Source organism: Adiantum capillus-veneris, chromosome 4, assembly GCF_014529385.1.
Source record: "Adiantum capillus-veneris isolate H3 chromosome 4, ASM1452938v2, whole genome shotgun sequence".
Taxonomy (NCBI): Eukaryota; Viridiplantae; Streptophyta; class Polypodiopsida; order Polypodiales; family Pteridaceae; genus Adiantum; species Adiantum capillus-veneris.
In genome coordinates, this window is record NC_140934.1 from 155,437,246 (window position 1) to 155,725,603 (window position 288,358).

At 43.3% G+C, this 288,358-nt stretch overlaps 1 protein-coding gene across 1 annotated transcript; it reads right to left on the bottom strand.

Annotated features, from left to right (window-relative positions):
- Positions 1-25,540: 25,540 nt before the first annotated feature.
- On the bottom strand, positions 25,541-155,843 carry LOC147460194 (Thioesterase/thiol ester dehydrase-isomerase superfamily protein). Its single transcript, XM_086511286.1, has 6 exons — positions 155,654-155,843; positions 155,165-155,571; positions 102,890-103,067; positions 26,793-27,268; positions 26,558-26,686; positions 25,541-26,482 (listed from the first exon to the last, which is right to left on the bottom strand). The coding sequence occupies exons 1-6, from the start codon at positions 155,796-155,798 to the stop codon at positions 26,324-26,326; spliced, it is 1,494 nt and encodes a 497-aa protein (XP_086367412.1). The 5' UTR covers positions 155,799-155,843; the 3' UTR covers positions 25,541-26,323.
- Between the last annotated feature and the right edge of the window lie 132,515 nt (positions 155,844-288,358).

The following is a 288,358-nucleotide window of genomic DNA, read 5'->3' on the forward strand; positions in this document are numbered from 1 at the left end:
CAATGACTCATAAGCATGGTCACACTCTGCGGTCCAGTGGAACTCAATAAGAAGCTTGTACAAAGGATGAGCTATCTCGGAAAAGTTTAAAATAAACGGTAATAACCAACATGGCCCATGAACCTTTGAACTCCTTTATAGTTCGTAGGCGGTGGCAATTCAACAATGGCTTAAATTTTGCTCTCATTTGTGAAAATCCCATTTTTGGACAATATATGCCCTAAAATGACTCCATGTTTAACCCAAAATTGGCATTTGAAAGGGTTTAAGGAGATGCGATACAATCTGCACTTCTCAAACACTTTTTGTAACATGATAGATGTTCTTTCCAAGAGGCATAAACACAAAATTCATCTAAGAAAGCTTCGGAAAACACCCTCAAATATTCTAAAAGCAGTGTTTATTAATCTTTGGAAGGTAGCAAGAGCATTGGTTAACCCAAAATCCATAACACAAAATGCGAACACTCCAAATTTGGTTATAAACGCCGATTTAGCTTGGTCCTCTAGTGCACTTGTGATTTGATTGTATCCAGAGTACCCATCTAAAAAGCTATAAGCTTCCTTTCCTGCAACTCTTTCAAGCACATGTTCTAAATATGGCAAGGGGTAATGATCCCTCCTAGTGGCAACATTGACCTTCTTGAGATCCACACACAGTGAGTTTCCCATTCTTTTTCGGCACAATCACTTTTGGGGACACCCATTCTCAGTGCTCAATAGGGTATATGAATCCGCATTTCACAAGCTTTTCAATCTCTTCTTGAATGATCTTTGCATACTTAGGATTCATTGGGTAGCGTCGTTGCTGAACTAGTTTAGCCATGCTATTCATGGGGATTGTGTGTTGCACCACGAAAGGTGGAACACCTTTCATATCATGATATGTCCAAGCAAATATATTCCTGAATTCCTTGAGAAGTTCTTTGAGTACATACTCCTCAGTCTCTGTCAGATCTTGGGCAATGAAGACAGGTTTAGACTCCTTACCTGGGTCTGCTAACTCTATTTCCTTAACTATTGTTGGACCTTCATAGACTCCATTTCTTCCGTCAATAGGTTTTCTTTGAGCCTTTGTATACACAACCTTACGCTCCTCCGTGGTGTAGGATTTGAAATGATCGGGTGCAGGGTGTAAGTCTGTGGGGTCTTGTTGTTCTGTGGAATGTGATTTCACTTCCTCTTCCTTTTGTCGTTGAGCTAACTCTTGATTTTTTCGTCTCCTTACGGTACGGCTCAACTTTGGCTTCTCTGTAGTCTCTAGTTGTGCGATGTCAATGGGTTGTGGACTACACCACATAACGCTTTGAAGGTATTCACCCTAGTTATCTACCAACTTCCGATGAGCATCACATGCCCCTCTATAATTAAGCCATTCTGTGGTAGATTTCTTTTCATTTATTATAGAACGTACATTTTCTCGATATCGTCGCCTCTTATATCTCTTACTCTTCTTGTCTAATTTTTTATTACAGCCGATCTCTAGTGAAGAGTCACTAGATGAATCCCTACTTGTGCCTTTGCTCCCTTGGATAGATTGTCATCTAGGGTATCACTGGGCCCTGAATGGTTTGTCCCCACATTTGCACTAAGATTTAACTCAGATTCTTCGTCCTCAGAGTCAATTTCAATTGATGATTTTGACCCCGAATCGTAAGGGCTATAGTCTTGTGAGATGCTACTAGTTCCAATGCCAATCAAACCTTCATCTTGTAGGTCATCAGAAGCTATATGCATTGCTTCTAGCATATTTAAGGATACAAGTGGTGGCATTTCATCCCCCTTAGGTGTTACCCAGGTCGTCCCTCTATTTTTCCAAGTGTCTATGGTTGCTGCTAAGTGGACCCAATCCACATTGTCCGACTCCGTCATACCAGGTAGTACATCCATATAAGGAGAATCTTCCCCAACATCAGTGTCCACTTTACATGTGTAACAATATTGCAATGGGGCCGAGTGAACTGTGGTGTCAGATCTATAATCAATTATAAACTTGTTTACTAAAAGATTTGCTCGACTAGTTACAAGATCCACTCGAACGACCAAATCTTGGAACTGCAAGTAGACATGGTTTTTAGACCAGTCATGCACCATTTTTTCTTTCCTTATGAAAGGACGTCCTAAGATCATCTCAGATGTCATAGTGTGCTTAGAGAAATCCATAACAATGAAGGTATTTCTTATTTTGTGTCCTAAGACCTTGATCTTGAGATCTTCTAGCATCCCAATAGGTTTAACAATAGACCCATTGGCCATCTTCACTATTATGTTTGTGGTCCCAAGGTGAGGTCTTCCCATAGTTTCTCAGCAATTTTTAGTCACGATGCTAACCCCAGTGCCACCATCAAGGATTCCCTTCACAGTTAAGTGTTCCTCCTTTATTGGCATCTCCCTAGCTCCATCCGTCTATGAAACTTGTGGTAGCTGACTTTTAGTTCTCCATTGAGGAAAGCTCGAAGAGCTAAGAATAGCTCGGGTTCTCCATATACTTTGGACATGATGGTGGTTCTAACTTTTGAAGCCATGAATTCCATCAATTTGGCAATATTTAACGGCCCCTTTTGGGCTTCAGTCCCTTGATGTGGGGAAGATGGGATCTCCATTTCTTCGATAGGGCCAGGTAGTCCCTCTGTAAACATTATTTCCAACAAGAAGCGAGTACACCCACTTTCCCATGACTTCAAGTCACTTTATTCTTGGATGACACTAGGTATGGCTAGGGTTCTATGGAATTTGTGAGGTTGTTGTTGCGTAGGGATGTGTCTGTAATCTGGATCTGCCTAAGTGCTGGCTCTAGATCCCTTTGGGTCTCTTCTACCAAACTCCTTAATTTCTTAACTCGCTCGGTCTCCTTTGTTGGGTTTGGGTAAGTTCCTCTCTTCTTCTTGGGTCCTAGTCATTGTGCTCATGAAGATCTTCCTTGTTGGTTTCTTTCCTAGTGGTCGTTTTGGTCTCCATGGTTTCACCCGAATCAGAATCCTCTTCAGCGTCGTTCATATATACGGGGTTGTCACCAGTCTCTATGTTGGTCTTTGAACTGGGGTCTGACTTCGCTGCTTTTTGCAATCTCTTCCTTCATGTTTTCTTCTTCTTCTGAGATTGGGCAATTGATGCCGTGTCTCTTTCTTCAAGAATGTAATTGTGTTTTTGGAGCATCGATCGTGTGAGTACATTCATTGGTACCACAGGTGTACTTTGTGATCGCTCCTCCATAACCTCAATCAAGTTTAATGGCGTGATCTTCGGTGCATTTGGATTATTTGGCCATTGGGCAATCAAATGATCTATGCCACATCGGTTACACATGAGTATCGGCATTGTAGACGTGCTCGCTTGATTGGTTTGCATTAGTGTAGCATTCTTTTGTAGCCTAATAGGACACTCGGATACACGATGTGGACCTCCACACTCAGAGCATTGAAGAGGTGGTCTCTTGGAAGTGTAATAATATTTTTGCCTCTTGCCGCAAGAGCGGCTACTTGATAGACAGGTTTGACTTGTCCCCAATAGACCTCCATGTAATATTGTGGACTTTCTTCAAGTACATCAATTCCATAGGCAATATTAGGGTCTATATCTTCCTCACAGCCTTCCAAACAAACAATAGATGACTCACAACCCACTTGATTCATAGAAGTGATTCTCGGATGTGGTGGTTGTGGTCCTAGCATTGGAGGTGGTAAGGGTGTTGTTTGAACAACATTTTGGGCCCTAGGGACCATGTGTTGTGACATTAGTTCAAGAGGTGGGGTTGGCATCAATGCAGGTACTCGAGGTGTGTCTGTCCATACTAAGGTTGGTCTATTGGCCATTGCGTGCTTAGATACTATGCAATCCTTAGCTTGATGACCATACCTCCCACAGGCATTGCAATTCCCATTGAATTTTACTGTAAAAGTAGGGCATTCACTGGTACTATGCGGACCATAGCATATTGAGCACCATTGTTTCTCCCTGCTTGGATACATATGATTGTTTTGCGGAGCATGATTGTCTCTAAGACTCTCTTGAATGGCCTTGGTGAGATCTGCTAAAGTCATGTCAGATAACGTTGGCTCCTTAGCAATAAGCTTTAGGGTCGTTGGCTGACGCCCCGATGCTTGCGAGCTAGGCTCAATAGACACTCTTTCTCCTTGAATCATTAAATTATCCTCCAATTGGATCGCATTGGTGGTGACTGCTTTCCAAGTGGTGATACCTCTAATGACTAGGCCATTGTAGATATCCTCATGTCGTAATCCCCTAATGAATCTATCAAGAAATTGGTTACTATTGAAGCGCTCATTTGAATTACAACGAGAATTTAAATGCTTCAAGTGACTAATAAAGTCTCTCACGGATTCTCCTTCCTCTCGTTGGGATTTCTGGAGCTGAGATGCTACACCCCAAAACACTCCCTCTCGTATGTATTCTTTCAAGAACAATCTCCTAAGAGTAGGGTAAATCGTTTTTTCTTCCACCCTTAGGGTTCTCTACCAATCCCCAGCCTTCTCACTTAAGGTTAGGCTTAAAGCGTTACTCTTATGCAGGTCATTGTCTTCTCCTAGAGAATCGCATATTTGTTCAAACACTTGATATGATTTCTCACATCCTCGTCTCCACTAAATTTTTGTGTGAGCTTGGCTATTTGTACTACCTTACTTTTAGGCTCTCTATCGGGCGTCTTACACATATTCTTAGCAATAGATCGACCGATAGCTTGAACAAATGTTGCCAAGTCACCTAAGTGAGTAGGCACCGTGGGTGAAGACGCTCCAGAGACTAAATATGGAGTAGGTATTGGCATTGGGCTTGGCGCATAGGAAGCCCTTGGGTTCCAAGTTTGGTACGGTGTTGTGCCATGTGGTGGTCCAAAGTTCATATGTGTGGCCATTGGCATAGCAGACGTAGGATGTGACATGCTAATGCTAGCCAGTATGGTCCCATTGAAATAAGAGCTTGGGTGTTGTGGTTGTGGAGCATAGGTTGTTGAAACAATGGGAGGGGTAGGAACTACATGAGTAGGAGGACCCATAGCTGTATACAATTGGTACACACTTGTAGGTACTATTGCAGGCATTGAGCTACCATGTAGAGGTGCTTTACTAACAAATGAGGTCCATGGCCTGTTTCTTGGCATGCCCATCATTGGGGTAGGCATGGTAGCTGTGGTGTCATCAAGGGAAAGATGAGATAGACTTGGAAAGGTAAAGCTATCACTTGTGGGCTCAGAACGGACTGAGACCCCTAGCAAAACAACATATGGAGGATCCATCGGACATACCGAGGGAGTCTCCATTTGCGATAAGGTTGGTTGTTTAGCCTTCCCTGTATCCAAGAATCTCATGAGACTCGTTGAAGGCATATGGATCCCCTTGTTCTGCCTCTCTAGCTCAATAATCCTATGGATGAACTCACAAACTCTTTGTTGTTGATCCTCTACACTAGTAGCACCCGTTGTGGATTGTAGGATATCTAACCAACCCACGTGATAGGTGTGACTTGTGTATAGGTCGGTTAGAGTTTCTGTTTGTAGTTCATACTCCCAGTTTTTGTTTAGGAACGCTCCATTTAGGACTGAGGTGCTATGGGTGTCCTTTGAACTAGATACAACGTGGCTCTCTATGGGTTGACCCTTAGTGATCGCTAATTCAATGGCACTTGATTGCTCTCCTAGCAAGGATATTGACATAGGGGCTTTCGCTTTTAACTCTCTTCGTTGCTCCGCCTTGCGTAAGCTCTCAATTTCCTTTTTCCTAGCCGCAATGATATACCGCTCAACCTCTTGCACTTCGACAAGGCTTCTACCATCAAGTAATATAACCTCGGAGGGGAATAGCTATGAAGAGTCAGGGGGTGCAGTGAATGGAGTATTCACGTGCACACTCTCAAGGAGCATGGGGTCTACGGTGGTCATGAATGGAAAATTTACTTCCCCACCTCCCTCATTTACATCGTTAGCTCCATGTTCAGAGCGAGTGGCTCTACTAAAGGTTTCCTTCAAGCGGCTAAGCACGTTCAGAGTAGACCTTGGGCCCATGGCATGCATGTCTTGGCTTGAGCTATCCAGATTAGACATCGGGTAACCCTCCATGATGTCGTAGTCAGAGTAAGAGTCACTAATCGCAATATGTGGGTCCTGAGTGGTACTACCTTGGGTTCTCGCTGAGGGCCTAGAGCCTAAGGTAGAGGAATAATGAGTGCCTGCGTAAACGGAGACACTGTCGATGTGCTCGTCCTCTAGCATACGACCAAAGCGTAGGTTGTGACCTCAACATTCTAGAGGTGTTGGTGAGTGCCCATGAAGGCCGCTCACTTAGTTTTTTAAGTGTTTACAATCCAAATTTTGTAATATTTTTGGTCCCTTTTTTAAACCGAGCCACGGAATATGGCGTATCATAGCTCAAAACGAGTGTCCTGGCTAGGGGGACATGTCATGCTTTACAACCCCCGATTCGGTTACGTACTGTCCTTGGAATCCTAAAACTAGTCTTTTCCTAAGTGGGGAGAGGGCTAGAATTAGTAGTCCAAAGGGTGAGTGTGAAGGGGATGGTGGAGGACTTGAGGAACTTGTGTCACATGCCCTCCCTTCACTTGAGATCCTAGTCTTTATATATAAGGTAGTGCAAGTCGTATATCATAAGACTGAGGACTGAGGCTTAAGCTTGGGCTTGGGCTTGGGCTTGGGTAAGATCCCGATCCCGATCCCTTCCTTTTAGAATAATATTTTTTTAAATTTAATTTATGAATTTCTTTTTAGTCCCAAATATCCCGAGCGTTTAAAAAAAAAACTTTTTCTAAGGATAATGTGGCCGCGTGGACGCCGAGCTCCCACGTGCAACAACACCTCCTAAGTGCTCTATCTGACCTCCTTGCAGCTAATTATCAACTAATTAACTGTCTAACACAGTAAAAAATTAATTAACATCTAATTAACTGTCTAACACAAAATTGCACACTCACACACAATCAACTCTCCTGCTCACTGTCTACTCTACTCCTCACTGTCTACACTCACTAACAACTATACTAACACCTGCACAATACAAATCTTGCAAAAAAAACAAAAACCAGTACAATGCAGCACTAACAGAGCTTACAGCTACTAGCAAAATCTTCCAAAAACCTGCTAATCTATCCTTTATAGTCACTAAATAGTTCTCACAAAACTCGGCAAAAAAAATTTTAAAAAAAGAAAGAAAAGCTGCCAGAGGTAGCACTGAGTGCTCCTCAAGCTTAATGCAAGGATGTTCCCGGCAGCGGAGCAAAAAATGTACGCTTTGCCGTATGTGTCGAAGGCTGGGAACTTGCTTGTGCACTGTGTGCAAGCCTCAAAAGGCTGCAAACACACAACTAGAAGATCGTAGCAGGCTCAAAGGGGCAAGGGTGTGTCACTCACCACTCAATGCTTCCGTCGTGAAGGATCTTGTGCTGCAAAGAAGAAGGAGTCACCACCGATGCCGCGCTCAACCACCTCGCCGCCACAATGCTCAATCACACACTCTCTCTCTCACTCTCTCTCAAGCATACACACACACACACACACACACACACCTGTGAGCACACGAAGGAGAAGGAGACAGAGATGGAGCAAGAGCACTTCTTAGCTTACACCTCCCAGAATAAGGATTTTTACGTCAAATGGACCTTTCATAGAGTTTAACCCATTCACACATGGGCGCCCACTGTGGCTGGTCAAAGTAAGAATAGTATCAATGAGATATGTGGTGCGCTGTCATGCAACTCCACTGCCATGAAGAGAAAAAGAGAAGAGGAATGCAAGCTGAGCTTCTTTGAAGCCTACACATTAAGTGAGCAATGATCAGGGCTTGATAACAGGCCAAGCTTAATGATTAAGGTATGCCAGATGCGGGTTAAAAGGGCCAACAGATGCCTCAATGATGCCAAAAATAGTCTTGAAGTGGGCACAAATGGGAGATTATGATCTAAAACTATAGTGCTTGAAGTGCTCTACCGGCCTGTCTTTACGGCTCGTCGATTGGAGCTACGGTGAAGAAGTTATGGCAGTTTAAAGTTCAAGCCGATTGCAGATCCGTACTGGATTGGGCAACTACAGCTGAGGTCATAGAATTGAACTGATTGCATGGGCATGAAGTGCTCACATCGTGGAGCGCGCCAATCTTTTCAGATCAGTGCTCGGAGTCCCGATCGCCAAGATATTGGCCGTTAAAGATTCATTGGGGGCCGGTTCCGTACTAGTCCGGTCCACTCGGACGGTGTGCCATCTGGGATTTTGAGCAGCACCAAGGGTTTTGAATACAACAAAATAAGTGCTTGAGATAGCAGTGCTTTAATTGATATGTACACCAAATTTGATGCCTGCTACATTGCCTGGCCGGTATGTATGCCAATGACTGCCCAATGTTGGCCGGCGGTAGTCGTAATTGGCAATGCCTGGCTAGTATGACACTCTTTGACTGAATGTGATGGAAAGACCTTACGTCAAATGCAATCACTTATACTTGCATCTTAATGGCCAATCGCAAAGTCCGCAACACTGAAATGGGCAACAAAAACCCACGATGATAATGTTAGTCGGTAGCTACTGTGGGGAAAGTTTTTGAGTTTGGTGATGCTTTGCCCAACATGTGCGACTGTGGTGCCTTTACAAAAGCATGATATGCATATCAAATGTGGTGTCCTCCACTATGTACCTATGGCCGCCCAAAAGGGCCAAAATAAATGAGCTAATGGGGGGGGGGGGTTTATTGAGTGTGAAAAGGAAAAAAAAAAGGGGAAAAAGAAAGAGAAAGCAGGCGGGCAGAGGGCGCATGAAAGAAAGAGGGCTTGCGCTGGGCTTGACAAAGCTCAGACGCCCATGTGCATGAAGCGGGAACCCACCGGCAAGCCAGGGCGCACAATTCGGTGCCGCTCCTGCACAGTTTGGTGGCGATGGAAAAACTGGGCTGCCACGTCATAGCATCTGATTCTGCGCCACGTCACCGACGGCGCCGTCAGTGCAAGTTTTTTTAAGGAAACGAGTTGCTTAGGGAGAGGAATATAGGGTAACAAGCAAAGCAAGGAAAAATAACAAAGAAGGAAGAACCATCGAGAGGGGAAGAGGAAGCTCGATCTCTCTCACTCTCGTCCTCGGCAAGCGAAGCTCGAAGAAAGCAAGGAGGAGAAGGAAGAGAGAACTCCGGCATAGCAAGGAGAAGGGCATGAAGAAGGGGAGTTGAGGGCTCTCTCCCACGCTCTTTCTCGTCCTCGGACACAAGGTTAAAGCCACTCTCTCTATCGGGCTTGCACAAAAAGCCTACCTCTCTCCGAGCTAGAGAAGGGGCAAGAAGAAGGAGTCGAAGCCGAGCTAGATAAAGAGGCCGGGAAGCAAGGGTAATCTCTCTCTCGGCCCTTGAGAAGAAAAGGGAGATGGAGAAGGGCATCGAGCAAGGAGGATAGCAAGGAGAAGGGCAAGCAAAATAGGGAAGGAGATTGAAGCTTTTCCGAAGCAACTAAGGCGGGAAATTTAAGGTAAGCAAAAGTAAGCTTGAGAAGGAGAACTCGGCCAGAGTAGAAGAAGCATAGAACGAGCCTAGTCAAGGCAACCAGGCAAGGGATAAAGTTTCGGCTAGCAATTGAAGAGCAGGAAGAAGTTAAAAGCTGTGAGTGGCGATTAAGCCAGTGCAAAACATAAGGAGCAGGAAGTTGCGAAATAATTGACAAAATTGAAGCTTGCGAAATCTAAGGGAACTCGAAGCAGATGAAGCGACAAGAGATAATTACCATCACCGTCATCGACTAGAGATTGATTAAATAATTGTTAAGCCCTGGTGTCGTTAACGGCCCGGTTAATTCTATAAAGCGGGAGCTTAAACTCCTAGCTAGCAGATGATCCAAGTGACGGCGCTGTTAACAGCCTGCCTTGGCTAAAGATTAAGTTATACTCAAACATATTAATCGATTAATTGATGATTGCCGTGATTGCCAGAGTCAGTTGCATCAATGTCTCTTATTCTCTCTCTTTCACACCTCCCACAGCCAAAGGCCTGGCGCCTGCCCGGCTCACGTAGCGAACACTTATCCCCCGACATCTTTGGTGAACCCGACGCGAAACGAGCCGGTGTGGGAGGTAAAGATGGAGAATTTAAAGCAGATGATGACGATGATTGCAGAACTAAGTGCGAACGGTTTTGATGATAAGTCAATAGTTCCCGATTTTTTGAAGATGCTTCAATTGGTTCAAGGATCTCTGCTTGAAATAGAGACCGTAAAGAAGAAAAATCGAATCAATGAAGCTTTGGATGCAGCTTTAGATGCAGTATACAACGAGAGACCACTCTTTGATGGATACGATCCAGAGGGCTACCTAGAGTGCTATGAGCTGGAGACCAAGGTAAGAGGGATACCAGAAGAGTTGATGATCAAAAATTTTGAGCAGTTAGTGAGTTCAGATGTGAAGGAGCAGATTCAAGAAGTTACCAAAGCTTGCAACGATGACTGGGAGTATTTCAAAGAAGCTATTGTGCAAGTACGTTATAAGCAGAATGAAGGCTATCAAGATGAGAGTGCAAGTCTATCGGACTACGCAGATATCCGAGGGCAAGTACGATCAAAGTTAGAAGCTGTGATTGATGAGTTTATTGTACGGGATGCTACCTTCTTAGGCTAATGATCAAGACATAGTCAAAGCTGTGTATGCAAAGTTGGGATTTTCATATGCCTTGCATGAAGTAGAAGTCCTTGAGGGTGAGTCTCTACAGCCTCAAACTACACAGGGTAAATTTTTCAAAGAACATATACCTGTAGTACAGGAAGAAAAGAAATCATGGGATCAAGACAATGAATTGGCTAAAGCTCATGAAGATGTGCAGGTGAATGAGTGCAGTCGTATTCAGGTAGACATGAGGAAAGATTCAGTTACAACTGATACTTTTTCTACTGAACCAGAATTAGAGCAAAACTTTTCTGGTACAGATTCTACCGTAGAGGTGATTGAAGATATTGGTACAGGTTTTGCCAAAGAGTTGATTAATGATAGAGATGTTATGGGTCAAAGCAGTACTGCTATTGAGAGCAGCAAGACCATGGATTTTGGTATACCAGATTTACCTAATTTGGATGTACCAGATTTTGAGGACTTGGCTAAGCAAGAGTATGTGCTTGAAGATCTGCAAAATGTTGATTCAGAGGGGGTGCACACTCCTTCATTGACAAGTTTTTGTGAAGCACATCTACAAAAGTGGAAAATTGGTCTTGAATGTGATGATAATGAATCAGAGGGGGTGCAGACTCCTTCTTTGAAAAGCTTCTGTGGCCTAGAGCTACCGATATTGCAGATTGATCCTGGATTTTCTGATGGTGATTTAGAGAGGGAGCAAACTTCTTCTCTATCGAGAACTTGTGATGCAGGGCTCACACTATGGCAGAAAGATTATAAAATTGATGATGCTGATTCAGAGGGGGTGCATAGTGAAGTGCAATCTCTTGTTGATGAATATGATTGGTTTCATTGTGCCGATGATACAGACAGGGCAATAGATGAAATTTTCAATGTGCATGCTGAACTTTGTGCTACAGAAGTGCAAAGATATCTAGATGAGGATGCAAGACTTGAAGAGCAGTTTACTGCAGATATGGTTAGTATGCATGTCATATGTGGAAATCTTGGTTTACTACAGCAACTTGAGATGTGCAAGATGGAGGAACCTTCTGAAGCAGTGGACCTAGACCTTATGTGCTTACTGGACGAAGATTTCGAAGGGTTCTCAAACACAGATATTAAGGATATCAATCAATCCAGATTTATGCATGAGCCAGTTTGTTCAGATTCAGCAGATGATTAACTTATGCAGTTGTTAGATGATGCACTACTTGATTTTGAGCCTCTACGAGATAGAGAATTGTTTTCAGATGCATCTTTTGAGACTAATGAAGAGGATATTATCATAGACTTGATGTATTCAGATATGCATGATCATAATTTGAATACTAATGAGAGTGAAGCTGCACTGCCAATGATTTTACCAGTGATTGATGATCGACAATTGGATGAGCCAATTGCACAAGGGATATGGCAGTATCTCGTGCTACCTGATGCTATATGGAATCTAATGTTACCCTATGATGTAGGGGATTTTGAGCTAGCTTTTGACCCAGGAGGTGACAGATATATGCATGGTCCTGGGTAGTTGACTTATATTCCATATGATCTAGGCAGTTTGCATGAAGGTTTGCGGGCTAATTTATGTTTATGCTGTAATGATTGGAAATTCTTGTATTTTCCCTATGATCCTGGAAGATGGTGCAAAATTTTCAAAGGAATGCTCAAAATGGGACAAATGATTAGTTTCCCGTTTGATCCCGGGGGCTACTAAAGTGCAAAGTTCCAGATTTGAAGAGTACCAGTTATCTATTGCAGCAGGTTGCATGGTACAAGGTTTTGCTTCTTAGATTACGTTAAGTCAGAAGAGTTTTTGGTTATACAGTCAATAAGATTACATGGCTGGCTTCCAGTTGACTTCTTTGGATAATTGATGAAGTATCTTCACATCTATTGAGTTGGTTCTGCTAATAGAACTTGAAGTAAAGGACTTCACAGCTAAAACTGATTGTACCTGAGTGTTCAAAAGGGTCATTATACCCTAGTAACACCTTGAAACTTGAATTTTGGTCATCCTAAAACACACAAAAACGCAAGAGCCGAGAAGTCAAAAGCAACAAAAACTGTAAACAGCCTTGATTGAGCTTTGAAAAAAGACAAAAACATTGCACAAGCCATCACAACAACTGTGGAGAAATAACAATAGTTTGGGAAAGCAAAAAGGTGAAAATTGTGCAAAAGACAGCATACACGTATGATGTCTCTAGGGGTAGCAGCAAGGTTATTTTGCAAAAATTGAGGTTACCAGTGTGTTCAAAAGGTATCATTTACCCTAGAATCACCTTGAGTGGGGAGTTTTGGCAGAGGTTTGGGGACAAAAAGCCAAAAGATGGAGTGGTTGTGACTTAAAAAGAAAAAACTTGTGTTTGTGAGCACTTTTGAGCTTTAAATTTTTTTGTAAACACATGTACATGTTGTTGATGGTAAGGGGAACTTAGAATAGAAACAAATCAGAAATCTGAGATGATAGACATCATACGCGTATGATGTATCTAGCACCATCGTGAGACAAATTTTTGAAAATCTGACTGCACCAGAGTGTTCAGAAGGGGGTTTTTATCCTAAGTATGCAATAAGACTAGAGTTTTGACCAACTCTAGACACCCAAAAGACAAAAGACGGAGTGTTAGAAATGGAAAATAGAAAAATTTGTGATTTTGAGCACATTTTTGCATGAAAATTGGTAGAAGTGCTTGAAAACCAGTGCTAGATACTTGGAGATGCTTGTGAATAAATTCTGTCCAAAAATTCATCAGCAGACATCATACACGTATGTTGTTTGATAGGTGATTCTGGCATCAATTTTAAACTTTTGACATTATACCCATCTTCTGCATGTTGTGTTGAGCACACCCACCAAATTTCATGTCATTTGGGCTTATAGATTGAAAACTGGGGGGATTTTACTCTTTCAGGGGATTTCCTTATGAAAACTGATGATTTTGTGCATTTTTGACATCCAGAAATTGCTCTGAGTACATATTCTTGTTGTACACATTAAGGGGCACCTTGGGTAGAAACAGAAGTCCATTCTGACCACATGGACATCATACGTGTATGATGTCTTAGAGGCCAGATCTGAGGTCAAAAGTTACAACTAAGTGCACCCTTGTGATCTACAACATTTAAGAAGCATATAGGCCAAATTTCATCAAGTTTTGAAGCATTTTTGAGCTTGCAAAGACCATAAGACGCATCTAGGCAAGTGAATGTTTGTAATGGCCATAACTTGCTCAAAAAGTGTCAAAATTCAATTTTAAGACTTGATGTGTGTTGCTAGTGTAATAAGGAACCTCTGGAGTGAATTTCACTTCATTTTGACCAGTTAGACTTTATACACGTATAATGTATAAAGGACACTTTTAGAGACCAAAATTGAAATCTGAGCTTACGAGGGTGTTAAGCACAACAAGACCAAGCTCATAGACCAAATATTGTCAAAATCTGAGCACATAGACATTATACGTGTATGATCTCTCAAGGCTAGATTTGAAAGCCAAAGTTCACTTTTGGGACAACCTTGGCAAAAAGCTTATGACACCCAAATTGGATCAACTGCTATTGGGACAACCTTGGCAAAAAGCTTCTGACGCCCAAATTGCCTACTCACAAAGTGCTCTGCAGATTCAAACATTCAAAGGAAAGAACACAATTGCATTAGTTAATAAACACAAGACTCATGAAATTTCAAAACCTACAGAAGAGTCAGCTTCACAATTGCCCAAACAAGGAACACCTCTAGATTCAAAAATGGCAACCAATATTGCAAAGACAGTCCCTACAAAATCCCAACCGACTTATCCCCAAAATCAACCAACCTGGTACACACCATCAAATTTGGATACCTAAAGAACAGCTTGGCCAACTGCAAATGTGGATCAAGAAAGAAAAACTCTTACAAGAGACATCTTCAACTTTAACATCCAGGTATCAACAACAAAGATCACAGAAGAGACAACCAAAGCAAAAATCTAAGTCTCCAAAGCATACACATACATATTCACATCCGCAGGGTTGTTACAAACAAGTATGGGTTCCAAAGAAATTACTTCATGCACAAAAGAATCAAGAATATATATGGATACCCAAACAAGCCCCTAACCAACCAAAGGAAGAAGTTTCCATCAAGGGCACCAACAAGAACTCCAACAGTTACGACAAAGCAAATTTGGGTACCCAAGAAGCTATATCAAGCCCGGAAGAACTACTATTAGATTTGGGTCCCATTGATAAAATCTAAGGAGATATCAGCAAAGGAATTACCCATCAAACAAGAATGGAGACCAAAGGTCCAAACCAAGAAAAACATCAAGGTGAAATGGGTTCAAAAGCCCATCACGAATCAAATTGATATATGACATCACCTAGATACAATGATCAACCCCATCAAGCCGTAATTTCAAATTGCTCAAGAGGACTCAGCCAACGGGAGGGGGGAGCAAATGTTACATAAAAAGACATACGGAATAATGCCACCAAAAGAAAAAAACTAACAAATAGTAACCCACAATCAAGCATGAAACGAAGGAGTTCATCAGCTCATATCAACACAACAAAAGGTGGACAAAGGTAAAGCGACCTCAATGCTTACCAACTCAAGAGCGACAGAGATTTTGACGATCCAAATAGCAACTACAACAATCGAAATCACCAAACTTGAGAGAAAATTGAGCTTCAAGTAAATATCAACACTGATTCAAAATACAACAATCTAGAGTATGCCCAATTATGAACAAAATGATGGCATCCAAAGACCAGTACAATGATGAAGTCCACAAACTCAAGAACCTTCTTACAACATGGAACGGATTCAAAAAAAAAAAGGTAAGTCCAAGTCGCCATTAAAAATGGCATTAAAAGTCATAGTCGGGTAGCTAAGCCAATAGATGAGCAAGGCATTAGTCTCAAAACTTCATGTAATATTTTTGTGGTCTAAGAGTCTTAGCTACCATAGGTACTAGTCGCGCTGGAAGAGTTGAGCATATCTAAGCTAGGTCGCTCAAGCTGGAATAGGTGAGCATAAGAGTCAAAATCTATATAATCTAAGTTTGGAGAAGAAGAAGGAGAATGTCTACAAGACACTCACGCACTGAGCACAATGAGGAATGAGTGGAGAAGCTTCTACATCAAAAACCCTTCTAGGAAAAGTGGAAGCTATTGAGATGTCTTTGGTTATCACAAGTTCTACATTCTTCCCTTGAAGTACTCATCAACTCCACTTCTCACATAGCATGGTTTTATTGAAAAAAATTCTCAATTCTCATATGCGTTTAGTGTCCCATAATTGGCACTTGCAATAGGCACTCTTTTCTTGATTCTCCCAAGCACTCACCTTGCATGAACAGGTACTCAAATCCCAACAAGCTCAACTCAAATAAGAACGTATACCAAAGGTTTTTTTTCCCACTGGGCTTTTCCCTTTGGTCATCCAGGTTTCAGACCTTAATGTAGGAAAACACTTCGATAATATATGTACATACATCAAAGACAATAAGAAAAGACTACAAAAGGTAACATGGATCTTACTAAGGAGGTACAAAGAATGGTTGTCTCACAAGACAAAGTGGCAAAGCTGTGCAAACTTCTCCACACAAATCATGGTCACAAAAACTAAAGTACAAGCTTCAACAAAAGTCTCACAAGAAGTAAAGTACTCAAAGACAAAGACGCAAGGAACAATCATTAGAAAAGCGACATTCATAACAAGTTGTAGAAAAGCCTGGTCAACAAAATCCATTACCCTTTGTACACAAGAGAATCCTTTAAAGAGAGTGACAAGGCTCATCTCCAACAATTCACAGTGACCTTCAAAACAAAGCAAAGGACGTCCCAGTAAAAGACAACATGTCTTGTTGGGGACGACAAGAATTCAGGAGGGGGGAATGTTGAAGCGGTTGACCAACACACTCCAAATCCAAGTGGTCAACAGAGGCGCATTAATTAATTATATCATTTTTGCCTAAAGTCGACTATTTTAGCTCACTGATTACCAGAAGTCCTTTCAATGTTGTAAATCTCAAGAAAACCCCTGTAATAATAACGAAAGTGGATGGAGAGTCAGATTCACTCAATAATTGTAATTAGTACCTCTCTTAGCTAAAATACCCAACTTAGGGTTGAGGTATATTAGCCAAACTCTTGTAACCTTGAGATAAACTTTTTAAATAAAAATAAATCAGTCTTGGACTCAACTGTGTTACGTACGGTGTTCCGTGTGTGAGTGGGTCTTCCTTCTCTCTATGCATGCTACAGGAGCGACATTGCTGAGGCGACTCCATCAACGTGTTAACAGCGAGAGCTACGCATCGATGCCAAGCACGCACAGTTCTCGATTCCTCGCAAAGAGCTCTTTCTTGATCTTCAAGGTGACTTTTATCCCTATCCATGTGTCTGTTTCATTATTGTTATATATCAACGTGTTCATGACGAGACAAGCTACACCTTAGGCCTAATCATGTTCGAAATCGGTGATGTGAATTTTATTGTCAAACATCTGCGTGATTGTGATTATGTGTGCGTGTAGATAGTATATTGGGGGAGAGACTTTAGGGTAGTGTCCTCTAGGTGTATAGAGACTAGCCCTTAAGTTTTGTGACGATTGGACGTCGTTAGGTTATGTTTCAAGAGGTAGATATGTCGTAGATATTGTAGTCATCATGTACATAGTGGGTCAGGATAGATTTCTTTGTAGTAGTGATTGTCTTAGAAGGTTGAGTGGGTGATTGAAAACCACTTCTTCTTTCCATGTGTTTGCGGGTCATTGCTCCATCCTTGGCTAACATTATGTTGGTCGAGTTCTTGATGTGCTAGCATCTGAGACGACGGATTCCGTCGCAACATGTGTGTACCTCAATTTTGGTGTGATTTGGTGATGTTTATGCAAGTAATTGAAGCTAATTTTTGAGTTATGAATACCCCAAATCCCCAATTTCACTAACTTCTCACTAACCATTACTAATTTCACTTCATTTCCATGCTAATTGTACTAATTCTATGCTAACTTTCACCAATTTTTGACTAACTTTGCTAACCTAGCCGCTAACATTTGATGTATAATGTATGTTCAATCCCCTTATAAGAGGTGGAATCAACAGTTTTATCAAGTTTCTTTGTGCTAATCCATGCGTAATTTGTTGACTTAAGTGGTTGATTTTTAGCCTACAATGGTCAATTTTTGGGCCAAAAGAGGAGAGCCACACATGTGTGTGCATGGTGGAATCATCGCGTGGAGCAAGGATTAGCTTGGATGCAATCGATTGTAAGTGCATTGGTCAACTCCATTCAATTTTTGGGTTATTAATTTGATCCCAATGTGTTGCTAGTTTATTGCTAAAATTAGGTGTGTAAATCAATTGACATATATTGAGAGCCTAATTTGATTGTTTTGGAATGAAATTGATGGTCAATTTTGACTAATGACTGGTGAGTGTGTCAAGATTAATCTTGATTTGCAACAAGATTTCATGTGTGTGCATAAAAATCATTGTGTGTGTAATGCACCAAACCCGGGGGATTCACTCTATATACAAAACGAGATGTCACTTGGGAGAGCAGACAACTTTGATAAAACCTCTATATACGACTCATATTAGGGAATATGACCCCCCTTTCTACACTTATACGAAAATCAATGAAGAAAACTATCATACCCCTATCTTACATATATAATTTAGGTCTCACATTATCTAACTAAGTAAAACTAGTCAAAGAGTGTGTAGCGTACTGGCCGGCAACATACTAAGGAACCACTTTTGTTGATAACTAGATATACCTTCAATGTATCTTAGTTTGACTTTTAAACTATGTGCCCGATCAGCCTACACTCTTGCTACTCGTCCAATTTTGACCCATCTAAATTACTCAAAAAGCATGGCTATAAAGTTGTGTTAGGTTCTCCATGTAAATTTTCATCTAGACAAACTCTTTATAGCTTTCATTCCTCATCAAATGAACTATAATCACAAAACAAGCAATTGATACAAAGCAATGTTAGTTCTTGCATGTATCTTTGTAGCTATTGACTCACAAGGTCAAGGGAAGACTCTTTGGGAAGCCATGATTTTGAAACACAAAAAACTTCCTCTCATTTTCCCCTTCCCCCCCCCACATATGATACCCCCCTCCCTTATTTTTAAGCTTGGGAGATAAATTATTGGGGGCCTGCCTCAAACTTATACGCTTAGCGGTAAGTTTTCCATGGTGAATCCCCTGGGACACCAAAGAGGAAAAAATCTACCATAAAATTCAAGTGTATGTGCACCTAATCTTGAGTGTGTGCTGCATTGAATTGATGAAATTGATGATATATGAGTGTGCAATCATGTAATTGATGTGAATGTTAGGCAATTCCAATCATTGGTTATGCCTTTTTGCCAAGAATTTGGGCAAAATTTGAGTGTGTGTGCTCAATTGAAGACCACTTGATTTAATGATTGATGGTCAATTGGGGCACCCAAATTCTTTTTTTATTGTAAAATGTTCATGAAAAGTGTGTGCAATCATTAGATATAAGCCTAAATGCATTTCCAATTGAGCCAAATTTGAACTTTTGTGCTTAATTTTTGTGTGTGTGTGCATTGCTCGATTGGGTCAAAATAGTGTTAATTTTTTAGAAATTGAGCATGCATACATTCATTTATGCTTGATCAAGTGTGCAATTTTAGCATTGCAATGAGAGATTGATGGATTTTTTGCATATAATTTTGGCCTAAATTTAGGTGTGTATGCCAATCAATGGCATGTGCAATCCGGTGTTTGAATGAATAATTGGTATTTTTTATCAATTATGATGATGAATTGGCCAAATAATTGATATGTGTATTACAAGATTGTTGCAAAGTTTGATATAGATTTCTCAATTGATGCTAAATTGTAGTGTATTGCCATGCTAATGATTGATCAACGTGATAAACATTGCAATGTCGCATTCATTTTTTTGTGTAATTGTGACTAAAATTCACTCATGTCGAGCCATGCAAATCCCAAATGACAACCCTAATTGGGTTTGAGTGATTGTGGACATTGGATATGAGCAACTCACAAGTTGCAATGATTACAAATTGGGTTTGGAATTGCCAAGGACAATTAGGTCACTCCTCTTGTGAGCTTGCAATATTCAATTGATGAATTGGAAACAAATTTTGTGCGCAAACTCTTTCAACTCTAAGTGTTGTGTCAGTGATCTTTTGGAGTAGTATTGTGAACAAATTGATGAGAATTTTCAATATTTTGATGAAAATTTGACTTGAATTTTCATTAGGTTGTTCATTGTGTGATGTGTGCATATGAAATTTGTGCTTCCAAATGTGCAAAGAAAATTGAAATTGAATCAAGAGGAATGGGAGACTAAAACGGATTTGGACTATTTTTTCTATATAGTGTTTTTGCACTATCAAAATTCATTTCAATCACTCACTTAACGTCGAAAAAGGGTCAATTGCATGTTTCTAAGGAAAATTTGTCAAATGGAGAGATAATGACATGGTGTATGCATTAATCAGGCAAGTACCGCCAATTGATTGTGAATTTATTTGAATAATGAAGGTGAAATAATTATCCCTTTCTTGCTCATGTGATCGTGGGAATCACCCCTTAGTATAATTTAAAAAAGACATATTTTTCTTATAAAAAAAATTCCCATGATGTTCTTCGCATGCGACCTACAGGCGCCCAAGCTCCAAGCTAGCCGCTTTGAATACTCCCTAGCTATGTTGGATGCTTACCTTTTTTGTCGCCTACCCCGTCCACTTGCCCTGCGAGCTTGGATTGGCGCTCACCACACACACACACACGCACAAATTGGCATGTTTTCTCTCATAGACCCTAGTCCAGCCTTGGTCTTTGGACCCCACACACACTCACTCAGTTCGCAACTGCCCCACCCCATTTTGGGCTGCAGATCCATGCCCGTGTTTGCCAACCCCTTAGTTGCCCCGCAATCCCTATCGATTTGGGAGCCTGCCATAGTGCATCCTTGCCCACACCTACACTTTATAACCCATTGAACCTCAGCTACCAACACCCCTCGGGACCCACTATCCCGCTTGGGCTTGCCGACATAAACACACATACACACACACACACACACACACACACACACACACACACACACACACACACACCGCTTACCTGTATCAGTTGCTCCAAAGAGTAGCATAGTGTTTCCCTCTCATCCGCTCATCACACCACCTTCAAACTTCTCTATCCCTCTCTTGTACAGACTTAGCCAGCCATACACGTTCGGCTGCATCTCGACACACAGGCACGCACACGATACTTTTCTCTCCTAGCTCGGGCCTGCTCTAAGCACACGCACACACACCTGCAAGTTCTTGAGCACACAGCTCTTGCCTAGTCGCCACTTGCGAAGAAACTCTCTCTCTCTCTCTCTCTCTCTCTCTCTCTCTCTCTCTCTCTCCCATGCTCACTGGTTGGCTGATGGCTTAGTCTCTCTCTCGCTCTCCCTTCCATAGCTCAATGCAAAAAATCACCCAAACAAAAAAGAGGAAAACTAATTTTTTTAAAAACTCCATTTTGACTTTATTAAGAGGGAGTTTTCACCCAATGTGACCCAAAAGTCCTCAAAATAAAAAAATAAAAAAAATTCAGGCAGAAATCAAAATACAAGTGAGGGTTATCTTCTAAAATTGATCAACTACCACCATTGTAAAGTGCATTGCATATGGGCTCTTAAATTCTTGTTACATACGTGAAATGAGCAACAAGAGCATCGATATTTTTGAGCATATATTGCATTGAGATTTGCATGGAATGCAATTCGAAATGTGGTGTTAGGATTAAGCATTCTATTTTAAGTGCTTGCTTTAAATATGGATTTTTTATAGCACTTAAACTTGAGTATTGATGGAAAATCAAACAAATTTGAACTGTTGTGCACAGGTTATCGCCAAAAACACAAGATTGGGTTTTGATTACCACAAGAGAGCTAAAAAATCATTTCAAATATATGCTCTCTCTTTCTTTTTGCTATGAATGCCATATATGCTATGAAAGAGCACGGTGTGGACATCGGTTGTGTGCTTTGATTGTGTGATAATTTCTATGCACAAATGATCGTATTTTACACTAATGGTTGGCTTGTGTAGAACATGGTTTAGTGCTTGGCTTGATTGACATTATCATTGCACTAAATGAAAAAATTCCTTGTGACATCCATGGGGTTTGAGAGCTACATTGGATGATAAAGTTGATGCTTGGTCAGGACTTTGTGCTTGGACTTGAATTTGTTTGTTGCATGTTAGTGCTTGATTTAAATGAAATATCATTGCATAGCACTGAAACCAAGCTTGTTTGATGGCCAAGAGAAAGCATTAAAGTTTTGGGTTTATGGTTGATCATTCTCGCTTGTGTTGATTGAAATAATGCTTAAGAGCATTAATGATTGAGTCTATTTTTGAAGGGTTGTGGGTAACAGGAGATTTCATTGATCCAAATGCGAGAGTTGACATTGCTTTAAATTGCAAAAATTGGCTATTAAGAGCCATTCATCTTCATTGTATCAAAAGTGGCAATTTCACATGAGCTAGTTGTTAGCCAACCTTTTGAGAGCTTTAAATTGCATTATTTGTCTTTCAAGAGCCACTTACTTTCATAAAGAGTTGTATTGTTTCTAGCTCATAGCTTAATCTAAATTGCACATTTCATTTGAGATAGAAACTAATCAACTTTGAATCATGCATGAGAGACTTGCAAATTGCAAAATTTGCTTATGTAGAAGCTCATTCTCTCTCATTTTTTATGTGTATGCATAAATTTTCTACTAAACAGCACCATGTGCATAACCAAATGCATTTTTTTCCCTCGGGTTTTTTCCTTTGGTATATTTGGATATTTGAGACCCTAGCTTTAGGTTTTCATTAATGTTTTTTGTGTGTTTTTTGGTTTCAATAATTGGCTTTTGGAGCTTGCATTTGTTAACACTTAGCTTCTTGAAGATGTAAATAAAAGGAATCAAGAGACTTCTCTACAAAAGAGTGGATGATTTTCTCAAGGATGCCCAAAGAGCCTGAATATGTGAAATCCTTCCATAATATTGATCTTTTGTTTATCTCTCCATTCTCTATGCTTGGATTAAGTGAATCTTCCTTATAGCTATGGTTCTTTCATTTTCAAAAACTAGGCATACTAAAGTTTCAACACTTTGCTTTGTGAATATAAACTCATTAGAAATTTGTTTTTATGTGTGCTAATCATAGGTAATTGGCTTTGATCTTAGGTTAATGTAGGATCATTGTTTGTTAGTCCTACACTCTTAGTGATAGTCTTAATATTCCATTCATTTTTAACACGACCTAGGGCTATGAACAAGCTTTAGTCCCTTAGTCCATTTGCCATAAACATCTCATGTTGGAAGCAGTAAAAAAGTGCTAAAAAATGAAACAATGAAGCAAAAAAGTGTCAAGAAAAAGTATCAAAAATGCTACTAGACACATGAAGAGCAAAATTTCTATGTTATTTACATTGTATAAGGTCTTGGGCTCATTGGGAATTCCAAATTGTATATGCTAGCTAGAGGGCTCAACTTAATCCCATAGTAAAAAGTCTTGTGGTGCATGTCTTTATAAGAAATCTTTTTATGCAAACAGGCTTCATTCTTGAGGATTCATTCTTGAGTATCCACATTTGAGAGCACTCTTTTGAGTGTTCACTTTATGGATGACCTAGGCCAAAGCTTAATGCCCATGCTTAGAAGGCTAGTGCTAATCCTTTGTAATAAGAAAAATATTTTTTAATATAATCTCTACTTTTTTCATTAGTTTTAATTCTTCTAGATTCCATTATGTCATGAAGTAGTTTCACCTTCTCATTATTCTAGATTTAAGTGTGTGGGATGACCAGCTTTTGATTTAAGTACCTTGATTGACATGTGGTGATTGGAAAGGCCAATACCAATGCAATTAGTATGTGCTTATCGAGAGTGTGCTTTGAGATTCTAGTCTATGGCAAGTCGAACTTTGGAGGGCTTAATGTGTGTAGGTGATGCTTGATTGATGATTATGGTGTGATTAAAGTTAGTGATTCATGGCTAATCTCTATTTGCATTGGAAGAGCATTCTATTAAATCCTCTCATTTGATACATCTCATTTGATACATCCAATGATGCTCATGCATCCATACCCTAGCCGGATTTTCGACCCTAGGATTGATAATTTTGTTGGTCTTGGGTGATGCTACGATTGCTCCCATTAGAGTTGTTAATGAAAAGGTTTCATTGTTTGTACCTAGAATTGATTAATGTTTCACCTTTTATTATGGTTCAAACGTTTTAGCAAGGTTTGTAAATGATTGCAGTATGGAGTCTACACACTGTTGGATAGGAGTCGGTAACACATGACGGTTGCAAATGGACAATAATGTGGAAAATCAAGATATTACTCTTGGTTTCATTGAACCTGGTCAAGCGAAAAGCTAGATCCATGAAGGATGCCACAGTGGAAAACATTAGTGTATCACCACTCTTGTTTTCGAGGACGAAAACGTTTCTCCAAGGGGAGAGTAATATCAGGACAAGGATCCTAAGGAGCAAAGCTCTACTTATGGGGTCAGATACCTGAGCCAAGGGCTCGGACTAGACCAATGTGGATTGGAGATCTGTATTATGGCTAGGGCTAGGAGCCGGCCTATATATAGGGTGGTAGGACGGTGGATCTGGCATCTCAGTCACCTAGGTCTTATAGATTTGGGATTTTGGCTTGGCCCAATAGTGAAGGCAGTGTACCTTCAAAGGCTTGTTTTGTAAATGTCTACCAACAATATCCATTTTCACTCTAGATGGCTTCAAGCTCTCTTAAGAGCACATCATTTCTTGATGCTATACATCCTAACTCGTTGCAATCAAAAACATAACCCCTTGTTGCAACAATTTTATCTTCTAACTATGAGAGACAAGTTGGGCTTTTAGAGTGAAAAAGAAAGTCACCCCTTCAAGCGTAGGTGGGACATATGTACACTTTTACCAGCATAGATTTTGGTAACAAGGCAATTCTTGGAAGACCTTTCATGAGACGACTTTGGTTATCCAAAAGTGGAGGTACAACTATTGGTATCTTCGGCATGATGGAGCGACCACGAGGGTGAACTTTACCACGCACGATCATACAGTTTGTAAGACACTCATCTACAAGAAAGCTCACCCTTGAACAACAAGGTGTACGCATCATTCGAATCTACTCTCGCTTCTCATATACATGTCCTTGTGAAGTATCCATCATACATGCTAGGTTGGGTTCATTTTTGGAATGTTAGCAACAGTGTAAGTCCCACCCTTGGAATGCAGAAAGTTGATGCAATGTAGATAATGGACCAAACAAATTTCCAAACTCTTAGTTCAAATTCAAGAATGCAAATCTCACTTCAAAGTACCCAATGTCAAAAGAAAAAAAGGCTTGAATGTAGAGATTTTTGCATCATGTTGATTATGTTTCATGGAAGGAACTTTCGACTTTGTATATCTAAATACATGAATGGAATTCCCTTGTCCTTCGTTACGGTTGATCAAATTGTCTTGGAATAACCGGTTGTTGCAAATCAATTATCCCAATTCCCTTTGGTGTATAGGTCCAATTCAAGACTCATTGGATAGATCTTTGGGGTCTCTTGCAATTGTTCCTATAATGTCAAAAACTTTGTTTCTACTTACTCACTTTTCCATATATAAGACGAAGAACTATTATGCTAGATGATATTGGGATTGAAGGGGTTTGCACCACATCATCAAAGCTGCGGGTATCAATTTCCCCTGGTCATGATTAGGAAACTCTATGGCACTCAATATCAAGATTATATATTTGTGGCATCCAATGATCCAAAAAAAATGCTTACTGTAATCCCACTTATAGATTTCGAAATGTACCTCTGAATTGTAATTTTGAAGGTGAAAACAAACAAAATTCAGAGATGTTTGATGCAAAAATCTTCAAATAGTCATTAAACCTCCTCAAAAAAATTTATTTCGAACGTAGGTGTCATCCTAGGGGTGTTGTAAACAAGTACTTTTCATGTTGATGGTGCCATTCTTCATCATCTAGTACTAGCTGTACCATGAGTGCACCTATCCTGGAGCAAGCTTGTCCTCACTTGCACAGGTCACTTGGTTTTTTACAGCTTTTGGCACTTGAGAGAGAGATTGCAAACGCAACATGTTTACATATAATCTCTTGAATTATCCCAAGAGTGGGAAGAAAAGTTGGATCAAGAAAAGATCGGTTGGGATAGAGCATGAGATGAACAAGTATTGGATTGGCTTCAAACTTTATGTTAGACAGTTTGGTTACCTTGTAAGTTCAATCTTTGTTTTCTCGGGGAAAAGATCATGCAGACTATTGCATTGAAGTTCCTAAAGTAAATCTTACTGTCACAGTATGTTACATTCAACTTACGTCAGGAAACTCAATTAGTTGCGCTTGCATTGGTTGTTCATCCGTCAGCCACATCACTTTCCCTCTAGACCCCTAACATCTTAGACTGGTACAATGCATGCAATTACCACCTATGATCAATCATTACACCTCAACTACAGCATTTCCATGACAGTTAACCACTTGGAAATATTTTCCTCAACTCACTGTATATAATTTTCTCCATCACCATTATTCCTACTAAATTCAGGGAGCCGCATAAAATTGCCTTTTGATTAGTATCTCTTGTAAGAACTTTTCGATAGAGGGCAGCAAGATATTTTACAGGTCCTTTTTCTGGTGAATATCATCCCAAATTTTCTTGCTCTTCCCGATCTGCATCATACCTCTCAAGCAGCCGCCGAGCCTCTTCTTCAGTGGCAGGTAATACTTTGCAAACCATGAATCCCTGCTCCATTGTAGCTTCCGAATCAATTGTAAAAGTAAAATAAAATGTATTTGATACCTGCACAACTTTTTGCCTGCCTTGTGAGCACATTATAAGAACACTTGAATCACAGAAGATGAAAGACTGACTCACCTCACTAGTACGCAACTCAGGCCGTGTTACATGAGCCACAACCTCAATGCTGATAAGTGGCCGCCTTGGATCATCCTCCTCGGTATATAAGACACGAGACTTGAATCGCAAAAAATCTCCAACATCCACCTTGTGTGAGCAAGAAGCAGAAAAATCAAAGAAATGAACTTACATTCTTGTGAAATGGCAGAAACTCTTAATGAAAAGAACAAATCGATGAATATCCAAGACTCACAGGCTTAAGGAAGTCTATACGATCCACCTCCACAAACAGTGGCCGGCGACCAACAAACAAGTAGCACGTGGAAAAGGCCAATTCAAATGCCATGCGCATCAGAAATCCCCCAAATATTCTGCCATGCATATTTCGTTGCTGAGGCTGGCAAATGTGAACATTCTCTAGACTGGTCTCCCGAATCAACAAACTGTTTCTATCGGCCAAAGCAGGCATGTCCTGCAGCACACGCCCTTCGGTTAATAAGGCCTGCAATCTTTCACCATCACAAGGAGATTTCATGCCATTATCAACATGCTGCATTCGCCTCTTCTTCTGGCGCTCGTCATAAGCCTTCCCTTGTTCGAAAAGGCGTTTTTCTTCTTCTGTCTGAGGATCCAGATGATTCACAGGAGCTGCTCTTCCCGTCATTGAATCACGTGCTACAAATCTGAAAATTGCAATAAGTGCGACCTGATCTTGTTCCTCAGACGTTCCTAATAGGTGCCCACTGAAGCCTCAGTCACAGAATGCATATAGCAACGGTCAAAAGCTAAACAAACAATGCAACATAGATGACAAACTTCACGTTTCTCATGCTGAAATAGAACCACGTAGATTGTGTTAAAACCCAGAAAAATAATTCAGAAGTAAGATAATGAACAGCTCAAGTAATGGGCACAAAAATGACACTGTACACCAGCTCTCTGCTATTGGACAGTTTTTGCACCTCTTTGTACCAGGCAGATTGACGGGGCTATAATATGCAGACTCTCATTTACTTTGAGATTGGAAGGAGAAATCATGGCCTCTTTTACTTGGATCATGAGCCTTCAGCTACGATTTAAGGACATGAGAGTAAGAGGCACACAACCAACAAGACAGAGAGCCCTTACAGATTTCTTTCCTACTAGTACTTTCAATCCCACCAGCCTATGCCTCATCGACCACATGCCTGATCTGTGGAGGCAGTCCACTATCTACACTCGAAAGAGCCATCACTATCTGTGAAGCAATATTTATGCAACCACAAGGAGCATGGCAGCGACCCATGGAGTCATCAGCCACCACAAAGAGCATACCACAGCATCCTTACGTCTTTGCGATGTTAGCAACAAGGGGGCCATATACTGCTCAATTGTAGATGCACCAATTACTCTGAAATAACTTGCAAAGGACGAGACCAATCCACAATCCCAATCTTCTTCTGGATCACATTGGGTTCAATATAGTAGCTCTTTGTTCACATTGCAAAACCATATTAAACCTTCATATAAAGTGTGTTCAATCTTACACCCAAATTTTGCACAAAAAAAGGTTTAACTAAGGAAGTCGTTGCCAAAATTGAAAATATGTGGTTTCAGGTGTTTCGACAAGTTTCACATTTTGAATGTTTCAGCAAAACGTTTTGGGGTTTCAGAGCGGTGAAACGCGTTTTCACGTCACATTAGCCATGCAGACATCCTCCGACTACTTGAGAGCCAAGGTAAGTCTAGCAAAGCATCTTTGGCTCACTAGTCCTCTGACCTAGCTTTCTCTTGATGATCTCTTCTTCTTGTCTTTCTTCTGCCCTTTGTGCTGCAACTTCTCGTTGATTCTTCATTCTCCAACATCGACTCCCTTGTGAGCAAGGCATTGCTGTCCTGTGCATGGGCCATAATCCCCTGTATGTTGAAAACTTTTTGCTTTATGCAATACCTCTTCAACTCAAGAGGCTACCTACAACAGTACCTCTACATCGGCTCATCTAGGTTGACAATCCAGAACAAATCCACTGAAAGAAAAGTGTCCCAGAATTTTTTCTTGTAAGACTAGTGAATCTAATACAAAGTCTATGTGCTAAAAGAAAGACTAATATCCTAAACAAAATGTTGTAGTGAAAGTGAAAGTGGGGGAAAGACTAGAGACTCCCTAGTCAATACAAAGGTACAAAATAATGAGGGGTGCAATAAGCTTAAGCTACTAAGAAGGGGATAATCCTCCAGCTCAGAGTAAATCAAGCATCGGTCGGTGTCGGATCTCCTCGACGTCCTCTGTGGTCAAAACCTGACTGGGCATCGTGTGTGGCACGCCAAAATAATCCAAATCCTCTGTAATCTCTGGCTATGCCCTCCTCTGTAATCGTGGACGCCTGGATCTCCCTAGGTCCATCGCACAGTCAATCAGTGTGCCTCTATTGGAGGTGGGATCTGAAATCTGCTGCAGAAATTGTCTAACTGTCTAGTGGCAATGGCTCGCCTGAAATAGTCTGTAACCTGCGGCTGAGTCTGTCTCTTTGGTCGCCTCAACAAGCACTCTTATGTCTCCTCAGCTCAAGCAAGAACAGACCCAAGCATCTCTGATCCTGTTATCCCATAACTCTGGAAAGAGAGAGAGAGAGAGAGAGAGAGAGAGAGAGAGAGAATGAAATGAAATATATATACCTAGATGAATCCAGGATGAAATGTTATATTAACGTCTTCAAAAGGCCAAAATGACCTATGAGACCAGAAAGTTACAATGCGGTGTATCTGATACAAGGTCAGATTAACAAAATAAATTAAACTAGGATAACAAAATATAAATATAAATACTGCGGGATCCTAAACTAAGCAGTACAATGTGAAGACAATATGGGAGGGGAGTAGAGAGAGAGAGAGAGAGAGAGAGAGAGAGAGAGAGAGATGAAATGAAATGATATACTAACGTCTTCAAAAGGCCAAAATGACCTATGAGATCAATCCATTACAAACTGGTGAATCTGATACCATGTCTGGGTACAAACAAAGACATGGAAATGAATCTAGAAGTGCTACTAGCTGGAACGGTGTGGGGTATGTGTGACCACTGACACAATGCTTGAATACTCTGTTGTAGTCTCCATCGAGATAGTATGGCTCGAATCCTCTGTTGTAGTCTCCATCGATGCTATGAAGCTCTTCTCCTCAATCGTGGGCGTCTCAATTTCCCTAGCTTCAATGCTCGGTCAATGAGAGTACTGTGGGTGTGAGTATGTATGAGCTGAGCTTTGCAATGTTGGATGCTCCTCTATCTGCCCAATGTCTAGTGTGGAGAAATCCGTTATCTGTTTTTGGGTTGTCTCTCTCCAAATCTCCTCGGTAAACTATCTTTGTGTCTATGTAACTCAAGTAGAATCTAGATACACTGATACAATGGGTGCCCAATACAAGAGGGTGACATAATGGTTGATGAATCCATCCTCATCTCTGCTCTGGATGTCGAGATAGTATGGCTCGAATTCTCTATTGTAGTCTCCATCCATGCTGTGAAGCTCCTCTCGTCAATCATGGGCATCTCGATCTCCCTAGCTCCAATGCTCGGTCAGGGAGAGAACCACGGGTGTGAGTATCAGTTGAGCTTTGCAGTGGTGGTTGCTCCTCTATCTGTCCAATGTTTGGTGTGAAGAAACCCTCATCTGTCTCTGGGATTGTCTCTCCCCATATCTTCTTTGTAAACTATCTTTGTGTATGTGTAACTCAAGTAGATACAATCCAAGACATCTCTGGTCCTGACAGCTCGTGACTCTGGAGAAGGGTCTGAAACCCTCTCTGATTAGATAGTGGAAGTGACCTCATAATACATTGTGCACTGACATATATAATGCATCTCTGTCTCTCGATGTGTATGGCAGCATATACTGCTAACTGTTGGTATCCCTCTGAATCTACCAGTCTCAATCTCAAGCCGGTGTGAAGATGTTCCTATCTGACCAATGGCACACCATAACCCATGAGATAGATGTGTATCCGCATAGCTAGGTCGAATCACAAACCCATCCCTTGTGAGTTGGAGAAGATAATCCATCTTCGTGCCCAACTCCTGTGTCGAATCACAAACCCATCCCCTGTGAGTTGGAGAAGATAATCCATCTCTGTGCCCAACTCCTGTGTCGACTCTATCCATGTCCTCCTGGTGTCAAACTGGGTCAGGTCCTAGCGAATGAGTCTAGTAATCTCCACCCGTGTGAGAGACAACGATGGTGCATCAAGGGAGTTAGGCAAGTTGTCCATGCTGAAGCCATGTATCTCGAACCATGATGACATCTGCATACCAGCATGATATGTCCCTCTGTAAAGCTAATTGTCTGGAGGACTCGAGGGCCAATCTGGCATATCTATCTATGATAGTATCCCATAAGCTGTGCATATAGGAGGTTGATCTAGTAAGCGCCTCTATCGCCATAGGGGGAGGCTGCTAACTTCGCTCTAATTATCTCATGTAGCACGGAGGCCTTTGCTCTAATCAGCCGAGAGGCCACAGACACCAAGACCCTCTCCATACCTCTCCACCCATCTTGACCCACAAAGGGTCCACAAACATAAACCCCATAGAGCATAGCTGAAGCTACCAAGGTATCAAAGAGCCTTAGTTTTGCTCGAGGTTCTCGAAACTGAACCTGATAACACATCCTCTCCAATCCTCCCAAGGCCGCATACACTCTGGTCAGTCTAGTCTCTAGAAAACCTTGGCCCACTGAAGACTACTCCAAGATAAAGCGTACGCATCTGTGTACTCCAGTCTCCTGAACATAAGTGAATACAGGTGTTGATCTCCTCACAGAGGTGTGGTGTTAAACACCTTAACCTTGGTTTTACCAAGGTTTACAGACAATCTACTATCCTCCGCGCTCATATTGCTAGAGACGTATTTGCTTTAGATTGCACAAAAACTGGTACAATGGTACTTAATGTTGTGATGTTGAGGATGCTTGCGGGAAATGCGGGTACTGCGAGGCTAAAGGCTGGAATCTGGAAACACTAAGGATGCTGAGGGCTGAAAATTGAAAACGCAGATGAGGCTGATCTCTGAAATCTGAAAGCGCTGGTTCTGCTGGCTGATTGCTGAAATCTGAAAACGCTGCTGAGGCTGTTGCTGAAATCTGAAAACGCTGATTCTGCTGATCTGCAAGGGCTGAATGTCGATCGCGATTCTAGGGTTGGAAAATGCTGGTGTTGTGGCTGAGGTGCTGGGCGATGAGGATGAAACGCTGATTCTGCTGCGGGTACTGGTTCGGGTACTGCAGGTATTGCGGATACTGAGGGTGCCTTGCCCTTCTGCTTCTTCTTGCCTTCTCTAGCGCCCATTGGGCTCACTTATGTACTGCCAATGACAGAGGTCGAGCAGCCTCATTTCAGCCCCGAAAACCCAAATTTTAACCGCATGCACATAGGATTAGATGTCCACGTGACAGTATAGTAGGTATGTGTCCTCCCTCCTAACACCTAGACTCTATTGTACTGAAAGGAGACGAAAAGTGTCAAGAGAGCATGATCCACTGCTACACCCATTGGTTTGGGTCCTACTGTAAAATCTTGAATGCAAGGGATGAAGCTCAGTTGCCGCAGTGAATGTCTTTTCACAACTGGTGCAAAATCCAAGGTTTATGGAGTTCTTGCAAGCGCCACCAGTCCAACAGTAAAATAGGCAACCTACACCGCGTGCAAAGCTTGTTGAGGCTCAAGCCCAAGTACTTCATGCGACTCAGCAGGATAGGGAACACTCGCATGTTGCGGAGTCGGAGGCTCCAAAACACGTTCGTCCCGTCCTTGAACAGGTGGTTAGGACGCCTATTCCACACGCTATGCCAATTAAGCCCGCCACCTTTCAGAGCCCGCATACTGTCTTGAATGGACAGGGAACTGGTTACTAGGCAATGCACCCAGTTTTCCCACCACCCACAATACATCCTCGGTATTTCGGGGGTGGATCTCTGTTCCAGAGTATGGCTGGTTTGTGTTCCAGAGTATGGTTGGTTATGCGCCTGGAAGTCAGCCGTACATGCCAAGAATAGTGTTTGGGGGTATGCAAGGCATGATGCCAAACCCCATGTATGGTAGCATCGGCATGCAACAAGGTTTTCACAGCAACCAGGGCCAGTTTGGGGTGCCACAGGCTCATATTGGCATGGCTGGTTTTTTCAGACAGCAGCCAGATATGGCACCTCTGACACAAAATGTTAATGGCCAAGATGTGCCGATGATGCCTACTACAGTGCCCATGTTGCAGACTATTCCTTATGACAATTTGGGGGCACTGGAAAAGCCGAAAGCTTATAAAGAAGGTGGTGCACCTATAAAGTTCAGCACTTTCAACGGCTTCGAGGATAAGGCAAAGGATCTCACTTTCCTCCAACAGTTTGATACATCTTATGCAAGAGGGAATTTTACAACGGCCTCTAAAGTCACGAAAGCTGCCACTTTCTTGGAGGACAATGGGCTTACATGGTGGACGACATTGTTAATTCAAGGACAGGCACCGGTCACTTGGGTTTACTTCAAGCAAATGTTTGCATCTGCTTGGCTCTCAAATGAATTTGAAGCCAATATCATGACAGATTGGCACCAGCTTACTTTGGCTACATGCAAGAGCTTGCCGGAGTACAATCGGAGGTTTTGTAAAGCGTTACTCTCAGTGACCTCCTACAAATTTGTGCCATTGACAGAGCAGATAGAGAAGTATTATTGTGGGTTGCCTAAAGGGCTTCGCGATTACAGTACCAAGATCAGAGTGGCTACCCTCACCCAGCTCATGGAAATTGCTAACACTAGTCTTGCCTTCTTGAAAGGAGAGGACAGTGGGTCTCCGAGCAATGAGAAAGGAGGACAGCAAAAGAAAAATTCAGCGAAGAAGCCCTTTGTGAAAACAGCTCCTGAAACGTCACAGGGGTCAGAAAAGGCTACCAAAAGGCCGGGACTTCTCGAGCGCACGCAAAGAAACAAAAAAGGAAGCCTTTTGTGAGTAAGTCGCTCGAGGAAAAGAAGGTCCTAATGGCTGAAAACAAATGCTTTATATGCGAGCAGCCTGGTCACTTTGCTAACAACTGTCCACAAAGGAAAAGACCAGCTGACTCAGATGATAAAGAGGACCAGAAAGGCAAGAAGCCTAAACCCACGACAGGTTTGGTGCCAGATATGGTGGGTGACAAGCCCATTACAGATGCTAGTGTGTTATGCAGGGCATGGGGTAAAGGTAGGGATCAGACGGCACTCATCTTCTTTGATCCAAGTGCCAAAGCATACTTTATCTCACCAAAGCTAGCTATGAAGCTGGGCATCAGAGCTGAAGAAATGGGATACACAGCACACGCAGGGTTGGCATGTCCTGGCCACTCAAAGTGTGTTACTCCCATTATTGGAAAGCTACGTCTGCATATTCAGTAATATGTAGACACAGAAGAATTTTATATCATGCCATTAGAAGGGTGAGATGCGCTACTTGGAATTCCGTGGATGTTCAGAGTGCATGGCGTACAAGATGCCTTCGGCAAGACGATCACCCTCCAACTAGGGGGAAAACTCATGTTTTGGATGTAAAGCTCAAACGGGAGTCTATCCCTGTTGTATCGACTTCTGCTACCACTTCTGTAGTAAAGAATCATCTATCTGTGTACTTGATTTTTGCATGTGATGTCTCAAATATTTGTCAGTCAAATTTATCTGTGTTAGATAAAGAAAGGTCAACATTTTTGCAAAAGTTTAGTGACTGCTTTTTTGATTCATTACTGTCGCAATTGCCGCTAGAGAGACATGAGGACCATCGGATAGATTTGGTGCCAGGGTGTAGCCCACCAAATAGACCTCCCTACAGGGTTAGTGTGGCGCAGCAGAAAGAGATTATGGGCCAGGTTGAGGAGTTATTAGAGAAGGGGATGATTCAGCCTAGTTCTTCACCCTTTTGCTCCCCAATGCTCCTAGTACAGAAAAAGGATGGCTCATGGCGCATGTGTATTGATTACCGTGCGTTGAATAAGAATACCATCAAGAATAGGTTTCCTATTCCTAGAATTGATGATATTCTCGATCGTTTAGAGGGTGGTGCTGCAATTTTCAGCAAGATAGACCTTAAGAGTGGGTACCATCAGATTTGTATAAGGCCAGAGGATGTGCACAAGGCTGCGTTCAGAACGACATTTGGTCTATATGAGTTTCTAGTGATGCCGTTTGGGCTAACAAATGCTCCTGCCACGTTCAACAGAATGATGGACCGGATTTTCCGCTCACATCAACAGTTTCTTGGGACGTTCTTCGATGACATGATAGTCTATTCGAAGAATGAAGAGGAGGATAGGCGTCACTTGACCATTGTGTTCGAAGAGCTGCGCAGTCACAGGCTACTTGTCAATCCTAAGAAAAGTGAATTCTTCCTGGAAGAGATCCACTTTCTTGGCCACATAGTCTCAAAGGATGGTGTCAGAATGGATCCCGCAAAGGTTGAAGCTATCAAGACATGGCCAGACTTGAAGACTGTGCACGATGTCAGAAACTTCTTGGGATTACGTTCATACTATAGAAGGTTTATCAGGAATTTTGCAGAGAAAGCATCACCTCTTCACGCATTGCAAAAGAAAGAGGTCACTTTCAGATGGACCCAAAAAGAGATTTCAACTTTTAGTCTCTTAAAGGAAAAGTTGACTTCAGATCCAGTAATTGTTTGGCCAGATCTTAGGAAGTCATTTGTGGTCCAGTGTGACGCGTGTGGCAGTAGCATCGGAGCAGTGCTAATGCAAGATGGACGCGTAGTAGCTTTTGAAAGCCGAATTTTGCAAGGGCTAGAGAGGACTATGCAAGTCTATGAGAAAGATCTCTTGGCCGTGATTCATGCGCTTTTAGTTGGAAGCACTACCTCTTAGGTGCTGATTTTGTTGTCCAAACGGGACCATCAGACCTTGCGATACTTCTTGACACTATCAAAGTTATCCGAAAAGCATATGCGTTGGGCAAACATTCTTTCTATGTTCCATTTCCACATTATGCATGTGGAAGGCAAGAAGAATGTTGTGGCTGATGCGATATCAAGGAAGCCACAAATTTCAACTGTGTCAATTCCTTATCATCATGCGCTAGATGACATGAAGGAACAGTATGCTCTTGGTGAAGATTTTGCAAGGATCTTTGAACAATTGCAAGAGGGGCAACATCATGACCACTACCTCCTCAGAAATGGTTTTATGATGATGCATGGCAGACTTTGTGTCACTAGGCCATTGCGGCGTAAGGTCATGGAAGAGATTCATGTCCCACCGTACGCAAGGCATTGTGGTATAGATGTGACACTTTAAGCGGTAGAGACATTCTTCTATTGGCCTACCTTGAGGAGAGATGTGGATGCCTTTGTGCGAGCATGGGTGATTTGCCAAAAGGTCAAGTTTGACAGGCAAAAGGCACCAGGGCTGTTACAACTACTACCGATTCCGTATAAGCCATGGGAAAGCATTGCTATGGACTTTATCTTTGATCTTCCAAGAACGCCAACAGGGAATGATGGTATATGGACCATTATCTGCAGGTTCAACAAGCAAGCCCATTTTATCCTTGTCAGGAAGAAGATAAAATCTGATCAGATGGCACGCTTGTTCATGTACAATGTGTTTTAAGTACCATGTTACGCCACAACCGATTATCAGTCATCGTGATCCTCACATGACCAGTTTGTTTTGGAGAGAATTATTTGAGAACATGGGCACTACGCTCAAGTTCTCGTCTTCGTTTCATCCACAAACTGATGGACTTAGATTTGTTGAAATGCAATGTGTCAGATAATAAGGGCAGTGGGAACAATATTTTCCTATGCTTGTATGCGTACAACAATACGGTGCATTCGTCCACAGGCAAGGCACCTTTTGAGATTGTTGAAGGCGGCAAAAAGGTTCCTCCCATTTTGCATACAAAGGACGAGATCTTTGAGGCAGATCGATATGTTGAAAACATGGATGAAATGTATAAGAAAATTAAAGTTGCCTTGGAGAAGACTCAGGCAAGACAGAAAAAGGTTGCTGATCGTCACCGTCGTGAATTGTTGTTATTACCTGGTGATTGGGTTCTGTTAAGGTTCGAAAAGACAAGGTTAAAGAAGATGAAGGGCAAGGAATGACTGTTTCCTAAGCTCAGCATACGTTACTATGGGCCTTTTCAAGTGCTTGACAAGATCAGCGATGTGGCTTACAGGCTGAAATTGCCTGATGCGTGAAAGATTCATAATGCGTTTCATGTGAGATTTCTAAGACCCTTCGTGGGTGATGTGCCTAAAGATATGCCAGATGAGGATCAGCCAGAAGTGAGGAACTTGATGAGATCCTAGTACCTGAGAAAGTTTTGGCACATAAGGACAAAAAAGTTAAAGGACAGGTTGCAAGACGCTACTTGGTGAAGTTCAAGAACTATCCGCCTATGGATGCGAAGTGGAAGGAAGGGCATGAACTGTTAGAGTCACCAAATGTATTGCAGCTTTACCTTGAAGCCTGTGGGTTACAAACTACTTATGCCCCAACTCAACCTCTGCAAAGCAGGGTAATGATAGGGCTAGCACATCAAATGTACATATGAATCAGTGTAATAGATAGAAATGACAAAAGTATGAAGGTCTCATTAAGTCATTTGTGTCTATGTGTTACGACCTTTCTTGCGGATACATGCGATGATAAAAAAGTGTTAACAACACAAGATCAACAGTGGCGTGTATTTATGGTATGCAATCGAGGACGTTTGCGATTTCAAGAGGGGGTATGTCACGAGGACGTGGCAATTCCTAACCTTAGTTGTTGGTTTCTTTCTAATGATTTTTGTTTTATTTTTGAGACCCTCTTTTTGCAATTGCAAATGGTCGGACATTGTATGGCCAATGTGAACGGTAGTTTCACCCGCAGAACAGGAAGTTGGTCGGCACTAGAATTCGTATAGTAAGAGGATGTCTAGGCTGAGTGCAAGATCATGTAGGTCCCCCCGTCGCACTTAGCAAGTTGGTGGATACTAGGAAGTGAACTCAATAAAAGGCATAAAGTCAAGGGGGGGTCACCAATAGAAAATACCCGACAATTGGGCCACATTGCATTTTTGGATGCGATCCCAATGGGTATAGATGGTCAGAAGACCGGTGGGAGCCCAACGGAAGCATCTCCTAAAAATTAGGAAACTGCTATTTTGGGCCGTGAAATGTGTTCGAGTCATTACTTCCGGAATGACAAGGGGAACATTTTACAACTCTGCCGCGAAGTCAACTGGGCAACCAGCCCGAAATGGAAAAATGCTTGTAATCATACCAAGTGGCGCATTTTAATGCACTTTCCTCATGCATGAAGAGGTAGCGCTGAATTTATAGCTGGGAGGCTCATTTTGTAGTTTCCTATCACAGGTTAAGAGCTATGGACTGCTTGTTGTCCCCTCTATGTATAGTGTGGTGCTAGGAGTGATGACCTGCACACTACACACTACTCTCTCTCCCCCCTACGTGCAGTTATGTGATGCCCCACAAGAGGGCTCTTCATTTGACTAATGTACAGTTGTGTGGGTTCATGCGCGATTGCCGAAGCAAGAGCCTCTTGCATAGGTACTGGATTAGCTAGTTGCTAATCCCCCACAGGTACAGGTGAATTCGGAGAGGTTTCACATGAATCTTGTCTCATTCAACAGGCAAGTAGCCCTACAGGTGCGGAAGCTGGAGGACTTGCTACGGATGCGACGGCTCGCGAAATGGAGCCCAAAACAGGGAATGACAGCCTGCTGTGTATTTTTGCAAGTTTAGGGTTTCGGCCCTAAACGGTCCCTGATACCCCCAGGAGGTCCGAGGATGCGAGGGGACCGTTGTAGAGGTGATCTTACACATTTTCACCGCAGAAAACAGAGAATTCAACGTGCTGCAGATTCCTGCCAGGTTTTGCAAAGTGTCCATATGCATCGAGAAAGTCATCTATTGCGTGGGGATACTGTCTGTGAAGCGTCCTAGTACAATTATGCTGCCAAAATCGCGCCAGAACAAGTGGTATTCAGGCTGGATTATGCATCACAGCTCGTAGGAAAGCACAGGTTTTATTCCCTCTGTTAATTTATAAAGAAATACCAAAAGGGGCGCCAATTTTGGGGCCTGCAGGTTGTCAGCGTATGCTCGGGCCATTGTAGCTTCCGAGCCGTGTGTACTTAAGTGTTAATTCCCGTCGCAGGTTCCTTCTGCAAAGTACTCTCTCTCTCTCTCTCTCTCTCTCTCTCTCTCTCTCTCTCTCTCACGAGGACGTGGCAGTTATTAACCATGTCACAGAGATGTGGCAACTGCTAACCTTGGTTGTTGGTTTCTTTCCAATGGGGTTTACTTTTTTTGTGTTGAGACCCTCTTTTTGAAGTAGCAAACGGTCGGACATTGTATGGCCAATGTGAACGGTAGATTCACCCGCAGACGGGAAGTGGTCGGCACTGGAATTCGTATGGTAAGAGGATGTCTAGGCTCAGAGCAAGATCATATAGATCCCCCCGTCGCACTTAGCAAGTTAGTGGATACTAGGAGGTGAACTCAATTAAGGCGTAAAGTCAAGGTGGGACTACCAACAAAAAGTATCACACAGTTGGGCCACATTACACTTTTGGATACGGTCCCAATGAGAATAGATGGTCAGAAGACCAGTGGGAGCCCAACGGAAGCATCTCCTAAAATTTAGGGAACTGCTATTTTGGGCCGTGAAATGTGTTCGCGTCATTACCTCCGGTATGACTAGGGGAACACTTTATAACTCTGCCGCGAAGTCAACTGACGCGTCGGTTGGGATATTTTTAAGCGGCGAACCCGAAACGGGAAAATGCTTGAAAATGCGCCAAGTGTCACATTTTCGTGAACTTTCCTCTTGCAAAAAAATGGGCGCTGATTTTTATGCTGGGAGAGGCCTCATTTCAGCTTTTGTCACAGGTTAAGAGCTATGGAGTGCTTCCTTTCCCTCTCACGTACAATGTGGTGCTAGGAGTGATGTCCTGCACACTACACACTGCTCTCTCTCTCCCCTACGTGCAGTTATGTGATGCCCCACAAGAGGGCTCCTCATTTGACTGATGTACAGTTGTGTGGGTTCATGCTTTTGTGCTGAGGCAAGAGCCTCCTTGAGCAGGAACAGGGGTAGCTAGCTGCTGCTCCAAAGCAGGCACTGGTGAGGGTCATAACCTCATCGTACAGGTGCAAAATCAGCGCTGTGTATGCGCTGTAAATTCACTGTTTTTCAGCCATACGGACGCCAGGACCATTGGGAATCGTGCCCCACTGGCAGAGGACAGTTAGGGGACTGTTTGGGGCTGAAAACAGGGCAAAAACCAGTAAATACAGCGTGCTGAATTTACTATTTTTGGACAGGAATCGGAGGGTATACGCCAGTGCAAGCGAGTTCCAGCAGGGGAATTGGTTTCGCGCAAGTTTTGGAGCTGTTATGCTGCCGAAATTTGGCCAAATCAAATGGTATCTAGGTGGATACACGTGAAGGATTCCCAGGACCTTACCTTGTAATTTACCCTCATAAAGAATAAAGAAATACCGAAAGGGGCGCCAATTTTGGGGCCTACAGGTTGTCGGCGTCTGCTCGGAGCATTCTAGCTTCCGAGCCGTGTGTGTATTCAAGTGTTAACTCCCGTCGCAGGTTCTCTTTGCTAAGTGCTATATGTGTGTGTATAAAGTAAAGAATTTCGGGTGAAAGCCAACGCCTACCGCCCCACGGGCCGGTTTCACTCTCTCTCTCTCTCTCTCTCTCTCTCTCTCTCTCTCTCTCTCTCTCTCTCTCTCTCTCTCTGTGTGTGTGTGTGTGTGTGTGTGTGTCTAAAGTAAATAAAGCATTTCGGGTGAAAGCGAAAGCCTACCGCCATACGGGCCGGTTTCAATCTCTAAGACCAGTGTAATGTGCAGCGGACGTGAATGACGGTGTAAGCTCAGGATGAGTGATCAGTGAGTGCTCAAGGTTCCTTTTACTTAGAGGAAAGGAGAGCCTTCCTTAGAGAGAGAATGTGCAGTGACCAAAACAAGAGTGGAAAATTGTGAGTGAATAGTGCGTGAGAGAGAGAGAGAGAGAGAGAGAGAGAGAGAGAGAGAGAGAGAGAGAGAGAGAGAAATGTTATATTCACGTCTTCAAAAGGCCAAAATGACCTATGAGACCAAACTACTACAAAATTGTGAATATGATACGATGTCTGGGTACAAAAAGACTACACCAAAAATACTACTACTACTAGAATCCATCCTCATCTGCACTCTGGATGTCAAGAGTATGGCTCGAATCCTCTGTTGTAGTCCACGTCGATGCAGTGTAGCCCCTCTTCTCAATCGTGGTCGTCTGGATCTCTGTAGCTCTAGTGCTCGATCGATGAGAGTCTCTGTAGTGGTCAAATGAGTGTGGGCCAAGCTCTACATTGATGGCTGCTCCTCTGGCTGTCTCATATCTAGTGAAAAGAAATCTGTAATCTATATGTGGGACAGTCTCTCTGTAGCTCTCCCTAGTAAAGTATCTCTATATCTATCTCACTCAAGTAGATAAGCCCAAGACATCTCTGATCCTCATAACTAATGACACTAGAGAAAGGACCGAAACCCTCTCTCAATAAGTAGGGGAAACGGCCCCGAATCTCATAGTACACTGTGCAATGCCATATGTAATGTGCGAGAGAGAGAGAGAGAGAGAGAGAGAGAGAGAGAGGACACCAGATGGGTCCCAGGACCCAAACCCCCCTCCAAGGGCCCCCCTCTCCATTGCTAGAGAGGTATTTGCTTTAGATTGCACAAAGTCTGGTACAATGTTTCTAGATGTTGTGGCACTTGACGACGACGATGACGACGTCGATGTCGGCGATGAGGTCGAGGCTAAGGGCTGACTTCTGAAAATGGAAAACGCTAGGGATGCTGATGAGGTCGGAGTCGAGCGGCAAAGCGAATGGGCTGATCTGTTCCTGATGACACAAATGATGATTGAAAACTGGAAAACGTTGATGGATCTGTGGGCTAAAATATGTTTCCATCGTCTTGGCCGTGATGGAACGACCGATTGTGACGAGGGAAAATTGGATCGGATGGGGTTCTGCGGCGGTACGCCGATGGAGAGCAAAAGCGCTGCTGGCTGAAAGCGCTGCTGTCCAAAACACTGATGGTGGGCTGAGAAAACGCCAAGGAGACTGGAGGACCGTTTTGCTGTGAGTTTGCTTCGCTCTTGGGAGCAGCTGCGGAGAGGCCTGGAGTAGCAGAACGCCTGAGGCAGCCCCTTGATTGGAACCCCATGGTTAGCACTCAATGAGGCCACTTGGTTGGTAGTAGCTGGATACCAGGCTATGCACTCAGTTTTTCCACCACCCACGGTACATGCTGGGTATTTCGGGGGTGGATCAGTGTTCCAAAGTATGGCTGGTTATGCGTCTGGAAGTCAGCCGTACATGCCAGGAACAGTGTTCGGGGGTATGCAAGGCATCATGCCAAACCCCATGTATGGTACTATCGGCATGCAGCAAGGTTTCCACGGCAACCAGGGCCAGTTTGGGGTGCCACAGGGTCATTTTGGCATGGCTGGTTTTTCTGGACAGCAGCCAGATATCGCACCTCTGACGCAAAATGTGAATGGCCAAGGCGTGCCGATCATGCCTAGTACAGTGCCCATGTTGCAGACCATCCTGTATGACAACTTGGGGGCACTAGAGAAGCCGAAGGCTTACAAAGAAGGTGGTGCAACGGTAAAGTTCAGTACCTTCAGTGGTTTCGAGGACAAGACAAAGGCACTCACTTTCCTCCAGCAGTTTGATACAGCTTATGCGGGAGGGAATTTTACAGAGGCCTCGAAGGTCAGGAAAGCTGCCACTTTCTTAAAGGACAATGCGCTTACATGGTGGACGACATTGTTAATGCAAGGACAGGCACCCGCCACTTGGGTTTACTTCAAGCAAATGTTTGCATCTGCTTGGCTGTCAAATGAATTTGAAGCCGATGTCCTGACAGATTGGCACCAGCTTACGGCAGCTTCGTGCAAGAGCTTGCTGGAGTACAATAGGAGGTTTTGTAAAGCATTACTTTCAGTGACCTCCTACAGATTTGTGCCGTTGACAGAGCAGATAGAGAAGTATTGTTGTGGGCTGCCTAAAGGGCTTCGCGATTACTGTACAAAGAACAGAGTGGCTACCCTTACTCAGCTTATGGAAGTTCCGAACACTGGTCTTGCCTTGTTGAAAGGAAAGGACAGTGGATTTCCGAGCAGTGACAAAGGAGGGCAGCAAAAGAAAAATTCAGCGAAGAAGCCCTTTGTGAAAACAACTCCTGATGCGTCACAGGGGTCAGAACAGGCCACCAAGGACAAGGATTCAGCTGGGACTTCTGGAGCGCAGGCAAAGAAACAGAAAAGGAAGCCTTTTGTGCGCAAGTCGCTCGAGGAAAAGAAGGTCCTAATGGCTGAGAACAAATGCTTTATATGCGAGCAGCCTGGTCATATTTCTATCAATTGTCCATAAAGGAAAAGGCCAGCTGACTCAGAGGATAAAGAAGACCAGAAAGGCAAGAAGCCAAAACCCACGGCAGGTTTAGTGCCAGACATGGTGGGTGACAGGCCCAGCACAGATCCCAGTGAGTTATGCAGGGCATGGGGTAAAGTTAGGGATCAGACGGCACTCATCTTCTTTGATCCAGGTGCCAAAGCCAACTTTATCTCACCAGAGTTAGCTATGAAGCTAGGCATCAGAGCTGAAGAGATGGGGTACACCGCAGAGGCAGGGTTGGCATGTCCTGGCCACTAAGAGTGTGTTACTCCCATCATTGGAAAACTGCGTCTGCATATTCAGTCGTATGTGGACATTGAAGAGTTTTACATCATGCCACTGGAAGGTTGTGACGCCTTGTTGGGGATCCCGTGGATGTTCCGAGTGCATGGAGTCTTGGATGCCTACAACAAAAAGATCACTGTACAGCATAGGGGCAAAACTCACATCTTGGATGTAAAGCTTAAAGGAGAGTCAGTCCCTATTGTATCTGCTTCTGCTACCACTTCTGTAATAAAGAATCATCTTTCTGTGTACTTGATTTTTGCACGTGATGTCTCAGATAGTGATCAGTCAAATTTATCTGTGCTAGACAAAGAAAGGTCAGCATTTTTTCAAAAGTTTAGTGACTGTTTTTCTGATTCATTACCGTCGCAATTGCCGCCAGACAGACCTGAGGACCATCGGATAGATTTGGTGCCAGGGTGTAGCCCACCAAATAGACCTCCCTACAGGGTTAGTGCGGCGCAACAGAAAGAGATTATGGGCCAGGTTGAGGAGTTATTAGAGAAGGGGCTGATTCAGCCTAGTTCTTCACCCTTTTGCTCCCCAGTGCTCCTAGTGCAGAAGAAGGATGGCTCATGGCGCATGTGTATTGATTACCGTGCGTTGAATAAGAATACCATCAAGAATAGGTTCCCTATTCCTCGCATTGATGATATTCTCGATCGTTTAGAGGGTGCTGCAATTTTCAGCAGGATAGACCTTAAGAGTGGGTACCATCAGATTCGTATAAGGCCAGAGGATGTGTACAAGACTGCGTTTAGAACGACATTTGGTCTTTATGAGTTTCTAGTGATGCCGTTTGGGCTAACAAATGCTCCTGCCACGTTCAACAGAATGATGAACCGGATTTTCCGCTCGCAGCAACAGTTTGTTGGAACATTCTTCGATGACATGATTGTGTATTCGAAGAATGAAGAGGAGCATAGGCGTCACTTGACCATTGTGTTCGAAGAGCTGCGCAGTCACAGGTTACTTGTCAATCCTAAGAAAAGTGAATTCTTCCTCGAAGAGATCCACTTTCTGGGCCACATAGTCTCAAAGGATGGTGTTAGAATGGATCCCCCAAAGGTCGAAGCTATCAAGACATGGCCAGACTTGAAGACTGTGCACGATGTCAGAAGCTTCTTGGGATTGTGTTCCTACTATAGAAGGTTTATCAGAAATTTTGCAGAGATGGCATCGCCTCTTCACGGATTGCAAAAGAAAGAGGTCACTTTCAGATGGACCCAAAAAGAGATTTCAGCTTTTAGTCTCTTAAAGGAAAAGTTGACTTCAGATCCAGTTATTGTTTTGCCAGATCTTAGGAAGTCATTTGTGGTCCAGTGTGACGCGTGTGGCAGTAGCATCGGAGCAATGCTAGTGCAAGATGGACGGGTAGTAGCCTATGAAAGCCGAATTTTGCAAGGGCCAGAGAGGACTATGCAAGTCTATGAGAAAGAGCTCTTGGCCGTGATTCATGCGCTTTCTAGCTGGAAGCACTACCTCTTAGGTGCTGATTTTGTTGTCCAAACAGATCATCAGACCTTGCGATACTTCTTGACACTGTCAAAGTTATCCGAAAAGCATATGCGATGGGCAAACATTCTTTCCATGTTCCACTTCCAGATTATGCATGTGGAAGGTAAGAAGAATGTTGTGGCTGATGCGTTATCAAGAAAGCCACAAATTTCAGCTGTGTCAATTCCTTATCATCATGAGTTAGATGACATGAAGGAACACTATCCTGCTGATGAAGATTTTGCAAGGATTTTTGAACAGTTACAAGAGGGGCAACATCACGAGCACTACCTCCTTAGAGATGGTTTTATGATGATGCATGGCAGACTTTGTGTCATTAGGCCACTGCGACATAAGGTCATGGAAGAGTCATGTCCCACCGTATGCAGGGCATCGTGGCATTGATGCAACAGTTAAAGCGGTAGAGACGTTCTTCTATTGGCCTACCTTGAGGAGAGATGTGGATGCCTTTGTGCGAGCATGCATAGTTTGCCAAAAGGTCAAGTTTGACAGGCAAAAGGCACCAGGGTTGTTACAACCACTGCCGATTCCGGATAAGCCATGGGAAAGCATTGCTATGGACTTTATCTTTGATCTTCCAAGGACACCAACAGGGAATGATGGTATATGGACCATTATCTGCAGGTTCAGCAAGCAGGCCCATTTTATCCCTGTCAGGAAGAAGATAAAATCTGATCAGATGGCACGCTTGTTCATGTACAATGTGTTTAAGTACCATGGTATGCCAAAATCGATTATCAGTGATCGTGATCCTCGCATGACCAGTTTGTTCTGGAGAGGATTGTTTGAGAACATGGGTGCTACGCTCAAGTTCTCGTCTTCGTTTCATCCACAAACTGATGGACAGTCAGAAGAGGCCAATTCTACTGTCTTAGATCTGCTGAAATGCTATGTGTCAGATAATAAGGGCAAGTGGGAACACTATTTGCCTATGCTTGAATATGCGTACAATAATACGGTGCATTCGTCTACTGGCAAAGCACCTTTTGAAATTGTTGAAGGCGGCAAAAAGGTTCCTCCCATTTTGCATACAAAGGACAAGATCTTTGAGGCAGATCGATATGTTGAGAACATGGATGAGATGTATAAGAAGATTAAAGTTGCCTTGGAGAAGACTCTGGCAAAACAAAAAAAGGCTGCTGATCGTCACCGTCGTGAATTGTTACTATCACCTGGTGATTGGGTTCTCTTACGGTTCGAAAAGGCAAGGTTAAAGAAGATGAAGGGCAAGGAACGGCTGTTTCTTAAGCTCAGCATGCGTTGCTATGGGCCTTTTCAAGTGCTTGACAAGATCAGCGATGTGGCTTACAGGCTGAAATTGCCTGATGCATGGAAGATTCATAATGCGTTTCACGTGAGTCTTCTAAGACCGTGGGTGATGTGCCAGAAGATATGCCAGTTGAGGATCAGCCAGAAGTTGAGGAACTTGATGAGATCCAGGTACCTGAGCAAGTTTTGGCACATAAGGACAGAAAAGTTAAAGGACAAGTTGCAAGACGTTATTTGGTGAAGTTCAAGAACTATCCACCTATGGATGCAAAGTGGATGGAAGAGCATGAACTGTCAGAGTCACCAAATGTATTGCAGCTTTACCTTGAAGCCTTTGGGTTACAGCCTACTTATGCCCCAACCCAACGTGTGCAAAGGAGGGGTAATGATAGAGCTAGTATATCAAATGTACATATGAATTCAGTGCCATAGATGGAAATGGCAAAAGTATGAAGGCCTCATTAAGTCATTTGTATCTATGTATGATACGACCTTTCTTGCGGATACATGCGATGATAAAAGAGTGTTAATACCACAAGATCATCAGTGGCGTGTATTTATGGTATGCAATCGAGGACGTTTGCGATTTCAAGAGGGGGGTATGTCACGAGGACGTGGCAGTTATTAACCATGTCACAGAGATGTGGCAACTGCTAACCTTGGTTGTTGGTTTCTTTCCAATGGGGTTTATTTTATTTGTGTTGAGACCCTCTTTTTGAAGTAGCAAACGGTCGGACATTGTATGGCCAATGTGAATGGTAGATTCACCCGCAGACGGGAAGTGGTCGGCACTGGAATTCGTATGGTAAGAGGATGTCTAGGCTCAGAGCAAGATCATATAGATCCCCCCGTCGCACTTAGCAAGTTGGTGGATACTAGGAAGTGAACTCAATTAAGGCGTAAAGTCAAGGTGGGACTACCAACAAAAAGTATCAGACAGTTGGGCCACATTGCACTTTTGGATGCGGTCCCAATGAGAATAGATGGTCAGAAGACCAGTGGGAGCCCAACGGAAGCATCTCCTAAAATTTAGGGAACTGCTATTTTGGGCCGTGAAATGTGTTCGCGTCATTACCTCCGGTATGACTAGGGGAACACTTTATAACTCTGCCGCGAAGTCAACTGACGCGTCGGTTGGGATATTTTTAAGCGGCGAACCCGAAACGGGAAAATGCTTGAAAATGCGCCAAGTGTCACATTTTCGTGAACTTTCCTCTTGCAAAAAAATGGGCGCTGATTTTTATGCTGGGAGAGGCCTCATTTCAGCTTTTGTCACAGGTTAAGAGCTATGGAGTGCTTCCTTTCACTCTCACGTACAATGTGGTGCTAGGAGTGATGTCCTGCACACTACACACTGCTCTCTCTCTCCCCTACGTGCAGTTATGTGATGCCCCACAAGAGGGCTCCTCATTTGACTGATGTACAGTTGTGTGGGTTCATGCTTTTGTGCTGAGGCAAGAGCCTCCTTGAGCAGGAACAGGGGTAGCTAGCTGCTGCTCCAAAGCAAGCACTGGTGAGGGTCATAACCTCACCGTACAGGTGCAAAATCAGCGCTGTGTATGCGCTGTAAATTCACTGTTTTTCAGCCATACGGACGCCAGGACCATTGGGAATCGTGCCCCACTGGCAGAGGACAGTTAGGGGACTGTTTGGGGCTGAAAACAGGGCAAAAACCAGTAAATACAGCGTGCTGAATTTACTATTTTTGGACAGGAATCAGAGGGTATACGCCAGTGCAAGCGAGTTCCAGCAGGGGAATTGGTTTCGCGCAAGTTTTGGAGCTATTATGCTGCCGAAATTTGGCCAAATCAAATGGTATCTAGGTGGATACACGTGAAGGATTCCCATGACCTTACCTTGTAATTTACCCTCATAAAGAATAAAGAAATACCAAAAGGGGCGCCAATTTTGGGGCCTACAGGTTGTCGGCGTCTGCTCGGAGCATTCTAGCTTCCGAGCCGTGTGTGTATTCAAGTGTTAACTCCCGTCGCAGGTTCTCTTTGCTAAGTGCTATATGTGTGTGTATAAAGTAAAGAATTTCGGGTGAAAGCCAACGCCTACCGCCCCACGGGCCGGTTTCACTCTCTCTCTCTCTCTCTCTCTCTCTCTCTCTCTCTCTCTCTCTCTCTCTCTCTCTCTCTCTCTCTGTGTGTGTGTCTAAAGTAAATAAAGAATTTCGGGTGAAAGCCAAAGCCTACCGCCATACGGGCCGGTTTCAATCTCTAAGACCAGTGTAATGTGCAGCGGACGTGAATGACGGTGTAAGCTCAGGATGAGTGATCAGTGAGTGCTCAAGGTTCCTTTTACTTAGAGGAAAGGAGAGCCTTCCTTAGAGAGAGAATGTGCAGTGACCAAAACAAGAGTGGACAATTGTGAGTGAATAGTGCGTGAGAGAGAGAGAGAGAGAGAGAGTGAGAAATGTTATATTCACGTCTTCAAAAGGCCAAAATGACCTATGAGACCAAACTATTACAAAATTGTGAATATGATATGTTGTCTGGGTACAAAAAGACTACACCAAAAATACTACTACTACTAGAATCCATCCTCATCTGCACTCTGGATGTCAAGAGTATGGCTCGAATCCACTGTTGTAGTCCACGTCGATGCAGTGTAGCCCCTCTTCTCAATCGTGGTCGTCTGGATCTCTGTAGCTCTAGTGCTCGATCGATGAGAGTCTCTGTAGTGGTCGAATGAGTGTGGGCCAAGCTCTACATTGATGGCTGCTCCTCTGGCTGTCTCATATCTAGTGAAAAGAAATCTATAATCTATATGTGGGACTGTCTCTCTGTAGCTCTCCCTAGTAAAGTGTCTCTATATCTATGTCACTCAAGTAGATAAGCCCAAGACATCTCTGATCCTCATAACTAATGACACTAGAGAAAGGACCGAAACCCTCTCTCAATAAGCAGGGGAAACGGCCCCGAATCTCATAGTACACTGTGCAATGCCATATGTAATGTGCGAGAGAGAGAGAGAGAGAGAGAGAGAGAGGACACCAGATGGGTCCCAGGACCCAAACCCCCCTCCAAGGGCCCCCCTCTCCATTGCTAGAGAGGTATTTGCTTTAGATTGCACAAAGTCTGGTACAATGTTTCTAGATGTTGTGGCACTTGACGACGACGATGACGACGTCGATGTCGGCGACGAGGTCGAGGCTAAGGGCTGACTTCTGAAAATGGAAAACGCTAGGGATGCTGATGAGGTCGGAGTCGTGCGACAAAGCGATTGGGCTGATCTGTTCCTGATGACACAAATGATGATTGAAAACTGGAAAACGTTGATGGATCTGTGGGCTAAAATATGTTTCCATCGTCTTGGCCGTGATGGAACGACTGATTGTGACGAGGGAAAATTGGATCGGATGGGGTTCTGCAGCGGTACGCCGATGGAGAGCAAAAGCGCTGCTGGCTGAAAGCGCTGCTGTCCAAAACGCTGATGGTGGGCTGAGAAAACGCCAAGGAGACTGGAGGACCGTTTTGCTGTGAGTTTGCTTCGCTCTTGGGAGCAGCTGCGGAGAGGTCTGGAGTAGCAGAACGCCTGAGGCAGCCCCTTGTTTGGAACCCCATGGTTAGCACTCAATGAGGCCACTTGGTTGGTAGTAGGCCTCATGTTTCTTGGGGTCCCATGGCAGAGGGTCCAACACGTACTTTAGGTGACTGGTTACAGTTTTCAGGCTTGTCAAAGGAGCTTTAGAGCATCCAGCTACAGGGCATGTCGGGGGTGCAAGCATGTGTCATGATATCACAGAGGCAGTACCAGCTGAGTGGCTCACACCTCTTGAGTCAGCAACGCCCAAATGGATGGGGGCCTTCACGCGAGTGGAGGTTCTCATCACAGTTCGGGCTTGCTCAGAGACTGTACCCTCCCTGTTTTTCGAGTTACAGGGTGAGAGTCGTTTACACCGAGTTTCAATAGAGGTATAGATCCTGACCCTGCAGCTCTTGAGACTAGCCACTGGAGGCTGTGGGCTTGAGAGTGTTGTCTACTAGCACGAGTGCAGTGGGATCCTGGAGAGTGGTTTTGGAGGGACCCTTTCTCCTCGGTCGACCATCCAGGTGTCCCTTTCTTTCAGTACATTGTTCGACTGGGACGTCACATACTGGCAGCATGGAGAGAGGCTCGTCTTGCTGCATCACCTCATTGGCAAGAGGAGGGTCTCACAGCTGAGTTCTTGTCAGCTTTTTGGGAGAGTCTTTGGGACAAGAACAGTCGCGGCGAGTCACTTTCTTCCAGTGGCTGGTTGCACATCGAGCTACAGCAGTTGGGAGCTAGCTTGTACATAGTGGTCTCTCGGCAGCATGCGTAGCTTGTGACCATCTTGTGGAGAGTCAACGCCATTGTCTTTGGGATTGTCCTTTGGCACAACAGGTTTGGCTTCGCGTCCTTCGGCTGATGCCAGCTCTTTCCACGTCACGGTTGTACACTTGGGGGGCAACTGTTTGGTCCACTCTCACGGGCCTGGCACTTCAGTTTGAGCTATCCTACACCAACAGGATGATAGTGATGAAGAGGGGTCGCCAGCCTACTAGAGAGCTTACTCCACAGGAGTGGTGCAGTGAGAGAGACGAGTGTTGGGAGCTCATCTGCGGCCTGACACTCTGGTTCATTTGGCGGGCCCGGTGCTTCCGCATATTTGAGGCTCGCCTTGTACCACCAGCAGAGACTGTTCGAGATCTGTGGCTAGAGCTGATCCATACTCTCAGAGGACAGTTGGAGAGACTCCAAGGTAGCTCCAACCACATGCGGGAGCATAGAGAGGCTTTCCTTCGACTCTTGCGCCCTGGGCCTTTCTTCACCATGATCCAGGGTGTGCTGAGATGGCACTACCATCCACCTGTGTAGCTTTTCCCTCCTCCCATCTGCTGATTTAACCTCATTGTATATATGTTGTCTTTCATTGGGAGAGTCTCCCCCTTATGATTTTTGTAGCCCCCTCTAGTAGAGGTGTGGTTGTAGCCCTATGGGTAGTTTCATTAACTAATAGAAGGATCTTTTTCTCGGAAAAAAAAAACATACAAAACCAACGGACGTGACCTAAAATGGGGAAACATCGTGAAGTCCTTGAATGCAAATTTTCATTCTTTACTTGGTGAGCCAAAGGCTCTTTCACCATTATCTGAACACAGAACCAACCACGTGGCATTAAATGTAAGTCAAAAAAAAACATCGCTGCAAGAAAAAACTCTAATACTGCACGTAAAAAGCTTCCAAGTGAATAAAATAAAAAAAGCAGTTTGCGTTGCTCAATTGCTCTCAGAAGAAATTCCATCTTCTCCACAAGCAATTCACAAGTTCCCCTAGGCAGCTCGGAGCTTTGTTTGCACGTTTGTCTCTGGCCACTCTTTGCGAGAGAGAGAGAGAGAGAGAGAGAGAGAGAGAGAGAGAGAGAGAGAGTAGGCTATGATGTTAGTAGGCGATGATGACTTTGCTCGCGTATTTAATGGAACCATCAAACGCGGACCCTACTGCCTTCTCATCCTTGATCTATGGTGTTGGAGGTGGCAACACCATCTATGGTGTTGGAAGTAGCATCTATGGTACTGGCACCTTATACATGTCACAAAATGGTGACGTGGCCGGACAAGCGCACTGCTAACGTGGCAGCAGTACCCGTAAAACGCGCCGACAGGCTGACGTGGCAGGCTATACGGACTACCGTATGGAATTTCCGTAAATCACGGCGCAAAAAGCGGGCAGCGTACGGAATTCTTGATTTTACGCTAGCTGAATTTTTTGGACAGCTTTTGGGCTTGTGCTTTCTTTTAAGAAGCTTTTAGATTACTCCTTTTGGGGCTCTGCTTTGGGCATCCCATGTACCAATAAATAAGTGGGCAGGGCCTTACTTCTCAGAGCATCTGGACGCAGAGTTTGAGAGTGAGCACCTACCCACTCTGTTGTACTTTGAACACAGATTAATACAAAAAGAAATACCGAAAGGGGCGCCAGTCTCTAGGGCCAATATCTCTAGGCACGGAACTATGCCGAGCCATGTCGACTCAAGTGTCAATTGTAAACTGTTTTGACATGAATCTCTGCTGTGTCGCGGTAGAATCTTGACTTGGGGTGTCCAAGTTTGTTACAGTGGTATCAGAGCGCGGTCCATTTCTCTTCTACCAAGAAATCCGATCCTTTTCTCGCGACACTTATGGATTCCAACAGACCACATTCGTCTTCTTCTGCATCTGGGAATGCGGGAGGAGATCACGAAGAAGATTCTCATGAAGAGTACGGCCCACCTCGGCCTACTCAGGCTAAGATTGAAGAGATGGAACGTCGACAAGCGGTTGATGACGCAACAAAGATGATGATTAACATTGCGAAGGATTTAAAATTTGCAAAATTTTTGACTCAGCAATCCTTTGAAGAAGTGCACACCCAGTGGCAGAAGGCCACAGAGTCACCCATCAAACCAGCACTCAAGAAACCTCCTGCTCCAAGGATTTTTAGAGCACAAGAATTAGAAAAGGTGGTTGACACACGGATCAGTCGGCTTTTGGACGCGAACAATAAAGCCAAAAAGCATGACAAAAAGCAGAAGAAAGGAACTGACTTCCCGGGTTATTTGGGCCGTCAATCTACTTTTGCCTCGGCAAGAAAGCAGAAGAAGCATGTACGATTTGAAGGTCTACCCAGTTCTTCTTCTCGTTGTTCTTCTGACAATTCTTCTAGCTCTTCTGACTCGAGCGAAGAAGACAGAAAAGGGAAAAAGCGAAGCAAAAAGAAAAGCTTCGGAAAGGGCAAGAAAAAGGCAAAGAAGCCTAAGTCTCGCCAAGTGACAGAGGACTCATCCTGAGATAGTTCGGACTCCGATGATCACTTATTTTACGCAAAGAAGAAGCATTTCTATAAAGCCAACCAGTACGACTTCCTCGAAGATAAAAGCAAGAAAGTTAGAGAATTTAAAGAAGGTGGACAGCCAATAAAGTTTGACACTTTTTCTGGATTTCAAGATGCTTCGAGGGCTTTGGCCTTCATACAGCAAATTGACATAGCTTTCTCTAGAGGGCATTACTCAGAGCACTCCAAGATTCGGAGGGCTACCTCTTTCTTCAAGGGAAATGCTCGAACATGGTGGTCCACCCTTCTACTGAACAAGGAAGCTGCAGCTTATTATTTCTTCTTGGCTGACTCGGGAGTACAAACGAGAAATACGAACTGCTTGGAATCATCTTCGGATGACCAAGGGAGATTCTCTGGACACGTATTGCGAGAGATTTTGGAGCTCTTTTCTACCAGCTTCTTCATTTAAGAAGATCTTGTTCAAAGAACCAATTGAGCGATTTTGCTACGGACTTCCTACAGAGATCCGAGATCACTGCTTAGAACAAAAGTCAAATTCTATTCAAGAATTGATGGGTCATGCGAAACGGAGTTTTGCCATACATTCGAGCAATCTGACTTACCCACTGATGAGATTTTGACTCAAAGAACCCAACAGACTTCTAATAATGAAAGTAGAAAGAAAAAGAGCCCCCAAGAAAAGAAAGACAACGTTCACGACCCCGGCTCACTCTTCGAAAGAGGACTAACTACATCAAAGAGGGGAAGTGTTTCCGGATGCGCGGAACATGGGCACGTCTCCGCGAAGTGCCCTAAAAAGGTACAGCAAGAACAGAATGAAGACAAGCCAGAGAGTTTGAGAGCAGCTGAGGAACGTGGACGAAAAGGCAAGATGAAAACAGGACTGGTTCCAGATTGCATGCGTACTGACCAAGCACAATTGATGAAAGTACAGAACTTTGCCGAGCTTGGGGCAAAGTGAAAGATCAAGAAGCCCTGATTTTCTTTGACGGAGGAGCCAAGGCCAGTTTCATTTCACCTGAATTGGTGGCGCGGCTCGAGATTACACCCGATCGGATGGGACCACAAGCAGAGGCAGTTCTAGCGGCACTCAGGGATGTGGCCATTACAAACATCATTGGCAAACTTAGGTTGCGGGTATTTGGGGCACAAGGACTTCTACATAATGCCCTTGGAAGGTTGTGATGTCCTCCTGGGAGTCCCTTGGTACCATAAGAACAACGCCGTGGTCGATTATCGGGCGAAGAAAGCGACCTTGACTATTGAGAAGGGCCGAAACATTGTACTTGATGTGAAACTAAAGGGCGAGTCTGTCCGTATTGTATCGGCTTCGGTCGTTTTGAAATTAATATGTTTGTTTACTCGATCTTTTTGAAAGATTTGAATGATGAATAGAGGACAAATATGTATGAACTTGATACGCCAAGATTTTCTCCACACTCATGCCGATTGCTTTTCAAAGGGCCTGCCAGGCGAGTTACCACCAGCTCGTCCTAAGGATCATACCATTGATCTCATACCTGGAAGCACACCACCGAACCGGCCACCTTACCGTGTGAGCCGAGCCCAAAATGAAGAAATTATGAACCAAGTGAAAGACCTCTTGGAAAAGGATCTTATCCAGCCAAGCACTTCACCTTACTGCTCTCCGGTGTTGTTAGTTTTGAAGAAAGACGGATCTTGGAGAATGTGCATTGATTATAGAGCTCTCAATAAAATCACCATCAAGAACAGATTCTCGATTCCAAGGATCGATGATATTCTTGACCGACTACAAGAATCCTCTTGTTTCAACAGGATCGATTTGAAGAGCGGATATCATCAGATCCGAATCGCGCCCAGAGATGTCTACAAGACAGTTTTTCGGACGAGCTTCGGTTTATATGAATTTTTGGTGATGTCTTTTGGCCTTACCAATGCTCCAGCGACCTTTAACCGAATGATGGACATGTTTTTTAGAGAGTACAGATCCTTTGTTGGCATTTTCTTTGATTACATTATAGTCTTCTCCAACGATGATGCAAAACATAGAGAACATCTGATACAGGTCTTTCAGGCATTGCAAGATCACAAGTTGATGATTAATGCAAAGAAGAGTGAATTTTACTTATCACAGATACACACTTTTTGGGACACATCTTCTCAGCAGCAGAAGTGCAGGTGGACCCGGCCAAGATTGAGACTATACGTGATTGGCCCCGATTTGAAGAATGTTTATGAAGTTAGAAGCTTCTTGGGCTTATGTTCTTACTACTGGCGTTAGAAAGTTTGCAGAGGTTGCTTCCCCTTTGCATATCTTGACACAGAAAGGAGTCCCTTTCTCATGGGGACCCACAGAGGTGACTGCCTTTCAGACTTTGAAAGAGAAATTGACTACAGGACCAGTCTTGACTTTGCCAGATTTGCAAAAGTCATTCGAAGTATATTCTAATGCTTGTGGTTGTAGTCTGGGTGCGGTCTTAATGCAAGAAGGCCATGTCATTGCCTATGAGACCCGATTGTTTTCAAGGCTGGAATTGACAGCACAGATATATGAGAAAGTGCTTTTGGCGGTTATCCATGCTCTTACTCGGTGGCGACATTACCTACTCGGAGCCGATTTTATGGTCTTCACTGATCATCAGAGTTTACGCTACTTCTTGTCACAGAAGCAACTATCGGAAAAGCAAATGCGGTGGGCTAACATCTTGTCACACTTTCACTTCCAGATTGTCTGTGCAGGGACAGAAGATGTATTCCACCGAATACAGAATGGGGAGGTAGTAGCGGGATATTCCATTCAGGATGGCTACTTGATGAAGAAAACGATGTTGTGCATTACACAGCCGTTGAGGGAAAAGGTTCTAACCGAATGCCATTGTCCACAATTTACGGGTCACCGCGGCATTGATACCACCTTGAAAGGTGTGGAGCGATACTTCTTTTGGCCAAGACTCAAGAAGGACATGGAGGATTTTGTACACAGTTGCTTGGTATGCCGAAAGGTCAAGTTTGACAGGCATAAAGCTCAGTGATTGTTACAGCCTTTACCCATTCCCATCCGGCCCTGGGAAAGCATTGCTATGGATTTCATTTTCGATCTCCCGAAGACAGAGTGGGCATGATGATATCTGGACTGTTATTGACAGATTTAGCAAGCAAGCTCATTTCATTCCAGTGAAGAAAACAGTCAAGCCGGATCATTTAGCGAGACTGTTCATTGCCCAGATATTCAGATTACATGGCATGCCTGAGACAATTATCTCTAACAGAGATCCCCGATTCACAAGATTGTTTTGGAAGGCTATTTGGGAGAACATTGGCCCACGATTGCAATTCTCGTCATCTTTCCACCTGCAAACAGATGGGCAATCTGAGATTGCAAATTCAGTCATACTGGATTTATTGAAGTCTTACATTTCGGATCAAAAGACTCAATGGGAAAAGTTTTTGCCTTTGGTGGAATTTGCCTACAATAACACGATCCACTCTTCGACGGGAAAGGCGCCATTTGAGATTATTGAAGGTGCTCCGAAGGTTCCACCCTTCCTAAGCACGAAAGATAAGATTTTTGAAGCAAACCAGTACACGAGGAACTTGGACACTGCTTTTGCCAAGGTCCGGGAGGTTTTAGAGAAATCTCAGGAAAGACACAAAAAGGCAGCAGATCAACACCGTTGCGATTTGAAATTAAAGGAAGACGATTGGGTGCTCTTACATTTTGAGAAGGCATGCCTGAGAAAGAAAAAGGGAAAGGAGCGGCTTTTTCCAAAGCTTAGCATGAGATACTATGGACCTTTCCACATAAAAGAAAAGATAAATGATGTCTCCTTTAGACTGAAGCCGCCCGATACTTGGAGAATTCACAATGCTTTTCATGTGAGTCTCTTGAAGCCTTTTAAAGGCGATGTGCCCGATGATGGGGAGCCATATGAGCAACCCGAAGTGGAGGAAAGCGAGGAGATACTCGTTCCAGAACAGATACTGGCATATAAAGATAGAAAGATTAAAGGTAAACTGATGAGGCAGTTCTTGGTTAAATTCAAGAACTATCCCACATTGGATGCGAAGAGGATGGAGGAGGAGGACCTAGCAAATACTTGTACTTTGAACATAGATTAATACAAAAAGAAATACCGAAAGGGGCGTGAGTCTTTGGGGCCAATATCTCTACGCACGGAACTATGTCGGGCCGTGTCAACTCAAGTGTGAATTGTGAACTGTTTTGAAGTGAATCTCTGCTGTGTCGCGGTAGAATCTTGACTTGGGGTGTCCAAGTTTGTTACAATGCATGTTCACATGAAACCAAAGAGCCATGAAGAAAAGCCTACCTTGTCGACATGACGAGAGCATTCTTCAGTAGCATAAGAGTCTGTAGGCCAAGCTCCTCCCTATTGATTCCAGCAGTACAAGGTCGACAATGTCATTGTTTGCCCCATCGGCATATTGGAATCAGCCTTCTTTTGCACTAAAGTGTCAATACCTAATTATAAGCCTACCTGCGCGTTCCCCGCGTAGCGATCGTAGCAGCGTTGTGTGCAACAAGACCCAGTGGCCAGTTGAACAGTATGTCCAGCTTCAACTACCTTACTCAGCTCGTTTTTGCAGGCGCAACTAGTTATTGCCAGCATTATGCCGCTCGTGCAGATTCAACAACCCTCTGCCCTCGGCCATCCTTCAATGATCATGGAAATGATATGCAGCAGCTCCCCATGCGTAATTCTCAAGATTCACACCAATTCTTTTCCACGCAGTCTGCCCGTGCCGGGAGTAACAGGAAAGGAGTACCGGAGACCTTTCAAACCCTGGTTATATTTCGCAAATATCAAGCTGGAGGGTACTTCTGATGCTTGCTGACATGATGAGCACTCTCAAAGATCAGATATTTCGTGCGATCAACCTTTGGCCTAATCTAGAGTCGAATCACCAAAACTCATTGCCTTCGCAGGCCCGTTCATCACATTTTTCTGTTGATGCTATGAGGCTATTGGCGATGCAGACGGCAGAGGCCGAAGAAATGGAAAGCGTAAACGTCGAAGTGGACATGAGGGCAGAAAAGCTTAGCAGGATCGATCACATTGAAGCTTATGATGGTTATCCTCAAGTAATTAAGCCAACGGCTTCAGTGCTAGCTTCTTGCGCTTTTAGCAGAGAGTATGAGGGGATTAGTGACAAACAGCTCAATGTTGAGGGAAAGGCTTTGGGGAATATTGCCACTAGTGCAAGTCATGGTCCGATGAGCCGTTGGCTTCAGTCGCACTCCTCGTCCAGCTCTGTTGATAGCCTATCTGAAAATTTGATGAGGCAAGCATTTTGGAACAATCTGCAGACAAACAGAAACATCTCTCATGAACAATTCATATAGTGTCTGCGGGAGTTGGTTTATGTGTATCTCCAAGGAGGTGCAGCAACATTGCAGCAGAAGTCAAGTAGTCAATCATGCATGTGCCTACGCTGCCGGAAAAGAAAAGTCAAAGAGCAGAAGTGGAAGCTAATTCTTTTTTCCACACGAAGAGATTTGATGCTGGAGAAGCCAAAGAACACGCACTACGGAGTAATGGCATTTCTGGAGACAGGCATACCAATATGTCAGCACCTATTAGCCTCCAGCACCATTACAACTGGGTCGGAGAAGTAGGCACAGGGGCTGATGGGGCTGATGGTGAAGGGGGGTGAACTCCTGTAGAGGGGATTTCTTTCCGCTTCTATGATTCTTCATAGGCTCACCAAATTCAAAGGCCTCCACCAAGGGCGCATCAGGAATATTCTCTGTGACCTGCAACCTTTGAGCTGCCTCAAGTGGCTCATTAGGTTTAGTTACTATGGAAACATTGGAAGAGGGTGTAACTTTAGGCAAAGAGTGAATAGAGACTCGATAACAAGGCATAGATTTGGTAGCATTCAACCACTCCAACAGATCCTCATCTGATCCGTCAGGTGGAGTATGCTGTTCCAATTCGAGGCTGGTTGCTAGGGATAAAGAACTATGTTGCACGACGGGATCCATGCCTCCTTCTAGGCGAATTGGTTGCATCAGGGAGCCAGGAGTATGTATCCACATTACATCGTTTCCCCAATTATGAAGTGCTTTAGTGTGTCGCACCCATGGTCTTCCAACGAGCAAGGGAAATCCGTCCTCAACCTGGGGAAGACGAACCACAACAAAATCCAAGTTAAAAGTAAAGTCTTGTACCTACAGAGGCACATTGTCCACTATGCCCACTGGGTAGACTGTCCGTTGGTCGGCCAACGTAACTGTGAAGGGAGTAGGGCGAGTAGGCTGTAGACCTAGAGCTAACATAGTGAGCTCGGGCATCAGGTTGATGCCAGATCCACCATCCGCTATCACTCCCGAGAATTGCCGACCCAAAACGGACACTGTCAGGCGAGGGCTTCTATAATCAGTGAGTGGAGCAGCGGGATTGGATATCATATAGGACTCTGACGGTCGCACTGGGAGGTGCCCGCCCCTAGGACCTGCTCCAGGGTAAAGTGACTGAATAACTACAAGGGTGTCACTTCTAAAACTTGGATCTAGCCGCAACATGTCATAGAGGGACACTTGTTGGAAAGTGTTCTTCAAGACTGTCTCTACTGTAAGCTTTTCTTGTTCTACCAGTGGTTTCTCTGGTACCTTGATCTTCTGTAGATCTGAAACTGCTTCCAAGAAAGCTTCATCAATATCGGAGAGCAAAGATTTGGATTCCTTCATGGCACTGGGGGATGGCTTGTTAACAGCTGAAGGCAGGGTATCCACTCGTGTGAGAATGTGTGGGGAGTTGACCTTGCTGGAATGCTAAGACCAAGAGCGGCTCTCTGGGCCTGGGTGAGGACGCCAAATGGCTCCTCTACCAACTGCGGCGGCTTACTTTGAGCGGTAACCACGTGGGTAGAAGGGGGCGGCTAAGAAACGGTGCTAACTGCTATCAAATTGAGCTTGGGAAAGGCAAACTCATTCTGGCTTTGACTTGGGTTCGAAGCCGTGGATGCACCAATTTTAGGGCAATCCTTACTATAGTGATCCTTCGTTTCCGGGCAATGACAGTAGGGAGGGGACCCGTCTGGCAGGGGGCATTTGCTTTGGTAATGCCCATATTCTCCGCATTTGTAGCACAAAATGGGCCGATTCAACGGGTGAGGTGGTCCTTGCTCCTGGTGCATGGAGTTGGAGGTGGATGCATAGAAGTTTTGAGGGGATGAGGGAGCATGGTTATGATAAAAGCTCTGAGACGGAAAAGTACTTTGCAAACCTTGCATAGGAGGGGCTGCCAGAAAAGGTGGCATATGGTGTGGATAGCCACAGGGAGAAACCATGTTGGATGCAGGTGTTGGCCCTTGTTGAAGAGTAGGACCAAGACTTTGCTGTATTTGTCGCAATCCCTTGAGGTAGTAGCAGTCCTTGTCCTCATGTCCAGACTTCTCACAAAAGTGGTAGTAAACCGGAAGGGGCATTCCTCTGGAGGGTGCCCTGGAGAGTAGCATGAGCTACACCAAACCATAGCCTTAGTCTCCTGCTAAGACTTGAGCTAAGACTTGAGCTCTTCTAGCTCGGGCTTGATCTGTTCCAATGCCTCGTGATGTGGAGGCTTCTCTTGTCTCTGAGGAAAGGACCTCTCCTCTTGAAGAGCTCGCTGTAACTTTAGGGCTTCCAGTTCCCTAAGTAAAGAAGTTAAAGGATAAAGGATCAGAAGGACTTTCCAAAAACACTGAGGGGTCTCTACCTGAGGAGAGTTGGTGAACAGCTTCCTAGCTCCCTCTATCCTAGTAGCAGCCGCGACAAACTCCTCCAGAGTGGCGTCAGGTTGGAGACTCTCTCGGAGTTTTTGCTGAGAAGTTTTGGGAAGAGCCATCTCCACCCACTTCTTGACCATAAATTCCCCTGGCTGCTGAGGAAGCTTGGCAACCAGAGACTTGGTTTTAGTCATTAGTTTTGCAAAATTCTCCTCTGGCTGGAGCACCACATTGGCCAACTCATCTAAAACCTTTACCTAGTAGTCACCTGGCTTGAATGCCGCACAGAACTATTGTCGTAAAGCTGCCCAAGTTGCAAAATGGTCCTCTGCAAACTGACTATACCATTTATCTGCTAAGCCATCTAAGGTAGATGGAAAAAGTACCAAATAAGCATCTTCCCTGTTAAGACCACGACCTCTACAGAGAGATACAAACCTCCTTGCATGGTCGTCTACATCTTCTAAGGAGAGTCCCTTGAAGGTAGGAAACTTGATGTTTACCTTGGCCAACACACTGGTCATCGCCTCCATGGCCTCTTGCTCAGGAGCATGTTGCTCAATAGCTTGCTGTAACAAAATGGGGGAGAGCTTCACTGGGGAAGGAGATGAACCTGATGGAGGAATGGTAAGGCTGTATGTGGAGGTATGGGTGATGAGGTTGGTGGACTTCTACCAGGTACCAAGGGTTGACGCCTTCTGTTGCACTACTTCAGAGGACTTAGGAGTGCGCTTTGACGCTCAAATGACCGCCTTGTATGTGTCATGCAGTGTCTTCTTGCCCAACCAAACTTTGGGCAAGAAGACCCTTAACCGGCTGAACACAAGTCTACACTCTACTAGACCAGGTCGAGTGACTAGACCACCTCGCTGGATCAAGGACGAGGATGGACTAGACCAGGAAGGAGGAAGGACTAGACCAAGGACGAGGGCCTAGACCAGGACGAGAGCTGGTTGGACCAGTTGGACCAAGGGCGAGAGAGGACTAGACCAGTAGGCTCAACAGAGAGTGAGACTTCAGTTGAGATCCCATCGTGGTCGCCAAAATGAGAGCACATGTAGCGCGGATAGTGTGTTGTGCTCTCTACAGTGGGTGCTCCTCAGTGCAATGTGCGTGACAATCTCACTCAAAACAGACTGGAACAAAGGAACAATAGACAACAACTTAGCTCATAGAGACACAACAGCAGCAGACCACAACATATGACTCGACTATCTCAAAGAACTGATACAGACTCTGGCGTGGAAACACACTCAGCTCCAGCCCAGGACTCACAGGTACAATGGGGTGTTGAGGCTCAAATGTGCACGGATGGTGAAGACGTGCTGTGTGTACAGACTCTATGCTCTAGACGACGACGCTGGACCAGATATGAAGAAGATGATGATCCTAACCCAACAGCTACTACTCACATGTACCACCATAGAGAGCCACCAACGGCTCATAAATATCAGCCATGTGGTGACCGGGCCACGATGTCCACTAGACCAGTCCGTATCTCTGCTGCCACGTGTCACTGCCCAGCCTAGAGAGTCCGTCAAATGTGAACCAGCCTAGACCAACTGTACTAACTGTGTGTCCTCTGAAAGTGACACTGTAGCGTGCTACAGTTGCTCTTCAGCAGCTGCCTACGAAGCAGGCAATGCTGGTGGTGTGGATTTGAACAGACACCAGTTACTACTTCGGAGTTCCCTTCTTGCCAATGACCACGATTTGGTGGCGGATCCTATGAGCAAAGGTCCATGTACCGCAGCAGCTATCGGATCAAGTTCAGATGGATGAAAATGGCAGACATCAATTGGTATTGTAGCCAACACAAACCCTCATTTTCCCTTGGAGGAAAGCTACTCCAGGGCGGGCAGTGAAAGTCTATTCACATCTTCTCAAAGGTCTTTTGTGCAGCACGCGATCGAGGTAAAAACTCCATATAGCAGCTATAGTATGCCGAACAGGCCGAGTGCAATTATCGCCAGCAGCAACTTAACATTACATAGCGCAGGGCATGCCGTTGTTAATATATTGTCTGAGTGCGGAACCAATTTCAACGTCAAGAGGACATAATTTGTCTACTGTTGAATGCATTTTGCAACCTCAAGATTCAACGCCCTCTTGTGCAATACAATCCCCATGATGCTACATCTTATCTCCGTTTTCTTGTAGAGATGAGTCTGCTTTCTTTGCGTCTCTTACTGGCTTAGCATATAAGATCCATTACATTGACAAAAATTCAAGGAGGGTTGTCTGGACAGAGGGGTTGGCTGGGGTGCTGCGGATTGGAGGGCCGCTAGGGCTTGAGAAGGAGAGTTGGCCGCATGGGGTGGTGGCAGCGACATCGATTGGACTGAACATATGGAATCTGGTTGTATGCAAAAAAGGGCTAGATTTCTCACAAGCTTCATGCCGCCACCTCAATTGCATCATTAACAGAACTACGAGTACCTCTCTTGTAAGCATTGAATTCTGCATCTTTTGGAGGGAGCGCACCTTGATAGCCTTCAAGTTGCATCTTTTGACTAGAGATATTAGTTTCTAATGGATGACTATTGTGCCCCCTGCACGCGGAAAGTGGTTATTGGAGGCCCAAAATCGATGGATCTAACATTGTTTTTTGCTCATTACTGCTCAAAGCACAACAGTCACGGACGTTCAGAAGCGGACACTCAATGCAAAAAACAAATCTATTGCTCTTGAAATTGAGATCGTTGTCAAAGGCATCAATAGATATTTTACAGTTGTTGATGACGAGCTTGAGTATACCGTCTCTATGGCCACAGAAACACACTCATTACACCCTCACTTTCAGGCGGTGCTGAAAAGAATTGCTACTTGATTGAGACCCTGATTAAAACCCCTTGGAATAACATACGTCAAACGGATTGACAAATTCGGCATCGTGTTGCCTTGAACTGCAGGTTGATGTGTTGAGAAGTATAACATGGGGCATTTACAAGTTCTAGTTGGTCATAGCTTGCCACAATGCCTAGTAGGCAGCCGAATGCAAGGTAGTACGGGATTCATAATTGCTAAATATGACGTCCTCGCCACCTTTTGGCTCTGTTTTGAAGGTGAATGGTATCAAGCGGAACGCCACCCGTACTAATGCCCATGAGCATCACGTAATAGTAGCTCGTCAGATGTGCGTTTGGATGATTGATGAGCGGACTGAATATAGTGCCTTCTGCAATGGGGATGCCGACCTCAAAATGCACATTATCATGTGCAATTAGGAAGCACCATACATAACACAGGTTAGTCACCAAGGAGGCAAGAAAATATAATTGTTGACCAAAATAGCTTGAGAGAAAGAGAGAGAGAAAGTAATATTGATTTGAGGACATATAACATAAAGTTACATCTGCGTGTTTTCTGTAGGGCAAGGAGGACATATATTCACAACACTCCACATTCCAATTGCACAAGCGCGACTCCATATCGACAACACTGCAAGGTCCGTTATCTGCATCCAATTTTCCATGCGCATGCGTTTGCTTGATGCAACACATAAACGCTACGGGGCAAGGCACCGCTTCCATTTCTTATAATTTTTTGGAGAGACCACAGTGCCAGCTCTCCACCATACTTTTGTACGGCACCTCTGTATGACGTGCATTGTATACTTTGCACTTCTAATCTGTGACGTTTCATTGCAAGACGATATGTTTAACTATTCACATTGCTTTTTTGTAGCTCGACTCAAATATCGGCCTGTAGATTGGACAATCGAAAAGTAACAGTGCAACATTGCAGGTCGGTAGAGTACCTCATTTATTGTTGCAATTCATTCATGCTTTATCTATTTGCTTGTTTTAGAATGTTCTGCATTACTTCCTTTGCTTTGCGGTTTATTTGGATCTCGTTTTCAGAACTATACAGTCGATGTCGATCAACATCTGCACGTGTTAGTTACACACGCAACTCTTTGCATAAGGTTGCTAGCCAATGCATATGATGTATTACAATACTGAATACATAAGTAGTGAATGCATGTGGTGTATCGCAGTAGTGAATTCACCTTGTGCATCTTTACTATAGCTCTAAATAATTGATACCATACTAGGTGCCTAAATAATTGATACCATATTGTATATGTCCTCGTTTCTCTCGTACTAGGTGTCAGTATGAAGTTCTCAAGACCTAGAAGATTACAGTACAAGCATCGATAAGCTAGGAAACGAACTGTAGCCAACTTGAAACCAACTTATTATCCATATGTTAGGTCATGGTTTGAAATTATTGCACCGTATAAAGATTGGAGCATGCAATGTGACATCTTTGCTCACAATCTAGAATATGTCCCTCCTGCACGGCAGCATATCTCACATATATAGCGATAAACGAGGTCGACAGACAACTGAAATAGATACTCCTATTGCCCTCACTTTTGTATTATTGTTGGATGCTTTGGCATCGCAAAAGCAACAAGAAGACTTAGCAGCATTGCATCTACAGTCCAGTACCAGTTTAAGATACCAACCACGAATCAACAGTATCCCCTCTCTATTCATGAGACCAATGAGCAATATTTATCGTAAGACAACATGTCAACGTAATAAGCAATAAATCCCTTCAACATTAAATGTTTCTCTTACTCGGTGATCTTGCCCAACTACCCCCAGTTTGTAATCACGCACACGAGCTTTGTAACACAAGCTCGGTCCACTGGCTACATGCAAATTTGTACAAGATGTCATGCTCTGTAAGACATGCAACGAACCTTGAATCGCTTCAGTTCTTGACCATTATTCGTGAAAGAAAACTAGTCGTAGATGAGATCAATTCTACCTTGGGTGCATGTATTATAGATGAAGCGCATGTGCATGATTACATCAACAACTCTACTACGATAATTTGTACTCACAAATCAGACGTCCAACACCATAACAACCTTGCCTTGGATAAACTGTACAATCAAACTGACATTACAAAAGTTAAAATGAAGACGAACGCGGGTAACATAAATGTCCTTCAGCAGTGGATCCTAGACTCTAAGTTCAATGAGCTAGATTCGATCGCAATTGGCATGCGCTGCATGATCATTGAAAACATCGACATGACAATCGATGTGGCAAACGGTGCAACATGCATTGTCGATACCATAACATAGAACACAGAAGGTGAAGTTACATGTATCAATGTTCTCATTCATTGTACCGTGAATAATTACAAAAGAAGAAATGTAAAACACAAATAACTACAAAAGAAGAAAGACAAAACACACTCGACATCCACCTACAAAAATGCGAACCGCCGTTTTGCGCTACCAACCATTCGATGAAAATTTTCTTTTTGAAATACTTTTTGTTTGCAAGAATTTACATGTAGCACGTATACTAGAAAAAACGTTCATCCGTAGACATAGAGTGCACTTCGCTTGGATATAATCTCAATTGTAACCATCCCTATAATCTCTAATAATTGATGCACTTAACTTTGTCTCCTCCCATAAACATTATAGCATTTTTCAAATGTATATCCCTTTCACGCAGCGCCGCCCTTGTCAAATTAGTCATGCTCTTGTTCCCTTCAGTGCTAGATGCTAAATGTCAATTTGCATGTCTTGTTATATTCTATAGATGTTATATAGAAAGGCCCACCAAGCAAGACTAGTTTCTAGAGTGATCTGCATACATCCATGCTCATCCATGAGTGAATCATGTGTATCATGCAATACGGCATGCCTATGAGAAGGTAACGCATAAAGACAGTGATGAAAATACAAGAGACCGTCACGAATAAGAGACTTGGACAATGTGTACTGACCAATCATGCAAACCAAAAATACTTCCAAAATGGGTTCTTTGGACCTCGATTTGAGAGCCAAGATCGAACCTACGTGATTGACCGTATCTACAATGAGGTTAGCTTTACTAGAAACATAATCATCCAAACCACCAAATTGCTCACAAGACTGGAACAATCTAGCTTGACGGTCACCCCAAGTGTACTCGGTACAAACCGGAGCAACTTGAAGACTTGATGATCCTTACGAACAATCAAAGCGTAAGGAGAAGGAATGACAGAAAGAGATTCCTTTTCATGCAATGACTCATTCTTTTTTGGATTGTGAGACTATGTACTGAGAAAGACAATGAGACTTATGTGTTTTATCCTCTTTCGAAACATGAGAGTGAGAGACTAATGGCAAAGATGGAATGTTCTTGTCACAACGAGGAACCAAAGGAGGTGCTCCTTCAACTCAGAGAGAGAGAGAGAGAGAGAGAGAGAGAGAGAGAGAGAGAGTATTTTCTTTCCAATCAAAATGTGAATTATAACCTTCAAACCACTTCATACCATAGATCAAATCACAACCTTTGAGAGGAGAAACCACAAACTTACGACGAAAACCAACATTTTGAACTAACACTGTCACATCAAGACATTCATGTATGAAAGAAGAGTGCATGCCCGGAGCAAATCCAAAGATCACGATGGGATCTATTGGAAGAGCTTCTAAATGTGCCCTCTTCACGAGAAAATCACTAATCACATCATACATACTACCCGAATCAAACAAGATCACAATGTGTTGACTATTCACATGATCATAACACTACATGAGAGACTCATCTATATGATCACTAGCAACCTGGTGTTCTCACTCATTGCATTAACAGATGATGTGGGTTGTTACAAAGTGATGACGTGGCGGACAGCAGAAACCCTAATTTCTGCCAGAAACCCTAAAATCCGGAAATCACAGAGGCTGTTTTAAAATAAATAAATAAATAAATTGAAAATGATGAGCGACGCAAATTTTGCTTTTTCTCTACAATATAAGAAAGAGAGAGAGAATGCTTTTGCTTTCAAGTTTTGACTCTCTGTGAGAGAGAGAGCAATTGCTTTTGATTTGAAGCTTTTGGGGCTCTGCTTTTGGGCATCCCTTGTAACCTTTAAATTAGTGGTGAGGGCCTCACTTCTCAGAGCATCTGCACGCAGAGTCTGAGAGTGAAACCCTAGCCACTCTCTTGTACTTTGAACTGATTAATATAAAAAGAAATACCGAAAGGGGCGCCAGTTTTTGGGGCCAATATCTCTAGGCACGAAACTCCGTCGGACCAGTGCAAATCTATTGTGATCTATGAATTGTTTTGAAGTGGTTATTTGGTGCTGTCGCGGTTGATTCTTGACTGGGAGTGTCCAAGTTTGTTACAGTGGTATCAGAGCACGGCCGATTTCTCTTCTACGGGAAATCCGATCCCCGAAATTTTTTTTTCCGTGGCACCTATGGCTTCAAGCAATGATCAGTCGACTCCCTCTACATCTGGAGATGCGGGCAGGGATCACAACGAAGATTCCGGCAGAGAGTATGGCCCGCCTTGGCCTACTTAGGCGGAGCGGCGAGAGATGGAGCGTCACCAGTTGATCGGCGATGCAACAAAGATGATGCTCAATTTTGCCAAGGACCCGAAGATGGCAAAATATATGAACCAGACCTCTTTGGAAGAGGTACAGATGGAGTGGCAAAGAACCACAACACCACTCCCGAAACACGCTCTCAAGAAACCTTCTGCCTCCAAGAAATATACGGAGAAGGAACTGGAGAACGTGGTTGATGCACGGATTGCTCAGCTTTTCGACATGCAAAAGAAGGACAAAAAGCACCGCAAAAAGCAGAAGAAAGGCACTCACTTCCCGGGATATTTGGGTCGTCGGTCGACATTCGACAAGGCAAAGAAACAGAAGAAGCGTGTCAAGTTTGAAGGCTTACCCAGTTCGTTTTCTTCTTCTGACAGTTCTTCTAGCTCTTCAGACTCGAGCGAAGAAGACAGAAAAAGCAAAAAGCGAAGCAAGAAACAAAGCTTCGGAAAGGGCAAGAAAAGGCAAAGAAGGCTACATCTCGCCCAGAGACTGACAGTTCTACTGAGGACTCGTCTACAGACAGCTCAGATTCCGATGACGGAAACTTTTATGCGAACAAGAAGAATTTTTTTACAAAGCTAACCAGTATGACTTTCTTGAAGATAAAAGCAAGAAAGTCCGAGAGTTTAAGGAAGGTAGCCACTCGATCAAGTTTGATACTTTTTCGGGATACTTAGATGCTTCGAAGGCTTTGTCTTTTATACAGCAGTTTGACATCGCTTTCGTGGGAGGACGCTATTCAGAGTACTCCAAGATTCGGAGAGCTACCTCTTACCTTAAGGGGAATGCTCGTACTTGGTGGTCCACGCTTCTTTTAACAAGAGTGCGCCAATTAAATGGCTGAAATTTAAGAAGCTTTTATTTCTTTTTGGTTGACGCAAGAATATGAACGAGATGTACGAGCTGCTTGGAACCATCTTCGGATGACCAAGAAAGATACAATCAATGCTTATTGTGAAAGATTCTGGAGCTCTTTTCTACCCGCCTCTTCATTCAAGAAGATCTCGTTCAGAGAACAGATTGAGCGGTTTACCTTGGGTCTACCTACAGAGATCCGTGATCACTGCTTGGAACAGAAGTCAGCTTCTATTCAGGAGTTGATGAGTCATGCGAAGCGGGGCTTTGCCATTCACTCTGGTAGTCTGACCTACCCCACAGATGAGGCCATGACACAACGAGCCGAACAGACTTTTGGGAATGAAAGTAGAAAGAAAAAAAGAGCAACCCAGAGAAAAAGGATGCACGACCCAAGCTTACTCCTGAGGAGAGAGCTCGCTTCATCAGAGAGGGGAAGTGCTTTGGATGCGGGAAACATGGACATATCTTCGCGAAGTGCCCTAAAAAGGCACAGAAAGAACAGAATGATAAAGACGACAACAGGCCTGAGAGTTCGAGAGCAGTTGAGGAACGTGGCAGAAAAGGCAGATAGAAAAGCAGAACTGGTACCACATGGCGTGGGACCTGCACCGAATCTAATGAATGAAAGTACAAACTTTGCCGCTTTCGGGGCAAAGTGAAGGGTCAGAAAGCTCTTTTGAAGGAGCCAAGGCCAACTTCTTTTCACTTGGAATTGACGACTCGATTTGGAATTACGCCCGACAGACTGACGCCACAGGCGGAGGTAGTTCGACTGGCACCCGGATGGGATGTTGCCATTACACCGAGCATTGGCAAACTTCGTTTGCAATGACAGGGGTATTCAGGGCACGCGAGTGACGTTCTACTCAGGATCCCTTGGTACCACAAGAACTACGCCATGGTTAACTACCGGGCCGAGAAAGCGACTTTGATAAATGAAGGGCTTAGAGATTGTACTTGATGAACTTCAGTTTCTTACTCATTCTTTTGGGAGAGAACTGAACGATGGATAAAGGTTGAATATGTTTTGACCTGATCAAAAGAACGCTAAGATTTTTCTCCACACTCATGCCGATTGCTTTTCAGAGGGCCTGAAGATCAAACCATTGATCTGATACCTGGAAGCACGCCACCGAATCGGCCACCTTACCGTGTGAGCCGAGTACAGAATGAAATGATTATGAACCCAGTGAAAGACCTCTTGGAAAAGGGTCTTGTCCAGCCTAGTACTTCACCGTATTGCTCTCCAGTGTTGTTGGTTTTGAAGAAAGACGGATCTTGGAGAATGTGCATCGATTATAGAGCTCTCAACAAAATCACCATCAAGAACAGATTTCCGATCCCTAGGATCGATGATATACTCGACAGGTTACAGGGATCCTCGTGCTTTAGCAGGATTGACTTGAAGAGTGGATATCATCAGATCAGGATAGCGCCAGGAGACGTCTACAAGACAGCTTTTCGGACAACTTTTGGGTTATTTGAGTTTTTGGTGATGCCTTTTGGCTTAACCAATGCTCCTGGGACATTTAACCGGATGATGGACAGGATTTTTCAAGAGTACAGGCTATTTGTTGGCACTTTCTTTTACAACATCATTGTTTTCTCCAAGAATGAGGCAGAACACAGAGATCATCTGCTTCAAGTCTTTCAGGCATTACGAGATCACACGTTAGTGATTAATGCAAAGAAAAGTGAATTTTTCCTACCAAAGATACACTTTTTGGGACACATTGTGTCAGCAACAGGAGTGCAAATGGACCCGGCCAAGATAGAGACTATCCGTGATTGGCCCGATTTGAGGAAATTCCATGAAGTTAAAAGCTTCTTGGGATTGTGTTCGTACTACAGGCGGTTCATACGAAAGTTTGCAGAGGTTGCTTCCCCTTTGCATACCTTGACACAAAAAGGAGTACCTTTTTCGTGGGGACCCACAGCGATGACTGCCTTTCGGACATTGAAAGAGAAATCGACTACAGGACCAGATTTGACTTTGACGGACTTGCAGAAGTCATTTGAAGTATATTGTGATGCTTGTGGTCGTAGTCTGGGTGCGGTCTTGATGCAAGAAGGCTATGTCATAGCTTACGAGAGCCGTTTGTTCTCTAGGCCGGAGATGACAGCACAGATCTATGAGAAAGAGCTTTTGGCGGTTATCCATGCTCTTACTCAGTGGCGGCATTACCTACTCGGAGCGGATTTTACTGTCTTTACAGACCATCTGAGTTTGCGCTACTTCTTGTCACAGAAGCAGCTTTCGGAAAAGCAGATGCGGTGGGCGAACATCTTGTCACAGTTCCACTTCCAGCTTGTCCATGTGCATGGACAGAAGAATGTCGTGGCAGATGCTTTGTCTCGAAAACCGTTGGTTCTCGCTGTTTCCGCGATACATCATAGGAGCTTCGAGGATATGATCAGTATGCCACAGATACAGATTTTGCAGGTATTTTCACACAGATACGAGATGGGGAGACAGTAGCTGGATACTCCCTTCGGGAAGGCTACTTGATGAAAAAGACTATGTTGTGCGTTACACAGCCGTTGAGGGATAAGGTTATGATTGAATGCCACTGTCCACCTTTTACGGGTCACCACGGCATTGCTACCACCATGAAGGGGGTAGAGAGATACTTCTTTGGGCCGAGACTCAAAAAGGATGTGGAAGAGTTTGAGCGCAGTTGCTTGGTATGCGAGAAGGTCAAGTTTGACAGGCATAAGGCACAGGGATTGTTACAGCCTTTACCCATACCCACCCATCCCTGGGAAAGTATTGCAATGGATTTCATTCTTGATCTCCCAAGAACATAGAATGATCACGATGATTTTCCGATTACATGGCACGTCTGAGACGATTGTCTCCGACAGAGACCCCAGATTTATGAGTTTGTTTTGGAAGGCAATTTGGGAGAACATTGACACGCAGTTGCAGTTCTCGTCATCGTTCCACTTGCAGACTGACGGGCAATTTGAGATTGCCAATTCAGTGATTTTAGATTTATTGAAGTCTTGTATCTCGGATCAGAAGACTCAATGGGAAAAGAACTTACCTTTGGTGGAATTTTCCTACAATAACACGATACACTCTTCGACGGGGAAGACGCCATGTGAGATTGTTGAAAGTGCTACGAAGGTTCCATCCTTTCTGAGCACGAAAGATTAGATATTTGAAGCGGATGAATATTCGCGAGATTTGGAGACGGCTATTGCCAAGGTTCGCGCGACTTTGTAGGAGTCTCAAGAACGACAGAAAAAGGCAGCGGATCGCCATCTTCGCGACTTGAAATTGAAGGAGGATGATTGGGTGCTCTTACGTTCTGAGAAGGCACGCCTACGGAAAAAAAAGGGAAAGGAGAGGCTTTTTCCAAAGCTTAGTATGCGATACTACGGACCTTTCCAGATCACTGACAAGATAAATGATGTCTCCTTCCGATTGAAACTGCCAGATACTTGGAGGATTCACAATGCATTGCATGTGAGTCTCTTGAAACCTGTTAAGGGTGATGTGCCTGATGATGGGGAGCCTGATGAGCAACCCGAAGTGGAAGAAAAGAAGGAGATCCTTGTTCCTGAACAGATTTTGGCACATAACGATACGAAGAAAGGTAAAGTCCGAAGGCGGTTCTTGGTTAAGTTCAAGAACTTTCCTGCATTTGATGCGAAGTGGATGGAGGAGGAGGACCTAGCAGATACTCCTCGGATTGTGAAACTTTACCTCGATGTTTTGGTTTAGCATAGTCTACTCCAAACGGAACCCAGAATTCAGCTTGGCCGGAGATCTGGTGCAGTGGGATGCACAAGAGGGGAGTCACTCCGCTCCTTTGTCAACAGATGCCTTGATTTTGATACTAAAGTCACTGATGTCTCTTTGAGCTTCAAGGATACTGAGAGCTGACAGTATTCTGCTGGATGACTTTATGAAATGGAATTCCTGATAATGATACTGATTTGTTGTTGACTTCTTTTGAGTGCAGGAACTGATAGCCGAAATGACTGCAGCATTTTGGTCTGATTGATCTCGAATAGACATGGTTGCAATAGGGGTTAGTCAATCAGACATCGATGAGGTCCCGATTGGACCTAGATGTGATTGCTAGCTACATTGCCGATAAATCACGGTCTAAGATCCAAATGAATGTTGAATGTCATGTGATGTCCTTGATGTGTGGTGATGTCGTGTGATGTGATTGTCGATTTTGTACATGTGCTAGATGTGTGTTCCTAGTACGTAGGTACTAACAGTCAGTGTCTGCTAAGACGGTTTATGGCTTTTGTCGGTTTTTCAGGCATTACGTGATCACACGTTAGTGATTAATGCAAAGAAAAGTGATCACACGTTAGTGATTAATGCAAAGAAAAGTGAATTTATTTTTTTATTTTTTATTTTTTAAAACAGTCTCCGTGATTTCCGAAAATTAGGTTTTTTGGCAAAAATTAGGGTTTGCAAGAATTTTAGGGTTTCTGGCAGAAATTAGGGTTTCTATTGTCCGCCACGTCATCACTTTGTGACATACCCCCCTCTTGAAAGCATTGTAAAACCACCATTACAATGCTTTCAAGAGGGGGGTATGTCACAAAGTGATGACGTGGCGGACAATAGAAACCCTAATTTCTGCCAAAAACCCTAAAATTCTTGCAAACCCTAATTTTTGCCAAAAACCCTAATTTTCGGAAATCGCGGAGACTGTTTTAAAAAATAAAAAATAAAAAAATAAATTGAAAATGATGAGCGACACAAATTTTGCTTTTTCTCTACAATATGAGAAAGAGAGAGAATGCTTTTGCTTTCAAGTTTTGACTCTCTGTGAGAGAAAGAGAGCAATTGCTTTTGATTTGAAGCTTTTGGGGCTCTACTTTTGGGCATTCCTTGTAACCTTTAAATTAGTGGTGAGGGCCTCACTTCTCAGAGCATCTGGACGCAGAGTCTGAGAATGAAACCCTAGCCACTCTCTTGTACTTTGAATTGATTAATATAAAAAGAAATACCGAAAGGGGCACCAGTCTTTGGGGCCAATATCTCTAAGCACGGAACTCCGTTGGGCCAGTGCAAATCTATTGTGATCTCTGAATTGTTTTGAAGTGGTTATTTGGTGCTGTCGCGGTTGATTCTTGACTTGGAGTGTCCACGTTTGTTACATGGGTTCTCTTGTGGGTTCTTTAGGTGCTTTCTTAGGACAAACTCATTTTATGGGACCTTTCGTGTGACATTCAAAACATCTTCTGTCTCTTGCATATTCAGCTCGGTCTTGAAGAGTTAACCTACCTCCTAAGATTTCCTGAGCAAATTTTTCATCAAGCGTCAACTTTGGGATGTCCTGAGTTTTAGCATTTTCTTTATTATCATTGTGAGAGTTTTGTGCTCGAGGTGTAGGAGAAGAAGAATTACCATTATGCTTACCATTGGTCTTACTGTTCTTACGATTCGGTTGGTCTTATGGGGTACTATTGCTATTGCTTGTCTTCTTAGTTGTCGCAAAATAAGCATTAAATTGATGCAACCAAGAATGAATAACTGTAGCATCCATCTTACCGTCATACTTACTGAAAGTCACTTTTTCGGTGACTGGGTTGTTGAAATCCGCATCGTGGCTTGCACCACGAGAGGAAGTCCCATAATCTTTGGGTGGTTCGGTCTTCGAGGCGAGAACTTGGGCAAGCAATTCTTGAGTGCGTAGCTCTCGTCGAGCTTCACGCTCGGCCTCCAATGCTGCGTTTCTTGTTGCCGCTTCTTCCTTCCTTAGTTCTTTTCTTTCTTTTCTTGCATCGCGCTCGCGTTCTAAAGAAGGGCGCTTGTCTTCCTGTCTATCCATCATGGCCATCATTTGCTTCATCATTGCCTCCATAGGGTCTGGCGTAGATGGCGAAGGGGGAGGGTTGGAAAAATCTCCTAGTGGGGAAAATCCTTCGTCGCCTCTCTCATGCTCATCACCTGAATGCAAAGTATCCATGCCGCTTCGGGTGACGACCATGCACTATGATCTTGGGGTCTTAAGCTCGCGAGGAACTTGGGTTCTTGAGGGTCTTGAGGTTCTTGAGGTCCTTGATTCGTGAGAATCTTGGGTTCTTGAGGTTCTTGAGGAGTTCTTTCACTTGCAAATCGCGTTGGAAAAGGATCTTCTCTTCACCCAAGTTCTACTCCTTTTTGCCGACGCACCCCTTGGCAGCCTTGCGCTCACACCAAGGTTGCTTTTTCCCACCTCACGTCGATTGGCCGGCCGCTAAGTGCACGGTCCGCTCTTAATGAGTGAAAAGAGACACAAGGGGAGGCTGGACAAGCCCTTCTTTCTTGGGATTCCTGTCACTCTTCAACAAAACACGATTAAGAATCGCCACGCCCAAGCGAACTTGGGTTCGTGCGACCTCAACAAGCAAAAAAAATTCTTGTGGTTCTTTCCTTGTGTAATGCAGAACACTTCCAAAGCTCTGATACCAATGTAAGGTGCAGCGGAATGAATGTTGTATTTTCTCAAGATTAGTGATCTTTACTACACAAGGTTCCTTTTAGTTCTTAGGGAAAGAGAGAGCTTTCCGTCTTATAAAGAGTACTCTGATCACGAACAAAGTGAGTGGATCTTGTGCGTGCAAGTGAATGAGACTGAAAGAAGGAGAGAGAAGAGATACGACACCGAGAGGTTGTAAAACCCTCCTCCGAAGGCCCCATCTCGTCGGCGAGAGTGGTCTACTTGATTTCACAAAGGTGTACAATGCGTATGCAATGGACTGATGCAATGGGACTATGCCGGTGACGACGACGACTTGGGCTGAAATCTGTAGGCTTCTAATCGCTGAATTCAAGGACTGTTCGGTGGCTGAAAATGACTGTTTTTGGCTGCGTTTTTCGGGCTAAACTTGGGGATCTTCTGCAAGCAAGAGGGACTGAATCTGATACCTTCCTACATGCTGAATTCTGAGTTTTTCTCGCTGCTGAAACTGCAATAGGCTAGCGTTAGTGATTGGAGCTGAAACGCTGGACAATTGCTGAGGTCTTGCTCGTGTTCTTCGCATGAAAAACGCTGATGAAGGTCTTGCGTTTTTTCAATAAAAAACGCTGGGCTGAGGGTGCTGTGGGCGATCATGCAAGGGGGAACAAGCGGGGGATCTGATGTGATAGGAATCGCCAAGGATCTGCTAGATTGGCTGGCGTTTTTGACTGAAAACGCTGAGGTATGCTGAAGATGCTAGCGTTAGTAAAAGCTTGAAAACGCTGAGGTAGTCAAGAGGGAAACGCTATGCTTGATGCCTTCTGACGATGCTACATGCTGGGGGGAAACCGCCAAGAAAGGGGAACTTCTATGGCGATGGTTGATGCTGAGGATGGAGGCTGCCCGGCGAGGATGGAGACCATAAACGCTGGGGGTGCTCGGGGGTACTGCTGAGAAGTTGCCTGTTGAGCATGTACTCCTGCTGCCTCTTCTGCCAGAAAGTGCTAACTTGGGTTTGCTTATATATTAACTTAGCAAAATTGCCCTACCTACTTTTGTTGGAAAGTCACTTAAAAATAATAAGTGAAAATAACCAATAAATAGGAAAATAGGCTAAATGCACTGGAAAATTCCCCTAACTGATGCTAATGGATTCTGATGGGAATTCCAATGATCATGTTGTGTGCAACCGGAGGATATGCATCTATGCTAAGTGATTGGGCATGCACGGTCTACGAATAGACATACAAAAGTGCCAGAACACTGCTAATCTAAACTGACTTGACTGACGAAACCTTGCTATGGTGTAGCTTGTCCACGGACACATAGGGTTGGGATGTGTCACGTGACAGAGACAACAGTGAATACTAAGAGCACAAGATCGCAAAGAAAAAGTGTGTTTTGCACTCATATTACATAATACCAAAATATAAAAAAGGGCGTGCGGCCTGCGCGACAGGGTACACCATTGGTGTGGTGATCAAGCATCAATCATCCTGGCAAAAGGGCAAAACATAATGATGTACATAGATATTAGAGAAATCTTGAAGAGAAGGAAAGAGGGGTAGGCTTCAAGGCTCAAGCCTTCGACTTGGAGAGGAGTGGAGATGGGAGAGGGAGAGAGAGAGAGAGAGGAGAAAGAGACTCGAGAGTCAAGAGACTCGTCATTCAAGGGTGGAGCCTCGGAGAGTCGGAGGGCAACTTCAAACTTGGCTCTTGGCACTCGAGTCTTGCAAGGCTTGGGCAATGGGAACTTCAAGGAAGTGGCCTTGAGGCTTGGGTGCTCTTAAGTACAAAGCAACCCGCCCCCTGCCCACGTCCTATCCGGCGGTGTCACCGGGGACCCGCGTCCCGGGACCTGTCCCTTGTGAGGGACGTCCCCACGTCCCAAAAAGGCGTCCCCGTCTCCATCCCCGCGTAAATGGACCGCATCCCCCCGTCCCTTGTTTCTATGGTCTAGAATAGGAAGTGATCTGGCACTTTTGTGACTCTGTTCGCAGACCGTGCATGTCCAGACACTTAGAGTAGATGCATATCCTTTGGTTGCACACAACATGATCATCAGATTACAGTCAGAATCCATCAGGAGCATTTTCCAATGCACAGAACCTATTTTTCCTATTTTTGACATTTTTCACTTATTAATTTAAGTGAATTTTGTTGGGAACTAGGTAGGGAAAATTTCATAAGTTTGTATATATAGAAACCTAACGCTAGCACTTTCTGGCAGAAGAGGTAACAGAAACCAAGGGTTCATCACGCACCTTCTCAACAAGACTCCCCACAGGCAGGAAGACTCAGCGTTTGTCAGCCATCAACAAGATCAGCTAGTGTTTTTAAAGTTGCAGATTCCCGACGATAGCAAAACGGAAGGCTCTCCCTTCCGTAAGCAAAAGGAACCTTGAGCATAGTTCGGAGCACTCATCTTGAGCAAAGTTCAACATTCACTTCCGCTTCACCTAACATTGGTATCGGAGCTTTGGCAGTGTTTTGTACCACTCAAGGAAAGAACCACAAGATTTTATTTTTTTTGCTTGTTGCGGTCGCACGTAACCCAAGTCCTCTTAGGCGTGTCGATTCCTAATCGTGTTTATGAAGAGTGACAGGAAACCCAAGAAAGAAGGGCTTGACCAGCCTCCCCTTCTGCCTCTTTTCACTCATTGAGAGCGGATAGTGCACTTAGCGGCCGGCCAATCGACGTGAGCTACGAAAAAGCAACCTTGGTGTGAGAGCAAGGCCGCTAACGGGTGCGCCCGAGGAAAAGAGCAGAACTCGGGTGAAGAGAAGATCCTTCTCTAACACAGATCACAAGCTAAAGAAGAACCTCAAAAAGCGCAAGCACCTCCCGAACTCAAAAACCTCAAGAACCCCAAGACCCTCAAGAACCTCAAGAACTCAAGCACCTCAAGACACCCAAGAACCCAAGACTCTCAAGAACCCAAGTTCCTAGTGAACTAAAGAACCCAAGACTTCAGTGCATCGTCATCACCCCAGGCGGAATGGATACTTCGCATGGAGGTGGTGAGAATGGGAGTGGCGAAGAAGAGTCTTCCTCACCAGGAGGTTTTTCCGACCCTTCCCATCTGCGCCAACGATTGCACCAGATCCTATGGCAGTTGTCGACAAGATGATGATGGACAGGGAATTAGAACGCAAAGCACGAAAAGTAGAAATTGATCGTAAGTATGAAGAAAGAATGGCAACCATAGCGCGTGAGCGCGATGAAAGAGAAGTGAAATTTGATCGCTAGAACAAAGAAAGACCAGCAGAATTTGATCGCGTGAAGAAAGCAAGACAAGCAATGAACGACCGACACATGAGAGAGAGGTCACGACTCTTTTCTCAAGTGCAGGCACAGATGCAAGAGATTTGGGAAAAGGAAACTCTATCAATCTCTTCTTCTCCAAAGCAAGACACACAAGATTTGCATGATAAGGTTAAGCATGATGATTTGTGTGATCAAGATGTGATTTCTCACGAGCATGATGGTTTGCATGAAGATGATGTGATTGTTCACAAGGATGATGTGTTAGTTGATACTTTTTCTAGTGAAGCTAACCTCATTGCAGAGACGATCAATCACGAAGAACCGATCTTGGCTCTCGAGCCTAGGTCCAAGGAACCCCCTCAAGAAGAACCCCCTCAGAAAGAACCCCCTCAGGAAGAACCGATCTTGGCTCTTGAGCCTAGGTCCAAAGAACCCCCACAGGAAGTACTATGCGTTCGAATGATTGGTCAGCACGCATTGTTCGAGTGTTGCATTCGTGATGCTTTCCTGTATTTTAGTCACCGTCCTTATGTGATTCCTTTTCATAGGCATGCCATATTGTACAATGAGCATGATTCACTCATGAATAAGCATGGATGTATGCAGATTACTCATGAAAAAATGAAATGTTTGCATCAAGGAAGTTACATTCCATGTCTCTTCCTTGGCATGACACAGTCGTAGAAAGAGCACAAGAAGCATTGAGCATCAAGCATGGGCACTTCCACTGTGATTTCCCACAGTTGATTTATTTAGATCAGAAAGACAAGTTCGACCCCATTGTTTGCGTGTGTTTGATGAACGGTTTGGCACTCCCTCTCTATGTTCATCTAAATTGCATGCACAGTCTTTCGAGAAGAGGAGATTTTTTCCAGTCACTTTACATGGAATGGGTATGTTCATGTTTTTGTGTTGGAAGTCGCTTCAGGAATTTTCAGCCTCGGAGATTCTTGAAGAAGGTAGACGCATGATTATCGACGAAGTTAAAGCATGGAAGGAGCCACAGATGACTTTGTGTCGCTTTCGACGCGGCCCAAAGAAGAAGGCATTGCAGACCTTTATGAAATTTGACCCACGTATCAGAGTGGGCCGGCAAAGAGTTCTTCATAGGATTCCGGATGCTATTGGCGATCTCCCTCGACGCCATACAATTCGGTACCAGCACCTCACCTTGAAAAGGAGGGGATGTCACGTGACACATCCAACCCTATGTGTCTGGGGACAAGCTACAGCATGACCATGGGTTCAATTCAGTCAAGTCAGTCTAGAATAGGAAGTGATCTGGCACTTTTGTGAGTCTATTCGCAGACCGTGCATCTCCAGACACTTAGGGTAGATGCATATCCTCTGGTTGCACACAGCATGATCATCAGATTATAGTCAACATCCAGCACGAGCATTTTTCCTATTTTTGACATTTTTCACTTATTATTTTAAGTGACTTTTGTTGCGACGTAGGGCAAATTTCATAAGTTTGTATATATAGAAACCTAGCACTAGCACTTTCTGGCAGAAGAGGCAACAGGAACCAAGGGTTCAGCAGGCACCTTCTCAGCAAGACTCCCCACAGGTAGGAAGACTCAGCATTTTTCAGCCATCAACAAGATGAGCCAGCGTTTTTGCATTAGCAGATTCCCGGCGATAGCAGAACAACAGATCAGCCTAGCGTTTTGCATTTGCAGGACAACCGGCGACAGCAGGACCACAGAACCACTAGCGTTTTTGCATCAACATGACATCTCAGTGTTTTCGGAGATCTTCGCGACGGAATCAGCCCTAGACTCAGCGTTTTCAATTTTCAGCAGTCAGTTTCCGCAATCGAACCCCCCCAAAACTCGCAGATCTCACCCTCCCGCAGTAGATCCTCGCTGCACAGTCAGATCCAGCATCGTTTGCAGTTTCAGCCCGGAAAACGCAGATTTCAGCATCTGCTATTTCGGGGCGTCGTCCTTGCATCATCGCCATCGACATCGTCACTGACATAGAGTCAGAATTCAGCAGATAAAGATTTATAGATTTCAGCCATTAGGGTTTTCAGATTTCAGCCCGTCTCGTCGTCGTTGACATCGTCGGTAAGTTCAAGCATTGTAGAGATTTGTGCAATCAATAGTAGACCGCTCTCGCCATAGAGAGTGGGGCCTTCGGAGGAGGGTCTCAACAACATTCTGGTGTCGTATTCTTCTCTCTCACTCACTCTCAGCACCTTCATTCACAATGTTCATTCACTTTGTTTGTGATCACTTGCACTCTCTTATTAAAGAACGGAAGGCGCTCCCTTCCGTAAGCAAAAGGAACCTTGAGCACAGTTCGAAGCACTCATCTTGAGCAACGTTCAACATTCACTTCCGCTCACCTAACATTGGTATCAGAGCTTTGGCAGTGTTCTGTATCACTCAAGGAAAGAACCACAAGATTTTTATTTTTTGCTTGGTTGCACGTAACCCAAGTCCTCTTGGGCGTGTCAATTCCTAATCGTGTTTATGAAGAGTGACAGGAAACCCAAGAAAGAAGGGCTTGTCCAGCCTCCCCTTGTGCCTCTTTTCACTCATTGAGAGCGGATTGTGCACTTAGGGGCCGGCCAATCGACGTAAGGTGGGAATAAGCAACCTTGGTGTGAGCGCAAGGCTGCCAAGGGGTGCGTCCGCGGAAAGAGCAGAACTCGGGTGAAGAGAAGATCCTTCTCTAACACAGATTGCAAGCTAAAGAATAACCTCAAGAACCGCAACCACCTCCCGAACTCAAGAACCTCAAGAACCCCAAGACCCTCAAGAACCTCAACAACTCAAAAACCTCAAGACACCCAAGAACCCAAGTTCGTAGTGAACTTAAGAACCCGAGACTTCAATGGATGGTCATCACCCCAGGCCGAATGGATACTTCGCATCGAGGTGGTGAGCATGGGAGTGGCGAAGAAGAGTCTTCCTCACCAAGAGGCTTTTCCGACCCGTCCCCATCTACGCCAAAGATTGCACCAGATCCTATGGCAGCTTTCGACAAGATGATGATGGACAGGGAATTAGAACGCAAAGCACGAAAAGTAGAAATTGATCGTAAGTATGAAGAAACAATGGCAAGCATAGCGCGTGAGCGCGACGAAAGAGAAGCAAAACTTGATCGCGAGAACAAAGAAAGACAAGTAGAATTTGATCGCACGAACAAAGCAAGACAAGCAATGAACAACCGACACATGAGAGGGATGTCGCGACTCTTTTCTCAAGTGCAGGCACAGATGCAAGAGATTCGGGAAAAGGAGACTCTCTCAATCCCTTCTTCTCCACAGCAAGACACACAGGATTTGCATGATAAGGTTAAGCATGATGATTTGCGTGATCAAGATGTGATTTCTCACGAGCATGATGGTATGCATGAAGATGATGTGATTGTTCACAAGGATGATGTGTTAGTTGATACTTTCTCTAGTGAAGCTAACCTCATTGCAGAGACCATCAATCACGAAGAACCGATCTTGGCTCTCGAGCCTAGGTCCAAGGAACCCCCTCAAGAAGAACCCCCTCAGAAAGAACCCCCTCAGGAAGAACCGATCTTGGCTCTTGAGCCTAGGTCCAAAGAACCCCCACAGGAAGTACTATGCGCTCGAATGATTGGTCAGCACGCATTGTTCGAGTGTTGCATTCGTGATGCTTTCCTGTATTTTAGTCACCGTCCTTATGTGATTCCTTTTCATAGGCATGCCATATTGTACAATGAGCATGATTCACTCATGAATGAGCATGGATGTATGCAGATTACTCATGCAAAAATGAAATGTTTGCATCAAGGAAGTTACATTCCATGTCTCTTCCTTGGCATGACACAGTCGTAGAAAGAGCACAAGAAGCATTGAGCATCAAGCATGGGTATTTCCACTATGATTTCCAACAGTTGATTTATTTAGATCAGAAAGACAAGTTTCGACCCCATTGTTTGCGTGTGTTTGATGAACGGTTTGGCACTCCGTCTCTATGTTTATCTAAATTGCATGCACAGTATTTCGAGAAGACGAGATTTTTTCCAGTCACTTTACATGGAATGGGTATATTCATGTTTTTGTGTTGGAAGTGGTTTCAGGAATCGACATCGTCACCGACATAGAGTCAGAATTCACCATATAAAGATTTGCAGATTTCAGCCATTAGCGTTTTCAGATTTCAGCAAGTCTCGTCGTCGACATCATCGGCAAGTCCAAGCATTGTAGAGATTTGTGCAATCAATAGTAGACCACTCTCGCCATAGAGAGTGGGGCCTTCGGAGGAGGGTTTTGACAACATTGTGGTGTCGTATTCTTCTCTCTCTATCTCTCAGTCTCAACACCTTCATTCACAGTGTCAGATAGTTGGATGTTTCGTATTAACTTTTGTAGCACATCTATCGCCAAAATTTTGAAGTTAATCATCATGTGCTATATTATCCACCGCATAGTGATTGACGAGTATACTTGTACACCGCACCAATATTTGGTCTTTAACATATGTTCTTGTCAGTCCCATATACAAGTTTTGGGAGTGTGCAAGATTAACTTCTTTGATGGAAAGTGAAATGCCACTGGTATGCTGAAGGCTGCATACTTCCTTCGGTTCTCACAGAAGGCTTCATTCACTCTTAACTAACAAATTGTCTACGAACTTAAGATCTGAAATAGCTTTGCTATCAGCAAGGAATCTTTGCACCAAGTCATCGCTGCTCTCTATTGCCGCCGCACCGCGCCCACCCTCTCGCCATCGTTGCCCCCCCCCCCCCCCCCCCCCCCCCCCCCCCCCCAATGCCCTCGCGCACCTTGCCACCCGCCCTTCGCCGCTGCCCTACCCGCCATTTGCCTCAGCCTGCCAGCCTCGCATCCCAATCCCTCCAATCCCACCAGCCACGCCTCACCTCCCTGGCCTCCTCTCGTCAACATCTCTTCGCTTTTCCTTCACAGCAGGAGACACGGATGGAGGCTCAAGCTCCGCACCGGGGTACTTCTCCGAAGTCCCCTCGCCCGACCCCGCTGAGCCCACCATTCGACTTGCTCTTTCACCAACAGAGCAAGTGAGCCTAGCCGCAGAGGTAGAGCGAGTAGAGGCTCTCTGGACAGAGAGCTTGGACATGCAGGATTATCCTGCTGACAAAGTGGCCTCAGGACTAGGTCAGCTTAGTCGTTTCTTTCTCCAGGAGTCGTTGGCTCGCCTAGCTGCAGCGAGAGAGGAGCAGCAGCGTCTCAGATGCGGCGTTGCTTCCTTGCACAGGATGCAAGAGCAACATCCGGACAGTCCTTGGTTGGAGGAGCAGTTACAGCAGGCTGGCCAGAAGCTTGTTAGCACAGAGGAGCGGCGCCATGAGTTTGCTTTCCATCGCGGCATCTCAATGGACACAGGTGGGTGACAGAGTGACTGGTGCTTTCTTCGAGGCAGTGGGACCTCGGCATACGCATGCCAAGGTCAGTCAGTTGAGGAGGCCCGACAGGTCAGTTGCTTCTGAGCCAGAGGACATGCGTGCAGTTGCTACTGACTTTTACCGTGAGTTACTGTCTGCAGAGCCTCAGTCAGAGCGTCACGATGCATGCAGGGAGCAGGTGTGGGCACAAATGCCTTGCCTTGTGACTGCGGAGATGCGTCAGAGGCTTGAGCTGCCACTTCAGCTTCAGGAATTGCACACGGTTCTTAGTGCACTCCCCCATGGTAGTTGTCCAGGTGAGGATGGCTTGTCTCCCAGTTTTTTCTTGGAATACTGGGACTTGCTTCGCCCAAATATCTCCAGTGCTTTTCAGTACATCTTGCACACAGGAGAGATGCTTGACAATATGAGTGAGGGTCTCATCTATCTCATTCCCAAGGAGGGTGGCTGCTTGGATGAGATTCGACAGTGGCGCCCCATCACCATCCGCAACTCAACCTACAACATTCTTGCCAAGGCTATGAGTTTGAGGATCCAGCCACTTCTAGAGAGCCTTATACATGGGACTCAGACAGGTTTTGTCAAGGAGCGCAATATCCTTGACAACATCTTTACTTTTTGGGAGGCTTCTGCCCTAGCGCGGCTCAGTGGTGAGGATCTGGTGATTCTTCTTCTCGATTTTGAGAAGGCCTACGACAGAGTTGATTAGGACTTTCTGGAGGGCACTCTACGCAGGATGGGCTTCTCAAATGCTTGGATCAAAGGGGTGTCAGCTTTGTACAGACGGGCGCACAATCAGGTACTTTTGTCAGGAGGTAGAGGAGATCGTTTCATGCTCACACGTTCGGTCAGACAGGGCTGCCCTCTTGCCCAATTCCTCTTTCTATTCTATGCTGAGGCGATAAGCAGGTTTTTGGTAACGCAGCAGGTTCGTCTATGGGGCTTAGCACTCCCTATTCGGGGAGATGAGCTACTGGACACTAAGTTTGCTGACGACTCAGCCTTGTACTTGGATGACCAGGAGGCTAACCTTCACAGGTGTGAGCAGGCTCTAGAGACCTTCTGTTGTGCATCTGGCGCACTGATCAACTAGAGAAAGACGGTGGCTTTCTCGGCTGGTAGTGCTCCTATGCCCGATTGGATGCCAAGTGAGGGTTTCAGGTGGATTCCCCCAGGGACTGCGGTTCGATACTTGGGCTGTCACGTTGTCTTGGACTTGTCTCCCAAGCAGCAGATTGCTCCCCTCCTCCTGTCTACCAGGAGGAACTTGTTACATTGGAGCTCCGCACGACTTTCTTTGGCTGGCAGAGTTGTAGTGGGCAACCAGGTGTTGTTGGCTACTATGTGGTACATCACTTCTTGCTGGATCTTCTCGAGTTCTTGTATCATCCAAGTAGAGAGGCTGACAAGGAACTTCCTTTGGTCACGGCGTGCACTCAGACAGCCCGGGCCAAAGTGGCTTGGCAGGTCATCACTCTCCCTTGTTCACAGGGAGGGCTTGGGATCATCGACCCAGCACAGCAGAGCAGAGCCCTTCTTGGGAAGTTCATCGTCCGAGGACTTCTTCTAGGTGAGGAGCCCTGGAAGGAGTTCTTGCTACAGCGGCTTCGTGCTAGGGTGCCTCAGGAAGGAGGCCCCTGGCAACCTTCGACCAGATGGATCTTCACAGAGATGCGCAGAGTTGGTTTGAGCAGGAGACTAGAGAACTGCTTCGCTGTGGCTTTGCTTCGATCTTGGAAGCACCTGCGGCGAGGCCAGGAACAACAGCAACCTACTTGCACAAAGGAGCTTCTGCGACATCCCCTTGTTTGGAACCCCATGGTTAGCACTCATAGAGGCCACTTGGTTGGTAGTCGGCCTCATGTTTCCTGGGGTCCCATGGCAGCGGGTCCAGCACGCTCTTTAGGTGACTGGTTATAATTTTCAGGCTTGTCAGAGGAGCTGCAGGGCTTTCAGTTTCAGGGCATGAGAGGGGTATAGAGCATGTGCCAAGTGGCAGGACATCTCATAGGCAATTCCAACTGAGTGGCTCACACCTTCTGAGTCAACAACGCCCAGATGGATGGAAGCCTTCACGCGACTAGAGGTTCTCATTTCAGTTCGCGCTTGCTTAGAGATTGTTCCCTCTCTGTTTTTCGAGTTACAGGGTGAGCGACGCTTACAGCGAGTTGCAGTAGAGGCCCCGCAAGTGGCAGAGTGCTGTTTTCAGAGGATCCCAGTGGTGGGCATCTGTGGGAGGACTTGTGTCATCGATCCTGACCCAGCTGCTCTTGAGACTGGACATTGGAGACTGTGGGCTTGGGAGTGCTGTCCACTGGCACGAGTACATTGGGATCCTGGAGATTGGCTTTGAGGGGATCCTTTCTCTTCTACAGACCACCCAGGTGTCCCTTTCTTTCAGTACATTGTTCGATTGGGACGTCACATACTGGCAACAAAGAGAGAGGCTCGACCTGCTGAGCACCTCATTGGCAGGAGGAGGGTCTCACAGCTGAGTTCTTGGCAGCTTTTTGAGACTCCAGACAGCCGAGGCGAGTCACTTTGTTCCAGAGGCTGGTCGCACACAGAGCTACAGCAGTTGGGAGCTGGCTGGTGCATAGTGGTCTCTCGGCCGCATGCGCAGCTTGTGACCATCTTGTGGAGAGTGAGCGTCACTGTCTTTGGGACTGTCCCTTGGCACAGCAGGTGTGGCTTCGTGTTCTTCGGCTGATGCCTGCTCTTTCCACGGCTCGGCAGTACACTTGGGGGGAAGCTACTTGGTCCACTCTCACTGGCCCGGCACTTCAGTTTGAGCTATCTTCCACCAACAGGATGATAGTGATGCAAGGGGGACGACCTACACTCCAACCTGCCACAGAGCTTACTCCACATGAGTGGTGCAGTGAGAGAGAGGAGTGTTGGGAGCTCATCAGTGGCCTGACACTCTGGTTCATCTGGCGGGCCCGTTGCTTCCGCATCTTTGAGGCCCTATGGGCAGTTTCATTGACTAATAGAATCATCTTTTTCTCAGAAAAAAAAAAAGGAATCTTTGCACCAAACAACTAGGCAAGAGACCTCAATGACTACGCAAAAAAGGGATTTTAAGAATCCTTGGCAACAGTGGCAATTGCAAAGTATTGGCATGCCTTTCACCGCTTCCAAGTTCTTGCTAATCACTTGGAAGAGTAAACACACTTGCTTTGAGATTCTTAAGGGATCCTTGAAACTCTTAAAGAAGAAGCACAGGCTCTAAAAGAGTCTTATGCAGTGGTCAGCAAGACTTTGGCACAGCTTTTAGCCTTGCAAGAGACGCCAAATTCTACAAGCACATCAGCTAAACAGACCTCGCTGACGAAAGAGGTCTAGGATCTAAAGGATGCCCTTGCTCAAGAGCGATAAGACAAGCAAATCATGACAGCCGGGCACAGAGCTTTGCAAAAAGCTAGAGATGCAGAGATTGAAAATCTAAGGAAGCAACTGGAAGAGGCAAAGGAAGAATTGATTGCTCAGAGGGCAACACAAATGAAACCAGTACAAACAGTCCCTATAGAAGTCACACAAACAAAAGGACCGGGACAGTTCACTTTTGAAGCTCACCGTGTAGATATGTCAGGTACAAGCACAAAAACGGCAATGCACAACTTTGAAGATCCAGCACACCTTTTATTATGGTTGTAGTGTGCACAGTTGAAACTTTTATCCCACAACTTGTCACCTTGCTCTGGCATATAGTTGAACGTTTCGTACTAACGTTTGCAGCACTCTCCTAGGTGTTGTTTCTTACACTCAAAAACAAAAAAAGTCAGTACCATTTAGGCCCCGTGCAGGTGAATACTTTGAAAAACAAAAACAAGCCATCAGAGAGCAAAACATGCACCCTAATATACTAAGAAATGGACGCCCAACGCGCGCTCGCTGCTGCTGCCCACACCCCCCTTTCGCCATCGCTGACTGCCTCCCTGCCCCTGCGCAACACCCTCGCCCTCACCTCCCCTGCGCAGCCCACCCTGCCCGCCCCCCTGCGCAGCCAGCCCCCTGCCCGCCCCTTGCGCAGTCCTCCCTACCCACCCGCTGCCTCTCCCGCTTCCCTACCCGCAGCTTCTCCTTCCGCTGCCTCTCACACTGCCCAGCCCCACCCCATCCATAACCCTCCCCGCTGTCCGCCCGTCCCGTAATTTTTCCCAGCCCGCCTGCCTTCCCATTCACTCGCCCGCGCCTGCATTTTTCCTTTAGCCCTCTCCCTCTCCCCTCCTGCTTGTTGGGCTTCGCCAATACCATCGACGTGTTCCGTCCCACAGGATCCCTTCCATTCTTCGACGCAGCAGACACAGATGGAGGCTCAAGCTCCACCACAGAGGGACTCCAATGAAGCCCCCTCGCCCGACCCCGCTGAGCCCACCATTAGACTTGCTCTCTCACCGACAGAGCAAGCGAGCCTAGCCGCAGAGGTGGAACGCCCTGCAGGCGACTTCCGTCATCTGCAAGATTCTCGGCACCATACCTAGCAGAGGAGAGCTGCATGATCTTCTCCAGGCCTGCCTTCTCGCAGAGGTGGGCAAGATCTTGGACGTTCAGTTCCTCGAACGAGGATACTATCAGATCAAGTTTGAGACCTCCGAGATGGCGTCCAAGGTCATTGCCATGAGCCCCCTGATAATCCGAGCAATTCGAGCCCACTTTCGACAGAGGAGACATGGTTTTGACCTGCTTCAGATGTTCTCGTAGAGGAGGCAGACCTTCCATTTCCGTTTGCTTTCATGGTTTGAGGAGGGAGTACCTACCACTTTTGTCCAGGATAGGCTCAACAACTAGGACCGTCCTAGAGACACCTCGCAGGGCAGCCTCAGTAGTTGCCAAGGCAGCCGGCATTTCCTCAATTCGCGTTTTGGTTAGGGACGCCCACACTCTCCTGAAGGTCATCCTACTTCCTCGGGTGAGTGGGGGTTGGTTTAGACAGAGCGTGGAGTATTCGGGCCTCCCGAATCAGTGCTTTATTTGTCGACAGATGGGCCATCTTGCGAAGGCCTGTCCACGGAGGAGGCCTAGACCTACACCACACGCCCAGCCCCAGCCTGCAAGGGCTGGCCAGCGCAGCAAGCAGAGACACAGAGCACATAGGCAGAGCCACCCTCCGAGACTGGGGCTCCAGCGGAGGAGGAATGGCAGCAGGTTCGTGGTCGACGACGACAGGGGCCATAGCGACAGCCTGGCACTCAGAGTGGTCCTCAAGCGCCTGCCCAACAGCAGTGGGTTCCCACGGGGAACCCACCTCTTCAGCAGGATGAGGTCCCTGCCCCAGCCGCCACCTCAGCTTCAACCTCGACAACCCCCCCTCCCCCCGAGTTCCCCCCTTCCTCTTCAGAGCCCCCCCCCCCCCCCCCCCCCTCCCCGCCTCTCCTCCTCGCCCCCCTACCCTTGCCGATCCCAGTCGCCCCTCTTCTCTCCCCCCTCCCACTCCAGTCCCACAGTCGACCCAGGGGGCAGGGCCATCCTCGGCTGCTAGGAGATCTCTTGGCAAGAGAGGGACAGCCTTTCTTGCGACCCCCTCTTCTGGTACAGACGTCTCCCTTTGCAGCAGTTCCTCGTGGTCTGACGAGCTTCGACATTCGGCGCCGATGGCACTTCTTTGCCTACGCCTTTACACGCTTTCTCGGCGACTCCTCACCAGACCTCCAGGCAGCCTGCTTCAGGGTTCATGTTCTGTTCCTTGCAGCTAGGGGGATAGAGACCTTGGACTCAGCGGTTGGCTTCTCTTTTCCCCTTTGCGGCAAGGACCAGACTGAGTGGACTCTCGACTCAGTGTTGGAGTGGCTACAGACACACGCCCTAGAGTTCTCTCATCACATGGGAGACCTAGGAGTTACAAACATGCTTCAGACTCTTTGGCCATTGGCCAAGTTTGCTGTGAGACCCCCAGATGCAGCTGGATGTAGACACATTGTGGTTCACTTCTTTGCTGATACGCAGTGCCCGCCATGCTATGTACACATTCATGAGGACTCCTAGACAGAGGAGGTTGCTTTACGCACGGCTTGGTCTACTTGGGCTTGGGCTTGGCAATCTTTGCAGTCACGCCTATCTAGGACGCTCGGATGCGGACTACTCCCCATCCAAACCAGCCTCGAAGATAGCACGTTTAGCTGTTGCAACAGCATCTGTTCTCTCTCACTCCCCATGAGGATCCTCTCATGGAATGTACAAGGATTAGGTGAGCCCCAGTTTCAGCGTCAGAGGGGCCTTGTGGGAGGAGAGATTGACCTTCTAATGCTACAGGAGCATCAACTGTGTGAGAGCCGCATTAGACGTTGTGGTCAACTTTTGCGTGGACGATATGATACTTTTTGGTAAGTTGCTTTTGGACCTGGAGGCATCCAGGGTGGGGTATGTAGACTATTGCGGATTCTTTGCAGCAGGCCATTGTGGGCAGAGGGATTATTGTGCCAGGCAAGGCTCAGTGGATCACTATGCAGGTTCAGGGTTGTCTTGTGGGCTTCCTGAACATCTATGCGCCCAATGTGGCGAGTGCCTGAGCAGAGTTTTGGTCACAGATTGTTGAGTCTCTGCCACAGGCAGAGCAGTGGTGCATAGGGGGGTGACTTCAACATGCTGGAAGACCCCTCTGACAGGATTGGTGGTAGCCACGCTACTGTGCATGGAGTTGAGCTAGCAGCTTGGGAGAGGTTTTGTATAACTTTGAGGGTTTCGGATGTGTGGCAGCATTCTAGCTTTGTGAGGCCCCCAGACAGCCTGGCCTTCTCTCGTTCGGCGGACCGCAGAGTGGGACGAGTGAATCTATCGCAGATAGATCACTTCTACACTACTGACCACTTCTATGACTTGGGTGGGACAGTTGGCATTATGGCAGAAACCTCCTTCTCGGACCGTGCACCAATGATCCTCACAGTGGCAGATAGACAGAGGAGGGGAGCATGATGCTTCGCATCCCTCAGAGGGCCTTGATGGACTCTACACTCAAGAGAACGAGTGGAGGCTCTTTGGACAGAGAGCTTAGACATGCAAGATTCTCCTGCTGACAGAGTGGCCTCACGACTAGCTCAGCTTAGTCGTTTCTTTCTTCAGGAGTCTTTGGCTCGTCTGGTTGCAGCGAGAGAGGAGGAGCAACGTCTCCGACGGTGCGTTGCTTCCTTGCCGAGGATGCAGGAGCAGCATCCAGACAGTCCTTGGTTGGAGGAGCAGTTACAGCAGGCTCCCCAAGAGCTTGTTAGCACAGAGGAGCAGCGTCATGAGTTTGCTTTCCATCGATAGGCATCTCAGTGGACACAGGTGGGTGACAGAGTGACTAGTGCTTCCTTTGAGGCAGTGGGACCTCGGCATATGCATGGCAAGGTCAGTCAGTTGAGGAGGCCCGACGGGTCAATTGCTTCTAACCCAGAGGACATGCGTGCAGTCACTACTGATTTTTACCGTGAGTTACTATCGGCAGAGCCTCAGTCAGAGCGTCAGGATGTTGTTACCATATACATGTGGTAGTGATGTGTGTGAACACACTAGGACCACCGGGGCATTTTTTCCCTCTTTAGGAGGTTTTTTCCCCCGAGCATTGTAAATACGCCCATCACTGTAGGGCTATCTATCTTTCCATTGCATACTAAGTAACACACTCTCTATTGTGTGCCTTGAGCTTCGTCTTCTCCAAGCTGTGTGCGTTTCTCTGCAACCCTAATTCCAACAATTGATATCAGAGCAGGTTGCGTCCTCCCGGGCTTAGTCGCCAGCTGCTCCAGCACACGCCTGCTCACTTTCTCTGATTTCAGTGAGCTTTGGCAAGCGTTCGCAGGTCGACAAATATTTCGAGACTGCTCGTAGAGCTTAGTCTACTCAAATTTTCGATTCGGGCTCATTTCAGCCTCCGTTTCCACTACAAGCAGTACTGCACAGGCTATTTCGTCATTTTGTGCAGAATTTCTGTCAGTGCCGTTTTCTGCATAACAGGTGCCTCATAGTCTTCTACGGTTTGTGCTATATAGCACGTGTTGTTCCCGCTCCGTCTCTCCTATTTTCGGGCAGTTTTCACATCAGGCGCAACATTTACCATGGCTGACAACAACAACACAGATGTGTTTAAGATGTTTGCTCCTAAGGACAGGTTGGATGGGAACAATTACCCTATGTGGGCTTATATGATGCAACACGTTCTTGTGTCAAAGGGCATCTGGAATATTGTGCAGGGCATTGATGTACGTCCTGGTTCTGAGGATGTAGGCAATGTTGAGGATGTTGCAGGTCTTGCTGCAAGGACTACTGCTATTAGAGTTGTTTTGCCTACGGCAGAACAAGCTCGTTGGGATGTAAAGGATGCGCAGGCTCATGCATTGATTGCGTTGTCTATGAAGCACACCGTTGTTCCTCACATCCGTTCAGCAAAATCTACAAAACAGGCTTGGGATATTTTGGCTGGTCTTTATGCAAGCCGCAATGAGGCTAAAGTTGCTTTGCTGCGTAAAGAGCTGGAGTCGAAGATTATGCATGAGGAAGATGATATGGACACTTTTCTTGCTGGTGTCAAGGATATCAATGAGCAACTTATTTTTGCAGGTGAAGTCATTTCAGAGAGTTTCCCTTGTGCAAACTGTTCTTGATGCCTTACCAGATTCTTACCAGACTTTTGCTAGTACTTGGAGACTTATGACCCAAGGAAATCCTGAAGTTGTCAAGTTTGATGCATTATGCACATTGCTGTTACAAGAGTCACTTTCCAGAAAAAACGGGACTAGGCAGCGTGCAGTTGAACAGGCTTTTATTGCTTCTCAAAGAAAGGGTGGTAACAACAATGCAGCCACTTCTTATGGTTCTTATGCGAGTGGCAAAAATTATATTCCTAATGCTTCTGCTTGTAGCACTTCATCTGGCAATTCTAGTCATAAGGGCAAAAAGAAAATGCGTTGCCATTATTGTAAAGCTAATGATCACTTGATCAAGTCGTGTCCTAAGTTGAAGGCCAAAGAGGCTAAGAAGAAAGAGAGTGGTTCCTCTGCAAATGCTGGTACCACTACAAATGCAGCCATTGTTGAGTCTCCTGTGAAAGGAGATTGTGATGCTGATGTCGATGCAGAATGGGCTTTTAGCGCAGAGTGCACTTACAATCCTGCTGTCCATGATGCATGCTTGTCAGTTGCTGCAGATTCACATGTGGTATTTTGACAGTGGTGCTACAAAGCACATTACCTCACATCGTGAATTGTTCACCTCTCTCGAGTCTGTCCCTCATGGGAATTCTGTTACTTGTGCCAACAATGCCTCTTATCCGGTTCAGGGAGTTGGAAAGATTGTGCTTACTGCTGCAAATGGCAGTTCCTTCACACTTGTTGATGCACTTTATGTACCTGGGATCAAGAAGAATCTCTTGTCTGTATCCGCACTTGCTAGACTTGGACTTGTAGTCAAATTTGTGGATGACAGATGTACAATTCATGATCTCAGTTTTGGTGATGAAATTGTTGCATCTGGCCTTTTGTGCCGTGGGCTGTATAAGCTCACTTTGAATGACAAGTGTGGACAAAATCTTGCAAATGCTGTTGCAGATTCAAGGGCTATTTCAAAAGCAAAACTTTGGCATCCACGTTTTGGTCATCTGAAGTTTGCCAGTTGACACAAAACGGGAGCGTACACGAGCACTTAGAAATCTGAAAATTAAAATACTTTGCAAAGGTGAGAGAAGGGAGAAGATCGACACAATATTGGGGACTAGAAGATGGGTTGGTCCCCCCCCCCCCCCGTCAAGAGTATTCTTTATTCAGGGAGAATTCTTATACAAGCACGAGAACTGTTGCTAATTGGACTATTCTTTTTCTTTTAATGATTAATTTCTTTTTAGGATATTTTATTGTGTACACTAAGAACTGTTAAAAGATTGTAGCTATAAGAAGTGCCATCAAGAACGGACAACTCTGATGTGTCACTCGATGGGTGACGGTAAACATCGCGAAGGAGTTTCCGTAAGTTCGGTGGAAAGGGCCGGGTTACGAGTGCCCCTGATGCGTCACATGATGGGTGACGGGTGCATCAGTAAGGGGGCATTCCGTAGGCTAAGGAGGAAATCCGAACTGAGTAAGAAAATACGCGTAAGAACGCAAGCACAAGAATAAAGATGGGTTCAATGAAGCTTTTTACGAAAAGCAGGAACATTCGCGGGAGGGCAGATGCTTTCCCGCGAGGAGTCTGTGTCTGCATTGCATCTGTGCCGTGTTCTGCACCCGGGGACGCCTGGAATGTGTTCGTGTAGCATTGTTTTAACTAACTGAGTGAGTTTTTAAAGTTTAAACAAGTTCACACTTTATTTTATAAAGTGGCCGGCCACTTTTAAGTGACCGGTCCCTTTTATTAATAAAATAAAGCATCCCCAAAAGCTTACGTAAAAAACCCACGCAAGCTGTACGAATGTGCTGAAAACAACAAGCTCTCTCTCTCCTCTCTCTAGAAGCGCCAAAAACAGCGAGCTCTCTCTCTCCTCTCTCTATAAGCGCCAGAGCTTCTGCTTTTGGGCCCTATTTCCACCGGGTGCACGGGCCTATAAAAAGGCAGCCAGCGTTCAGTTTTTGGAGGAAGGCAAGGAGCAACAGAAGTCTGAAGCGTTGGGGATTCTGGAGCAAGTGTTGGCGACGGGAATCTGCAAGTGTTCGTGTGACGACCGAGTACGGAGGTCGCTTTTTCGAGCAAGGAGCGACAGGTATAAGGTGTTGATACGCTTTGAGAATTATTGCTTTGTGTGGTTTGTTTTGCAGGAATCTCCCGTCTTACGGGAAGGCCCCTCGCGGGAAGTACGGCTTCACGCCTAAGTCCCTTACGGGAAAGTACGGCTTCGTGCCTAAGTCTCTTACGGGAAGGAACGGCCTTGTGCCCAAGCCCTTTACGGGAAAACACGACCTTCGGGTCTAAGATTACATAACGGAGGGGTTTCCTCGGGTTCTTGTCACAAAACGGGAGCGTACACGAGCACTTAGAAATCTGAGAATTAAAATACTTTGCAAAGGTGAGAGAAGGGAGAAGATCGACACAGTATTGGGGACCAAAAGATGGGCCGGTCCCCCCCCCCCCCGTCAAGAGTATTCTTTATTCAAGGAGAATTCTTATACAAGCACGAGAACCCGAGGAAACCCCTCCGTTCTGTAATCTTAGACCCGAAGGTCGTGTTTTCCCGTAAAGGGCTTGGGCACAAGGCCGTTCCTTCCCGTAAGGGACTTAGGCACGAAGCCGTACTTTCCCGTAAGGGACTTAGGCGTGAAGCCGTACTTCCCGCGAGGGGCCTTCCCGTAAGACGGCCGTAAGACGGGAGATTCCTGCAAAACAAACCACACAAAGCAATAATTCTCAAAGCGTATCAACACCTTATACCTGTCGCTCCTTGCTCGGAAAAGCGACCTCCGTACTCAGTCGTCACACGAACACTTGCAGATTCCCGTCGCCAGCACTTGCTCCAAAATCCCCAGCGCTTCAGACTTCTGCTGCTCCTTGCCTTCCTCCAAAAACTGAACGCTGGCTGCCTTTTTATAGGCCCGTGCACCCGGCGGAAATAGGGCCCAAGAGCAGAAGCTCTGGCGCTTCTAGAGAGAGGAGAGAGAGAGCTCGTTGTTTCTGGCGCTTCTAGAGAGAGGAGAGAGAGAGCTCGCTGTTTTCAGCCCATCCGTACAGCTTGCGTGGGTTTTTTACGTAAGCTTTTGGGGATGCTTTATTTTATTAATAAAAGGGACCGGTCACTTAAAAGTGGCCGTCCACTTTATAAAATAAAGTGTGAACTTGTTTAAACTTTAAAAACTCACTCAGTTAGTTAAAACAATGCTACACGAACACATTCCTGGCGTCCCCGAGTGCAGAACACGGCACAGATGCAATGCAGACACAGACTCCTCGCGGGAAAGCATCTGTCCTCCCGCGAATGTTCCTGCTTTTCGTAAAAAGCTTCATTGAACCCATCTTTATTCTTGTGCTTGCGTTCTTACGCGTATTTTCTTACTCAGTTCGGATTTCCTCCTTAGCCTACGGAATGCCCCCTTACTGATGCACCCGTCACCCATCATGTGACGCATCAGGGGCACTCGTAACCCAGCCCTTTCCACCGAACTTACGGAAACTCCTTCGCGATGTTTACCGTCACCCATCGAGTGACACATTAGAGTTGTCCGTTCTTGATGGCACTTCTTATAGCTACAATCTTTTAACAGTTCTTAGTGTACACAATAAAATATCCTAAAAAGAAATTAATCATTAAAAGAAAAAGAATAGTCCAATTAGCAACACCAGTTTGCTGCGTTTGCAGAAATCTGATATGGTTGCTTATGTGCCACCTCTTGAAGCACCTGTCAAACATGTTTGTGAAGGCTGTATTTTGGGTAAGATGCAGCGTTCTAAGTTTCCAAAGGATGGTTCAGTTCGAGCCACATGCAGGTTGCAGTTTGTGCATAGTGATGTTTGTGGGCCCATGCAAACTCCGTCCTTGGGCAATTACCTTTACTTCGTGACTTCCTTTGATGATTACTCCAGGCATGCATGGATATTTCCGCTTAAAGCGAAGTCCGAAGTTTTTATATGCTTCAAACAATTTCTGGCTATGGCTGAAAATGTCTCGAAATGTACTATAGACACCCTCCGTTCCGATCGAGGGGGAGAGTATATGTCTCATGAATTTAATGCATTTCTGGCTAGTCGTGGGATAAAACACCAACGTACAGTGCCTTATACAGCTCAGCAAAATGGTGTTGCTGAGAGGAAAAACAGGTCACTTACGGAAATGGCACGATGTATGGTCAAAAGTCAAGCTTTGCCGCATTCTTTTTGGCTTGAGGCCATCATGTGTGCCACTTATGTACTAAACAGGTGTCCTACGAAAGCTTTGCAGTCTATTACTCCATATGAAGCATGGCATGATAGAAAGCCTTCTATTGAGCACGTGCGTGTTTTTGGTTGTTTGGCATATCCTTTAGTGCCACAAACACAGCACAGAAAATTCGATGATAAGGCTATCAAATGTATTTTTGTTGGTTATAGTGCTGAAAGCAAAGGTTACAGGCTGTAACATCCGCAAACAAAGCGTATCTTGGTTTCACGGGATGTAGTGTTTGTGGAAGATTCTGTTCAGCCCTTGCTGTCATGTCCTAGAGACAGTAATGTAAGCTCACAGGACATTTATGACACTTTGTTGCCTCTTTTCAATGGTGGAAATACGAATGTGATTTCCAATGAGGCAAATGTACAGCCTATGGGGGTTTCTGAAAATGTTACAGATCAGCCTATTACTGATGCAGATGTACATGATGTACTTGATGAGGAAAGGGCTGAAAATGAGCAGGCTAGAGGTATGCCAAAATGGCTAGTGCACACTTTGCGTGACAGTAAATTGGATGCACCTTTGTCTAGTCGTACTCGTTCAGGCTCTCGCCATGCATCTTATGCATCAGATTGTTATGCTTTGGCTGTGTCTAGCTTACATGATGTTGAGGAGCCTCTGTCTTTTGATGAAGCACAGAATTCAGAAAATTGGATGGCTACCATGCAATCAGAATATGATGCACTTATAGAAAATGACACATGGACTTTATGTGATTTGCCTCCTGGCAAAAAGGCCATTGGTACGAAGTGGGTTTACAAGTTGAAACGCAAGCCGGATGGTGAGATCGATCGCCATAAGGCTCGACTTGTTGCAAAGGATTATGCACAACAAAAGGCATAGATTATAAAGAGACTTTTGCTTGTCGTATGACTACTGTGCGTTTTCTATGTGCATTGGCAGCTCATTTTGGTTGGGATGTACATCAATCAGACATTGCTACTGCTTTCTTGAATGGTGACATATTTGAGGAAGTTTATGTAACGTAGCCTCGCGGTTTTGTCATAAAAGGACAAGAGGACAAAGTGTGCAGGTGTAAGAAGGCTTTGTATGGGCTGAAGCAATCTCCTCGTGCTTGGTATGAGAAAGCTGACACTCGTTTGGTTAAACGAGGCTTTCGTAACAGTCTAACAGAAAGCACATTGTATGTAAAGCGTGAGGGTGATGTACTTCTCATTGTGGTTCTTTACGTCGATGATTTGCTGATCACTGGACCAAATGAGAGACATATTGCTGAATTTAAGGCTGATTTGAATGCTATTTTCAAGATGAAAGATTTGGGCCTATTGCATCATTACTTGGGTATACAGTTTAAGCAGTGTGATGGTGGTATTGCCTTGTTCAGAAAAGCTACATAGAGACATTGCTATGTAAGTTTGGACGTGAGGATTGCAAACCTATTGCCACTCCCATGGAAACAGGTTTGAAGTTGAATCTACATGATGTTGGCGATCCTGCTGATGTCACTCTTTACCAAACTGTTGTTGGCTGCCTCATTGATGTATGCAACACGAGGCCAGATATTCAGTTTGTAGTCTCACAGGTCAGCAGATTTATGCATAGCCCAGGGTCTAAGCATTGGTAGGCTGTCAAGAGGATTTTCCGCTACCTTGGTGGCACTTTACATCTTGGCTTGTTTTATCCCAACGGGGGATCATTGCCGCCAGACTTACATGCTTTTTCGGACTCGGATTGGGCTGGTTGTTTTGACGCGCGAGTGTCCAAGTGGTTTTTGTTTCATGCTTGGCAATTCATGTATATCATGGTTGAGCAAGAAGCAACCTACTATGGCCACTTCGAGTTGTGAGGCTGAGTATAGGGCAGTCTCCACAGCTACGGTTGAGTGTGTATGGCTCAGACGCCTTATGGTTGATTTGGGTGTTGGACAGGACATTGCCAACACTATCTACACTGACAGTCAGAGCGCATTGGGAGTTGCGAGGAACCGAGTTTTTCATGCTCGCACAAAGCACATTGAGGTGCATTACCACTATGTCAGGGAGAGGCTCTCAGCAGGAGAGATCATCTTGGCTTATGTGCCAACACAGGACAACCTTGCAGATCTTTTCACAAAGGCATTGTCTCGTGAGAAGCTTGAAGCTTCCCGCAAAGCTTTGGGCTTACTCCCCTTTGTGGATTGATCATGTCCTTAGGGCATGGCACTTCCCTTTACTCATGTGCCAGCTCTTGTTCACCGCATCACTCGAGGGGGGATTTGTTACCATATACATGTGGTAGTGATGTGTGTGAACACACTAGGACCGTCGGGGCATTTTTTCCCTCTTTAGGAGGTTTTTTCCCCCGAGCATTATATATACGCCCATCACTCTAGGGCTATCTATCTTTCCATTGCATACTAAGTAACACACTCTCTATTGTGTGCCTTGAGCTTCCTTCGTCTTCTCCAAGCTGTGTGCATTTCTCTGCAACCCTAATTCCAACAGATGCATGCAGAGAGCAGGTGTGGGCACAGATGCCTTGACTTGTGGCTGAGGAGATGCGTCAGAGGCTTGAGCTGCCACTTCAACTTGAGGAGTTGCACACGGCTTTTTAATGCACTCCCCCGAGGTAGCTGTCCAGGTAAGGATGGCTTGCCTCCCAGTTTTCTCTTGGAGTACTGGGACTTGCTTGGCCCAGAATACTGTAGTGCTTTTCAGTACATCTTGCACAAGGAGAGATGCCTGACGGCATGAGTGAGGGCTTGATCTACCTCATCCCCAAGGAGGGTGGCTCCTTGGATGAGATTCGACAGTGACGCCCCATCACCATCCTCAACTCAGCCTACAAAATTCTTGCCAAGGCTCTGAGTTTCAGAATTCAGCCACTTCTAGAGAGACTTATACATGGGACTCAGATAGGTTTTGTCAAGGAGCGTAGTATCCTTGACAACATCTTTACTTTTTGGGAGGCTTCTGTCCTAGCATGGCTCCGTTGGTAAGGAGCTGGTGATTCTTCTTCTCGATTTTGAGAACGCCTACGACAGAGTTGACTAGGACTTTCTGGAGGGCACTCTACCCAGGATGGGCTTCTCAGATGCTTGGATCAGAGGGGAGTCAGCTTTGTACAGACGGGCACACAATCAGGTACTTTTGTCAGGAGGTAGAGGTGATCGTTTCATGCCCACACGTTCGGTCAGACAGGGCTGCCTTCTTGGCCCCTTCCCCTTCATGTTCTATGTTGAGGCAATAAGTAGGTTTTTGGTGTCGCAACAGGTTGGTTTACGGGGCTTAGCACTTCCTATTCGGGGAGATGAGCTACTGGACGCTGAGTTTGCAGACGACTCAGCCTTGTACTTGGATGGCCAGGAGGCCAACCTTTACAGGTGTGAGCAGGCTCTAGAGACCTTCTGTTGTGCATCTGGCGTACTGATCAACTGGAGAAAGACAGTGGCTTTCTCGGCTAGTAGTGCTCCTATGCCCGATTGGATGCCAAGTGCGGGTTTCAGGTGAATTCTCCCAGGGACTGCAACTCCCCTCCTCCTGTCTATCAGAAGCAAGTTGTTACATTGGAGCTCCGCACGACTTTCTTTGGTAGGCAGACTTGTAGTGGCCAACCAGGTGTTGTTGGCTACTATGTGGTACATCACTTCTTGCTAGATCTTCTCGAGTTCTTGTATCAGCCAGATAGAGAGGCTGATCAGGAACTTCCTTTGATCAGGGCGTGACGCTCAGATAGCCCGGGCCAAAGTGGCTTGGCAGGTCATCACTCTTCCTTGTTCTCAGGGAGGGCTTGGGATCATAGACCCAGCACAGCAGAGCAGAGCCCTTCTTGGGAAGTTTATCGTCAGAGGACTTCTTCCAAGTGAGGAGCCCTGGAAGGAGTTCTTGCTTCAGCGGCTTCGTGCTAGGGTGCCTCAGGCTGGAGGCCCCTGGCGACCTTCGACCAGATGGATTTTCACAAAGATGCGCAGAGTTGGCTTGAGGAGGAGACTGGAGGACCGCTTCGCTGTGAGTTTTCTCCGACCTTGGGAGCATCTATGACGAGGCCTAGAGCAACGTCAGCCTACTTGCACGGAGGAGCGCCTGAGACAGCCCCTTGTTTGGAACCCCATGGTTAGCACTCGGAGAGGCTACTTGGTTGGTAGTCGGCCTCATGTTTCCTGGGGACCCATGGCAGCTGGTCCAGCACGCTCTTTGGGTGACTGGTTACAGTTTTCAGGCTTGTCAGAGGAGCTACAGGGCATGAAGGGGGTGCAGAGCATGTGCCAGGACATCTCAGTCTCGACTCTCAAAGACAGTACCAGCTGAGTGGCTCACACCTCTCGAGCCAGTAGCCATAGTTACCAGGAACGGGAAAACGAAACGGGAACGCGGAACAAAATGCCATTCCCTGTTACGAGTACTCACGTTTGAAACACGGAACGGGGATTCGGAATGGGAACGGGGAATGAAGACCTGAAAACGGCCATTCCCTGTTACTATGCCAGTAGCACCCAGATGGATGGGAGCCTTCACGCGACTCGAGGTCCTCGTCTCAGTTCGGGCTTGCTCAAAGACTGTACCCTCCTTGTTCTTCGACATACAGGGTGAGGGACGCTTACACCGAGTTGCAATAGAGGCCCCGCAGGTGGCAGAGTGCTGTTTTCAGAGGATTCGAGTGGTGGGCAGCTGTGAGAGGACTTGTGTCATCGATCCTGACCCAGCAGCTCTTGAGAGTGGACACTAGAGACCATGGGCTTGGGAGAGCTTTCCACTGGCACGAGTACAGTGGGACCCTCGAGAGTGGCTTTGGAGGGACCCTTTCTCCTCTGCAGACCACCCAGGTGTCCCTTTCTTTCAATACACTATTCGACTGGGACGTCACATACTGGCAGCACAGAGAGGCCCGACCTGCTGCTGCAGCACCTCATTGGCAGGAGGAGGGTCTCACAGCTGAGTTCTTGGCATCTTTTTGGGAGAGGTTGTGGGACTCCAGACAGACGAGGCGAGTCACTTTGTTCCCGTGACTGGTTGCACACAGAGCTACAGCAGTTGGGAGCTAGCTTGTACATAGTGGTCTCTCGGCCGCATGTGCAGCTTCTGACCATCTTGTGCAGAGTCAGTGTCACTGTCTTTGGGACTGTCCTTTGTGGCACAGCAGGTGTGGCTTCGCGCTCTTCGGCTGATGCCTGCTCTTTCCACGGTTCGGCACTACACTTGGGGGGCAGCTGCTTGGTCCACTCTCACGGGCCCGGCACTTCATTTTGAGCTATCTTCCACCAGCAGGATGATAGTGATGCAGGGGGGGCGACCTACAGTCCAGCCTACCATAGAGCTTACTCCACAAGAGTGGTGCAGTGAGAGAGAGGAGTGCTGGGAGCTCATCAGTGGCCTGACACTCTGGTTCATCTGGCGGGCCCGCTACTTCCGCATCTTTAAGCCTCGCCCTGTACCACCAGCAAAGACTATTCACGATCTTTGGCTAGAGCTGATCCATACTCTTAGAGGAGAGCTCGAGAGACTCTAGGGCAGCTCCGACCGCATGCGGGAGAGCAAAGAGGCTTTCCTGCCACTCTGGCGTCCTGGGCCTTTTTTCACCATGGTCCAGGGTGTACTTAGATGGCACTACCGTCCACCTGTGTGGCTTTTCCCTCCTCCCATTCTTGATCTAGCCTCATTGTACATATGTTGTTTTTTAATTGGGAGAGTCTCCACATCATGTTTGTTGTAGCCCTCTCTTGAAGAGGTGGTTGTAGTCCTATGGGCAGTTTCATTAACTAATAGAAGGATCTTTTTCTCGGAAAAAAATATACTAAGAAATGGTTTATGGCTTAGGTGACTTGGTGATACCTCCTTCCACATGTGAAATGCATGTTTTAAAATCTAATCTAGTGGGAATTCATCTCCATATCTGTTAAACCTTTTTGCACTTGAGGTGCATATATCTTTCATTATTAGCACTCTGTGTCTAGACATCCATGCCTCTTTTGATTAAAAACCTGGATATGTTGATTGGTTAAACTTGATTTGACAAGAAAAAACAAGCTCAATCGCCTACTTAAATTAGGTCAAGAAAGCCTGAGCATACAAATCACAATAGCAAAAGCCAGACTGTAGGATACAGCACAAATCATAGATGCTAACAGCTAGTAAATATTGAAGAGACTGAGTTTATCACAAAAGAACATTAAGCATACAAACCCAAAGTGAGTGATGTACAGCACGCCAGGTTAGACAACTGTTCCTTTGTTACAGAAAATTAATTTTCACATCTCTTACCTCCTGGAGGTTGCCGTATTTCCATCCTTATTGCCATAGAAGACCGCCCTACCCATACAACAGCACCCGACATCCTTAAGTCCTGATTCAATGTTATACTCTTCCTTAAATGAATCTTGTCAACGGATGCAGTAACCAACATCAAAGGCCTTGTTATAGAGTCATTGTCTGAACAGTGCTGCCATTGAAAAAAGGCAGTATGTCATTGACTACACAGCAAACTTCCCAGTATTTGACCAATTTAACGACCAAAAAAATATTGTTTTTAGCCCTATGTTCAATAAAAAATTAGACAACCATGAGCCTAAAAAGTGTAAAATTCATTGATTCCCTGGATCAATATATTACTCAGCAGACCGATATTGCATTTCCACTTGTTACGTGCCATTTATATGCATTAAGTGTGAACATTTTAAAAATCTAGGACACCCAAACAATCGCTAGTGTTTGCCTTCAAGGGATCGGGAAAGCTAATTGTTCCTCATCACAGTAACCATGAAGTTTCAAAACAATTCATATGACACGAGTTTCAAAAGTTTCAAACGGTTTCACTATTTTATGAAATGCCACACAGGGTTGTCATTGTACTGTCATACAGTAAAGTACGGTACGGTTTCATATGGGAAAATACGGTGTATTTCAGATAATTTGGATAAATACGGTGTGTTTTTTTATTAAAAACTCAGCAAATTACCTCATGACTTAGGACTATACCTAGGTCTAGGGTTAAAGGGTCTAACAAACTTATGAAAAATGACCTACGGAGTGGGCCCAAAGACCAAAGACTCAAGGTACAAGGTACAAATGTAAAGGACCATAATTGTATAAGTACGGCCGTACGAATGTATACGATACAAATGTACGACATGGGCATTCGTACAGAGTACACTTCCATGACGCCACAATAGAGGTTACGTCAAATTCTTTGAGTATCAATCCATAAATATGCATGCTTGGAGCTTACACTCATATTACATGTATGTCAAAACAAGGGAGCACAAGGAAGGGGGGGGGGGGGAGGGGGGAGAAAGACACACACACACACACACACAGATTTTACTATCATCCTCGGAGGTCAAATATGACCTATGGGACCAAAGATACATGTGATGTACTATGTATGGGGCTGATTAATGATTCTCGATGCTCCAGAATTGTGGTGATGAGAGTTGCAATAGAGAACCCACACTATGGTTAGGAGAGAAAAGTGGGGAGTTCGTTTTTGCCCTAAAAAGCACTAAAAACATGTTTTTTGATATTTTTCGGTGTTGCAGAGGCCTCTAAAAATCTCTTTGACGGTTGAGAATTTGGATATGCAACATAAGTCAAAGTTGATCCTCTCAATAAGCCCTACCCATTGACGCGAACGGATTTTAATTCCGACAACGTTGGAAAAATAGGGCTTTCAGCAACAAATTAGGGTTTTTGCAAAAAAAAAAATCAGGATGTGTAAAATTAATGCTTTTGAAAGCTCTTGTTATTTGTGTATAGACAATAAGTAATAGGAGCAAGGAACATACATTTGAAAGCCATAGAGAGCGAGAACGGCTCAAGAATGAATCCGATAAGAATCATGAATTTTGTTTTGAAATTTGAATGAATGTATGATGATGAGGAATGATGAATGATGAAATGAGATTACTATCTGACTGAGATGACTAGGTATTGTTGTGAGCACATCAAAAGTTCCAAAAGGGTAAGATGGTTGCAAAGTAATCTAGGTGCATCAAGAGTTTTGGATTGGATGAGATGACTAGATTGAATGATTGAAACACAGTGTACAGTGTGAAATAAGTGTGCAATTTGTGAACTACATGTTCAGTGAATGTACTATCTTGTGGAGTTAGAGATTGTACTCACTTCTAGCAACAAATCCAGATGGAAGTGATTACAATGGTATCAGAGCTCGGCTTGCTTCCTTGCCCTTTGCAAATCGAAGCACAATCCTAACAATATGGACAGAGAACATGAAGATTCTACAAATTTACCTTGCGAGATTACTGTATAGGGAAAGTGGTCTTAACTTATGTCACATGGAAGAGTAGAATATCACTTTATGAAGAAAGAACATTAGGGAAAATTTGGACTCTCAAAGGGACCCTATAAGGAGGTTTGACCTTGCCTCTATTGTCCAAAGTGGGCAACCCGGTGAAGTACATAAACGCTTTGTCAAAACCCTATCAACCAACATTTCATTTGAAAGATCTTAGAAAGTAGGTTCTAAATCCCCAAACTCCGACAAATTTGGAGTTGATTTGTAAACGTTATGGCCTCCCCATTGAAGTTGAAACGTGGAGAGAGATTCCATTTATAAGCGGAGTTGTCAAATCAAAAAATGGAATCTTCTAGAATATAAGGAATCTGATGGCATGCTATATATCAATGGATAGATCTTGATGAGTATATTCTAAATCTAAAATGTCCGACAAGTTTTGATTTCATTTAAAAATTTTACCGTGCGCCTGTCTTGGACAAGAGAGAGAAAGTCAAAGTCCTTATAGGACCCCTTTGAGAGTCCAAATTTTCCCTAATGCTAGTATTTACCAATATTACCAGTCCTTTCGAGATAAGAAACCAAAGTTCACGACCCTCGGTCCAAGATACTAATTACCTTTATCGTCGATGACTGACTCCCGAAGAGATGGCACAATACCGATCAAAAGAAAAGTATAACAAGTGTGGCCTTCATGGACATATTTCCTGCAACTATCCGACAAATTCGAATAACAAAAGATCACTCCCATGTGAAAATTTTGAAAACAAGAAAGCCCAACCCTCAGTTAGATTAATTTTTGACTTGATAGGTGTTCCTACGATTGACACATCCAATGAACCATGCACAGCTATGAGAAAAGTTAAAATTCAAAATGCTCTTATCCTCTCAATTCAGAGTCCATGCAAAATTTTATCTCCCCACAGTTAGCTGCAAGGTTAGGCATTGAAAAATAAGCCAAGGGGACGTAAACTGAAGCACAAATGGCTAGTGAGACTTACATATGATCGACACCATTGATTGGATCACTTCAACTTCAAGTTCAGACATTTGCAGATCCAATCAGGAGAGGGGATCTAGCCTAAACGCCGTTGGGATGGGCATCCGGTGTCCGAGCGGACGTAGTGTGAACCCGGCCAGTGTGGCCGGCCATTATTATTAAAGAGAGGCCAAGGCCTCATTTGTAGTTATTGACCCCACTGGTAGAGTGCCAATGGTTAGCCCGTGAGGCTAGGAGTGCGGAGGTAACCTCGAGGAGGTGAGGCCGGGTGGTATGGGACGCTCGGTCTTACAGGTGCACACCTACGTCCTCTGACGTTGGCCCCAACACGGAGGAGTTGTCGGATGGTGGCTATGGTCGCGTGGTTCGTCCGAAGCGTGTCTGTAGGTGGTCCGTGTAATCGGGAGATCCACTTCGCGTGTTCGTTTTTTGGTATCAGAGCCGGCTTGGCTACAGGAAGGACCACATGCACACCTATGGATCGGTTTGAGTCGGATAACCTTGATTTAGTCTAATTTTTAATGACTAATTGCTTATTTTTCTTCTCGAAAGCAAGTTTGCAGATGAAAATTAATCCTTGGCTGCTTTTTTTTTGTTAAAATCAGCAAATTAACGGGGAAAATGCTGAAAATCACAATTTTTATTATTAGTTTTGTTGGTTTTCGATGAATGAATTTCTCATTGATTTGCTGATTTATGATTAATTTCAGCATACAGTACTTCTAAAATCTCCCTCTGTATTTTCTCCGTGAGAGAGAGAGAGAGAGAGAGAGAGAGAGAGAGAGAGAGAGAGAGAGACGAGGCAACCTTAGTTGTTGGTTTCTTTCCCTTGATTTTTATTAAATTTTTTGGACCCTCTTTTCACAAATGGCCGGACATTGTGTAGCCAATGTGAAACGACCGATGGCCGAGAGTTTCACCCGCAGTCGGGAAGGGCAGGTTGCCACGAGATGGTCGGGCCAGTTGGCACTTGTATCCGAGCAGTAAAAGGGTGTCCGAGCTCAGTTCAAAGTCATTTAGGCCCCTCGCTAGCCTTATAAGTTGGTGGGTACTAGGAAATTAACTCAAAAGAGGCAAACTGGACACATGGCGGCTCCAGATGCACTTTCCCAGTCTGCATGAAGAGGGGGCGCCCATTTCAAGAGAGGGGGCTGATGTTTTCTCTTCAAGTGACTACAGTGTGTGTGTGAGTAGTGGGTGCACGTGATCACGGCTTTAATGGAAAGCTTGCCTTCTCCCTTGCTCTGTAGCACGACGATTTGCTCTCGCGCATCTCTCCCCACCCTTGGCACATATGGTAATGCCCCACTAGTTGGGCTTCTCAGATGACCATGTACAGTTCTGAGGATTTTATGCACGTTTTGCCAAGGCGAGAGCCTCCTGAACAGGAACTGGATTAGCTAATTGCTAATCCCCCACAGGTACGCATTATTGCCATCGCGAAAATTTTTGGGCTACATGTTACCCCCTCTGATGCCCCAGGTGGTACCTCCTCCTCCGGCATCAAAAAGTACGAGAGCTTCCAACTGGCAACCTTCTCAGCCGTCTTTTCAGATCGGGGGACTTTTCAGAAATATGGTGCAGCCATCTGACCCAGATCCAGTGCAACCGCCTTTGCCACCGCCATTGCCTCCACCTCCACCACCACCATGCTACAATGGTTGGAGCCCATATGGATACCCTTATTATCCATACCCGGGATATGCGCCTAACCAACCCAAAGATTTCAAAGATGACGGCACGACAATCAAAGTTTTCACTTTTTCCGGGATGAAAGATCGCAAGAAAGCATTGCAGTTTCCACGACAACATCTATGCTTTGGGGAACTTATTTTCTTTGACCCCGGAGCTACAGAGAACTTCATTCATCCAAAATTCTTAAAGCAGCTACACTTTGATTATGATGCAGAGGGTGGAGAAATTGAAGCTGAGCTAGCCACGGGGCAAACTCAGAAAGTGGTACATCACCATACCACTCATTGGTGCTCTTCCAATGACTATTCAATATTATCATGGAAAAGTTGATTTCCACATTATGGAGTTTGGCCATTGCAACGTTCTCTTGGGCATGCCTTGGCACGACAAGAATGATGCGACTCTCCAGGTTCGGAACTGAACCATCACCGTGATGCAGAAGGACAACCCAGTCGTCCTCAAAGTTCGCTTGTCCGAACAAAACCTTGAATGAACTCTCTACTTGTTTTTCTTTATAGCTAGAAAGTATAGTTTGAAAATTTGTTTGAAATGGATGGTATCTGTTTTGAACTTCTCTTGGTGCCGATTTGAGTTGTTTGACTCTGGTTTTAATACTGGTTTCAATGATTGGTGATTTTACTTCCGGGTGGAGTAGTGAGTAATGATGTTTGAGAATGCTTGTTCATAGTCATGGCCCGGACCCCTGTGGTTATTTGTGGGGAGAGTATTGAATGATCATAAAGTGTTGTTGTGACTCCCGGCCCGGACCTGGATGGTTATGCGGAAGGAGTATTAAGAATTCTGAGCAATTGTTATTCTCAGCACCTCCAAACGACGCAAGCTACAGTCTGGGGGGCGTTTGGTTGTAAAAGGCCTTTATATCTCCCGGCCCGGACCTTTTTAGGTTATGCGGGAGGAGTGATGAGGGAGTCGTTGAATATCTCCCGGCCCAGACCTTGTTAGGTTATGCAGGAGGAGTGTTCATCGGCAACTTTATGTGTCTATGTCTTGTAACATGCATATGTGAGCATTTGTGTTGCATTGTGATGTGCCAACCACTGAATATTTCCTAATTGGATGGGATTGCCTGGGTATGTAACTTTAGTGCATCAAGACACCCGTGGAAGATCAGTGCGGTCTGGGTGTGATGACTAATTTTACTATGCCGGAATATCAGGAGTTCCAATCTGGACGAAAGGAGAAGCCAACTCCTTGATCAAAAGAGCCGAAAGGAGAAGCTAACTCCTTAACAAAAAGAGCAAACTGATTGTCCCTGGGAATGTCCCTCGGAATGACCCTCAGAAATTTTTTAGCTAACTTGAGTTGTTTTGCAGATATGCTGTAATCGCGGACGACTACTCTCTTTCAAGAAGGGCACGTTGTCACAAACTGCTGACGTGTCAAAGCCCTGAAGAATGGATCCAACTTACAGATGTCGATCGAGGGGCCTGAATCCTAAGAAGGACAAGTAACAGAAGAAGAAGACCTACCAACTTATGGGGACCCCGTCCGATGGGGCCCCAAGTGACATAAAGGATTAAAATAAAGCAAGACCCACCGTCCGATGGGGCCCCAAGTGACATAAAGGATTAAAATAAAGCAAGACCCCCACACACACACAAATCCGGAAATTCTGCGGACATGATGACATGGCAGAACTGTTTCACGCTAACAGTGCTTACGTGGCAGATTTCCGCAAAACGCATTGACAGTGCTTACGTGGCAGTTGTACGGAATTCTGTGATTTACGCTGACAGCTTTTTGGCATTGCTTTTGGACCAGAAGCTTTTGAGTTTGAAGGCTTTTCATGTAAACTGCTTTTCATAGGCCAAGGGCCTATAAATGTGTTTCGGGCTCATTCTCTGGCATGCTTCCTGGAGAAGGTGCAATGTCTGGAGTACCGGCTTGTACTGTGTTCATGCAATATAAAGAAATACCGAAAGGGGCGCCAAGGTTTGGGGCCAATACTCTCTGGGGTGGAATTCCGCCACTCCGTGTCGTGTGCTCTCTGTCTCTTTCAATTCGGTTGTTATTGAAGTGCTAAAGTCTGTTCAGTCTGTTCTTTTCTATTGGCACGTGGTGTCCGTCTTGTGACACACATCGACTATAAAAGGCCTTCAATAGACTCACATGAAAAGCATTGTGAATCTTCCAAGTATCGGGCAGCTTGAGTCTAAATGAGACATCATTTATCTTTTCTCTTATTTGGAAAGGCCCATAATATCTCATGCTAAGCTTGGGAAAAAAAAAGCCGCTCCTTTCCTTCTCGTTTTCTTAGGCGTGCCTTCTCAAAACATAAGAGCACCCAATCGTCCTCCTTTAATTTCAAATCGCAACGATGTCGATCTACTGCCTTCTTATGTCATTCTTGAGATTTCTCTAAAGCCTCCCAAACCTTGGCAACTGCAATGCCCAAGTCCCTCGTGTACTGGTCGGCTTTAAAAATCTTATCATGGTCTGGGGAATGTTTTGATCTACCAGCTGATTCCCTTTATCTTTTCTTTCCTTGTGCCCTGGGACTGGCGGGTAGCGTCTTTCGCTTCCCCTGTCCATTGGCACATCAGAGTCAATCATCAGAACCCTAAGACGCACTATCATCTGATTCCTCTTTCTCTGGAAGCCTTTGATGAACTTGCATCTGGTTCCCTTAGTTCGTCGGAACCCTCTGATTCTCCAGAATCCTGTGATGAGCTATGATCTGGTTCCCTTGATTCATTCTCTTCACTCGCAGACTCTCAAGTGGATACTATCCTGCCGGTTGTATAAGTCAATGAGCCGGCATGCATTCCAAATCGTTGCTTAGTCATGTCCCATAAGTCTCTGAATGGAGTCAAATTTCTGGTTTAAATTATAGTCTTGAATTCTCTTTCGCAAACCACAGCAAAACCGCTCAATCTGGTCTTTCAAAGTAATCTTCCAAAACGAAGACACTGGCAAACAAGTATCCCAAAATCTATGGCAATAGTCATCCGATGTATCTTTCTCAGTCATTTTTAAGTAATGCCAAGGCGTAATGACATCTCTTGCATATTCATCATGCTTGGACCGTTCTTTTCAAGTAAGATGCCGCTTGTCACTGCCTGGAATGTTTTGAGAACTGCTCTCCAGAGAAGGCGACATCAAACTGTTGTACAAATTGCTTCACACAAACTTTGTCTTAGGTGCTTAGAAATATAAGAAGCTTCTTAGCACCCTCGAACACTTGAAATGGCATCTTCCCCGTGTGTCGTTGTAGGCAAACTCCACCAAGGGCAAATACTTTTCCCATTTAGTCTTTTGATCTGAAGAAGAAGACTTCAACAAATTCAAAAACATTTGAGTTGTCTATTTTCAATTGCCCATCTGTCTGCTAGTGGAACGAGGACGAGAACTACAACCATGTGCCAATGTTCTCCCAGATTGTCGTCCAAACGACTAGTAGACCTGGGATCTTTGTCCGAAACAATGGACTCAGACATGCCATATAATCAAACAGTTTCGCCAAAGGATCGGGCTTAATTGTCTTCTTTATTGTAGAGCAGTGTGCCTGCTTACTGAATCTCTCGATGACCGTCCAAAGGCCATCATGCTCACTCTGTGCCTTCGGGAGATCAAAGATGAAATCCATTGCAATACTTTCCCAGGGGCGGGTGGGAATGTGTAACAAACTGCTGACGTGGCAAAACCCTAATTTCTGCCTGAAACCCTAATTCTGAAAACCCTAACCCTAAAACCTGCAAACCCTACTTCTGGAAACCCTAACCCTAAAATTGCAAAAACCCTAACCCTAACCCTAAGGGCAGCAGGGAGATTCCCGCGTTTTGCATTGGCTGATGACGTGGCAGGCTGTACGGATTTCCATGAATTACGCTAGCAGCTTTTGGCATTGCTTTTTGGACCAGAAGCTTTTGAGTTTTAAAGGCTTTTTACTGTAACTGCTTTTCAAGCCAAGGGCCTTTAAATATGAGGCTAGGGTTAGCAGCTTTTGGCATTGCTTTTTGGACCAGAAGCTTTTGAGTTTTAAATGCTTTTTACTGTAATTGCTTTTCACGCCAAGGGCCTTTAAATATGAGGCTAGGGCTCATTGCTTCTTGGCGAAGGTGAAGAGTCTGGAGTTCCGGCTTGTACCGTGTTGATGCAATATAAATAAATACCGAAAGGGGCGCCAAGGTTTGGGGCCAATACTCTCTAGGTTGGAATTCCGCCACTCCGTGTCGGTGTTCTCTCTCTCCCTCTCAGTTCAATTGTTAATGAAGTGCTAAAAGTCTATTCAGTCTGTTCTTTTCTATTGGCACATGGTGCCCGCCTTGTGACAGAATGGGTAAAAGGCTGTAGTAATCCTTGTGTGTTATGCCTGTCAAACTTGACCTCCTGGCATACTAAACAACTGCGAACAAAGTCGTCCACATCCTTCTTGAGTTTCAGCCAAAAGAAGCAACGTTCCACACCTTTCAAGGTGGTGTCGATGCCGCGGTGACTCGTAAAAGGTGGACAATGGCACTCAAGCAAAACCGTTTCCCTCAACGGCTTGTGTGACGCAAAATATCGTTTTCTTTATCAAGTAGCCATCCCGTATGGAATATCCCGCTACTACCTCCCCATTCTGTATTCTCGTGAATACCTGGAAAAATCTGGATCGGTGGCGTACTAATCAACCATATCCTCGAAGCTTCTATGATGAATCGCGGAAATAGCCAAGACTAGGGGCTTCCAAGACAAAGCATCTGCCACCAAGTTTTTATATCCCTGAACATGGACAAGCATCTGCCACCAAGTTTTTATATCCCTGAACATGGACAATCTAAAAGTGAAACTGTGGCAAGATGTTAGCCCATCGCATCTTCTTTTCTGAAAGCTGCTTCTGTGACAAGAGGTAGTGTAAACTCTGATGATCAATGAAGACCATAAAATCGGCTCCGAGAAGATAATGTCGCCACTGAGTAAGAGCATGGATCACTGCCAAAAGCTCTTTCGCATAAATCTGTGCTATCAATTCTGGCCTCGAAAACAATCGGCTTTCATAGGCAATGACATGGCCTTCTTGCATTAAGACCGCTTCCAGACTACGACCACAAGCATCACAATAAACTTTAAATGGCTTTTGCAAGCCCGGCAAAGCCAAAACTGGTCCAGTAGTCAGTTTTGTTCTTTAAGTGTCCGAAAGGCAGTCACCTCTGGGGATTTCCACGACAAAGGTACTCCTTTCCGAGTCAATACCTGCAAAGGAGAAGCTACCTCTGCAAACTTCCAAATGAACCTCAGGTAGTAAGAACACAAGCCCAAAAAGCTTCTAGCTTCATGAGCATTCTTCAAGTCACACCAATCGTGGATAGTGTCACTTTTGGCCGGATCCATCTATACCCTTTCTGCTGAGACGATGTGTCCCAAGAAATGTATCTCAGGCAAGAAGAACTCGCTCTTTTTCACATTATAAGCAATTTATGCTTCCTCAGTGTCTGGAAAACCCACAAATGATTGGTATTCTCTCAAAATCCAAAAAGTCGTCTTGAAAGCTATCTTGTAGACATCTCCAAGAGCAATACAGATCTGATGATAATCACTCTTCATATCAATTCGGCAAGTAGAATTTTGAAGTCTGTCAAGTATATCATCGATCCTCATAATGTGGAAATCTGTTCTGGTTCATTGCTTCTTTATTTTGACCTCGGCTAACTCTGTAAGGTGGCCGGTTCGGTGGTGTACTACCAGGAATCAATCATGTGATCTTCACGACGTAAAGGAGACGACTCGCTTTGTACGCCTTCAGAGAAACAGTTAGCCCCTATTGCAGAAAATCTTGTTGTTCTTTTTCGAGGTCAAACATATTCGACCTTCAATCATCATTCAGTTCTCTGAAGAAAATCAAGTAAAGAAACTGAATTTCATCAAGTACAATCTCTTTGCCCTTCTTTTGTCAAAGTCGCTTTCTCAACCCAATAGTCAACCACGGCGTTGTTCTTGTGGTACCAAGGGATTTCTAGGAGGACGTCACAACCTTCCAAGGGCATTACGTAGAAGTCCTCGTGCCCTAAATACCCCTGACATTGCAAACAAAGTTTGCCAATGATCGGTGTAATAGCAACATCCCGTCCAGGTGCCGCTAGAACTGCCTCCGCCTGTGGCCTCAGCCTGTCGACGTAATTCTAAGTCGAGCCGCCAATTCAAGAAGTTGGCCTTGGCTCCGCCATCAAAGAAAAATGAGGGCTTCCTGGTCTTTCACTTTGCCCCAAGGGCGGAAAAGTTTTGTACTTTCGTGCATCTGATTCAGTTCGGGCCCCACGTAATGTGGTAAAAGTTCTGCTTTCATCTTTTCTTTTCTTCCGCACTCGGCTGCTGCTTTGTGACGCTCAAGTTTACCTTCAGGTGGTCCTTTGGTTCAGCTTCTTTTCAAGAATTCTTGTCCATCTCTTTCTACGAGTACAGGTTCTTCTGTCTTGCACTCCTCTCCTTTCGGCTTTCCTCCCTAGCTGAGAGGAGAAGCAATGGCTACATGCCATCTTGAGTAAATCTTATCAATCGGGTAATTCTTCAGGTGTCGCCAATCTCGGGTCCCTCGAGTACTTAATCAATCTGTTCACACATATGCCAATCTGCAGTTGACGTTTGTGGGAAACTTGTCGGAAAAAAAATTTGCCCAAATCTTCATTCTTTTCTTCAGTTCCCGTGCCGGATTTTCAACTTTTCTTTGCCTTCCCACTAAGAGGTGTCATCTCTGTCAGATTCTTCACGAGAACCCATGTGTATGCCCTGTAAGATAGAGCGATGAAGACGAGAGCTTTGCGCCCAAGCGATGTATGAAGGCTGGGAGTGGCTAATAAGTCCGGGGTCAGGGCATGAAGATTCTTTCACAAAAGTCTGTGTGTGCTGATACCACTGAAACAAACTTACACACCCCAAGTCAAGATTCTACCACGACACAGCAGAGATTTACTTCAAACCATTCACAAGAGACGACATGGCCCGGCGTAGTTCCGTGCAAAGAGGTATTGGCCCCAAAGACCGGTGCCCCTTTCGACATTTTTACATTAATCTTTGATCAAAGTACAATGAGCCCGCGGGTGCTCACTCTCAGACTCTACGTCCAGATGCTCTGCAAAGTGAGCCCCTAAGGCCACTTATGAAGGTTACAAGGGATGCCAAAAGCAGAGCCCCAAAAGCTTGAAAAACAAAAGCAATGGCTCCTAAAAGCTTCTTAAAATTAAAAGCAAACTGTCCCAAAACCTTTTACTCAAAATCTACCAACCAAAAGCAGTCTGCACAAATTACGAAATCCCGTACAGCTGCCACGTCAGCATGTCAGCGCAAATTGCGAGCGTCCGTACAGCTGCCACGTCATCAGTTGGCCTATCAGTGCCTTTCTCAGGCATCTGCCGTGTCAATGGATGTGTGTATTTATGTCCTGGAGGTCTGCCACGTCACCAGTTTGTGACAGGATCTGTGTTCCAAAGTATGGCTGGTTATGCACCTAGAAACCAGCAATATATGCCAGGAACAGTATTTGGGGGTATGCAAGGCATGATGCCGAACCCCATGTATGGTAATATCGGCATGCAACAAGGCTTTCAGTGCAACTAGGGCTAGATGAGGTACCACAGGGCAATTTTGGCATGGCTGGATTTTCGAACCAGCAGCCACATATGGCACCAATGATGCAAAATGTCAATGGCCAAGGAACGTCGATGATCCCTATTACAGTGCCCATGTTGCACACAATCCCCTATGACAATTTGGGGGCATTGGAAAAGCCAAAAGCCTACAAAGAAGGTGGTGCAACTATAAAGTTTGACACTTTCAGTGGCTTTGAGGATAAGGCAAAGGCTCTTACTTTCCTGTAGCAGTTTGATACAGCTTATGTAGGGGGGGGATTTTACAAAGGCCTCTAAGGTCAGGAAAGCTGCCACTTTCTTAAAAGGCAATGCGCTTAATGGTGGACGACACTATTGATGCAAGGACAGGCACCCGCCACATGGGTATACTTCAAGCAAATGTTTGCATCTACATGGCTATCAAATGAATTTGAAGCCGATGTCATGACGGATTGGCACCAACTCACTGCAGCTACTTGCAAGAGCCTACAGGAGTACAATCGAAGGTTTTCTAAAGCGTTGATCTCAGTAACCTCCTACAGGTCTGTGCCACTGACAGAGCAGATTGAGAAGTATTGTTGTGGGTTGCCTAAAGGCCTTCGAGAGAGTGGCTACCCTCACTCACCTTATGGAAGTTGCCAACACTGGTCTTGCCTTGTTGAAGGGATAGGACAGTGGGTTTCCGGGCAACGTGAAAGGGGGCCAACAAAAGAAAAATTCAGCAAAGAAGCCCGTCGTGAAAGTGAATCCTGAAGCGTCCTAGGGGTCAAAAAAGGCAAACAAAGGCAAGGATTCAGCCGAGACTTCTGGAGTGCAAGCAAAGAAACAGAAAAGGAAGCCTTTTGTACGTAAGTCGCTCGAGGAAAAGAAGGTCTTGATGGCTGAGAATAAATGCTTTATATGTGAGCGGCCTGGTCACTATGCTACAGATTGTCCACAAAGGAAAAGACCAACTGACTCAGATGATAAAGAGGACAAGAAAGGGAAGAAGCCCAAGCCCACGGCAGGTCTAGTACCAGACATGGTGGATGACAAGCCAAGCATGAATGCCAGTGAGTTATGTAAAGCATGGGGTAAAGTCAGAGACCAGACGGCACTTATCTTTTTTGATCCAGGTGCCAAAGTGAACTTTATCTCACCAGAGTTAGCTATGAAGTTGGACATCATAGCTGAAGAGATGGGTACACGGCAGAGGCACCGTTGGCATGTCTTGGCCACTCAGAGTGGGTTACTCCCATCATTGGAAAGCTGCATCTACATATTCAATCATATGTGGACACATAAGAGTTTTATATCATGCCATTGAAAGGGTGCGATGCATTGTTGGGAATTCCGTAGATGTTCCAAACACATGGCGTATTGGATATCTTCAACAAAAAGATCGTCCTTCAGCATAGGGGAAAACTCATGTTGTGGATGTAAAGCTCGAAGGGGAGTCTCTCCCTATTGTATCGGCTTCGACTATCACTTCTATAATTAAGAATCATCTTTCTGTGTCCTTGATTTTTGCAGGTGATGTTTCAGATAAATGTCAATCAAATTTATGTGTTAGATAGAGAAAGGTCAGCATTTCTACGAGAGTTTAATGATTGTTTTCTAATTCACTACCGTCACAATTGTTGCCGGAGAGGCCCGAGGACCATACGATAGATTTGGTGCCATGGTGTAGCCCACCAAACAAACCTCCCTACACGGTTAGTGCGGCTCTGCAAAAAGAGATTATGGGCCAGGTTGAGAAACTTTTAGAGAAGGGGCTGATTCAGCCTAGTTCTTCGCCTTTTTGCTCCCCAGTGCTCCTAGTGCAGAAGATGGATGGCTCTTGGCGCATGTGTATTGACTACCGTGTGTTGAATAAGAACATCATCAAGAACACGTTTCCTATTCCAAGGATTGATGATATTCTTCACCGTTTAGAGGGTGCTGCAATTTTTCGCAGGATAGACCTTAAGAGCGGATACCAACAGATTTGTATAAGGCCAAAGGATGTGTACAAGACTCCGTTTAGGACGACATTTGGTCTCTATGGGTTTTTAGTGATTCTATTTGGTCTTACAAATGCTCCTGCTACATTCAATAGAACGATGGACCGGATTATCCGCTCGCATCTAAAGTTTGTTGGTACGTTATTTGGTAGAGTGTGTATGTGCTCACGCGCAGGCCGCGGCGACCTTATCCCAAAAAAAAAAAAAAAAAATTTCATGTGCTCTTTCTACAATTGTGTCGTGCCAAGGCAGAGACATGAAATGTGACTTCCTTGAATGCATACTTTTCAGCTTTTCATGAACAATCCCCATACATCCGCGCTCATTCATAAGTGAAACATGCTCAACATACAATATCTCATGCCTAGGAAAAGGGATCACATAAAGACGCTGACTAAAATACAGGAAACGATCACGAATGAAACACTCATACAATGCGTGCTGACGAATCATTCGAACACATAGTGCTTCCTGTGAGGATTCTTTGGACCTAGGCTCGAGAGCCAAGATCAGTTCTTCGTGTTTGATCGAATCTTCCTGTGGGGGTTCTGTAGACCTCGACTCGAAAGCCAAGATCGATTCTTCGTGATTGATCAAATCTGCAACGAGGTTAGATTCGCTAGAAAAACCATCAACTAAACCATCATCCTTGTGAACAATCACATCATCTTCCTGCAAATCATCATGCTCGTGAGAAATCACATCTTGATCATCATGCAAATCATCATGCTTGTCATTGTCATTCAAATCATCATGCTTATTATTATCATTCAAATCAGCATGCTTATCATCATGCAAATCCTGTGTGTCATGCTTTGGAGAAGAAGAGACTAAGAGAGTCTCTTTTTCCTGATTCTTTGCAAACTGCGTCTGCACTTGATAAAAGAGACGCAACATCTCTTTCATTTGTTGGGCACTCTGCGCTTCATACGCTAACCGTCTTTCTTCGCACTCAGGATCGAATTCGGCTTGTCTTTCTTTGGCTTCCAAGCGTTCTTGCTCGTACTCACGCTCTATGGTTGCCACTCTTTCTTCGTAGTCACGATCTATGGCTGCCCTTCTTTCTTCGTGTTCTAACTTCCTATCCATAAACAACTACGGCAACTCCTTCATAGGAGTTAGTGCAATCCTTGGCGTAGATGGGAAAGGGGGAGGGTCGGAAAAACCTCTTGGTGGGGAAAATTTTTCTTTGCCTCTCTCATGCTCATCACCTCCAAGCGAAGCAGCCCTAAGGAAGTGCAGATTTTCAGCCTTAAAGACCAGCAGAATCAGCGTTCTCCTTGGCGTTTTCGGCAACAGCAGATTTCAGCCCATAGCGTTTTTGGGACAGCAGATAAAAGATTGCAGATTTCAGCCCTTAGGTCGGTCTCGCCATCCCCGTCGTCATCGCCGACATGCCCTAGACTTGCATCAGCACATGCATGCAGTTTGTACCAGATTGTGCAATCCTAAGTAGACCACTCTCGCCGACGAGAGTGGGGCCTTCGGAGGAGGGTTTTACAACGTCTCTGGTGTCGTATCTCTCTTCTCTCTCTATCTCTCAATCTCATACACTTGCACGCACAGTGTCCATTCACTTTGTTTGTGATCATTGCACTCTCTCATTAAGAACGGAAGGCTCTCCCTTTCATAAGAACAAAAGAAACCTTGAGCACAGTTCGGAGCACTCATCTTGAGCAAAGCGCAAACATTCATTCCGCTGCACCTTACACGACAGGCCTGAGAGTTCGAGAGCAGCTGAGGAACGTGGACGAAAACATGACTGATTCTAGATTGTGTGGGTACCGATCCCAACACCATGGACGAGAGTACAGAACTTTGCCGAGCTTGGGGCAAAGTGAAAGATCAAGAGGCCCTAATCTTCTTTGATGGAGGAGCCAAGGCCAACTTCATTTCACCGGAATTGGCGGCGCGGCTCGAGATCACTCCTGATCGGATGGGATCACTTGCGGAGGCAGTTCTAGTGGCACCCGGCAGGGACGTAGCCATTACACCTGTCATTGGCAAACTTCGGTTGCATTGTCAGGGGTATTTGGGACATGAGGACTTCTTCACAATGCCTTTGGAGGGTTGTGATGTTCTCTTAGGGATTCCTTGGTACCACAAGAACAACGCCGTGGTCGATTATCAGACAAGGAAAGTGACATTTGTTGGGTTAAAGGCCTAAATAACCCCTTTTTGTACATTTTTATACTTTGTCCAGGTTCAATATGAACCTGGACACATTTTTTAAAGGTCACTTATAATAAAAGTGGGAAAACCCAAAACTCACTTATTGAGTTTTCCCCAAAAACGTGAGCCCTCTCTCTTCTGCTAGTGTTTCCTCTCCTGTTGGCCTTCGCCTCCCCTCTCTACACACACTACACTTCCTCGCGTGCCCTTTCACTTGCACCAACCGCTGCGCGCTCAGCAACATTGACTACAGAGAAGGGCACAACCATTGTACTTGACATTAAACTGAAGGGCGAGTCTGTCCCTATTGTATCGGCTTCGGCCATTTCTAAATTAATGAAATCCAACCTGTTTGTTTACTCGATCTTTATGAAAGAATTGAACGATAATGATAAGACAAATATGTCTAAACTTGATAAAGAACGCCAAGATTTTCTCCACTCTCACGCCGATTGCTTCTCAGAGGGCCTACCACGCGAGTTACCACTTGCTCGTCCTGAAGATCATACCATTGATCTGATACCGGGAAGCACACCACCGAACCGGCCACCTTACCGTGTGAGCCGACCACAGAATGAAGAGATTATGAACCAAGTGAAAGACCTTTTGCAAAAGGGTCTTGTCAAGCCTAGTACTTCACCGTATTGCTCTCCAGTGTTGTTGGTTTTGAAGAAAGACGGATCTTGGAGAATGTGCATCGATTATAGAGCTCTCAACAAAATCACCATCAAAAACAGATTTCCGAGGATCGCGCCGGGAGACGTCTACAAGACAGCTTTTCGGACGACTTTTGGGTTATTTGAATTTTTGATGATGCCTTTTGGCTTAACCAATGCTCTTGCGACATTTAACCGGATGATGGACAGGATTTTCCAAGAGTACAGGCTATTTGTTGGCACTTTCTTTGACGACATCATTGTTTTCTCCAAGGATGAGGCAGAACACAGAGATCATTTGCTTCAAGTCTTTCAAGCATTACAAGATCACAAGTTAGTGATTTATGCAAAGAAAAGTGAATTTTTCCTACCAGAGATACACTTTTTGGGACACTGTCTCGGCAGCAGGAGTGCAAATGGATCCGGCCAAGATAGAGACTATACGTAATTGGCCCGATTTGAAGAATGTCCATGAAGTTAGAAGCTTCCTGGGACTGTGTTAGTACTACATGCGGTTCATTCAAAAGTTTGCAGAGGTTGCTTCCCCTTTGCATATCTTGACACAGAAAGGAGTCCTTTTCTAGTGGGGATCCACAAAGGTGACTGCCTTTCAGACATTGAAAGAGAAATTGACTACAGGACCAGTTTTGACTTTGCCGGACTTGCAAAAGTCATTTGAAGTATATTGTGATGCTTGTGGTCATAGTCTGGGTGCGGTCTTAATGCAAGAAGGCCATGTCATTGCTTACAAGAGCCGATCGTTCTCAAGGCAGGAGATGACAACACAGATTTATGAGAAAGAGCTTTTGGCGGTTATCCATGCTCTTACTCAGTGGAGGCATTACCTACTCGGATTTTACTGTCTTTACAGACCATCAGTGTTTGCGCTACTTCTTGTCACAGAAGCAGCTTTCGGAAAAGCAGATGCGATGGGCGAACATCTTGTCACAGTTTCACTTCTAGATTGTCCATGTGCAGGGACAGAAGAATGTGGTGACAGATGCTTTGTCTCAAAAGCCGTTGGTTCCAGCTATTTTCGCAATACATCATAGGAGCTTCGAGGATATGGTCGACACTATGCCACACATTGCAGATATTTTCACACGGATACGGAATGGGGAGACAGTAGCAGGATACTCCATTCGGGAAGGCTATTTGATGAGAAAAACCATGTTGTGCGTTACACAACCGTTGAGGGAAAAGGTTATGACTGAATGCCACTGTCCACCTTTTACGGGTCACTGCAGCATTGCTACCACCATGAAAGGGGTAGAGAGATATTTCTTTTGGCCGAGACTCAAAAAGGATGTGGAAGAGTTTGTGCGCAGTTGCTTAGTATGCCAAAAGGTCAAGTTTGACAGGCATAAGGCACAGAAATTGTTACAGCATTTACCCAGGTCCCATACCACCCGCCCCTGGGAAAGTATTGCAATGGATTACATTTTTGATCTCCCGAGAACACAGAGTGGTCACGATGGTATCTGGACTGTTATTGACAGATTTAGCAAACAGGCTCATTTCATTCCAGTGAAGAAAACAGTCAAGCCGGCTCACTTAGCGAGACTGTTTGTGGCCCAGATCTTCAGATTAAATGGCATGCCTGAGACGATTGTCTTCGACAGAGACCCCAGATTTACATGTTTGTTTTTCGAAGGCAATTTGGGAGAACATTGGCACGCGGTTGCAGTTCTCGTCATTGTTCCACCCTGGGCAATCTGCGATTGCAAATTCAGTGGTTCTAGATTTATTGAAATCTTATATCTCGGATTAGAAGACTCATTGGGAAAAGTACCTACCTTTGGTGGAATTTGCCTACAATAACACGATACACTCTTCGACGGGGAAGGCGCCATTTGAGATTGTTGAAGGTGCTGCGAAGGTTCCACCCTTCCTAAGCACAAAAGATAAGATTTTTGAAGCGGATGAATATACGCAAGAGTTAGATACGGCTTTTGCCAAAGGATCGAGACTTTGCATAAGTCTCAAGAACGACAGAAAAAGGCAGCGGATCGCCATCGTCGCGACTCGAAATTGAAGGAGGATGATTGGGTGCTCTTACGTTTTGCGAAGGCACGCCTAAGAAAGAAAAAGGGAAAGGAGAGGCTTTTTCCAAAGCTTAGTATGCGATACTACAGACCTTTCTAGATCACTGAAAAGATAACTGATGTCTCCTTTCGATTGAAACTGCCAGATACTTGGAGGATTCACAATGCATTTCATGTGAGTCTCTTGAAACCTTTTAAGGGTGATGTGCCTGAAGATGGGGAGCATGATGAGCGACCCGAAGTGGAAGAAAACGAGGAGATCCTTGTTCCTGAACAGATTTTGGCACATAAGGATACGAAGAATAAAGGTAAAGTCCGAAGGTGGTTCTTGCTTAAGTTCAAGAACTATCCTGCATTGGATGCGAAGTGGATGGAGGAGGAGGACCTAGCAGATACTCCTCAGATTGTGAAACTTTACCTCGATGCTTTTGGTTTAGCATAGTCTACTCCAAATGGAACCCAGAATTCAGCTTGGCCGGAGATCTGGTGCAGTGGGATGCACAAGAAGGGAGTCACTCCGCTCCTTTGTCAACAGATGCCTTGATTTAGATACTAGAGTCACTGATGTCTCTTTGAGCTTCAGGGATACTGAAAGCTCACAGTATTCTGATGTATGACTTTAGGAAATGGAATTCCTGATTATGATACTGATTTGTTCTTGACTTCTTTTAAGTGCAGGAACTGATAGACGAAATGATTGTAGCATTTTGGTCTGATTGATCTCGAATAGACATGGTTGCAATAGGGGTTAGTCAATCGGACATCGATGAGGTCCCGATTGGATCTAGATGCGATTGCTAGCTACATTGCCGATAAATCATGGTCTAAGATCCGAATGAATGTTGAACGTCATGTGATGTCCTGTGATGTCGTGTGACGTGACTGTCGATTTGGTACATGTGCTAGATGTGTGTTCCTAGCACGTAGGTACTAACAGTCAGTGTCTGCTAAGACGGTTTATGGCTTCTGTCTATTTTGCAGGCGTAATCGAGAGCGATTACAATGCTTTCAAGAGGGGAGTATGTTACAAAGTGATGACGTGTCTGTCCGAGAGCATGCGGGAAACCCTAACCCTGATTGCTGCTGAAAACCCTAATTCTGCAAACCCTAACCCTAAAACCTGCAACCCTAAAATCTGCCAGAAACCCTAACCCTAACCCTAATCCTAAAACCTGCCCTAATCCCAAACCCTAACCCTCGCAGCAGAAAAGCAGATTTCCGGAAAATGCGTTGGCATGCTGACATGTCACCGTATGGAAAAAAGCAGGATTTTCAGCCCTCCAGCGATGGATTTGGCTGCTTTTTCTCTACGCTTTGGCAAGGAGAGAGAGAGAGAGAGAGAGAGAGAGAGAGAGAGAGAGAGAGAGAGAGAGAGAATTTTTAGCTTTTGATTTAGAAGCTTTTGGGGCTCTGCTTTTGGGCATCCCTTGTAAACTTTAAATAAGCGGTGAGGTCTCACTCTGCAGAGCATCTGGACGCAGAGTCTTAAAGTGAAACCCTAACCGCTCTCTTGTACTTTGACATTGATTAATACATAAAGAAATACCGAAAGGGGCACCAGTCTTTGGGGCCAATATCTCTAGGCACGAAACTCCGTCGGGCCAGTGCAAGTCTATTGTGATCTGTGAATTGTTTTGAAGTGGTTATTTGGTGCTGTCGTGATTGATTCTTGACTTGGAGAGTCCAAGTTTGTTATGGCATCCATTTCAAACAAATTCCAAACAAGTTCTCAAACAGATTTAAAACCTTAAAAAAGCAATCTCGACATCAGTCGAGCTCGAAAAGTCGACCGACTTTCCATCCTAGAACTTGCATCAAAAATTAGGGTTAGGTTCATTCCGTAAGGTCGTAGCCAAGCACAGCATGGTCCATCAGCTCTTGAACAGACAGTGTTTTTCGTTGGCGGCGATGGTAGTCCCAAGATAGCAATCGCACTAGATCTCCAAGGTCATCTGCTCGTGAAGAGACATCTACTGAAGATGTCAAGAAATTTCAAGTTATAATCTGCTAGGGTTTCCATGGCAAGCATTTCAGGATACCCCACTCTACCAGAAGTTGCACTCCGAAGGAAGATGTCAGAAACCATACAACTTCGGGCAAATTTTATTTTTTTCCTTGAAAGCTTGCCAAGTACTTAGAGTATGCTGCTTGGTAGCTGTAGACATCAACACCTGCATGGCACTGCTTCTGAGAAAAACAGTGACTTGAAACAAATCTGGATCCTTCTCTTGCAAGTGATCTTAATTGGCTTATGCCCTGTAAGACATGAGCGGTGAAGACGGGAGCGCGCCCGATGCGCAATGAAGTAAGGGTGGGAGTGGCTAATAAGTCCGGGTTGGAGGGCGGAGATCCCTCAAAAATTCCAACAGCTCTGTCTGCTCTTTTGTAGGACCAGTATGCTTTCAGAAAGCACACGCCTGATGCTCTGATACCGCTATCACAAGACGGGCACCACGTGCCAATAGAAAAGAACAGAGTGAACAAACTTTTAGCACTTCAATAACAATTGAACTGAGAGAGAGAGAGAGAGAGAGACGACACGCGACACAGAGTAGTGGAATTCCACTCCAAAGAGTATTGGCCCCAAACCTTGGCGCCCCTTACGGTATTTCTTTATATTGCATCAAAACAGTACAAGCCGGTACTCCAAACTCTGCACCTTCTCCAGGAAGCATGCCAAAGAATAAGCCCTAACCTCATATTTAAAGGTAAAAAGCAGTTCACATGAAAAGCCTTCAAAACTCAAAAGCATCTGGTCCAAAAGCAATGCTCAGAAGCTGCCAACGTAAAATCCGGAATTCCGTACAGCTGCCACGTCAGCAGCCAGCGCAAAACGCGGAAATCCATACAGCCTGCCACGTCATCATGTCAGTGCAAATTTCAAAAATCTGCCACGTCATCAGTTTTTTTTGTGTGCGGGTCCTGCTTTATTTTAATCCTTTATGTCACTTGGGGCCCCATCGGACGGGGTCCCCATAAGTTGGTAGGTTTCTTCTGCTGTTACTTGTTCTTCTTAGGGTTTAGCCCCTCGGCCAGCATCTACAAGTTGGCTCCATTCTTTAGGCTTTGACACGTCAGCAATTTGTTACAGGCACTGCCTCTGAGAAAAACAGCAGCTCGAAACAAATTTTGTATCCTTCTCTTGTAAGTGATCTTTATGGCTTATGCCCTGTAAGACATGAGCGGTGAAGACGGGCACGTGCCTGATGCACGATGTAGTAAGGGTGGGAGTGGCTAGTAAGTCCGGGGTTAGAGCACGAAGCCAATGAACTTTTGAAAGTGCAATCTTGCTCTGTCTGCTCCTTGGTGGGACCGGTATGCTTTCAGAAAAGCACACGCCTAATGCTCTGATACCACTGTCACAAAACGGACACCGCGTGCCAATAGAAAAGAACAGACTGAACAACTTTAAGCACTTCAAATAACAACTGAATTGTAAGAGAGAGACCACACGCGACACACAGTGGCGGAATTCCACCCCAGAGAGTATTGGCCCCAAACCTTGGCACCCCTTTCGGTATCATCAACACGCGACACAGAGTGGCGGAATTCCACCCTAGAGAGTATTGGCCCCAAACCTTGGCACCCCTTTCGGTATCATCAACACAGTACAAGCCGATACTCGAGACTCTGCACCTTCTCCAGGAAGCATGCCAAAGAATGAGCCCTTAGCACATATTTAAAGGCCCTAGGCCCCAAAAGCAGCTTACATGAAAAGCCTTCAAACTCAAAAGCTTCGGTCCAAAAGCAATGCCAAAAACCTGTCAACGTAAATCACGGAAATTCGCACAGCAGTCAGCGCAAAACGCGGAAATCCATACAGCCTACCATGTCATCATGCCAGCACAATTTTCGAAAATCTGCCACGTCATCAATTTGCGCAAGTCTTTTGTGTGTGTGAGAGAGTCCAGCTTTATTTGAATTCTTTATGTCACCTGAGGCCCCATCAGACGGGGTCCCCATAAGTTGGTAGGACTTCTTCTTCTATTACTTGTTCTTCTTAGGGTTTAGGCCCCTCGGCCGACATCTACAAGTTGGCTCCCTTCTTCAGGGCTTTGACACGTTAGCAGTTTGTGACACCCGCAAGTGCCTCATCTCGAGGAGTTACTGCGGCAACATTCACCATTCAAGTCAGTAGAGTCTGCACTTGAGGTATTGCATGTGTGTACATTCCATTTACGCAATCAAACGCAAATACCACATCGGTAACGGTGTGGGGGGCACTTGAGAGGGTTGGTTGAGACCCCATCGGGTCTCTCTCTCTCTCTCTCTCTCTCTCTCTCTCTCTCTCTCTCTCTCTCTCTCTCTCTCTCTCTCTCTCTCTCTCTCTCTAATGGCGGCTCCCTGCAGCACCAACCTCCTCCCTGCTGCCTACGCGCCCTACTGCCCTCGCGCGCCCTGCTGATGCCTGCACGCTCTGCTGTCCTCGCACGCTCTGTTGCTGCCTGCGCATTGTTACACGCAGCCCCCTCAGCACCGCTCTGCCGCCTCACACCCCCTGCCCTTGCGCACCCGCACCCCCTGCCTCGCGCGCTGCCCCCCGCTCCCCCTCTCTATCGCGATAGGCCCCCCGCCCCCCCTCTCTCTATCGCGCTGCCCCACTCATCTAGAACCTTTACCTTTTTACAATTTTTTTACATCTTAACTCTATCGCCCCCTTTTTAACTCTATCGCCTGAAGTCTTTACTCTTACATTTTCGGCATTATAACTCTATTGCCTATCCCCCCCCCCCCCCCCCCCTCTTCCGTCTTTAGTGCTGCTCTCTCTCTCTCTCTCTCTCTCTCTCTCTCTCTCTCTCTCTCTCTCTCTCTCTCTCTCTCTCTCTCTCTCTCTCTCTCTCTCTCTCTCTCTCTCTCTCTCTCTCTCTCTGCACTGGCTACGAGCACACCATGGCCACATGAATGACACTGTGAACCTGCGAATTTCCAGAAGCGGCCTCTCTGTCAGGTCCTCACCTACACGCACCATGGGACCCAAACCAATACAGCAAACAACCCCCCCGAAACCGGACATCATGGAAGGGAATACGCTACCATGCTCATTACGAGACATGGGGACTCATCTCCTCGATGCACACCACCATCATGAAGCAAAGTGATGAAATCAAAGACCTAGCTCTAAAAAACCAAGAATTGGAACACAAGCTCCAAATGCAAGACCTATGAGTCCGTCACCAAGAGGAGAAGATGCAGGAGCTCCAGGGTGCTCTTGGTAAGCACACAACTACAATGCAAGACACGCTAGCCACACATAATGAAAAGATTGCGCAAATGAATGTATCTGAAAATGTGGGCTCTTGGAAAGATGCACTGACAAACACACCAATGCCTCAGACTTCCTCAATGAACAGAGACATGTATGCTAATGAGGAAGACCAAGAATACACCGAACAAGAGAGAAGAAAAATGAACATCGTGATACGGGGTATCCCCGAATCCGACAACGAGAAGGTCATTACCTTGAACACAGACATCACGGAAATGATCTCCACTAACTTCGGAATGCACGATGTGGTGGTATATGGTGCACATCGAGTAGGCAAGAAGAAACCAGAAGCAAATCGGGCAATCGTATGCACACTTCTGGATGCCTGCAAGAGGGCTACTATCCTCGAAAACGCCCGCATCTACTTAAAGGATAGCGCACTATACATCAATGAAGATAGAACGCCGAACCAACAAAAGACCAGACGTGAAGCATACGAAGCTCGCATGAACAAAAAAACAGCCCAAGCGGACACGAAAGGGGAAGCAAAAGAGGAAACAAAATGACAATGCGAGACCCATGGGTTCACGGAATTACACGTAACGAGTTGGAATTGCAGAGGCTTCCTGTGGCATAAAGGAGAAGGATTAACAGAAGTCCTACCACAAGCCGACATTCTCTTTTTATTGGAAACATGGGAACACGATGCATGTAGAATACCACACATTGAAGGATATGTCACACACTCCCTACGGATGCCATGTACAAAAATGAGGGGACAAGGAGGAGTCGCAGTGATATACCGAGAGGAAACTCAGAAAAATGATCACAATTTGCAACACAGATGCCCATAACCGGTACATATGGATCAAGTTTGACACAAAACCTAAACCTATGTTCATTGCCGGGTGCTACATCCCCCATAGAGAGTCACCATTCTATGGTGCCTTCAATGTAGAGAAGAATCACCCTTTCGAGGATCTGTATGCCGATATCCATGCCTATGCACAAGAAGGGATGATTATGCTTATTGGGGACATGAATGCTTGCATAGCACATGCGCAAATGCAAATGGTGGATCTCATGACACCTCCAATGCTTGAACATAATGAGATACTAGATCCCACATGGGAGAGATGTTCGAAAGATCTCATTACAAACCCGCAAGGTATTGCATTGCTCAGTATGATGACATCCTTACAACTAATCGCCGTCAATGGAACAAGTTAGTTTGAAAAATCGGGAGAATGCACATGCTACACGGCCAACAAAGGCATGAGTGTTATTGATTATGTATTGATTGCATATGAGGCATCCCATATTGTAAGTAATTTTACAATTGGGAAGAGGTCACCCAATTCGGACCACACCCCAATCCATGTAAGGCTACAAGTTCCCACTCAAAAAGCACAAAAACAACCCCATGCCCGATCATGGACATACAAAATGCAAGTGGACAAGAAAAGAATGTATGCAGAACATCTAGACAATGCACTTGCTCATGTACCCATACCATCACACATCACACAAACATGGCCAATTTTCAAACAAGCTCTCTGTGACGCCGTGGAACAAACAATGGGAAAAACACATCGGCGAGGAAATCATGTTAAAGGGCTACCGCATAACCCATGGTTTGATGAAGAGTGCAAGTATGTCAAAAAACAATTGCGGGCACTGTCAACGACAAACACGGAATGGGAAACTCTATCAAAAGACTACACAAATCTCAAGAGGCGGAAAAGAAGAAACTATGAGCTACGCACGGAGACACAAGCCATAGCCAACTTCAAGAAAAATCCCAAAAAAGAATGGCTGAAAATAAAAGGACGGAGACATGACATTATGGGGGACATAAGCTCAGATGACATGTACATGTATGTGGAACAACTATATGTGCATAATAATGCGGAAGAAATGCCACACATGCAAACCGATCTCCATGCCCAAGACCACTTTGATCCCGAAACGGTTAAAAAAGGCATACAGAAACTTGCAAATGGGAAAGCTCCGGACATACTACACTTGAACTCAGAAATGCTTAAATGGTCAGGTATGAGAGCCAGAGAGTGGATACATAGAATGATAAACCAACCCATTGTTCAAGGGCTACCCGAGGACTGGCAAAAGAACTGGATCAAAGCACTTTACAAAAAAGGGGATGTAAATCAGCCTACCAACTACCGTACCATTATGGTTGGATCTTGCATGGCAAAGCTTTTGGGAAGCATCTTAGAACAAAGCATAAGCACATGGGCAGAGACAAAATGGAAAACGAGCAAAAGAACAAGCAGGTTTTCGACCAAAACATAGCACCATTGATCACCTTGTTTCACTCAGGGTATTAATGAAAGAGAGTCGGCTAAAGGGAAAAACATTATACTGTTGCTTTGTAGATTTCACCAAAGCCTTTGACACGGTCCCGAGAATGGGTATATGGAAAAGGATGGAATGCATAAAAGTACCGATGCATCTCAGGAGTGCGGTAGCACGTCTCTATGACAGAGTCATATGTCAACTAAAAACGCACGAAGGGCTGTCCAAAGCTTTCTCGAGCAACATGGGGGTCAAACAAGGATGCCCTCTCTCCCCTACTCTTTTTGGATTGTGCATTGACCAAATAGAAAGCTTCCTCCCTCAACTAGAAGGGGATGAACCAGCCATCGGAATGTTTACACTTCTCATGCTCATCTATGCAGACGATGTGGCTCTTTTCGCCCATGTAATGCTCTTTTCGCCCATGACATTACAGCTCTACAGAAATTGGTCGATGCGTTACATGCTTTTTGTGAAAATGTGGGTCTATCAATCAATGTAGACAAAACAAAGTTCATGATTGTAAAGACTCGTAAGATGGATATCCACGCCCCCCTCATGTATCAAGGGAAACAAATTGAGAAAGTCGACAGTTTCAAGTACTTGGGGATTGACATCCCGTGCAACTATGCTTGGGGACAATGCGCACATAATAGAATTGACATCGGCCATGCCAAGTACTATCAATTTGAAAACATGTGCACACAAAGGAGCATAAAAAGATGGGAGATAAAAGCGACCATTTTTGAGACATGCATAGTGCAAGCCATCCTCTACGGAGTGGAAATATGGGGAGCAAGCATTTCAGCCCACACATGGAATGAAATTGAAAAATTTTCTATGTCGACACATGGGGGTCAAAAAGACGACACCATACTCCGTGCTACTCTTGGAGACGGGCAAGAGACCACTAGAAATGAAAGCATTGCAAAAAATGTACACGTATATCATGAAGGTCAAAGCGATGCCTACTACTCGAATCCCCCGCATTGCATGGGAAACGGGATGTGCGCCGCAAAAGACAAAAAAAAAGCAAATTTTTGTCATCAAGCCTCATACAAGACATTAAGAAATGGTTCGCTAAATGGAATGTAGAGGCATATGTGGACATGCTTATTGAGGAGGGCAAGGAGGGAGAACACATGCTGAATTTTGAAATTGCATTACTAAATAGCCTCCACACCAAGTGGAAGACAACGCAACACCGCTCAAAATTTGAATACTATTGCAAGCATGTCAACACAAAGTATTGGGAAGGCTATAGCACAAACCCAATGGAAGAGGCCCACATACGAACACCCATGCCCCACATGGCACGAAGAGCCATCTCTTTGATGCGACAAGGTCACATATGCTCAAAATAGAAACAGAGGGCTGGCTGAAAATTGATGCTTCTAAACGGATATGCACATCATGTACAATGCAAGCTCCCGAAGATGAAGCACACGTGACATTGGAATGCCCAGAATACGCTCACATCCGGGCTAACTTTCAACCACTTCTAAGCCGTTGCTCTACCTTTGCGGACCTATTATCCAAGACAGGCCCCTCCCCTACAGCTCTCGGCACATACCTCACCCGCATACTTGAGCATCAAAAGACACTCATAGGAACACAAAAAGAGAATAACACACACACACACCACACCATACACCCCCGTGAGGGGAGACTATGTATCACTTTGAGGTCCCATGGGTCATTTTTGGCCCCCCGCGGACGTTAATACCAAATCAAATCTCTCTCTCTCTCTCTCTCTCTCTCTCTCTCTCTCTCTCTCTCTCTCTCCCTCTCTCCGAGAGACAATCAGTTTTCTCTTTTTGTTAAGGAGTTAGCTTCTCCTTTCGGCTGTTTTGATCAAGAAGTTGGCTTCTCCTTTCGGCTCTTTTGATCAAGGAGTTGGCTTCTCCTTTCGTCCAAATCAGAACTCTTGATATTCCGACGTAGTAAAATTAGCCATCACACCCAGACCACATTGATCTTCCACGAGTGTCTTGATGCACTAAAATTACATACCCAAGCAATCTCATCCAATTAGGAATATTCAGTGGTTGGCACATCACAATGCAACACAAATGCTTACATATGCATGTTACAAGACACAACAAACAGCGCCGCTAAGCACTCCCCCGAGACAAACGGTCTACGGTATGAAGCTACTCAATGACTACCTCGTCACTCCCCCCGCAAATAACCTAAAAAGGTCCGGGCCATGAGCTCATAGGACTGTACAACCAAACGCTCCCTAGACCGCAATCATACAACCAAACGCTCCCCAGGCATCGGCCTGCGTCATTCGGAGGTTTTCTAGCATACAATGGAACGCTCCCCAGGCATCGGCTTGCATCGTTTTCAAACAATACCAAAACAGTATTTCTCACTTCTCCACCCAGGAGTAATGTCAGGTGCACACTTCACTTGCGCCACGTGGACACGCTTCTGCCATACTCTAGCGTCAGTCTTAGCTTAGGACTGAGCCTAGCACCTTCGTGAGCTTCTGGCAAGACGTGCATGTCCGGGCCAGTCACACTTGCATACCCTCTCTTGCACAAGAACCGTCATTTCATCATGCAGGCATTTTACCACGTGAACCACCTCTTATAGGTCATTTTATTTAAAAGTGACTTTGGAATTCTTTTTGTAAGTTTGTTGGTAGGTAGGGCAAATTGCTAAAGATCTATAAAAGAAACCCATTGGGCACTCAGTAGAAGCAGAAGAAGCGGGGACACAAGGAGGCAGGCAGCACCTCAGCAGGAGCACTAGCGTTTTCTCAAGAAGAAGAAGACCCAAATCAGCCTGGCGTTTCCAATTTTCAGCAGACAGCCCAGCATTTTTAGTTTTCAGCCTTAGCCTCACGAGAACCCGCCCCCACCAGGTTGCAGATCCTCGCCAGATTCCCCATCTAGTACCAGATCAGCCTAGCGTTTTCAGAATTCAGCAGATCAACCAACGTTTTCAGATTGCAGCTAGATCAGCCAGTGTTTTTGCATTTCAGTCCTAGCCTAGCAAAGCGTTGCAGATCCAGGCCGCAGTATCGTCGCAGTAGCTGATCCCAAGGAGTGCATCTAGCCTTTTCAGTTTTCAGCCTTGACACCTTCGTCCTCGACAACATTGTCGTCGTCGACATCGTCATCGCAGATCCCTATCTTGACGACGACACCTTCGTCATCATCATCACAGATCCCTATCTTGACGACAACAACTTCGTCATCATCATCGCAATCCTGGACTTGACGACGACACCATCGTCGTCATCGTCACAGTCACCATCGTCGTCATCGTCGTCGTCGACATAGACTAGCAGCACCTATCGTCAACATCACCGTCTTCGACATAAAACCGTGGTCGACTTCACCGTCTTCGACACAGTACCGTCTTCGACACAGTACCGTCGCCGACAAAGACCCTTAGTACCTCGTCATCGACTTCATCGTCTTCAACATAGACCTTGTCGTCGACCTCCCCATCTTCGACATATTACCTGCAGTACCCGTCGTCAACATCATCGTCTTCGACATAGTCCCCTTCAGTACCTCAGTACCCAGCATTTGTAACATCAGAACCCATTAGCATCAGGATCTCAACATTTAGTCATTGTAGTAGCATTGTGCAAGAATAAAGAAAGTACTTGCTTTGGCAACAGAGCAAGGGGGCCCTTGAGAGTTGGGACCCGACATCCCTGGGTCGTCTCTTTTCTCTCTCTCGTTTCTCTCTTTCTTTCAGTTCAGTTCAGTTCTTTCAAGTGAAGTAAAGTGTCCCTTGTGTTTGTGTGCGGAGTACTAGATCCGAGCAAATCCTTTTTCTCTTCCGCTGCACCTGACATTGGTATCAAAGCTCTATGCATGCTTCGGCTTCGCAAACTCAAGGGAAGAACCATCAAGAACCTAAAGAAGAGCCCCAAGTACCAAGAACTTCAAGAACTCAAGAACCCAAGAAGAATCAAGAACCTCAAGAACCCAAGTTGAACCAAAGAACCCAAGAAACCTCGCTCAATTTTTTTTCCTGAAGAATCTTTGAGTCCTGACCATGGACTTAAATCTTTGAGTCCTGACCATGGACTTACCAGATCCCATCTTCATTGCCATATCTTTGAAGGAAGATCGACATCGGATACACGAGAACCCAGATCTTGAGTACCAAGATCTCCTAGCCTTGTATGCGGATATGGAAGGAGTTGGAGACAAGATCCCTAACCTCTTTTGCATTCGCATTCGCATTCGCATGTAGCATATTCCCTTGTCATTTAACCTTTTGGAAAGGACTCAAGAACCACACCTCAATCCATCAACACCGGTAATGTTTTCACCATAGTCAGTGTTCGGGAAATAGCTCTTGCTACAGCAAGCAGAGTCAGCACTATCTGGTATAGAGCCCAGGCTATTATTCGGCAATCGTAGTAAGGCTGGACAGTGACCCTTACACGGTGTTTGCATCGCCAGCAGTACCCACAACACCCACGACATCCGCAGTACCATCAATCCCTTGTTTTAGAGGAATCTGCATCGGTTTGTGCAGCCACAACATCAGGAGCATTCATCAATCAGCATCAAGAGTACAGATAGAAGTTCGGCAGTTGTGCCTCACTTTTAACAAGGGGGGATGTCACATGTGCACTTCACTTGCGCCACGTGGACACGCTTCTATCATAGTCTAGAGTCAGTCTTAGCTTAGGACTAAGCCTGGCACAAGACTCTAGCAGGACGTGCATGCCAGTCACACTTGCATACCCTCTCTTGCACAAGAACAGTCATTTCATCATGCAGGCATTTTACCGCGTGAACCACCTCTAATAGGTCATTTTATTTAAAAGTGACTTTTGGAATTCTTTTTGTAAGTTTGTTGGAAAAGTAGGTAGGGAAAATTGCTAAAGATCTATAACAGAAACCCATTGGGCACTCAATAGAAGCAGAAGAAGCAGGGACACAAGGAGGCAGGCACCCAGCAAGCAGGCAGCACCTCAACAGGAGCCCTAGCGTTTTCTCAAGAAGAAGAAGACCTAGATCAGCCTGGCGTTTTCAGTTTTCAGCAGACAACCCAACGTTTTTAGTTTTCAACCTTAGCGACAACCCGCTCCCACCAGGTTGCAGATCCTCGCCAGATTCCCCATCTAGTACCAGATCAGCCTAGCGTTTTCAAAATTCAACAGATCAACCAGCATTTTCAGAGTTAAATCACCAATCAATGAAACCAGTATTAAAACCAGAGTCAAACATTACAAATCGGCACCAAAACAGGTTCAAAACAGATACCATCCATTTCAAACAAATTCCAACAGGATCACCAAACAAGTTCTCAAACAAAATTCAAACTTAAAAAGCAATCTCGACATCAGTCGAGCTCGAAAAGTAGACTCACTTTCCATCCTGAAACCTGCACCAAAAATTAGGGTTAGGTTCATTCCATAAGGTCGTAGCCGAGCACAGCATGGTCCATCAGCTCTTGGACAAAGAGTGTTCCTCTAGCGGCGATGGTAGTCCGAAAACATAGCAGTCACACTGGACCTCCAAGGTCATCTACTGAGAGATGTCGAGAAATTTCAAGTTATAATCTGCTAGGGTTTCATGGCAAGCATTTCAGGATACTCCACTTTGCCAGAAGTTGCAATCCGAAGGAAGATGTCAGAAACCATATAACTTCGGGCAAAAAAAATTTCTTGAAAGCTTGCCAAGTCCTTGGAGTGTGCGGCTTGGTAGCTATAGAGTCAACATCTGCATGACACTGCCTCTGAGAAAAACAACAGCTCGAAACAAATCTTGGATCCTTCGCTAGCAAAGTGATCTTTATGGCTTATGCCCTGTAAGACATGAGTGGTGAAGACGGGAGCGCGCCCGATGCGTGATGAAGTAAGGGTGAGAGTGGCTAATAAGTACGGGGTCGGAGCACGAAGCTTCTTCAAATAAAATTCCAGTAGTCTCTGGTTTGCTTTGTCTGCTCTTTTGTAGGACCGGTATGCTTTTAGAAAAGCACACGCTTGATGCTCTGATACCACTGTCACAAGCCGGGCACCACGTGTCAATAGAAAAGAAAAGATTGAACAGACTTTTAGCACTTCAATAACAACTAAACTGAAAGAGAGAGACGACACGCAACACGGAGTGGCGGAATTTCCACCCCAAAGAGTATTGGCCCCAAACTTGGCGCCCCTTTCGGTATTTCTTTATACTGCATCAAAACAGTACAAGCCGAAACTCCACGCTCTCCACCTTCTCCAGGAAGCATGCCAGAGAATGAGCCCATAGCCTCATATTTAAAGGCCCTAGGCCCCAAAAGCAGTTTACATGAAAAGCCTTCAAAACTCAAAAGCTTCTGGTCCAAAAGCAATGCCAAAAGGTTGCCAGCGCGTTTTGCGAAATTCCGTACAACTGACACGTCAGCAGTCAGCGCAAAACGCGGGGGCGTCCGTACAACGGCCACGTCATCAGTTTGTGTGTGTGTGTGTGTGTGTGTGTGTGTGTGTAGGTGGGTCTTGGTTTATTTTAATCCTTTGTCACTTGGGGCCCCATCAGACGGGGTCCCCATAAGTTGGTAGGACTTCTTCTTCTGTTACTTGTTATTCTTAGGGTTTAGGCTCCTCCGCCGGCATCTGTAAGCTGGCTCGATTCTTCAGGGCTGTGACACGTCAGCAGTTTGTGACAAGCAGCATACTTACACGAAACGAGAACGGGGAACGGGAACAGGGGGCTCCGGGACGTTTCCGGAACGGGGGGCCCTCGGGGTGGCGGAACAGGAACGGAGGCCGAAACGGTAGCCTTGAGGGAAAGGGAGAGGGAGAGGGAGAGAGAGCCTTGAGGGAGAGGAAGAGGTAGAGAGCTTGAGAGAGAGGGTTTAAAGCTCTTCTTTATATAGGAGAGGATGGAAATAACACCCCCCAAAAGTTCAAAAGACCTATCCCAAACTGTCATTTTTTTGAACTTTGGCGTTCCGGATTCTGTCGTTCCGCATTCCCCTACTAGACCTATTTTGTTGGCTTGGCGGCAAATACAAAATTTTCACTTTTGAATGATGGTTTTCCTCACTACTCTTCTCTCAAGCCATTTCATTAAGCTCTCTTCACCCTGGCAAGATTTCCAAGCTCTCTCTACCTTCGCAAGAGGACCGCCATTTCCGGTCTAGCTAAAAGGACTCGATGAGATCTTCAACTACATCCTATAAGCGCGAGGGGCAAGAGCGGACCTAGCAGGTACTACATTCCACATTATGCTACATGACGACGACATTGTACTGATTTCAGAGTCACCAGAGGGCCTACAAAGCCATCTGAGAGCTTTGGATGAGTTTTGCACAGACAGGCGACTCACAGTGAATCTTGGGAAAACCAAGATCATGATCTTCTACACCTCCACAGCAGTTCGACGAGCAACCACATTTACAGTAAGCAGGAGGAGCAGTAGAGGTGGTCACCTCCTACATCTACCTGGGAGTCACATTCACCAGCAGACAGGGGCCCTTCTCATGGCACAGGCCACCACTGATAGACTCTGTCAGGTGTAGCGGAAAACAATAAGGATTTGCTCGGTACTCCGCACACAAACACAAGGGACACTTTACTTCACTTGAAACAACTGAATTAAACTGAATAAAAGAGACACAAGAGAGAGAGAGAGAGAGAGAGAAAAGAGACGACACAGGGATGTCGGGTCCCAACCCTCAAGGGCCCCCTTGCTCTGTTGCCAAAGCAAGTACTTTCTTTATTCTTTGCACAAATGCTACTACAATGATGCTGATGCTAATGGGTACAGACGCTACGGATATTGGAGACCATGACGATGACGACGAAAGTGTCGTCGTGAAGTCTGGGATCTGCAACGATGGCGACAAAGGTGTCATCGTCGTCAAGATAGGGATTTGCGATGACTATGACGATGACGATGACGATGGTGTCGTCGTCAAGATAGGGAACTGCGATGACGACGACAATGGCATCGACCACGACAACGTCAAGGTTGAAAACTGAAAACGCTAGATGCTCTGCTGGTGATCTGCTATTGTGGCACTATTGCGGCCTGAATCTGCAGTTGCTTCACCGGACTACGGCTGAAATGCAAAAGCGTTGGCTGATCTAGCTGAAATCTGAAAACGCCAGGCTAATCTTTGTCTTGACGGGGAAATTGGCGAGATCTGCAACCAGGTGGGAGCAGGTTCTCGCGAGGCTAAGGGCTGAAAACTGAAAACGCTGATGAAGGAAACCAAAAACGCTAGGGGATGCTGGGGGTACTACAAAGAGACCAACTGTCGGGTGCAACACTTGGTGCACCAACTTCTGCTGCCTTTTTTGCTTTTACTGATGTGCCCAATGGGTTTCTTTAATAGTTTCCTTAGCAATTTTCCCTACCTACTTTTCCAACAAAAGTCACTATAAGTTATTAATAAATAAGTGAAAAATGCATAGTCACATGGGGACGGGGACGGGTCTCGGGGACGTGGCAGGTTCCGGGGACGGGGACGTGGCAAAACAGGGGACCAGGGACGCGCTTTAAAAAACACTAGTTCTTTGCAAATTTAATATTGAGACAACAGTGAACACTAAGAGCACAAGATTGCAAAGAAAAAGTGTGTTTTGCACTCATATTACATAATACCAAAATATAACAAAGGGCGTGCGGCGTGCGCGACATGGTACACCATTGGTGTGGTGATCAAGCATCAATCATCCTGGCAAAAGGGCAAAACATAATGATGTACATAGATATTAGAGAAATCTTGAAGAGAAGGAAAGAGGGGTAGGCTTCAAGGCTCAAGCTTTCGACTTGGAGAGAAGGGGAGATGGGAGAGGGAGAGAGAGAGAGAGAGGAGAAAGAGACTCGAGAGTCAAGAGACTGGTCACTCAAGGGCGGAGCCTCGGAGAGTCGGAGGGCAACTTCAAACTTGGCTCTTGGCACTTGAGTCTTGCAAGGCTTAGGCAATGGGAACTTCAAGGAAGTGGCCTTGAGGCTTGGGTATGAGCCTTGAAGCTTGGGTGCTCTTAAGTACAAAGCAACCCGCCCCCTGCCCACGTCCTATCCGGCGGTGTCACCGGGGACCCGCGTCCCGGGACCTGTCCCTTGTGAGGGAAGTCCCCACGTCCCAAAAAGGCGTCCCCGTCTCCGTCCCGGCGTCCCATCCCCGCGTAAATGGGCCGCGTTCCCCCGTCCCTTGTTTCTATGGAAAAATGTGTAATTTTAAAAAAAGGGTTCTATGCTCTGAAAAATGCTCATGATGGGATAATTGTTCTGTGCAAGAGAGGGTATGTAACTATGACCAGCCCGGACATGCACGTCTTGCTAGAGGCTCACAAAGGTGCCAGGCTCAGTCCTAAGCTAAGCTATGATTGATGCTAGACTATAGCAAAAGCATGTCCACGTGGCGTAAGTGAAGTGCGCACGTGACGGACTCACCAGAGGATATGCAACACTGGCCATGCTAGAGCGGAGATGCCATCAGGCACGCTTTCAGGAACCCCGCACGAAGGGGTGGCTATTCGACACATTAGTCAGCAGCAGAGTGGGCACTGTAACAAAATGCTGACGTGTCGATCTACTGAAGAACGGAGCTACCGGCCGAGGGACCTAAACCCTAGAGGAAGCAAAAGCAACGGCAGATTTTTGAAAATTACGCTGGTATGATGACGTGGTAGGCTGTACGGATTTCCGCATTTTGCGCTGACTGTTGTACGGATTTCCGTGATTTACGCTGGCAGCTTTTTGGCTTTGCTTTTGGACCAAATGTTTTTGAGTTTGAAGGCTTTTTATTGTAAACTGCTTTTGGGGCCTAGGGCCTTTAAATATGACGTTAGGGCTCATTCTCTAGCATGCTTCCTGGAGAAGGTGTACAGTCTGGAGTACCGGCTTGCACAGTGTTGATGCAATATAAAGAAATATCGAAAGGGGCGCCAAGGTTTGGGGCCAATACTCTCTGGGGTGGAATTCCGTCACTCCGTGTTACGTGCTCTGAGTTCTGTATTTAGTGAAGTGTTAAAAGTCTGTTCAGTCTGTTCTTTTCTTTTGGCACGCGGTGCCCTCTTGTGACAAGCACCCGGATTGACAAATAGCCAGTGGGCACGGATTGAGAGACCACAGATATATATGATTTCTCACCTGTTTGGAGGCAAGCACACATTACCACCGGACATCATCAGGGCAAAGCTTGTCACCCCCCCCCCCGGTAGTAGAGACTCTCTTCCAGACCGTCTGCTTCATCCAAAGAGTGAGAGAGCTCCCAATCGACGCTCACACGACGAGCATTTGAGTCAACTATACAGATACCAAAGGCTGGATACGACAGAGCATGGTACACACATATTAGAGCATGGTTCGAGAATCGAAGCACACGACCTTAACCTGGAGAGTTTGCCAACTTTCCAGTACGACCCCGACTCCCCCCAACTTCATCTCTCACATAGTGAGAGAAACATAGTGATCCGACCTTTGGTAGCTGATGATAACCAAAAACGCTAGGTATGTTGGTCCTTGCAAAAACGCTGGTACTGTGATCTGCTTGCGGGAGGATCTGATGCAGAAACGCCAATGCTGAGGATTGCTGGCGATGGTGCAGATGCTGAAAACGCTAGGCAATGGTGCTTGTTGGAAAACGCCAAAGATGGGGATCTTTGCTTGGAGGGAAACCACCAAGGCTTGGTCTTGCTGAGAAGTTGTCTGCTGAGCTTCGCTCCTGTTGCCTCTTCTGCCATTTAGTGCTAACTTTGGTTTGCTTATATATTTTCTTACCCAAATTGCCCTACCTACTTTTGTTGGAAAGTCACTTAAATTAATAAGTGAAAAATGCCAAAAATAGGTCAAATAGGCTAAATGCACTGGAAAATTCTCCTGATGGATTCTGCTGGGAATACTGATGATCATGTTGTGTGCAACCAGAGGATACATCTACACTAAGTGATTGGGCATGCACGGTCTACGAATAGACTCACAAAAGTGCCAGATCACTTCTAATCTAGACTGACTGGACTGACTGAACCCTTATCAGGTTGTAGCTTGTCCACGGACACATAGGGTTAGATGTGTCACGTGACATCCCCTCCTTTTCAAAGTGAGGTATTAGTACCGAACTATATGGCGTCGAGGGAGATCACCAATAGCTGGAAGGGACTCTACGCCAGCCCACTCTGATGTGTGGGTCGTACGGTACTTGAACTTCATAAAGGTCTGCAAAGCTTGCTTCTTTGGGCCGCGCCGAAAGCGACACAAATTCATGTGTGGCTCCTTCAATGCTTCAACTTCGTCGAGAGTCATGCTTCGTTCTTCTTCAAGAATCTCCATGGCTGAAAATTCTTGAAACCACTTCCAACACAAAACCATGAACATACCTATTCCATGTAAAGTGAGTGGCAAAATCTTGTCGTCCTAATAGACTGTGCATACAATGTAGATGAACAAATAGACGGAGTGCTAAACCGTTCACCACATACACGCAAACAATGAGATCAAATCTTTCTCTTATGATCTAGAGCAATCAACTTTGGCAATTCACAATGGAAATGCCCATGCTTGGTGCTCATATTTTCATGTGCTTGTTCTACAAATGTGTCATGCCAAGGAAGAGACATGGAATGTGACTTCCTTGAATGCATACTTTTCAGCTTTTCATGAAAAATCCGCATACATCCGTGCTCATTCATGAGTGAAACGTGCTCAACGTACAATATGTCATGCCTAGGAAAAGGGATCACATAAAGACGCTGACTAAAATACAGGAAATGATCACGAATGAAACACTCGAACAATGCGTGCGTATCAATCATGCGAACACATAATACTTTCTGTGAGGGTTCTTTGGACCTAGGCTCGAGAGCCAAGATCGGTTCTTCCTGAATGAGCGAATCGTCCTGTGGAGGTTCTTTGGGATCTATCGAATCTTCTTGTGGGGGATCTATGGACCTCGACTCGAAAGCCAAAATCGATTCTTCGTGATTGATCGAATCTGCAACGAGGTTAGCTTCGCTAGAAAAAGCATCCACTAACACATCATCCTTGTGAACAATCACATCATCTTCATGCAACTCATAATGCTTGTGAGAAATCACATCTTGATCATGCAAATCATCATGCTTGTCATTGTCATCCAAATCATTATGCAAATCATTGGCATTCAAATCATCATCATGTTTCTCATAATCATGCAAATCTTGTGTGTCATGCTTTGGAGAAGAAGAGACTGACAGAGTCTCCTTCTCCTTAATCCTTTCAATCTTGTCCTGCATATTAACAATGAGAGAGGGAAAATGAACAATGTCCTCTCCATGAATGACAATGGGAGAATCACTTTTGGCATTGAGAATGAAAGTGTTAGCCTCCCAATCAATGAGAGGGTTAACATCACGAAACCATCGAATGCCCAAAATCATATCACATCCTGAGAGAGGAGAGACAACAAATCTTCTAGTGAAGGCAGCTTGTTGAATTGCAAACAACACACCAAGGCACTCCTCCATGATGAGAGTGTCCATACCGGCAACAAAGCCAGAGACCTCGAGAGGAGATCTCTGACTAACTTCTAGGCGGGCTCTCTCAATAAGAGAGGGACTGATCACATCATGAATACTACCTGGGTCAAACAATATGACAAAACGCTGCCCCGACACCTGACCATAACATTTAATGAGAGAATCATCAATGGGAGGGTCAAGAGAAACTTGAGGCACACTCGTGTTATCATTAATTGCATTGACAGAGGAAGTGGGTTCTGTGAATTCTTTAGATTCATTCGATTCAAGCTTAAAACATGTTCTTTTTATGTGACCCTTAATGTGACAATGAAAACAACGACCTTCCTTAGAATAAGTGCTTTGCTCTTCCGACGTGATGTATCCTCGTACAATTCTTTGTGCTACCTTTTCATCTGGAGTAAGCTTAGGTTTAGCAATTGTGTTAACCTTACCCTTAGATTCATTGGAAGAATTCTTTTCTGAGAGACTGTTGGAAGATTGGTTAGAAGAGTTACCATTCTTACCGTTCTTACCGTTCAGAGGGTTCTGAGAAGTCTGCGAGGTACTTGTGGAAGTCTTGTTCTCCTTAGGCTTTCCCTTGTTGTGCTTCATCTCCTGCGCGAGAGCAATCGCTACCGCCTTGTTGAGATCGATTGGATCGAGCACCTCGACATAGTACTTGATATACTCGTCCAATCCATAAAGGAATGCCTCTTTGCGCTCATCATCCGACTTGCGTAATTGGGTACATAGTTGCAAAACACGATTAGAAAAAGACATAACCGGCATACCGTTTTGCTTGAGAGTGCGCCAATCGTCCTTCAATCGTGCGAGGTACTGAGGTGGCATAAACCACGCCTTGAGCTTGTCTTGGAAATCAGCCCAATTGAAGAAAAGGAGCGTGAATTCGTCAGCTTCCTCTAGGTGTCACTCTCGTCGACGAGAGTGGTCTACTTTTGATTGCACATGTGTGTACAATGATGATGCATAACGCTGGCTTAAGGCTGCGTTTTCACTGCTGGCTTCACTGATGGAATCGCTGAAGTTCTTGATGCATGTGAGGTTGATCTGCTAACGCTAGATGCAAGGGTTGGTTGCGATCAAGCAAGGCTGGGGAAAAACGCCAGGAAAGGGGAGTTCCTTGATGGCGATGGCTGTTGGAGGAAAAACGCCAAGAGGGAGATGGGATGGCGCTAGGTCTTGGATGGGGATGGCTCACCAAGGATGGCTTGGGGAGTTCTTGTTGAGAGAGGGAGGGAGTACCTATTGCTTGAAAACCCTGCTGTGCTCCTTGCTCATCTGCCCAATTGTGCTAACTTGGGTTTGCTTATATATTGACTTAGCAAAATTGCCCTACCTACTTTTGTTGGAAAGTCGCTTAAAAATAATAAGTGAAAAATACCAAAAATAGGGAAAATAGGCTAAATGCACTGGAAAATTCCCCTAACTGAATCTGATGGATTCTGATGGGAATTATGATGATCATGCTGTGTGCAACCGGAGGATATGCATCTACACTAGGTGACTGGGCATGCATGGTCTACGAATAGACTCACAAAAGTGCCAGATCACTTCTAATCTAAACCGACTGGACTGACGAGAACCCTGCTATGGTGTAGCTTGTCCACGGACACATAGGATTGGATGTGTCACGTGATAGAATAACCGTGGCATCCATCTTACCATCATACTTACTGAACGTCAACTTCTCTGTGACTAGATGGTTGGAATCCGCATCGTGGCTTGTGCCACTTGAGGAACTCCCATGATCTTTGGCTGGTTCGAACTTCGAGGCAAGCACTTGTCGAACTAATTCTTGAGTGCGTAGTTCTCTTTGAGCCTCACGCTCGATCTCCAAGGCCACTCTTTGAGCTTCACGCTCGGCCTTTCTTTTTGCTTTTCTTTCGTTTCGTTCATCGCACTCGCGTTCTAAAGCAATGCGATTTGCTTCTTGTTGTGCCAACGCAATTCGATTCGCTTCTTGTTGTTGGGCCATCATGTTCATGCGAGTCTCTTCTTGTTTGGCCATCATCGACTTAACCATCGCCTCCATCAACGTTGGTACAACTCGTGGCGTAGATGGCGAAGGGGGGGGTCGGAAAAATCTCTTGGTGGGGAAAATTCTTCGTCGCCTCTCTCATGCTCATCACCTGTATGCGAAGTATCTATTCCACTCCGAGTGACGACCATGCACTAGGGTCTTGGGTTCTTGGGTTCTTGAGGGTCTTGACGTTCTTGAGGTTCTTGAGGGTCTTCAAGTTCTTGAGGTTTTCTTTCGCTTGCAATCTGTGTTTGAGAAGGATCTTCTCTTCACCCGACTTCTACTCCTTTCCGCGGGCGCACCCCTTGGCGGCCTTGCGCTCACACCAAGGTTGCTTTTTCCCACCTCACGTCGATTGGCCGGCCACTAAGTGCACGGTCCGCTCTCAATGAGTGAAAAGAGACACAAGGGGAGGCTGGACAAGCCCTTCTTTCTTGGGATTCCTTTCACTCTTCAAAAACACGATTAGAAATCGACACGCCCAAGCGAACTTGGGTTCGTGCGACCTCAACAAGCAAAAAAAAATTATGTGGTTCTTTCCTTGAGTGATACAGAACACTGCCAAAGCTCTGATACCAATGTTAGGTGCAGCGGAATGAATGTTTGCGCTTTGCTCAAGATGAGAGCTCCGAACTATGCTCAAGGTTCCTTTTGTTCCTATGGAAGGTAGAGCCTTCCGTTCCTAATGAGGGAGTGCTATGATCACGAACAAAGTGAATGGACACTGTGCGTGCAAGTGTAGGAGACTGAGAGATAGAGAGAGAAGAGAGATACGACACCAGAAACGTTGTAAAATCCTCCTCCGAAGGCCCCACTCTCGTCGGCGAGAGTGGTCTACTTATGATTGCACAAACTAGTACAAACTGTATGCATGGGAATGATGCAAGTCTAGGCTATGTCGACTATGACGACGGGGATGACGAAGTCGACCTAAGGGCTGAGATCCACAATCTTTCTACTGCTGTCCAAAAACGCTATGGGCTGAAATCTACGACTAGTTCAAAAACGCTGATTTGGGGACTGTTTTCTATGGGTCTTTGACGCTGAAAATCTGCAGGTTTAGGGCTGAAAACTGAGGTTCTTCAAGGCTGAAAGCTGATGGTCTTTCCGGGTTGAATCTGCTACCTCCTTATAGGTGGAATCTGCTACTCTTCTATTGCTGAAAATCGCTGAAATTCTGCAGGTGCTGAGATCCAAAAACGCTAGGGAAGTTCTGTCAAAAACGCTAGGCTGATGATAACCAAAAACGCTAGGTATGTTGGTCCTTGCAAAAACGTTGGTACTGTGATCTGCTTGCGGGAGGATCTGATACAGAAACACCAATGCTGAGGATTGCTGGCGATGGTGCAGATGCTGAAAACGCTAGGCAATGGTGCTTGTTGGAAAACGCCAGAGATGGGGATCTTTGCTTGGAGGGAAACCACCAAGGCTTGGTCTTGCTGAGAAGTTGCCTGTTGAGCTTGGCTCCTGTTGCCTCTTCTGCCATTTAGTGCTAACTTTGGTTTGTTTATATATTTTCTTACCCAAATTGCCCTACCTACTTTTGTTGGAAAGTCGCTTACATTAATAAGTGAAAAATACCAAAAATAGGTAAAATAGGCTAAATGCACTGGAAAATTCCCCTAATGGAATCTAATGGATTCTGGTGGAAATACTGATGATCATGCTGTGTGCAACCAGAGGATATGCATCTACACTAAGTGACTGGGCATGCACGGTCTACGATAGACTCACAAAAGTACCAGATCACTTCTAATCTAGACTGATTGAACCTTGATCATGCTGTAGCTTGTCCACGGACACATAGGGTTGGATGTGTAACATGGACAGAGATAGCTAGATTGATGCATTTGCATAGTTGTACTATCCTCAGCATATAGACATGCACATATCCCTAGTACTAGAGCTCCACCCATCCCCATAGATCTCATCACCCAACAGACGTCCTTCTCTCTTTTAATTTGTACCAATCTGAACTATTTTTTCTTTTCCGATAGACAGAGGACATACACACATACATACTTGATTTGTCTCATAGGCCGACTTCAGCCTCACATAGACGTTAAAAATCTCTCTCTCTCTCTCTCTCTCTCTCTCTCTCTCTCTCTCTCTCTCTCTCTCTCTCTCATGTCTCGCTCACAGGAGAGGGGATCTAGCCCAGATGCGTCGGGATGGGCGTCCAGTGTCCGGGCAGACGTAGTGTGAACACGGCCAGTGTGGCCGGCCATTATTATAAAAGGGAGGCCAAGGCCTCATTTGCAGTTATCAACCCCCACTGGCAGAGTGCCAGTGGTTAGCCCGCGAGGCTAGGAGTGCACGAGGTCACCTCGAGGAGGTAAGGCCGGTGGTATGGGACGCTCGGTCTTACAGGTGCACGCCTACGTCCTCGAACGCTGGCCCCAGCACGGGGGAGCTGCCGGATGGTGGCTATGGTCGGGTGGTTCGTCCGACGCGTATCTGTAGGCGGTCCGTGTAGCCGGGAGATCCTTCCTCTCATTCGTTTCATGGTATCAGAGCCGGCTTGGCTACACGAAGGACTATGTGCACACCTACGGGTTGGTCAGAGTCGGATAATTACCATTTCATGCAATTTTTGATGAATTAACTGTTTACTCGATTGTTTTCTTCTCTTGAGCATGTTTGCAGGTGAAGTTTAACACACTGCTCGCTGATTTTTTATAAAATTCGGCGATTTAAAAGCGGGAAGTGCTGAAAATCAAAAGATTTTTTATTGAATTTACTGGTTTTCGATGAAAATCAGTGTATTTATCCTTAATTTGCTGGTTTTATATTAAAATTCAGCATGTTGTAACTCTTTCAATCTCTCTGTAACCTCATTCTCTGTGTGAAGCGTAGAGAGAGAGAGAGAGAGAGAGAGTACCTCTCTCTTGCAAGCAAGGGGTTGCTCGTTCTTCTGCTGTGAAGGGGGGAGAGAGAGAAGCCAGTGCCTTGGTTGCAGTGCTACAGGAGGAGCCAGCGTTTTCCAACGTGGACAAAATACATAGCGCTGGCATCTGCCTGGCTTGGGTTTTGTGTGTCGACCACGGGTGGGCACACGCGAGGAGGCATCCCCTTCTTTTCCACGCAGCATCAAATACGGCAGCGTGAGCGCTCGATTTTTTAGATAGCGCTGGAGTTTTTTTTTTACGTTGCTAGTTGAGTTAGCGCTGGATTTGTTTTAAAAGGGGGGGACACCCTTATTTTAAGTCATGGCCAGGCCCTTTTAAATTTGGACCTTTTTTTAAAATAGGTCTGAAACTTGTACTTCATACATACTCGTAGGTTCATTACTTTATTCATATGAATCTATGAAGATTCCTCTACTAGCTGCGAGACATACTACTACAATTATATACTCCTATAGGAGGACCACCAGTTAAAATGTTAACGCCTTTTCGATACAGGCGACGGACTCCAACTCGCGACCTGATGAGCGCATAGGCATTTGGCCTAAGCCAGATCGCCTCTAGCAGCTGCATGCTGTGGCAGTAGTTTTGCCAATATAATTTTTTTCATAAGCCTGCAACGACGCGAGAGAAAGGCTGCGACGTGTATGCTTCTCTGCCCCTTCATCACTACCTGCTCTGCGCCACCTGGACTACCCCCCGCCGCCCGTTTTCTGCACACTGGTCTGTATCTCTCATGTCGATCCTAGCATCGCAAGTGTCACCTTGCTCGCATGATGCACCCTTCATTTTTGTTTTCTCACACTGCCAATGCAGAATCGTTGTTGATTCTCCACTTTCTTTCTTTTTTTTGAAATCGTTGGCACATACTTCATTAAAAAACTCACTTACAGATATTTGCAGAGCTTACAGAGAATTCATTTCTCAAGTCTTCTGCTTCTCTCTCACGCTTCCTCTCTCTCACCTGCTTGCGCTCTCGTGCTCCCGCCATCACCTGCTCGCCTTCAGACGCTCACGCCGATGCGTGGGGCTCCTAGCACTTCAACTTTTCGCGATCGAAAAGTGCAGAAAAGGCCCGGTTTCGCGTGAAACTTCCAGTTTTTCACGCACTTCGCCATGGATTCCTCCAGCTCATATGTGCACCGTGACAACACGCCAGGTAGCATCCAAATTCCATTCACGCATGCTCTGTACACATGGATTACAAGTACTTTCAAGAGTTTCGACCAACGTGTTACTGCTCTAAAAAACGCGAACGTGCAGATGAACATTCGCTTGGCCTCTCTCGAAGGGGTCGTGCAGGGGCTCAGTTCTGGACTCTCTACTCTCGAAAATATGGCTCAGTAGACAACTACGCGTCTTTTCGAGGGCGAAACCCATCTCCAGCAATTGCGGACACAAATTGCTGCTTTTGGGCGTTCACAAGGTGGTCCAACTGCCACAATTCCGTACAAAACTACAAATTCCTCAGGTGAAGAGAAGGAGTGTACGGAATTGGCCGTAAATAACTGGCTGCACCAGTGGACCACATACTTTGATCTCCATGGGGAGCATGATGAACAGAGGATTCAGACGATTCCTCTCTATCTGCACAATAAGGCGCTTACCTGGTGGCGTGACATGACAGAGAAGCCTACGACATGGGCTAATTTCGGTGTAAAATTCAAGAGGGATTTTGCTAAAATGGAACCTTTGAAAGCTTATGCCAAACTGCAGAGTCTTTCGATGAAAACTCTGTCTTTTGATAAATATACGACAGCTTTCAAAGAGGCGCTCACCTTCTGCAAGGTGGATTCTACGCACGTTGTGCACATGTATCTGCTGGGATTGCATGAGGATTACCCGTTGGGCCTTAATTAAGGACAAAGCCCCGATTGATGTCGAGGATGCAATGGCAAAGGCCAAGACGTTCCATTTGATAAATGGAGCGAATTATGAGAAGAAAAGAACTGCAGACCATCAATCCGGTGAGGGTGCTTCGAGGAAGCGACCCCGATTCCAACATAAGTCCAAATCATCGCCGAGATCTTCTGAAGAGAAGAAGAAAGCCAAAAATGCTTCAGTTGTTGATGCAGTGAAGAAAGGGGCTTGCTTCGGATGTGGCCAGACGGGTCACCAAATCAAGGATTGCCCCAAGAAGAAGAAGACACAGAAACCGCAAGGTCGTCCTTCGGTTCAGATTCACGAGATCTCAGGTAACTCTGATGTTGTTCAAGTTGAAATCCATCATTTAGCGCACAGTTCATGCACTAATTGTACTTTTAGCACCAAAGTGTTTGATAAGCACGATCTTCTCCGTTTCCCCGGGAAGATCAATGGTCACGACGTGACCGTACTCCTTGATAATGGAAGCTCACACAATTTTGTGGATGCAAAATTGGTGCAGAAACTAAGCCTACGGACGCGGGACAGTGACAATGAGTATCGCGTGAAGATGGCTCGTGGCGTGGATACGGATGTATGGAATCGGATGGTTCCAGATTTGTCGCTCAAGCTGGCTGATTACAAAGAGAACCTGGATTTCCACATCATGCGCCTGGACAGAGCAGATATTATTTTAGGAATTCGATGGTTTTATGATAAACAAGACTCGTTGTATATAGACTATGTACATCACTCTCTTGTTTTTATTAAGCAAAACATGCCTCATGTGTCTGTGTCGCTTTGTAATCAGAAGTCTGTAAATAATGGTTTTGCAATACCAGTTGTTACTACTTTGAAAATGTATAAAGAAATAAAGTCTTCTGATGTTGTCTTTTATCAATGTGTACTATCTGCTTGGTTTGATTCATTAATACTTGGTACTTCTGTCACTAAATTTTGTAAAAATGTTTCATGTTCTTCTGTTGAACTTGGGAATTCTGACGAATCCAACCTTATTCGAAAAATCATGACTGATTTCCAGGATGTTTTTCCTGATGATCTACCTCCTGGCTTGTCGCCTTCGAGAGGAGTTGATCATGGCATTGAGTTGGTGGCTGGCAGTCAGCCCTTCTCAAAGCAACCTTATCGGTTTAGTAAAACCGAGGAGGACGAGATTCAACGACAGCTGAAGGATTATCTCGACAAGGATTTTGTTCGGCCTAGCAAATCCCCGTGGGGAGCGCCAATGCTACTTTCTCGAAAGAAGGATAACACTATGCGCTTCTGCGTGGATTACAAGGGGTTGAATAAGCTCACTGTCAAGAACAAGTATCCGCTCCCGCGCATGGACAATCTGATAGATCGGCTCCATGGAGCGTTGTATTTTACGAAGATAGACCTGCAATCGGGCTATCATCAAATACACATCAAACTCGAAGATATTCCTAAGACAGGCTTCCATACGCGTTATGGTCACTACGAGTTTTTGGTCTTGCCATTTTGTTTGACCAATCACCAATGCTCCAGCTACCTTTCAACAGATGATGAATGATCTGCTAAGACCATTTTTAGGCAACTTCGTTGTTGTATTTCTCGATGATATCTTGATCTACAGCCAAAGTTTGTCTGAGCACCTAGTGCATATACGCACTGTTCTCGAAGTACTGAGAACCGAGAAGCTTTATGCTAAGGCTTCTAAGTGTGAATTCTTTAAGAAGGAGCTTCTGTACTTGGGTCACATCATTACTCGCGATGGAATTCGCGTCGACCCTGAAAAGTTGGATAAAGTGCGAAATTGGCCCATTCTGAAGAATGTACGCCAAGTAAAGTCCTTTTTAGGCTTTACTAGATTCTTTCGCAAGTTTATCAAGGATTACTCTAAGGTTGCTGCTCCGCTTACGCAAATTTTAAAAGGAGGGGTGAAAGGGCCAAAACTTCGGGTCCTCATCGTAAAGGTAATCCCCCTGTTGTCTGGAATGAGCGTCTCGACGAGAGCTTTCGGACACTAAAGCACTTGGTGACTACTGCACCAATATTACACATTGTGGATCCTAGCAAACCGTTTGTGGTTGAAATGGATGCTAGTGATTATGCTATTGGTGAGGCATTATACCAGGATGGACATCCTGTCGCGTTTGAAAGTAAGAAGCTTTCTGACGTTGAGATGCGTTATCCAACGTATGAAAAGGAGCTTTACGCCGTAGTCCACGCCCTGAGAAAATGGCGGCACTACTTATATGGCTCTACGTTTGTTGCATGGACAGATCATCATTCCTTGCGCTATATATGTGATCAAGGTGACCTCAGAGGCCGGAAGGCTAGATGGGTTGAGCTTATGCAAGAGTTTGACTTTGAGATCCGTTATAGAAAAGGATCCAGCAATCAAGTTGCCGATGCACTCATCAGGATTCCTGAGGTTAATGCCTTGTCTATGGCTGAAATCTCAACGGATTTCTCTCTCTCTCTCCGAGGGCTATGTCGTTCCGATGGCCATTTTGGCAAGATATGGAACGAGGTCAAAGCGGGGCATGACTCGCATACAGGCTTGGGTGGTCCGGAGACCCAAGTGAGTCGTGTTGGAGAGACGAGACAACGACAATATTCCAAAAGAGGTGGACTATTGTTCAGAAATGGTAAAGTCTGCGTGCCGAAAATTGATGAGATTCGACAAAGGATTTTGTGTGAATGCCACGATGTTCCTAGCGCTGGGCACCCAGGTATCCAGAGAACTTTTGCTTTTGTCAAGCGATATTTCTATTGGCCAAGAATGCGCTCTTACATAGAGAGCTATGTGAAGAGATGCGCTCAGTGTCAGGTCAATAAGGCAGAGCGCCTTAGGAAAGCTGGCCTGCTACATCCATTGGAAATCCCAAATGCCAAGTGACAGAGTATTTCCATGGACTTCATCGTTGGTTTGCCAAATACTAGTCGGGGCAATGACGCTATTTGGGTTGTAGTCAATAGACTCACAAAAATGGCGAAGTTCATACCAACGAAGTCGACAGTAAAAAGCCATGAGTTGGCGGTTTTATTTGTCGATCAGCTTTATAAGCTGTATGGTCTCCCAGAAGATATCGTCAGTGATCAAGATACTAAGTTCACTAGCCGATTTTGGCAAGATGTCTTTGCTCACCTTCAGACGAAGTTGAGTATGTCGTCTTCTGACCATCCTGAGTCCAACGGACAAACTGAGAGGATGAATCAGACGTTAGAAGACATGTTGAGAGCCTATGTCTCTCACAAGCAATCTGATTGGGAAAGGTATATTCCACAGTTAGAGTTTGCCTATAATAGTAGCAAGCATTCTACTACTGGATTTAGCCCGTTCATGTTGATGTATGGATTCAAGCCTAAATCCCCAATTGCTATTGGCTTAGAGAAAGTCAAGGAACGCCAAGCTCGTGATTTCCTGTATGACATGCAAGAAATGCTCGAATTGGCTAAGGATAGTATAAGAACGGCTCGTGACAGAGTTACTACTTATGCTAATCAAAAGAGATCTCCAAGGACGATGTGGGACAATGGGTCTATCTGAAGATACCCAAGGATTCCAAGACTATGCGAACAGGAAAGCATTATAAGCTTTCGGCTAGATATTGTGGTCCGTTCTTGATCACAAAGAAAATTGGCCAGGTTGCCTACAAACTTGCTCTTCCTTCGGATGTTAGTGTACATCCAGTGTTTCATGTCAGCCACCTTAAAGTGAAATTGGGCGAAGCCGACGTTGTGCCTATCGAGGAAAATGTATGGCAAGATATGCAAACTGAGTATATTCCTCAAGAACCAGAAGCAATTTTAGATCATCGTACCCGTTATTCGTGCCAAAAGGCTTATGACGAGTACTTAATTAAATGGAAGGGTCAATCTGAAAGGTTTGCTACTTGGGAACCTGTTAGAGCTTTGAAGGCTCAGTATCCCCACTTCATTGATGAGGACATCAATGGTTCTTAAGGGGGGAAGTATGTTATGTCCCGCTCACAGGAGAGGGGATCTAGCCCAGATGCCGTCGGGATGAGCGTCCAGTGTCCGGGCGGACGTAGTGTGAACACGGCCAGTGTGGCCGGCCATTATTATAAAAGGGAGGCCAAGGCCTTATTTGCAGTTATCGACCCCCACTGGCAGAGTGCTAGTGGTTAGTCCGCGAGGCTAGGAGTGCGCGAGGTCACGAGGAGGTGAGGCCGGGTGGTATGGGACGCTCGGTCTTACAGGTGCACGCCTAGGTCCTCGGACGCTGGCCCAACACGAGGGAGCTGCCGGATGGTGGCTATGGTAGGGTGGTTCATCCGACGCATATCTGTAGGCGGTCCGTGTAGCCGGGAGATCCTTCCTCTTGTTCGTCTCTCTCTCTCTCTCTCTCTCTCTCTCTCTCTCTCTCTCTCTCTCTCTCTCTCTCTCTCTCTCTCCACATCTGTACCTTTCTCATTTCCTCTCTTCAAAGAAATAAAAGGAACCATCACTCAAGCTAAAGTAATCACTACCGCAAGGAAAGAAGTAAGGATCTGTGAAAGTGAAAACGTAGATCTTCACCATTTCCATTCCGTTGCACCTGACACCTTTCAAGGGTGAAGTGCCAGAAGATTGGGAGCCTGAGGAGCAACCACAGATAGAAGAAACAGATGAAAATCTTATACCTGAAGAGGTCCTAACACACAAGGAAAGGAAAGTTAAGGGTAAGCTAGGCCGCAAGTATTTGGTCTAGTTTCAAGACCTATCCAGCTCTTCATGCAAAGTACATGAGGAGGAACTGCAAATACTCCTAAATTATTAGAACTTTACCTTGAGGCTTTTGGTTTAGCTCTGACTAATCCTCGAGTGCACATCGAATCAACAGATTAAATATAGTGCGCACGATATGGGGAGCCACTCCACTGCTTTGTGACAAACTATCCACAGAGGAATAGAGTCAACCAACTTCTCTCCAAGATTTTGCGGGTACTCACATGCTTATTGAGTGACTTTATGATATGCACATAAATAGTTGCCATAAGTTGTGGGCTTGTGGTTTGAATTCCTAACGAACTGAATGCAACATGTACTCTTTCATTTGTGGCTTTTTTTTTAGTATGTGTTAAGGATGACATGACTGCAAAATTTTATCTTGTTGATGTGAATCTGGAGTGACGAGATTTAGTACATCAAGAAATCTATAAATGATCAATGCGGTCTGGATATGGTGGTTAAATAAGACATAATGATCATGGTTCACGTCTAAGATCCTGACATGGATTGTGATATAATTGTTCAGTGACTTGTGTCTTTGTGTTGGTGCATGGTTGCACATCCGCATAGAGTAAGTGTCTACTAAGCTATTCTCTATCTATTGTTTTTTCTTTGCACACATAATCGAGAGCGATTACTCTTCTTTTAAGAGGTATATCACAAAAAGTGATGACGTGGCACTTAAACCCCGACAACAATCAGGAAAAAGAGAGATCGCAAAAGATGATGATGTGGCTGTCCAAAAGGTGTTGATGTGGCACCTTGGTCCTCCACAAATTGCGGCCCGAATGTCAATTGCCACATGGCAAAATTTGCTATGTAAATTTGGAGAGCTTTTTAGCATACCTATGTTTGAAGTTCTTAGAGAGCCAACTTTTTGTAACAATTGCTTTTGGCTAAGGGCCTTTATATATGTGCTTTGGGGGAGTCTCTAGCAAATCAATGTGTGGGTCCACAAGACAAAGAACCCTCCCCAGCAGTAGTACTCTATTCCTATCAATGTGTGGGCCCACAAGACAAAGAACCCTCCTGGGCAGTAGTACTCTATGTATTGAAAGAAGCGCCAAACTTTGAGGCCAGTGCATTTGCAAGCGGAACTCCGCTACTTCGTGTCTCCACTACTTTGAGTTTTGAAGTGCAAGTGCTTAAAGTTTCCGTGAAATTCGTGTGTTGTTGAGGATTTACTGTCTTGTCAATACTAAGCCGGATATAGCCTTGCAATGTGAGATCAACCACGCTGCCCGCGTTTCACAATGAACAGTGCCCGGTAGCTAGTGATTAGCGAGTGGGGGATGGCAAGCTTTTGTGGGTCCGAAAACGCGGCAGTTTTTCTTATTAGCCCGATAGACTAGCGCTAGGCTGGACAACAGTTCTCTTCCATTGCCTCATCTGAATCGGGCCTATTATTACCAATTGATTTGTGCTTCTTGCACTTTACTAGAACTTACTTGATTCTTGCACTTTTCTAGAAACTCACTTGATTAATGTTTATCATCCCCTAACAATGACACATATCAAGTTCTTTCAACCCCTCTGAGCAAAGATATACGATAGATACCTCTACATTTTCTTGGCATATTACAACTCTCGTCTCATGTGACATTATTTGAATCCACATATTAACTACTTACACTATTTTAAAGAACAAGGATACTTAAAGTCAATAAGGAGTCATAGTGTACTGTGGACAATGCAAGATACCTTGACGGCAATTGTACCAGCTAAAGCATCCAAGTCCTCCATGAGCCTACCAATGCGGCATTCATCCCATGCACTACGATACTGCTCCCGCAGGATGTAATCGGAGGTAAAACCATAAACAATGCTGATGCGGCTGTCTTCAGGTGTCCGTGTGATAAGTGTTTGCTGAGGGGGGCCATCCAAGGATGGAGGAGGCCACATGCGCTCACATATACTGGAGCGTGCCTTCCACAATGCATCAGTGACCGGCGAGTGGTACATGCCTGGCCACATGCTAAGCGGCTTGCGGCTTGGGCTGTCCGGGGTAGACTCAAAAGGAGATTTCACAGTTGGCAAAACTGGGATAGTGATGGATCGTTCAAAAGATGGTGACGCTGTGCTATTATTATGAGGGTCCATGATGATCTCTGTTGCAACAGGCATTGCCACAATGATCTCTCTCTCTCTCTCTCTCTCTCTCTCTCTCTCTCTCTCTCACACTCACACAACCTGTAGGGCCTTTTCCTGATGATTCAGTGTGCAAAATCGAGTGTTGCAGAAGAGGAACCGCCGTAACCCCGTGGATCCCGAAAAAAGTACGCGGAGCACCTTTCCTAAGAACGGAGCTTGACGAAAGGCGACTCAAAAGACTCATCGGTTTACATCTTCACTTCTGCGCTGAAACGTTAAGCAGTAACACAACACCATCAGCATGCTAAAATTAAGTGCCACGAGGTACAAACCATGCTAAAATTAAGTGCCACGAGGTGCAAACCATGCGATCAAATTCAAATCGAACCATCGTTGATCTCGACATTAATGTAAAAAATTTGAATCTTGAGCATTAGGCAAAATTTGGACTCACAAAAGGACCTTTTAAGGAGTTTGACTTTACCTCTCTCTGTCAAAACGGGCGCATGGATAAATTTTTGCAAACAAACTTCAAAGTTGGCGATGGTTTGACGGTTAGAATATCCTCTTCAAGCTCTATCTACTAATATATAGCATGCTATGAGATTCCTCATATTTTAAAAGATTATTTTTCTTATTCACTTAGATTTCGAGAGGTTTCTAGGTGAATAAAAAAAAGAATCTTCTAACATATGACGAATCTCATGGCGTGCTATATATCAGTAGATAGAGCTTGAAGAGAACATTCTAACTATCAAACCTACGCTAACTTTGGAGTTTGTTTGCAAAAATTTATCCATGCGTCCGTTTTGGTAGAGAGAGGTAAAGTCAAACTCTTTAAAGGGCCCCTTTGTGAGTCCAAATTTTGCCTAATGATTCGGGGCTTAATTTCGGGATGCCTCACACCCACAATTTGAGCCCTCGTCAATGGGGTGAGAACCCAATGCCCTAACCATCATGTCCGTGTGCATACCTTGCTTTAAATGCAGAAACATGCATTTATAATTTTAAAACCACTAATCTCGGGATTAAATAAAACTAATCTTGGGATCTCGAGATTGGTTTTTACAGATCGATGACTAAGATTCAACAGTAGTCCCAATTTGAATATGGGTCATTGATCCCATGGTTTGCACCTTGTGGCACATATAGACGAAGATGATATGGCCACCACATGGGACTCGAGGAATGGCTCCGCAAGAAAGAGGGCCCCCAAAGCTTTGTATGGCTTAAAGCCCCCTCCAAAATCAAAACGTTGAATCAAAATTAGGACCCACCTATTAAGAGACAAGCTCTCCATCAAAAGGCGTCTTTTTTTAAATATAGATTTATTGGGCAGGCAGTGTGTAAATTCGCCCTCCGCCTATTTACACAATTGTAAACGTCCTAAGTTCTAGCAAGGTGAAGACTCACATTGGCATCTTAGAACAAGGTGAAGGATCACAATGTCATGCTGGGGAAGTGCAATGTACAAGCAGACGAGGGTAGAAGCTATTAAGTTTTATATTAACAACGAGTATTTTGAAAGGTTGTAGAGAAGTTCTATGATAAAGGAAGTAACATATATATTACAAAAGATGACTAATAGATCAAGTTTGTTTAAGTGGTAATCATGGAGAAGTTATTTGTTGACCAAATTTAGCTCAATTTGAAGTTGTAGTTTGTTGCTTCTTGGCCATATACCATTTTGGAGTACAATTAATAGCCACTTTGTAAGAAGTATGATAAGCCCATAGAGCTGAAGTCGGCTTCAAATTCCAATCTGTGCGATGAGCTTCCACCGTTTTGGTCAAGATAGAGATTAAGGTCTTGTTGGTACTTTCAACTTGGCTATTTGCTTGTGGATAATAAGGTGTGGACTTATGGTGAGCTATCATGAAGTTGGTAGTGAGTTCTTTTATCATTCCATTTATAAAATGAGTGCCATTGTCACTCAAAATCTCAAAGGGACAACCAAATCCTGTAATAATGTTCTCAAAGAGAAACTTGGTAGTTGACCTTGCATCAGTCTTACGTGTCGCCCTGGCTTCCACGCACTTTGTCACATAGTCAGTGGCAACGATAATATATCAAGATTAAGTGCTACGAGCTGCCGGACTAATAGGGCCTACAAAGTCCAAACCCCATTTTTCAAATGGTCGAGTCACTTTAATAGGATGTAAGGGCATCTTATCCTTTTGTTGCGTGATCTTGTAATGTTGGCATTCATCACATCCTTTTGCAAAAAGTGATGCATCCTTGAATAAGGTAGGCCACCAATAGCCTGATTGCAACACCTTTCTAGCAGGTAGTTCCCCTGAGAAATTTCCTCTGGCTATACCCATGTGGGCTTCTTGCAGTATGTATAAATACTCATCCTCACGGGCACAACGTCTAAGAATATCGTCCTTCCCTAGCTTATAGAGAATTTCTGCAATGAGAGAATAAGGATCACATTATTTTAACAGTTTTTGAGCTATGTCCTTACAAAGCTCTTTGGGTGGAAAACCATTAACTAGAAAGTTCACAATCTTCTCACTCCATTCAGGCATGGTCTCGACTAGAAATAAGGAAGTATCGGGCAATTCATCATCGACTCCAGTAGGGGCTTCACCATTGGGTATGCAAGACAAATGATCCGCCATGACATGTCTTCTACCAGGTCTCACAACAACGATAAAATCAAACTCAAGAAGAATTAACAACCATCGTGTAATTATTCCCGTGGAACAAGGTTTTATTTACTAGATACAACAAGGCTTGATGATCAACATAGAAAACAAACTTGTTGGCCAAAAGGTAGTGGAAAAATTTCTTTACTGCATAGATCATAGCTAAACCTTCCCTCTCTGTAGTGGTGTAGTTTCTCTTAGCATCATTCAATTGACAACTGACAAAGCTAATGGGGTAGTCCAATTTATGTTCTCCTGGTAGAGCTAGAACACCCCCAATAACAAAGTTTGATGCATCAATATGCACATGTAAAATTATATTCCAATTGGGCACTCGTAGAATGGGAGCGCTTGTCAAGGTATTTTTCAATGACTCATAAGCATGGTCACACTCTGCGGTCCAGTGGAACTCAATAAGAAGCTTGTACAAAGGATGAGCTATCTCGGCAAAGTTTAAAATAAACTGTCGGTAATAACCAACATGGCCCATGAACCTTTGAACTCCTTTATAGTTCGTAGATGGTGGCAATTCAACAATGGCTTAAATTTTGCTCTCATTTGTGGAAATCCCATTTTTGGACAATATATGCCCTAAAATGACTCCATGTTTAATCCAAAATTGGCATTTGAAAGGGTTTAAGGAGATGCGATACAATCTGCACTTCTCAAACACTTTTTGTAAACATGATAGATGTTCTTTCCAAGAGGCATAAACACAAAGTTCATCTAAGAAAGCTTCGGAAAACACCCTCAAATATTCTAAAAGCAGTGTTTATTAATCTTTGGAAGGTAGCAAGAGCATTGGTTAAGCCAAAATCCATAACACAAAATGCGAACACTCCAAATTTTTCCAGCACATGTTCTAAATATGGCAAGGGGTAATGATCCCTCCTAGTGGCAACATTGACCTTCTTGAGATCCACACATAGTGAGTTTCCCATTCTTTTTCGGCACAATCACTATTGGAGACACCCATTCTCAGTGCTCAATAGGGTATATAAATCCGCATTTCACAAGCTTTTCAATCTCTTCTTGAATGATCTTTGTATACTTAGGATTCATTGGGTAGTGTCGTTGTTGAACTGGTTTAGCCATGCTATTCATGGGGATTGTGTGTTGCACCACGAAAGGTGAAACACCTTTCATATCATGATATGTCCAAGAAAATATATTCCTGAATTCCTTGAGAAGTTCTTTGAGTACATACTCCTCAGTCTCTGTCAGATATTGGGCAATGAAGACAGGTTTAGACTCCTTACCTGGGTCTGCTAACTCTATTTCCTTAACTATTGTTGGACCTTCATAACTCCATTGCTTCCGTTAATAGGTTTTATTTGAGCCTTTGTATACACAACCTCACGCTCCTCCGTGGTGTAGGATTTGAAATGATCGGGTGCAGGGTGTAAGTCTGTGGGGTCTTGTTGTTCTGTGGAATGTGATTTCACTTCCGCTTCCTTTTGTTGTTGAGCTAACTCTTGATTTTGTCGTCTCCTTACGGTACGGCTCAACTTTGGCTTCTCTGTAGTCTCTAGTTGTGCGATGTCAATGGGTTGTGGACTACACCACATAACGCTTTGAAGGTATTCACCCTAGTTATCTACCAACTTCCGATGAGCATCACATGCCCCTATATAATTAAGCCATTCTGTGGTAGATTTCTTATAGCACGTACATTTGCTCGATATCGTCGCCTCTTATACCTCTTACTCTTCTTGTCTAATTTTTTATTACGGCCGATCTCTAGTGAAGAGTCACTAGATGAATCCCTACTTGTGCCTTTGCTCCCTTGGATAGATTGTCATCTAGGGTATCACTGGGCCCTGAATGGTTTGTCCCCACATTTGCACTAAGATTTAACTCACATTCTTCGTCCTCAGAGTCAATTTCAATTGATGATTTTGACCCTGAATCGTAAGGGCTATAGTCTTGTGAGATGCTACTAGTTCCAATGCCAATCAAACCTTCATCTTGTAGGTCATCAGAAGCTATATGCATTGCTTCTAGCATATTTAAGGGTACAAGTGGTGGCATTTCATCCCCCTTAGGTGTTACCCAGGTCGTCCCTCTATTTTCCCAAGTGTCTATGGTTGCTGCTAAGTGGACCCAATCCACATTGTCCGACTCCGTCATACCAGGTAGTACATCCATATAAACAGAATCTTCCCCAACATCAGTGTCCACTTTACATGTGTAACAATATTGCAATGGGGCCGAGTGAACCGTGGTGTCAGATCTATAATCAATTATAAATTTGTTTACTAAAATATTTCCTCGACCAGTTACAAGATCCACTCGAACGACAGAATCTTGGAACTGCAAGTAGACATGGTTTTTAGACCAGTCATGCATCATTTTTGCTTCCCTTATGAAAGGACGTCCTAAGATCATCTCAGATGTCATAGTGTGCTTGGAGAAATCCATAACAATGAAGGTATTTCTTATTTTGTGTCCTAAGACCTTGATCTTGAGATCTTCTAGCATCCCAATAGGTTTAACAATAGACCCATTGGCCATCTTCACTATTATGGTTGTGGTCCCAAGGTGAGGTCTTCCCATAGTTTCTCAACAATTTTTAGTCACGATGCTAACCCCAGTGCCACCATCAAGGATTCCCTTCACAGTTAATCCCTTGGTAGTGATTGGCATCGTCGCATTGGATTCATCACCATCAAAGTATTGTCCCAACTTGTTAACATGTATTTCTACAACATAGTTCTCATTTAGGTTGGGTTGTGGATCTAAGTGTTCCTCCTTTATTGGCATCTCCCTAGCTCCATCCGTCTGTGAAAATTGTGGTAGCCGACTTTTAGTTCTCCATTGAGGAAAGCTCGAAGAGCTAAAAATAGCTCGGGGTCTCCATATACTTTGGACATGATGGTGGTTCTAACTTCTGAAGCCATGAATTCCATCAATTTGGCAATATTTAACGGCACCTTTTGGGCTTCAGTCCCTTGATGTGGGGAATATGGGATCTCCATTTCTTCGATAGGGTCAGGTAGTCCCTCTGTAAACATTCTTTCCAACAAGAAGTGAGTACACCCACTTTCCCATGACTTCAAGTCACTTTATTCTCGGATGACACTAGGTATGGCTAGGGTTCTATGGAATTTGTGAGGTTGTTGTTGCGTAGGGATGTGTCTGTAATCTGGATCTGCCTAAGTGCTGGCTCTAGATCCCTTTGGGTCTCTTCTACCAAACTCCTTAATTGCTTCACTCGCTCGGTCTCCTCTGTAGGGTTTGGGTAAGTTCCTCTCTTCTTCTTGGGTCCTGGTCATTGTGGCTCATGAAGATCTTCCTTGTTGGTTTCTTTCCTAGTGGTCGTTTTGGTCTCCATGGTTTCACCCGAATCAGAATCCTCTTCAGCGTTGTTCATATATACGGGGTTGTCACCATTCTCTATGTTGGTCTTTGAACTGGGGTCTGACTTCGCTGCTTTTTGCAATCTCTTCCTTCGTGTTTTCTTCTTCTTCTGAGATTGGGCAATTGATGCCGTGTCTCTTTCTTCAAGAATGTAATTGTGTTTTTGGAGCATCGATCGTGTGAGTACATTCATTGGTACCACAGGTGTACTTTGTGATGGCTCCTCCATAACCTCAATCAAGTTTAATGGCGTGATCTTCGGTGCATTTGGATTATTCGGCCATTGGGCAATCAAATGATCTATGCCACATCGGTTACACATGAGTATCGACATTGTAGACGTGCTCGCTTGATTGGTTTGCATTAGTGTAGCATTCTTTTGTAGCCTAATAGGACACTCGGCTACACGATGTGGACCTCCACACTCAGAGCATTGAAGAGGTGGTCTCTTGGAAGTGTAATGATGTTTTGGCCTCTTGCCTCAAGAGCGGCTACTTGATAGACAGGTTTGACTTGTCCCCAACAGTCCTCCATGTAATATTGTGGACTTTCTTCAAGTACATCAATTCCATAGGCAATATTAGGGCCTATATATTCCTCACAGCCTTCCAAACAAACAATAGATGACTCACAACCCACTTGATTCATAGAAGTGATTCTCGGATGTGGTGGTTGCGGTCCTAGCACTAGAGGTGGTAAGGGTGTTGTTTCAACAACATTTTGGGCCCTAGGGACCATGTGTTGTGACGTTAGTTCAAGAGGTGGGGTTGGCATCAATGCAGGCACTCGAGGTGTGTCTGTCCATACTAAGGTTGGTCTATTGGCCATTGCGTGCTTAGATACTATGCAATCCTTAGCTTGACGACCATACCTCCCCCACAGGCATTGCAATTCCCATTGAATTTTACTGTAAAAGTAGGGCATTCACTGGTACTATGCGGACCATAGCATACGGAGCACCATTGTTGCTCCCGCTCGCTTCTTGGATACATATGATTGTTTTGCGGAGCATGATTGTCTCTAAGACTCTCTTGAATGGCCTTGGTGAGATCTGCTAAAGTCATGTCAGATAACGTTGGCTCCTTAGCAATAAGCTTTAGGGTCGTTGACTGATGCCCCGATGCTTGTGAGCTAGGCTCAATAGACACTCTTTCTCCTTGAATCATTAAATTATCCTCCAATTGGATCGCATTGGTGGTGACTGCTTTCCAAGTGGTGATACCTCTAATGACTAGGCCATTGTAGATATCCTCATGTCGTAATCCCCTAATGAATCTATCAAGCAATTGGTTATTATTGAAGCGCTCATTTGAATTACAACGAGAATTTAAATGCTTCAAGTGACTAATAAAGTCTCTCACGGATTCTCCTTCCTCTCGTTGGGATTTCTGGAGCTGAGATGCTACACCCCAAAACACTCCCTCTCGTATGTATTATTTCAATAACAATCTCCTAAGAGTAGGGTAAATCGTTTTTTCTTCCACCCTTAGGGTTCTATACCAATCCCCAGTCTTCTCACTTAAGGTTAGGCTTAAAGCGTTACTCTTATGCAGGTCATTGTGTTCTCCTAGAGAATCGCATATTTGTTCAAACACTTGATATGCTTTCTCACATCCTCGTCTCGACTAAATTTTTGTGTGAGCTTGGCTATTTGTACTACCTTACTTTTAGGCTCTCTATCAGGCGTCTTACACATATTCTTAGCAATAGATCGACCAATAGCTTGAGCAAATGTTGCCAAGTCACCTAAGTGAGTAGGCACTGTGGGTGAAGGCGCTCCAGAGACTAAATATGGAGTAGGTATTGGCATTGGGCTTGGCGCATAGGAAGCCCTTGGGTTCCAAGTTTGGTACGGTGTTCTGCCATATGGTGGTCCAAAGTTCATATGTGTGGCCATTGGCATAGCAGACGTCGAATGTGACATGTTAATGCTAGCCAGTATGGTCCCATTGAAATAAGAGCTTGGGTGTTGTGGTTGTGGAGCATAGGTTGTTGAAACAATGGGAAGGGTAGGAACTACATGAGTAGGAGGACCCATAGGTGTATACAATTGGTACACACTTGTAGGTACTGTTGCAGGCATTGAGCTACCATGTAGAGGTGCTTTACTAACAAATGAGGTCCATGGCCTGTTTCTTGGCATGCCCATCATTGGGGTAGGCATGGTAGCTGTGGTGTCATCAAGGGAAAGATGAGCTAGACTTGGAAAGGTAAAGCTATCACTTGTGGGCTTAGAACGGACTGAGACCCCTAGCAAAACAACATATGGAGGATCCATCGGACATACCAAGGGAGTCTCCATTTGCGATAAGGTTGGTTGTTTAGCCTTCCCTGTATCCAAGAATCTCATGAGACTGGTTGAAGGCATATGGATCCCCTTGTTCTGCCTCTCTAGCTCAATAATCCTATGGATGAACTCACAAACTCTTTGTTGTTGATCCTCTACACTAGTAGCACCCGTTGTGGATTGTAGGACATCTAACTAACCCACGTGATAGGTGTGACTTGTGTATAGGTCGGTTAGAGTTTTCGTTTGTAGTTCATACTCCCAGTTTTTGTTTAGGAACGCTCCATTTAGGACTGAGGTGCTATGGGTGTCCTTTGAACTAGATACAACGTGGCTCTCTATGGGTTGACCCTTAGTGGTCGCTAATTCAAGGGCACTTGATTGCTCTCCTAGCAAGGATATTGACATAGGGGCTTTCGCTTTTAACTCTCTTCGTTGCTCCGCCTTGCGTAAGCTCTCAATTTCCTTTTCCCTAGCCGTAATGATATACCGCTCAACCTCTTGCACTTCGACAAGGCTTCTACCATCAAGTAATATAACCTTGGAGGGGAATAGCTATGAAGAGTCAGGGGGTGCAGTGAATGGAGTATTCACGTGCACACTCTCAAGGAGCATGGGGTCTACGGTGGTCATGAATGGAAAATTTACTTCCCCACCTCCCTCATTTACATCGTTAGCTCCATGTTCAGAGCGAGTGGCTCTACTAAAGGTTTCCTTCAAGCGGCTAAGCACGTTCGGAGTAGACCTTGGGCCCATGGCATGCATGTCTTGGCTTGAACTATCCAGATTAGACATCGGGTAACCCTCCATGATGTCGTAGTCAGAGTAAGAGTCACTAATCACAATATGTGGGTCCTGAGTGGTACTACCTTGGGTTCCCACTGAGGGCCTAGAGCCTAAGGTAGAGGAATAATGAGTGTCCGTGTAAACGGAGACACTCTCGATGTGCTCGTCCTCTAGCATACGACCAAAGCGTAGGTTGTGACCTCAACATTCTAGAGGTGTTGGTGAGTGCCCATGAAGGCCGCTCACTTAGTTTTTTAAGTGTTTACAATCCAAATTTTTTAATATTTTTGGTCCCTTTTTTAAACCGAGCCACGGAATATGGCGTATCATAGCTCAAAACGAGTGTCTTGGCTAGGGGGACATGTCATGCTTTACAACCCCCGCTTCGGTTACGTACAGTCCTTGGAATCCTAAAACTAGTCTTTTCCTAGGTGGGGAGAGGGTTAGAATTAGTAGTCCAAAGGGTGAGTGTGAAGGGGATGGTGGAGGACTTGAGGAACTTGTGTCACATGCCCTCCCTTCACTTGAGATCCTAGTCTTTATATATAAGGTAGTGCAAGTCGTATATCATAAGACTGAGGACTTAGGCTTAAGCCTGGGCTTGGGCTTGGGTAAGATCCCGATCCCGATCCCTTCCTTTTAGAATAATATTTTTTTAAATTTAATTTATGAATTTCTTTTTAGTCCCAAATATCCCGAGCGTTTAAAAAAAAAACTTTTTCTAAGGATAATGTGGCCGCATGGACACCGAGCTCCCACGTGCAACAACACCTCCTAAGAGCTCTATCTGACCTCCTTGCAGCTAATTACCAGCTAATTAACTGTCTAACACAGTAAAAAATTAATTAACATCTAATTAACTGTCTAACACAAAATTGCACACTCACACAAAGTCAACTCTCCTGCTCACTGTCTACTCTACTTCTCACTGTCTACACTCACTAACAACTCTACTAACACCTGCACAATACAAATCTTGCAAAAAAAACAAAAAACCAGTACAATGCAGCACTAATAGAGCTTACAGCTACTAGCAAAATCTGCCAAAAACTTGCTAATCTTTCCTTTACAGTCACTAAACAATTCTCACAAAACTCGGCAAAAAACTTTAAAAAAAAGAAAGAAAAGCTGCCAGAGGTAGCACTGAGTGCTCCTCAAGCTTAATGCAAGGATGTTCCCGGAAGCGGCGCCAAAAATGTACGCTTTGCCGTATGTGTCGAAGGCTGGGAACTTGCTTGTGCACTGTGTGCGAGCCTCAAAAGGCTGCAAACACACAACTAGAAGATCCTAGCAGGCTCAAAGGGGCAAGGGTGTGTCACTCACCACTCAATGCTTCCGTCGTGAAGGATCTTGTGCTGCAAAGAAGAAGGAGTCACCACCGATGCCGTGCTCAACCACCTCGCAGCCACAATGCTCAATCACACACACACACACTCTCTCTCACTCTCTCTCAAGCATATACACACACACACACACACACACACACCTGTGAGCACACGAAGGAGAAGGAGACAGAGATGGAGCAAGAGCACTTCTTAGCTTACACCTCCCAGAATAAGGATTTTTACGTCAAATGGACCTTTCATAGAGTTTAACCCATTCACACATGGGCGCCCACTGTGGCTGGTCAAAGTAAAAATAGTATCAATGAGATATGTGGTACGCTGTCGTGCAACTCCACTGCCATGAAGAGAAAAAGAGCAGAGGAATGCAAGCTAAGCTTCTTTGAAGCCTACACATTAAGTGAGCAATGATCAGGGCTTGATAATAGGCCAAGCTTAATGATTAAGGTATGCCAGATGCGGGTTAAAAGGGCCAACAGATGCCTCAATGATGCCAAAAATGAGTATGCTTGAAGTGGGCACAAATGGGAGATTATGATCTAAAACTGCAGTGCTTGAAGTGCTCTACCGGCCTGTCTTTACGGCTCGTCGATTGGAGCTACGGTGAAGAAGTTATGGCAGTTTAAAGTTCAAACCGATTGCAGATCCGTACCGGATTGGGCAACTACAACTGAGGTCACAGAATTGAACCGATTGCATGGGCATGAAGTGCTCACATCGTGGAGCGCGGCAGTCTTTTCAGATCAATGATCGGAGTCCTTGTCGCCAAGATATTGGCCGTTAAAGATGCACCGGGGGCCGGTTCCGTACCAGTCCTGTCCGCTCGGACGGTGTGCCATCTGGGAATTTTGAGCAGCACCAAGGGTTTTGAATACAACAAAATAAGTGCTTGAGATAGCAGTGCTTTAATTTATATGTACGTCAAATTTGATGCCTGCTACATTGCCTGGCCGGTATGTACGCCAATGACTGCCCAATGTTGGCCGGCGGTAGTCGTAATTGGCAATGCCTGGCTAGTCTGACACTCTTTGATTGAATGTGATGGAAAGACCTTACGTCAAATGCAATCACTTATACTTGCATCTTAATGGCCAATCGCAAAGTCCGCAACACTGAAATGGGCAACAAAAACCCACGATGATAATGTTAGTCGGTAACTACTGTGGGGAAAGTTTTTGAGCTTGGTGATGCTTTGCCCAACATGTGCGACTCTGGTGCCTTTACAAAAGCATGATATGCATATCAAATGTGGTGTCCTCCACTATGTACCTATGGCCGCCCAAAAGGGCCAAAATAAATGAGCTAAGGGGGGGGGGGGGGTTTATTGAGTGTGAAAAGGGAAATAAAAGGGGAAAAAGAAAGAGAAAGCAGGCGTGAGCAGGCGGGCAGAGGGCGCAGGAAAGAAAGAGGGCTTGCGCTGGGCTTGACAAAGCTCAGACGCCCATGTGCATGAAGCGGGAACCCACCGGCAGGCCAGGGCGCACAATTCGGTGCCGCTCCTGCGCAGTTTGGTGGCGATGGAAAAACTGGGCTGCCACGTCATAGCATCTGATTCCGCGCCACGTCACCGACGGCGCTGTCGGTGCACGTTTTTTAAAGGAAACGAGTTGCTTAGGGAGAGAAATATAGGGTAACAAGCAAAGCAAGGAAAAATAACGAAGAAGGAAGAACCATCGAGAGGGGAAGAGGAAGCTCGATCTCTCTCACTCTCGTCCTCGGCAAGCGAAGCTCGAAGAAAGCGAGGAGGAGAAGGAAGAGAGAACTCCAGAGAACTCCGGCATAGCAAGTAGAAGGGCATGAAGAAGGGGAGTTGAGGGCTCTCTCCCGCGCTCTTTCTCGTCCTCCGACACAAGGTTAAAGCCACTCTCTCTATCGGGCTTGCACAAAAAGCCTACCTCTCTCCGAGCTAGAGAAGGGGCAAGAAGAAGGAGTCGAAGCCGAGCTAGATAAAGAGGCTGGGAAGCAAGGGTAATCTCTCTCTCGGCCCTTGAGAAGAAAAGGGAGATGGAGAAGGGCATCGAGCAAGGAGGATAGCAAGGAGAAGGGAAAGCAAAATAGGGAAGGAGATTGAAGCTTTTCCGAAGCAACTAAGGAGGGAAATTTAAGGTAAAAGTAAGCTTGAGAAGGAGAACTCGGTCAGAGTAGAAGAAGCACAGGACGAGCCTGGTCGAGGCAACAAGGCAAGGGATAAATTTTCGGATAGCAATTGAAGAGCAAGAAGAAGTTAAAAGCTGTGAGCGGTGATTAAGCCAGTGCAAAACATAAGGAGCAGGAAGTTGCGAAATAATTGACAAAATTGAAGCTTGCGAAATCTAAGGGAACTCGAAGCAAATGAAGCGACAAGAGATAATTACCATCACCGTCATAGAGATTGATTAAATAATTGTTAAGCCCCGGTGTCGTTAACGGCCAGGTTAATTCTGTAAAGCGGGAGCTTAAACTCCTAGTTAGCAGATGATCCAAGTGACGATGCTATTAACAGCCCGCCTTGGCTAAAGATTAAGTTATACTCAAACGTATTAATCGATTAATTGATGATTACGGTGATTGCCAGAGTCAGTTGCATCAGTGTCTCTTATTCTCTCTCTTTCACACCTCCCACAGCCAAAGGCCCGGCGCCTGCCCGGCTCACGTAGCGAACACTTATCCCCCGACAGCGCGTCTCATCGGCGATCACCCAAGCACCTATAGGACCGACAAGCTCTGTCCTTGACTCAAAACAATGTGATATCCGTGGATGTTAACTGGATCGACGCCCATTTGCCAAGGTCAGCACCAAGCGATAGGGAGCGTTGGGCAGCAAGCCTCCTATTTGCTCGGTGCTGACCCCTCTATCGCACGTAATGTCTTTAACACCATGGTAAACACCAAGCGATAGGGAGGGTTGGGCAGTCACCAAGCCTCCTATTTGCCCACCAGTATTGACTCCACTGCATGACTTGTAATCACATCACCAAAAGGGTCCCCATCGTCGGTTACACCAAGGTCAACATCAAGCGATAGGGAGTGTTGGGCAATCACGAAGCTTCCTATTCACCTAGTAGTGACTCCATTGTCTGACTTGTCGATTAACACATGGGAATTAGAATTAGCACAAAAGGGTAACAAAGAAGCTTCAACCTTGGAATGGGGGGAGAATTTCAGATACTTCAAAGATTTCTCTCACAATGGGTCTCCCTAGCTCTCCAAACTTGGAAGGGCCTCCCTGGATCCCTTTTGGAGGGAAGTTGCAAGGCTGGCAAAACAACAAAGGAATTTCTAAACTCTCTCATGTTTGGGATGACAGAAGCTGTTGTTGCAAGGATGTGCAGCTCATGGTGGTGCAATATAATTTGGGGTTATACAACGGGCTTCTAATTAGTAGAATTTTGGAAGTGCTGACATCCTCACATCCACCTATCGCGATGGATCATCAAAAATTGATTGGAGAGCCTGGCATTGGCTTGCTTCCCAAGACCCAAAGTACCTGTAATGTTCTGGTGTACAAAGTGGATTGGGTTTTCCCACTCAATAGAATCTAGAAGAAAAATTGGTTAGAAGAACATTGGAAAAAGAGTGTCAACATGATTTGGGAGACTAAAAGGGCATGAATACATAAAGATATTAATCTAGAAAGTGCTCTGGGGTGCATTGCCTATTGGGATTAAGGTGCACGCTAGAGGGATCGGCTATGACACCTGCTCTGGCTGTGGGGCATCCTATGAAGACGCCCTATATCTGATTTGCAAGTGCCCTACTTCGCGGGGGCTGGTTGCTAGGGTTTGCAAATGGGTAAGAAGGACTTGGAAGAACATCTTCTTTATAGATGATCTTTTCTTGGGAGGTTGTGGTTTCCACGGCCAGGCTGTTTTGGTGTGCACACAAATCACTAGATTTTGCTACCTGAGCCGGGTCTAGAAGTCTAAAAACTCTCGAGTTTTTGAGAATAAACTAGATGTAGATCATTTTGAGGATATTGTGTGTCATAGCACTGAACTCATACATGTTGTAGGTGCAAGAAGAGGGGCATTTGACAAGGAGGAATGGATTCATGCAGTGAGCTGCTTAGAACACTCAAGAGTGTAGGAGTATCGTCAATCTGTTTCTGTGTACAAGTCCTTACTGGAACCCTGGTCCCCTCAAGGCACATGTAGTGCTTGAGGGAAGTTGTATTCTTTTTGAGCTAATATAATTTCTCTCAACTCACAATTGTGAGTATGGAAAAAAAAAAAGAAGATAAATGCTGTGGTAAACCATGTAAGAAATCAATGTGATTCTTTCAATATAAGTCGTAAGAATATCGACATTGAAACGACTTCAAATTATGATCAGATGACATTGATCTCAAGATTATAGAAAACTTTCTAAGGAATGATGGGCCTAAGTAATTTTGTGCGAAAATATAAATTAACAACAATAATTTCGTGAAGGTGCACTAAATAATGGTGTTTTGTTTCTTTCAACGTTTTCCTTATCGAGTGTTACTTGTGACTTGTATATATGAGTTTCCTTTTTGAAATGTTAATTCACAATTTTATCAATATTGGAAAGGTTTAAAGTTATCCCTCATGATGATACATATTGAACTAAAGGAATAAGGTAATTGCTCACATTTTGACATTTGTATATATAAATCCAAAAGTTGATAAGAAATTATTGAGATCCTTAAATGAAAGGACAATTTAAATAAAAAAAGTATATTGTGAAATCCATCTTTACAAGTATGGAAGGCTTGCCCTACAACATATTGGTGCGGTCCTTTATGTACACGATACCAAGTGACTCCCAAGATTACATGATCTTGGAATGACATGTTAGGTTATTGACTGCCTAGCCTTCCTATGTGATGGTGACTAGGTTGCCACACCTCCCCCCCTGAAAAAGAACTGATTAGGACCGAAGGAGATGGGAAATATGGTTTGAGACGAGATACATGGGTTGTAGTCGCAACTTTATTGCTTGAGCATTGCACCTTGTGGGTGTTGGGTCACATCCTCTTCAAGATTGTGTATGGTCCAACAATGCAACACAGATTCATCGAGACCATGCTGTCGAAGGGAGTGATAAACAAATACATGTGTGCCATCAAAATATTTTTTGTAGGTCAGAGGCTCATCGTAGAGGCGTTTCTTTGGCTTGAGCAGCATGCAGATTCTTTTTTATAGAGCTATGCAGGGTCTTGGATAGATAGGCTAGCCAATCTACATCATCTTGCTTGGTGGATTTTGTGTGTGGTGTTGGCGTCAGGAGGGAATCGGGGATCTTGATTGTACAAAGTCCATAAAGGGCTAACTTTTGTTGAAGCTTAGATTGAGGTGTTGTAGGTGTGGACTACGTAGGGTAAAATCTGATTCGAGGTCTGATGAAGTGGATCAATGTGAAGCGATACGCAAATACAATGTGTGTGTGTGTAGAGAGAGAGAGAGAGAGAGAGAGAGAGAGAGAGAGAGAGAGAGAGAGAGAGAGAGAGAGAGAGAACACATAGAGTGGAATGGAGCATAGTGGCAAGAAGCAACACTCTCTCCTTATTTCTCTATGTATATAAAGAATAAGTGAGTGGGTTAGTGAGTTAGTGGGCGGCGGCGAACACTGGGACGTTTATCCTGGGGCAAGGCACATGCCACCTTTACTTCCAATTAATACCTCCCACTTAAAGGAGAACATGCCAAAAACTGGATCCTACTAGCTAAACTACTAGGTGAGAAACTCTCTCAACCTACATCCACTGGCTCACTCACCCAATCTACATGCAACCGTATTAGCTCTGGTGATAAGAAAGCATGCCTATCTGCACTAGAGCTTGCATGCCCGTAGACATCTCTATATGGTATGCATAGCTCCACAATGCATCATGTTAGTGTCGTTCATCATACGACTAGCATATGTTGCTGCAAATGCTCCCATTGCAGCTGCTAGGTTGGGGCTCGACACTAATAGTTCTACATGAGACGCCCGAACGCTGACAAAATCTGTGCAAACCTGGTTATACTAGCCTCCTCAGAGCTATTTACATGCATTACATCATCAAGACTAACCATCATTGATGGATGTGTCATTGTTGATAATGGGATGGCTATGTTCCTCTCATGCATAGATAAAACCATGTCAATTGGCAATTCATCAGCCTCTAGCATGAGTATATCAAAGAACTCCATGTTTGTCATCTCCCTCGATGTCTCTAGAGAGCACACCCGCTCTACCTTTGTCTGCACAGCCTCCAATGGCACCTGTTGTGTCTCACTAGAGCATTGTCGCTCTTCCTCTGTCTATATAGAGTCCATTGGCATGTTGTACAGTGCTACATGATCTATTTTGTGAGCATGGTGGAGCTCACTAGTAGTGAAAGAGACACGTCGCGTCTCTCACTCATCACATGCCAATAACAAAAGCGAGATTGTGTCGTCTCGTACCTCAGATACATGCATAGGATATACCAAGCCACTCTGGGCTCCCTTGGCAATCACTAGTGATCCGTAATGCATCTAAAAAAACTGCTCTATAAGGAGTATTTGACACCCACAATCTGCTAACTGTCTCATTGAGATCCAAAATTTTCTCAGCCAAGGAACAAAGTGCACATGATGAAGCATATATGATTCACCATTAGGTAATGACAAGCATACACCTGTTGCAACAGCCGAGAGGGAGAAGAGCCTACAAAATACACTAAGAGCATGCGACAGACAATAAAATTTACAGACTTGCATACCTGAACGATCGTGTATACACAAAATCCATTGCAAGCTCAATACGAGAGAGAGAGAGAGAGAGAGAGAGAGAGAGAGAGAGAGAGAGAGAGAGAGAGAGAGAGAGAGAGCAAAAGGGAGAGGGGAAGGGAATGTGCAAGTGCACCTCCTTGAGTGAAATCTACATTGGCATGGCCAACTCTGCGGATATGAAATTGTGAGTAGAACCAGGGTCAAAGAGAATGAAAGAATCATGTTATCTTACCTTTTCCTAGAGAAGAGATAAGAGAGAGAAAAAAGACATAGGCAATGGGTGCAATCTCCCCGCATGCAAGAGTGAGCATTTTCCTCTTGCATTTATCTATTTATAGATTTCTTGAATGCTCAAAATGATTATAGATTGTTCGCTAGTGACCATAGCTCAATAATGTAATATTCATGAATCCTTTTGCATAGACCATTGATCGCTTATGCTTTTGCCACATGTAAGTTGTAACAAATAGATCATTATCAATTTCCATTACATACCTCTCCATTAGAAAGCAACTTACCTGCAAATCGTACTCGTAAAAAAGGGGTTAAAATCATGTGTTAAAAAAAAAATAAAAAAATATAAACAAATGAATTTTCTAATGCTTGCCGTCATCCACATACTGCATATTCTAGTGTCCATACCACGAGAATAAGCAGTATATGTCATATCCTGATGGATCATGATATCATTGGTCACAATCATCTTTCAATAGTCAATTCAAGTTCAATTCCATACACAGTGTTGACAACCAATCATCATAAACCAGATCCAGATCCAAATTCAAATCCAAATGCAAATCACTTTCATTATATATATATATATATATATATATATATATATTCGGATAACAAAAATCATACTAGGGGTAGTGGTGGCCAGCCACTACAACATGGTTTTGTAATCGGTGCTACCTAAATTGATGAATCGACACCAATCATGTGTGCTGCTTAAATCAGTGAATTTGCACTTATGTTGCCTATATCGGCGAATCTATACCTGAAATTGTTTAAAGTAGTGAGTCTATTGTTTGTTGGTGTGCTGCCTATATTGCCAAATATGCACTCATGCTGCCTCATTAGAAAACCTGCAGGGATAACTAATGTTTGCCTAGATTGGTGAATCTATGTGCACGTGACCAATGGACTAGGCAAGGCATAAAGGCAAAAAATTTATATTACTTGTTTGATAAAAAAGAGAAATAAGTTTGAATGGTGAAGTATGCATAAATTGTTGTTGACCATTCCAAATCACCTAAGCTGATATAAGTGGTTGCATGACTTAATGCTACCAATAGCATTTCCATTTAGTGCAAGTAAAGTGAGTGATGACAATGAAATTGGTTGATTTCATACCTCGTACAGTTAATGGAAATAAGTAAAAGAGCGATGTTTGGTAGTACTCTATGTTGTTGCAAATTGCTTGAGCGTCGTCTGTTAGGTATAACTGCAAAGAGAATAGCTTACGGGAGATTTGAACAAAATGAGAAAATTGAATGAGATGGTCTATAAATTCATAGCAAGATCATTAAAAAATGGTCAGGATAATTTTACTTAGTGACTTTTAATAGAGTTGGTCAATAGTGAGTGATTAGTAGTGTGAGATCGCGAGAGAAGTAGAGAGATAGGAAAAGATGTAATAACTTTAACCCACATAAGGAATTGTTGTAGATTCGATGCTTTGCGAGTATTTGTATTCGCATTGGTTGTTGAATGGTGAGGTTCTCCCCCTTGCAACATTTGCAGTTATCTACTCGTGCTTTTCTCCCTGATGGCATTAAGTTTTTCCTGTCGGAATGGTTGTTCACTGCACTCACAGTTATAGGAATGAGAGGGTACTGGATGAAGGGATTTTAGAGGAGATTAGAGATGCGGAATTAGGGTGCTTTTTAGGGATCAAAGAGAGTAATTAAACAAGGTTCGTCTTTAAAAAATCGTGTTGGGTAGGCTGTTAAAGCGGGAGGGAGTAGGGGTGAGTAGCCATAAGCTATACGAAAAGAAGGACCTTTTCCCATACCCACTATGAGCCAAGTCCCACACAACATTAGTGGTATTCATTGAACGTGTACAAAATTGTGGTCACACAATCCGAGAGTGAATTTAAGAGGATGAAGGAGGCAGCTCCCTTGAAAATAGTAGTACCCTTAATACTTCCATTTTTTCATGGATTATGAGGTTCCCTTGGTGACTAACCAATCAAAATTCAAGCTGAAAATATCCATTTCCTATTTTCTAGCATGATGTTCTACTTTTACATAATTCTAGGGATATGAAAGGTGTCCTCTCTCCATATTTCCATCTTCACGATCACTTTTGTAAAAATAGTAACATTCTCTTTTGGTATGTGACCAAAATAATAAACATTTTACTTCTTCATACCACTAATTCTCTAGTGGTGTATGGGGACTCGGCTCTATGTAGGCACAGTCAATCCCAATAGAAGAGGGGGAGAAAAAGTGAGAGGTAGGACAATGGCTGTGTTGAGAGAGTTGGTTGGCACTTTGAGTTCACCTACTCTGCAACAACATTAATTCTATAGACGGGTGGCAGCGGGAAGGTGGCTACTTGTTTGAGACGCCGGCAAACTGACGTGGCATTGTGGATGCTCGTTGGCTATCGCCACTAACTGCCACCACCACCACCACAAGGTTGTCGGGTTGGCCTGGCGGTGGTTGTGTTTGCATGGGGCATCATATGCAGGGTGGCATTGCTCGCCATTCCTTTACAGTGGCGCTACTCGCCATTCCTTTACAGTTTGGTTTGATTGTTTGCGTTTCAAAAATACATTAATTCAAGTGCACTTATTTGTGACTAGCCTAGTTCCCACGGGGAGGAAACCCGTCACTCTTGCCATCTAAAATATCATGCTAGGGTGTGGTCTAAGTGGACATGAACTTTCTTTGGGGATAGTGTTTTGAGTTCGAGGATTATAAATCTCATTTGTTCTCAGAACGGTACTATGTGATCGGCACTAAAAGTTCTCGTTACCTCTTCCTCTTCGTCAAACATGGTGATGTAAACTCGGAGCTAGCTCAAGGCTAGGTCTCTTGTGATTGTCCACACGATGTTCTCGTGCTCTCTCTCCCCCTCATTGTCTCCCAATGGTGTTAAGCTTTAAAAAAAAATTTAGAACACGCAGCATATATAAAAATCTGTAGACTTGCATACTTGAACGACCATGTACACACAAAATCCATTGCAAGCTTGATAGAGAGTGACAGAGAGTGAGAAGGAGAGGGGAAGGAAATGTGAAAATGCACCTCTTAGAGCAGAGTGCTACACCGGCATGGCAAAAGAAGGGATGAGAGAGGAGAAGAATGACATAGAGCACTAGGTGCAATCTCCCCCCATGCAAGAGTAAGCATTTTCCATTGCAAGATTGATAGAGTGACTACCTGCAAGATGTAGCCACACAAGCATATGCAAATCTCACTCCTGCAAGAGTGGATACAAAGAACACCAATCTGTGTCCAAGATTGACAAAACCTATCAAGGTGAGATTCAAAACTCAATCACTGTCAAAGTAGGAGTCACACTCAACCACTAAACCATCAGAACCTCAATGTCTCAGTATAGCAAAATCCACAAATGGTATACATAAACTGCCATAATTTTGGCAATTTAGCTCACTCCTAAATGATCCACCTTATGAATAACTATATCTGTCCAAAATCTTGTAAATGTCTGAACCTGCCACTTGGAGTTGTAACTAGCTGTTGTACCTACATATACATACATAGCAAAAACCACCCAAAACCATGCTAAAAATAATCTTTGAAATAACCCACACATTTGTACATGAGCACATAACTTGTGCATCATAATCCACATTGAAAAAAGTACAAGCTATGAGTAGAAAATCTCCACCGAAAAGTGATCCTCGACCAAAACTCCAACACACTCCACCTATGATATCGATGTAGAAGACTCGACCTCCGAGCAAGTGTGTCCCCCAGAAACCACGTCTCTCAAGTGGCTGCTGCAAGAGTATGTAAATGCCTCGATGCTCGTGTACGAGAGCACAAAAGATAGTGGTGTTGATGTTGTTCTTGAACCATCAATGTCGTGCCTCCGTTTTGCACCACCGTTTCTTTTTTACACAAATCTACCAAAAAACCTCAAATCTCAAGCTCTGCACAAGCTGAAATTGTATCTTCAACCTCCAATGCTCCTCACATATGTTGTGAATGCATAAGACTCCACCTCCAAGCAAGTATGTGTGTGGGAAACCATGTCTCTCTAGAGACCACTGCGAGGGTGTGTAAATGCCTCCGTGCTCATGTGTGAGAGCACAATAGATAGTGGTGTTGATGTCGATCTCAAATAAATGATGTTATGCCTCCATCGTGTAATCAGAGATCCAAGGTTGCAAACAAATTTGTGAAGAGACTAAATGACATGCCTATATATCCATGTGAAAAATGCAGTCAACTATTTTTTCGTGCTCAAGCTACACAATTCGTTCCTCGAGTCCACTTAGACAATGGAGATAGAAAGCGAAAAAGAGATTCCTCTTTATTTTGTTGCCATGCGTGCAAGCGCAAAGCAAATAAATCCAAGATGGCATTCGAGAGCTTGCATAGATTAGGCCTCGACGAGCCTTTGGTACGAGTCATGCAGCTAAACAATAACGAAGCGCACCTAGTATTATTAATAGGTGACTACTGGCAACTCTTCAAATAAAAGAGGTGGATACTTCCACAAATGCGCTCAACCAAATCAATCCTTAACCCCTGCACATGATTCTCCTGCTCACACGCCTTCCTCCTCCCAACCCTCCTACTTGCTACCTCTGTCCACAGAGAGAGAGAGAGAGAGAGAGAGAGAGAGAGAGAGAGAGAGAGAGAGAGAGAGAGAGAGAGAGAGAGAGAGAGAGTCTCAACAACCTGTCACAGCCAAGAGGCAAAAACCACTGTCGCAGAGAGAGAGAGAGAGAGAGAGAGAGAGAGAGAGAGAGAGAGAGAGAGAGAGAGAGAGAGAGAGAGAGAGAGAGAGAGAGAGAGAGAGAGAGAGAGAGTCTCAACAACCTGTCACAGCCAAGAGGCAAAGACCACTGTCGCAGAGTCAGAGAGAGAGAGAGAGAGAGAGAGAGAGAGAGAGAGAGAGAGAGAGAGAGAGAGAGAGAGAGAGAGAACAAGAGGCAAGTTCCCCTCCTCCATGCCTCAAGAAAGACGAGCTCATGTGTGGATTCTCTCTTTTGGCGTGAAAATGCCCATATCTTTGCCTGCAGACGTTGCGTAGAGAGAGGGAGAGAGGATGAGCCTTACAGACGTTGCAAAGAGAGAGAGAGAGGGGAGGCATGGCAGCCAAAATGTGCGAGAGCGAGAGTGCACTTTCCCTCGATATCTTTCACCCCTCTCTTTTTCCCTTCAAAGAATGGGCGATTTTTTGATTTTTTCGTTACTGGTACCCCTACTAATAGGTGATTACACGTATGTAAAAATTACCAAACAATAGCAAAGTGGGAGCTAATGCACAAAGATAGACGTTTTTCTCTCAATATTGAAAATGTATTTTTTAAGTTAGTAAAAATCATGACACAAAAAATACTATCCTCCATTTGGATATGCCTCCGCAAAGCAAAACATGAGGGAACATCATTGTGTGTTGGAGAGGTTTGTTAAGACAGGAACATAGAAAAACTAATCTCATCACGACTTGGTTACAGAGATTTTAAGGCACTTTGTACCTCTCCCTATTATAAAAAAAAAATAAAAATTATTTTTGGCATGTTTCAACAATAAGGGCCACTAACGTTCTTTGTTACATTCTCTTCAGCTGAAGAACGATGCAAAAACCTTGTTAATGCATTGCAACAAATAGTCCCAATCAAACAAGATACCAATGAAAGTGATATCTCCTTATATAAACGTTTGATCCGAGTAGACCCAATAACAACAACTCGCTTCTACCTTAACCGCTTCACATCCATGAAAAGAGTGCTCCTTAACGATACCACAATATGTGAAAAAATTCATGATTATTTCTTCTTCATAGAGTTTCAAAGCCATGGTAGTCAGCACGATCATGGTCTTTTGTGGATCCAAGACGCTCCTTTACTTGATCATGATACATATGAAACCGTTATTGCATTTGTGGACTAGTACATAAGTACAAACACCTCCAAACTCCCATTAGAACTTCACAAAATACAGAGACATTGCCACTAAATAACTTGCCTTAAGAAAACAAAATCTTGTCGCTTTGGTTTTCCAAGGTTATTGTATGCTTCTATCGCATGTTTCGGAGGCTGGGGACTTTTTGAACACTGTATGCGAGCCAAAAATGGCTGCAAGCATACAACCAGACTATCCTAGTAAGCTCAAAGGGGACAATGGTGTGTCACTCACCGCTCTATGCTTTCCGTCGTGAAGGATTCTGTGACGCATAGAAGAGGGAGCCGCCGCCTCCACGCTCAACCTCCTCACCACCACAATGCTCGATTACTCTCTCTCTCTCTCTCTCTCTCTCTCTCTCTCTCTCAAGCATGCACACACGCACACGCGCGCGCACACACACATTCGTGAGCACACGATGGAGAAGAAGGTAGAGGTAGAGCAAAGCAAATGTGCTGAATATTGTGCTACCAATCACAATTAAAGCAGACAAACATGGATGCTAAAAAAGACAAGAGGCAATGATAATGGGCAAGAAACACCTGTTTGTGTTGATGATCGCGCTTGATTCGAAGGGTGAACTAGACGAAGATTGCATGAAGTTCAAAATCCCAACTAGTGCAATGCGTTCCCCTATACAATAGAAAACACAAGGAATACCTCTAGGAGGCACATCAGCGGGAAGAGACACACCCCTTTATTGAACACAAAAAAAAAAACATAAGGAACCCTAACCTAAGTATTTACATTCCCGTAGAGGGTCAAGGGAACTGGATATTGTATAAATGGGTGAGTAGCTCTAAGTCTAAACCCCTATCCTCGTCATCGTCAAGAAAAATAAAATCATCATCAGTGAGACCATACGTGCTATCCGTGTAATCGTGTAAATCTTCCTCATCATTAGATGCACATATGTTCACTAAGAATGTCACTAGGTGTGTATAGTCATTTTGCTCAAAAAGATAAGCTTGTGCAATCGGCGAGACGTTCTCTACTAAGTAGGGATCAATCATGGTCAAGAGAGGTATCATCCATTCTAATTCCTCAAAAATTTTCTCACACTCTAGTGTATCTACCAAATCCCATTCACAAGCAAGCACCGGGTAGACTATGTGAAACACTTGCGAAAAGTAAAGGGAGTACCTCTCACCCAAGGTAGGAGTGGATGACTCTAGCATACTAGAATATCTATACACACAGATAGATTTTGGTTAGTGTGAAAATATTATAAGGGTCATGTCAAAAGGTCGTGTCCTTGTGCATAATGTGTTATTATGATTTTTTGGGTCATGTACTAGAATTTGTAGGTTTCAAGCTTTTAGTTTGATAGCTCTTGCTCTTTCACTTTTTTGTTCTTGTTTTCTTGAGTATAGGGCTATATATATAGATTCCCTAAGATTGGGAGATTGAGAGGTCAGGGAGGAAGGTTAAGAGTGTTACCATATACATGTGATAATGATGTGTGTGAACACACTTAGGACCGTCGGGGCATTTTTTCCCTCTTTAGGAGTTTTTTCCCCTGTGCATTGTATATACGCCCATCATTCTAGGTCTATCTATATTTCCATTGCACACTAAGTAAAACACTCTCCATTGTGTGCCTTGAGCTTCCTTCATCTTCCCCAAGTTGTGTGTGTTTTCCTGCAATCCTAATTTCAACAATTGGTATCAGAGCAGGTTGTGTCCTTCCAGGCTTAGTCGTCAGTAGCTCCAACACATGCCTGCTTACTTTCTCTGATTTTAGTGAGCTTTGGCAAGTGTTCGTAGGTCAACAAAATTTTTAGGGTAGCTCGTAGATCTTAGTCTTCTCAAATGATTCGAGCTCATTTCTGCCTCTGTTTCCACTACAAGCAGTACTGCACAGGCTATTCCGTCATTGTGTGTAGAATTTTTTTCAATGCTATTTTCTGTATAACAGGTCCCTTTACAGTTTTCTATGGTTTTTGTGATTTATAGCATGTGTTGTTCTTGCTTCATTTCTCCTCTTTTTGGGTAGTTTTCACATCAGGTGCAACATTTACCATGGTTGACAACAACACAGATGTGTTCAAGATGTTTGTTGCTGAGAACAGATTGGATGGGGAAATTACCCTATGTGGGCTTACATGATTCAACATGTTCTTGTGTCAAAGGGCGTCTGGAATATTGTGCAGGGCATTGATGTGCGTCCTGGTTTTGAGGATGTAGGCGATGTTGAGGATGTTGCAGGTCTTGCTGCAAGGATTGCTGCTGTTAGAGCTGTTTTGCCTACGACAAAACAAGCTCGTTGGGATGTAAAGGATGCGCATACTCATGTGTTGATTTTATTTTCTATGAAGCGCATCATTACTCCTCACATTCATTCAAAAAAATCTGCAAAACAGGCTTGGGATATTCTTGCTCGTCTTTATGCAAGCCGCAATGAGGTAAAAATTGCATTGTTGCATAAAGAGCTGGAGTCGAAGATTATTCATGAATAAGATGATATGGACACTTTCCTTACTGGTGTCAAGGATATCAATAAGCAACTTATTTCTGTAGGTGAAGTCATTTCAGACAGTTCCCTTACACAGAGTGTTCTTGATGCATTGCCAGATTCTTACCAGACTTTTGATAGTACTTGGAGACTTATGAACCAAGGAAATCCTGAAGTTGTCAATTTTGATGCATTGTGCACATTGCTATTGCAAGAGTCACTTTCCAGAAAAAACAGGACTAGACAACGTGCAATTGAACATGCTTTTATTGCTTCTCAAAGAAAGGGTGGTAACAACAATGCAACCACTTCTTATGGTTCTTCTGCAAGTGGAAAAATATCTGTTCCTAATGCTTCTACTGGCAGCAATTTGTATGTTTGGTGATAAGGGCAAAAAGAAGACGTGTTGTCATTATTGTAAAGCTAATGATCACTTGAACAAGCAGTGTCCTAAGTTGAAGGCCAAAGAGGCAAAGAAGAAAGAGGGCGGTTCCACTGCAAATGCTGGTTTCACTACAAATGCAGCCATTGTTGAGTCTTTTGTGAAAGGAGACTATGATGTTGATGTTGATGTAGAATGGGCTTTTAGTGCAGAGTGTACCTATAATCCTGATTTCCATGATGCATGCATGTCAGTTACTGCAGATTCACATGTGTAGATCATGCCTAAAAGCTTGCCCACTAGCCTCATGTATATATGTATACATAGCTCTGCAAGTTTTGGAAGTGGTCCTGTAAAAATTCATGTACAAAGGTGTGATTTTGCCAAGCTTTGGTGCTGATGTTTTGGGTTGTTTAAGTTTCCAAAACATAGTTTTTAATAAACAATTTCAGCCGTGCTTTATAGCTCGTGAATTGGACTTGTCCATCATGAGTTATGGGCATCCGAGGTGGGCGATCTCAACCTAGAAGGTGATTACGGGTGCATGCGAAAAGGGCAACTGGGCCAATTTGACAATTGGAATTAAAAATGATGAGGTTTAAGAATTCTAGATGTAGCTGAGATGATGGGCTTCGAGTCGTGGGTTACGGTGAGTCATTCGGTGATTGGAGCAACAAGTTATACTTGGGGGAAGTTTGTCCGAGAAGCCCTCCTGCTTTGGGGAAAATCTGGAAATTTGTGGGCACAAGGGGTTTGGGAGAATTTCCATGTGGCAGGGAGATTATCCCACATGGGAAGGAAAAGGGGGAGAATGGGGGGTATATAGGCCAAAGGAGGACCCCCTATTTCTTGTATCAATTGGAGAGAAGCTTGGCTTGGTGGGCTTCATGGGCTCATGGGCTTCATGGGAGAGAATGACACATTTTTTGAGTGCACACTCAGATGGACAGGCATTTGGACATCCCTTTTGGTCCACCGGCCACTTGCCCCCACCCCATTCCTTGGTCAAAGGGTCAGCGACACCTCATTTTTCACCCAAAAAAAGGCCAAAATTGAACCAATTAAAAGGTGCCTACAAATAAAGCCTTGTCGGCTAAGAAGGGAAAGAAGATTTGTGGGGAATAAAAGATAAGAAAGGCCCCATTTTAATAGCTGCAACACCTGCACAACTTCTAGAGAGCTCGTTTTTGAGCAAGAGAAAGGACACCTCCATGTTCGAGTGGCCATAACTTCTTCATTTTTCCTCTATTTTTTGCCTATGGATACTCTACGAACATCTCCACGAGTCAAGATTCATCACGATATCCTCTATTTCTCCTGATTCTGAGTGTGTTCGATGCTTGAAGGGTTTTTCATAAATCTCTACATGTGTTTACCACATGTGTTTTTGGCGGTGCAATAGTTCTTCCTTCTGATGGTGTGGCTCGTGCAAGGCTATAGAGGCATTAATTTTCCTTTTCGTTTGCACTCTAACATTATTTTGGTGCCCGCACTAAGGAGCAAGTGCTCCCATGCTCCAATTCTTGTGAAATATGTCTATTTTGCAGGTAGAGAATGTAAAGGGGATGTGGGTCCTCATGGACAACCGCCTATGTATGTGCAAATTGTGGATAGCACTTGAGGCAGTTGTATAATTGGATTACAGCCTTTGAAGGGTCGTGAGGTTTTGTGAAGCCAAGCACTGGGGGCCGGGTTACCTAGTGTGAGGTGGATTAAGTACTGGAGCGATCCATCGACATCCTTGAGCTCTTGACGTCACACGTAAGTGTTTTTGTGGCAATCAAACATGGCGAACAAGTTCCCACAACTTCATGGATTGCCTAATGAGAATGCACAGAATTTTATTGAAAAATTGAAAGTCATTTGCTTACTGCAAAATATACTAGACCAAGCTATATTGTTGCGGCTGTTACAGTACAGTTTACAGGATTAGGCAAAAGTTTGGTTACACAATCATGAAGAGTTGATGCGGGTACAAACTTCAAGCGTAGTTTTGGACTACAATCGTGTGAAGCAAGCTTTCTTGGCACATTATAAATCCATTGAAGTACCTGATGAAGTTTGGCATGAAATTTTGGGATACACTCAAAAGAGTAATCAGAGTGTTGATGATTTTGTCATGCAATTCACCCGTTTATGGGATAAATGGCCCCGAGCTTTGGGAAATGAAATCCCTCCATCCATGTTAAAGAAGGACCGTTTTGTGGCAAACAAAAGAAAGTTTGAAGTTTAAAGTTGAGCTGCAAAGGCCCACCACTTTCTAGGAAGCAGTCACTATCACCAGAGATAAAGAATGAAAGGCTCAAAGACTCAATGCGTATGGGAAAGCCATCCTTGTGCAAAGTAATGGTGGCCAAAAGGAAGAAAATCGGGCAGAGGTTGGAGCCCAACCTGCTCAAAGGGTTGCTAACACTGAACATTTACAACAAAATATGCAAGTTATAATGACCATGATGCAGGAATTGCAACTTAGTGTTCTTGGAGGTGGAGGTGGTCATGGTCGCGGTCGAGGTAGAGGGATGGCTCAGGATGCGGGTCATGGACAAGGCATCTTTGAGCCGCAGAGGAGGTTTATTCCTACTTGTTATAATTGTGGTGAACTTGGTCAATTCAACACTTATTGTTCAAAGCCAACAAGGATGGGAGGTGATATGTTCCCACTCCCCCAACAGATTCCTAATAGGGCTAATTATTATGCATTGGATATTTGGGGAGATTAAGGTACTAAATAGGAAAATCAGGCCTCAACCTCTGGTGGTCATGTGGGTAGAAAAGAAAGAAGCAGATGTGTTGCCTGTGGGAAAAAGAGAAAGGGAAGGCTATGCCGCTCCCGGTCCTAGCAAAAAGAAAGGGAAAGAGAAAGAGGGTGAAGATGCGAAAGCCAAGAGGAAGAGAAGACCTTGTAGACAGTTTGAAGTGGAAGATTTACCTTTGGGAGAAGGCCAAACAACTTACAATTTAAAGGAAGACTTGATTGCGAGGAAAGTAGGTTTTACTTTTGGACAATTGATGAATATGGTGCCCAAACTCAAGAGGCAGTGGAAGTCATTAGTGAATCCCGAGAAAGAGCCGAAGCATGGACACGAAGCATGGACAAGTCAGAGTGTTGGCTGTGGGAGAGTTACCCGACATTTTTCCTATGGTGAACGCTTGGCACAATGGTGTGGGCATGGGAGAGGCCTACATTGATAGAGGTGCTCAAGTTTGTGTGATCACACAGTCATGTGTCGATAGAGTGGGTCTCATTACATGTAGAAGCTTTGGGTTTTGGATTTGACTAGAAAACCATGCCAAAGTGAAGTGTTTGGGGATGATTAAGAATTTAGAAGTTGAAGTCTTTAACGTGAAGGATATAGTAAACTTTCATGTTATGCCGGTTGTCCTAGGAGCTTTTCCTCTTATTTTGGGATGACGTTGGTTGAGAGCTTTTGGTGATGTGCAAGATTGGGGCAAGGGAACAATCTGTGTGTATGGCAGGAAGGGAGAAAAGAGGGTGTTTGATATGACTATTAACAAGCAACCTATGGCACTAGAGGATGTGAATGAGCATGATGAATACAAAGTTACCAGTGAAGATAGTTCTGAAGATTCAGAAAGTAGCTCTGCTTCCAGTTCCAGTGACGAGGGTGAAGTGTCATTTTTGTTGTTGGACAAGGAGAAGGGAGAAGGGAGAAGTGGGTGAAATATAGCAAGTGTCAGGAAATTAAACGCTTCAAGCGGTTTAGAGAAACTTGAAGAGTTGATGCAGCCTAATAGGACTTGCTAGTGAAGAAAGAGTTGATTCAAAATATGCTGAGTACTGATTTGAGGCAAGGAGAAAGAAGGGAGTACTTAGCAATGTTAGACATATTCCCAAACCTTTTCATCACTTCATATCAATAAACAAGGGATTTCTATGAAGATCGAACTAGTTGAAGGGGCAAAGCCAATACGACAGAAATTAGGAAGAATGGGTAAGGAGAAAATGAATGCTTTAAAGGAAGAATTGGATAAGATTTTAGATGTAGGGTTCATTGTGCCAGTTGATAATACTGAATGGGTGAGCCTTGTAGTGGTCACTCCAAAGAAAGATGGGCGTTGGAGAGTTTGTGTTGATTACAAGCCATTGAATGCAGTGACCAAGAAAGATCCTTACCCTTTGCCTTTCATTGATCAACTTTTAGATGTAGTGGTTGGATTTGATAGATACAGTGTCTGTGATGGTTATTTAGGATATTTTTAGCTTATCCTTGCTCCTAAAGACCGGAAAAAGACTACTTTTAGCATGCCATGGGGTTGTTTCTACTTTTGCTACCTTCCTTTTGGGTTTACAAATGGGCCTGGAGCTTTTGAAAGAGAAGTGGACTGGGTCCTTACCCCGTTCCTTGGGAAGTTTGTCAAAGGATTCATAGATGATTTCTGTGTATACAGTTCAAGGAAAGAGCATGTTTAAAAGCTTGAAATGGCTTTTGCAAGGTATGATGAATGCGGGGGTCAACTGAAACCTAAAAAATGTCATTTGGCACAACCAAGGGAAAAGCTTCTTGGACATGTGATTTTGGAAAATGGGATTGAAGCGGATGGAGGCTTTGCTGTTGCTATTATCTCCAAAAGATACCAGACAGCTGGCCACTTTCATACAGAAGGTTAAGTATTTGTCTCGTTTCATACTTTTGGCATCACATCTATTATATCCATTGCAGCAAACAGTTAAGAATGACCCCTTGAAGTGGTCTCGTGATTGTGACGATGTTTTTGATAGAGTCAAAGAGGTTTTAAGTACACTATCCATTATGTCAGCTCCTGACTGGGAAAAGGAGTTTTATGCTAACCCATCAGTGGGAGATAATGCCATTGGGGCAATATTATTGCAAAAGGGGAAGGAATCTCAGTATATGAAGTTTGTTCATTATGCTAGTAGAGTGAAGACTCCTCATGAAAGAGATTTTGACCAATATGGTTTATGCTTGCAGACTATTCAGACACTACTTATTGCAAAAGTCATTCACCTTTCTCACCAATTATTCATTGCTTCTCCAGCTGTTAATAATTCAAATATATCAAAAACAGTGATGAGATGGGTTATTGAACTTCAAGAGTTTCAGTTCACCTTTTTGGTGGAAGAGAGTACTCGGGCTTCCCTGACATATTTACTCACTTATAAAGACACTCCTGTTTTGGTTAAAGAAGAGGTGGTGCAAAAGAAAAAGTCGAGACTCTTGCCATTTCTGATGCTTCACTGTTATACTTTGATGGTTCTTATCGAAGAAGTCATGATGTTGGTTCTGGAGGTGTCGTCATTTATGATGCACAAAGAAAACTTGTAAGGAAGCAAGGGCTGAAACTTGATGCAAAAAGCAACAATGAAGCAAAATATATGGCTCTTGAAGGTGGTTTGCACATTTGTTTGTAGTTGGGGATTAGATGCTTACATCAAAGGAGATGCCTTGTTGGTCGTGAAGCAAGTATTGGGAGTATGGAAGAATAAGAATCCTAAACTGAAGAATTTATGCTTCAAGGTGAAATCGTTGCTTAAAAAGTTTGAAGCATGGAGTCTGCAACATATTGAGAGGTCTCAAAATGAAGGAGCTCATGATGCTACCTAAGAAATGATCACTTGTGTGTTTGTACTGAAGGCAAATGCCCCTTTATATCATCGGAGGGAAGTGTTATCAAAGGAGAGGGATTTTTTGTTGACAGGTGTCCTACCTGAAGGTTTACCATCATCCAAAAAGTATGCGTTTATAAGAAAAGCCATGAAATACATAATGCTCGATGATGTGTTGTACATGAAAGAAAGTGATTTGGTTTGGCATCATGTGCCTTGGAAAGAGGAAATCTACAAGATCTTGGAAGAAAATCATGAGGGATCTTGTGGAGGCCATTTTGCCATGAAGATCATGTTACATAAAATTTTGCAAGAAGGCTATGTATGGCCAAGCATTCAATGGGATGTTAACCATTGGTGCAAGTCGTGTTTGCCTTGCTAGAAGATGGGAAAGAGAATCTTGAAGCCCAAATTGCGACAAACAATTCTAGCTTTTGATGTGTTTGAAAAATGGGGTCTTGATGCTATTGGACCCTTACCTATGACTAGCAAAAGAAATGCTTACATTTTAACAGCAGTAGATTATTTATCACAATGGACAGAAGCCAAGGTTGTCAAACAAATTACCAGTAAAGAAATGGGGAAATTTGTTTATGAGCATATATGATGCAAGTTTGGTGTGCCCCTAGAGCTACTTTCTGATAGAGGACTAGGATTTAGAGGGGAGCTGTTCGATTTCTTATGCGAGAAGCTCAATATACAACAGAGGTGCAATTCTCCTTATTATCCACAATGCAATGGTCTCAATGAGAGGTTCAATGGAGGGTTAGTGAAGATCTTGACAAAGATGACCCAAACACATGGGAAGACTTGGGATTCAGAGTTATCATGTGCATTATGGGCCTGCACAATTGCTATCAAAACGAGCACATGATTTTCTCCTTATCACTTGGTTTATGGCAAGGAAGCTTTATTGACAATTGAAGAGGAAATTCCTACACTCAAATTGTTGTCATTAAGAGATGAAGAGCAAACAAATGCTTGGCAGAAAAGGTTGTTGGATTTACAATGTTTGCAATTGGACAGAATTTTAGCTTTGAGCTACTATGAAGAAGTGACAAAGAAGGATCAGCTAAAGGCTAATGAATGCATACAGGATAAAGGAATTGAAAAGGGTGATCTGGTGTTGTGATACAATAGTAAGCTGGTCAATACCTTTCAAAAAAAGTTTCAAATCAAGTGGCAAGGTCCTTTTACTGTTGTGAACAATATTGAAAATGGCACATATCAATTGGCAGATTTGAGTGGTGCACAACATAAATATCGTGTTAATGGTTACAGATTGAAGAAATATCTAGCACGTTTGATGAAAATTGTGATAGAGGAGATGTTATCAATAGAGGGAGATAATGTAGAAACATCTGAGAATGTGAATGAGGTTTTTGGGAACGAACTGTAGCAGTTGTTCACCCTAGGAACCTCTGCTTGTCATGAATGATCAAGAAGGCTAGGGGGGGTTGGCAAGCTATGTCATGCATTTTTGGATGAGCATAAAGTCACTAGATCATGCCTAAAAGCTTGCTCACTAGCCTCATGTATATATGTGTACATAGCCCTACAAGTTTTGGAAGTGGTCCTGTAAAAATTCATGTACAAAGGTGTGATTTTGCCAAGCCTGGGTGCTGATGTTTTGGGTTGTTTGAGTTCCCAAAACATAGTTTTTAATAAATAATTTCAGCTGTGCTTTATAGCCCGTGAATCAGACTTGTACATCATGAGTTATGGGCATCCGAAGTGGGCGGTCTCAACTTAGAAGGTGATTGTGGGTGCATGTGACAAGGGCAACAGGGCCAACTTGAAAATTAAAATTAAAAATTATGAGGTTTAAGAATTATAGATGTAGCCGAGATGATGGGCTTTGAGTCGTGTGTTAGGGTGAGTCATTCGGTGACTGGAGCAACAAGTTAAGCTTGGGGGAAGTTTGTCCGAGAAGCCCTCTTGCTTTGGGGGAAATCTGGAAATTTGTGGGCACAAGGGGTTTGGGAGGACTGAGGAGGACGTTGCCATGTGACGGGGGGATTATCCCACATGGGAAGGAAAAAGGGGAGAATAATTAGAGAGAATCTTGGCTTGGTGGGCTTCATGGGCGAGAAATGGCACATTTTTTGAGTGTACACTCAGCTGGACAGGCGCCTAGACATCCCTTTTGGTCCTTCGGCTACTTGCCCCCACCCCATTCCTTGGTCAAAGGTCACCAACACCTCATTTTTCACCCAAAAAAGATAAAAATTGAACCAATTAAAAGGTGCCTACAAATGAAGCCTTGTCGGCTAAGAAGAGAGAGAAGATTTGTGGGGAACAAAAGATAAGGAAGCCTCCATTTTAATAGCTGCAACACTTGCACAACTTCTAGAGAGCTCATTTTTGAGCAAGAGAAAGGACACCTCCATGTTCATGTGGCCATAACTTCTTCATTTCTCCTCCGTTTTTTGCCTATGGATACTCTACAAACATCTCCACAAGATGAGCTTTGCATGATGTCCTCTGTTTCTCATGATTTCGAGTGTGTTCCATGCTTGAAGGATTTTTCATAAATCTCTACACGTGTTTACCATAGGTGTTTTCGACCGTGCAATAGTTCTTCCTTCGAACAGTGTGGCTTGTGCAAGGCTATAGAGACATTCATTTTCCTTCTCGTTTGCACGCTAACAACGTACACCCCCAAGGGGGCGCCCAGATGTTGAAAAATCCTTCCTTAGACACAATCTCCCTTGGCTAGAGCGATGGGTCAAATGAGTCATTCTTCGTCAGAGAAACTAATCTAGACTTCTCAATACTACACTTTGACCTTGAAGCCATAACAAATGTCTGCACAATCTCTAGGGCCTTCTTGAGTGCCTGAGGATGAGATTTCAAAAAGAGGAGGGAGTTGTCTACACACATCTTGACCAGAAGCTGGTCATTACCGAGCAAAGTTAAACATTGAATTCCCCCCCGCTCAGCAGCACCTGAGAGAATTGCTATTAGAGTATGCAACCCAATAGAAAATAGAAGAGGAGACAGGGGGGTATCCTTGATTTATAGATCTTTTGTCTTCAACGGAACCCACAATTCTATCATTGAATAAGAGATCAGATTGGGTGCCTTCAACTAGAGTGTGTATAAGTCGACAAAGGCAAGGCCCAAAGCCCATTGCTTTCATGACATCTTCAATGAAGGACCACATAATTCTATCATAAACCTTGTCTCGGTCTAGCTGAAGCAAAATACACTCCTGCTTCGTGAAGACCGCGTACTCAATTCCCACCGTTGCCATCAAGATATTGTCATATATTGACCTTCCTTTGATAAACCCATGCTGATGAGGGGATATGACGCTGTCAAGGAGGGGGGAAATTCTAAGAGCGACTACCTCGAGGGGGTCACTTTATAATCATGTGACTATCACGTGAGTGTAGTAGATGGGGTTATTTATTTTCATTTCTTCTCACATTTTCACATACAGAAGGGTATCGTAACATAAACTTGGGAAAATTTACAATTGAATAGAAAAAGGATGTATTTTATTTGTCAAAACTTTAAAGAGAAGGAGTTTTCAAAATAGTCCTTGAATACACACAATATACATAATCTATACATAGTGAACCCCCCCCCCCCCCCCGAGGTGACTACCATGCCATAGACACGAGCATAGACATCATAGTTATGGGACGCCAATGCTTAAGATGCGAGTAGAATACTTGTTTGGTATGGGCCTTATAAGCCCTCTTTTCACACTAGGATTCAACAACCCCTTGACAAAATCTTGGTTAGCCATACATGTGACTGGGACCTTGCGGTCCTCCCATAACTCCCTGCAGAATTTAGTGGTTAGACTATCGTAGCCAGGGGACTTCTGCCAAGATCTTGCAACGTGAGTGTTCCTCTTCAAAAAGGGCCATCTCAAGACGATTGGCTTCAGGTTGGGGAATTTTCCTATTTACACTCTTGAGCAAGGTTGCTCTGGCTTCCTCCACTTCTTTAGAATATGTCTTTGGCTGACTAATGATTTGGCTTGGACCATAGGACATAGGAGCAAAAACTTGTCAAAGCACGGATTTACATCACATGCCAACCAATGCATATGAATACAAGGGCCTCCCCTTTCACAATTGAACATCACAAACCCACAACTTCAACATGAATTCCACAATTCATAGATACATGACCTCCCAATCTGTCTGCACACAATTTGCCACTAGGATGCCATAGCCATAACTCCGCAGAGAACTAGTCGTAACCTGAAGAGCACAACTCCAATTGGGCCACTTTGAAGATTGAAAGAAAGCTTGGAAAATGATTGGCAAGAAAGTTGAAGATGGTCGAAATGGATTCTACACACCGCTACATGATTGCATCCAAAAGCATCAAGGAGGCACAATGAGATAAACGTGCAAATTTCTGGGCTTTTGATGAACTTTTTAAAGTTTTTATAGGAGTTTTAGTTATATACAAGTCTCACTTTAAAAAAATCACTTACAAGAACTTACCATACCCAACAGCTGGCGCTATCCTAGTGACTTTTTAGCAGGGCTACATGGCCACACAAAGATCAACTTGCATGGCCACCTTGGTGAACGTGCTCTAGAGGACATTATCTTTGAGTTGGAACTTCCTCGGTTCGAGCGCTCGGGCACTTTTGGGACAAGTGCCCAATGTGGATGCACGAGCATGTCCGGGTGGGGCTCATACCACCTTGGCCAAAGAGGTAGCATTGATTATCCAGAGTGTGGACAATCTATGGCCACTGCTTTTAGAGCATTCACAAGCTACCAAACAGTACTTCTTTAGTAGCTGGGGTGATAGTGGACCAGGGCCTGCGGGCTAGGCTATCCAGTGGCCAGCTAGGCAATTGGTGGCCCGACTCACCAGTGGCTTTACTAGGACACCACTAGCGCATACGTGCAGTTGCTAGGGTCACCTTGGCTAGATATTTCTAGTGGGATCAGATATGTGTGGTGGCATGGAGGACACCCCTAGCTTGTGGATATATATATAACATGTAGACAACATAGAGAGATAGTCTTGAGAGAGTCTAGCCAAAGTTCAAGAGTCTAGTCCTAGTGTTGTACACTCTTGGACATTAGTCTTGGAGCGCTTCACTTTGGTGGTCTGTTGTCGGACCTGTGAGCCTTGTAGTCCTGTTGTCTAGTCGTATTGTGGTTTGCCTAGTCACATTGTGGTTTTCAGTTTTACTTGCACCATTGCACTCTCCATTGCACCCCATTGTACCTTGTTGGTAGTCAAGGGGACTAGGCAGAGTCAGTTGCAGCCAAGACTAGTGTTTGTACAGTCTTTTTGGTTATGTACATGGTGCTTCCTTGGAGGGCTTTTAGCTATTGTCAGTTTTTGTTCATTGTTCAGTTCAGTTCTATTTTTGTGTCTTTGCACTATTGTCTGCAGATTTGAGCTAGCTTGTGAGCCCACATACACATTGCATCCAGAGCACCCCACCACTAGAGAGCACCATGTGCGGATTTCCCACAGACTTCTCCTACAATCTGGTGTCTTTTTTATCACACATAGTAACCTCTTTTTCCTCCTCTACTCCTGTCCCTACGTTACTCTTCATTTGTTTCTCCTTCTCTTCCACAACTGCTTCCTTCACAGGGACTTGGTTGTCGAGCCCTGCACTGGGATCTTGCATTGTAGGATCCATACTCCCATTAATCTTCATGGGGAAATCCTCGACAAAGTGCCCAAATTTGTTACATTCAAAGCACGTCCTAAAGTATGTCCCAAAATTAAGCGGAATAGTAATAAGCCCAACTCCGACATTGATCACCATGCTCTTTGGTGGTGGCTTAGAAATATTTTAACCTATACAAACTCTGTTAGAGTATGTGCCAAGTCCTCTCTTGTTAGGAAAAAACAAGGGGGTGCCTAGTTGACTAGCAAGCAATTTGATGTTATCCTAGAGCCAGCTACACTGAAGTGCAAACTGGCAGACATGATGAATCCCCCAGAGAGACTCCATCGAACCAAATATTGGTTCAGAAGCCCTTAGCTAGGTAAGTGGTGTTTTCAATTGCCCCCCATGTCCAAGAATTTGTGGTCCTTGGATCCATTGGATCAATTCAAATCCAAACACAAAAGTAAGCTTAGATTGCATGGCTAGCTGCTTTTTAATGAGTGTTGGTGGAATTGCGACAGTGATAGCCTCTACAACCTCCACTTGTTGCGGTAGAGACTTCTTTAGAGTACTATAGGCTTGATCCACCAGCCTTTTTTTGAGAAGCCCACTTCATTTTTCTTGGGAGCAAGCTCTTTTGTTAGCGGTTGGGCCACATTCTAATTGACCGTTTACTTCTTTTAGCTCCTGTTCGAGTCAAGATTTAACATTCTTCAGATTTTCCTAGCTTCCCTCACTTGATGCCTCGACAAATGTGACTTTAGTGTAGTCCTTGTGGTTTGAACCCTTCAGAATGTTTGCGAACAAGATGCCTAGTCTGAGAGTATAAAAAACTGTGGATCCTTGGTTCACCTTCATATCAATCGTCCCCTGGGGCACCCCCGACTTGAAGGTCTTTACCTTGAAGTTGAATTCTTGAGCAATTTGGACCATCTTATTTCCTTTTTCTTTAACCATGAGTCCCTTGTCCTCCAAGAGAGCATTATTAATTGACTGGGTAGAACCCCTTGTTTGAGCCTCACCCTTCATCATGGCATTGTTATTTGGTCGCAAAGTCTCCCCTTCCCCTTCCTCCATTGGAGCTACTCCATTAGTTGACGACATTTTTCTAGTTGAGGGCATTCGTGAAAACATGATGATGTCTTTCTCCATGGGCAGGGCCTCAGAATCCATTCTTAGTACCACGGCGGGCCAAAACTCTACGCACAAAAAAAAGATTGGGGTGGGGGTGGGGTGGGGGGGGGGGGTGTCACCTTACAAGCTTATCTCTAAGAGGTAGGCAATTGAGACTAGAGTCAAGCAGCCAAAAAAATACGTGATTAATAACTAACGGCTTGAAGAAGCAAAAGGGAGGATATTAATCACAAAAGGCTCAAAGAAGCAAAAGGGGCATGCATGACCGGATGGAGCTGCTTGCTTACTATGTATACAGGTGGGTGGGAGGGGAGGCGGGTGGGCACCACTGCCTAGATCAACGGGTAAGTACCCTTGGTAGAAACTTAACAGGACAAGGATGCTAATGAAAGCAGATACCGAGGGTTGCGATATGAACACTGATGGAAAACTTAGCCTAGAGCTTTAGAAATTAAGACCACAAACGTAGGCTGACACAGAACCTGCTACCCCTTCACCATCTTGCAGTATCTAGAGAGGGGAAATGTTAATGGGGAGGGAAAAGGAGGAAGGGAGTCACAATTGTCAGGGAGTTGTGCGTGTGAAAGAGAGAGCGAGACCGAGGGCGAGGAGGGGGTGGCACCAAATGCAACGCGGTCGAGCTCAACATGTTCAAGCATGCGTGTGTGCTCTAAGCCTGTACACATGTGGGAAAATGGCAACGACAGTAGCAGGGGGCAAAGGGGACTTGCTCACAGGTGCTTTTTTAATATAAAAATACGGAGGAGTTGGGCACAGGGCCTCGCAAGATGCAGCGGTATATACTAGTATGTGACCCGCGCATTGCTGCGGCCAAGGAAACAATGCCTCTATTCTCATAGGGTTATCTTCTCCTCCAAGTGGAACACTATCAATATTCTCTTCCTACACGTATAGTCTATCACATTTATAAAAGTGATGCATGACACGACCTCTTAATAGATGCTACAAAGCATTCTTTGATACCAAGATTGGAAGCTTCTCATAGACATTATTTTTCATGAGGTGCTAGCCCTTGTTCAACAAACTTAGGAATGCTCTAATTCTATTGGGGTGTGTGTGTGTGTGTGTAGAGAGAGAGAGAGAGAGATCCTCCTTTTGGTCTACCTTGATCTAGCAATGCTACCAAGTTTGATTATAGAGAGTAGATAAGTTAGCATGGTGTAAAGAGATGAAAGCTAAGAGAAGTCAATGTAATAATAAAACTTTTTTTATAAATGGAGTGGGTTCTAGAATTGGTTTCAATGATAGGAATACAATTGGATTCAATGTCTTTGCTCCACTCTCGTTCTTGCTTCTATCCTTGTACGTATGTATGGGTGTATGTATACATATATATCTACATGTACACACACACACACACACACACACACACACACACACACACACACACACACACACACACACACACACACACACACACACACACATGCTTGAAGCGAAGATTTGTCACATAGGTCTTGAAGCATCTTGATATATTCCCATTATGTCTATATGTACACATAGCACGCACGGCACACACACACACACACACACACACACACACACACACACACACACACACATATGCTTGAAGGGAAGATTTGTCACATAGTTCTTGAGCATCTTGCTATTGTTCCAATACAGTAACTATGATATTCAAAGTTTCTATGCTCCCCTTGTCCCCCCCCCCAAATGCTCTAGTTGAAGTGACGATCCTAGGTGGACATTTAAAAAGGAGAAGCAAACTCCTTTTTCTCATTTTTTTGCAAAGAAAAGTATAGATGGATATGATTGGTCTCTCTCTCTCTCTATCTATCTCTCTCTCTCTCCACACACACACACACACACACACACACACACACACACATGTGTTGATAAAAGGAGAGTTTAGATGTTGTAGAAACATCCAATGAGATCTCAAAGATCTATCTGATGGTACTCACACACACACACACACGTGAAGACCTATCTGATGAGAGAGAGAGAGAGAGAGAGAGAGAGAGAGAGAGAGAGAGAGAAGATGAAACAAAAATAACTTTATTCTTATCCATGTTGTGAGACATATTTTTTGGGATTGTTCCGATGGCATTAAAAATTTTCTTCTTCTTTATCTTCTCTCTCTCTCTCTCTCTCCCCTCCTCCTCCTCTCCCCCATAGATATTCACTTTTGTTGAAGACTTGTCTTGTAACTTTTAAAGTCATTTTAGATTAGTCCAACATGCAAACATTTTGTTCTGTCTTCCTCTCTCCTCCTGCGTCATTTGTTGGACTTTGCATTTCAATACATTAAATACTGCACTAAAAAATTGTCCTCCCCCCTCCCCCCCTCTCTCTCCCTCTCTCTCTCTCTCTTTGATTTTAGATTGGCACCGTTGCCTACCAAAATTTAAGGAATTTATAGCTTTTTAAGCACGGCCCACATGTTAACTCTTAAAAATAAAAATAACAAATATTTAAGAATTGGTAAAAGTTCCATCAACTGGAAAATCTCTCTACCCATTTGGGGTGTTCTCTCTTGTTGATTTAAGATTCGCACCCTTGCCTGCGAAAATTTAAGGAATTTATAGATTTTTAAGCATGGCCCATATGTTAACTCTTAAAAATAAAAGAACAAAATATCCAAGAATTGGTAAAAGGTCCATCAGGTGGGAAATCTCTCTACCGATTTGGGGTGTTAATGTGAGGGTTGGTCTTTGTCGGGTATTTAAACCATGTGAAAAACTTTAGCTATCCTTTTAAAAATACACTAATGCCAAAAAATAATATCTTGAAAATTTGAAAAGTACGTAAGCTCAATGATAAAATCTTTCTTTCTCTCTCTCTCCTTCATAAGTGTACATGTGTATGCACACATGCAATGTGATGGTCTCTCTCTCTCTCTCTCATGGTCAATAATGTGGATAACGACCCCTGCATTTGCATGTCATGCATGTCCTCAAAGTGAAACAGCCCCAAGTCAACGTTAGGTGAGCTTTTTTCTTTTTCTCAAGCTCTTTAAAGAAATACATGCTTCCAAAATTTTCTAAAACATATAGATATTGGTCTCGAAAAAGCCCCTTGAAAAAATAAAGCCAAATATATCTTCAAAAATTACATTTCCATTAAACAAAAAAAATTTACTAAGATTCTTTTGTTTTTGTTATATTTTCAGAAAATAAATTCGCATTAAGTAACAAAACCTCCATTAAAGTTATCCCCTTTCTCTTATGTGGAATCAAACTTCAACATTTATTTTATGTAGAATAGAAAGTCTTTTAACTTTACATTTGAAAAGACTTCTTAGTTCTTACATTTTCACAGGTCTTACATTTGCAACGGCTGTCATCTCTTACAATCTTACCCTTTACTTTTGCATTTTAGATTAGATGTTTTGTAAGGTGTTTTCTGAAATGAACCAGGGAGTGACACGTGGACGCCCTCTCCTTCCTTGAAAATTTTAAGATGCATTATAAAGAGTATAGATTTGCTCTGACCGGAAGGGTCATGAGCTTAATTGCCACCACCGATGCTGCGGAATGAACATCAGATATGAGGATGGAATCTGTGAGATCCCACCTAATAGGAAGTAGCATATAGTTCAATTTCAATCACTAGAATTTTTGATATTTTAATTTAACTTGTGAAAGATGCGTTTCATTTAAAGACCACATAAAGGTCCATTTCATCAAATCGTTGTATTATTTTGCTTAAATCTACTAAAAAATTGCCCTACCACACGGGGTTTGGCCCAAAAATTTGCAAATGGATGCTGAAGGATCAAAGAGAGAAGCAACCATTGTTGCCAAAGAATGGAAACATGCAATTAGTTGCATCAAGTACTCGGGTTTTAATACTTAGCAGCTCTTTATCGCTCTCTAGTTGCATATTTGTACGAGCACCCTTTTGGAATCATTGCCCCCTCAAGGCACTTGTAGTGCTTGAGGTTGTTTGTACATTATTTTTTGAATCATTATAACATCTCCACTCTAGGTTGTGAATATGACATAAATTGTTTTATTATTTTCTATGTTTATTAGACCTACTTTCTCTTGACTTAGGGTTATCAATACAAACTATTTAAGGTTGGAGATATCAATTTTCAATCCAAAATTTGAAATACTTGTACAAAATGACTTTGGATAGTGAAAACATGCAATTCCTCTTTGCTCCTCTCACTATCCAATGGTCACCATCACATTAACTTTTATTGTTGACATTTCAAGTCATTTCAAACAAAACTCACACCCTGATTGTTCACCTTGCTTAATAAACTATGAATATTATTAATTTGAATTGTTAGTATGCAATGTTAAATGCTATTTGATATATATACATATACACACACACATATATATATATATATATATATATATATATATATATATATATATATATATATATATATATATATATATATATATATTGTATGTGTGTGTGTGTGTGTGAAAGAACCTTACAAATGCGCTTGCAATCATGACCCTTTGAGTTTTCTTTGTAATGAAACCTTACTACACTCATTTGAACATTCTCATTATGAAAGTGAGTGAGTGTGTGTATGTGTGCACATGCATCTCTCTCTCTCTCTCTCTCTCTCTCTCTCTCTCTCTCTCTCTCTCTCTCTCTCTCGTGCATACCGAACCCTAGCTCTAACCTTTTGCCTGCTTGCACAGTCTCCCCCTCAGGGCAGCCCTTGGGGGGGGGGGGGGGGGACTTCTCAACACGTCCTCACAGCAACAACCAGACGTGCATTTCATGCTCCAATTTGATGTGCATCTATTGACGTGCTTCTGCTAACCTGCGTCTAACGACGAGCTGCAGATCGACTACTGCACAGTCGTGCAACTATTCACACAAGGCTACTTGCCAACCTGACGACAATGACCTGGTCTACTCGCCAACCCAAGGCACACAGTCGTGCAACCATTCACACAGGGCTATTTGCCAACGTGCAGACAGCGACCTGGTCTACTTGCCAACCCAAAGCGCATATGACGACTTGGCCTACTCGCCAACCCGAAGCTTGATGTCAAACCTAAGATGGCCTCTATTTTTAATGGGGTGTAACCCTAGCGACCATTCACACAAGGGCTTTATTAGACAACACCAGCCGTGTAAGCAACCCGCATTCGGATCATGTCTTCTCCTAGTAACCCAGCCCACAACCGCAAGAGTTTTCTTGCAATGGCAACTGCTCCAAGAAAAGACCCCTTTGTCTGTCAAGATGCAAGAATCACAATCTTGGAGGTGCAAATCCAAGAGATAATCAAGGAGAACGAGTCGCTTAAGCAATACCTGCATTTGCTTGAGGAAACAAAGGAAACCGAGAGTCAAGCTTTACTTGCAAAAGCCCACAAAGCTGAAGCTTCCCTCACCGAAATTGTCATGGCGGTACAAAAACAAATGCATGAGGTAACACACAAGAAGCTTGACACTCAAATACAAAAAGCACTACAAGAAAACCGATTGGAAGAGTCTCTTGGACTCAAGGTGAGGATTGGAGGGCTCAACCCCCCATTGTGCACCAAAGAAGACACACTCGAAGAAGCCATCACCAAGGTCAATGATATTCTCCAACCAATTCACATCAAGCCTGATTTCATCTCTTGGATCAATGATATGAACAAACCAATGCCACCCCAACAATGTATTCTTACATTCAAGGACAAGGAAACACGAACAAAACTACCACAATAATCTTGCCTCCTCAAGGGAAGAACACTTTTGATTGCTGAGGAATTGACCCCAAATCAACTCAAGCTTAAGGTAAGAGAGCTCAAGATAATGTACAAAGCTCGTATTAACAAGGTAAATGGGAAGTCTACTGAGGTGATAAACCATCATCCAGGAGTTTCAAACTCCTAAACTGGCTCCTCCGTCTCTTGACCCCCCTTAGGATCTGCTATTTTCCTTTTGCCTATTTTTCTTTCCAATGGACCCTCAGTCCTTAACTGATATGTACCTCTATGAAAATCCCGTTGTGATGATTTGTTTTTTTTTTGGTCCCATGGGTCATATGTGACCTCTTAGGACGATATAATCTATCTGTCTCTAATCTCTCTCCATTAACATGTCAAATGTGTTCTAATAATCACTCAATTCATTACAACAAAAAATGTTGCCTTCTTAAGACCATCATGATGTCTTCACCTTGTTGATAATATTGGCATGTAGAAATGTTTTCTTCTTCACATGTGGTAGATTTTGCCACAAAAAATATAATATAAAATATTTCCTTCAGTTCTCCACTTATTGTATATGGTATAGTTTGAAGAGGTTATTTAGTTTAGTTTTTCTCACATTTTTACATATTTTCTCACATTTTCACATACATAAGGGTACCATAATATAGAATTGGATTTTAAAAAAAACAAATTGAATAAGAAAATGACTTATTTTATTTGTCAAAAATTCACAGATAAAGAGTTTTAAAAATAGTCCTTGAACGCATGTGATATACACAATCTATACATAGTGACCCCCCCCTCCCCGAGCTTGAAGAGGCCTTCGAGAACAAGGGATTAAGGAGTACATTTATAGGAGCTTGATCCTATGATGTGAAGTATTGACTCAATGAAACTTTTCTTAATATTTTAATTGTAAAAGATTTCGAGCTCAAAAATATCTATTTGATAAATTGTTTTATTATTTATTATCATTTCTTTTGAAAGGATTAATAAAACAAGTCTTTTGTTTTAGTTGTTAATGGGTCCCTTTATCTTATTGTTTTTATTTTACTATCTTTTTCTAAATAAATTTTTTAGAATGTCAATGTGAGTTTTTCACTTTATTGTTTAAGTGAGGCCTTTTGGAACATATAAGCTATTTGTGATTATGTGTGTAGAACAAAATAACTTGTGGTTTAGGAACTCATTTAGACCTAATCTTCATTTAGCAGGCCTTCACGAGTCCTCACCCTGTTACATATACAAAGTGAGTTGGAATTTTTAATGAGGTTTAATTTATACTAGATTACCAAGGATATTTTTTGTGCAAGAGTAGAAACTATCATATCCACACGATCATGGCCAGTTTTGTTTTACATACAAAGTAGGTTTGAATTTATACGAGCTTTAATTTGGACTAGACTACTAAGGATTTTTGTTACAAGATAGAGACTAACATTTCCACATTTTTCTTGATCTACATAGTGAGTATTTTTTTTTCAAAACTCACAAAAGTAAATGATGTTATATGAAACATATCAAAAAATTACAAGACTAGCTTTGCTCACAATTTGAGCCAGGGCATCCACAGGACTTGATAGTTATAAGGGAGGGTTCCAAATACAAACAAGCAACTCAAGTTCTAACTCATCAGAACAGCATTGATGGCCCAATATCATTCGTTGGGGTCCTTTCTTTTGCCAATTGAGACAATCAATTCTTTGCTTTCTTGCACAATCTCCAAGAAGCAGGCACAAGATAGACACTTCTTGAAGATTCAATAGTTCTTGGCCTTCCATATATGCTTGAATCAACAAAAGCAAACAATCTGTGTGTAAATTACTAACACTTGGCTTTTCATCCCCATCCCTCCAAGGATTAGGTTGTTCTTGTAGAACCAAATCTTCCAGGTCTTTTGAACCCATTTGCACATCTTCCCTGCTGGCCCACTTATAGCTGGGTACTCCTTGAAAAGGTGCACAAGGTCCTCTTTAGCCACTTTGCAACCCGTACACCTATTCGACCCAATCCGATCCCTTTGGTAGAGATCTTCACTTATGTCGGCATGTCCCCTCAAAGCACTTTCTAAAGAAAGATCTTCATTGTCAAAGGCCATTGTGTATTCCAAATGTTATTGGTTACCACCCTCCACCTTGCTTCTGGTCGTCGATTTTCCCTAAGGGGAAAGAACCAATTTGGCAAGGCCAACAACCCATGGAAGATGTCTTTGGTCTTAGGTTTGAAGAAATGTCTATCATTGGGCCACCACTAGGTCTTCCACTTGAATGCAAACTCACATACGTCAGCATATAGTAATTGTCCAGCCCATCCAATACTGTGACCAAAAGTCTTTCAATATCATTCAGAAGAAATTGGGTAGCCAAGAGGTCAACACCTTTCCTGCTCCTATTCATGTTGTCCAAGAGATGGCCCAGTATGAGCAACAGGGTTAAGAATCCCGATGTCTCCTTGCTTCGTCAGTCTTGCGATAGTCTCCCAACTTGCCCACTGCCAAAGCGCCGCATCTTTGGTGTTATTTTTTCCATAGGAATCTTTTCACCAGTTTTAGGAACTCCTTCCAATTACACTAGGCTAATGTAAGGAGCGGGCTGGTGAAGGCTATGTATGGGATCAAAAACGAGTTAATCACTTTAACCCTGCTCAAGAAGGGGAGTAACACATATTCCCATCTTCTCATCTTGCTTCTAATCTTGTCCATGACCCATTGGAATCTTTGCTTACAGGTCACATCAAACCCCAGTGGAGCACCAAGGTGACGGAAGACCTTCCCTTTAGACACTATCTCTCCCGTCTACATAGATGGATCAAGCAAGTGGTTTGAAGACAATGAGATTAATCTAGAATTTTCAATTTTGGATTTTGATCTAGAGGCTAGGGTTAACATTTGTACAATCTCCAGAGCGCTTCAAAAAATATGTGGATAGGATTTGAGAAAAAGTTGGTCCTTGTTTGGCTAGGATAGCCCTTGGATCTCCCCTCTTGCTGCACTAGCTGCCAACATGATAACCACCGGATGCAAACCGATGGCAAATAGAAGTGGGGCAAGCGAGCATCCTTGCTTGATAGATCTTTTGACTTCAAAGGCACCCACAATCCTATCATTAAAGAGCAGCTCCGAGTGGCTTCTTGCACTGAGAGTGAGAACTAGCTGACATAGATGAGGCTCAAATCTTAGAGATTTCATGACATCCTCAATGAACGACCAAGTAATCCTGTCATAAGCTTTACAAATATCAAGCTACAATAAGACACATACTTGTTTGGTGAATGTTGCGTATTCAATGAAAAACCGTAGCAACCAATATGTTATCATATATTGAACTTCCTTTGATGAAATCATGCCAGTGAGGAGTAACAACTTTATACAAAATGGGAGATAGCTTGAGAGCTACAATTTTGGCAATAATCTTGTAGGCCAGTGACATCATGGTTATGGGCTGCCAGTGTTTCAATTGAGTGCATCATAATTTATTTGGAATCGGTTTAATGATTTAATACTTGAGTCAAGTGCTCCATTACTCAATGTGTGGTTAGCCACTTTTGTAATGGGGGACTTGAGACCATCCCAGAATTCTATAAAATATTATGTACAACATGTCTCACTCAGAGGACTTCTCTTTACCTGAGCAAAGCCTTAAAGTAATTTGCCTCAATAAAGTCCTTCTCCAAGAGATTAGTGGATGCTTTACATAGTGAATATTCTTGTATAGTGACCATTAGTGAGGTTCAGGAAATGGCTTGACTCATACCTCAATCAGGTACGTAGGGAGAGAGAGACTAAGAGATGAAGATAGAGATAGAGACATGGAGAAACATAGGAGCAATTGAATGCTTTTTTTAATGAATAATAGGATGGATACATTGTTCTCTTTCTATATTGACCAATTATGATCAAAGGCCTGACAAGGAAAATCTACGAGTGGGTTGAAAGGACACGATTCTTCAAGATTGATCTGTTCCTTGGTGGCAAGATGTTGGGAAGCCTTGCTCTACTCATCTGCACTCAAGGTACTTCTTCTTTCATCATATATGGCAAGCAAGGAACCACCATGTATTTGAAGGAGATCTTGATGTGGCAAGCTTCTTAGAGATTATACAAGAAAGAAAGGTGGAGATCGATCCGCTAGGACACAAGCAAGTCTTGAAAGACTGATCAAGGGCTACCCATGGGATAAGTAAAGCCTAGAGCTATAGCTCACCAATTCTTTTAAGCCGATGATGATATGCCATGATGAGAGGCGTTAGAAATTCAACTTGTTATCTTCAACACCTCGAGGGTCAGTCTGAGCTTGAGGTTGGTTTGTAATTTTATGATGTGCTTAATTAACACTAGTGCTGTAATTGGACACTCCAGTGTCCTATTTTCCTACCAAGTTTTATCAATTTGTTTGTCAATCTAGAAATATTTTTTTTACACCTTGCTTCTACCATAGGTTGGTTACAAGGGATAGAAAACATTGGATTTTTCTCCATGTCAAAATACAACCCATATGGAGAGAATTATGTAAGCTCTAAGTCATAAGTTATAGTAAAATTTCAAGCTGTTTTGCCCAAAAAATCATAAAAGGCTTATATGTTTTTGTAGAGATGACCTTTTAGTGTTTGTAAAATCCCAATGTTAGTACTTAGTGTTACATAACAATGGAATTCCCTTTAAATACTAGCTTCCAAGTCACATGCCATTTATAGATAGAATTTCATACTTGAGCACGTACTGCATAAGAGCATATTTTTGGTCTTTCAAAGGTCCCCTCATGGAATTGGGGCTATTCTAGTGCTGTTTAACAACATCAAATGATTTTATATTTTGAAACCAAGAAACTACTTATTTTTTTGGCTCCCTAACTCGGTTAGCCCTTGTTGCTTAAACACAATCTTGACTTTTTTATTGTGCAAAAACCCTTGAAAATCTTGAGTCCTCCATAATAACATTGAAACCAAAGTTTTAGGTGTCCCAATTGTGTCCATACCTCGTACTTTGATAGACTTAGTTGATCTACATGAAAAGTTTGATATTAGTTGAGGTTTTAAATACTTATGTCTCAAGAATTAAAAAATCAAAGTTTTCTCTTGCATAATTTTAAATATTTGAAATTATCCAATAATTGTTGTATACCAAAGCCCTTCTACTTGCAACCTTGAGTCCTCAATGGAAAGAGTAATCAATGTATCACTTTTTAAAACTCACAAATACATCTTTTTTTTTTTTGGTGTATACAACGTATGCTTGAAATGAACATATCAAACATGTAGAACTTTACATTATTTTGTATACTCTCAAGTGAGTTTTTTTGCACATGAAACTTTCAATTATCTATAGCACAACTATGGAAAACTCACGTAAAATTTTCTACAAGGTTGCTTCATTTTTTCTTGAGCTTATACAGTCCATTTCTTCAGAGTATTAATTGCACTCTTATGAGGGTCAACTTGATGAGTATAGTTCTTGATCATGGTAGCTTCTAAAATGCAAGGTTATATTTTTAGAAGACCATCTAACTAACATATTTAATCTTGCAAGAGGATTTTCTTAAAAATATTGTCTAATACAATCCGGTCGAGCCATAATAAGCTACTAGATACTTCTAACCAAGCTCGGCTAATTTGTATTTTTGTTGGTGACTAAATACAACCACTCACAATTGTGAGTTTTGAAAAAAAAGGATTTTCTTAAATGCACTATCTAATGCAAGTAGAATTTAATTTAAATTTGTACCAAACTAGTCTTAATACTATTCACTCACGTATTGTGAGTTTTGCCAAAAAAAGAAGAAGAAGAAGAAGGATTGATGCATTGTACTCTATTGTGCACAAGGAATGTGAGGATTTTCAACTCAATAACTCAATAAGAGAGAATCATCAACTTAGTAAGAGAGATGTTGCGATACCCCCATGTTTTTCATTATAATGACATTCCTTGTGTAGAGAAATGTTTAAGACCTTTTGCCCTTCAAGGCTCGGAAAGAGCTTGAGGCTGATTTGTATATTTCTTTGTGTTAATCTAATACAATTACTCACAATTGTGAATTTTACAAAGACAAAGAAAGAAGCTTAACTTGCATTTTAGCTTTCTGTCGTATAGCATGGGACTTGCTGTGCGCTACGTGTGAGCCACTAAGGCTGCAAACACGCAACCCGTGTGTGGAGAAGCTAAAGAATGCAAGTGATGTGTCACTCACCTCTGTCTTTTGCCGTTTTGCAGGAATCTGGCATCACTGTGAAAAGGGAGCCTGCTGACGCCGCTAGATTGTTTGCACAATAAATTCACCATGAGAGTATGCAAACAAAACTATATGGCAATAAAGCATGACGGAAATATAAAGTACATGAGGACATATGTAATTGAAAAGACTCTTATGAAATGCTACACTGCCATTAAGGACGAATAAATTACACTTTGATGAAATCAATCAATCAAGAGTTTTGGGCTTATGGGTGAATCTATCAATGAGGTCGGTATGGCTAAGGTTAAAACAACTACTCTAGTAGTGGCATACTTAGGAAGATTATCTAAATGCAAGAGTCTCCAAGTGTGCCTCTCAGCTTTGATTAGTCAACTAATTATCACAAATCCAAACAAAATCTTGAATTTTTCACTTTAAGCATAATGGAAGTCTTTTTCATGTCTTTTCTTCTTCTTTATTTATTCAAAATTATTTGTTGTGTGTGCTTATTTTGGTATGTCAGGGGCTTTTTGCTTTTCAAAGAAAAGCGTCCACACTGGGAACCTCGAGGGCTCTTAGTACCATAGAAAATACATGTGAGTGAAGTACCAAATCAAGCCGGGATTTCTCTTCCAACTTGAGATTTTACCTTTGTGGTACTTTTTCTTTTTGCTTTCATTTCTTTTGTTTTATTATTGGTGTCTTTCATTGTTAAAGTGAGCAAGCTTCTCTATGCCTAAAACACTCCTAAGATCTCAAGCACCCAAATAATTTTACCAACTAGAACTAGTGGCAAGTAAACGAGTTAACCTAAAGTCACGGCCTCCTAACCTCAAGGCTCATCCATAAGACTTAACTCTAGTTCATCAACCTAAGCAAAGACAAATTTATATAGCTATAATGGAAGAAAACAAAACATAACTAAATGCACTTAATCAAACCATGGAAAATCACAATCAGCAGTTATAAATATCCACAAGCATGAATCATGGAAAGTAGTATACGTGGAGGTATAAAGCTGCTTCATTTCATCGAAGAAGATGTCCTCAGTCATGTGGATGGAGATCCATATAAGTTCTATACAAAAATATCAAACAACAAGGCACTATACGTCTAGGAGGCATGTCAGTGTGAAAAGACCAAAACTCCCGGAAAACAAGCTGAAACAAAATCTAAACCCCTAAGCTACCTATATGCGAATCAAGGAAAAAGGATATTATATAGATCGGGTGGCATCCCTAAGGCTAGGTCTCTATCCTCATCATCTAGATAAACAAAATCATTGTCAGTGAGACCATAGTCTTCCTCAGATTCTTCATCATCTTCGTGTGCACATATATTAATTAAAAACCTCGCTATGCGTTGATACTCATCTTGTGCAAAAGAATAGGCACGTGCCATTGGAGAAATATTCGTTTACTAGGTACGGGTCACTAGTAGTCCATAGACGTATTAGCCATTCTAACTCCTCGAAATTTTTCTCACATGCGAGTCTCTCTACCAAATCCCATTCACAACAAAGTACAACGTAGCATATGTGAATCACTTGAGAAAAATAAAAAGGGTACCTTTCATAAAAAATATAAGCGCATGCCTTTGGTGAACTAGCCATCTTTGAGAACACAAATAGATTTGGTTAGGTCTCTAAAACATGAGGGTTGTTTCTTGTTCTTCTTGATGTGAGATGGTGCATTTGGACTATGTGTTGGGTCCAATGCACTCTCGTTGCTCGTCGCTCTTGCTCATTTACTGTTGTTTTGTTTCTTTTGTTTTTTTCTTTTGGTTAGTATAAGTATAAGGCTATGTATATATAGTTCCTCAATTGAAGAGTTGATAGGTCAGGGAGGAAGATTAAGAGGGAAGCGAGCAAAATGATGGTTGTAGTAAACACTCCCCCCTTCCTTGGGTAGATCATACTTTTTGGAAGGTTATCGTCAGATTTTGAAACCAATCATTCCAAGCTGTAACAGGTGAAGTATTTGACCAATAGTTTTCCACCACCGTAGGTGCTTCATCAAGTTGCAAGGGTGGTAAGGTATTCTCCCATGATCTTACTTGCAATGTTGTTGTAGGTGGTGAACTTACAATGGGAGGTGAAAATTCTTTCTTGTTTGTATGAATATTTTCAATGGAAGGTGGAGGTTGTGTCAAAGTTAAAGTCCCTCACCGACTCTCCTTCTTCGCGTTGGGCTTTCTCGAGTTGTGATGCTACAACCCAAAGCACTCCCTCTCGTATGTACTCTTTCAAAAACAGTCTCCTAAGTGTAGGGTAAATCATTTTTTCTTTCACCCTTAGAGTTCTATACCAATCCCCAACCTTTCCACTTAAGGTCAGGCTTAAAGCATTACTCTTATGCACAACATTGTGTTCTCATAGGGAATCACATATTTGTTCAAACACTTTGATATGCTTTCTCACATCCCCTTCTCTACTAAATTTTTGTGCGAGTTTGGCCATTTGCATTGCCTTACTTCTAGGCTCTCTATCAGGCATGTTATATGCATATTCTCAGCAAGAGATCGATCAATAACTTAAGAAAATGTTGCCAAGTCACCTTAGTGAGTAGGTATAGTGGGGACAGGCGCTCTCGGGACTGCATGTGGATTGGGGGTTGGCAGTGGGCTTGGAATATAGGAAGCCCTAGGGTTCCAAGTTTGGTATGGTGTTGTGCCATGTGGTGGCCCAAAGTTCATATGTGTGACCCTAGGCATAGCAGACGTGGGATGTGACATGCTAATGCCAGTTGGTATGGTCCCATTAGAATAGGAGCTTGGATGTTGTGGTTGTGGAGCATAAGTTGTTGAAACAATGGGAGGGGTAGGAGCTATATGAGTACGAGGACCTATAGGTGCATATGATTGATACACACTTGTAGGTACTGTTGTAGGCATTGGGCCGCCATGTAGCGGTGCTTTACTAATAAATGAGGTCCATGGCGTGTTTTTTGGCATACCCATCACTGGGGTATGCATGGTAGCCGTGGTGTCATCAAGAGAAAGATGAGCTAAACTTGGAAAGATAAAGATATCACTTGTGGGGTCAAATTGTACTGAGGGGTTAGATACAGCTGCTAGGAGCTGTTGTGTGCGCGCGTGAGGTCGACGCCCACGCGGTAACATTATCCACAACAAAAAGATTTTTTGAAAAAGTTTTTTCGTTTGTTATAAATTCTTTTTTAAAAAATGCTCAAAAATATTGAGACCAAAAAGAAAATTCAAAAACAAAAATAAAAATAAAAAAATCTTATCTTGAAAGGAAGGATTGGGATCATCGGGATCATTCCCCCAAGTCCCAAGCCCGCGCCCGGTCCTCAGTCTTATGATATAGTATTCACACTACTTTATATATAAAGAATAGGACCTCAAATGAAGGGAGGGCATGTGGGACAAGTTCCGCAAGTCCTCCACCACCCCTTCACAATCACCCTTTGGACTTACTAATTTCAGCCTTCTCTTCGACTAGGAAAATACTATTTTTAGGATTCTGAGGGCTTTATGTAACCGAATTGGGAGCTGTAAAGCATGGTACCTACCTCTAGTCAAGAAGCCCGTTTTGAGCTATCACATACCATATTCCATGGCTTGGTTAAAAAAACACACCTAAAAAAATTAAAAATCAAGAGTAAGTTTGGGTTGCAAACTCCCAAAAAACTCAGTGAGCAACTTTCACGCGCACTCACCAACACTTCTAGAGTGTTGAGGTCACATGAACTTACCTTTGGTCGTGTGCTAGAGGACGATCATGTAGAGAGTGTCTCCGTTTACACGGGCACTCATTATTCCTCCACCTTAGGCTCTAGGCCCTCAACAAGAACCCCTGGTAGTACCACTTAGGACCCACATATTGTGTTTAGTGGCTCTTCGTCTGACTACAACGTCATGGAAGGTTACCTGATGCCTAATCCCAATAGTTCAAGCTAAGACATGCATGCCATGGGCCCACAGTCAGGGCCGAGCGTGCTTAGCCGCTTGAAGGAGATTTTTAATAGAGCCACTCACTCCGAACATGGAGCTGACAATGTGTATGAAGGGGGTGGGGAAGTAAATTCATCATTCATGATCAATGTAGACCCCATGCTCCTAGAGAGTGTGCATGCGAATAGTCCATTCACTGCACCCCCTGACTCTTCAGAGCCATTCCCCTCCGAGGTTATATTACATGATGGGAGAAGCCTTGCTGAAGTGCAAGAGGTTGAGCAATATATCATTGCGGCTAGGGAAAAGAAAATCAAGAGCCTACGCAAGGCAAAGCAAAGGAGAGAGTTAAAAGCAAAGGCCCCTAGGCGAGCAATCGAGTGCTCCTGAATTAGCAACCACTAGGGGTTAACCCCTAGAGATTCACATTGCATCTAGTTCAAAGGACACCCCTAGCACCTCAATCCTAGATGGAGCATTTTTAAATGAAAATTGGGAGTATGAACTACAAACAGAGACTTTAACAACCTATACACATGTCACACCTATCACGTGGGTTGGTTAGATGTCCTACAATCCACAATGGGAGCTACTAGCGTAGATGAGCAACAACAAAGAGTTTGTGATGCCATCCATATGGTTATTGAGCTAGAGAGACAGAACAAGGGGATCCACAACGGGTCTCATGAGATTCTTGGATACAGGGAAGGTTAGGCAACCATATTTATCGCAAATGGAGACTCCCTTGGTAAACCCGATGGATCTCCATATGTTGTTTTTCACCACCTTGTAGCTAACATAACTAATTAACACTAAATACCTCTACTCACACACTGTCTAACATAGTAAGCTACACACTGTGTAACTACTGCACACTGTCTACACTTACTAATAGATCTGCTAACACTTGCACATTACAGATTTAACAAATATAACATAAACAAGTACACTGCAACACTTAACACAACTTACAAAAACTTTGCTAAAACCGCACCTTACAGCCACTAACAAAAGCTAACAAAACCTGCTTAAACTGCACATTACAGTCACATCGATCAAAAGTTAATCAGATGACTTAACTACTCATGATTATCTCAATCACATGACTTAACCAGTCATGGCTTATCCAATCCACCAAAAATTCACTTATATGACTTAACCTGTCAAACAATTTCTTTGTAGAAAAACAACTCAATCTTCTATTCATAAAGTCATCAAAATGTCAAATAGGTATGTAGAAAAATATTTCAATAAGTAAATACAATAGAAGTTTCAACCACAAGTGTGATATACATGAACTGACATATCGTAATATCTTTGTGAGTCAGTAATGGGTATAGAAATCTATACACACGAGGAAGCTTGAAGTAGCCAATTAAATCTATTTAACCCAAGCACTGATACCAATTGTGAGGTCCCCAACCCCGAAAGATTGGGGCAACTCCATAGATGACCTTCCTTTATTCTCAAGTTCCGTTGATGACACCCTACTCCGTTTCCATGAAATAGAGATACGAGCAATAGAAGAGAGGAAATCCTCTATCCATCGTAATCATGGTTGTGAGGGTCATATGCCACATGCCAGGTCGATAAATCAAGGGATTCTAATGAAAGCTAACTCCTATATGACAAAGATAAAATCCCATTGACATATTTGGAGTCCATCAACAACGACCTCTTTTTCACATGTAAGAGACACGACCGCCATTCATAAACCCTAAATATGATATCAAATTTAATCGAAACCAACTAGTAATCTTGTGAAAAGTACCCAACTAATCGGATCCACCCATCCGTAGACTAGTATCTAGTCTCCCACTTTCCATACCATACTCACCCGTTCTTCTTGTTTTCTAATTACTACCACACTCTTTTACATATACAAACAATGTTTTTTAATTAGTTCCGGACACAGGTTCTTTTATACAGCCCTTCAAACTATACCAAAACAAATCAAACAAGGCCTAATGAAGACAGTCCTATATTTCAACAAAAATAACTTTTCTAATTTCTTATGAGTTGTCGCTACCCGTGTACTTTCTTTATCTAACCAACAGAGCTTTTGCAAAGGATTTATTTGCTAATCATGCATTGTGCAACCTTTCCATCTTGCTAACCGCGAGGCATTCGCTAATTGTGAGGCATCTTGATAACCGCAAGGCATCCTGTTAATCGTGAGAAATAAAAGAGAGTCGATAACCTCAGCTTAATCTCCACTAACCGCAAAATCATCTCGCTAACCGCGAGGCATGTCACTACCCGCGAGGCATCTTGCTACCCGCAAGGCATAAGATATTCTTCCAACAATTTTTCTTTTTGGATGATTCTTCAAACATGATCAACAAACTCTTCATATCAACCAGTAACAACTTATTAAACAATAACAATTTATCAAGCAATAATAATTCAACAAACAATGACAATTTATCAAACATTTCTTTCACTAATCTATGAAAACATATGCTTGTTTCTTGTGATAGAATATCCCTATGCTTAACTTTCTAGGTCAACATGAATAGTAATGCAGAATTTTAAATTTGTCTTACTGGATTAGCAACATGTTGATTACCTCTCGTGTTTGAGGTTGGACAATTTCACTTTCTTTCGGAGTCGATACCTCCACTTGAGTTATGATTGGAGTAGATGATACCTTCTTTTACACCTTCCTTAGAGGTGAAAGTGGAATGACAAGAGCATCCTTGGAGCTTCAAGTCACTCGCTTTGGGACCATCGTATCACGAAAGAGAAAAGGAAAGCTTCGACGTGAAAAGCAGAGTTATGGTTTTCTTGCTCGCCGAGAAGATTGTAAAAGAAAGAGAAAGAGAACTCGACAATCCGAGGGACAACGATCGTGATAGAGATGGAGATGGGTCGAAGGTGAGAGGTTGAGGGAGATAGGTTAACTCCAATGTCAAGGCAAGAGAGCTTTTGCTTCTAAGAACTTCTCTGTGTGTCCTGAAAGTGAGGGAAGAGGGACCTTTATATTGGCTCTCAGAGCCAAAAGCACAAGCTAAGAATAGCAAAAAGCAAAACGATAAGTTCGTGCACGTTCGCGGCTAATATATATATATATATATATATATATATATATATATATATAATAAAAATAATAATCATCATTATTTTGGGACACGTATCCCTATGCAAGATTCAAGTCTCTTATTTTAGAAAAAGCTTGGCTTCCAAGAAAAGAAGCTCTAATCTTGACTCACTACCCTTTCTTTTTTAAAAATACTCATTTTTTTTCTAAAAACACTCTTTTTACTCCTCCTCTTCTAAAACTACTTCTCCTTTTCTAAAAATAGTCCTTCTCTTTTGAAGATAATCTTCCTTTCCTAAAAGTACTCCTTTTTTCTTGAGGTCAACTCTTATCTTTAGAAATAGACTTGAGGATGGAAGATGTGTACCGAGGGTCTGCTTCGCGAATAGTCTATCGCGATGGTCCCTCCCCTGCTCTGCGGGCGTCGAGATGTTCTGCACTAGCTACGTCACGTGGGTTGGTGGGGGGCCCTTTGGTGAGTGGCCTGGAGGCGCATGTCGGCTCTCATGCACGGATTTGAATGAGCTGCAGGTTCGGATGTTGCCATGGCAGGGGTTATGCGGATCAGGGTCAGGGGAGCTCCAGGGAAGGGGCTTCCGGCTGCTTCTGCTTGCCTTGGCGGTCCGGGGAGATCCAACATCAGATTTATTTTTGCAAAAGGGCTTGGTGGCTGCTTGTTCTTCTTTTGAAGGCGAATCGCTCGCCTGGACAATGGGGGTTTTGTTACGTTTGTTTGGCTTGGATTGGATGTGGTGGATCGGAGGACTTTGTTGCGTTGCTCTGTTCTGGTTTTTTCCGGATGGTCATGTGTGGCATGGAAGGTTTTTTCACTGAAGGGTTTGGCTCCCCTCAAGAGCCTGTGGAAGGTGGATCAGTGGGCTTTTGTTTTTGATTTGGCTTTGATGGTTTGCTTCATTTGGATGCGTTCTGCGGAGTTCTACTTATGTCAGCTCGACATGGCGGTCCTGGTGGGCGTGCGGTTTGCTGGTGGCAGCGGCACCACTACGGTGGCACCTCAGGGCTCCTCTCGGTGATGGGGACTTTGGGCCCTGCCCTATCAGCTTGGTATTATCTCTGTTAGTCTTTTCTTTTCCGGAGGGTGGCTCCCTGTTAGCCGATGTAATGCTTTTGATTAATCTGGTAATCTCATGTGAGATGGTGGTGGGATAGTTGGTATGCAGTATAGCTTTGTGCATCCATGGCTCGGTTCTGGGCATGGACTTGATTGTAATTCTTTTTGGTTTAATACGATACTACCCACATATTGTGGGTTTTGCTAAAAAAAAAGAAATAGACTTGAGGCTTAAGTTTCCCATATCAACCTATTGTTTCAAAGTGAATAAAAGCCATAGTTAATAGTTCCAGAGTCTGATTTTTGATCTGATCGTTTTGTTTGAACGTTTTATGACTGAAAAAAATGTGAACCATAAATATCTGCAAAGTAAATGAAATATTTTTATTGAAAAATATTGGGTACATTACAAGCGCCTACACAATTCTCAATGCTCACACGCTCCATAAGACCACAACACAACGCACACCCACTGTCACAGTCCGTCTCAACTCTCACACATACACATAGCCGCTCAATCTCACTCACTCATACAAAGCACCACCAGTCCCGGGGGCACACACATCCACACTGCCGGTACAGTGGGGAAACACAAGAGCAAGAGAAAGAGAAGGGGGAAAGGGAAAACGACACTAAATTGGGCAATGGTGGCTTGATTACACTTCAAAAGGCATGTACAAAGCTTGCAATTGCCATCACAAAATCCGTTTCCATGAAAAGATACAGAGGGGGTTGACATTCACACTCCTCTATCAAAATACTTCACTTTGCAGGCTTCAAACAACACTAAAAAGCCCCTCATTTTATTAGTAAAATAGCTTTTATATGGGGGGGTCTTCAACTTTGGAAATTACCACCGGATTGGTCCACTTGGCATCTCAATTTGGAAGCTTGGGAAGGCGGATCGCTTGGACTCATCTTCTCTCCTTGCTCTTTTTGAGAGGGGGTGCACTAGCGATGTCACTAGTGCCCCTAGCACTTTGAGTTCTTTCATGTATTTTTTTCCTTTTTTACCCTTTTTTCCACCTTTGGTTAGCTTGGCCTTGCACCACCCATTTGAACTATCCCTTGACTACTTTGGTTGGCCTCGCCTTTTTGACTTTAGAAGGCCTTAGTACTACCCACCCTTCGCTCTCTCTTATCCCTGTCCCCTCTCAACTTCTCTCTCTTACTCACCCCGACGGAACTCTCCCCTTAACCATTCCCTCTAGAGCTTTGATTGAAGATCCGAGAAGACCGGCATGCTTCACAACCCGAGATCTTCCTATGTGTCCACTAAGCCCAGCTCTCGCAACGTGGCCCTAGCTTCTCTACTCGTCGGGGACCTGCAAAACCTTCTAACTTGAATATCTTTAACATCAGGCTCCATTTGAGGAGCCGCCTAGACCAACTTCTAGAGCACATGGAGCTCTTCATTCTAGGACGCAAACAGATCACTTTGGACACTTGGAACCACCATCCCAATCGGCCCATTCTGGAGCCATTTTGACCCAAAAAGTCGCATTAAGCATACATTTTCTCTACCCTTTGGCTGCCCAAAACCTTGATACCCGCTTAAACCGGTTGTCATGCACCTATGCGCACCTCTAGCACTGCTTAGCACCTCTTTTAGCCTCAACCAACTTTGTATGTACCAATGTGGATAACTGCATCCTCATCTAGCAACCAACATGGAGAAGTGTCAGCACTCAAAGACATGTAGTCAGGAGGAAGTATAAAGGGAAACATGACATCACCATCACTGGCATATGAAGCCATCACTCTATCATATGTCAAAACCTCATGTGCACCATGCATGGATCCTTGCTATTGTCTCATATGCCTAAAACAACGGCGCCTAATGTGGTATGTGTGACCACAATGCCAACATTGCAAGTATCGGCAACTACAAGACCGCCGTCTCTCATGAGTCATCACTATAGACTCTAAAGTGTCACACATATCTGCAACTGTAAGTGTAACCAAACTATGGCAATAAATCATGGGAGAAATCTGGCAGAGTCTCCCCTATAAACTGAGCAAAACCTCAAGTACAGGGAGATAGCTGACCACTACACAATCATGAAACCATGATCAAATTGCATCAAACCTGATGCTCACATATGCATAAAACCAGCTCGACAATCTGCAAACTCTACAAGCACAAATAGGACAAACTGCTCAATTAAGCATAAAGTGCATAACCATATACGCAAGTAGAGAGCAAACTAGCTCAAAACGCATCCTCCAAGAGAAACTGCCGGCAAAAACATGCAAAAACGTTGTGAAACCTATGACTAGCAGCCACACAAGCATACGTAATCCTGACTCCTGGGAGAGTGGGCACCAGAACAATAAATTGTGTCCAAGCTAGCAAAACCTATCAAAGTTGGAGTCATGCTTGACAACTAAACCATGAGAGAGAAAATTATAGATACACATAAACCATGGTGAGAATCTGTGAAAAATACGACAGAGTTTTCCATGTAAATAGAGTAAAAACTCAAAAAATCTCACTAAACTGCATGAAAAATAGACACTAGTGTGTCAGTAAGCAGATCCACAAATGGTCTACATGTACTCCCAAAAGCCTGGCAAACTGGCTCACTCCTGAATGAGTGGCTCTATGGACGTGTACCTATCCAAAAATGCTACAAACATGTAAACCTTTTTCCTACAAGCTACACCTAGCTCAAACGATATCCACAAAACGCATACATAGCATGAAAGTGCATAAAATTGTGCAAAAAATACTCTCTGAAATGCTCCACATAGTCGTACATAAGCACTACATGTGCCGCATAAGCTGTACTACAAAGACTTTGCAACCTGTAGAAAAACCGCTAGGAAACTATCACACACTACCTCATCGATTGATAAACTCGTGGATCGTAAACACCTGCCTAGAGCTGAGTACGCTCGAGGAACATTTTTCTCTAGAATGGGCCGTCGGAGTCGTATCTTTTGGTGTGTGCTGTCGAAACCAAAAATAGAGAACCATCGAAGTCAAAATGGCCAAATTGAAGCCCGAATGTCGTCAGGGGGAACCATCAGAGCAAATCCGCTTTGAAATGGGCGTGGGAGGGGAGTCCCTGGCGTATCTATGGGAGAGCGGAGCCAAATTGCTTTTGCTCACTCTTGCTATGTTGTAGACGAGAGAAACTAGTCAATTCCGCCTTTAGCCACCGAATGGAAGTGATTTCCAATGTCGTAGCCATCGCAAATAGCCGAGTCATTGATGCCGAGGAGAAAACCGTCAATATCGGTGTCAAAATTGATGCCAAGAGAAAATATTTGAAGTCAAGGTCGTCGAAACCCTGCTCTCTCTCTCTCTCTCTCTCTCTCTCTCTCTCTCTCTCTCTCTCTTTCTCTCTCTGTTAACCATTGGCATCCACTTCTAGTAGTCATGGGCCAGGCTTGTCGGTCCAATAGGAAAAGGGTAAGAGTGATCGCCGATGAGAGGTGCACTCTAACTGGAACATTTAAGGGTTAGTTGGCTAAGCATGGGCACCCAAGTGTGAATGGGCGATCTCATATAAAAGTCACCTAAACCTAAAAATCAATGATTCTCTCTTTTGTGCAATTGAAGAGTGCTCTTGCTCCATCTCCATCTTCTTCTTCATCTCCTTGTGTGTGTATGCGTGAGAGAGAGAGAGAGAGAGATAGATAGATAGATAGATTTTATTATCGTCCTCGGAGGTCAAATATGACCTATGGGACCAAAGTTACATGTGATGTAGTATGTGTATGGCTGATGAGTGACTCTCGATGCTCCAAAATTGTAGTGATGAGAGTCGCAATGGAGAGCCCACACTTTGGCTGGGAGAGGAAAGTGTGTAGGTCTAAGTTATGGCTGAAAATGTGAGAGAAGCAAGTTCGGATGTGATCAAAAGCTGAGCACTCTAGTAGTGTGTGGTACTCAGACTCTCGAACTTGCAGTGAGCATAATGTGCACAATCGATTTGACTCTTCTCCATTGCCCCAACGCCCTATCTCGCATCGAAGGAAATGGGAGCTAAGCCAAATTGCTGCGAGAGTGCGTATCGCGGACAAGGGAATAGGCTCAAGCATGTAAGTGTGAGTACGATTTCCTCTCTCAGCGAAGAACACGGTTTTGTAGTTGGGGGCAATATAGGTGGTGTAATGTATGAAGAGTGACCCACCGGATTTCTCCCAAGCCGTAATACATTGGCGTTGTAGAAAAGCTTCATTCACTTGAGAGTCAATTGAAGCATCATGTAGCAAGTGTAATGCATCCCATCTCCCAAACCACTTCTTTATGTCTTGCATCCATCCCGTGCTCAAGATCTTGCTTTTATGCGTCTTTTGAACTTTTTTGCTTGCTTCCCATGCAATTGTAGGAAGTCGATGTGAGGGGTTTTGATGCATCTTTGTCATGTACTCCACAACCCTTTCCATGCCCATAACCTCAATTGGAAGAGATCCCGACTCAAGAAGTAGGAGCATATATGGTGTTTGTGTCTTAACTTGGAGAAAGTTTGTAAGAAAACGCTTTTGGACATTCTCAAACTCTTTCCAAGTAGACTTTGAGATGCTCCCGCCCCACACTTCAACTCCATAAAGAAGAACCGGTGTCACCAATGAATCAAAAAGATACTTCTTGAGAACCCAACACTTGATGTTTCCCGCATTACACATGTTCTCAAATGCATAATATGCTCTCTTTCCCGCTTCCAAACGACGCATAGCACATTCATGCCACTTGTGATTGGATGGAACCTCAAGGCCAAGGTACTTAAAGCTCTCAACAACTTCAAGTGTCTCGTTGTTGTACACAATGCATGGCTTCTCCTTATGGTTGGTTTTCACAAGCATAACCTTTGTTTTGGATTCATTTACAATCAGCCCACTATGCAAGCAAAAGTTCTCAAGGACGACCATAAGCTTTTGTGCATCTTCTAAAGTGTGTGCTAGAAGCACTACATCATCCGCATACAACAAAAGCATGATTACCGCATTGCAAATAGTGACCTCTTCAATGCCTTCTTCTTGCATAAAGTCAAGTACCATTTGTTCCAATTGATCGATGCATAGACCAAAGAGAGTTGGTGACAATGGACATCCTTGTTTAACCCCAATAGTGCTTACAAAATTTTTTGAAATTTCTCTTCCCATGCGCAATTGACAAATCACCTTCTCATAGATTCGAGAAACCGCAAGCATAAACTCACTTGGCACTTGGAGTTCTTCCATCCTTCTCCACAAATTGTTACGTGGAATCATATCAAAGGCTTTCTTAAAGTCCACAAAACAACAATACAATCGCTTGCCTTTCAACCGACTTTTCTCCATGAGAACACGAAGAGTGACAAGATGATCAATGGTGCTATGGCATCGACGAAAACCCGCTTGTCCCTTTGCACGCTTGTCGCAATCATTATAGTCCGGTAGTTGCTTACATTCTTTACATCCCCTCCTTTATGCAAAGGCTTAACCCAATTAGTACTCCAATCATAAGGCATACCATGTTGAAGTGCAAGGTTGAACATATCACACATCCACTCATGGCTAAAATCTCCCGTCCATTTGATCATCTCCGGCTTGATACCTTGAAGATCTCCCGCTTTGTGAGTGGCCAACTTTTCAAGCCCACCGCATACATCCTCAATAGTAAAAAAAGATGGCATACATGGGAGTGAACCATAAAATGGCATTTTTTCAGTATTTTCTTGCTCATATAATTGCCTACAATGTGTGTACATATCCACTAGACTCAAGTTACCAAAATTCTCAATCCGCTTGCCTCTCAAGTTTCTCCAAAATCTTTCACATGCATGTGCCTTTTCTTGGACTTGAAATTCTTGTTGCTTTACTTCCCATCTTCTTCTCTTCTTTTGAATCAATGCCTTGTATGTATGCAAATGACTTTGATAGTTGTCTTTGTCCATAGTTGCATCAAGCTTTATCAAGGACTTTCGAGCATCTTGACATTCTTTATCAAACCACCTTTTGCGTGATCTATCTTTGTTGATACCATGGAGATGCTTTATGGCAAAGCATTCTTCCGCACAAGAACAAATAGCTTTTTTGAAAGCTTCCCATTTAGTTTCCAATGGTGCATCACATTGAAGCTTTGTCATCCATAACTTTTGCTCAACCATTTCAATGTACATTGGTGCCCGTTTGAAATCCATACATAGTGATAACTTCTCTTTCCTTTGGCTGAGATTATCATGCTTAGTTGCTTCTCCACATGAAAGGTCAATACATAAGGTGCGATGGTCGGATTCTGGGGTCCATTGACCAAACATAAAACTCTTTATGCGATACATGATGGCTTCAGAGAGTAGCATATAGTCAATCACACTATCCCCATTATGTCTTCTACATGTAAATCCATTGGTTCCACTCCACAAAGATACACCATTGGCAATGAGCATACCCGTGCTATTACACATGTGTAAAAGTAACTTTCCATAGTGATCCGGCTCTTTCTCATCCATTGAAGTACGATCATACAAGTGAACTTCCTCCAACTCCCTTGAAATGTATGGCATATCAAATTGTTGAGTATCATGTTGCAATGTGTTTGTGCGAGCATTCATATCCCCAAATACAATAACATCACCTTCACCTTTGAAATAAGCAATGTCCTCTTCCAAATCAGAAAATGGTTGATCTCTATCCATGCAAGCATAAAAGGGAGAATCATGATGAGGAATGTAGCAACCGGCTACAAAAATGGGTGCTCTTTTTGGTGTCATAATTTTCAGCCATACATAACGTTTGTACTTGTCATCTTTCACAATTGATACAAAATCTTCCAATCCTTTCTTAACCATACATGCTAACCCTCCTTGTCCTCTTCGTTGCTTGAGATTCTTTGACCACATCAATGAATGTACATTGTAATCCTCCAAGCCGTCAATCCTTTGTGTATCATGCTCCCAATCTTGTTGAAGAAGAAGAACCCTTGCGAGTGCCGGAAGACATTATATGTAAAATAGGAGATGAGAATCAATTTTGTTGAACCTGTTCACTTCGGAAATGCTGCTACAGAAATGCCTTCCATAACTCTAAAAATTTCTGTCTTTACATCAATGCGTAGAGGACTTCGTGCTCTTCGATTGAGGCTATAGATCACCCAAATCGGAGTTCGGATGAAGAAGTTATGATCAAAAGAGTGGACTGCTGTCTACTAGGTCAAAAAACGGCTGCACTGAGAGAGAGAGAGAGAGAGAGAGAGAGAGAGAGAGAGAGAGAGAGAGAGAGAGAGAGCATTGCAACGGCACGGTGGCGGCGAGGTGGTTGAGCGCGGCATGACAATAGCTCTCTCTTCTTCGCGGCGAGGAATCCTCCACGAAGGCAAGCGTAGGGCGGTGAGTGACACACCCTTGCTATCTTGAGCTTGCTAGATTAATCTGATTGTGTGTTTTCAACCATTTGTGGTTCGCACACAGTGTACGGCAAGTCCCTTGCTTTGACACATAGCATCATCCAATCGGAGAGGCAAAACCGAAGGATTAACATTCCTTCAACGGGCCTTATGAGATTCTTGGATATGGGCAGGGCCAAACAACCGACACTATCATAGATGGAAACTCCTTCAGTGAGTCTAATATACCCTTCATATATTGTGTTTCCTAGAGTTCAAGTACAGTCTGAACCCACAACCAGTAGTTTTACTTCTCCAAATCTAGCTCATCCGTCTCTTGGAGACACTACGGCTACGATACCTACTCCGGTGATGAGTACAAAAAGTACACCTTGGATCTCGTTTGTTAGCATTGCACCGCTACCTAGTAGCACTGTGCCCCCAACAATACCTATAGGTGCGCATCAAGCCTATGTACCTGTCGCACCTCATGCCCGCGTAGCTCCCACACCCCCAATTATGCCAAGGGCTCACACTCTGCAATGGCATTATCCGAGCTCTTATTCAAGTGGGGCCATACCATTTAGCAATAACATGTCGTATCCGGCATGGGCTATGCCTAGGGCTCCTATGAACTTTGGACCACCATGTGGTACACCACCATATGAGGTATGGGACCCGAGGGTCGGGCGTATGCTAAGGCCAAGGCCAACTCCCATCCCACATGTAGTTCCAAGAGCACCTGCACCTGCGACCACTACGCCTGCTCACTTAGGTGACTTGGCAACGTTTGCTCAAGCTATCGATCGATCTATTGCTGAGAATATGCATAACACGCGTGATAGAGAGCCTAGAAGTAAAGCAGTACAAATAGCCAAGCTCACACAAAAATTTATTGGAGGTGGGGATGTGAGAAAGCATATCAAAGTGTTTGAACAAATATGCAATTCTCTAGGAGAACACAATGACCTGCATAAGAGTACTGCTTTAAGCCTAACCTTAAGTGGGAAGGCTGGGGATTGGTATAGAACGCTAAGGGTGGAAGAAAAAACGATTTACCCTACTCTTAGGAGACTGTTCTTAAAAGAATACATACGTGAGGGATTGCCTTTGGGTGTAGCCTCTCAACTCCAGAAAGCCCAACGAGAGGAAGGAGAGTCGGTGAGAGACTTTATTAGTTGCTTGAAGCGTTTGAATTCTCGTTGTAATCCAAATGAGCGCTTCAATAATAAAAAATTGCTTGATAGATTCATTAGGGGATTATGACATGAGGATATCTACAATGGCCTAGTCATTAGAGGTATCACCACTTGGGAAGCAGTCACCACCAATGCGATCCAATTGCAGGATAATTTAATGATTCAAGGAGAAAGAGTGTCTGCTGAGCCTAAATTTTCTAGCTCGCAAGCGTCGGGGCATCAGCCAATGACTCTAAATCCTATTGCTAAGGAGCCAAAGATATCTGAGAGGACTTTAGCAGATCTCACCAAGGCCATTCAAGAGAGTCTTAGAGACAGTTGTGCTTCGCAAAACAATCATATGTATCCAAGAAGGGAGCAACAATGGTGCTCAATATGTAATGGTCTGCAAAGTACCAGTGAATTCAATGGGAATTGCAATGCCTGTGGGGGAGGTATGGTCATCAAGCTAAGGATTGCATAGTATTTAAGTGCGCGATGGCCAATAGATCAACCTTAGCATGGACAGACACACCTCGAGTGCCTGCATTGATGCCGGCCCCACATCTTGAACAAACATCACAACACATGGTCCCTAGGGCCCATAGTGTTGTTCAAACAACACCCTTACCACCTCCAGTGCTAGGACCGCAACCACCACATCCGAGAATCACTTCTGTGAATCAAGTGGGTTGTGAGTTATCTATTGCTTGTTTGGAAGGCTGTGAGGAAGATATAGACGCTAATATTGCCTATGGGATTTATGCGCTTGAAGAAAGTCCACAATACTACATGGAGGACTATTGGGACAAGTCAAACCTGTCTATCAAGTAGCTGCTCTTGCTGCAAGAGGCCAAAATATCAATTACTACCAAGAGACCACCTCTCCAATGCTATGAGTGTGGAGGTCCAAATCGTGTGGCCGAGTGTCCTATTAGGCTACAAAAGAACGCTACACTAATGCAAACCAATCAAGCGAGCACATCTATAATGCCGATACTCATGTGTAATCAATGTGTCATAGATCATTTGATTGCCCAATGTTTGAATAATCCAAATGCACCGAAGATCATGCCAATAAACTTGATTGAGCCATCACAAAGTACACCTGTGGTACCAGTAAATGTACTCACATGATCGATGCTCCAAAAACAAAATTATATTCTTGAAGAAAGAGACACGGCATCAATTGCCCAATCTTAGAGAAAGAAGAAAACATGAAGCAAGAGATCGCAAAAAGCAGCGAAGTCAGACCCCAGTTCAAAGACCAACATAGGGACTAGTGACGACTCCGTATATATGAACAACGCTGAAGAGGATTCCGATTTAGGTGAAACCATGGAAACAAAGCGACCACTAAGAAAGAAACCAACAAGGAAGATCGTCATGAGCCACAATGGCCAGGATCCAAGAAGAAGATAGGAACTTATCCAAACCCTACATAGAACATCGAGCGAGTCAAGCAATTGAGGAGTTTGGTAGAAGATACCCAAAGGGATCTAGAACCAGCACCTAGGCCGATCCAGATTACAGACACATTGTTCCCTACGCAACAACAACCTCACAAAGTCCATAGACCTCTAGCCATACCTAGTACCATCCAAGAAGAAAGTGACTTAAAGTCATGGAAAAGTGGGCGTACTCACTTCTTGTTGGAAAGAATGTTTACAGAGGGACTACCTAACCCTATCGAAGAAATCTTCCCCAAGTCAAGGAACTGAAGCCCAAAAGGTGCCCTTAAATATTGACAAATTGATGGATTTCATGGCTTCAGAAGTTAGAACCACCATCATTTCCAAACTATATGGAGACCCTGAGCTATTCTTAGCTCTTCGAGCTTTCCTCAATGGAGAACTGGATGTTGGGCTACCACAATTTTCACAGATGGATGGAGCTAGAGAGATGCCAATAGAGGAGAAACACTTAGATCCACAACCCAAACTAGATGAGAACCTAGTTGTAGAAATACCTATTAACAAGTTGGGACAATACTTTGAGGGTGACGAATCCAATGCAACCATACCAATCACTACCAAGGGATTAACTGTGAAGGGAATCCTTGATGGTGGCACTAGGGTTAGCATTGTGACTAAAAATTGCTAGGAAACTATGGGAAGACCTCACCTTGGGACCACAACCATAGTAGTCAAGATGTCCAATGGATCTATTATTAAGCCTACTGGGATGCTAGAAGATCTCAAGATCAAGGTCTTTGGACATAAAATAAGAAATACCTTCATTGTTATGGATTTCTCCAAGCACACTATGACATCTGAGATGATCTTAGGATGTCCTTTCATGAGGGAAGCAAAAATGGTGCATGACTGGTCGAAAAACCATGTCTACTTGCAGTTCCAAGATTCTGTCATTCGAGTGGATCTTGTAACTGGTCGAGCACATCCTCTAGGAAACAAGTTTATAATTGATCATAGATATGACACCATAGTTCACTCGGCCCTACACATGTAAAGTGGACAATGATGTTGAGGAAGATTCTCCTTATATGGATGTACTACTTGGGATGACTGAGTCAGACTATGTGGATTGGGTCCACTTAGCAGCAACCATAGACACTTAGGGAAACAGGGGGACGACCTGGGTAACACATGAGGGGGATGAAATGCCACCACTCGTACCCTAAAATATGCTAGAAGCAATGCATATAGCTTTTGATGACGTACAAGATGAAGGTTTGATTGGCATTGGAACCAGTAGTGTCTCACAAGACTATAGCCCACACGATCTGGGGTCAGAATCATCAATTGAAATTGACTATGAGGATGAAGAATCTGAGTTAAATCTTAGTGCAAATGTGGGGACAAACCATTCAGGGACCAGTGGTACCCTAGATGAAAATCTATCCAAGGGATCAGAAGACACAAGTAGCAGATCATCTAGTGACTGTTCACTAGAGATCATCCGTAATCCAAAATTAGACAAGAAGAGTAAGAGATATAAGAGGCAGCGATATCGAGTAAATGTGCGTGCTAGAATAAATGAAGAGAAAGCAGCCAAAGAATAGGCAGAGCTTAAAAAGATCCAAGCAAGAGTTGAGGCTCAAGAAAGACAACAACATCTTAGATACCAACGAGAGGCTAATTTGGGAATCACGGAAGCATTCTATGAAGACACTAATGATGATACATGGGAATCTAAGCCACCTCTATGATATCCAATTGAACTAAATAGCCTCTATGGGAGAGTACTATATAACGCATTATTGGATACAGTAGCTCAACATAATTTTTTATCCTATGAAATTTGGTGTTAGCTAGGAAAACCACCCCTATCCACAAGCACCATCCAAGTCAAGGGTGTCAATAAGAAGAAGACCACTTTCTTTGGAATCCTACACACTCCTGTTATTTATGACAATGGAACTGTGGTTCAAGACTTTTTGGTCATGCCTGTTGGTACTATGGAGGGTAATATAAACGTGGGGTGCAAATGGATGTCTGCAGTCAAATGTAATATTGATTGGGAGACCGGGAGTATCACGATGCAAAAACCAACTCATGGCCCAACGGCTCAAGGAATAACACCTAAAATCTCACCTCTTCATAACACAGAAAACAACAAAATATTGCCAATCCAAAAAGTCACAACATCCTTGCCATTAGCTTAACCCTCTTAAGCTTCAACTTCCATGGCTACAATAGATAGTGCTACATCAAAGGCTCCACATGATCTGACCAAGGGTGCATATCAATGGGTCCCCAAGGTATCCTTATCAGACACCCCTATGGTTCAAGTTAATTCACAAAGGAAACCTTGAAGGAAGGCGTCCACTCAGGTTAAGAAGGTGAAAACCCAATCATGTTGGATTCCCAAATAACTATTAGAAGCCCAAGGCTACTATGATGGAAATGATCGAATTTGGGTACCTAAATGTAAATCGTGTCCTTCCCTATCCTCTACGAAACCATGTGAGTCAAACCTTGTGATTCCAAAGCCGATGGAAGACCGTGGAAAGGGAAAGATCACAGAATTCTACACACCTATATTCCAAAGCTAGTTTGGGTTCCAAGGCAAAACCAATCTATTTGGCTTAGCTTAGGAAAGGGGGAGTTCCATGAAGCTTCTAGCTCCTCATGTAATGCATCCATAGAGGTAAAAGCTTCTACACAACCTCCATCTACCATAGGCAGCCTCCATGAAGCTACAAAAGATTCGACACCTCCCATTGTTCAATTATTACATGATGCACTACTTCAAGTTCGTTCATAGGAGAGTTCCTTACCACCCTTGCAACTCGATGAGGCACCCAAGGTAATAGAGAACTATTGGATAAAATCCTCACCTATTACCAATTGGATTAATTGGTTCCAAAAGGTGATGACATCCTTTTAAAGTATGATCTATCCAAGGAAGGGGAGAGTCTTCATTCACATGATCCTATTGAATTATTTCCCTCTTACCCTTCTTTCCCTGACCCTTGAGCTTTCTAATTTTAGGGATTGTATATATATATGTATATAGATATATAGTAACTAACCACCCTAGTTTAAAAAAAAGTAAAGTAAAGAGCAAGAGAAATTAACAAACGAGTGTGCACAATACTGGTCAAAATCATTGACCCAGACCTACACTACACATGTCACATCAGGTACACTGAAACAGAAACCTATGTCATCAAACACCTAACCATCCTCTATTGGTGTTCACAGATATGGCTGATTCTTACGAATATTCTTTTTACCTGTCCCAAGTAATGCATTTATGTTATCCTCATATTTCCTCTGAATGAGATTTGATTCAAAAACTCGCTTGTGAGAGAAATGTTGAGGAGTTAGAGTGGCTGGTCCGTCTCTTGACTACGACGGATCCCTATTCTATCCAGGAAGTTTGCCCAATTGCGCAAGTTTACCCTTTTGCCCAGACTGAGTATGCACACCTCATGACATTCCTAATACTATTATGCACGGAAGAGGACGAGGACGATAATGGTGAGTGGATAGACGAGACACATGGCCTTACCGAAGAGGATTACACCTACCTTGATGATGAGGATGGCGGTTTAGCCTTAGAGCTACCGACCGAGCTCTCCAACCTCCACTTACTTTGATTCTTATCACTCGAGTGATGGAGGGTAGGTAGGATTAGTACGATTGGATTGTTTCTATTTTAGAGTTTAGTGATTAGCAAAGTTCTTTTTTCTCACTGATGTGCCTCTGGAAGGTGGATGTTTGGTGGTGACTATTGTGCAGTTTGTGACTACATAAGGATGCCTTCAAAGGACAATAACAATGGATGTTTACATGTTACAACAGATGTTCTCCACTATATCAGGTGTACTACTTCCTTTTATCTATGCTTTCCACAGCTACATGTTTGCATCTTGTCATTTCAATTTCAAACAATGCATAAAATTTATGAAGTTGTGACATTGCCAATTTAGATGCTATAATTTTTTCAAACTTCTAGTACCTTGTTCTTCTCTTTGAGTTTGGTCTATTAGTTGGCTTTAAGTAGGCATCAGGATCTTAAGCTAAACTAAGTCACTTAATTGCTGACTTTAATTTCTAAATAGTTTATTAATTGTAGTAACTTTAGTAATGGTTTAGGCTATGAGGATATAGTTCTCTCTAGCTTATTCCACTTAAGTGTGACTTGTGTTGTGGAAGTCCATGTGTTAAGCTGGTATTTGAGACCTTGAGTCTCCCAGTGGGCTGGTATTTGAGACCTCGAGTCCCCCAGCTACTTGTAGCAACTATGACAAAAAAAAAAGAGAAAAGAGAAAGTAAATACCACAAACTTCCTTGTATTTTATGTTGATCACACTTAAGTGGTATAAGTCACAAGATCACTAGTCTTTGGACTCCGAGGAGCGTTCCTAGGGTTAACTACTCTTTAGACTATATTTTTTAGTTAATGTTAATCAATCTAGTACTTACTTTAGACCTAGCTCTTGTGTACTTCTCTTAGAGTCAACCTAATAGACCTTAATTCAATTGCATTTCATTCAGGTACTACGCTTGTTCTAGTTGGCAATGTTAAAATTTATGATTTTTTTTGCATTTCCTAGAATATCATGTATGTATCTCACTTATTGCACGCCTGCACATGCTGCCTTTGAGCTTTCACAATGTTGTTTTTCTTTTGCTATACAGGTACTCTTATAGTGGATCGCGATGCTGCACTGTTATATTTCGAGGGCGGAATCTACATCAAGAAGGGGGGCATGTTAACCACTGGTGTCCACTTCTAGTAGTCATGGGCCGGGCTTGTTGGTCCAATAGGAAAAGGGTAAAAGTGATTGCCGATGAGAGGTGCACTTTAATAGAGCTTATATAAAAGTCACCTAAACCTAAAAATCACTCATTCTCTCATTTGTGCAATTGAAGAGTGCTCTTGCTCTATCTCCATCTTCTTCTTCATCTCCTTGTGTATGCGTGTGTGTGTGTGTGTGTGTGTGTGTGTGTGTGTGTGTGTGAGAGAGAGAGAGAGAGAGAGAGAGAGAGAGAGAGCATTGCTATGGCATGACGACAGCAAGACGGTTGAGTGTGATACGACGGTAGCTCCCTCTTCTTTGCAATAAAGAATCCTCCACGAAGGCGAACGTAAGGCGGTGAGTGACACACCTTTGCTCTTATGAACTTGTTAGATTAATCTGGTTGTGTGCTTGCAGTCATTTGTTGCTCACACACAATGTACGACAAATCCCTTGTTTTGACACGTGCGATAGATGTGCTCTCTCTCTCTCTCTCTCTCTCAACTCTGCTCTGTCACATTGAGGAAGTCTCTCTCACTCGCTATCTCTAAAGCTCTCCCACGGTGAGAGAATCTCTCTCTCTCTCTCTCTCTCTCTCTCTCTCTCTCTCTCTATATATATATATATATATATATATATATATATATATATATCTTTGTTGACTTGGGTGTGTGAGCGTGTGTTGGAATGTTAGAGGGAAATGGTGGGAGCAAGATCTTGCAAACATTGAAGTAGAAGTAAAAACTTATTTTTTAGAATTCACAACAGAGTTGTTTGACGAGTCTGTCTGCCAGATTTGACGGGCTACATAAAGTCTGACGGGCCTGCCAAGATGGGAGGAGTGTGGGACTTGCTTGGTTGGCCTCCTGAGGAACCGATTGCGTTGAGTGTGTGGGTTTGTGTATACAAAAAACACGTGCACACAACTCCAAATCTTGCTATGCTCTACTCTGTTGCGAGCTGCCGGCTTTCTACAAATCTCTAATTTGACGCGGTGAGTGCACAATTTGGTGTTCCTCCTGGATCTCCTCCTCGCTATTGCAGCCCGAATTTCCCGCTGCCGACCTACTCAGGCCACCACACACACAACTCCTTTCAAAATTCTGTGCTTACTGTCAACTCTCACTCTCTGCACGACCTGCTGGCATCCAGAATTCCTAAAACAGAAAACTATGCTCGACTCTGGCTTCTTTGCTTCTACCCTCGTGCTCAATTTACTTGCAAAAATCTCTTTGGGTCTCGCTATCTATTGCTTTGGACATCGGATCTCTCAACACAGAACTCCTTTGGACTTCCACTATGCAGAGCTTCATATCTGATTTCTTTTACCCAAGTTGGGCTACAGGCTCTTGATCTTTACCTACAAGCTTCACCAAATCTCCACTTGCCCTATTGCAACCTGTGAAAACTTCTCTGTGTCCTTACATTGTTTCTTGTAGAGATCCCAAATTCCCTTTAACATTCTCCAAGCCCCAAAGGGGCCACTGGGGTTTGCGAGATTCGTTTGATCTCCTCCGGGTGCAACCGATCCTTGCCGGATCTGCACCGAACCACTTGATCGGGTGACGCTACCAAGCGCAAAGCTCCATCTGAGCTCCATCGCCCACTGCGGGATCTCCGTTGTCGCCGTCGCCAAACCGTAGCTCTAATACCACTTGTGAGTGCACGTGCACACAAATGCATGCATGATTGAGGTGGTGCGATGCGTGCGGGGAAGATGAGAAGCACTGAGTGTGGGTGGAGCAACCTCAGGAACTGTATGAGTGAAGAGCTCCTTATTCTTTGTATATGAAAGAATAACGGTGTGTACACACGACGGACGGGCGATCGAACACCGGACGTGGCCCCGGACAAAGGCGCGTCGCCTTTACCCCAACAATTCTTTGAGGAGTAACCCTTTCAAATTTGGTGGAGTTTGGGGTGGTTTTGAGGCCTTAGATAAAAAATGACACTTTGTACTAATCCAAGCCAATTTCTTGTGTTTGGGGCCTCAACTAAGCTTCCCTTTTGATCCCACCTAGGTACATTGGTCATGACACCTATGGGGAAGTCTTTTGTGAATCAGATTGTGATTTCGACTCCGGGCTAGGGGATCAATTCAAAAATTTCCTAAACACACAAAAATTCTAGACATTATTTACACACACACCTAGGGGTTATCATCTTACATTATCCCAAATCTCTTATAAGGGCATCTTCCTTAATTGCAAAAACTTGCACATTAACATATAGACACAAACATTAACTTGCACATTAACATATAAACATTTCACAACATTGACCTTCTCCTCGTCGATTTCATATATCTGGCTCCACATTTAGAATGCCTCTCCCCCTCCTTGCTAGAGTCTTTCAAGACGATAGGTTGTAGCCTCGGTAGTGCAGTGCATGGCTAGTCAAGTCGTGTCTATGCATAATTGAGTCTGGCTCTACCATGCAAGTGATGTCAATGCAATTCAAATTACTATGCTCAGCAAGAGGAGGGTCTTGAGTAGAGAGCTTAAATGTTGTCAAAGACAAAGCATCCTATTGGTTAACTCTCTGAAAGAGTAGACCCTTGAGCCTTTGCGCTCGTTCTTTGAGAGTCTTACCAAGCACCGAGCAAATTTTACCGAGCAAACACAAAAACCGAGCAAAATCCATGAGAGAGAGAGAGAGAGAGAGAGAGAGAGAGAGAGAGAGAGAGAGAGAGAGAGAGAGAGAGATAGATTGTACACTAACAAGGCTTGGAAATGTAGCTATGAGACTTCACCTAATGCCAAACTCTACTTGACCGAAGCAACCTTTGCTTGTCAAGTTGGCATGGTAAAATAATTCTACAAGATTGAATAAGTTCAAAATTTGGAACTTAAGTTTAGTGGACTTGCTGATTTTCTGTAATCTTCACCCTTGGCATAAGAATGTGTATGGTGACAATTAATTAGCTCAAGTGCAAAAAAACTTTGCCTAGGAAACATGTCCTAGTAAATCTTCAAATCCCAAAACTTGGAGATGAAGAAAGAGAGACCCTTTCCAGCCTCATGAATTGGAACCGTATAGCTGGAGAGGCCGATCATGTTTGTCTCCTTTGTCAAGCATAGGCTGCATGACAGAGAAATCTAATTCTAACCAACAAAGAGTTGACCGTGCCAAACTTCTTTTCCCCTATTTTCCATTCTAGCAACATGCCTTGTCTTTGCAACCAAAATTTCTTTGGAAACCTTTTGGAGGCTTCCTTCAATATTCACTCATATATGAAGGTCAAAAAAGTCAAATAATCATAAAATTTGCCAATCTAATGGTCCTTGTTTAGTAATCTTCTCTGCATGATGCCTTGCATTTGTAGGATCTTCCTAGATTGAGAAGACCCCTCTCCAAACATTTTTTATGATTGCAATATTTGACTTACCGTACTGCTAGGTAACCTTGCTTGCCATCTAATTTTGATGTGGAATTGTATCCGCTACCATAATATTATTAGAAGATGTGGCCCTAGTATTGTATGAAAATCTAGTCAAATAAGCCTTGCTCCGAGATCGATGAGATATCAATAACTAATGGAATTACCTAATTTAGCTCTATCAATTTATTGAATGTTGAAAATTGATTTCATGATTACAATGTGCTGCTTTTTTAAAACCCTCTTTGTATCATCATTCATCCATATGGCCACATTGTTGAAACATTGTGAATACAAAGACATGCTTTCAAGTTTGTTGAGAAAATTCACAATGTTGCTAGAAAATTTTGTTTGTATTTTTGTCTTTTTATTGGTTAGTGGGATAAGGGTCTCAACCCGTATAGGTGTAGGGATTGACGGCCTTGAAAAGCATTGGAGACTTTCTGCAAAGTGTGTGAGTGGGAACAATTGCCTAATTGCCTGGCCACTTTTAGGGTAATGGCCCTTTGAGTATGAGCTTAGGGGCCCCAACTGCTGGTTGGTGGGATAGTATAGGGCTTGAAGGCCTTGCCAAGAATTGGAGACTTGCCGCAAAGTGCATGAGTGGGAACAATTGTCTAACTGCCTGGCCACTTTTAGGGTAATGGCCCTTTGAGTATGAACTCAAGGGCCCCTACTGCTACAACCAGCAATGGCAGAAACCAACATAAGAAAGAGAGTGAGATAGACACTTCGCACATCATTGCACTCCCCCATGTGTTGCAAAAGCAAAAAACACTCTTTAGGCTCTGCTAGGTCTTGGTCAATTTTGTGTAGATCTGTCATGGCCCCTCCTCAACGCAAGCGGCCACTCCCATGTTCTTTGGCTTCTGAATTCCTTACTTATGTGTAAGGACCCATGATTCCCACACCCATCTTCAGCCCCGCATCCATCATTTTCTGCATGGCTTCAGTCATGCTTTGCATGAGCACATGCATGGTGCCCAAGTAGTAGGCAACAAAACATTATTATGTGCACAAAAAAAAGCAATCCTTCAGAACCATGGTATGAAATTGAGGAACCCAAATCACACTCCTAAATCATACCACATCGGCATGCAAGGTATAAGGAAAGACTCCGAAAGGAGCTTGCTCTTCTCTATTCAGAGCACACTCCTAAACCATATCGTGTCGGCACGGAAGGTATTAGGAAAGAGTCCCAAAGGAGCTTGTTTTCGTATGCTTAGAGCCCTACAATATTGCTCTTCTCAATCCGGGTACTTTCCTACAAAGCCTACACTTGAGTTTGCATTTGCTGGAGGGACACCTTTGCTTCTCCTCAATCCGAGGCACGACCCTAAATCATACCGCGTCGACAAGGAAGGAGTTATGGCATGATCCTGGGTACTTTCCTACAAATCCCTACACTTGATTTTGCAGTTGCTAGAGGGACTCCATGCACACCTTTGCTTCTCCTCTCAATTCGGGGCACGACCCTAAAACATACCGCGTCGACGCGGAAGGAGTTATGGCATGATCCCCATTATCAAAACAGTGATATTAGCCCATGTTCCTTGCAACTATGACCTGCCTCGCCTCGTCAGGAGTATTGAAAACGATGAGCAGTTAAGTGAGTCTCTCGCCCATATCCTCTCTCAAAAAGTCTAATGCCCCACTCGTGAATACGCTAGACCTGCCCAACTATAGTGCAAGCCAGCTCTGCATGCACCTATAACCTAGGGTAGCTCACCCAAAAACCTGTCTCCTGCCCTCTATGACTGCATGCCTGGCTTCTGTACTGAACTCTATTTCCATCCTTAATCCCAATCGGCAGTAGCCAAGCATGTACTATGTTGAGATTTCAGCCTATCGAAAGAATTACCTGGCATGGCTCCAGAGTGAGCCCGCCGACCATGTAGGTGCACACACCCCATGCTTAAAAGTTTCTTGAATTACATCTGTACAACAAGCTAGACATTGCTCTTACTGCTCCCGCGTCGGCGCGGGATAGTTTAGGGTAATGTCCCGATGAGGTGTTGTAAAAGGTAGAGTGACTGAGAAATCTATTCAATGTAAGGTCACAGAGTATGAGGGGAGAGAGAGAGAGAGAGAGAGAGAGAGAGAGAGAGAGAGAGAGAGAGAGAGAGAGAGAGAGAGAGCTGGTGCGCTTGGAGCTTTTAATGCCCAAGCTGCAAATATTGTGTCAGCAATTTGTTTTCATCGCAACAGGTCATGAGATCTTGCAGTGTATTACAATGATGGAGCCCACAAAAGCCGAGTCTGACCTACTGCATGTTTCCATCACTATGACTTCTTTGGAGGTTGCAACGATTGGAGGTGGTACACAGCTTCCATCGCAAGCTGCATGTTTAAACCGTCTAGGAGTAAAAGGTGCAAATGCTGACGCACAAAAGCTTTAGTTGATGGGGCAGTTTTAGCTGGAGAGTTGTCACTAATTACGTCGACTTTAGCAGCAGGGCATCTCGGAACACTCGTTCTAGTAGAAGTCTGGCTAAAGAAGCACAAACATGTCCTTGATTTTAATTTTGGAGATCAGTAGGGTAGACCGTGAATCCCTAAATGCTCAGCTCCTAGGCAATATTATTTATCGACTTTCAAAATTGTCTACACAATATACGTACCCTTGCTTTTTTGCAAGTGCTCATTTGAGAGAGAGAGAGAGAGAGAGAGAGAGAGAGAGAGAGATTTGGTCCAATCAATGCTCTCGCTTTCAATCCCCGCGATAGAGGTTTCTCAAATGGAGCCTAAGATGGTTATGTATGTGTGCATCATTTCGATGCTAATTATTTCAATACCAAAGTGTAAAAAAGTATATAGTTTTATAGAGGAAGAGCAACTCGTCAGTTTGCACGAGTGCATGTGAAAAAGGCTTCAGGTATAGGCTCATTGTGGAAGGGTGTCCCCCAAGGTTTTTAGTTCTTGTTTGTGTTTTAGGTTGTCTCTAGATAATCTTGAAGCCTTACTTTAAAGAATAGCTACTTTCCATACCTATTCGGGTGGTCCTCTCTTTGCATTGATGAGTGTTACTGATTATTGCAATAATAATTTTTCTGGGAAAAAAAAGGAAAGACAGAGAGAGAGAGAGAGAGAGAGAGAGAGAGAGAGAGAGAGAGAGAGAGAGAGAGCACTTGTAAGTTTGCATTAACTCCATGCATTACATCTGAACAAGCTGGGCATTTCCCTAACTACTACCGCACCGGCACGGGATAGTTTAGGGTAATGTCCCAACATTCTTGTCATCCTTCCATATTGCAATGCACATTAGGCCAATGCTAGAGCGAGGTGTTGTGAAAGGCAACGGGACATAGTTGAGAACGGTGTTAACCCTCACGGCACACGGACACCCATCACCTACGACGGACGTGTATTATGTATTTGGTAGAGTCAGGTACCGGGCTTGTCGGACCAATAGGGAAAGGTAGAGTGATCGTCGATGAGAAGCGCACTTTAACTTGGACATTCAAGGGATTAGTTGGTTAAGCATGGGCGCCCAAGTGTGAATGGGGTGAGCTCCTATAAAAGCCAACTAAACCTAATTTTTACTCATTCTCTCATTTGTGCAATTGAAGAGTGCTCTTGCTCCATCTCCATCTTCTTCTTCTTCACCTCCTTGTGTGTGTGTGTGTGAGAGAGAGAGAGAGAGAGGGAGAGTGTGTGTGCGATCGAGCATTACGAAGGCACGACGGCGGCGAAGCGGTTGAGCGCGGCACGACTGCAGCTTCTTCTTCATCGCGGCGAGGAATCCACCACGAAGGCGAGCGTAGAGCGGTGAGTGACACACCCTTTGTTTTCTTGAGCTTGCTAGTTTAGGCTTGTTGTGTGCTTGGAGCCGTTTGTGGCTCGCATACGGTGTATTGGCAAGTCCCTTGCTTCGACAGTGCGGCAAGGAGCGCACATTTTTGGCGCCGCTGTCGGGGATATGCCCTACACTTAGCTCGGTTAGCACTTTACGCTTCCTTGTGGTGCAATTTCTATCATAGGAAAGGCAGGGAAGGAGTGTGTGGAAGGTTTCTGTTTTTTGCGTTTTCTGCAATTGCTGTCAAGTTTCAATTTCTGCTATTGTTTGCGTTTTTCAATTTCTACAATTTCTGCGTTTTCAAGTTCGGCGTTTTCACTTCCTGCAAATTTTCGCATTTCTGTCAATTTTCTGCAATTTCTGCGTTTTTTTCCGCATTTTCTGCAATTTCCGCGTTTTTCCTGCATTTTTTTCAATTTTTGCGTTTTTCTGCAGCAAAAAAAAAAAAAAAAAAAATTTTTTTTGAAAAAAAAAAAAGTTTTTCGAGAAAAAAAAAATTTTTTGAAAAAAAAAATTTAAAAGGAAAAAAATTTCGGAAATTAAAAACGCGAGCGAGTGGGTGGCGATATTTTTCGAAAATAAAAAACGTGACTCTTAAAACGTACGGGTTGGTTTGTACAAAAGATAGATCGGGATCGGGATCATTTTCGCAAGCGCAAGCGTAAGCGCAAGCCCAAGCCCAGGCCTCAGTCCTCAGACTTATGATATATACTAAACTCACTCTTATATATATACCCTACTCCCTCAAGAGAGAATGAGAGTATGTGGGACAAGTCCTCCACTCTCCTCCTTTCTCTTCCCACTTGCACCCTTAGACTTTCTAGTTTGGGCCTAGTTCCCTACTGGAAATTGACAGTTTTAGGGATTCCGAGGGCATAGAGTGACCAAACGGAGGGCTGTAAAGCACGGCACGACCCTCTGACCGATACGCTCGTTTCGAGCCATCACACGGCCCATTCCACGACACGCTCTAAAAAATCTAGCAAAAAAAACAAACAAAAAACACGCTAAAAACTAGTCACAAGGCCTCCTAGAGCAGCTTTTTGACACCTTAAGGTATCAAAAGCACATGCACTTACGCTCTGGGCGGGTGCTAGAACACGATCATATTGAGGGTGCCTCTGTTCATACGGATACCCATTACCCATCCACGATAAGCTCTAGACCCTCAGCGGGGACACAAGGTAGCACCACCCAAGACCCTAAAATAGCCGCTAGTGATTCCTCCTCCGACTCAGAAATCATGGAAGCATACCCTACCCAAAACACTGAGAGAGAAGGCCATGCACCTCCCGAAGCTCCACAGCCTAGTACTAGTATGTTTAGCCGTTTCATGGAAACATTAGGTAGAGCTACTCGCTCGGAACCTGATGCAGATGAAGCACGCGAAGGGGGTGGGGAAGTGGAATCTCCTTTCACATCGCACGTGGACCCCACACCCCCAAAGAGTGTCCATGTGGATATCCTACCAACTTCTTACCAAGAAGGCCCTGTTGAGCTGCCTCCTTCAGAAGTTCCCTCTAGAGTACCGTTGGTGGCAAGTAAAACCACGGGGAGCAACATTGCTTCTACCTCACAAGAAACCGTTAACACGTCGACTCTAGAAGGATTGTTCATTAATGATCATTGGACATACGACCTCCACACTGAGGTGTTGACGGATCTACACTCTGGCCACGCCTACCATGTAGGATGGATAGAGATTGTACAATCCACTTCTAGTGCCACGAGCATCGAAGATCAACAGAAAATGATCTGTAATGTTATCCATGGCATTATTCAATCAGAAAGGCAAAACCGAGGAGTAAATATACTCTCTAATGGCCCCATGAGATTTCTGGATGCGAGCAAGGCTCAACAGCCTACTCTATCTCAAATGGAGACTCCTCTAATGAGCCCCATGGACCCATCTTACGTCACTTCACCTGGGGTCTCTATGCAATCTGAGCCTCCGAGCGAAAACTTTAGCTTCCCTAACTTGGCTCAACCCTCTATCAAGGAAAACACAGTGCTCACTCCAGGGATAAGCCTGACAGAGAATGTACCGATGACATCTACGGTTAGCGCAGTGCCACTACCTAGTGTCGTAGTACCTAATATGGGGCCTCGACCGTATGTGCCTCTAGCCCCTTATGCACACATGGCCCCCACACCTCCAATTGTACCACTTGCTTATGCTCCTCGAGTGCCGCTCCCTAGCTCTTATCCGAGTGGACCTATGCCCGGTTATGTTCCATATCCTGCATCATCCACACATATGCCAAGACCGGTACCCGTCCCTCTCCCACATATGATTCCAAGAGTACCTCCACTGGCCCTGCCTCCTCACATAGGTGACTTGGCAGCGTTTGCTCAAACCATAGGTCGATCTATCGCGGAAAATATGCGTCATGCATCTGATAGAGAGCCTAGAAGTAAGGCAGTACAAATTGCCAAACTCACGCAAAAATTCAATGGGGACGAAGATGCTAGAAAACACATTGAGGTGTTTGAACAAGTATGTGATTCCTTAGGGGAACGCAACGAACTACATAAGTGCAATGCCTTAAGCTTGACATTAAGTGGGAAGGCTGGAGATTGGTATAGAACCCTAAGGGTGGACGAGAAAACAATCTACCCTACCCTTCGAAGGTTGTTTCTAAAGGAGTACATACGAGAAGGTGTGCTTTGGGGTGTAGCATCTCAGCTACAGAAGGCCGAACGTAAGGAAGGAGAGTCAGTAAGGGACTTCATTAGTCGTCTAAAGCACTTAAACTCTCGCTGCCCTGTAAATGAGCGCTTCAACAATAACCAACTGCTTGATCGATTCATTCGAGGGTTGAGGAATGAAGGAATCTATAATGGACTAGTGATTAGAGGTATCACAACCTGGGAAGATGTCATTGCCAATGCAATCCAATTAGAGGACAACTTGATGATAGCAGGCATGAGGGTGTCTACTGACACGAGATCCACTAGCTCACAAGCCATTGAGTATGAACCCATGACTGCAAAGCCCATTGCCAATGAGCCAAAGGTATTTGAGACATTCTTGACAGACCTCACCAAGGCAATCCAAGAGTCTCTTAAGGATAATCGACCCCCTCAAAATAGTCACATGTATCCAAGAAGGGAGCAACAATGGTGTTCCATTTGCTTAGGTCCACATAGCACTAGTGAGTGCCCTACGTTTAGAGTAAAATTTAATGGAACTTGCAACGCATGTGGTAGGTATGGTCACCAAGCTAAGGATTGTTTAATGATCAAACGTATGATGGCAAATAGACCACCTGTAGCCTGGACGGATGCGCCTCGAGCTCCTGTATTGATGCCTACTCCACCTGTTGAGCAACTACCGCAACACATGGTCCCTAGATCTCAAAATGTTGTACAAGCTACACCGCTACCACCTCCTGTGCTAGGACCGCAGCCCCCGCATCCAAGAGTCGCCCCTATGAACCAAGTGGGTTGCGAGCCATCAAATGCTTATCCAGATGGCTGTGAGGAGGAAATAGACACTAGTATTGCCTACGGACTTGATACATTGGAAGAATGTCCTATATACTACATGGAAGATTGTTGGGGACAAGTCAAGCCGGTTTATCAAGCTGCTGCTCTCGCACCCAGAGGTCAAAATATCAACACCCAGGCTAGGAGGCCACCTCTTCAATGCTACGAGTGTGGTGGACCACATCGAGTAGCGGAGTGCCCTATTAGACTGCAAAAGAATGCTGCACAGATGCAAAGGAATCAAGGGAGCACGTCTGCAATGCCAATACTCACATGTAATCGTTGTGGCATAGATCACTTGATTGCCCAATGCCCCTATAACCCAAATGCGCCTAAAATCACACCCCTAAATTTGGTCGAAATTGCTAGTGTGACATCGCCAATACCACCCGTCGCACCCGCTTATGCGATTACACGGTCCATGCTTCAAGGGCCAGGCCATATCCTCGAAGAGAGAGATACCGCGTCAGTTATCCAAGCAAAGAAAAAGAAGACACGAAGGAAGAAGTCGCAGAATACGGAAAATTCAAAGCCAAGTTCCAAAACAAACATAGGAACAGGAGATGACCCCGTGTATATGAATGACCTCGAGGATGATTCAGATTCAGTCGAGACAATGGAGACTAGAACCAATACCACAAAGGGAAAGACCGACAAAGAAAACCGTAACATGGAACCAAATGAAAACCGAATAAGAGAAAACCATAAAGAGCCTCTGAAAACACCACAAGTGTTTCCAAATCCAATCCAAGACCCCCAAGATAAACCGCAGGGGCAAAAAGGGAAGAATCGTAAAAAGAAGATTGGGACGTACCCAAACCCAGTAGACGAGATTAAGCAGGTGAAACATCTAAGAGGTTTAGTGGAGGAGACTCAAAGGAAACTAGAACCAGAACCCATGCATGTCAAAATTCATGACACAGTGTTTCCCACGCAAGTTCATCCACCCCACATGAACCATAGACCGTTAGCCATATCTAGTATCATCCAAGAAGGGAGTGAGGACAGGACATCAGAAAGTGAGCATACACCCTTCTTGTTGGAAAGGATGTTTAACGAAGGAATACCTGATCCCATTGAGGAATATGAGATTCCATCCTCACCAGTTCCTAGTCAAGGACCTACACCCTGCAAAACGCCAATGAATGTTGCCAAACTAGTGGACTTCATGTCTTCTGAGGTCCGAACCACGATCATAGCAAAGCTGTATGGAGATCCTGAGTTATTCCTTGCACTTCGAGCATTCCTTAACGGAGAGCTACGAACGGGATTACCGCAGTTTGCGCAACCAAATAGGCCTGACTCGATTATGATTGATGAGGAAAATCATGTGCAATCACTTGACTTAGATGGACACGAGTCTGTGATTGAGGTACCCATTAACGAATTAGGGCAGTATTTTGAAGGCGACGAGTCTAATGCGACCCTACCCATCACTACCAAGGGATTAACTATAAAGGGAATTCTTGATGGTGGTGCGGGAGTTAGCATCGTTACAAAAGATTGTTGGGAATCCATGGGAAAACCCCGCCTCAGTGTTACTAACATTGTGGTAAAGATGGCAAATGGTACCATAGCCAAACCTATGGGGATGCTCAAGGATCTTAAGATCAAAGTTCTAGGACACAAGGTACGACATACGTTCATTGTAATGGATTTCTCTAAACACCTTATGTCATATGAAATGATTTTAGGACGACCATTCATGAGGGAAGCACAAATGGTTCACGATTGGTCTAAAAATCATGTCTATTTGCAATTCCAAGACTCTGTCCTTAGAGTGGATTTGGTGACTGGTAAGGTACACCCCTTAGGGAGTAAAACCATTATTGATCATCGCTCTGACACCACAGTTCACTCGGCCCCACTACAATATTGTTACACTTGTAAGAAGGATACAGACATTGGCCAAGATTCTCCTTACATGGATGTGTTACCGGGTATGACGGAATCAGACAATGTGGATTGGGTCCACCTAGCATCAACCATAGACACTTGGGGAAATAGGGGGACGACCTGGGTAACACCTGAGGGGGATGAAATGCCTATACCCTTAAATATGCTACAAGCAATGCATATCGCTTCCGACAAGACTCATCCTAAGGTAACGAAGAAAACATACAAGTGGGTCCCTAAAGCTTCTTTAGTGACCATAGCTAGTGCTAAAAACAGAAGCCTTGTAAGAAACGTACCACTCGCTCCAAGAAAAGTAAGAAAATTGCGATGGATCCTAAACGACTATTGGAAGCCCAAGGCTACTATCAAGGAAATGATCAAATCTGGGTGCCAAAACGTAGATTGTGCTCTTACCTATCACCTGACCCAAGTGAGCCCAATCCCGTAGCTCCAAAACGAATCAATGATCGTGGAAAGAAAAAAATCACAGAATGCTACACACCCGCTCCCGAGCTAGTTTGGGTACCAAAGAAAGAACGATTTGTTCCACCTAGCTCAGGAAGGGGGGAGTCCCATGAAGCTTTCTAGCTCCTCATGTAATACATCCATAGAGGTAAAAGCTTCTACACAGCCTCCATCTATAGTAGTGGACCTCCATGAAGCTACAAAAGAATCCACACCTCCCAGTGTTCAAGAATCACCTAATGAACCACTTCAAGTTCGATCCTGGGAGAGTACCTTACCACCCTTGCAACTTGACGAGGCACCTAGGGTAATAGAAAACTACTGGCAAAAATCCTCACCTATTACCAACTGGAACAATTGGTTTCAAAGGGTGACAAGCTCATTTCAAACGGTATGATCTACCCAAGGAAGGGGGGAGTGTTTGCTGACAGTCATCATTCATTTGTTTCCCTCTCAACCTTTTTCCCTGACCTCTCAATTCCAATCTTAGGGAATGTACATATAAAGCTTTATACTCACAAAAAAAAAAAAAAAAAAAGAGCAAGAGCAATTAGCAAACGAGTATGCACATTAAAAGTCAAAACATTGACTCAGACCTACACATGTCACATTTGGTACAGTGAAACAGAAACCTATGCCATAAAACACCTTTGATCCTCATCACTTGAGTGATGGAGGGTAGGTAAGATTAGTACGATAGGAGTGTTTCTGTTTTAGAGTTGAGTGATTAGCAAAGTTCTCTTTTCCCACTAATGTGCCTCCTGGAGGTATTCCTTTTGTTTCTAGTGTGTACAGGAGCGTGTTGCTATTGATAGGATTTGGACCTTCATGGAACCTTTCTCTCGTTCACACTTCAAATCAAGCGCGACCATCAACACAAACAGGTGTTTCTTGTCCATTAGCATTGCCCTTATCTTTTTTGCATCCATGTTTGTCTGCTTTGATTGTGATTGGTAGCATAATATTCAGCGCATTGGCTTAGTATCAAACATTTAATTCAATGTAATGTTTTGTCATAATCACTTGTTTAGGTGTAAAAATCAAGCAGTCCGACTAAGCTAGTTTGACCAAGCTAGGTATTAGAAATCTTCTCTTAATACCATGGGGAATGCCTTCCTAATAAGCAATGGTTACTTAGGTTCTTAATCCGATTTAGGCAGCATTGTATGAAATGTACTAGGGCTTTCTAGTGGGCTTAACCCTATTGACCTTTAGCTTAAGTATTATAAAGGGAGTTTACTAATGTGATGAGCCTGGGGAGGGTAACAGTGTTATATGCCCCCCAAAGTTACAAAATTAAAATGCTGAAAATGAACAAACAAAAAATCAAAGTGCCACAATGTAAAATTTTAAGCTGGAAGAGAAATCTCAGCTTGATTTGGTACTTCACTCACATGTATTGCCTATGGTACTAGAGCCCTAGAGGTTCCCAGTGTGGGCGCTTTTCCTTGAAAAGCAAAAAACCCAAGGCATACAAAATAAGCACACACATCATAATTGAATCACTGTGAAAAGACCTTGGGGGGTCAAAGAAAAAGTAATCAGTCAGGCGATGATTTCATGAGAAATTCCTTTTATGGTAGCTTAACTACAAGGTTTTCTAGATATAGCCTCTAGTCAGCCCTTGAACATGAATACTTGGCTCTCGCGATTAAACAACTTAATTGACCACAGAAAATTAAGAAGCTTACCCATGGTATTAATATTCGATCTCTAGTGCCTTTCGACCGTCAAATTAGCGACCCCGGACTTGTTTAATTTTTTCCCTTTACATCTGTTTATGCATTTGATTACATTGAAATTTAATGTTCATTGCTGACAAATTGTTTGAAATTCTTTGACCAATCAATTTGTCTACCTAAATCTGCATATGTTTTTTAAGAGAATGCAATTACTGTGCCAATGTTGTTTGATTTTGCAGTGACTGAAGAAGGCTAAGGACATTCATCTCAAATGCTCTTCCACCTCGACGAACCAGCTTCAACTCCATAGCTTCCGAGGACGGAATCTACATCAGGAAGGGGGGCATGTTAACCCTCACGGCACACGGACACCCATCACCTACGACGGACGTGTATTATGTATTTGGTAGAGTCAGGTACCGGGCTTGTCGGACCAATAGGGAAAGGTAGAGTGATCGTCGATGAGAGGCGCACTTTAACTTGGACATTCAAGGGATTAGTTGGTTAAGCATGGGCGCCCAAGTGTGAATGGGGTGAGCTCCTATAAAAGCCAACTAAACCTAATTTTTACTCATTCTCTCATTTGTGCAATTGAAGAGTGCTCTTGCTCCATCTCCATCTTCTTCTTCTTCACCTCCTTGTGTGTGTATGTGAGAGAGTGAGAGAGAGAGGGAGAGTGTGTGTGCGATCGAGCATTACGAAGGCACGACGGCGGCGAAGCGGTTGAGCGCGGCACGACTGCAGCTTCTTCTTCATCGCGGCGAGGAATCCACCACGAAGGCGAGCGTAGAGCGGTGAGTGACACACCCTTTGTTTTCTTGAGCTTGCTAGTTTAGGCTTGTTGTGTGCTTGGAGCCGTTTGTGGCTCGCATATGGTGTATTGGCAAGTCCCTTGCTTCGACAGTGCGGCAAGGAGCGCACAAACGGTAACTTGTAAGGTAACTGGGAACGAAGAGAGAGAGAGAGAGAGAGAGAGAGAGAGAGAGAGAGAGAGAGAGAGAGAGAGAGAGAGAGAGAGAGAGAGAGAGAGAGAGAGAGAGAGAGAGAGAGAGAGAGAGAGCACTAGTGAATTTGTGTGAAATTTGGATAGCTATTGTATTGAGATTTGATGAGTAGGGTGACAATTAAGCGTGGAGGTGTTGTGGTTGCAAGAGTATGGAGGCAAGAGGCATCCAAGGTGGTCACAAAGGGGTTTTGGTTAAATATCGTCCTGCTTGTATACGTGTACATGGAGGTGATCTACACCGTCAATCACGACAGACACCAAAACGTTTAGAACTATAAACAGCATGCATCCCTAACTGGTAGTTTGCCACATGTGTGCAAGTAGCGAGATGAAGTTGATTAAAGTTGAGGAATATAATTTGTTTGGGGAGAAAAATGAGTTATCCACTTGAAACCTTTTTGGTCTCAAGTTTAGACAGATGAGGCAAATGCAAAGTGAATTGTAGTTCGTACTATCTACTTTCGTGGAGCCAAAAAAAGATGCTTGAGAAAGAGAGATCGTGTGTTTTTCATGGGAGCACTGCATGGTTAAGCACATTGTTAATTGTATATATTCCTCATTTCAAGATGAGCATAAAAGACTCTATTATAAATTATTATTTGCACATCAAAATATGCAATCATCCACAAGACAACGATGCAGAACTTGTCAACCAGTTTTATGAGCATTCAGTCATTATGTGCGTCAAGTAGAAGACATGTTGATGTAGCTCAATCAACAATTCTTGAAATGCAAGTACTAAGTCCAGAGATGAATAGAGATAGAATACGGAAAAAGAGTGTGCGAAAATTGCGGTCAATCTTTATTGACCCCGATGAAACTCTTGAAGAAAACTGCCATATTTAAGGACGGTTTTTTACTATCACTACAAAACTTTACAATGTACCACATAGTAAGCATGATTTTGTTGCTCCAAGTCTATGGCTGGAAAAGAAGGTGCCTCGGAAAATCTTGACACGATGAAAATGGGTTTGTGTTGCAAGGTGACAATGTGGCAACACAATAGAACAACTGCCCAAGTGGGCAATGTGTGCTAAATTCAAAGATGGAAAGCATGCTAGATGGAGTTCAAAACTAACCAAATACTTCAATGAGATGATATCATTGGGTAAAAGCATGCAAGTACAACTAATGAAAGAGGTTATATTGGTACCTTACGCATCGCATGTTTTTCATGTTAGCACTCCTGGTTCGGTTCAAAAGGGGGTGAACTATGTTGTGACCATTGCAGAATTCCCTCGATGTACTTGTGAGGATTTCCAGAAAAGAGATAACAAGTGCCTTGAAAGCACATGTACTTTGCGTATTTTTGTGTCCTTGACTTGGATTCTTTAGCTCATGAGTTTGTGCATCAGGTTGCACTAACAAAGGTAGAGCTTTACAAGTATTCACCTACTATGGATTGCCCATTTTGTTGGACTACCTACAGTACATTATGGTACCGAGGCTTAATACAAAAAAGGAATTTTGTGTTACAATTCTCTTTACCTTTGCTCGAAAAAATGATATGCTCGGTTTTTTCCGCTCGGTGTATGGATTTCCTCGTTCTTTGATAGTTCATGGTGGTGGCAAACAACCACATGTTTTCAAGGAATCATTATGCAACGAGGTTGGTTGTTGTGTTGGTGGCAACCAAATCTTTGGTATCCACTTGTAAGTCACTTGGAGAGGTTGTGCCTTAGGTTACCATTTTCACACCATCTTGGTTTGGGGCTTGGCTTCAAGCTGCTGCTTTAGTATCCACATCCACTTAGGCCGATGGAATTGTGGTGACTTGCTGGGCAGGTGTTTTGGAGGTGCTATTTGTGATTGTTTGTTGTTGGTCAACAATTGCTTGGGCACCCAAATCTGTTTTGGTACCCAAAATTGCCTAGTCCTTGCATGCCTTTGCAATGAAGACTAATTCGGTGTTGAATAGTTGACATTGGTGCTGTTTTGATCATTTCTTTTGACAACTTATTAGTTTTGAGAGTGTCTTTCTACTCTTCTCAGTCGTGAGCAAATGATACTCTTAACTATCTTCCTTTGAGTATTAACGTCACAAATTTTTCATCCCAATCCTAGATAGCTTTGTATGTTCTCATTTATGGAACTCTTAGTGCAATATCCTCGTTCATATTCTCATTAGGAATGCCGATAAACGTATGTGGACACTGAAATCCATGTATAAAGATGTTGAGATTGATCAAACCCAATGTTGGAGTAAATTCCTTATGGCATCCTTTGACTTTAGTCCTACAGTGCTCCAATGGGTGGGTAGTTACCCTTTTGTAGGTTGAGTAGTTTACTACATTGAGCCGATCACATATGTCTACAAGTGCTTTGACTTTGAATCCATCTTTCAATGTTACTGTGATTCTCATGACCAATCCATCTAGCCATTCATTGCAGGTCTCCAATTTATCTTTTGCTAAAGAATAACTAAAGTGCTGAGGGTGAATCTTAAGTGTATTGATTGGCAAAACTTCAAGGATTGATTGCATTGCAGCTTTTTGTTTCAAGATTCGAATGCATACCTTCTCTTGAGCTTCCTCAAGAAGTTGTTTCCATTTAAATTTTTTTCTTAGTTGCATGCATTCTTCTCAAGAGATCATCCGTTAATGGTAAATGGTACTTTCTTAAGCAACATTAACTAATCCAATTTTCCATTATTTTTCCATCTAAGGTGGCTAGTTTAATTGTCCCACTTGGTGAAACATTCTGTATTACGAAAGGAACATGTCTCGTTTTCTTGAATGTATGGATGCAAGATCAAATCTCTTGGCTTCAAGACTTTTGTCAACAAATGTGAGTCAAATAATTGTTTTTTTTTTTTTTTTGTTTCTAAGCATACATACATGCAATAGCATCTATTATCTACTAATCTAGCTGTTTCAAATCCTCAAGTTGTTCTGACAACTCATTACCTTTCCACTTTATCTCATGTGCAACTCTGAGGTGGGTAACAAAAACTCCACTGGCAATAAAACGTTGAGTTCGTAGACCAAGTTAAATGGAGTGGCATTCAAATTTTTTTTGAATGACACTTTATAAGCCCATAAAGGCAAATGAAGATTCATCTCCCAGTTAGTTGTTCCAGAGCTTACAATCTTAGTAAGCGCGCACCAAGCTTAAGATCTTGTTTGTATGTTCTACTTGACCATTTTTCTGAGGATGATAAGGTGCGGATTTGTTATGGATCACCAAAAACTCATTTGATAAATTTTCTATCACCTTGCTACTGAGAAAGTGCAATCTTTAATCACTTGCAAGATCAATATTAAGTCTCTATCGTGTAAATAGGCACTCATATAGGAATGTAGTGGTGGTTTGAGCATCGTTCTTTCTACTGGCTTTTGCTTCTATCCATTTAGTCAAGTAATTTGTGGCCACAATAATGTAATGAGACTAAGTCTTGTGTATAGGTGGTTGTATTGGACAAGCAAAGTCGATACCCCACTTAGCAAGTGCTCTTGCTCCCATCAAAGGTCGCAATGGGATGATGTCAATTCTAGTCAAAATTTTGTCTCTCTAACAAGAGTCACGTGTTGTCAAACAAATTCTATTACATTAGCAAACAAATTTGGCCACAAGACTTCAGTCATCAAAATAGCTCTAGCCATGGTTTCATGGGAGAAATGATTGCCTACTAGCCCGATGTTGTGTAACTCCGCTTACATGATAGGAAAAAGAACTAAAGGATGCTGATTAGGTTTTTTGAGGACTATAAGTTTATTCAGCAGTGACCAAGGCTCAATAACAAGCAAGTTCAATGATATGTATGCCAAATATGGTGCACTTAATAGAGCGATAAGTGATTGAGGAGCACTTAGTACGGAATGTCATCTCTAGCGGTGCATTGATGGTAGGGAATGGCAGAAAGGGATACCCTAGCAGTGATTTAGTTGAGTTGTATGTCAGACGGCTAATGGAGACAAAACTACCATGCTTGAAAGTGCTTTGGTTGATAAAAATGCTCAATGATTGAACTTTAAGAAGAAGTAAATGCTTGAGAAATGTGGAGAATCACCTGGACGGACACGTAGTTGTACACCACATTTGTACTCTATTATTATCCCGAGCTAGTGTAGTGATACTCGTGTAAATCTTGATTCTCGAGTAGCAGGTGGATTCCCTGAGTTGTAATTCTTTCATGAGATAATTGTAAAGATCAATGTGATCCGACCACTTGCCATTTAGAAAGCCCTAAGTATAAAGGTCAATAACTTTAATGTGAAAAGGGGGCTTATCTTGGAGAGAAGAAGGAGCTCTACAAAATGTACGCTCAAGCTACTAAGCTGCTCTAATTTGTAATCAATTTTTCTAATGATTGGATAATCCGATTCCAATTTTGAAACTTGCATGTGTTCCTCTCTTTTTGCTCTTTTATTCAAGTGTAAGCATTGTTAGTTTTGTTGAGGTTAGCCACTACGCGTTAGTGAGCCCAACCATCATATTTGAGTGCTTAAATTACTATTTTTTGATGTTTTGACCATAGGAGAGTGTTCTTAAATCATAGGGCGACATTTTTTGTATGTTTTGTTGTAATTTTTAAAACTTTTTTCATGATGGATCATGATTTTAGTACCTTTTCGAATTGCAACCATACTTGACAGGATAGTATCTCTAGATGTTTTAGACTTCCTAAAGTTTGATTGCATTTCGAGTCAGATCGAGTGCCGAAATGGTGTGATGACCTACAGCGGTGAGAAATGACATATACATAGCTATTATTGAGTGGTGGTTTGCTTGTTAAGTTGGTGTTTTTTTTTAATTAGGTCCACTTCTTGAGATTGACAATCTCAAAGAGTCTCCGTGTCCCATCCGATTCACTTCCTTGATTATTGACATTATGTTAGTGTCAGATAGCTATGCTACAAATGTCCGTTGCGATGAACCGCTAACAACTCCTTCAAGTCATCATAAAGTATTTGCTTTATGTTTGAATTATCTCCTCTACCTGTGTGAAGAAGTTACACCTCCACGCAACAATAGACAATGTTTTTATATGATAGACATATGGACTTTTTTAATCCTTCTAGTGGCCATGTACAAGGCATTTGAATGTGTCAACAAATGCACAATGATGAAATCTTCCAAGACAATCTTTTAATAGAAAATGTCTTTGTGAGTCGTGACTCTACTCATTGTAGAGTTTCATACCAATTTGGGTAGGGCAAATAGGTTCTAGGTTGTTTAATTGGAGATACAAAGAGAGGGCAAGTGCATTCACACCTATGTTGGCATCTTGAAAGCATGTGGCATTATGCATTATGCATGTGATTAACATGGGTGAACATTTGCATAGAAACTTTTTGTTGAGATTTCTTATGGTATTGAAATGCGTTGTTCGACGCATTTTTGACACCCCGTTTTTTGTAAATTTGTACATACGGACATGACTCCCGATGTCAAAAGTGTGTTTGGGCTTTATTTCTGTGGGGTTTTTAGCTTGCTTTAGCAAGCACATGTACATGCATTGCAAGTCACTAGTCTAGTGACAATTGTTGGGCTAGTGTAAGTGCCCGTGAGTGAGTTTTTTGAAGGGAGATTTGTATATAACTTAAACTCATGTACAGACTTAAAAAAGTTCAGTCAAATATCAGAAATTTTCAGGTTTTGGGTCGTTGTGTGTTCTTGATATATTTTTTATTACCAATTTCAATATGTTTGTTTGTGAATGATAACATTTAGTCAAAATTTACAATAACAAATTTAATAGTTTTATTTTTATTTTTATTTTTGAAAATGTGTGTGTGTGTTTAAGTTTGATATTCCCGACCTATACATGATCCACATAAGATTCAATTGTTTAAAATAATATAATAGATAGCAATATACATTTGGAATCACTTAGTGCAAAGAGTTGAATGATAATTATGACGGAATTCCAATCTATATTTGAGTACAAGATCAAATTGTACAACATGAAATCATTTTTTAATGAACGACTATAGAATACAATAGTGTATATTGTTGAAGAAGTTGTTGCTGGTCTACTATCTTTGTAATGAAATGACTTTGTAATTTCAAGTTTTGTATGTAATTTCAGTCAATTTCAGTAAATTTGTGCTTTTTAAGCACCCTTGGGGGTAGATAAGCCTATAAGGGGCAATAAAAAGCCTGGCCACAAGGGCCCGCAAATGGCCCATCCATCAGTTTTGGATGGGCCATTTGCGCGCCCTTGTGGCCAGGCTTTTTTTCCCCCCTTGTAGGCTTATCTACCCCCAAGGGTACTTAAAAAACACAACTTTACTAAAACCTATTGGTTTTGCAACATTATTTTGCATGGATCCTTGTGGACACCCTTTTTTGGCCATTTCAAGCTTTGAAATTCCTATAGGATATAAAAAAAAAAAACATATTGTGAAACCAAGTGTCTATGCAACATTAATTTGGAATTTTGAAATGTCCAATGTAATTGGACTTTTTGGTGCAGGGATGTACTAGGTAGAGCTAAAGCAGGTGATAGTGTGCTGGAAACTTCATTTCATAATGGATTTCACCTTTTCTAGTGTCCTTGAGTGTGAATATATGCTGGAATTGCCATAGAAAGGGTGCATCTAAATTAATGATGCAAAACCAATTCATTTCAATAAATTTGTGCTTTGTATTTATCCTAGGGGGTAGATAAGCCTAAAAGGGGAAAAATAAAGCCTGGCCACAAGGGCGTGCAAATGGCCCATCCAAAACTGATGGATGGGCCATTTGCGCGCCCTTGTGGCCAGGATTTTTTTGGCCCTTGGCAGGCTTATCTACCCCCTAGGGAACATAAAATACCTAAATTTACTGAAATTGATTGAAACTACATACAGAACTTGAAATTACAAAGTCACTTATCAAAACAATTTTCATATCACCAATTGAAACAATTTTCAAGATTGACAAATCACATTCAAAAGAATTTGCAAGATAGAGAGACAATTTCAAATATTTTTTATTACTTCCAAAACGGTGATTTTACATCATGTATCTGAGGAGTTCATAATTTTTTTTGACCATTTCCTGGCACCTATTTTGCGCGTAAGGCAACTCCCCAATCAAGAGGGAGTGCGCTATGGCCTGGGTCACTTGAGCCAATGGAAGCATGTATCCCTATCTGGGCAAGCACTTTACCACGAAAGCCAGTGCCAAACGTTCTGCATACAAGGGATCTACGCACTAGGAACACTTGATGCGCAGTTTGAGCAATGGTGCTCAAACACAAAAACTTGCTCAAAGCTTTTAATGACCAAGTCATAAAATGGGCTTGGGAAGTAAATTCATTATGGATAATGGCCACATCGCCAGGGGGGAGTTGTCCTAGGTAATGCGCAAGGGAAGCTTGAGGTCCAAAGCCCGTCCGCTTGCCACCCGTCCTTGCAGCAAAATCATCAACCTCCACGACATCCTGTCATAAACCGATGAAGGTTGAGAAAAAAGACAATGAAGGATACAATAGTAACATGAAATTTAGGATACAGTTTACCTCCTGCTCCTTGTCATCCTCCTCCCTGTTGCCCTTTGCATCCAAGTCAATGCTCCCATGCACCACAGATACGACCTTTGGATCATCAGAATGGCATATGCATCCTAGCAGCCTCAACCTTGGCTTGCGTGGCTTGGAATTCTTCATCAGCCACGTGCAACTGCTCTGCTGCGAGGACCTCCGCACATACAGCTGCAATAGTGTCAGCAACAGAGTCCCCATCTGGCAAGAGCTTACTTTCTAGGGCATCTGGCGTATTGTGTAAGGGACATTTGGTGCTGTTGCATAGCACGCTCAAGCATTCATCCATGCGCAGGCCAAATGCTTTCTCCAAATCATGTAGGAACACATACTCCTCCCCATCCACTAACACTGAGGAGAAGCGGCTGATTTCTACCTCTGGGATAGCCACATTCGTCAGTGGTAGTGGCACTGGAGTGTCACTAGGGCCAGCCGCAACTATGGATTTCTCAACCAGTTCCTCAAGACCCCTAGGGTACTCGAGCCGGTGTGCCTTTCCTTCCGCTGCAGGGTTCATGAGGATAACCTGCTGCTCCTTGGTGTCCTTGATGAAGGACCCAACCTGAAGGTGTGGTAAGCGAAGCTCCTCCAAATCAGGTTCCTCGCTCACCAAGAAGATAAATGTTGCGAGCCAAGAAAGGTACTCCGCCCCCAACTTACGCTTCTTGAGCGCTGAGACCCCTGGGGCTTGCTTGTCCAAGTACTGGGGCTTGCTCGTCCAAGTAATGGTCTGCATCGGTTGCAATTTCTTGGAATCGTTGCAACCGCTTGGAGAATGGGTGATCACCTTTGTGTATATAGCGCAAAAGATCACAAGGCACCCAGATCCCTACATGTGGGGGGATAGATACAGAATATTTTATGATGTGCTTCTCCATGAACGCAAAAATCACAAAAAATGCATCCATGTGAAGGACAACTGTGGCATCAAGGTCAGGGAGACGAGTAAAAAAGGTGTGGAGGTCCTACTTCCCTTTGTATTTGGTGTCCTCGAGGAAGAGGATGAAGCGTGACAAAGGGTTGGATGTGGCTGCAGATGCAGAGGCTGTGGAAGCATCCATGTCTAGCTTGGGGTGTAGACAGAGAGTGGAGGAGCTCAAGAGTTGCAAAAGTGAAAATAGCGAATGAGTTAGGTGGCCCCCCTTTTATAATGGACCCTTTTTTTAAGACGTTAAAAAAAAGGCACTTTCACCAAAAAATGATTTCTCATCCCAATGCAAAAAATTATATTCAAAGGCATGATTTGCCGAAGCAAATCGTGTTGATTACAGCGGGGATCAATTTGAAAATTGCAAGAGTTACAAAGTTATAAGATCGATAGCATAGTTCCATCCATCCCCTAGTCCTCCTTGACCTTCAGTTTGTCTTCCATTCTCTTCCCAATCTGCGGACATTCATTACAATAAGCATCCAATGATCGACAAACCATGATGTATTGAAAATGTGGTGGAAGGATTCTCACCTTGTGACCTTGTAAACGAAATTGTGCTTGTTGAAGGGCCTCAAAACCCATAATAACCAAATGTTCTCGAACATTATTGAGAGTCCAATGCTTGTTCACTTGGACTGCCTCCAAAGCATCGTTGGGCATCTTCACTGCAATGTCAAAGCTTGCAATAGCGCCGTCTACACTCTGTAAGGGAGTCCACACTCCAAGCTTGCACATCCAACGATCATAGTGAAATCGTATGTACAAGGAGGTACGGGATTTCAAATAGCGCATTCCAATACCTGAAGCTCCAACCTTACAACGGTACCGGTCCCCGTTGTGCATGACCTCCACAAAACCCCAGTCCTCTTCTAAAAGACTTCCTAATTCCTTGTAATGCGTATCTTTACATACAAGCATTGTGGTAGTCTCCACAAATCCAAACTCTTTAAAAATGTGCATAAAACAATGAATAGGCAAACACCAACTCAAGCCCACAGACCTAGAAGCTTTAGAGTATTTCAAAGAGTTTTGGACATCCATTATCATCTTTTGCTTGAAAGATGCTACCGACCACAAATCTGGCACCGACCACTTTATACTTAATAAGGAAGTTACTTTGATAGGTTCAAGCGTTCCAAATGCTTGTGTAGAAGTAGGGACAATATAGGAGTGAGAATAGAAGAAAATCCTTCTTTGAACCAGTTTGGTTGGGCAAAGATGTGGGAACATTATTGCTCCAATATCCGTATGTATAGCATTGAATGTGCCGGAGAGACTATGTAGTGGCTGCTCCTCCACCAACGTGGATGGAAATATGACTATAAATGCATGACAAATCTTAAGTATGAATCCATAATAACATTACACTGTGATTTCACACCTAGCTTTGTATTCTCAAAGCATGTACTTACAATGTGTTGGAAATCGAGGTGGTTGTTGCAAATGCATGGTTGACATTGAGAAAACATGTTGCACAATGGCTACGGTCCCCTTGTCTTTGCGGTTCTTGAAGCCAAGGAGCTTTCCTTTCCAATGAAGATCCAAGTTTGCACGATTCCGCACACGATGAGGGCCAATAGCAGATGGTTGCATGTATACCCAAGCACCTTTGGTGAACTCTTGTGGCACCCACTCATCATCTACACCTCTAGTGTTGTGGCATGCAAGTGCTGTGACCTCATTCTTTGGCCGCCTTTGCGAAGTAGAGTTAGCCATGGTTGAGCAAAGAAAACTAGGAGGAGGAGAAGGACCTTGCTTGTTGCTACAATGTACAGAGGATAAAGTGATATGAGAAGGTGGATAACCCTTGTGGCAATGGGAGGAGAAGGTGGATAACCCTTGCTTGGTGTGGCAATGGGAGGAGAAGGTGGATAACCTTTGCTTGGTGTGGCAATGGAAGGTGGTAGGGGAGGAGAGAAGAGCTTCCTTGCTGCAACAATGGAGATGGTGTAGAGAGAGAGTGTGTTGGAGTAGAGGATGAGTGTGATGGTTGCAACCAAGGAGGGGTTGGAAAAGGGGGGTTTCTAGAAAGAGAAAATCACTTTTTGCCTAAGAACTACTTTTGGGGGAGCTCTGGATAGCAAAAAAAGATTTTTCAAAAGTTTTTTAAAAAATTTGAATTTTAGGGTTTTTGGGTGCACGTTTTGACTTTTTGAGGTCAAAAAATGCTTTTTTGACCATAGAATAGTTTTAGGGGGGTTTTAAGAAGATGAAATTTGAGTTTTGAAAATTTTGAAAAATTTCAAATTTTTGGGATTTTTTCAGAACCGGATCAAAAAGGAGGGAAGTTGGAGGTTCCATATGCCCCCCCCCCCCGCCTACCCGCCCCCACCCCACCCCACCTTCTCACTAGGTAAGAGCCCATTTAAGAAGTGTAATACTACTTTGTCCCCCTACATTTTTGAGGGCATAGAGTGTGTCCACCACCCTCTTCTCATTGGCTGGCCTCTAATTAACCTTAATCCCAAAGGGCCCCTAGAGGGTTCATATTTTTCCTAATGAGCCTTCTCTCACTTTCATTCACACTTCCACACACACACTAATTCCTCTTTATCCCTCACTCAGACCTGCACCTTCCATGGTTTCTTTCACTCTCTTCACCACTAGCTAACCTCCCCCTCACCTCCTTTAGCTCTCATATGAACTCGACATGTATATACACCATATCCATGTCTCTCTCTATTACCTCTAAATCATAATTTCATCTTACCTCTTCTCTATGTATATAAAACTTAGCACATAATCCATGCTGAACCTTTGCAAAATTGAAAAATATCATCACCAAAACATCATTTTCATAGTTGGTGATTGACATCGGCAACGAAGGCATAAAGAAGAAGAAGAAGAAGAAGAAGAAGAAGAAGAAGAATAAGAAGAGGATTGGCAGTTATTCTTGACAATCTACACAAGATAAGTCCAAGCTCCTTCAAAGCTTCACCATCTCAAGGATTCCCACTTCATTCACTATCTCCTTTAACCATCAAACTCATTCTACCCATTGTAAATTGTACCACTAAATTTTTAGTGATTACTAACACTAACCACTAACCTTGTTGTGTAAAAAATGCACCCTCAGCTACTATCCACTAAAGGAGACACTCCCAAGTTATTCACTCAAACCTCTCTTCTTTCAGCCTCAATAATTCTCTGTCCTTGATCCCACATTCATGTGACTCAAAGGATAAGAGAGACCCACTCTCATTTGAAATTAAAAAAATATCATAATTCGTGTCTCTCTTAATAAAATTGATTAGGCTTAATTCTAATCGAGGTTTTACGGGGCTTGCTAAATTGTTTGCATAGGAATAATTGTAAGAGGGTGATACGATGAGAGGGCTCCCATAACCCTAAGACAATGGTATAATGGCAATAAGATCAAGCCTTGTGTTGTGTCTCTAATTTTTCTAAGCTTGGAAGCATCTAATCTTTTAGGTCAGGATCTAATTGTTCAAGTTGGTTTGTACTCTCTACCTTAATCTCTTTCAAATCCCTGCAGTTCTAAAAGACTATGTTTGGTGTGTATTTGTGTGGAAATTTTGCATTCCTTTTTTTGTATATTTGGCTACATACTATTTGCATCCTAGTTCACATCCATAACTAGGTGGTGCCCCTTTCTTTTGTTGGGTTTGGCTGTGGGTTTGTTGTCTTCTTGTGTGCTTGTAGTTGCCCCATCCCCAGTTGAGCAGCACGCGAGCCTTGAGGAGTGTTTAGAGGTCGCTTCGCTTATTGCCCACCCCAGACCGCCTCAATGCCATCATAGCACTGTGGGAGGAAATGGAGTATTCAGAAGAATTAGATCAAAATTTTATCTTTTTCAAAATAGATTTTGATAAGGCTTATGACAAAATTGAATGGGAGTTCATACTTAAAAGTCTATATGATATGGATTTGGGAACATTCTTTATCAAATTTAATCACATTCGTTTGTGAACTCATCAATTAGAATTTCACTTAATAATACTCTTACAGATGCTATTCCATTACAAAAATCCATAAGACAAGGTTTTCCACTTTCTTGTTTGCTCTATGCTATCTCATTTGATGCCTTGGGTTGGCTTGTCAAAGATGTTATGTAGTAGGGCAAACTCACTTCCATAAACATACCTGTCTCTATGGAGAAAATGTGCCTCCAATAGTTTGCATTGTTGATGATATCAATGCAATTGTGAGGAACGATGTACATTCAGTGGAGAATTTTTGGTCTTGTCTTAACACTTATGGTCTTGCAAGTGTATCAGCTATTAACCATGATAAAACATGTTATATGATCGCCAAAGGAACTTGTCCTCCATTATAACTTAGGCATGTTGCAAACAAATAGAGGAAGGATATATTTTTAGGTTTTTAGGTATTCCTATGGGTTTCAATGTGTCTTTCAACCACCAGGTGGGATTGGGTATTAGTAGGTTTAGGAAAAAACTTTTTTTTAGATAGAATCTGATAAGACCTAGTGTGCTAGGGTAGATTAGTATTAGTTGCATTCATGGGTATTAAGCATGATTTACACTAATCCAATTAAATTACCAAGTGGAATCAATGTGCAAAATAAGTAGTCAATGCATTAGATTCTTTATGAAGAATGTACAAAGTGATTTTATATTTAAAGCTAAGATGCTAAAAGATAGAGATCATAGACCTTATTAAATGCAGTCTTTGTGGAATTCATTGATGTGCTCTTCATGGGTCATGGATGCATGAATGCCTCATATATTGTGTGTCACATGAAAGAGATGGTTCCCATGAGGAGGTTTACCCTAACAATCTCCCCTTTAAACCAAATCATGGTGCTCTTTAGTGATTCATCTAGGGTTTGCGATGGTCCACTCATACATCATAGGAGGTTCAACATGATACATCTCTCTATGGTTCACAAGGTGGCCATTTAGTCATGCCTAGGTTCAATTATAGAGTACATCATAATCATAGAGGGGGTAAAGATCATGTATCATAGTAGTGTTCTTCATGCTTGATTCTTGTTGGTGTGTTTGTCATGTCTCCCATGTTCTTTCTCTTCTTCATGACTTCCAATCCGTGCTAGAGGCACATACTCAAACCTAAATCTATAGAGGAAGGTGATTGGGTGTTGGTGTATGACAACAGTCTTGACAACCAACATTCAACAATAAGAAATCTTTCAAAAAGATGGTTTGGTCCTTATGTAGTTAAGCATGTACATGGGAATGCAACTTACACCTTGCATGAGCTAGATGGGATGGAAATGAAGATTCTCATTACAAGGAAAATAATCAAGTTGTTCAAAAGAAGAGGTGATACAGATCCCTTTGAATCACAAGGAATTCAAAATGAAGGCTCTGATGAAAATTTTATGGATGTGCATGAAGAAAGAGAGGACAATGCTTTAGACCGTGCACAATGTTCCTTCAGCCCTCACAGTCATGGAACTTGCAAAACGATATATGTGGAACATGCCGAAGGATGTGCAGGTTTAGAGGGAGTGGATGTTGTGCCATGGCATGTGCATAATGTGAAACTAATATATTTACGTCACTCTCAATGCTTTTGTTATGTGGGACCAAATGCTATAATGTACATAGTGTGATATATGCGAAAACAAATGCCACGATTGCAGTTCCATATATACCTTGTCGAGACAGCGAGTCCCTGGACGTGGCACTATGGCATATTTTTCAAAAAATCCTATTCCTAGCTTGATTTAGAAATTTAAAAATGTCCAGTGTTTTGAAATGGCACGCTCGTTTTGCCTAGAAAGTTCAATGTGGGCGATCTCGGCCAAAAATAACAGGTTTCATGTGCGGGTGTAAGAGATGTATCCAGAGTGCTTTCCAAGTGGTAAAATGAGTTTCAAGATGAAATTTAATCCCAAGGTATTTTTATATTATTTTAGGGATTTTTCCTAGCTTGTTTAGGCATTTTACGAGCAAAAAGGGCATTTTTGGGCTAAAAATGGCCAAAAAGGTCATACAATGGTAAAAATTGACCCAAAAATGGTAAAAAATGACTCAAAATGTCACATCACTCATGGTGCCATGATTGTGAGGACTGAAGGAACATTTTAGAAGAAGACTACCAGCACTTTGAGCTCCTTTCTGAAGGGATACATAGCCTACACCTATGGTCTGCTAGTATTCGAGGTCGTGAGGCCACCAATTAGTGTTTCCCCACTTCAAGTACTTACTTGGGATTGTCGAAATAAATTATGAAGCTTCCATAAAATGGCTACACTGGAGAATTTGAGCGTTTGTTTAGGGTTTTTATCAGGGCGAAAGAGCATTGCAATTGTGCAATTGGAGCAAGGCTAAACCAATTCATCAGACACACAAGAATTCTGAGTTGATCTTGGTTATTTTTTAAAGAAAATCTTCCATGGATGGAGTTTTTCTATTTTTGAATGTGTTTTTAGCTTCAAATCTTCCACGGATTGCTTGATTTTGCTGCAAATCCTCACAATCAGAGGCCCGATGCTTTCCTAGTCGCACTGCACACTTCTTGACAACGGTCTCACCCTAATATCAGAGTTTAGGGAAGAGAAAAGGGAGGGTGTGGGGGGGGGGGGGACAACATGAGACTTACAATATCTCTCTCTCTCTCTCTCTCTCTGTCTCTCTCTCTCTCTCTCTCTCTCTATCTCTCATCCTCAAGTCTCAAGATTCAAGGGTGGGTCCGACAAGGGCGAGGGCCGTGGGGAAAATCCCCCTTGCATTCACAAGGAGGAAATTGTGACTTTCACCAAATAGGAGGGGATCAAGATCAAAGATTATTGCACCAACAAGAGCATTAACTTTTCCTTCTTCAATGCATACCGAGACGATCTGTGCACGTAGATATGATTGTCTCACTCTCTCTCTCTCTATGCTATCTGCAAATTGCCACCATTGAAGAGATCCCTATTTCCTCATTTAGGGTAACCTATTTGGGGCACAAATTCCTAAGGATTTTTTCCACAGCACATGCAAACCCTCAAAAACTTTCATGGTCCGACCTTGTGCTCGGAGGTCCATTTGGCAATAAACACACAATAGATTCTAGCAAGCACGTTTGGGTTTGTGCACTGCTTGGAGGTCCTTTGAGCAATAAACACACGGTAAATTCTAGCAAGCACATCAGACTTTGTGCATTGCCATATATTATCTAAGTTTTTGCTTGAGGTGCAAGTATCTTAAGATCTTGGCATGAAGATTTTCTTTAAGAACTCCAATCAAGCTTTGACCTCCTACAAATCTTTGCAAGGTCAATTTTGAGCATGGCTAGTGCATGACATTGAGAATTTGGGGGGTGCACTATGTAATCATGTTAATGTACCACATGAGTTCATAAGGAGGGGTTTTGTATGCAAAAGTTTTGGGCAATCTAAAAGAGATACATTAAAATAAGGGGTTTTTATATTCAAGTTGAAAAAAATTCCTAAAATAAGGGGTCATTGTTTTTATGCAAATATGTTTAAAAAGGAGTGTTTAATTATCCCATGAATGCACGTTATATAGGGGTTATTGAATAGTGCCCCCCCCCCCCCCCCCCCCCCCCCCCCCCCCCCCCCCTCTGAGATTGAGAACAATGCAAGCAGAACATGCATGAAGGTCAAAAACTGAGACATATCCCTCCCCAGGGGTCTATGCACAAAATATGCAATTTACACCTTCATACAATTTTCAATATACATCAGAGTTCGGAAGCATTTGCATAGGGGAGGAGTTCTCGTTGCCCGACCAAGCATGGAGTTTATGCCATGAGCCATACTGCATCCAGAGGTACCTAGCGACTAGTGCTACCCCTAAATGGGTGTTATGAATGAAAGCGTACTCAAGAAAAATATAACATTGTGGAGGGTGAAAATATGTGTACACTGCATTGCGGAGAGAGAGAGAGAGAGAGAGAGAGAGAGAGAGAGAGAGAGAGAGAGAGAGAGAGAGAGAGAGAGAGAGAGAGAGAGAGAGAGAGAGAGAGAGAGAGAGAGAGAGAGTACAATGGAGGGTGAAATAGAGTGCAAAGAGATGTGAGAGAATGACAATAGAGAATCTTTAAATGCCCCTTCTAAATAAAACAGGCAACCATGTATTAATGCAATGACAAAATCTGGGTATACCATAACATCAAAAAAGTTTATGACAAAATAACTAGCAAAGCACTAGACCCTGTGTAGGGATCGATCTGTCCACCCATCCACATCCTGTCTACTACGGACAAAGAGAATTTCACTTCGTGGAGAGCGAGCTAGAACACCTTCAACCTACCTGAGTGAGACATAAGTTGAGGCCGCTTCTCCTCCCTCCATGAACCAAAGCTCTGAAAGGATCCCAAGTACTAGTAGGTGGTAGGGTATCAACACCAACCATAACAATTTAGGCACCATGCCTCTTCGATGTGAGCATTGGGTGTGTAGCCAAAGCCAAGGAAAAATCCTCGATGCGTTAGCCATGTAGGTTGTTCAACAATCGACACACTAGCCGTGTAGAGATGAGCCTAACAAAAAGAAGAAGACCTAGACAACACCCCCGATGTAGGTGATCCTAGTCTTGTAGTGACACTGCCATGAGAAACATAACAAGTGAGTCCAATCACAATAGCACTTTCCATATGCACAAACAATCTTTTCCAAGCAGTTGGACTGTACAAGGTCTCGACCCTTACACGTCTACCATAAACCATCTAGATCACTTCATGATCTAATCTCAAAACCATAAACCATAATCCAATCACTTCACATGGGTGAGCACTCAACCCAACTCGGGTGAGGCACAACCAATCCTGCATAACCACTTTAGAACATAACATGGCTGCAAAAATTTTGAAAGCATTTCGACAGCATAACCATATCGAGAAAAAAAACCATGAGCCACACCGGCTTCCACCATAAAATCACAACCATAATCCATGAGGGAATCTTAGCCCTTAACCACAAATCATAATCACACTAAACCAACTCCCACACTTGGAGTTTGACATATCCCCTATAGTCAATCGGAGTCCATACGCATATAACTTGTATAAAATGAGTCCGACCAGCAACTAAAAATGATATAAAAATCCAATTTGACATCATCCAACCATGCAAGGTTGATGCATGACTTTTTGACATTTTCGAGAGCATGCATAACATGCAAATGAAAGTATTTGACCTCAAACCAATGCATAAAGCTCAGGTCCATAATATAGGCTAGCACTCTATCACATCACTTTACTCAAATGGTACTTACACAACAAACGATAACCCAAAAAGATAGACACTTTAATCATATCTGCCTATGCGGTTCGGGTTGCCTAACCATATAACCTCACATAAGTTTTTGGGCATCTAATAACTGAAATCAACTCATCAAAACAAGCCATAAATCATACATAATCAGCTCGGTTAACTCACGACGTCATATGGTACTTCCCCTTGGTAGCACTCCTACACCCATAGGCAAAACTGGTTATGGAACGATTAAAACTCACATGCTCGAGGTGATAACGGAGACCTAAATACATTTATCATCAAGTTTCATCAAGAATTTCAATTGTTTAAGTAGGTTTTCCCATTCGGTGAATTTATATAGTGGTTCTCCAAGGAGTCTTGAGTCAAAAAATTTGGTTGTGCAGGGGCAACAAGATGTTTTTTGACCATATCTCTTAGCTCGTGCTTGATTTTCACATGACACCTAAGAGAGAAAATGTTCTAAATGATGTGTTTTATCTCTGGTATAAAGGGCTCGGACTGATTCATAATGGTTTGTGAGTTATGACCAAAACAATGTTCCTACAACCTCTATGACGTGAAACGAAAAGCGTATTTTATGCACGCACGTGATCATAAACGCATCACGTGCATAAATCAGCGTGTTAAACATGAAGAAATAATCATGGGGTAATTTCATATGTACTCGGTAAATCCATTTATGCACTCATACACGAAAAAACAATCATCGAGAGGTGACTACTCCCAAAAATGACATAGAGAGAGAGATGATGATGACTATGGAGTTTAGAGCTTTTCACCGTCCTTTAGAATCAATTATGGGTTGTCGGAAGGCTTCTTGCTTTGCCGCAAGAGAGCGGTGATGAGAGCTACGTAGAGGTATCAACCATCAGAGCTTCTGGAGAGCGCGTACACAGTGAAACGAGAGAGGAGATAGTAAGCAAGTAGAGATAGAATATCCTTCTTCTTCTTCTTCTTCTTCTTCTCGAGAGAAGAGCTTATGAAGATGGTGATGAAGAGCTTGCACCACTCCGTATAATAGATATGTATAGCCTTGCGATAGTAGACGCAACAGAAAACACTGAAAATGAGGTGTCTATACCAATTTATAGCTTCTCCAACTGCCCGGAGTGTGCCCCAAGCTACAGGTAGCGTTACCTCTCAGCCAAGATTAGCTTCCTAATTTTGGGAAGAGATCCAATCTGTTTCAAAACATGGCATAGCTTCTGGTAGTCAACTCTCCCACTTACCGTTCAATTTTTACAGTAAAATTGACCAATTGAAAAGTATCCAACCAAATAATGGAACATTAGCTAGACTATGCCACACCGTAATGTCCCGACATAATTATGACTTTCCCGTATTGCCCCGACGTATTTACGGTACTGCTTTTTATAAAAATAATTCTCGTAAAAATTTCATTTGGTCCCGTTTTTGCTCCGTGTGATTATTTTTAAATTCGACGGAGACTAAAATTAATATTCTTATGTTTTAGTCATCCTGAAAAGCACGAAAAGCTAAAAATAGCGTAAAAAGCAAAATTTTCTAAAAGTGAACCATCGGTTCTCCTCGTCCACTAGAATAAGAAAGTGGGCTCGCTTTTCACTAAAAATCATGAAAAACTAAAAATAGTGTGAAAAACAATCAAAAAATAGATTTTTACAAAATTGACCCATAGCTTTTCTTGAACACGTAGATCAAAGATCCGACCTTGCTTTTTGCAAAAAAAGCACCTAAAAGCATAAAAAACATGAAAAAACTAAAAATAGCGGATTTTTTCAAAATGGAATCAAACGTCTGTCTAACCTACTTGAACATGGAAACAGCCTTGCTTTTTACTTTAGAACCTTCCAATATTGTCAATTAAGCATCTTGAATCAAAATTTGACAAAAATAGATATAGAAAGCTATTTTTCTTATTTTTAAAAGAGACCTAAAAATTGGGGATCTTACATCCTCCCACACTTGAAAAATTTGAGGTGTCCTTACCTCGACATGAAATCTAGATAATTTAGTCTCATTACATTATCATGTTCCCAAGTGGCATCTTCTTGAGGATACGTTGACCATTTAACAAGGTGTATAATAATGGTCCGATTACGTAGAGGCTTAGTTTTGCTCTGAAGTATCACTTTGGGATATACTTCAAAAGTCCCATTGGTAGAGGTAGATAATAGAGAATCATCAAGAATGTGTTGCGGATCAGGGACATACTTCTTGAGTAAGATGACGTGAAAAACATCATGTACTTTTATGTGTGGTGGTAACAAGAGTCTGTAAGCCTGATCAATAATCCTTTCTATGATTACAAAGGGTCCACAATATATGGCACTTAGCTTCTTACACTTACCCATCGATAAAGAGCTACGTTTGGGTTTTACTCTCAAAAATACCATATCGCTCTCTTCAAAAAGTATGACAGATCATTTTGGATCAGCATAACTCTTTTGTCTATCTTGAGCAGTTTTAATATCCTACCGTATAAGATCAGTTTGTAGTTGCATTTCATCCAACATTTCTTTGGATGCTTGAACTCGTATGAGAGGGTTTGTCCATTTGAGTGGAGTAAGACACTCTTGTACGTACAATGCTTGAAAAGGAGACATTCCAATTGAGCTTGAAATGAGGAATTATACGCAAATTCAACCAAATACAAATATATAGTCCATTTACCCTGCTCATGCATAAAATAATCTCTTAACATATCTTCAATGATTTTTGATTTTTTCTTTCTGACTGCCCATCAGTCTGAGCATGATAAGTAGTACTAAAGGCCAACTGGGTCCTGAAGCTGAGAATAAGGTTTTCCAAAAGTTAGAGGTGAACTTCGCATCACGATCAGAAATTATCCGGCGAGGTAAACTGTGATACATGAAAACACCTTTCATGAAGACTTGAGCTATATTCTTAGCCGTAAAGGTTGTCTTGACTGGAAATAAATGGGTCATTTTTGTAATCATATTAACAACCACAACAATAGAGTCATATCCCAGAGATGTAGGAAGTCCTGTAGTAAAATCCATGGATATGCATTCCCATGTCATTTGTGGAGCATCAATAGGTTGAAGCTTACCGGGGTATCAAATTCGTTCAGCTTTGATACATTGACATGTTAAGAATCTTGTAACATAGTTCAACACGCTTTAGTCCTGGCCAAAAGAAACTCTTTCTTACAGTAGAGTAAGTCTTAATGTATCTTGGATGTCGTTCTATAGGTATATCATGAGCTTCTTGTAATATTTGAAGTCTGATTCCACCTTGATTTGGAATACAAAGACGTTTACCGAAGTAAAGGTCATCTCCTTCAACGTGGAAGCCTTTGATTTTCCTCTCTTGCTTCTCTGTGCAATTATCTATGTTCTTCAAGTACTGGATTTTTATGTAAAACAGGTCCTACATCATACCTTCTCGAATAAGGTCAATGAAAGAAGTAGTAGAAGTTGTGATAGCCGCTATATTACTCTTCCTGCTTAAGGCATCGGCCACAAGATTTTTCTTCCCAAGTTTATATTCAATTTCAAAATCATATTTTCATAACAACTCCATCTATCTTGTTGTTACATATTAAGGTCAGATTGGGTGTAGATCCACTTCAGGCTTTTATGGTTGGTATGTAGTTCAAATCTCCTTCTAAGAAGATAATGTCGCTATACTTTAAGAGCATGCACAACGGCCAATAATTCCAAGTCATGTATAGGATATTTTAACTCACGTATACCAAACTTACAAGGTTCATAAGCTACTGGTTTTCCTTCTTGAGACAGAACGCCACCGATTTCTTGTCCACTTGCATCAGTGAGCACAGTGAATGTCTTTGAGAAGTCTGGAAGCTGTAGTATTGGAGCATTCACAAAAGCTTCTTTGCGTTTCTCAAAACTAGCACGTTCATTCCAAGTAAACACTTCAGCATTCTTAAGTATATTAGTCAATGGAGATATGATTTTAGCATATCCTTGATATAAATGTATGATACCATCCTGTTAAACCAAGAAAGCCACATAATTTCCGTACTGATTTCGGTGTAGGCCAAGCTATAAAAACTTTGATTTTACTTGGGTCAGTAGAAACACCATCCTTGGATACAATAAATCCCAAATATTCCACCTTGTCTAGTGAAGAAGGTGCATTTTCTACATTTGGCATAAAGTTGATTTTGATGGAGAAGTTCAAGTACTCGGTGCACATGTTGTTCGTGTTCTTCTCTATATCTTGAGTAAACCAGGATATCATCAAATAAGACAAGAACAAAATCATCAAGATGCTCTCGAAACACATCGGTTATGAGACGATTAAAAGTTGCCGGAGCATTGGTAAGTCCAAAAGGCATAACTATAAATTCATAATGTCCAAAACGTGTATTAAATATTGTCTTTGGTATGTCCTCCTCCTTGATTTGGATTTGGTAATACCCTGATTTAAGATCAATTTTTGTGAAGATAGAAGCTTCATGTAATCGGTTAAGTAGTCCATCAATCTTCGGTATTGCATACTTATTCTTGACTATTACCTGGTTCAATCCACGATAATCAATACAAAGATGTAGAGTACCATCCTTCTTTAAAGAGAACATGGGTACTCCATGGAGAAACGCTGGGTTGAATAAAGCCTTGTTCAAGAAGTTGAGTTAATTGCTACTTGAGTTCCACAGATTCAGGTACTTACATTTTTTAAGGTCTATGGGCAACTGGTTGAGCTTCTGGAGTAAGCTCTATTGCATGATCAACATAACGCTTGGGTGGTAACTGTGAAAGTACTTCAAAAAATACATCATCCAATTCTATTATTCATTCAAGTTCAGGTGAATCTATCTTCTTCTTCTTAGGGTTACGGTTTACTGCATAAATCCTTTTATTTTTCCTATGACTCTTCATAAGTTTGGTAAAGTTCACTAATTTGAGCCTAGACTTTCCTCGTTTCCCAGTAACTGTAACCCTACAGTTTTGGTCATTTTTGAAAGTCAATGAAGTGTCTTTACAATGTATGTGAGCATCATTGGCTTTAAGACAATCCATTCCTAGAATTCCACCGTAGATTCCTATGGGTAAGATTCTGAAGTTTGCATAAGTATCACGACCATCCAAAACAAAATTCAAGTTACCCACTGAAGTAGAAGATCTAACATTTCTACCCGTAGCTAACTCTAATGTAAGGTCTATATCAGGGTGTTCGGGCAAAATGAGGTTTCTGATGCTGTTAGGAGATATGAAAGAATGTGTACTCCCTTAATTAAATCAATAAGGAAAAATGCATACCTTGATACTCTGTTGGGGTTTGAATTACTAAAAATTGTTCATTCACTTTCTGATGTTCAATTGCAGCATGAACATACGTTGTTGGGCGCATTTTTGACACCCCGTTTTTTGTAAATTTGTACATACGGACATGAAGCTCGATGTCAAAAGTGTGTGTGGGATATCTTTTTGTGGGTCTTTTATCTTGCTTTAGCAAGCACATGTACATGCACTGCAAGTCGCTAGTCTAGTGACAGCTGTCGGGCTCCTGTAAGTGCCCGTGAGTGAGTTTTTTGAAGTGAGCCTTGTATATAACTTAAACTCATGTACAAACTTAAAAAAGTTCAGTCAAAGATCAGAAATTTTCAGGTTTTAGCTCGTTCTGTCTCCTTGGTGCTCTTGGATGCAGTTTTTTGCCCCGACTAGCCTTCTCTACGTGTAGTCGTGCTGGGACAGCTCTCTGTTCGCGTCAATTTTGCTCATGGGGACATATGGAATCAATTTTAGTAATCTTCAGCTTTCGCGCCAGTCATTTTTCAAGATTTCTCTCAAGCTTTAAAGTGCCCCAATTGGAGTTGTGCTCATCAGGTTACGACTAGTTCTCTGCAGGGTTATGGCTATGGCAGCCTAGTGGCAAATTGTGTGTAGACAGATTCGGAGGGCATGTATCTATGAATTGTGGAATTGATGTTGAAGTTGTGGGTTTGTGATGTTTGATTGTGAAAGGAGAGGCTCTTTTCTTCATCTGCATTGGTCGGCGTGTGCTGTAAATCCATGCTTTGGCAGGGTTTTGCTCCTATGTGACATAGTCTCTTGGGTGGGCGACGGCTAGTAAATTCCCAAGGGGATTACTCTTGTTGGACTTGTGGTGTTCCAAAGGGATTTTCCAAAGCTTTTGGTGTTCTTATAGTTCTCTTTCAACGCTCTTGGGTGACATCGCTATAGGGGTGTTTCAGTTTGTTTGTTTCCCAAGAACGTGTTTGCTTGATTTCCGTCACCTCTAGCCCGTGGAGCTTTGTTAACTTGAGGTCTTCTGTGAGGTCTTTTATTTTCTCCTCCTCCCCAACGAGGTTACGGTTGACATTTCCATTGTTGTTATTGTTGACAGGCGGTCCATTCCAAACAAAAGGTGGATTGCCTGGTCTAAAATTCCCTTGGATTTGAGGTTGTCTCTGGTTTTGGTTAAAGTTTTGCTGATTGAAGTTCCTCTAAACTGTCGATGGTCTGGGTCTAAAATTTATGAAATTCCGATTTAGATTGAAGTTCCTATGTTCATAATTGTCCACCAATACTGTAAAGCTTGAATTGTTAAATGGACAATCCCGGATTGATGACCAGGATCAACACAAGTGTAGCACAAATGATCCTGCCTAACTTTCATACGTAATAAGCTCTCTCTTCTTTGCTACGGATTTCTAGACCTTCCTCCTCGGGATAAAGCCTTTTGATTTCATGAATAGGAAAAGGTTCTAGTTCCCTCTTTCAGATAGTAGATAACTCTATTTCAATGGGTTTACCTGCATCAAGGACATCTGCAAAATTGGTAAGATGAACACTCTAGAGTCTAGTCTTTATAGGATTATGTAACCGTGACACGAATTGAGCTACCTTGACCTCTTGAGTCATTCCTACTGGAGCATACTTGACAAGGGTTTTAAAATATTGATAATATGATTCTAGATCTCTGGTTCCTTGAGTACATTCAAGAAACTCATTCATACGGTCTGAATGATAGACTTTGTTATGATAGTTCTTCTTGAGCTGGGTTTTAAGGTAATCCCAAGTTGCAACATTGAGATCAAGATTGTTTTCTATGCAATGGTCTCTCCACCAATGCTTGGTTGTTTTCTCTAGTGATGATAGATTTGTTTACTACATACAAATGAGCCAACTCAAAGTAGTCATCCATGCGCTCAATCCAATCTTCAAGAAGTTTTCCTATGTCTTTGTCTTCCACGCTAAAATTTCCAGGTTGAGACTTGCAAAGAATAACATCGATGTCTCTATCAATGATGGTGTGTTGAGGAAAAATAGGTGCATTTGCGTTAGTAGCAGCCGCATTTTCTCTAAGAGGCATGGTAACTTACTGCACCATATCAACCAATGTCACACTTAGTAAAATATTCTAATCGAGCATCCGCTCGAAGTTCTCAAATCAAATAGAATAGACAATTGAAGATAAGATGAGAGAGAAATAAGAGAAAGAATAACGAATAATTTAATTCAATTCTTATATCACAAAACTTTGGGATTTTGAAAAGTCTACAAAGTTTCTTGAAAATTTCTAATAAATTTTAATGGCTCTAACATAATGCACTCAATAATATCCACTATGACATCCTTCCACCAATGGAGCATAGCTATCCCATTCCTTGAGTATATCAGATGGGTGATCTGAATAATCCTTTTTTATCTTTGGTTGGAACATTTCTTCATTGGCGTGCGAGTCATACCATTGTTGAGTAAGGAATTTGTTCATTATAGGTACCCCCATTTTGGTATAAACAATTGCCTTCTTGTACCCAAAGTAGTCATCAAAGTTATACTTAGGGGGGGATGTAACCTGCGTGCAACCATATGGAAAAAACCCTCTATCTGTAGACCCCAAAGCACTAGCCCAACCCCATATCTACAAATGCTAAAGAACCTATATACCCCCTTTCTAAGATGCTTCTATAGTCAGCTTGACCCCCTCTATAATATGTGTACGGGTTGTAAATATTTTCACTTAATTTTTTTTGATAGTTTTCTTTGTATAGTAACATTAATTTCAATTTTTTTGAAAGTTACATTTGTGAAAATAGGACTTTGCACTATGAACAACTTAGACCCTTGTTAAATTTTTTTGGGGGAATTACTGAAGGATTCATTTTTTCCTATGTTAAAAAATGGGAGGGCACATGGACCCCTATGTGTCCCTTATCACTCTAGATCTTAAGTTAATGATGTCCAATGCAAGAATTATTACTTCAAGCACCTTCAAGTTCACCTAGCAGCACAACATGCAACCAATGCTTCTAGCAACTTTCATAACCATGCTCCTTGCACAACTTTCATACTCCTCGAGCACTTCTTGCATGTGTTTTTGTGCTAATTCTATCCAACACGTCGGTCATCTCCCACCTAACCGCATTATGTATACAACAAGCTATGGCTATCTTAAGCCTTGGTACTTCACCTTTCAAGAGTTCACCTTTCTTCTCTAGGCATGATAAGTCCTACGACTGCTTCAAATGCCGACATATTGGTTTGCGTTCAAAGTGTTGCGCACAATGCAACCTTTTTCCAGGCATCCAAAGTCAAGCGAATTGGAGTAGAGTGATAAAAAAAACTTTTGTTGCTAATTTCCATCCAAAAACATTCAATAGAATAGCTTATAAACATACAAGAAGTCTTCTACATTGTCACATACATTGAAGGGTCAAAGATATAAACAAGTGTACAAATACCCTATTCCCAATGTCCTCCTTTAGACCTACACATGTCTAATGTCACGAGTTTATAGATCAACTTTGTCTTGAAGCCTCCTATACCCTATAATCGGCGACTTCTTCTTTGGCAAGAAATCCTTTCCATAAATCACACAACTTAAAATGATTACACCTAAGAGAACCACGCAATTAAATCTTGATCTTGACATGCCTGACTAAGAATTCCATCATTGTCATAGAACTTCCAAAAAAGCAACATGTAAACATTTGTCATAGAAGTTCTAGAAAAGCAACATACAAACACTATGCATCCACTAATATATCTCTCAACTCTCGAGCTTACCCGACCATGGACCCATCGAGCTTACCTGACCATGGACCCATCGTGCTCCATCATTTTCTTGAGAGTGTTTCTCCCACAATGAATACCCACTAACTTTATCTGTCAATAAAAGATCACATATTTTTTAAAATTAATCTCCCTCTTTCCATTTCATTCACACAAGGAAAGGCATCACCAAGGACTCATCCATTACCCCCCTTGGGAGGGCCAAAAAATTACCGCTCCATTCTTCATTAGAAAAAGGGGAGGCATTAGTAAAGCCTCACCCTTTGGGGTAGGACAAAAAAAATATACCATGAGGTCCATATATAAAAGTGTATAAAAGAAACTATTGACACTACTCTTTTAGCACAAGGATAAAATAACTTCTATTATTGAAAATAACTACTTTTTTTGCTGCATTTCATACAAACTATAAAAATATAAAGTAATTTCTTTATTTTTAAAATGGCACTACTGTCATGATAGCATACATCCATATTGAATGAATTGCCATAATGAAAACTCATTAGATAAATTTTGCTCAGTCTAGTGCGCAAGCACAATATTTATAATGATGCTTTGCAAGAAATCCACAGCTTAATAAGGACCATCATTGCAAACCTGATTGATATCTTTGAAATACGCACTTATGTTATAATCACACAAAAAGAATAACTACCAACTTCACATCTACTCTTTAAGAAAAGGCTACTTAAGTGGCATTAAAAACCTTCTACACACCAAGAACTAAAATAATTTGGTTGGGCAGAGCTGTAGACCGTCAGCATAAGACTTGCAAAGAGAAATAAAAAGCTTTAAGATCAGTGATATAATAAAATGAAAGCTTAATAGAAAAACAAACTGTATATTCTTGTATGTTCTCAATATGTCCTTGCCTCTTCAGTACATAAATCGCAAAAGCGTTTGAACTCAACCCCTGCTCTCTCTTCGACTTAGGTCAAACCAAAGCACCTATAGTTTGAACTGCTAGCATCTGGTACAGTCTAAACTGCTAGCATCTTTCTTGCGAAAACAACATCAATTGTGCTTGAAGACTCTTGTCGGACATGAGTGTACGCAGGAGCAGAACCAATCAACATCCAAGCAAACAAAATACAAGACAATGGACAAAATGCACCAATAAAGCATTAAAAAAAACATGCAGAGCGATCGATGCTCCTTGCACAAGTTGTAAAAAAACCCACCAACGCGCTTGCAAGTTGCATGTGAAAGCTGGAAAGAAACGTGCATGTAAGAAGGCGAAGTTATAGCAATTTTGAAAAAAAAAAGGATATGAGAGTGCAGGCAAGGAGAGGGGGACCTGGACGCCATGGCTTGCTGAGGCAAGCCTAGAGGTAAAGATACCTGCAAAAATATATAAAGCTAATGACGGGAATCACTTTGAGATGGCTTTTCAAGCTGTGCCATCTCCATATCTGCAAACTCGGTTCTTTGAACACCTTAGGATGTTACACGCAAGTGTCGGGAGGGGGTAAACAAGGTTGGTGCAAGCCTAGAAGCAGAAGAAGAAAAACAAGAGAGGGAGGGGGTAAACAAGGTTGGTGCAAGCCTAAAAGCAAAAGGACGACGAAGCACAGATCAAGAAGTAGAAGAAGGAAAACAAGAGAGGGAGGCTCAACTTGAGGCTTGAGCTTCCCTACATATGAGCACTTACTAATAACCATCCCGTAACCCTAGCTCACCCTAAATAGGACCCAATAAAATTGCGTGACATTATGAGCTGTCTGCCACCAATCATAACATAAAGAGCATGAGATTTTATTGGCCTTTTCTTCAATTTCATAAAATAAAAGTTTAAGAAAATACCAATGCTTCTTATTGGCAAAAAGGGGAGGCATCACTACGGCCTCATCCCTTTGGACATCACTACGGTAAAACTTGGATATATGATTCGATGTAGTTTTCCCTTGTAGCTAAAGTAATTCATGATCTTGTAAGGAGATTACTAACACATTATGACTTTGCAGTTTTTTTTACTGTCCGTGCTCTTGAGTCTTGTTGTACACAATGTGATCACTCTCTCTTGTGGTTAGCACGTTGCTCTACTTTTGGCACCCTGCATAAGTGTTGTACAATCAAAATACTATGCTTACATTATAAGATACTTCTTTGTTGCTAGCCTAGACTTGCTAGTGATGTAGTAGACATTGCATTTTCAAATTATTATGCAGGCAACCATGAATTTTCACATTGTTACATTATTTTTCTTAAAATATAGATCGAAATTGTCCTTTTCGTTTTCCTCTCAACTGGCATTTTTTACTTTTGAAGCAGCGTGAGTGTAAGCTAAGACACACTTTTGCTGAACACTAGACCTTGGCCCACTAATTAGCTCGGTGTTTGAACCTATTGGTTGATACATTAGACTATATTAAAGGGGCCTATAACTCCAACCACACAGACGATGCTCTTTTGGAGGGCGAGGAAGAAGGATAGTCCAAAAATTATGGACAAATCCTCCTCATAGCGTCCACATTAGTTCATGTATGTCAAGGAAAAATATGGGATTTGTTAATATTTTAGGTCAAAATTTGACAATGTTGAGAGGTTTTTGATAAAGTTTTACAGATTTTGCTCTCCCCCTCCAATTCCCCCCGCCCCTCCCCCCTTGCCCTCCTCTCTCTACCTACGATAGACATCAAGAAATAAGTAGGGGGTTACCTCTATTGTATACGCTTATGGAACCCCTATTTAAAACCCCTCTTCCTTACACTCACGTGATACCATACGGAACTACATAGTGAATCCCTCGGGATTGAAGTAAGCATATTCTTTTGGAAACACATCCGGAGTGACCGATCCAACTGAGCTGTGTATATTTGCACAATCTGCAAGGCACTCAGGTCTGTTGTAGGCATTGTATAAAACTTTTACATGGCGAGGATTGTAGATTAGTGACTTCACAAATAAGCCTGAAGAACAACTTCCACGGTACCGGGCTAAAGGAATGTTGGTCTTTGTTTTCGCATTGACGGCCCCATACATTAAACATAACAATATCGAAGCATCCTGTAGACATTACTAAAGGAATTATGTTTCTGACCATCCATGTTTTCTTTGTCGGTCTTGGGATAAGTTTATAAGGATCTATGTACAGTATTTGATTAGTGACAACAATCTCCATTTCCAACTTGGATTGTATCCACTTGGTACTCCCAATAGGCGAGCGTTTATGCTTAGGTGGTCTAAACTCGGGGCTCCCAAAAGCGTAATGATACCAAGCTCAGAATGTAGTAGGTACAATACAATCTGTAGACATCAACATTTTCTTCTCTTCCTCGTTAGGCGTTGTCGTGCAGCTCCGCTTCCATGCTAAGAAATATGCCAAGAAGATGCAGATCAAGCTTATTGAAATCCTACTTGATTAATGCTCAGCGATGAGGGCTTGTTAAATGATTAATGTATGTCAGATGCGGCTTAAAAGGGCCAATAGATGCCTTAAATATGCCAAAATTTATTATGCTTGAAGTGAGCACAGATGGGAGATTATGATCTAGAACTGCAGTGCTTGAAGTGCTCTACCGGCCTGTCTTTACGGCTGGTCGATTGGAGCTACGATGAAGAAGTTATGGCAGTTTAAAGTTCAAGTCGATTGCAGATCCGTACCAGACTCGGCAATTGCAACTGAGGTGACAGAAATGAAATGAATGCATGGGCTTGAAGTGCTCACTTTGTGGAGTGCGTCGGTCTTTTCAGATCAGTGATCGGAGTCCCGGTCGCCAAAATATTAGCCGTTAAAGATTCACCGGGGGCCGGCTTCGTACCAGTTCCGTCCGCTTGATCGGAGTGCCATATGGGATTTTTTATAGCCTCAGTAGGGTTTGTATGCATTTTATGCAGCTTGAGAGGTCTACAGGGATTTACAGCTCGTCAGGCAGATTTCCGCTTGATCAGATAGTAAGGCTTGAGGCCGATGACAATTGCCGGCTGCTAGCTGGGTAATTTTGGCATTATACGAGATGCTGGTATGGGCAATAAAATTCACGATGACATTGTCATTATATACTAGATGTCGTGCTAGGCACTCCTTTGGTCGGAATGTATACAAAATGATGTGCTTGACAATGCCTTAGCCGATATGTATGCCAAATGTGGTGCCGTTAAGAAAGCACAAAAAGCTCTTGATGAGCTCATCATTTGAAATGGCGTAACGAGGGGTGCATTGAGTGTAGAGAATTTCGTGTTTGCCGGTGCCTTAGTCAGCAAGTATGCTAAATGTGGTGCCCAAAAAGGGCTTATGCCCGCCCAAGATGCAGTAAAATGGCCGCCAACTCAAATAATAAGGCCGCCCAATGATTAAAGTGGCCGCCCACATGAGGTTGAATGGCCACCCTATTTTAAAAGGGTGGTGTGAATAAAAGAAGGGGGAGCCCATGGCGTGAAAAGGTAGAACGGCGGCAGCGTGCAAGGAAATGTTCTGCTTGCGCGAGGCAGGGGAATGCGAGGATGCTCTCGCTAGTGAAACGAGAAATGCTCAGCAGCGCCGTGCACTCTCATTCGGCCCCAGTTTTTCTGGTTTCCGCGCTGCTCAACCCCGTTTCCTGCCACGTCATAGCGTCGGCTCCTGTGCCACGTCACTAGCGGCGGTGCTATTGGGGCACGCTATTATTAGTGGAAGGGAGTTGCTTCTTTGGCATGTGTATTGGGAAGTTAACGAAAGAAGGTAACGCCAAGGAGGGCAGGAGTTGCATGAGATGAGCGAAAGGAAGGCAAAGTTCTTTTTCTCTCCATCTCGAGCTTGAACAGGAAGGCAAAGTTCTTTCTCTCTCCCTCTTGAGCTTTAAGAGGAGGCAAGCAAGTAGTGTTCTTTCTCTCTCGCTCTCATGCTCGGCAACAGGTTCGAAAAGAGTTTTGTCGAGGCAAGCAAGCGAAGCTTGAGCAAGAGGGTAAGCTTGTCGAGGCAAGCAAGCAAAGAGAAGCTTGTCGAGGTTAAATTGAGCAAGCAAGGCGTGAAGTGATTAGAGCAAATCAAGGTCGAGAAGAGTTTTCGAGGCTTGAGAAAGCCAAGGCTTGGTCGAATTGAGGTCGAAGCAAGTAAGCAAGGCGATCTTGGCCTGGAACCAAAGAAAGAGAAGTAAGAAGGAGGAAGTTACAACTGGAGAATGGCAATTCAGCCGATCCAAAACATTGATGATCGAGGCAGTGAACTGAATTGAAGACTGCAGAATCCATGGGACAATCGAAGCAAATGAAGTGACATGAGGGAGTTTCTATCATCGTCATCGACAAGAGATTGATTAAATAAGTGTTAAGCCCCGGTGTCATTAACGGCCCGGTTAATTCTGTAAAACAAGAGAAGTAAGCAAGAGGAAGTTACAACTGGAGAATGGCAATTCAGTCGGTCCAAAGCATTGATGATTGAGGCAGTGAACTGAATTGAAGACTGTAGAATCCACGGGACAATCGAAGCAAATGAAGTGACATGAGGGAGTTTCTATCATCGTCATCGACTAGAGATTGATTAAATAAGTGTTAAGCCCCGGTGTCGTTAACGGCCCGGTTAATTATGTAAAACAGGAGCTTAAACTCCTAGTTAGCAGATGACCCAAGTGACGGTGCTGTTAACAGCCCGCCTTGGCTAGTACCAAACATATTAATCGATTAATTGATTAATTGATGATTATGGTGATTTCCAGATTCAGTTGCATTTGTTGTTCTTGTTCTCTCTCTTTCACACCTCCCACAGCCAAAGGCCCGGTGCCTGCCCGGCTCACGTAGCGAACACATATCCCCCGACAGCGTGGTAGTGACAAGCCTTTGCACTTCCACTCCAATTTAGAAATGCTCCTCCTCCATAAGGCGTGAGAGTATATCCGCCCATATCCCTCGAGGTAAGATGTCAGTCATCTACACACACACACACACACACACACACACACACACACACACACACACACACACACACACACACACTCAATCACTCAAGTTAGTTAGAATAATAAAACCAAGATTCAAAATCAAGTATTATACCCTTAAAAAAATATGTATTATATCAAAATCAAATTTTTATAACCGTAGAAGACCAAAAAGATACATGGGTAGAAGCATGTTAAGGTGTCACTGAATATGTTGTCTCGGATAGTGCTAGTTACATGTGCTTGTTGGCATATACTAAAAACGGATGGGCAAGTCCTTTGATTTCAACTGTTCCATAAAAAAATTGTTTTCCTTCCTCATGTGCTTTTGTTTTCAATTAATAAAGACGATGTGAGGAGTCTCTCTCTCTCTCTCTCTCTCTCTCTCTCTCTCTCTCTCTCTCGCGTTCCTTGCACCGAGCATCCTACCTCAGAGATGAGTTGTCAAAGCTGAGCTATTTCTCTCGTTCCGACACGTACCTACAGAAATGGAGAACCAGTAGTAGCCAACATTATTGCCATGAAGCTCCAATGCTGAAAATGGAGCCATATTATAATGTGATGGTAAGCAAATCTTATGTGTAGCCCACCTACTCCAAATGAAGTCATTGGTTGGTCACATCTATAGTTTTGTGAGGGAATTTGTTCATAGTATGTGTGTATTATAACATCAAGTGTTGACAGCTATACATTTAATTGATTTTAAGTAAGTAACATATTATGCATGTCTACAGTTCTCACGAAAAAGCAGAAGAGAGCCACTACATGCAATGAATTACAACTCCCAAGATCCAACTCTTTCTGTAATCAGGGAATATGAGAGAGTAAGAAAGAGTAAACAACTGCAGCAAACACAAATGAAATTTGAGTGACAATATCATACCCTCAACGATGAGGAGAATAAGAAAATCTCCTCCAAGATTGTGAGAGCTTTCAAGAGTAGGACTCAAGGTTTCAATACAAAAGCAAAGTGGGAAATTTGGAATCTTGTTGCTCAACATCCGCATGTTCGGGCGATCCATGATGAGTCTTTCGAGGAGGAGGCTGCTGTACAGATCGCAATTGTCTCAAATGTTCATAGCACACTAGATACCGTCAAGCAGCCACGTTTCAAGAGGAGTTTTTTTTGGAAGAATACAGAATTGCAGATGATGTTAAATTCAAAGGAAAACATGCCTATTGCAAAAATTGCCAGGATCCTAAATGTCAATCATCGCGCCTTGCAAAGGCGAGATCACGACAGGAAAAGCCTGATGTTGATGGTCCATTGTTTTCATTTGTTGCATGTCACAAGCAACACTATCATAGCCCAATCACAGATGAAATTAAGGAATTGGTCTATACATTTTGGAAGGTGGAGACTCGCGTTTCACCAAACAAGAAGGATGTTTGTCGAAAGAGGATGGGGAGGAAAAGGTACATAGAACACCCTATACACCTCCTAGACGAGCCTCAGGTGATCAATCAAATATTTGTACCATAACTTATGCATTTTATGCATTGCATCTCTAGTGCATAGTAGCTTGTATATGCTGATCAATAGCATACTGATCTGTAGACTTTTGCTAGTTAGCATATGGACTATGCTAGTTAGCATATTGACTGTGCTAGTTAGCATATGGAGTATGCTAGTAAGCATGCCTTGGGTTCTAAATAGCATACAGAGCTAGTTGGTTAACACAATATGTATGCTAATTAACATACATGGTATGCTAGTTAACATACCTAGTATGCTAGTTACATACCTAGTATGCTCAATTGCATGATACATATGCTGTCTAATAGGAAACTGATTATGCTAGTTAGCATATGGAGTTTTCTAGGTAGAATATGGAGTATGCTAGCTAGCAGGCCTTGAGTTCTAAATAGCATAGAGAGTTAGTTGGTCAACACAAAAGGTATGAAAGTTAACACCACTTATGCTAGTTAACACATACTATGCTCAATAGCATGATGGGTATGCTATTTAAGACAAGGGTTATGCTAGTTAGAACTAGCAACTGGGCTTGGTATGCTAGTTAGCATATGGAGTATGCTGGTTAGCATATGGAGTATGCTAGTTAGCATGCCTTGTGTTCTACCTAGCATACAGAGTTAGCTAGTTAGCACAAGATGTATGCTAATTAACATCATTTATGCTAGTTAGCACCTAGTATACTCATTAGCATGATGGGTGTCCTAATGCGTATACTAGTTAGCATAGTGAGTATGATAATTAGCATATGGAGTATGCTAGTTAGCATATGGATTGTGCTAGTTAGCATATGGATTGTGCTAGTTAGCATATGGACAATACTAGTTAGCATATGGAGTATGCTAGTTAGCATGCCTTGGGTTCTAAATAGCATACATAGCTAGTTGGTTAACACAATATGTATGCTAATTAACATACTTGGTATGCTAGTTAACATACCTAGTATGCTAGTTACATACCTAGTATGCTCAATTGTATGATAAGTATGTTGTCTAACAGAAAGTGATTATGCTAGTTGGCACATGGAGTTTTCTAGGTAGCATATGGAGTATGCTAGTTAGAAGGCCTTGAGTTCTAAATAGCATACAGAGTTAGTGGGTCAACTTCAAAAAGTATGCAAGTTAACACCACTTCTTCTAGTTAACACCTAGTATGCTCACTAGCATGATGGGTATGCTATTTAAGACAAGGGTTATGCTAGTTTGAATTAGCAGTTGGGCTAGGTATGCTAGTTAGCATATGGAGTATGCTAGTTAGCATGCCTTGTGTTCTACCTAACATATAGAGTTAGATAGTGAGAACAAGATGTATGCTAATTAACATAATTTCTGCTAGTTAACACCTAGTATGCTCAACAGCATGATGGGTGCCCTAATGAGTATGCCAGTTAGCATATGGTTTGTGCTAGTTAGCATGCATTGTGCTCTACCTAGCATACTAAGTTACCTGGTAAACACAAGATATATGGTAATTAACACTCTTTATGCTAGTTAACATACGTTGTTGCATGCACATTAGGATGATGATTGTGCTATTTAACACTATGATTGGTGTAATGGAAATGGCCTATGAACTTAGAGAATAGCGGAATTAAGAGAATTAGAGTGAGCAACTTTGAGAGCATAGATGGTGAACTTAATTGGTAGTAGCAACTTAATCATAACACTTAATTAACTAGGCATGAGCAATACCTTTGAGAGAGAGAGAGAGAGAGAGAGAGAGAGAGAGAGAGAGAGAGAGAGAGAGAGAGAGAGAGAGATTTTAGAGAATATGACAACAGTTGAGGACCGGATTTATGTGGAGCCGGTCCCCCCTCCAAAAGGCATTTGTATTATAGATTCTCTCATTAAGAGAGACTTGGTACAATACAATCTTTGTGTTCCTTGAGACCTCTTTGGCAGTATGGAGATGGAAGCTTCATACACCAAGCTTTTGCATAATCTCAACAATCAATCTTAGCTTGAAAACAATCAAGAACTCGTGAACATCATTAGTCTTTGTGTTCCCTAAATCATTTGAGTGCATAAGGATGTATACTTTTATGCATCAACTTGTGCCTAAAGCAACAATTAATCTTCCTTGCATTAAGTAACTAATCTACTTGCAATAAACCATTAGCCTTCTTGCAATAAGCATAACATGCACTTTGTGGAAATCATTAACTATCCCAAGCCTCGGTCCCAAGACCTCAAACACCTTCGAAGGTGGAGAGAGCTAGTAGGGAATGAGGGTAGGGAAGAGGAAGAAGAAGTATTCCATAGGAGAAAGAAATAATTCCTCACTTACCATCACTCTTCTTGCTTAGCATACATAATAGCATAGTAATGAAGATGGAGAAGATGGAAAGATTAAGCATTGAAGCATAGCTCTTGGTTGGTGGATTTGCATTCCATAGCCAAGAGTGTTGGTGTAGGCTCTCAACTTCTCAAGGAGCTTGGAGAAGGAGATGGAGCTCTTGCACCTTGCCTAGCACACAATGAGAGTGTTTGTGTGTGTGTGTGTGGGTGAGTATACCCCCTAAGCAACCCCCTAGCTTGCTTGGGTCGACCCCCCCTTGTAGCTCATGCTTGAAGCTCATTGGATCCCTCCAGGCCTAGCCAATCATAAGTAGGAGGCATTACAAGCAGCAAGGGTAGCCTTGAGACAAGTTTCCCCCTTTCCCCTTTGAGAGAGAGGACTTGATAAATGCAAAATCAATTAATTAAATCCCCTAAATTATCATTGGACCCCTTGGGTGGCCAACCAATAGGCTTTAGGCACACCATGAGGGCAACATGAGGAGGAACTTGACAAGTGTCCCTTTTGCTTTCTTTGTACCATGCATGCCTTGTCTGAGTGTGTGGGTGTTCTCTCTCATCCCCCCTCGTGTAGGGCTCGCCCCCTCCTTGTAGGGATTGAATCTTTGACTTTTTGACACCTCAACCCCTCATGCATTGGCCCAGTTCCCACCACAAGCTTGACCCTTAAGCACTTTAAGCTTGGGCTGGTGGGTTCTCACCTCAAGTGCAACCCTAACATCTCAAGTATGTCAAGCACCTCAAGCATCTCAATCCTTAAGCACCTCAAGCATCTCAATCATCAAGCATGACAAGCTGAACAAGCACCTCGAGCTGGGTAAGGTTCCCGCGCCTCAAGCTCAACCCTAGCTTCCTAAGGTCAAAGGACTTTTACACACATTATTGGAGGTCTTCAATGAAGCTAACCCTAAGGTCTTATGCTCCATTGGTTAGCCTTGCTCTTTGATAGACCATCTCTCATTTGGGCTCCTTTACCATTGGCCCCATGTTGAGATAGATCTATAAGCACATGTCTATATCTTAACCCTTGTTTCCGTTTATTCTCCCACATTAAGTGATCAGTTTAATATGAGAAAATCATTTGGGTTGGTTAGATATTAGTTTTTATGACAATTGGTTTTCATGAAAATGCTGGATGTCCTAGTTAGCAATCTGAATACTTATCGTCATTTGGATGTTGTAGGTTGAGTTCTTTCATAGATTCAAGGAAAAACATCCAGATTGCAAGATTGGCATGATAATTTTTGAGAAGTTGAAGTAATTCTTTTGTAGGCGGCTAAAGGATAGATACACATGCTGTTGCGAATACCATGTGCAAACGTCCTTTTTGAAGGACACACTGAACCATATGCGCTCTTGTGCTTTAGGGCTGCATAGAGTAGGTTGTGACTGTACATGCAATATCTGTGCCCCATGTGAGAACATTAGCAAGGGTTTCTTGGCTTCACTTCACACGTTCAAAGGTGTCACACATATGTGGGAGTCTGTTCTCTATCCAAAGCTCGCAGATGCAGTTTTCCATAGAAGGGATGCTTGATGAAAGATTGTTTGACATGTGGAGTGAATAGGTTGGAATTATGCTGCTTAGAGCTTCTTCAACTCTTGAAGACCAAGTTGAAGCTCTTTATCACTCATAACTATGTGGCTCGATGGCAAGGACAACAATTCAAGGATTGCCTTCTTCGGTTTCTGGACGATGTCGTCAGGTCAGTTGTTGATTTTGCAGAGAATTATGCCTTCAAGGAACAAAATGAGATTCAGTCAATGCACTGGCACTCTAGTCAAGGAACCATTTTTGTACACGTAAGGTACTACCACACGGAAGGGGAGGTAGTCAAAACCATCCACTTCTTCATATCAGATGACAAGGTGCATGACACGTTGTTTGTGCAACACTCCTTCATGCTGCACCATGACTGGTTACAACAAGAGGGTGTCACTCCTAAGCAACATTGGGTGTGGTCTGATGGTGCAACCTCACAGTTCAACGGAGCTAGGCCTTTTTACTTCGTTGCAAGATATGGTGGACTCACAAAGATGGGGATGAGTTGTTTCTTCTTTGGATCAGGGCACGGCAAGGGAGAGCATGATGGTACATGAGTAGTTGTGAAAAGAACATTGACCCATGAACAATTAAAACCTAATGGAGCTATTTTGCGGTGTGTAGCTGATGTGGTTGCTTATTTCCAAGCCAATATGTCGCAGGGAGCACCTTCACACTATCCTTCAAAAGAAAGGGAATGTGCCCGTGTGTTCTAGGAGGTTAAAGAGGGGGAAGTGAATAGGGACGTGAAGTGAAATTGTGCCACTGTGACAAAAACTCCCTCTCTGCATGCTTATTGTGGTCACAACCCTGGGGATCCAACTGCCCTTGCAACAAGAGCCTTGGCATGCTTCTATGATGCATGCATGCACGAAATATGGAATCATTGCGTCGATAAAGCTCACATGCAGCCTTGGGATTATCATACTCTACTGTCATTACTTGATGAGGCTGTGTCAAATTTTGAGCCGGAAGATGGAGCAGTCGCCTATGATGACTTCAAATAAGAAGGCCATTATGATGTGTTGAGTAGCGCTCTATGTGCTGGCGACACGTATGTTGTAAATTGAGATGCTTCGACCAACGTTGAAGATGTGGATTTCTACCTGGTCAAGTGTGTTGCAGCAAAGGAGAAGGTGGAGAAGGGTACCTTGATGTGTGGGGAAATACAATTGATAGAGGCTCATATGTTGTGCAAGGTTTGTATTACAAGCAATTGGATGTATACACCTTCAAGCTATACCACAAGCAGCCCATCATCCACTTACTTTCACATCTAGTACGATGTATTAAAATACCCATGGATCACATCCCAAGGAGACGGCAGGTGTACACAACCAACCGAGAAATCTATGAAGCAATCTATAATAGCATGCCCTTCAGGTTTTAAGTTGTAATCACTGCATCTTGAATATACTTCTTGCTTGGAGATAATGCAGTTTTATAAAAAACTTGGGTATCTTGTGTCTCTTGTGTGCTCTTTGTATACATGGCTTTGATGTCTATCACAGAGGAATCTCAGTTTAAGAGAGATCATTTGTAAAACTTGTCTCATTAAACCTAGATAATCTGAGCTCATCAAGAAAATGTAGAACTCTAGAGAGGTGATCACACAAGCTCAAAGTTTGCCTCCTTTGGTGTCTTACAATTTACGCTTTTTACAGCAAGACTCCATATGGTTTGGGCAGGTAGCCCACAAATATAAATGGAAACTGTAAAAGAAGGCACACCCAACTTATAAGAAGGCATCAAGGTTTGGAAAGATGTGTACAAAGAAGGCCAGTGGCTTGCACAATATGATAATAAGAAGGTATGCTAATTGTGTTCTGTGGGTATGCTAGTTAGCATAAACAATGTGCTAATTATCATACCTTTTGCTGGTTTTCAAGGAGAAGAGATGGCAACTTCATGTATATTGTGTATGCTCATGCTAACTAGCATACTGTTTATGCTGATTAGCATAAACTTGTATATGCTAGTTAGCATAAACAATATGCTAATTAGCAAAACTTTTTTGGTTTTCAAGGAGAAGAGATGGCAGCTTTTTGTATACTGTATATGCTGATTAGTATACTATGCTGTGAGTGGAATGCTAATTAGCATACTGTTTATGCCAACTAGCATAAACAGTATGCTAATTAGCATACCCTTGCTGGTTTAGGGGAGAAGAGATGGTAGCTTTCTGTATACTATGTATGCTAATTAGCATACCTTTGTTGGTTTCAAGGAGAAGAGATGGAAGATTTTAGTTTAGTGTGTATTTTAATTAGCATACCTTTGCTGGTTTTAAGGAGAAGAGATGACAACTTTCTGTATACAGTGTGTTGTAATTAGCGTACTATGCTGTGAGTGAAAGTTAGCACAAACAAAAATGCTCAGTATGCTATTTGAAGGTATGCTAATTAGCAGACTGTTTATGCCAGTTGGCACAAACAATATGATAATAAGCATATCTTTGCTGGTTTCAAGGAGAAGAAATGACAGGTCTTTGCATCTGTGTATGCTAATTAGCATATTGTTTATGCCAGTTGGCATTTTGTGGATATGATAATTAACATAAGTAACCAACTAAACAGTATACTAATTAGCATAGTTTTGGTGGTTTCAAGGAGAAGGGATGGAAACTTTCTGTATACTTTGTATACTAATTAGCATGCTATACTGAGTGGAAGCTAGCATAAACAAAAATGTAAAGTATGCCAATTGAAGGTATGCTAATTAACATACCTTTGCTGGTTTTAAGAAGAAGAGATAACATCTTTCTGTATACTATGTATGCTAATAAGCACACAATGTATGCTAATTAGCATACTGTGTGATGGTTTCAAGAAGGGATGGCAGCTTTCTATATACTCTGTATGCTAATTAGCATACTATGATGTGAGTGGAAGTTAGCAAAAACAAAAATCCACAGTATGCTAATTGAAGAAATTCGAATTAGCATACCATGTCTGCTATTTAGCATATTGTTTATGCCAGTTGGCATAGACAATATGCTAATTAGCATACTATTTAGCATAGATAGAATGCTAATCAGCATACCGTTGCTAGTTTCAAGGTGGGCTTGTTGGCATTAGATAGTATGCTAATTAGCATACCATTGCTGGTCTATGCCTATTGGCATCAAAAAATGCAAAAGCGCAATGAGGCCCAACATACGAAAGCCTTGCTACTGTGGGTATGCTAATTAGCATACATGATATGCTAATTAGCATACTGTTTTTTCTAGTTAGCATAAACAGTCTGCTAACTAGCATAAACATTATGCGAATTAGCATACCTTTGCTGATTTCCAACGAGAATGTATACAAATTCAATGTTTACAAGACAAAAAAGAATGCCAACGGTACACATATTATTGTCTTCAAAAAAAGAATAGTAGAGGATCTGATCATTACTATCTGAAATGAATATTGAAATAGTTACAAACATTGGAAAGGCAAAAGTTACAAATTTCTCTCATAATGTTACAAAACTGGAGAGAGCTTCCTACTCTGGATAAGATCTTGGTTTAGCGTGCTTGTACACTTGCTTTTGCCCAGTGTCCATTGGCTTCTTTGTTTTCTAAGATTTGGGTCTTGCTCTCTTTCTTCTTCTTGTTGAGATTTTGGTTCTTGCAACTCTCTTTCTTCTTCTTCTTGCTGCTGCTTCTCTAATTTTTCCCTCTGTAGCCTCTCTCTTTTATGTCTTTCAGCTTCTTCATCAGCCTCCCATTGTCTCCTACACAAGGCTTCCTTACGCATTAGGAAAATTTTGAACTCATTTTTGGGCCTTTTAAGAGTGCCACATCATCAAAGTTGTACAAAAGAAAGCAACCTGGTAGACCCCTCTAAATATTGCTTAGAACCCCATGATATGACCTATCATTGGAAAGTTCTTGAAAAATGGATTCTAAAGAGCCAAGGTCTGAAAAGTTTGGATGACTTCTATGAAAGTTATGCCCTTTTTTTTCAATCAGCCAGGTTTTGTTACCGTTACAGTAATCTAAAATCACCTTTTTCTAGATCTACATGAAGGCAATGTCCGATACATGCATGCTATATATCAATAGATATATTTGAAGAGTAGATTCTAAATATCCAACCTCCGACAAGTTTGGATCTTATTTGCAAAAAAATTACCGATCCACACTTTTTGAAAGCTATGCCACATCAACAATTCTTACAAGGCCCATTTTTGAGTCCAAACTTTTCCTAATGCTGGGCCTCATTGCGCTTTTGCATTTCTGATGCCAGCTTTCGGATCACTTCTTGTGAAAAAAAATTTGGGGCAGTATCAAACGCATTTTCAGCTGTATACGCTGCATGATCCTCTAACTGCAGCCATAGGAACAATGAGATGCTCAAAGTATCCATCAGGAAGTTTTTCCACTATTCTTTGGTTTGGTTCTCTATCTTAGGAGTAACAAGCCAACTTCCTTTAGGGTTCAGGTGCACTTTGTTCATACTATTGTCAATAATTAGATTGTTTTGGGGCCCAAAGTTGCAGTTCTTCCAAAACAATCTCAAATCCTTCAAGAATACAATCTTAGTATATATCTGCCAAGGCTGGCCACTACAATGATTTTGTGAAAAAAACACCTCTTAGTTTAGCCCGCTACTCTTTGAATACTGTTTCTAATATTGCATTCACTTTAGGTGCCATGCTGGTGCTCCATATATACATGGCAAAATCGGAGGCACCAATCCAAACTTTGTGGCTGTCTTTGCGACAAAATACATACCTCCTATCTTGCACATTTTACTTGATCATTTCCCCTGCATGATTAGGGGGAATGTCACCGTGCATTGGCTCTACAACTTGAACAAGCAGGCCATTTAAATCAAGAACCAAAGTGTGCCCTTTGTCTGGAAATGGCTTTGGCATGCATATTGGGTCTGGCAATGTATACCACTCAGCAAAAATAACTTCCCCCGAGGGATGAACATAATTGAAGTACTCAAGAATTTTTGTTAAGCGTTTAAGATAGCTAGGCAGGCACTTCTCAATCTCGGCATTTTTGTTTCGTACCTATCTCGCCTAGGCAATACGCCACTTTTGTATGGTTTTTCATGCAATGGCATAATTCAAATCATGCAGAGCAACTAACTGCAATTTATCTTGCCCTGTGACACAAAAATGGTATCAAATAAAGAAATCATAACGGACAAGCAAAAACTACTGAACTGTTGCACATTAAAATAATATTGAAAAGAGTTTCTCCATTATAAATGTCCAGAGATATACATGCCACAGGGTGTGGAGCTTGCTAACACTACATAACTTGGACACAACAGGGAACAAACTCAACATAATTTCTTGCAAGCACGTGAGCGAATGGATTTCTTTTCATCTCTATTGTGTTTGTTTATGTCATCCAGGGTGCTCAGAGGGGCAACACATATCTCGTCCCCAGGATCTTCCAGAATCTGTTCCAGGCCACCTTTTCTCTTTAATTTCACTTTGTTTACAAAACCCTGTAGGGGGCTGTCATCATCGGTGTCTTGCGTAGTCAGCCCACTTTCAGTCTTGAAACCTTACTCTTGAGAACTCCTACCTTCCTCTTGCACACTCCTAACCATGTCCTCTGAGACGCTTGTTTGATCATCTGTGGGGGCTTGGGTTTGGGATGAGTAATAATGATAAAATCTTCATCATCATCATCTGTTTCTTTACCATCTGCAACGGCCTCGTGCGCTGTCGCATGCTATGGAATTACATAGTCCCTTTCATGCTGTCTATCCAGCTCATCAGATTCATCATTACAGAGCTTCTATTCTATCCTTTGATTGACAAGTGTCTTGTTAGGTTCGCATCTTGCATCATTGATACCTGTGTATTCCATTCACCCGTTAATTTTCATCTATACCATTATGATTGCTTGTATGCATAGTGTGACAAGTAGCATTCCATGTCTGGTAGGCATCTATATCCTATAGACATTCATATTGTCTATGCTAACTAGTATACAATGTGTGCCACCACCATGATCAATATGCTAACTAGCATACAAAATATGCTAACAAGGAAGTGTGAATATAGTGTGTATGCTAGCTAGCAGAGAATGTATGCTAATTAGCATACATAAAATGTTAATAGGCAAAATTGTGTGTATGCTGATGGTATGCTTATTGTTGATGGGGTGCTAATTAGCATACATGCTATGTTAATTAGCATACACATTTGTATGCTAATTAGCATACCATGTATGCTAGCATAGATGATATGCTAATTAGAAAATAAGTTTTGCTAATTAACATAACGTCTCTGCTAATTGGCATACTGTGCATGCTAACTAAAATATACATTACAATAACTAGCAAAGAGGTATGCTAACTAGCATACTCATTATGCTAGTTAGCTCAGAATGTATGCTAACTAGCATAGAGGTATGCTAAAAAGCATACACATTATGCT

Coding starts and splice junctions, on each gene's coding strand:
- LOC147460194 (XM_086511286.1), bottom strand. CDS start 155,798: ATGAGTCTTTTGAGTCGCCTTTCGTCAAGCTCCGTTCTTAGGAAAGGT. Junction 155,572..155,653: donor ATCAGGAAAAGGCCCTACAG/GTTGTGTGAGTG, acceptor CTGTTGCAACAG/AGATCATCATGGACCCTCAT. Junction 103,068..155,164: donor CTGGTACAATTGCCGTCAAG/GTATCTTGCATT, acceptor TTTCAATGGCAG/CACTGTTCAGACAATGACTC.